The 273,648-nt window shown below is 43.7% G+C and overlaps 2 protein-coding genes and 1 pseudogene across 2 annotated transcripts; 2 read left to right on the top strand and 1 right to left on the bottom strand.

The window, feature by feature from the left end:
* Window positions 1-11,471: 11,471 nt before the first annotated feature.
* LOC136133667 (large ribosomal subunit protein eL22 pseudogene) lies at window positions 11,472-11,851 on the top strand (annotated as a pseudogene).
* A 27,175-nt stretch (window positions 11,852-39,026) lies between these two features.
* NMNAT2 (nicotinamide nucleotide adenylyltransferase 2) lies at window positions 39,027-202,028 on the top strand. Its single transcript, XM_065885896.1, has 11 exons — window positions 39,027-39,222; window positions 164,365-164,453; window positions 165,236-165,303; window positions 167,495-167,573; window positions 170,976-171,102; window positions 172,656-172,736; window positions 173,890-173,934; window positions 178,007-178,083; window positions 198,007-198,108; window positions 198,247-198,314; window positions 200,901-202,028. The coding sequence occupies exons 1-11, from the start codon at window positions 39,138-39,140 to the stop codon at window positions 201,001-201,003; spliced, it is 924 nt and encodes a 307-aa protein (XP_065741968.1). The 5' UTR covers window positions 39,027-39,137; the 3' UTR covers window positions 201,004-202,028.
* An 8,903-nt stretch (window positions 202,029-210,931) lies between these two features.
* On the bottom strand, window positions 210,932-271,261 carry LAMC2 (laminin subunit gamma 2). Its single transcript, XM_065874053.1, has 23 exons — window positions 271,183-271,261; window positions 250,196-250,384; window positions 242,775-242,910; window positions 239,828-239,926; window positions 236,615-236,751; window positions 235,720-235,842; window positions 234,257-234,446; window positions 230,814-230,926; window positions 227,807-228,025; window positions 226,994-227,176; window positions 226,114-226,359; window positions 223,932-224,077; window positions 222,772-222,928; window positions 222,255-222,460; window positions 221,096-221,175; window positions 219,855-220,004; window positions 219,184-219,328; window positions 218,321-218,470; window positions 217,686-217,800; window positions 216,264-216,463; window positions 214,426-214,584; window positions 214,233-214,332; window positions 210,932-211,439 (listed from the first exon to the last, which is right to left on the bottom strand). The coding sequence occupies exons 1-23, from the start codon at window positions 271,259-271,261 to the stop codon at window positions 211,186-211,188; spliced, it is 3,576 nt and encodes a 1,191-aa protein (XP_065730125.1). The 3' UTR covers window positions 210,932-211,185.
* Between the last annotated feature and the right edge of the window lie 2,387 nt (window positions 271,262-273,648).

Here is a 273,648-nt window from a genome sequence, read left to right as displayed (position 1 = left end):
ACACTTTATATTGTCCAAAGGCCTTGGTGTTCATGGATCTCTTTACTACTCCAAGCACAGTACTACTGAAACCATCTCGGGGTCCATAGTCTAAAATCAATGTATTTCATGTCAAAATCTGTTGTATTACCCAGAAGCTGCCATATTTTTTTCTTAGAACACACCACTAAAAGAAAAAAAAAATCTTTCCCTATTATATAGTCTCTCCTTTCCTAATTTCTGCAGGGGAGACAACTATTTTTGAGCACAGAGAATGTGATACTGATATTGTCATAAATCTGCTCTTCTTCAAAGCCATAAGAAACCACACGTGGGCACACACGCTCATACACACATGCATGCCTTCCTCCTTTCCCTGCCTTTATTATTTTACCACTTCTATTTTCAATTCAAGTTAAAATGTGATATAGATGAAAAGCAAAGAAACTCAGGACATATGTTTCAAAGCTTACTTGGGTACTTATATGTACCCAAGTCCTGTTCTGCTTTGCTTAACTATCCTAGGGTCTTTTCTATTCACAGAAAAATTCTACATATTATAAACCTAGATAGTTTGTCCTGCATTTATAAAAATTCTTACTATCATTGGACTACTAGATATGAGAGCATATTCCAGAGCAAATTAGTGAATTAATATATTCTTATAGTCTACATTTTAGCTATTTTAAGGTTAAAAAATTTTTAAATTCCTGGCTTGAATTTTCCATTGGCTTTCCACTGCCCTCAGAATAAAGTCCCCAATCCTTAGGGTGACCTATGTGATCTGGTCCTTGCCTGCCTCTTCTCTAACGTTTCCTGAAGTCAGCACTCTAGCCACAGTGACCTTCTCTCAGGTCCTTGAATGGGTGGTGTTCTTTTCTACTCAGAGCCTTTACACAAGCTGTTCCCTTATCTACATAACTCTTCTTCCTTCTTATGCTTCAAGCCTAAACTTGAACTTCTCTGGAAAAATCTTCTCTGCCCCACCTCCCATCAAGCTAGGTTAGCTACACCTATTACATATTCCCATAGCACCCTGCCCATCTTCTTCATGGCATTTGTCATATTTGTAATTATTCAGTGTCTGTTCCCTCCAGTTGGCTGTAAGCTCTGTAGTGCAAACACTGTACCTGTTTTGCTCACTACTGTATTATCACTCCACTACCAGGGTTGCTGATACAAGGGTGCTCAATAGATGTTTGTTGAATCAATTAATCTTGGGAAACAAAGTAGAAATTTGGACCACGACTTTCATATAAATGCTTAAAATTTCTGAAGACCTTCCTATGGAATATAGAGGTCATTACTAAGCAATAAGAAAAGAACTCTGGGCCTTCAACCCATCCGAGGAATCTATTATATTTAACATGATGAAAGTTTTAATTAGATGAAATTTACTTAGGCAATGAGTAAAGAGCACACATAAGATTATGGGTAACTCATCAGTTATCTCACCACAAAGTCTCATACTTCAATGTAGGAAAAAAGTCTTCAGTGTCCAAGTCACTTTTATTTAACCTTTATGTTTTCTAATTTGGGAATAGGGGAAGCAGTTAACTCTCTTATTATGTGGCAAAAGAAAAAACACTGCTGGGGAAGATGGCAAGAGAGAAGACAGTTTATCAGCTAGGTTGGAAAATAGGATAGAAAAATTAGATTTAAAAATTCAGAGGGTTCTTCCCTGGTGGTGCAGTGGTTGAGAGTCCGCCTGCCGATGCAGGGGACACGGGTTCGTGCCTCGGTCCGGGAAGATAGCACATGCCACAGAGCGGCTGGGCCCGTGAGCCATGGCCACTGAGCCTGCACGTCCGGAAACTGTGCTCCACAATGGGAGAGGCCACAAGAGTGAGAGGCCCGCGTACTGCCAAAAAAAAAAAAAAGAAAGAAAGAAAATTGGATTAGAGTGTAGAATGGAAAGCTCAGTGATCTTTGTGTTTCTCACCAGAAAAGTGTTTATAAATTCTGGCCTTATTATTGTTATTTTTTTTCTCCTGTGATGAGATAGTGCTAAATAAATTTAATGTAAGTTTCTTAAAGAAAGGGCCATTTGCAATTTCAAAGTAAATGAGATATTTAAGTTATATTTCTGGAGGCAGGCATGTTCTCCAAGTTCAATTAGATAATGTGTATAACATACCTAGGCTGTGCCAGGCACTTAGTAGGCAGTCAACAGGTGGTGCTGCTCTTGTTATGCATGTAAGGTAAATTAGAGCTTCACACACTCAGCTTCATACTCTAATTAATGTAGATTAAACTGGTTTTTTTAAATAAAACACAGAATGTTGTAAAATTGCATTTGGAGAGAGAGGTACACAGCATGCTGCCTTAAAACTGTATGACTAGTTGTATCATGTGACCAAGTATAAACTGCCAAGAGAGAAAACAGCTTTCATCTACTTACAGAGAATGTCTCAGTTCACTAGGAGTTTTATACTTGGATGAGATGAGATCCAAGGTCTGTCAAAACTGAAGAAGATAAGGAGGCTCATGAGGAGTGAAACCACCTGCTTGTGCGTTCCCTGCCCTCTTTAAAACTGACATTTCTGGCAGGCTCTCTGGCTCACTCTGTCTCATTGTCTTGCTCTCTCAACCACTGTCTGCAAGCTTTCCTTTATGGTCTCCAAGGTGATCCAATCCTTTGTCCAAGAGGATGTGCATGGTTTTAGTTCTTTAATAATGGCCCTATGGCATGGTAAACCTATAAGGCATGCCAACTATTGGGCTGCCAACACTTCCAAAATGTAGGTGGCAGTGGCCTGGATGTTACAGAAGGTAATTAGTTTGTAGAAAGCAAAGTTGAAAATTACTTTTCTATAAATATTTGTGGGACAGCTAAATTGTAGCATTAAAGCACAATAGGAATTTTAGGTAAAGAGTTTAGGGTCTATAAGGAATGTTCAAGTGATGATCAATTCCTATCTTTCTCTGCTCTTTCAAGACAAATCTAAATCAATCCTGTACTTCTGGGAACCTTAATCTGGTTGTATCCTGATACTAAGGAGAAAGCTTGATGAGTTATGGATCGTCTAGAATTTTAGTATTCATTTACTCACTTTTTCATTCACTCAATCATCAAGAATATATTGCGAATTTTCTATGTATTGGGTCACATGCTAGTCACTGGGGTGCAAATGGTGAACAATACAGTCTTGCTGTCAGGGTTTAAAGCTTAGAGGAGAATTAAGGGGCAGTTATACTATAGAGTGATAAAGCTGTTAGAAGTCTTTGGAACCATTCCACCTGGAGATCAAGTGAAGACATGCAATCGGATAATCCACTTAAGTGTCCTGGTCAACTGCAAAGTCCTTTAGAATGAGATTTTGCAGAGTTAACTTTTTCAAATTCTATTTCCCAGCAGCAAAAGAAATATATATAGTTCAACCGCCAGAAAAGTGATGGAAAACCATAGCTGAAAGTATTCTAGACTAAAATATACCTGAAAGATACAAACTATGTAACTCTATGTCATAGTTATATTTAAGTTAATATAACTTATATAAGTTCTATACTGCAGTATATATAAAGTATAACTCTGACATAGAATTGCATAGAAAATGGCAGAAATACAATATAATACTAAGCAATTGTTTTTGTGAGGCAAATTATTTGTGGGTGGCTTTTATTTCTTATATTTTTCAACATCTTCCACCAACTAAAAAGCTAAGTAGATTTCACTGTTTTGGCGGTTGCTGTGGTTGTTGGGAACTTCATTGTTTGTCATTGTTTTTAAAGAATACCTGAACTATCTGCCAAGTTACAGAAGCCTGAGAGCAACATTGGAAACTGAATAGAAGAAAGATTAAAAATAGATGTAATAGCTTTTCACATACTGGTGATTGAAAAAAAAAGACTTCATCAGAGACAATTCCTAAGGCATTTCCTATGGCTCACTCTAACACAATATCAGGTACTGATTCTTTTGTACAAAAGCTGATGAGAGTGATCATCTTTGAATACATCATTACTGACCTTCTTTGGCAATTTTGGATCTACTGGGAACCATCATAGCCTGAGAAGGATGAAATGCCCTAGATGGGATTCACAAAAGAATCACTTTACGTAATAAAAGTCTAAAATCAAACCTTTACTTAACCTTTTTGCCTTCTCTTACCTTTATAATTCTCTTCTCCTCATCCCTCAACTTTAGGTCACACCTGACCCCTCCCAGTTGTATAACAGCCTGTATTTCCTCCTTTCTCTGGAATGTGACCAGTCAGGAAACTCAACATTTGCTTTTTTTTTTTTTCCTATCTATGGGTGAGAAAGAAAAAGGGAGGCAGGAAAACTGAATTGAGAAAGAAGGAAGAGCAGGGAAAGAGAAAAAGAAAACTATAAAGTTTGGAGGAAGAGAAAGGAGAGATGCATGAGCAAAGAAGCACACTGCCTGGTGGTAGTAATAGTTGTGTTATATATATATATATATTTTTTTTTTTTTTTTTGCGGTACGCAGGCCTCTCACTGCTGTGGCCTCTCCCGTTGCGGAGCACAGGCTCCAGACGCACAGGCTCAGCGGCCATGGCTCATGGGCCCACCCGCTCCGCGGCATGTGGGATCTTCCCGGACCGGGGCACGAACCCTCGTCCCCCGCATCGGCAGGCGGACTCTCAACCACTGCGCCACCAGGGAAGCTTAGTAATAGTTGTTAGACACTTATCTATTAGAACCTACTTTCCATGAGACGCTAAGAAATGACGAGATCCCCAGTCTGAATTAAAAACAAGAAAGGGACTTGGCGACCTCTGAAATATACTTTCAGACTCAGTAATCTCTATCTGCTGAATAGGACATCCCTGGTTCTTGCTGCCTGGCAAGTTCGAGATGATTCCATTTAATGATCCAGTTCAAAAAGGCTGATATAGACCATGAGAAACTTTGTATTGCCATTTTAAAAGCTGATATTCTCCAAAACAAAATATATCATATGAATTTGACCCGTGGGTACCATGCGAGTGTTACCCTTCTCTTACCTCTTACCCATATGATAAGAGTGAAAACACCAATTTAAAACAAATCATTACAAAGCAGTGCAGTCCAGACAGCTGTTAAACTGCTAGACACTCTGCAGAAAATCCTCTTTTACCCCTTAGGTGATTTTGAGATCACTAGGAACCTTCTAACTAAATCTAGCAATCTAACAATTGTAAGTTTTTATTCTTTTAAACTTTCTGTTCTATTGGGTAATACTAATATGTTTCCTTTACCAAAAATGTTTTTACCTTGAATCCAATGACATTTTAATTTTTTTTATTCTACTACCTTAACCTCATCTTTAATTCATTATGCTGCTATCGCTCTAGTGGTATGTAATAAATACTTGGCTATAAATATGCCATAAATGGAAATATAATGGCAGAACTTGGTCATTTATTGGCTGTGAGAGATGGAGGGGAAGAAATCAAGGAGACTCCCAGGTTTCTGCTTCGGAAACTGAATGAAAATAGAAAACATAAGAGAAGAAATAGTTTGGAGAGATGAATGGATGTAGAGATAATGATTTTGTTGTGGACATGTTGAACTGTAGTTGTCTGGAGTTGAGAGATCTTGAGGATCTGGAGAACTTGCTAGAAATTTGAGCTAGAGTTGTGAATTTGGGAGTCATCAGCATGTAGATGGTAACTAAAGATGCTTGAGTGGTTTCAGAAAGCTTGCCTATAAAATGAGAGAGCTAGGAGAGGTTTTGTCTTACGAAGAGGTGAGAGCCTTCAGCAGAAAAGATCCAGGATAGAAGAATAAGAGATAAGAGAGGCTGAGTAGTTAGGAATGTGGCTTCTGAGGAAATGGAAAGAGATAGACTTTCAGGACACACCAGCAGAGATGGAAATCTCTTTTCCGGTAGAATAATAATGAGATGGTAAATTGTGGAGTTTCTCCCCCCACCCCCAATGTTTTCTTTTATCCCTTGCCCTTTAGGATTTTAAAACTTCAGGTTACAAAGTCACATAGGCTCTGAAGAATTCAGGACAAAGACTGATGATTTAATGGTAAGGCTTTCAGCAGCAGAATATATTAAAAGTTCCTCAAATTCATGAACACAGAAAATCAGAGAGGAGAGAAAGAAAACAAAGGGACTTTGTGCTCTGCCTCCCATCCTTCGCCAGAAGCCTGAGGAGATTTATAGAGATTCTTAATAGGTTTCTGGCATTTGAGAACAGAAGAAACCTCAACCCCTATTACTGAGTAAAGCCAAAGAAGGTAGCAAGACCACAGAGTTCCTCACATCCAGAAAGGCAGAGGAAAATAGTCAGAATGGTATTGTGAGCTATGCTTTGAATTTCCACATCTTCTCCAAGAACTCCAATCACAAAAACTTTTTTTTTTTTTTAAATTAAGAGATGTCTCTGGGTTCATTCACAAGATAATCATCTCTAGGTAACAGAAATGAAAAAGCAACACCACTAGGTTAGTAAAGCTCTAGAGCTGTGACCCTGATGGTCTTCTGGGTCTGGAAGCAAGTAGAAGTTGGCTAGGAGTTTGAATTCCTCAGAGCAGTGGGGATCAACAGCACCCCATACAGGGTGTGGCACATTAGGCAGGCTCACTGTGAAACTGGGATTTGGGAAAAGCTTCCAAATGATTTCCACCCTGACCTAGAGTTTAAAAAACAAAATAAATAAACAAACAAAGCCCCTACCTATCTGTGGGGGTGGAAGGAAGAATAGAAATCAGTGCACACAGGACTTATGCCAGTCTGCTTTCCTGCCTAGAGGACAGATCTGTTATCTTCCCCAATATCGCTGAGGGTCAGGAGTCCTGTGACACCTAGTTCTGGAGGCTACACTAAAACAGCAAATGGAGTGGAATAGGTAGAAAGATAAAGCTACCATTTAAGATGAGCTGCAAATTACAATTCACACACAAGGCAAGTTAATGCTAAAAACATTAACCAACCTCTCAACTTAGTTTTGTTTAATTGATCTGTGAGTTTCTAATAAAATTATATTAAAACTTCCCAATATTGTTGTTGATCTACTTTTTTTTTCTTATAATTCGTTACTTTTTGTTTAATTTCATGGTTATACGGTTAGCTGGATAGAACTTCTTGGTGGTTTTTAAATTTTTATCATTTTTAATATAATTTTAATCATTATGTAATTTTTTTATCCTTATCAATACTTGCTTAAAGCAGTTATTTTATCTGATACTCGTATTCTACTATAACTGTTTTTTTGGTTAGCATTTGCTTGCTATAACTTTTTACTTTATTTTCAACCTTTCTATGCTATTTTGTTATTGGCACATCTTTTGTAAACAGCAGGTAGCTGGGTTTTCTTTTTTTATTCCTGACAGTCTCTGTTGTTTAACTGGAAAGTTCAATTCATATGAGTATGATCTATTTAAAATTACCTCTACCATCTCTACCATTTACTTTTGATTTTCTGTTTACAATGCTTTCTCGTTTTATTCGTTTGCTTACCTTAACTGCTTTTGTTGAATTGATAACTTTTCAAATTCTCTTACTTTTACCTCTGCTAATTTGGAAACTATAGATTATATTTTGCCTATGCCATAAGCAGCTACTCTTAAATTTTTAAATGTATACTTAACTATTTATTTTCCTAACAATTTATAGTTTTTAAAATACAACTATCCTTCTGCCCCAACAAGGCTGTGTTTTAGCTACCAAATGTATTGAGCAGTTATTGCTATCTAGAATTTTAGTTCCATATTTATTAGAACATAACATAAAAGTTACTATACAATCAATGCATAATTAGATTTATCAATCTAATTTATCAATTTTTGTGTTTACCACTTGTTTCTTTAATACCACATTTTCATTGTGAACTCACTTTTCTTTTTGCTGCAATACATCATTTAGTAATTCATTCAATAAAAATTTATGGTTGGTAAACTCAGGTTTTTTTTTTTTTTTTGTAAACTCAGGTTTGAAAGAAAAGTTTTCTATTTCACCATTATTCTTGAATTATAGCTTAGCCAGGTATAGAAATCTATGTTGCCAGTTATTTTCCCCTCAGTGCTTTGGAATTATTACCATGTTGACCTCTGGTATCCCTTGTTGGTGATGAGAATTCTGTTGTCTTAATTATCATTCTTTTATGGATAATCTGTGTTTTCTCTTTCGTGGCTTTTGAAATTTTCTCTTTATTCTCAATGTTAGGCATCTTCACTACAGTGCATCTGGAAATGAATTTCTTTTCTTTTTAAATTTTTTTTTGCACTTAATAACTGCTTTTCTTTCAAAAACTTTAGAAAATTCTTAGTATCATCTCTCCAAATATGACTACCACCATACCGTTTATTCTCTTCCTAAAACTACTAATTAGGTGCATCCTTCATGTATTCTATGTATTGCTGTGTAACAAACCACTCCAAAACATAGTGACATGAAACAATAACCATTTTATTAACCTCCAATATTCTGTATGATAGGAATTTGGATAGGTATTTCAGGGAGAGCTTGACTCTGCTTCATGATGTCCAGGGTGTCAAATGAGAAGACTTGAACAGCTGGTGGTCACTTGAATGGCTGTTTTTTTTTCATTCACATGTCTAGGCTACAGTGACAAAGGCAGGACTCTACTGGACCTATAGACTGGAGTACCTACACATGACTTCTCCATGTGCTTTGGGTTTCCTCACACTGTAGTGGCCTCATGGCAATCATACTACTTCCATGGCAGCTCAGGGCTCCAATAGTGACTATTCCAGAAAACAAGGCAAAAGCTACATAGACTTTTATTGTCTAGGCTCAAAACTCACATAGTATCACTTCCATCTTACATAGTCAAACCTGCCCAGATTGGGGAGTACAGGGGCTAGACCCATCTCTTAATAGAAGGAGTATCAAAGAATCTGTGGCTGTAATTTTAAACTGCCACAATACAGCTTAAAATACATGCTATAACAGGGAACTATATTCAATATCCTGTGATAAACCATAATGGAAAAGAATATAAAAAAAGAATGTCTGTCTGTGTATAACTGAGTCACTTTGCTCTACAGCAGAGATTGGCACAGCATCATAAATCAAATATACTGCAATTTTAAAAGATAAATAAATAATAAAATATATGCTATATTCTACATGAATTCCATAGATTAATCTTCTAATTCTTAAAAATAAATAAATAAATAAATAATTCTTGATAAACTGGGAGAGGGTAATCCCTTCACAATGTGTGTGTATATCAAATCATCACAATGTACACTTTAAATGTCTTATGAATTTGTCAATTAAACCTCTAACAAAGCTGAAATAATTCATTCTCTGACTGTAACGAGTTTAGAGTTTATGTCATGGAATATTTTTATCACAATGTCTGTTTTTCTATTTAGTTATTTTTCATTTTCATCTTTCCTTAATTTATATCTTCTTGTTGCTTAAGCTTTTATATTTTTTTTAGGTATTTTATTTTTTAACTCTTTGAATGCATTTATTGTAAAGTCATTTTAAGATTACTTGCCAATATGGACTTCTATTCCAGTGGGAAGGGATCATCTTCAGGGAACAGAGATTTCTATAATATTTTTAAAATTGAAATGTAGTTGATTTACAATGTTATATTAGTTTCAGGTGTACAGCAAAGTGATTCAGTTTTATATATATAAATATGTATTCTTTCTCAGATTCTTTTCCATTATAGGTTGTTACATGATATTGAATATAGTTTCCTGTGCTATACAGTAGGACCTTGTTGTTTATCTGTTTTATATATAGCAATGTATATCTGTTAATCCCAAGCTCCTAATTTATTCCTCCTCCCCTTTCCCCTTTGGTAACCATAAGTTTGTTTTCTATGTCTCTGAGTCTACTTTGTTTTGTAAATAAGTTAATTTGTATCATTTTTTTAGATTTCACATATAAGTGATATCATATGATATTTGTCTTTCTCTGTCTGGCTTACTTTACTTAGTATGATAATCTCTAGGTCTATCCATGTTGCAAATGGCAACACTTTATTCTTTTTTATGGCTGAGTAATATTCCATTGTATATATGTACCACATCTTCTTTATCTATTCATCTGTCCATGGACATTTAGGTTGCTTCCATGTCTTGTCTATTGTAAATAATGCTGCTATGAACATTGGGGTGCATGTATCTTTTCTAATTAGAGGTTTTGTCTTTTCTGGATATATGCCCAGAAGAGGATCATTTAGTAACTATGTTTTTAATTTTTCAAGGAACCTCCATACTGTTCTCCATAGTGGCTGCACCAGTTTACATTCCCACCAACAGTGTAGGAGGGTTTCCTTTTCTCCATACCCTCTCCAGCATTTATTATTTGTAGACTTTTTGATGATGGCCATTCTGACCAGTGTTAGGTGATACCTCATTGTAGTTTTGATTTGTATTTCTCTAATCATTAGTGATATTGAACATCTTTTTATGTGCCCATTGGCCTCCTGTATATCTTCTTTGGAGAATATAATATATTATATACCCACATATATAAAAACCCTCCACCTAACAAATAGAGAATTCACATTCTTCTCAAACACACATCAAACATTTATAAAATTTGACCAGATATTTTAATTAATCACTATAGTACAGACCACATTCTGTGATCAGAATTTAGTTGAATTAGAAATTCTCATATGTTTGAATACTTAAAAGCACATTCCTAAATAACTCATGATTTAAATAAAAAATTGCACACCATTTAGAAAAGAAAAACAAAGAAAATACATGATAAAACTTGGATAATACAGATAAAGCAGTCATTTGAAAGAAAGTTATGACATTAAATGCATTTATTAAAAATTATTTCAGGGGCTTCCCTGCTGGCGCAGTGGTTAAGAATCCGCCTGCCAGTGCAGGAGTCACGGGTTCAAGCCCTGATCCAGGAAGATCCCACATGCCACAGAGCAACTAAGCCCGTGAGCCACAACTACTGAGCCTGCACTCTAGAGCCCACGACCACAACTACTGAAGCCTGCATGCCTAGAGCCCGTGTTTCACAACAAGAGAAGCTACCGCAGTGAGAAGCCTGTGCACCACAACAAAGAGTAGCCCCCACTCTCCTTAACCAGAGAAAAGCCTACATGCAAAAACAAAGACCCAACACAGCCAAAAATAAAATAAAATAAAATAAATTTTAAAAAAATTATTTCAAGTGAATGAACTAAGCGTTCACTTCAAGGACCTGGGAAATGAATAGAGTCAACCTCCCCAAAATACCGTTGATCAATGAATCCAAAAGCTGATCCTTTGAGAACACCAATAAAACAAATTTCTAGCAAGCCACATTGAGAAGAAGATAGCACAAATAATATTAGAAATTCACCCCTGCACCTGGCAATTTGGCACCCATGGAATGGTGTGACCAGGCAGTATAACTCCAATGGGGCTGCATTTGCCTGCACATCTTCACCAAGCCACTCAGCCCCACGAGTGTCCAGCCTTAGGACCCATCCAGCTGTGGGGCTAGATGATGTGACTCCAGGTTATGTCACCACCTCTGAACAAATTTTGTAAGAATTTCTGTCTCGAGTTCACCCAACTCCTTTTCTGCCTCCGCTGCCACCATGTTGCCCATGAAAAAGCTTGTGGTGAAGGGGGGCAAAAAAAAGAAGCAGATCCTGAAGTTTACTCTTGACCGCACTCATCGTGTAGAAGATGGAATCATGAATGCTGCCAATTTTGAGCATCTTCTTCAGGAAAGAAAGCGAATGGAAAAGCTGGGAATCTTGGAGGAGGTGTCGTAACAATCGAAAGAAGCAAAAGCAAGATCACTGTAACTTCCGAGATGCCTTTTTCCAAAAGGTATTTGAAATATCTCACCAAAAAATATTTGAAGAATAATCTCCGTGATTGGTTATGCATAGTTGCTAACAGCAAAGAAAGTTACGAATTATATTACTTCCAGATTAGTCAAGATGAAGAAGAGGAGAAAGATGAGGATTGAAACTCAGTTATCTGGAGTATTTTGTATGAATTTTTAAATAAAATTTAGTAAACGAACAAAAAAAATTTCTCACGTTTTTTTTGTAATTTATCTTTATTTTTATAATGGAGTATAGCTGATTTTCAATGCTGTGTTTCCTTCTGCTGTGCATCCACTTGATTCACTTACAGAGAGACATCAATAAATTCTTTTTCAGATTCTTAAAAAAAAAAGAAATTCAAAGGGGGACATAATTAGAGATACAGTAGAGATTAAGAATATCATTGCTTATACTATACAATTTATAATATTGAGTGGCTTTATGTCAATAAATTGAAAACTGAGGTAAAACTTACAATTTACCAGAAAAATACAAATTAAAAAGTTGACTTAAGGAGAAATAGAAAATCTAAATAAATCAGTCATCAACAAAATAGATCAATAGTCCACAGTCTCTCAAACCCTTCCCCCATCCTTGTCAAAGAAACCATGCCAGGTGGTTTTACAGGTAAGTTTTACCAAATTTAATGGAACAGATAATCCTATATTATATAATTATTCCCGACAATAGAAGTAAAGATAACCCAACTTATTTTATGAAGTTACTATGATACTGATACCAAAATGGAAGAATTCTACAGGCAAAGAAAATTATAGATGAATCTCATTTTTTTGAACACTGATATGAAAATTATGTACAGTAATTAGGAAATCAAGTCCAGCAGCGTATACAGAAAAAAAAAACAAACATACAGAAAAAAAAAACAAACATCAAGCACAAATAAAGTTTACCTCAAATATAAAGGTGCTACTAAAATTTAAAAAGCATCTGTAATCTACTTTATTACCAGATTAAGGAAAAGGCCCATATGCTCATCTCAGTAGATACAAAAGAAACATTAGGGCTTCCCTGGTGGCGCAGTGGTTGAGAGTCCACCTGCCAATGCAGAGGACACGGGTTTGTGCCCTGGTCTGGGAAGATCCCACATGGCCGCGGAGCGGCTGGGCCCGTGAGCCATGGCCGCTGAGCCTGCGCGTCTGGAGCCTGTGCTCCGCAACAGGAGAGGCCACAACAGTGAGAGGCCCCCGTACCGCAAAAAAAAAAAAAAAAGAGACTATGTTCAAGGAGGGTCCAGTACCTTGAAACAAGGTTTAGCTGGGTAAAGGGATGGGGGCTGGAAGTGCTATTTTAGGTGGGATGAATCGGGAAGGCCTTCTGAGAAGGTGAATTTTAGGAGAGATAGAGAAATGAGGGAGCAAGGTCTATGTTTAAGCTCTGAGGAAAGTAGATTTCAGTCAAGAAAGCATGGCAAATACAAATGCTCTGAAGTAGAAATGAGCTTGGAACATTGGAAGAAAGAAAGAAAGCCCGTAAGGTAAAGTGGAATTAGCACATGGGGTAGGATAGAAAACTATTGCAGTAGTAGGAGAGAGACATTGGTGGCTTGGACTTGTTTAAAAGTGTTGAGAAGTGATTGGATTCAGGATACAGAACAGACAACTTGATGATGGGGATTTGAGGTGTGAGGGAAAAGTTTCAAGGCTGACTGAGGTTTTTGGCCGACGTGCCTGGTGAAGCCATTTACTCAGAGATAATTAAGGAGTAGCAGAAGGTGAAAAGGGGCAGGAAAGGATAGTCACTACAATTTCGTTGGTATTAATAAAACACTGGAAATACCCCCAAGAATGAATGTATAGGGTACCAACAAAGTATGGTATATTGATTTGATGAAATATAACTAGTATCAATACATGGATGAATCTTGAAAATACTCTGCAACATCAAATTGCAGCATATTATATTCAGTATGATACTATTGGTAAACTTTTTTTTTTAACATCTTTATTGGAGTATGATTGCTTTACAATGGTGTGTTAGTTTCTGCTTTATAACAAAGTGAATCAGTTATACATATACATATGTTCCCATATCTCTTCCCTCTTGCGTCTCCCTCCCTCCAACCCTCCCTATCCCACCCCTCTAGGTGGTCACAAAGCACCAAGCTGATCTCCCTGTGCTATGCGGCTGCTTCCCACTAGCTATCTATTTTACGTTTGGTAGTGTATATATGTCCATGCCACTCTCTCACTTTGTCCAGCTTACCCTTCCCCTCCCCATATCCTCAAGTCCATTCTCTAGTAGTTCTGTGTCTTTATTCCCATCTTGCCGCTAGGTTCTTCATGACCTTTTTTTTTTTTTCCTTAGATTCCATATATATGTGTTATATATGGTATTTGTTTTTCTCTTTCTGACTTACTTCACTCTGTATGACGGACTCTAGGTCCATCCACCTCACTACAAATAACTCAATTTCCTTTCTTTTTATGGCTGAGTAATATTCCATTGTATACATGTGCCACATCTTCTTTATCCATTCATCTGTCGATGGACACTTAGGTTGCTTCCATGTACTGGCTATCGTAAATAGAGCTGCAGTGAACATTGTGGTACATGATTTTTGAATTATGGTTTTCTCAGCGTATATGCCCAGTAGTGGGGATTGCTGGGTCGTATGGTAGTTCAATTTTTAGTTTTTTAAGGAACCTCCTTACTGTTCTCCATAGTGGCTGTATCAATTTACATTCCCACCCGATCTGTAAACTTTTAAAAAACAGATACCAGATATTGGTTTTGGCTACAAATATATAAAACAAAAGCATAACAACATGGAGTAGATTTGTACCAAATTCATGTTATTTGTTGTCTCTAGGGAATGAGGGAGAGGAGGGAGTGAAGCTGTGAAGGGCACATAGGGGACTTCCCCTTTACTGTACTGAAGGAAAAAATGAAACAGTAACATTTGTTCATTTTGGGTAATAAGTACATGGATGGTTTATATTATCAAATGTACTTTGAAAATGTGTTTTCACGAACAAAGGGCAAAGAAAGACTGAACAGTGTCTAGGAAGATGGGCCCAAGCCAGTCCCATGCTTCAGTGAAATGACTTCAGGAGCACCTAAAGGCCTGAATGAGTTGACAGCCCAGCAGCACCCAGCATGGGCTGACAGACGGCTTATGACGGTGATCTACTGGCTGCCAGTGCTAATAGACAGTGGCTGCAGTCTACATGGTGTGGGTCCCCAAACCATGTCCATACCCAACCCCTGCCCATAGCATAAATGCAGTACCCAAACTAAAATTTAAATACAACCCAGAGAAAGGGAGAAAATTGGTTAAGGTTCTATTTCTGCCAATGTCAGGATGGACATTGACTTTATGCTGTATTTTTATGTTAGAAAAGAAGAAAGCAGCACGGGGAACTCTACTCAATTCTCTATAATGGCCTATATGGGAAAAAAATCTAAAGAAGAGTGGATATATGTATATGTATAACTGATTCACTTTGCTGAAACTAACACAACACTGTAAATCAACTATACTCCAATAAAAATTAAAAAAAAAAGAAGAAAGCAAGGATGAATAGTGATTTAGATAAATTTCTCATTGGGAAGAAGACTGGGTTGTCTTGGGTTGGGAAGGATAGAGGCAGGGGGAGGTGACCTGATAAACTGAGAGAATATGTGTGGCAAGAATAATGAAATGAACTAGCAGGAAGCCCAGGAGCTGTGGTTCTGGTGAGAGGTGTGAATTTACAATTAGCGATGCTGAATGGCTCCAACTGGCTGTGACCACGGGACTAGGAGGGTGAAGGTGGAGACAGCTGGGGTCTCCCTCCTTTTCTCCTGATTTATATTTGGTGATCTATAAAAGAAATGTTTTCTCTTTATTTTACAAACTGTAATTGTGAATGCTGGTAATTAAAGTATTCTGTTCATCGTTTAATACTTCATATATCTGCAGAATTACAGAAATCATGAAGCTAGAAAACCCTAGAGAGGTTATAGTCTTCCCCCTACTTCCAAAGTGTCAAGGCCAGAATTAATGTATATATAAGGACCTCTTGGTATAAAGAGTCTTTAACTTTTTGAGGTAACCTACTTAAATCTCAATCACTTCTGATTTAAGACCAACTTATTATTTTAATCCAATACCTCTCTACTTAGGGACAAGTTCTTGAATTCAGTAAGATGAGGAGGGAGTTCCCTGGCGGTCCAGTGGTTAGGACTCCGTGCTTCCACTGCAGGGGACATGGGTTTGATCCCTGGTTGGGGAACTAAGATCACACAAGCTGCACAGGTGTGGTAAAAAAAAAAAAAAAAAAGTAAGATGAGGAATTCTGTCTCATATTGCAAATGGAAAAGATAGGTAAATGCCCTTTACACTTATCCTAAGTTGTCACTTCCCTAACTATCTTTGGTTCTCAGGTTATAAACATATACACAATTTTTCCCAATCAAATTGTCAAAGGTCAAAGCATTTGTTAAAATACTGATTTAATAGAGATTTAAGGAAGTAGCCACTCGTACATAGTTGGTGAGTGTATAAGGGATAGAGAACAATTGGGAAATAGCTTTCAAAAGTAAAAATGTACATACCCATAGACACAAATTGCATTTCTAGGTGTTTATTCAGTGAGTCTACTAATGCAGTATAGTCAATAATATGAAAGATTGGCAACAATATATCCCTCAATAGAATGATGAAATAAAATAACACAGGCATTCAGTGAACACCACACAGCTGTTAAAATAACCAAGGCAGTAGCTCTCCATATATTAATATGGAAGGATATTTAAGATATATTGATAAGAGAAAAATCAAGGTAGAAAGCAGTATGTATATTATGCTATCGTCTGTGTGAAAAAGAAAGTATGTGTATGTTTGTAAACACATAGAATATCCATGGGAGGATATTTAAGAAACTGGCAGTAATTGTTGCCTCTGGAGAGGAAAACAGGATCACTAAGGGACAGAGGAAGGAGAGAAACATCCTTTTAATGGTATGCTGTTTTGTGTCCTTTGCATTTTGTATCATGTGAGTATGTTATCTATTTACAAATAGACAAAAAAATTTTAAAAAAAATCCACAGCCATGCAGATAGTCATTTATTTATTTATTAAATGTAAATAGATACTCCCTTACGCTGAATGTTATTCATAAAACACTGCACCAGCAGTTCTTGGACTATTGAAAAGAAATATACCACACAGTCAAGCATGGCTTCTTCAAATAGAGCATCATTCTGCAAATTAATTTCCCTTCATGTAAAGGCAAGAGGTGACTTCTTAAGTGGTACAATCTGTGGATCATTAAAGAGCCATCTAACCCCAAACATTTTCTTTTGTTAACTTCCTCCAGTTATGGAAACCCCTACCGTGAACTTTCTTTTTTGGGATAAAGGCACTGCATTTTCAGCAAGCCCTTTTTATGTTGCAAATGCGTAACATGGTAACGTTAGGGTGGATTTATTCATAGTAGTCCCCTAGCAGAAAGCAGTTCCTGAGGAATGAGGTTGGTTTTGGTGGGAGGGAGTTAAAAAACAAAACAAAACTCTGATGCATGCAACTCTGCAAAGGAAAGTTTATATCCTAGAGATTTGCCAAATGATAGTTCGTGGGTAGTAACAGGCATTATAAAGGCACTGAGCGTTTAGGAGAAATGGAGAAAGCATGCATCTCTGTAGAAAGTGCAAATATAAACCCCACCCAGTTTTCATGAAGCAAGTATAGTAGTGTGAAGCCCTACACTGAAATTACAGGAAGATCAAAAGTCACAGTAATTGGGTATAGCTTGACAAATGTCGGTGTCCCTCAGTATGTTTTTTTTTTTTAGGTATAAGAGTAATATAACCTGTTATAAAATGGTTTCATACACATAATATACCCCAATATTAAACAATATGTGTTCTGAATAATAGTAGCCTCTTTGGATGTTAATAGATATTGCTAAATAATGTATTCTATCACCAAATAAGTTTGGGCAACAATGGTTTAATAGAAGTTTTTTTCTTGGTGAGACATCACAGACCCTATAACATGCAAGTATGTATTTCCCAAAGGGAAAAAAAAAATGCAATGTGTCCAAAATTAGCTTCCCACAGATCCTTAAAAAACAAAACAAAACACAGCACATCTTATGAACTAATGTTATGCAGGACAGTGGGGAATAGTTGATCCTTCCTATTCCTGCCCTGGCCTCCCATTTCTATCCTGATGATCTCTTCCATCTTGTTTTACCTTACCCTCCCCTGAATCATTACGTATGCTCCATTAGGATGTCTATACTTAGAAAATGTTGATGGCATCAAAAGTGATGATGACCTTCATGCAAAGTTTTCCTTACCACTTACTGCCATATTCCAATACATGGGTACAGTAGGAGTCTCTGCATTTTCTGACCAGTCACAATGTGTGTAACAAGACTCAGAGAGATCAGTGTCAGATTGGAGCAAGCCTGAATGTGACATCTCATTGTCAGTGAGGCCTGTTCTTTAGGTGTCATGGTGCTCTCTGTAGTCTGGTCTTGCCTTCTCTTAGTCCTCAAAGACTGGGTTTAGGGCTTGGCCTTAGGCCTCCCTAAAGCAGTCATAGTGCCTTTTTCCACTCTTCCATGTTTGGTCATCTAAATTCCTAAATTCTTAAAGGCTAAAATTAAATTTCATTAGAGTTAAAAACTCCAGACCATAGAATGCCACCCATCTCTGGCCACTACAAATGTGACATGACTTGGGAGTGGGATAGCTCTGGCCAACATATTTTCCAAGGGTAAAAGATAGCAGTAGTGGTGGCATTGCTGATGTTTTTCCTCAAGAGAAGCTGATTTTATATATATGTAAAATCAGAATAGGGCTTACTCCAGCCCTTAGTGTCCATCTGAACATTTTATCTCATTCAGAAGAATTACGAATCCATCTCTAAAGAGCTTTGAAAAATAATTTCTCTTTACTGAAGTCTTGAAGAGGTAGCAAAGTGGTGAATCATATAACATAACAAACAACAGAACTTTAAAATCCTCGTTTTTTGTTTGTTTCCCCCAAAACACCCACATCACAGAGGAACTGCTGTCAAAATGCCCCTTTTCAGCTTTTTAGTCATTCCCCTTATCTCTCACTTGTCTACTTTCTCTTTCCACTTCCTCTTCCTTCCACATGTTTTCCACTGCAAGTAATTTCTTACCTTTTAAAACATTAACATAAATCACTTTAGCTTCTCCTCCAGCTATTTTTTCTAGCTCTTATCACCCTTTCTTCCTCTACCTCCCCCCACTTAGCCCATTAACTCAACATGGAAGCTGGGGGAGAACAGAGGGAGAGAGAAGATAGTTCTTACATGTTACACTTTTCTTCTGTTATATACATATACACATAACATGTTATATGTTATGATACATATTTAATATGTTATATGTATTATATAATATATAACATAAAATATATATGACATATTTTATATACATATATATTTTTTTAATATATAATATGTGGAATGTCCAGCAGAGCCTCATTATAACACACTTCGCCACCTGTAAGGCTGCTAACTTAATGTACCAATCAGGTATTTTCTGATACTCCAGTAACTAGTTCTCTTTTCAAAGTTCATGCCCTATACTCAATTTCACAGTATAGTAAATGGCGTTCTAAGAAGTCTCTCCAAAGATTGTGTAATTAGGCTGAGTGTGATTAAAACAAATGGGCAGAATATCCAGGTATTGGTCATTTATGTAAATAAAGCCAGCCATCTGTCTATCTTGCTCTGGTCTCACGTGGGAAGACCCTCTGATGTTTTACCTGTGCTCAGCAAGATAAGGAAAGCACTAAGTAGGAACTAGGTCAGCTGCCTTCCACTGCCTATCACAGTCATCAAAGCAAATTTCTTGGGCTTAGAAGTTTCGTGTCTTTTAAATGGATTCTGTGTTCTCTTTTCTTCTATACAAACCAGAAAGGTATTTGTGAAACATCCCACTGTCAAGCAAGTTTATACATCACAGTGTGTGTGTGTGTGTGTGTGTGTGTGTGTGTGTGTGTGTGTGTGTGTGTAGGCTTGTGTGATTATTCTCAACTTATTTTTTGGCTTGCATATCTAATTATTTACTGAAAGAATGTTTCATATGTAAACTATGCAAAAACACATATCTAGGCTGAGTATAAGATTTTAGAATCAAAATTAAGAACTTCTTCAGAGAGAAACAAAACTTGAAAAAGAATAGAAAATGTTAGAATATACTTCCCGATCTTCCTGCCACTTGATCTTGGTCAGAGTGAAATCAGGATTCAGTGTTGAGGACCACATACTGTTGCCATGGGAATGATTGTGCTGTCACAAATTTAGTACTATGACTTCATGGTGAAAAGGAACAGATGGTCTGGAAGAGAATGAAGGCCTAGGGTTAGCAAAATTGTTTGGGGAATAAGCCATCTTAGATCCTTTTTGGAAGTAGGTGGGAGCATAAATAATAAGCAAAAACTACTTCACTGTAGTTTTACAAAAGCCACTGAGCAAGAAAGAGCTTAGCTAGGTAAAACTTCAAAGCTCATTTCCAATGGGAGAAAAAAATATTTTAATGTAGGATGAAGCACAGGTAAAACTTACAGTTTACAGTATTCCAAAGCTGCCTCTTCACCCTTCGCCAGCCTCTTACTTGACCACTGTTGAAGTTAGTAATATGTAGAACCCTTAGGGCCAGCAGTAAGGCCCATATTGGCCACATTTTTTTTACACTGTCCCATTTTTAGGTATTTCTGGCTTCAGTGTTGGTTTGAGTCTGGCATCCTGAGCCATACATTTCCAAACAGCCTCAAGAACACAGGCTTAGATAGCTGCGCTAGCAGGGTTGAGGCTAGCTGTAGGGGTGTATGTAGCCAGCTCATCTTACCCGAGTGGTCACGGGTCCAGACCTAATCTCCAGCCATGTTGGCACTCTGGAAAATAGTCTCCACTAAAATCATTCATCCTTAGAAATACAGTTTTTAACTATGCTTTTTAAATATAAATTTATTTATTTTTGGCTGCGTTGGGTCTTCGTTGCTGCACACGGGCTCTCTCTAGTTGCGGCGAACGGGGGCTACTCTTCGTTGCGGTGCACGGGCTTCTCGTTGCGATGGCTTCTCTTGTTGCGGAGCATGGGCTCTAGGTGCACGGGCTTCAGTAGTTGCAGCATGCGGGCTCAGTAGTTGCAGCATGCAGGCTTTAGGGAGCGCAAGCTTCAGTAATTGTGGCAGGTGGGCTCAGTAGTTGTGGCTCACAGGCTCTAGAGCACAGGCTCAGTAGTTGTGGCGCACAGGCTTAGTTGCTCCGCAGCATGTGGAATCTTCCTGGACCAGGGCTTGAACCCGTGTCCCCTGCATTGGCAGGTGGATTCTTAACCACTGTGCCACGCAGGGAAGTCCAGAAATACAGTTTTTATTTGGAGTAAAGGCAACAAGAGAGATTTCCCATCACTATCAACCTCTGGGAATGATTACCAAATAAATTAACCAAGAGAAGCTAACATCAGTTAGCAACTACTATGCGCCAGCCTAAGTGCTTAAAAATTCTTTGTTGCTGTTTTGAAATAACTTTAGATTTACAGAAGAGTTGCAAATATAGTTGGAGAACTCATGAATATCCTTCATCTAGCTTCCCCTAACATTAACATTGTTTTATAACCATAGTACAATGACTGACACTGTGAAATTAACATTAGTACAATACTATTAACTAAATTCTGATTTCACCAGTTTTTCCATTAATGTCCTTTTTCGGCTTTGAGACCCAGTCCATGTTAGACTTGGTCATTGCATCTAAGTTCCCTTAAATCTGTGATAATTTCTCAGTCTTTCCTTGTTTTTCGTGACCTTGACAATTTTAAAGACTACTGATCAGGTATGTTGTAGAATATCCCTAAACTGGGATTTTTCTGATGTTTTCTCATGACTAGACTAAACTTGGAAATGATATCACAGAATGAAGTGCCCTTCTGATTACATCATATCAGGGGTACATGGTATCAACATGACATGACTGATGATGTTAATCACATGGTTAAGCTGGAGTCTGCCAGTTTTCTGTACTGTAAAGTTACTATTTTTCCCTTTCCATGCTCTATTTGCTAGAAGAAGCCCAGTCCAGTCCATACTCAAGGAGAAGGGAATTAGGCTTCACATTCCAGAAGGATGATTGTTAAACAATTTGTGAACAAATGCTTAAACCACCGCAATAATTAATGTTCTTTTTTGGGGGGTGAGGTACTTTGAAGCTATGCAAATATTCTGTTTCTTCTTAGCTCCACCTGCTAATTTTAGGGGATCTTTCTTGATGCAGTTATCACTGTGGTGCTCTAATGGTGATTTTCAATTTCTTTAATTCCTTCTATATTATTATATGGAATTCTCCTGTAACAAAGATTTGTTTGCCACCCAATTTATTTATTTATTTATTTCACTTATTTATAGCAGTATAGACTCATGGATATCTATTTTATTCTTTGAATTATAATCCAATACTGTAATTATTTATTTTGTTGTTCAGATTGTTCCAATTTTGGCCCTGGGTCCTGTGTCCTTTTGATATACCCTGTGCAGGAAAGAGTTAACACAGCAGGCCAGAGGCTGCTATCTTTAGAAGGGCCTGCTTGCAAGGTTGCCCTTGGCTGGCATCTGTGAACTTAGCTTGTGAAAACTTCCCCACACTGATATGGAAAATTCTCTATACTGGTAAGGTTGTTTTGCCCACTTAAGACACTGAATACCTGTTTCCTTCTGAGAGCCTGGGATTTTGGTAGATGCCAGCCAAAGCATGCCTACATGACTAGTTCCCCCCAAATCCCTAAACGCTGAGTCTTAAATGGGCTTCCCTAGGAGAAACATTACACATGTGCCACTGCATTTTCACTGCTAGCAAAGGGAACACACCTAGCATGTCCTCTCCTGGACCTCTGGTATAGAAAGCCTGTGGGTGGATTTCTCCAGACTCTGGCCAATGTGTCTTTTTCCCTCATTTATCTGCTGTGTAACCTTATTGTGTCGTTGTGATAAATTTTAGTCATTAGTACAATAATATGTTGAGCCCTGTGAAGTCCTTCTAGCATAATACAGAATGTGTGAGCAGTCTTGGATGCCCCAAAGACTTTATCCCTTAAGGGACATGCCTTATCCTTTATTTTTTTTAGCACTTCCTTACCTTGTGACACTACAGGAAGCTCCAGACTTTTATTTTCCTCATCCCAGTCATAGAATCAGCCATTTATTCAAAGAGTCTTGGTTTCTTTATTGGAGAATGATAATTAGAAAGCAAGATCGGGGTGCTCATCACTAATGGGGTGCCATTGCTTCTAGGCCCTTTGAGCAGATAGAAAGGGAAATGTATGTATGTTTGCTAACTCATATGTACACACAAATTTATATTTATTTCTGTATCTTTCTACCTGTGTATACACACATGGTGAATTCATACATATAGAGTCAGTTTTAATCTAGAACTACAGGGTTCATTCTAGCCTTCTCTGCTTGTTTGTAACTTCTTTCTTTGACAGTGAGAAACCTGGCTTTCATTAGCTACAACTTATTTACTTATTTGTTCAACCCTAGTATACATGCATAGTAGTTTCAGAATTGCTAACTTATACCCCTGTGAGAAACAAATTTACCAAGGAAAGTAAGGCATTTATGTACAGTCGCATTTCCTTTAGCCTTATGATAGCCAGTCAAGACACATTTCCAAAATTACTTTGGTCAGCTCATTTTCTCCCATCCATTTCAGTTAGGTTATATCATATATTTGTAATACAGTTACATTTGTTAGTCTGCATTCCACCCTTACCCCCACCATCCTGGTTGATTCTGAAAATTTGCATACAGTAAATTTCACTTGGTTTTACAGTAAATTACACCTTCTTAGACTAGGTGTAACATTCTATGGGTGTTGACAAATGCATAGAGTCACATATCCACCACCACAGTGATTTCCAACACCTAAAATGTGCCTTGTGCCAGCCTCTCTGCAGTCAACCTCTTCCCAACTCCTGGCAACCACTGATCTGTATTTTCTGTCTCTACGGTTTTGCCTTTTGCAGAATGCCAGTTAAATAGCACCATACAGCATGTAGTCTTTTAGATCCAGCTTCTTTCACTTACCAAATGCAGTTAAGTTTCATCTATGTTGTTGTGTGAATCAAGAGTTCATTTTGTAAAAATTGCTGAGTAGTATTCCATTGTACAGAGGTACTACAATTTGTGAATCTGTTCACCTCTGAGGACATCTCAGTTGCTTCTAGTTTTTAGTGATTATGAATAGAGCTACTGTAAATGGTCATTAACAGACTTCTATATGTACAGGTTTTTCAATTCACTTTCATAATTACCTAGGATTGGGATTGCTGGGCCATATTATAAGTGTATGTTTTACTTTGTTAAGAAACTACAAACTAGCTGTACCATTTTGTATTTCCACAAGCAATGGCTGAGAGTGCTTGTTGCACAGCATTTTAACCAGCATTTGGAATTGTTAATTTAAAAAAAATGTTTAGTCATTCTAGTAGGTGAATAGATGTATCTTATTATAATTTTCATTTTCATTTTCCTAATGATTAATGACTTTGAGCATCTTTTCATATGCTTATGTGCCATTTGTATAATTTCTTTGGAAAAGTAGCTCATCTTTTTTTTGGGGGGGGTTGTTTTCTTGTTGAATTATAGCAGTTTTTTATACTCTGGCTCTAAGTCCTTTATTGGACATGTGAATTGCAAATATTTCCTCCAGCTCTATAGCTTGTCTTGTCATTCTTCTTAACCATGGTTGTTCGTTTGTTTGCAAAGCCAAACTTTGTAATTTTGATAAGACCAGTTTATCAATTTTTTTTCTTAATAAGTTTATTAATTAATTTATTTATTTTTGGCTGCGTTGGGACTTTGTTGCTGCCTGCAGGCTTTTCTCTAGTTGCATTGAGCGGGGGCTACTCTTCATTGAGGTGCATGGGCTTCTCATGGCGGTGGCTTCTCTTGTTGCGGAACACGGGCTCTAGGCGCGCAGGCTTCAGTAGTTGTGGCTCACGGGCTTAGTTGCTCCGCGGCATGTGGGATCTTCCCGGCCCAGGGCTCGAACCCGTATCCCCTGCATCGGCAGGTGGATTCTTAACCACTGCACCAGCAGGGAAGCCCAATTTTTTCTTTTTTTGGATTGTGCTTTTGGTGTTATATCTGAAAACTTATCACCAAATCCAAGATGATGCAAATTTCTATATTTTCTTCTAGAAACTTGGTATTTCTACATTTTACATTGAGGTGTATGGTCTACTTTGAGTTAATTTTTGCATAAGGTGTGAAGTCTGCGACATGGTTCTTTTTTTTTTTCCCTTTCTTTTGTGTATGTATGCTGAATTGTTTCAGTACCATTTATTGGAAAGACTATACTTTCTCCATTGAACTGTCTCTGCACATTGTTAAATATCAGTTGATGATTTCTCGCCTCTTCTGTTCTATTTATCTATGTGTCTATCCTTTTGCCAATTCCACACAGTCTTGATTACTGTAGCTTTATGCTAAATCTTAAAATTGATATATATAAGTGTATATATACTCTATAAATATAATGTATATATTGTATCCTGTTTAATTATAACATCTGAGTCTACTTATGATGATTGTTTTGTCTATTCAGGCTGTCAGCCTATTGTATTAAATGCATTATCTCAAAGTTTTCAAATGCGTCTAAGAGTTCAAAGAGGATTTTTTAAATGTGTTTATATTTTATGATCGTCTAAGATTATTCTCAATCTTGTCATATAATGTTAGTCTCCATGTTTGTTTCTAGGTGAGTTTGTAATGAGTAACCTAAAGTAACAGCATATAATATTAAATGAGTGGAAAAGCATGTCAGACTCCTATTAATTTGCATCTCTTAAAGTGTTAATAAGTGTCCTGCATATATGGCTGTACTCATATTGATTAGTTTTACCAGTTATGTGGGCAAAACTAGCTTTTTTAGTGATAAAATTAATTGGAAAGATGTTTTCACAGAAAAGTATTTTGGTTTAAGTTATTTAATAACTTGAAACTTTGATTAAAATTGATGAAAATGACATAGTGCCAACTAATGAGTAGCGGCTGACCTAATACGTAAATTTACTTGCATCATGTGAAGGATAAATGATGTCATGCTAATTATACAAAAGCAGTGCTTCTAGCAGTTTTAATAGAGGAGTAGGAGAATTAAGTAATCTGCACCATAACAGTTTCATATTGCAAGTGGTTATATTGCTTCGATATGGTTTTCATCAGCCCAGTTTTAACAGGTTATTGGCAGAAGTGTGGTAGCATAAACTTAAAAAAAGAATTTTGTACTAACTAGTATTTTCCCCAGAATTGTATTTTGGGGTACATTATTGAATAATGAAAAATCCAATATTGGATTTGGAGTTAAAAACAAATTCATTGTTTAAAATGAAGAGCAGCAACAATAACAACAGCCCAAATTTTAGTCAGTCAATCTCAAAATTATATTGTCTCATTGCTTTCTCCCCCTTATTTGGAATTGGCATCTGAGTCCTTTGAACAGAGGTAGCCCTCTGATGTGCTTAAGGAGGCAAGTTGGTGATCTATAATGGCATCAGGGCACTTGGCAAAGGAAACAAGTAGGACTTGAAATCCATCTAGAGGAAGAAGCGTCCTATCTAATTTACACAGAGGTGTCGAATGGGGTAATGGCAGCCCTACTTGAAGAATCCTTTTGTTTGCTAGGTCTGTTGTATCAGTCAGGATACATATAGTTGCAAATCACAGGACTTGTGACAAATAATGGCTTAAGCAATTAACACATTTATCTGGAGACAGATGGTTCCAGGGTTGGGAAGCAGCTCAATGATGTCATTGAAGATGTATCTATATATATATATATATATTTTTTTTTTTTTTAGTTTGACATCCTTGAGTGTTGAATGTTCCTCCTCAGATAGTCATCTCATGGTAACAGAATTGTTGCTGCAGCTGCAAGATCACATTTTCATACAATTGTATTGAATTCCCATCTCTTGTCTCTATCAGGAGTAAAAATCATTCCCAGGAGTAAATTACTCCTCCCACCCCAGCCTAATTTCCCTCATGTGTCTTTGGCCAGAACTGGGTCACATAGCCTCACTGGCCTCAAAGAGAGCTGGGAATGGCAGCCTAAAAAAAGGAAGAAGAGAACTGGCAAACAACAGTGTCTACCACACGCATAAAAGAAAAGTATCTTTCTTACCATCTGTCTCAAAGGCCACCTCCAGGTTTGGTGAGCAAAACAGCAGCTCAACCACCCTCTTCTTTGACTCTGGAATTTCTTTCTTAAATAACTTTGCAATCTCTATATTATCACACTCATTCAGACTAATTGGAAAGAAGATAAATTGAATTAGTTTGATATAAAAATATAGAATAATTTCAGTAACTTGTGTGTCTATCACTTTAAAGAGCACCTTTTCAGTGAGGACTGGGCTAACCAGAGAAGGCCAAGAACTAATCCTCCCCAGGAAGCGTTAAGCAATGAACACCAATCACCTGGGATAAATGTATTCTTTGTACCCAAATGGCTCTACCAAGCTTCTTAAACATTTTTTTCTGTGCTCCCCCTGCAGCCTGTTTAAGATGTGCATCTTTTATGTGTATGTAGAGGAGTGGCTAATCAAGGGAGCAACTAAAGGAAACTACGCTCATCCCCACAATTCCAAAATCAGGGCCAGATGCATCTGTGTTTATCATCATGCCAGTTACCCAGAGGACTGAGGACTGTCGTCCTATCACCACATACTGAAGTGTCCTCCAGGCAGAGGAAATAAATAGTAGAACAACTCCTTTTGATTCCCCTAATTGACTGCTTATTCATCCTTCCCTCTCCCACGCCACTTCTCAGTAGCTATTTGTACATGACTCTGCCCCAGTGAAGACATCTCTCTCTGTTCCCCAAGCAAGATCGCTTGCCTATCTTCACTTTAGAGTAGGACTGACAGAGATGATAGGAAGTATGAGAGCTGAGTGGGACTGTGTGGAAGGTGGACACAGACATCAGGGGCCCCCTGTAAAGAAGGCATCCCATTCACCATGAGGCACACCAGAGCACTCAAAGGGTCCTGTCTTTAATGTGACCTTAGAACCAAAACTTACTCTTACTTTGCCCCAGTGCCTTTCTCTATGATGAGTAATGAGAACTCAGCCAGACTTTTAAGCACAAGAATGACTTTACTATAGAGTATGGGAACATCAAGCCAAGACTATTTACAAAATGCCAATTTTACCTATGCAGCAAAGAGACTGAATCCACTTTGCTCCTTAACTCCACTGCCAGGCCACTCAGGTCCTACCTCTCAGGGCTTAGTGACTGGGAAAGAACAAAGAAAGGCACTTCCTAATTCTGAGTAAGGCAAAGGCCTTGATGACTGGGCTCTACAGCCTTTGTGTTCAGATTTAAAATAGCATGGTTATCATCCTTGACAGTCTGAATTCCTCAATTCTCCCTCATTCTTAAGCCAAAGTGATTTCTGTAGCCAGCAGCCTGGAGTAGGACACTGGAATTTGGAATCAAGGGTCTGATCTACTCACTTACTAGCTGAAACCTTGAGGAAGTCACTTAAACTCCCTGAGCCTTGCTTTCTTTCCACATATGAAAAATCCATAACAGAGCCTGCAAAAGCTTAGTTCACAACATCATTTATTACAAGAATCGAATAGAATAACATGTGTGAAAGCACTGTCAGCTCTAAATGGCTCCACACATATAAACAATTATTGGATCAAGTTCTTCAAAAAAACTGATTATGAATTCTGCTCTGCTATTCCCTTGTAGAACCCTAGGGTTCTGTACTCATTTTTCTCTCTCTCTTTTCCCAGTCATCATCTATCATTCTGCTTGATTCATCCTCCCCACCATCTCCCTTCCCCTACTCAGGAAACACACACACAAAAAACCTATAATTCTTTCACCCATTATTCTAATTCCTGTCAATCAATTTCTTATTCATTGCATATTTACATTTCCAAAATAACCTCATTTACATATAATTTGCTCTTGCCTACACAAAAAGTGGGTACAGCTAGATACAGCATTTAAGGTGATGTGTCATGTAGGTTTCAATTCAGGAAACAGAAACAACTCTAGGTATTTCAAGCAGAAAGGGATTAAAAACAAGGGACTCTGTGCTTAGGAAATTCTTTGAGAGTACTAAAGAAACTGAAGTTAGGTGCCACCACGTGACTCTAGATTTCAAGGGCACACCATGACAGCTGTAGTCCACAGGAGGCTGCCAAAGTGCCTCTCAACACCCATGACTTCGGTGACTAGAATTTAGGGGCTACTGGATGTGGGTCTGGCTTCAAATACACATCAACAGTGTTGCTTCACAGCAAGAGCAGTAGTAAGATGGCTTTCTCATCACTTTTGCCTTCCAAATCTCACACAGGACATCCCCTGGTAGAATGTAATTAGTATCCAGAAGTCTGACTGCCAGAGAGTCTGAGAAATGTAGTTTCTAACTTTTCAGGCCCTAAAGTTCAGGAACATACATAGAGGGCTTTGAAGATGGATGTCTACTTCCAGCTGACAATAACCTGTTCCAGGGTGTGACTTTATTCCTTCCAGAATGGACAACACAACCGTGGTCTAAAAGAGAGCTTGAGAGGAGGGGGAAGAACAGGCCCACAGATCTTATAGTTACAGATCTTATAGTTACAGGCCTTACTAATTAATACCTGGTAGGATTTATTTGGTGCAGTCCTTTTCTTAGTTTTTAAGACATCCAACTCAGAATAGGAGTAAAAATATTATGCACAGAGTGGAGCCAGTCATAAGGAAAAATCATTCCACATTTAGGAAACCAGTAGTTTTTGAGAAGTTGCTATGTGCCAGACTGTGACAGTCACTGGGGTATAACGGCGAACAAGATAGAAGCTGTTCCTGCTCTCACTGAAGTTTGGGGTGAGTTGGGTACTAGAAGTAGCAGGTTGACTACCCAGGTTCAAAGCCTGCCTCCCCCACTTATTAGCTGTGTGAACTTAAACAAGTTACTCGTGTAAGTCTCAGTTTCCTCGGCTGTAATGTATAATCAAAGAACCTATTATACTTAACTGAGATTCAGTGAAAATCAAATGGGATAATGAATGCAGAGTGCTAAGCACGCTGCCTGGTTCATGCTAGGGTCTGAATAAATGTTGGTGAAGAGTGTGAGCAAATCAGAAGGCAATCACCATGCAGGACACTGTGATAATGCTGTGATACAGAAAAAACCAGCACCTATGAGGAGAGGCATTAACTCAGACCTACGGGGCTCACAGAAGGCTCAGGAAATAAATTAAGTCGATTTAGGTTTGCGTTTGCTGGCTAAGAGAGCATGCCACATTTGATGCCTAAAAGTAGTTCATTGTGGCTGGACTAAAGGGAATAGGGTGAAGAGAGGGGGCAGTTAGGAGCCAGATCATGAGGGGACTTGTTAGACTTTTAAGAGTTTTGGATAGTATTCTGAGGACCGCAGGAACCCATTGAAGGATTCAAAGCCAGAGAGTGATACGATTTGATTTATATTTTAGGGAAATATCCCTTTGGCTGGAATATGAAAAATGGCTTAGGGAAGGGAAAGATTACTGGCAGTAAATCCAGCCAGAATTCTTCGGTAATTAAAGAGAGAGAGAAAGGTGGCCTGAAGCTGAAAAGTAGCAGAAAGATACAGAAAAATGGAACAATTCTGGAGATATTTAGGAAGTAATTGGCTGGAAAGTAAGGTATGCGTTTTTTTCCCCCACTATCCCACCTCTTCCCTTTGTCTCGCTTTAGTCACTTCTTTTTTTATATAAATTTATTTATTTATTTATTTATTGGTTGCTTTGGGTCTTTGTTGCTGCACGGGCTTTCTCTAGTTGCGGTGAGCAGGGACTACTGTCCATTGCAGTGCACGGGCTTCTCATGGCGGTGGCTTCTCTTGTTGTGGAGCATGGGCTCTAGGCGCACAGGCTTCAGTAGTTGTGGCATGTGGGCTCAGTAGTTGTGGCTCGCGGGCTCTAGAGTGCAGACTCAGTAGTGGCGCATGGGCTTAGTCGCTCCGCGGCATGTGGGATCTTCCCGGACCAGGGCTCGAACCCGTGTCCCCTACATTGGCAGGCGGATTCTTAACCACTGTGGCACCACGGAAGTCCCCTATTCACTTCTTTATTCATTTAAATTGGGAAACAACAATTCTTTAACAAACTTATTTTCTTAGGGAACAGATCAGTGCTATAATAGTGGTCTTCAGATGCAGATACCCCATGCTAGTTATTTAACATAGTGGAGACATTAGTATTGCAAATTTAGGGCCACATGGAAAAAAAAGATGGAGTGGGGACTGTATTTGCATTCGGCTTTTGCTTTGGTGACCCTCACATTCTGCAGCGTCGTTTAGTGATCACCATCCATTCTCTTGTTAGGATAGTCTTTTTTTTTTAAATGAGGTGTCATTGGGAATTCCTTGGCGGTCCAGTGGTTAGGGCTGCACGCTTTCACTGCCAACGGCCCAGGTTCAATCCCTGATCAGGGAACTAAGATCCCAGAGGCCACATAGCATGACCCTAATAATAATAATAATAATAATGTGTAATTGACATATAACATTATATTAGGGAATTCCCTGGCGGTCCAGTGGTTAGGACACCTCACTTCCACTGCAGGGGGCATGGGTTCGATCCCTGGTTGGGAAACTAAGATCGCACAAAAAAACAAAACAAACAAAACCCCCCAAAAAACATTATATTAGTTTCAGCTGTACAACATAATGATTTGATTATATGTATGTATTGCAAAATGATCACAATAAGGCTAGTTAACATCTGTCCCCATACATAGTTACAAAAAATTTTTTTCTTATGATGAGAACTATTAGGATGTACTCTCTCAGCAACTTTCAAATATGCAGTACAGTACTGTTAACTATAGTTACCGTGGTATTCATCATATCCCAGGATAATCTTTTGATCTGAGCTACTTCTCTAGAGCCATTGTAGAGGTAATAAAAGGTATCATGTCACACCATCTTTATCATTCCTCCTCTAGTTCCTGGGCCTGTTTTTCATGGGGGAGTTTAATTTTGGGGTGTTCAGGGTATTAGAAGTGGAACCCCAACTGCTTTCTACATCTTCTATGTTTGAGAAATGATGGGATTGAAATTCTAGGTTATATCTGACTTAACCAAATTGTGAGGTATTGATGTAATGGAAAAAATATTTTGTATTTTACATTCCCTATCCTTTATTTAATGCTCCCTTGAACCGAATGTGTTTTCCATTTGGGTGACTTAAAGGAGGGAGGCAGAGATATTCTCAGATGCCATTTCAAGGAATTATTTTACTTCTTAATTAATTATACTTCTTGCTAGGTCTGTTAGAACTGATTTTTCTGTCTCTTGGGAAAAGAGATCTTTGGTCTCAAGATGAAAGTAATGATTTGTACATGCCCCTCACCCTATTATCTGAAAGAAGTCATGATAAATAAATCAGCAAATATCTGAGTTAGTTGAAGAAATTTGTTATTTTTAATGGTATACAATGCTTATTGGTTATAAAGACCCATGTACTTTATTTCTTTCACTGTGGTGCCAGCAAAATTGGCATGTTTATAATTGATAATCAGGTTCTAAAATTTGGAAGCATCTTTCATTTTTGAAATATGATTAGATTAATTAGAGCAATCATAAGTTTGAGTGAGACTTGGGAGATTTAGAGCTAGAGGAAGGAGGATCTTAATCTTGGGTACATTTTTTTTTTTTAATCTTAGGGACATTTTTCATCCCACAGATGTAAAAATATCTCCTTGGGGGGAAAACGGGAGAATAATGCCCATCACTTTAGCTGTATCCCTGAAGATGTTTATCTTGAAGAGAAGCGGATAAAACAAAGGAGAAAGAACTATACAAATGTAGAGAACTGAAGAGAATCCCAAGGAGTCATGGTTTTCTCAGAATAATATTTTTTTCTCAGAATCATTTTTACCAGGAAACATGAAATAAATATTCAATACCTGACTTGATCCCAGGAACTGGGGAGCCACATTTGTCTGTGTGACTTTGTGCATTTCCTATGAAGGATGATCTCTAATATTATTTTGGAACCCAACTTCATAAACATGGAATAGTTTTACCCTGGCTTGTGATGTAAATGGATGATTAATCCGGACTAGGTAAATAGGGAGATAAGTGAGCATACATACCCACACTGCTAGACTTTACGTAGGCACCTTTCAAATCAGCCCCAATAGACACTTAAGCCTGCCCATCAGAATAGATATTTATTGCAGGGAAGGTTCTGGGTTGGACTGTCTGCCTTGAGCCATTTGGAAACTGAACTGGCTGGAGCAGATTGCAAAGTTTAGGTTGTGGGAGAATGACTCAGGCTTCTTTCCAGCCTAAAGCAATTAACCAGTTGTTGGAAACTTGAAATATTGGACCAAATTATATTACCTAAGTTAAAATAAGCACCCCTGAGAATAGATCACGGTATATATTAAGGTACATGTATTATGCAAGGGTTGACATTCCTATTTCTATAGCTTATGGACCAGCCTTGGAATCTTCACTGAGAATAAATTTGTTGTTAGTACGTTTTTTGGTATTTGTTTTCATTGGTTGATATATATGTACACTATTAGCACATTCCCAAAGCCATTACCCTCTAAGATTGGAACTGCCAGAAACATCCTTGACAAACTCATCAATAGAAACACTGAACACTTAAAAACAGTAGGTATTTTGTATGGAACAACTGTGAAGTTTGACCTAAAGCTGAGGATATGCTTTAAAAAAAAAAACAAAACTCATTTACTCACACATGGTCTTATTTGATCCATATAGGACCCCTATAAAGCACACACGGTATGTATTATGGTATAGTAGTCCCCGCTTATCAATGGGGGATACGTTCCAAGACCCCCAGTGGATGCCTGAAACTAGGGATAGTACCAAATCCTATATATACTGTGTTTTTCCCTATACGTAAAAAACCTATGATAAAGTTTAGTTTATAAATTAGGCACAGTAAGAGATTAACAACAATAATAATAACATAGAACAACTACAACAATATACTGTAATAAAAGTTATGCGAATGTGGTCTGTCTCTCAAAAATTTCTTCTTATACTCTATCACCCTTCTTATGATGTGAGATAATAAAACACCTACATGATGAGAAGAAGTGAGATGAATGACATAGCATTAGGCTACTATTGACATTCTGAAGATTTGTCAGAAGAAGGATCATCTGCTTTGGGTGATCCTGGATCATCCAGCCATGACAATGTCTATGGTTAGATATCACAAACAGATTATGTTGGTGGTTGGGGGTCCCAGGCAGGATGGAGGCAGAGGATGTGAGATTTCATCATGCTAATCACAACAGCATGTAATTTAAAACTTATGAATTGTTTATCTCCAGAATTTTCCATTTAATATTTTCAGACCGAGGTTGACCACGCATAACTGAAACCTCAGAAAATGAAACCGAGGATAAGGGTGGACTACTGTATTTCCAGTCTTAGCAATAAATGACTTGCCCAAAGACAAACAATTAGCAAGTGACAGAACCAAGATTTCCTTTCAATGTTTTTCTATTCCAGTTCCTGAGCCCTCTTTGGGGATACACAAATTAGAGATAAGCACAAATAAATTTACAAGAGACAATTAGAATCACAACAAATTAATCTAATCTATAGAATTTAAACTGTTACTTAAGAAGACATAACCTACAAGACTGAAGCTTATTTATTGCACTGTGTTACAAATTCACGTTTCATTGTTACTCTCTCAGCACTGGGCTGGTAAAAAAAGAGTTTTGTACTTGATTCATTGGTAAATATTTATTGACCACTGTTCTGTGTGGGAATGTTGAATTGGACATTTTTCTTTCTTTCTTTTTATTAAAATTAACTTGTAGAGTTGAGTGAGTGTCCAGTCATTCCAGCAAGTTACATTGAATTTTGTTGCCTACTTTTCCACTTTTCCTGGGTAAAGGAGGGAAAACCTGAACACTTGGTATGGCAATTCTCAGTCTGTTCTTCAAACCTCTGCTACAAAGTTCCATTCTCTCATTTATAAAATAGGTATCACTTATTGACCATCTATTATATGCTAGATGTTCTACATTACTGGTAATCTTCACATCTCTGTGGTTTGGTGGGTATAGTTATCCTCATTTTTATGACTGCAGTTGGTCCAGGTATACCTTGGAGATATTGCAGATTTGGTTCCAGACTACCACAGTAAAGTGAATATTGTAATAAAGTGAGTCACATGAATTTTTTGGTTTCCTAGAGCCTATAAAATTTCTGCTTACACTATACTGTGGTCAATTAAGTTTGAAATAGCATTATGTCTAAAAGAAACAATGTACAGGGCTTCCCTGGTGGCGCAGTGGTTGAGAGTCCGCCTGCCGATGCAGGGGACATGGGTTCGTGCCCCGGTCCAGGAAGATCCCACATGCCGCAGAGCGGCTGGGCCCGTGAGCCATGGCCGTTGAGCCTTCGCGTCCGGAGCCTGTGCTCCGCAACGGGAGAGGCCGCAACAGTGAGAGGCCCACGTACCGAAAACAACAACAAGAACAACAGTGTACCTACCTTAATTTAAAAATACTTGTTTGCTAAAAAATGATAACCATCATCTGTGCCTTCAGTGAGTCATAATCAATCATTTGACTGGTAGAGGGTCTTGCCTGGATGTTGATGACTGCTGACTGATCAGGGTGATGGATGCTGAAGGCTAGGGTAGATATGACAATTTCTTAAAATAAGACAGCGATGGAGCTTGCTGCATCAGTTGACCCTTCCTTTCACTTGAACACTTAGAGGCCATTCTAGGGTTATTAATTGGCCTAATTTCAATATCACTGTGTCTCAGGAAATAAGGAGGCCGAAGGAGAGGGAGAGAGATGGGGTAACTGCTGGTCAGTAGAGCAGTCAGAACACATTTATCAATTAAGTTTGCCATCTCATATGGTGTGGTTCATGGTGCTCCAAAACAATTACCATAGTAACATCAAAGACAACTGATTGCAGATCACCATAACAAATATAACAATGAAAACAGTTTGAGATACTGTGACACAGAGACCCAAAATGAGCAAATGATATTGGAAAAAAAATGGTGTAGATATACTTGCTTGACTCAAGGTTGTCACAAACCTTCAATTTGAAAAAACGCAATGTCTGTGAAGCTCAATAAAACAAGGTATGCCTGTATAGCATAGCAGTGAAACAAGATGAAACAGTAAGCTTGGATCAACAACAGGGCCTTCAACCAAAACTACCAGGGTTTAAATTTGAATCCATACTTACTAGGACCAGGTATTTCATTTCTCTGTTCTCCCTTATGCTCATCTCTAAAATGGGATAAAATTATTGGAACTCATAGAATTATGGTGAGTGTTAAATGAATTAACATCTGTAAATGGCTTATAATGCCTGGGCTTCTACTGATATTCAGTGAATGTTAGCTACTGTTGCTAATTTGGTGTGCCCCGGGGCTGAATCTGAGGGCCTCTTTTCTTCTATGTATATATATATATATGTTACTCCTTAGGTGACCTCATTTAATCCTTTGGTTTTAAATATAAAACTATACTGATGACTCCAAAATTTATACTTCCTGCCAGAATGGTACTTTTCAAATGTAAGTCAGTTCATGTGACTTCTCTATTCAGAACCTCCAGTGACTTCCTATCTCTCCCAGTGAAAAAGCCAAAGCCCTCACCAGGGCCTATGAGGCCCTATTGATCTGTCCTACTTTTCCACTTGCTTTCTTTTGTGCAGCCACATGGGTGTGCTTGTCGAAGACTCTCAAACACTCTTGCTCCTCAGGCTCTTTGCACTTGCTGTTCTGCCAGGTATGTTCCTCCCCAGATATTCAAATGACACATTCCTTCACTTCTTTCAGGCCCCTGCTCAGATCCCATCCTATCAGAGAGGCCATCCCTGACCACCTTGAATAAAGGAGAATTTCCCTTTCCTTTTCTTCTCATCCAGCTTGATTTTTCATTATGGTATCTGTTACCATTATGTTTATTTTATTTTATTTTTCAATGGTCTGTTTTGCCCTCTAGTATGAGAGCTGTATTAAAGCAGGGACTTTGTTTTGTTCACAGCCTCTAAATCAAGTATCTGGCACGTGGCAGACACTCAATAAATATTTATTGCCCAGCTAATAAGTGTCAGAGTTTCCTACCCAAGTCGGGCTCCCCTCAACATCTCCTGCTCTTCTGTCCCACTAATCTGCATCCCCTGTGAGGGAAGATACATCAAATTACAAATATACATCAGTTCTTAGGACTTATCTTTAAACTGGAAATTTTATGCATATTAGGATCAATTTGCTGTTCAGCATAATTTAACAAATATTTACTGTGCACCAACTACATGCTCTTAAATAAGAAACAATGACCAACCCACTAAAATAGGTAGAAATTTATCCAAGAATCTTGAAGCCCAAAAAAAGTAAATATTTGTACTTGTGGATCTCTAAGTTCAGAATCATTATGTGTACCTAAAACTAATACAATGCACATGTCAGTTATATCTCAGTATTTTGAAAGGCTATTTAAAAAAAATCTCAAATTATTAGGTTTATTTATTGTATCAGAATAGAACATTGGTCATCCCTGAAACTTCCTTTCTCCATCTTTCTCACTCTCAGTCCACTCATTTACTTAAACCAAATTTCTAGACATTTTCCTAGATTTCTCTTTCCCTCATCCTTCACATCCAATCCATTTGCAAAGACTGTAAACTTTATCTACAAAACTTATCCTGAGACCCTTTGCTTCTCATCAGTTTCACCTCTATAAAACCTAGTCCAAGGACAACTGCACCTGCTTAGACTACCAGGAGGATTTCCTAAATGCTTTCCTTGCCTTCCCATTTTCCACCTAGCAGCCAGAGTGATCTTATAAAAATGTGAATTACTTACCACTTCTCTGCCTAAAAGCTTCAGTGGTTTCCTTTTGTTATTCCTCTCTAAGTTATTCCTCTTAGAAAAACATCCAAACCCTACCCTAGCCTACAAGCCCTACTTGATTTGGTCCTAATCACCAGTCCAATCTTCTCTCTTAGCATTTTTCCCATTATTCATGCAGTCTGGTCACACTGGCCTTCTTTCATTTCTAGGAGCACAATGAGCCCTTCCCTGTCCCAGAATACTTGTACTAGCAACTCCTTGTCATTTGGGTCTCAGTTTAAATTTCACCACCCCAGAGAGGCCTTCCCTAACTTCTTCATTTCAAGTGGTCTCCTCTTCTCCATTCACCCTTTGTTGTGCCAGAGAGTGAACTGCATTCACTTATTGTGCATTGCACAATTGCCTCTAATATTTCCTTCTGTTTGTTTTGTTTTTATTTTTTGCGGTACGCGGGCCTCTCACTGTTGTGGCCTCTCCCATTGCGGAGCACAGGCTCCAGACGTGCAGGCTCAGTGGCCATGGCTCACGGGCCCAGCCGCTCCGCGGCATGTGGGATCCTCCCGGACCGGGGCACAAACCCATGTCCCCTGCATTGGCAGGTGGACTCTCAACCACTGCGCCACCAGGGAAGCCCTGCTATGTTTGTTTATTGTCTATCTCCTTCCAGTAGAATGTAAACTTGATGAAGACAGGGACTTTGCTTTATCAGCAGTGTTTATAACAGAGCCTAACACATAGTGGGCACTCAAGGAACACTTGTTGAATGGGTAAATCTTTGTCTCAATTTTGATAGCTTATGTAAGATCACAATAATTTTCTAACACAGCTTTAATAACTCTGTCACATCCATGTTCTCATTGCTTCAACCCACAAAAGGAGCAGTATGCCAGGGGAAGGATTCAGGTTCCCCCTATTTCTTGGCAACCACTAGGTCAACGTCTGGACTCAGTTTAGTAGTTCAAAACCATGAGATAAGGGGGGGAAAGACGGGCAGAAATGAATACTCCTGAAGTGACCAATTGTCATTTCCCCACTTAAAATTTTGAGGAGAGAAAGAAAACAGTTCTTAAAATCGAACACTTTTAGAGTTGGAAATGTTCGAGAAAGTAGGTGTGGACAGAAAAATGTTAGATTGAGGGAGGAAAACTAATTCAGAAGGAGGTAAGAGAAAGAGCTCACACCATGCTGATGGTTGCCTGTCAGTGTTCACGGTTCTGGGCTTGGGTACCACAACTTGACTTATAGGTAAACACTAAGGAAGAGAGCGTGATGGGGTGGGGTGGGGGTGAGAGAAAGGGAGGAGAGGGAGACCAGGGCGAGAGGCGTGAAATAAGCTAGAAGGAAAAGAGGACGGAGCTTAGCGATACAAAAGCAGCCTCGGATCCTGCCGGCGCTGCAAGCGTTAAGGGGAGGCGGGGAGTGACGCGGTTTGCGTCTGGAGCGGCTCCTTGGAGTCCCCAGCATCCACCGCCGGAGCCTCGCCTTCCTTTCTCCCTCTGCAGACGTATCGAGACACAAAAAGAGAGGCGACCCCTGGACCAGCGCGAGGGACCCACCCGCACCATGACCGAGACCACCAAGACCCACGTTATCTTGCTCGCCTGCGGCAGCTTCAATCCCATCACCAAAGGGCACATTCAGATGTTCGGTGAGTCCTCCCGCCCACCCCCGGAGACTGCTTCCGCCTCTCTCCTTTCCCCGGCACCTGTGTTTCCCAGGGCGCCTGACGGTAAGGCGAGTACCCATCTGGAGAGGTGTGCTGGCTGATCCAGCTGGTGGGAGGTCAGCCCCTCTATTCTGGGCTCCTGGGAGGGGACGCAGACTGTGCTTCCGAGGCGTCACTCGCTCGGGCCAGACCCTCGCTGGGGGCCAAGGGGTGGGGGAGGGGAGGGGCCGGAGGGGAATGTTGGTTCGGATTGGTGGGAGGTCGAGGTTTGAGAACTGGGGTGCGGTGGTGCGGCGGTTTGGCTACTTGGCCGGTGAGGATTGGGATGGGGGCAGAGGTTGGGGCGCGGAGAAGGGAGAAGGGGGTTAGAGATAACGTGCTGTTTGTTTAGGTTGGGCCGAAAGCTCGAAGGAGTTAATGGTGTATATGCTTCAGAGACACAAACACACACAACACACCAGGAACAGGGCTGGGCTTCAAGGAGATTCGTTTATGGTTTGGCTGCTGGTTCGGGGCGGCCCGGGGCAAATGTTTGAGGGTTGTGGACAGTGGATTGCGCGCGCGAGGTGGATGGCTTAGTGAATGTGGAGGTGGGGAGCAGGGGGCGGGGGCCTGGGCTTGGCTGCCGGGACCCACCGCCTAGGAAGGGGAGAGGGCGGGGCGGTTGCTGCGGGCTGCCCTTTGCGAGCCGGTGTTAAAGGATGGGGCCCAAGTTGGCTGAGGCTCTGCCCCGGTTGGCGATGGCTCCCACAAGGTTTGAGGCGTGCGAGTGTATGTATGACTCTGTGTGTGTGTGTGTGTGTGTGTGTGTGTGTTTGGGGGCTGGGCGAGGCGAGGGCGCATCATCGCGCGTTTTTTTCAAGGAGGCTTTGTGGCGAAGAGAGAGGCCGAGCGAGCGGGGGCTCCTGGCTGCTGGTTGGGATTGAGAAGTGGTAAGGGAAAGGTGATCGTTGCCTGACAGAGATCTCGGGCCACCGGTGGGTAAACGGCGGGGCTTCGCTGCTGCTCCAGGAGGACCCAAAGGCGCGGGGGCTTGCGTGTTTAGACCCTGAGGGAGGCACGCGGAGGTCACTTTTGAAGCAGGAATTGAGGAGAAGTTAGAAGTCGGGATGCTTTTCTTCTGGCAATGAGAGAAGCGAGAAGAGGAAAGCGAGTGGACTAGGGAAGGATGAGTGAAGGGTGGGAGGCCTTGCGCCGGCCGGCCAGTGAGGCGCTATCCAGAGACAGCGGTGCTGAAACGCAGGGCGAGCTGGAGCCGGCTGCAGGCACACGTGTTTACCCGGAGCCTGAGGATTGCGTGGGCCGTCCTAGGGCTGTTTAGTGAAAGCCACATCATATCGGTAAAGACTGGGAGAGGTGGCTTAGAATAAAAATATTCCTCTCTTAAACCTAAAAGGTGAGTTGAACTGGGCACCCTTATTAAAAACCTCATGGAAAGAATATACTTTGAGCAGAGTGCAGATCACATAGGCACATTTATAGGATCCAAGGAGGGTGACTGAGGTAGCCATCCCTTCCTCACCATACTTTCACTTTTAAAAGTGTGGTATCAGGAGCTGGTGCCAACTTACCTATTAAATAAAGACTTTTGTTCTAGCATCAAAGTAGACTAGAGCATCTCATCAGCCTTCTAAGGGAATATCAGTGCCCTGAAAACACTCTCCTTTCACTTTCTTTTGATTCTGGTGTCTTCACCCCTGTCCTTCTTTTCTTCTCTCTCTGTATTTCCTCTAGCCATTTTATGTGGCTGTACTTTATTCCTCTCAGTTGCCCAGACAGGGAGGGACTCCCCTCTGGAACTCCTTGGCTCTAGTAATCTTTAGTGGGCCAGCAGGCACTCCTCCTTTCTTCCTGGGACTAAGGATGTACCTAATTCCACTTGTTTTGGATTGCAGGAGGGGTAGATTTAGATTGAGAACCAGAGATTTTGTCTTGCAGCTAAAGAGAGTTTAGTAATGGTGATAAAGGCTTTTGTTAAGTTGATGCTGACCTGCCAGTTCTCCATGAGTTTAGAGGACAGAGTATATGGAAATAGGTATGGATTACAGCAGGGAGGTTTAGACATAGAATAGGTGAAAGGAGACTTTGACAGTAGTGACTTTTGCTTGTTATTGGAACTGAAGAAGAGGAGAGAATATCAACAAAGACTTTTGAGTGTCCATGAGTTATGTGTAATCCAGAGAGCAACATGGAAAGAGGATACGGTATGCTCACTGTGGCTTTAAGGAGCTTATAACCTAATGAAGGATTTAGCACATATACATTGAAAAGGAAACAGGAACAAGAACACAAAATACATATTAAACAATTTTTCTTGTAGAATCTCTTATGGGAATCTTTGAGCTAGTGATAAGTTTTGTAATTTATTTTTGTAGAGCAGCTTCTGATTTACAAGGCATTTTCATCGTGTATGTCACTTATTCTTAATAAGAAGCTTACAAGAAAGGCATCATTATCTCCATTTTACAAATGAGAAACTGATGTTCAGAGGCTAAGTGCCTTAAGTGGCTTAAGTGACATGGAGCGTGGGTGGCAGAATTGAGACTGGAACCCCACATTTCTGATTCCTCTTGAATAGGCCTTTGCACTGTAACAAAAGCAGAAAGAACTGCTCACTAATCTTCTGACTGAATAATTCCATGAACTCTATTTCCTTCAAACATATACTAACAGAGATGAGAATTCAGTTGCCATCAACTAAATGAGATTCCTAAATAGGCATTTCCTTAAGAGCTCTTTCCCATCTCTAAAGAAACCAGGCATCCATGAACTATTTTCTCCTTTTAAATGGCTTTAAAAATTTTTTCCCCAACAATACAGAAATAATTAATGCAATAAAATTATCAAACTTTTAAAAGATGCCTGCAATTTGTAATAGAAAAAAAGTATAAAGATGCAAACAGGACTTTGAAATTAGACACCTTTAATAGAGCTTCTATATTTTGAAATACAGTTGCTTACCAAAGAAAAAAGAGACTATAAACAAAACAAAACAAAAAAGTGTCATTCAGAACTAAAAACTCAGGCTTCGTCTCTATAAAGTAGTATTTGTCCAGTTCTCATTATTCGTAAAATATTTTAGAATGAGCTTGTCTTTTTATTCTGAAAGGGGAGTTGATATTATTCCTATTTGTGGCTATGGGAACATATAAGAAAAAACTAATATTAAAATTTATTTATTTATTTATTTTTGGCTGTGTTGGGTCTTAGTTGCTACCCGTGGGCTCTTTGTTTTGGCGTGTGGGCTTCTCTCTAGTTGTGACGTGCGGGCTCCAGAGCCCTGTAGTTTGCGGCCCGGCCTGTGGGCTTAGTTGCTCTGCGGCATGTGGGATCTTAGTTCCCGACCAAGGATCAAACCCGCGTCCCCTGCATTGGAAGGCGGATTCTTTACCACTGGACCACCAGGGAACTCCCCCCAAAATTAATATTTGTGATAGAGGTATTTGACAGCTATATACTTAACTGTGACTAAAATGTCTTCAGGACTTCCCTGGTGGCGCAGTGGTTAAGAATCTGCCAGCCAATGCAGGGGACATGGGTTTGATCCCTGGTCCCGGAAGATCCCACGTGCCAAGGAGCAACTAAGCCCCTGCACCACAACTACTGGGCCTGCACTCTAGGGCCCATGTGCTGCAACTACTGAGCCCACGTGCTGCAACTACTGAAACCCACACGCCTAGAGCCCGTGCTGTGCAACAAGAGAAGCCACCACAATGAGAAGCCCACGTACAGCAATAAAGACCCAATGCAGCCAAAAAATAAATAAAATTTAAAAGTAAAATAAAAAATAAAATGTTTTCAGGAATGAGTAAAAGTTTTTGGCAAAGCAGACCCATAAACCAACCGTGTTTTATTTCATGTCTGCCTTATTACATACAAAGGTAACATGAGGCTAGAAGGTTTTTTTTTTACATGTAAGTTCGTAGTTATTAAACATGTAGAGATTATATTTCAGTACAACTTTCTTTGCATTTGTATTGCCAATATTTATCAATAAATATACCACTGGTAGATCTGATAGTAAGTTTAAACAGGAAAGTAAGAAAGGTCTGATCAGATTAACTTCTCCATAAAAAATAAAGGAATTGAGGGACTTGATCATGGCAGAAATGTGTCCTATTTTTTGATGATTCCAAAGTAACTGGATTTTCCAGTTTTTCTACTTCGAAATATTTTTGGTTTGAACAATTGGGTTTTTTTGAAAAACAATTGGGTTTTTTGAAAAGAGACATAATCTAATTCTGTTTCTCTTAAAATGTACTGAAGATGGCTTTTTACTTGTGAAATTGGAATTGCAGCTCCTGTTGCTACAACTACAAATTATAAGAAAGATGAATTTGTGTTTCTACCAATATGTAGAGAACAGTCGAAAACTGAGAAACTGTTTAGTATGCTTGAAATGCATATTTTTAAAAGCTCATTCAGTGGTACTTATACTTTTCCAACACTATCTCATTTGATTCTACCCTGTAACCTAAACTGGGTGATATTATCACCACCCTTTTACAAACAACAAAGCAGAGGTACAAGTAAGAGTAAGTCATTTGGTACAGTCATAAGCAAAAGTCAGAATAGAACTAGTTTCCTGATATCCAGGCTGTCTCTCACCAAAGATTTTTTTTTACTCCTTTAATTGCAACAGCATTTATGAAAGAAAGAGCCACTGAACTTAGTTATCAACAAAGGGTAGTGAGATGGGGCTTCCCTGGTGGTGCAGTGGTTAAGACTCTGCCTGCCAATGCAGTGGACACGGGTTCGAGCCCTGGTCCGGGAAGATCCCACATGCTGCGGAGCAACAAAGCCTGTGCGCCACAGGTACTGAGCCCGCGCGCCTAGAGCCCGTGCTCCACAACAAGGGAAGCCACCGCAATGAGAAGCCCGCGTGCCACAACCAAGAGTAGCCCCCGCTCACTGCAACTAGAGAAAGCCCGCATGCAGCAACAAACACCCAGTGCGGCCAAATATATATATATAAATGAATAAATTTTTAAAAAATGGGTAGTGAGAACTTTATAAATTGTTTTCCTTTGTGACACAGGCCATCAACAAAATATATTCAATAAAGATACCTGTTCCCAATATCTTATGCTTATAACAAGGGAAAGCTATTTCTTTTCTTAGTACTCATATATTTTCCATTTAACTATGCCACTAGAACATTTATTCCACCACTCCCCCCGCCTCCTCATCCTCCTCCTCCACCTCCTCCACTCTTCTGCTACCACAACTAGCTCCTACTCATCTTTCAGATTTTAGCTTCAACAGTACTTCCTCAGGGAACCTCCAATGACTCCTCAATTAAGTATGGTTACCCTTACTGACATTTGATCCCACATCACCTTATACTTTCCATACCATAACTCTAATCTTATTCTGTGTTTCATGACTATTTGCCATGCTAGACAGTAAGATTTATTAAGATAGAAACCATGCCTGGTTTAATCATTGATTTACTTCCTAGTACCTAGCATGGAGTAAGCTCTCCATAATAGTATACTCTAATAATAATTGCAAATAAAGAGTCTTTATTTATTTAAACATTGTAGCAACTGTAATTTTCTTTTTAAAGTAGTTATGTATTCAGTATTTTATTTATTTAATTTTGGCTGTGTTGGGTCTTGGTTTCTGTGTGAGGGCTTTCTCTAGTTGTGGCGAGCGGGGGCCACTCTTCATCGCGGTGCGCGGGCCTCTCACTGTCGCGGCCTCTCTTGTTGCGGAGCACAGGCTCAGTAGTTGTGGCTCACGGGCCTAGTTGCTCCGCAGCATGTGGGATCCTCCCAGACCAGAGCTCGAACCCGTGTCCCCTGCATTAGCAGGCAGATTCTCAACCAATGCACCACCAGGGAAGCCCTAAAGAGTCTTTGCTTCATAATAGTTGCTGAATAAATAAAAAATAAGTGAATGTCATTCCAGGTGGAGGAATCAACCATGCATAAAGGGCTGGAGTGATGAGACAGAGAGCCATGACATTAGAACAAAAAAAAATTCAGGATGACTCAAGGAGGAGGGGATTGAGAAATAAGACTGGGAAGTTAGATGGAAATCTGATCAATTATGAAGGCTTGTAAGTCATATTAAAGAATTTAGATTTTATCCCAATGGCAGTGACAAAATATTGCCTTTTTTAAGTAAAGGGATGTCATAATCATATTGTTAAGATTATGATTTAATTGAATTTTGAACGTAAACTGGTGAAGGGCAAGGATGGAGATGTAGCGAACAGATGGGCACCTATTTCAGCAATACAGAGTTCAAGTCAGAGAAGACTGTCACCTTGCTCAGGTTGGTGGCATTTGGGATGGAGAGTGAGTGTATTTGAAAATATTTAGGAGGTAAAAGAGATCCTTATTTGGTGATTTGATGGGTGGGTGATGGCAAAGTAGTCCAGGGTAACTGGCAGGTTTCCATCCAAAGTGGATGAATAGAGAACATTGGAAGAGAAGCAGGTTTGGGTTTGGTGGGGAAAGTGAAGCTTCATACTTCTTACTCTAAGATTTTGGAAATAATGTATTCTAACCAAGTACTAATGCAAAAGAAGGTAATACCTAAATTCAAAGTCTCTTTGTAACCTGGGACATCTGAAACTTCTAATGAAAACTCCTAGTAGGTTTTATTTGGATTATTCAAAATTCTTCATGCAAGAAATATATTGAAATTCATTAACATTATGGAAATAAAAAGATAAAGAATTTGCCAGCTTTTTTATAAACTACGAGATGGGAGAAAATCAAGGTCCTAAAGTTGACTCTTTTATAATGTTGAGGATGTGAGATTGAAAACAGTTGATGCAGTTCAAAAGACCATTCCAGAACTTGCCCATCACTATGGTGATGGCTGTAATAATATATTTAAGTGGACGCTTGGGAATTCTAATTCACTGATAAGTTGAATGTCCTCTAATGGAAACTCATGGATCACTCATGGAAGTTTCACTGGCGAGAGCTGTGTCTACTCATGACGTGAGAATAATGGCTGAAAAAGAAAATTTAGATATTTTTGTCCACATGAACAGGTAGTTTGATTTACTTTCTCCTGCTGAATTGATTGACTGAGCCCCACAATTGGACACAATTATGCTAATTACGATAGGCAACTCTCCCATCTAGAATGCATCCCAGACCAAGGAACAGGATATAACCGAGAAGGTTGATGTACTATGAATTTTGAAATGAAGAAATATTAATTTTCATATTCTCTTCTCTTTTTGTTTTCCTTGATCTTATTCTACATATCCAACCCTTTATGCTTAAAACTATCAAAATTAAGAGATTCATATGACTTTTAAGAAATAGTTCAGATTACTGCTCAGTAGGAACCTCCTTTAAAATGTTATGAGTCTCAAGAGAAACACTTCTACACAAATTTCCAGTTTTAGACCAAGTCAAATGAACAGCCTAAAATGCAGAGGCAAACTAAACTAAAAACATAACTGGCAAACCCTCAGGTCTGGATCTCTGTCTGTTTCAGAGAGATCCTCAGACAAGAGAGGAAAATGCAAAACTAGACAGATAATCTATATTTTCTGTTATTTTTCTATTAATAAGTAATAGTTGTGAAAGTAGTCTATGCATGACTAGGAAAGAGAATGAAAACCCTGTTTTGAAAGTGTTTCTTTAAAAAGATTCAAATCTAAATATCATTGTCCTCTCAGCCACCAATACAGTGTTGTATATGTAGTGGGTGCTTAATCAATATTTAATGATACTATGAAATACACACTTTCCAGTAGAGTTCTTGTTCATTTCTAAAGAGTTTTCAGATCATCCTGAATTGCTCAAGAAAGATCCTAAGGGCACAAAGGAACTCATTAAAAAGTTTTTAAACACCAGTTTAAAAAAAAACAAAAACACTCAACACACAAAATTTTGGCTAAACAAAGGCATTTAAAATAACTCTTAAGGATCTGATCTAACAAACTAAGAACTGGGATATAGGAATGCATTTTATAGAGAAATGCACAACTTTATTTACGGATGTGTTCCATATCTCAATATATGTAAATGCAGCATCAGTTTAAAAAGAACAAAGTTTTCCATCGCCAGAGGTTTTCCAATCATAAGCATTCAAATGCATGGAACACATTTGTTTTTTAAAAAAAATACAGTTTGGCAGATAGCCTCAGAAGTATTTTAGCCTAAAAAAGATGTTTGGTGGCTTACAAGGTGTGACTAAGGCCATCCTCCCGGCTTTGGCTTCCTCCTCCTTTTGCACAATACCTCTATGGTTTATGAACTCTGCAGCAAAGGCAAATATTATAAACACTACCAGCATCATCACCTTCCCCATGATCATTTTAATAATGGAGTTAACCTTATTTGAGCTTCTTTAAAATCTACTACCATTAAACTGTTTTCCACTAAATCTATGGCATAATTCTCTTTAGTTCTGAACAAGTGAGCCAACAAGGAAAATTCTTGTAATTTGGGGGATAAGGGAGTAAGAGGAGGAGGCAGAAAATGAGCAAGACTCAGAGGCTAACCCCAGGAAGCAGTAGCAGCTAAACAGCACTCTTTCTCTGCTCTCTCTCTTGCATCATGTCGCCTCCACGTGGGTCACTATGCTGCTACATATTGACCTCACTTAATACTTACCAGACAGTAGGAGGGTGAGTGAAGTATAGCCCCTAGATAAGGCTAAATGCTTATAGTTTTTCTCTTATTCCAGTTGCTTAGGTCGAAAACCTTGGACTAATGCTTGATCCTTCTCTCTTTGCACATCCCATCTATGGCAGCAAATGTTTTTGGATCTATCTTCAAAATAAAACTAGGACCAGTCACTTTTTCCCATCTACAGCCCTGATGTAAGCCACTGTTACAGTTTGATTACATCATTGCAATAGCTTCTTAACTGATCTCTCTGCTTCTACCCTTGGCCCAATACTAAATTCTCAACAAAATAGCTGAGTGATCCTTTTAAAATGTAAGTCAGATGTACGTCAGATCATGTTGCTCCTTTGCTCAAAATCCTCCAATGGTTCCCTATTTCATTCAGGGTCAAAGTCATTTTAATGACCTACAAAGGCCTCCATGATCTGCCACCTTTCCCCCTTCTCCCCCTACCTCATCACACCTCTTTCCAACCTCATTCTTAGCCAACTTCACTGACCTCCTTGTCTTGGCCTTAGAGTGTGCACTGAATGTTCTCGCTGCCTGAAATGCCCTTCCCCCATATTTCCCCATGTCTAATTGACTCTCTAAGTCTTTGTCCAAATGCAACCTTCTCACTGTCTACTTGGCAGGTCCTACTCCCCTGATCACATAGTTTAAAATCACAGCTCACACACTCCCAGTCCCCCTTGTCATGCTCTACTTATATCTTTTCCCCTTACTTCTTATCCTCTTTTAACAAAGCATGTTATTTATCTGTTATATTTACTGTTTAATGTCTGTCTCCCCAGCTAGAATGTGAGCTCTTCAATGGCAGGGATCTTTGTTTACTCGGCTCACAGACGTTTCTCATGCTCCTAGAAGAGTTCCTGGCACATAGTAAGTGCTCAATAAATGTCTGTTGAATGAGTGAATGAATGAAATGTTAGAATTACCTACCACCCTGACCTTAAGTCTAGATTCTGTGGTAGGAAGGGTAGAGTCTTAAAAGGACTCAGTATGCGTTCATTCATTCATTCAGCAAATGTTTATTGAGTTACGAATGTGCCTCTGGCACCATGCTAAGCCTCAGGGATATGAAAATTAAAGGCATTCCTTCTTATGCCTCAGGGAGATCATCTTCTGTAGAGGAGATAAACTACACATAGCAGTTCAGGTCATAGTGCTGTAAAAAGAGGGGAGGATGAGGTACAGTGAGAACATAGAAGAAAAAGTGATCATTCTAGACATGGTGGGAGGATCATCGGGGCATGTATTAGTGAGAATGAGCTTGAAGGTAGGAGCTGTCCAGTGGACAGGATGGAGAATGGCATTCTGGGCTGAGAGCTGGGTACGTGTAAAGACCCCAAACATCATGGCACATTAAGGGATCTCCAGGGAGCTTGTTAGATGACTGGAGTGCGGGCGGGGACAGGAAAGGGCAGGAGACCAGAGAGCCAGAAAACAGGTTTTGGCAGGGGTGGAGGGTAGGCACCAAAGAGTTTAGACTTTACTCAGCCCTTTTAGTGATGGGCAGAGGAGTGCATTCCAGATGTGGGACCTACATCCCAAATGTCAGTGTTCCCTTTATTAAGGCTCTGACACCATGATTTTTTTTTTTTTTTTGGCGCTTACGCGGGCCTCTCACTGTTGTGGCCTCTCCCGTTGCGGAGCACAGGCTCTGGATGCGCAGGCTCAGCGGCCATGGCTCACGGACCCAGCCGCTCTGTGGCATGTGGGATCTTCCCGGACCAGGGCACGAACCGTGTACCCTGCATCGGCAGGCGGACTCTCAACCACTGCGCCACCAGGGAAGCCCCTGACACCATGATTTTATCTAAATATTTTAAAGTTATTATTTCTGTATCACTTTTCTAGATATGGAGGGCTTTTTTCCCCCATGATTTTAAAATTTTGTTTATTTATTTATCTATTACTTTCTGAAATGGAACCATTTGTCCATTCTACTAAAGGAATAAATAAGTGGGGAATTATACTGCTGTACAACCCACCTAAGCAAATAAACAACCAACCAACCACCTCTCTCATAGGAAGTTGTTCTCACCTAGGTTCTAAATGTAGCCCTTCTGCACTTCAGTGGGATTGTTACAGGAAGGGGGACCCCTTCGAGGGCCCGAGGGTGGGCTCTTGTCTAACACTCAGAAAGACACATGTGTGTGTCTGTGTGTCTGCTGACAAAGCAAGAGACTCTATTGGGAAGGGGTGCCTGGGTGGAGAGCAGCAGGGTAAGGGTACCCTGGAGAACTGCTCTGCCACGTGGCTCGCGGTCTCAGGTTTTATGATAATGGGGTTAGTTTCTGGGTTGTCTCTGGCCAATCGTTCTGGCTTAGGGTCCTTCCTGGTGGCATGTGCATTGCTCAGCCAAGATGGATTCCAGCAAGAAGGATCCTGGGAGGTTGGTAGGACTGGCATCTCCTCTCTTCTTTTAACCTTTACCCAGTTCTTCCGGTTGGTGGTAGCTTGTTAGTTCCGCCTCATTCTTTAACAGGACCTCCTGTTGTAAGATAACTCATGCATGTGGTTACTATGATGCCAGGCCAGGGCGGGCGGTTTTGGTCAGTTGTTCCCCTAACAGTATGGCACCTCATTGTTGTTAGTATTTTCAGATTTGGTGAACTCAGTTCACCCTAGTGTGATCTTCCTTGATTTTTAAGCATTTGTATCATGCGCCTGTTCTCTTTCCCCTAGGCTTAATTGTCTGAAGAGTGAGGACCATTGGAGATCCTTTTCTCTGACACTTGTTTTCTGCTCTAATCCTTTCAGGATGTCTTGAACAAGTATACTGTATATCTGCTCTTGCTATAAAGCTCTGAGTGTCCTTGACTTTGAAATTTACTATATCATTTTAAAGCCTCAAATAAGTGACATTCCAGTGGGGGGTTGGGTTTCCCAGTGCTTTATTCTTCAACATTTCTTCAACCCTTCATCTTGGTACCCACAGAGAGGTGGAATCCTCATTCCATGGAGCACTGAGATTAAACTACATCAATAACTGTTCATATGTCTTTTTGAGATATTTATGTGCTGATAAATATTTAGCAGTGTGTGTGGTTCATCACAAAAACTACAAGATCTTCAAAATAAGGCAAAAATTTTTTTAACTTAGAGACTGTCACCCATTATAAATTAAAATTAAGAAAGACAATATAGTATTGTACATATAAATTTAAGCCATAATTGCCTCATTTACCATGAAGCAATCTTGCTAAGCACAGTTTAAAAATTATTTACTTGTTATGCCCCAGGGAGTCAAAGTTTATAGATAATACATGATTTTCCCACCCTGTGAAACATGTTGATAAAGAGTGGGTAAATGTCTCAGTTTTTCTTATTGCTTCATTATTTCTCTCATTAGTTCCATTATATATGGAATTTAAGAAACTGAATTGCTATTGATTTGAGAATATACTTAGTCTCCTTTAACCTTTGTTTTGTCATCTGTAAATAGGGTGATTGATATAACCCAGGGATCAGCAAACTACAGCCTGCCAGCCAAATGTGGCATGCAAGCTAAGAATGGGTTTTACATTTTTAAATGGTGGAAAAAACATAAAAGAAGTAAAATACTTTGTAACACATGAAAATTTTCTGAAATTAAAATATGAGTATTCATAAATAAAGTTTTATTGGCACACAGCTACACTCCTTCACGTGAAAACTGTCCATGGCTATTTTCAAATTACAACAGTAGAGCAGAGTAGTTGTGACAGAAACTGTTTGGATTGCAAAGCCTAAAATATTTACTACTTTCTGGCGGTTTGCAGAAGAAGTTTGCCTATCCCTGATATTACCTACCTCTAGGGGTTGGAATGGGGAGTGAATTTAAAGGGTTCTAAAAATATAAAGTGCAGTTGAAGTCCATTACCCAGAGGAGCTCTTTAATGAACAATTTTCAGTCTAAACTAAATCTCTAAAAAGACTCATTTAAGCAGCAAATGTAGTTTCAATTTCATAATTGTAATTTTTCTGGCTGACTGAGTAAATGACTGTTCACAACTGGGATGATTTTCTGGTGTTTGGTTTACATCGGACATTGATTAGCCCCTCTGGCTAATGTTGCACGTTTATCTGCTGCTGAATATTTGATGTACTTTCCCAGAACATCCTTTACCCCAGGGGTCCCCAACCCCCGGGCTGCGGACCGGTATGTATCCGCAGCCTGCAGCCTGTTATGAACCAGGCCGCACAGCAGGAGGTGAGCAGCTGGCGAGTGAAGCTTCAGCTGCCGCTCCCCACCGCTCCCCATCACTCGCCTTACCGCCTGAACCATGCCCCGCCTCCCACCGTCCGCGGGAAAATTGTCTTCCTCAAAACCGGTCCCTGGTGCCAAAAAGGTTGGGGACCAGTGCTTTACCTGATTCACGGCTGCCTCCTTCTTTCAATCTAATATTTTGTATATTTTATATTTGAGGATTTTTTAAAAATCAGCACATCAATTGCATCAGGCTTTTACAGGCTGCTCTTGCAGTCACATTGCGGTTTTCTGCAGGATCTCGCCTGCCTCTGAACTCTGACAGCACTCAGCTTGTACCTCTGGTATAGCCCTTAGCACATTGTGCTGTGGGTTGTAGCTATTTCAGTCCATGTTTCATATTCTCTATCAGATTTAGGCCCTTGCCCACGTCATAGGGCTCTTTGTACCTCCTACAATGCCTAGCACAGTGCTCTAGGCACGTGGCAGTTACTATAAATATTTAGCAAATGAATGAATGATTGAACTGTTAGGAATATTCAGAATCTCAAACTTTAGGCAAAATAGGTGATTAGAAATCAGACAAGAATTTGGAAACCAGGAAACACAGGGAAACAGAAATTCAAGTATGACAGACTCAGAAAACAGGACAAATAGCAAACATTTAGGGACTTCAAAACTGAGATGGATTGTTACCTCAAGATAGGAAGGCTCATGTGTTATAAGAAGGGAACCCTATCCCAGAGTACAGCCTTTCCAGGCATCCACAGGGGAAGCGGCAAGTCGTGTTTGGGGGCTATTAAGTTTGTAGCTTGGCAGGAGTAGAAAATGTGGGTCAAGGATGAAGGTGAATCCTGAAACTATCCACTGGGTGCTTCAGTCAGATGTCTGGTACATCCAGCAGTGGTTTCTCAGTGAGGCAAAAGTAGGTTTGGGGATGACAAAGGAGTTAAGTTTTACTTTTATTTATTCATGGTTTGAAAAAGGTTTTATGTACATGGCACCTGGCACAGGGAAGCTTTGTGTATTATTTACTCTACTTCATACGAACAAAATGGACAAAAAACCTTGGTTTGTCCATTGTAAGTTTTCATTTCAGAAATCACAGTATCTCCATTTGGAGGAGACTTAAAAAATCACGCAGATCCTCATCCAGTCCTGAAATCTGCTTTAAAACATCTTCGCAAGTGTTTGTCCAAACTCTGGCTTGAGATCTTCTAGAGCCAGGGAACGCATGATTTTCCAAAGCAGCCGAATAGCACTTGGCCCAGTTTTACTTTTTTCAAGATTATTTCTTTTATTGGGCTGACATTGACCTTCCTGAGACTTCCACGTGTTGGCCCTAGTTCGTTTCCTTGAGATCCATAGAACAGGTCTAATTTGTCTTCCTCTGTTTGTGAGACGTTCGTATAGCTGAAGACAGCTACTCAGCCCTCCTCACCAGTCTTCTCTGTAGGCTAACAAGTTCCTTCAGCTGGACATCTATTACTGTTTCTAAGTCTTCATAACATCCTGGCTCATCTTCTTCAAACGTATCTTCATTGTCTACATCCCTCTTTAAACGTTATGTCCAGTTTGTGACGCAGCATTCTGATGTGGCATGATGTGTGCTTTCTTACCTATTATTGAACGTAGTTTATTGGATGTTCCCCTTATTTGTGGCACTGTGTCTCTCTAATTGAATCAGGTAAGGCAACCTATGGCTAGCTGCATGCTGAAATGTCCTGACGTTCTGAATAATCAATCAATTTGATGGACTACGCTACTAAACTTAGTCCAATTTATTTAAAAATCTGGCTGGTAAAACAAAACTGATTAGTATACTGCCAAGATGGGTATCTTCTGGAACTTTGAAGGTCAATGCACATGCTTGGTTATATGACATGTAACATGCTGCCTTCAGAATAAGAAAGAAAATTTTCAGGTTCCGGGACAGGGCTGACACTAGAAGTCTCTAAATTGTTGAATTATCAAGTTTCTTAATATTTCATTTCAGGGGCTAGTTTTTTTTTTTTTTTAAATGGGTTCTGTTGAGAGCTCCAAATCAACTCTTGTCCATGTTTAAAAGTCCTGGTTTTGAGACTGAACTCTGAACCTTCTTCCTATCTTGTCTAGCTTCTCCCTTCACAATTGTGCTATTAGCACTGCCCTATTCCCAGGGCTCCCTTGAGAAATGCTCTTATTCCCTGCAATGATGACTTTGTCCCAACAGAGGTGGTCAGTGTCACATTTAAATTGGGCAGATGGAATCCTTAAGAAAGCAAATAACAAAAAAGTAATTTTCCTTATGGAAATTTCCAAATATGCAAAAGTAAACAGAATTGTATAAGGAACCCCAATGTACTTGTCACCCAACTTCAGTAATTATCAATTCATTGCCAGTCTTTATTCACTGGTACTCCTACCCCTACCCTGCCCTATATTCTTCTGAAGCAAATCCCAGACATCCTATTGTTTCAAGGTGAGATCCTTTCAGCTAGTGTATATTTGCTTCTCTGTCTATATGACCTCCATTTACAGACTGGATCTTTCTCCTTTTCATTTCATGTTTGCTCGACAGTTTGAGTTGCAGACAGGGCTGGTATGGGGACAATGTCTAATTTCCATCTTTGAGTAGATATAATCATACCTTCACCCCAGTCAACAGTGGGTGACACAAGCATCAGCATTGCCTTTACTGCAAGGGATTTATGGTCTTTCCCATCTTTCTTGCGTCACATGGGGCTTCCAAGGCGCCCCTCCAGAGTGAAACTCCCACTGGACACAATGGGCCATTCTTCCATGGCATGCAACATTCGGCTCTTTATTCCTTGTCATTCAAAGCCGTGAATGTCTGTGTTAGATGTTCCTTCCTACATCAGTGGTTCCCAACCTGCGGACTCTGAACAACCAGGGTTTCTCATAAATCAGAATACGGGTCTGAGAACAGTTTCCAGTATCTCTAAGCATATGCAATCACCCTCAATACGGCACAGGCTATGTGTCAAGTTTCTGGGCTTTTGCTTGCATTATTATTAGTTTGGTGAGATAATCTCATATTGCTCAGGAGTCCTGCTTGGTAGCTATAGATATCTTTGATGAGCCAAAAAAAAAAAAAAGAATTTTTTTTTCTTCCATTTCTTCATAAGAAGAGCAAAATAATTAAACAAATTCTGTCTGGGGGCAAGGTTGGCTCCTGCCAACCTTTTTGAATTCTGGACTTCTATTTGGCTTGCCTTTAACCTCTGTAGAAAATTAGAATAAAATCCTTCTTATTGGTCCCTTAATCCTTCCCTTGTGTTGTTTTAAATCAGCTTTTCAAAGTGTATTGTCATGCAGTCGTGTTATCATTTGCATTTAAATGTAGTGAATAAAGATCTCCCTGTTGAAGCCCTTGGGGGATGTCTAAGCCCAATATCCCAGTTTGCCCAGTAAATCTTATGGCTCTGAATATTGTACAAGAGGCTTGAATAACTTCTCCATATGGAATTTGCTCTTCCCAGCTGCACTTGTTTTGTAAAGATTGGTTTTTCGTGGTTTCATTTGTGGTTGTATTGAGCTCTAACAGTGGATGGAGAAGGAATGAAGGGGACCTGGTAAAGACAGTCTCCTGAGTGGGGCCACCCATCACGGCCATTTAATGTAGTTCTTCTGGCCTGGCTCCTCTTCACTTGCTCCCATTCCCCAAGCAATACAACCCTCAGTAATTTACACATACACATTTCTTTTAGATGCAAATTTGGTTAATTTCAGTCTATTGTGATCATAATTTTTGTTTGTTTGTTTAAAGAAATGCAGAAATACATTGTTTGAAAAGGCTGGGAAAGGGAAGAGGAATAAGAAATGACACTGTTTATGAGGAATCTCATTTTATTGTATGACTATAGCTGTGGGGAAAAGTTTGAACTTTAGAAATTAAAGACATGGGGAACAGAAAAAAATCCAGCTTGAAAATTAGGTGATCTCTCAGCTTTCTTTTCCTTTTCCTTTCCATAGACTTGAACTATCTCCAGAGGGCATTTGCCCAAAGGCCTCTGTGGGAAATGGAACCACTGATAGACACTCTGGCCTGTGTTTTGACCAACTCCGTTCATCTCCATCCAATACATAATCATTAAAAACTAACACATGGGGCTTCCCTGGTGGCGCAGTGGTTGAGAGTCCGCCTGCCGATGCAGGGGACACGGGTTCGTGCCCCGGTCCAGGAAGATCCCACATGCCGCGGAGCGGCTGGGCCCATGAGCCATGGCTGCTGAGCCTGCGCGTCCGGAGCCTGTGCTCCGCAACGGGAGAGGCCACAACAGTGAGAGGCCCGCGTACCGCAAAAAAAAAAAAAAAAAAAAAAAAACTAACACATGAGCTAACATTTATCGAGCACTTACTTTGTGCCAGGCACTGTTTTAAGAGCGCTCCTTGCCTTACCTCATTTAATCCCTACAACAATCATATTATCATTCCCATTCAGCTAATAATCAGAGAGGTTGGGTAACTTGTGTCAAGCCACACAGCAAGTGCATGGTGGGCAGAAATGTAGACCCACATGCTCTGACTCTGGAGATCACTGGTTTAACTACTGCAAAACACTGCCTTGCTTGTTTGTGTGAAAAGGGACCCTCAGCACTACATTTGGGCATGTGACAATGCAGAAACAGAGGCTAGGCCTCCTCTAGCGCTTGCATCTACTATGTGGGCCAGAGCCAGGGTTTGTGGGCAGAGAGGCTGGCACTGCTCTGGGGATCCTGCCCAAGGCAACCAAGTGTGGTTGGGCTAGAGGACTCTGCAGACCACCAAGGAGACCTGTGGACAGTCCAGAGGACAGAGTGAGGAGCAAAGAGAAGGACCTGGCCCAGAACCAGGAAGCACTGGAGGGAAACAGGAGAAGATTGGGAGCAAATCAAGAAGGGCCTGGGCAGTGACGGTGAACAGAGTGAAATAGCCCTGCTCACCGTTTTGCTTACTTACAGGCACAGGGTCAGAGTGGACAGATATAAGTATAAATTCTCTCCCTTCTTTTACATTGTAGTTGGCAAGAACATCTACAGATAATTATTCAGTAACCTTCCTCCCCCCAACACACTGTAAAATGAGTATAGTAATACCTACCTTTTGGGGCTGTTGATTAAATAACATAATGTGAATATATTGTAATACCACCTTTTTTGACCACTTGGCTCTCACCTTGGTCCCCAGTGCATTATTTTTTTTTTTTTTTTTTTTTTTTTTTTTGAGTTACGCGGGCCTCTCACTGTTGTGGCCTCTCCCATTGCAGAGCACAGGCTCCGGACGCGCAGGCTCAGCGGCCATGGCTCACGGGCCCAGCTGCTCCACGGCATGTGGGATCTTCCCGGACCGGGGCACGAACCCGTGTCCCCTGCATCGGCAGGCGGACTCTCAACCACTGCGCCACCAGGGAAGCCCTCCAGTGCATTATTGCACACGCTGAAAAAGCACAGATCCAGTCTCTAGGTACTAAGTGATATAGATTTTACCAAACATTTTACCAAGAGATAGCAGGGGTTACAATGTAAATCACCAACAATTTCCAAAATATTTCACGCAACTTTAGGGAGAAGAAATTTGGTTCTTCCCCGTATGGCAGCAGGTTCATATCTCTTCTTCCAGCAATTTCTCCCCACCTCCCCATGTCCTTCCCACAAAATGCCCTCGGTCCCCCTGCCCTCACTTCCTTGGCCCAGCTCCCCCTCCATCCCCTCCATCACCTTTCCCATGGCTCTAAGTCCCTTGGCTGGCCTATCCCACTCAGCAAGTAAAAGCCGCCACCACTAGTCAGACTGTGCCCAGCTGTAGTTCTCCAAGTATGTCCCAGCCACATATATAAAGGATATAGTCCATCCTGCCACATACAGAGTTTTTAGCAAACTATCTGGCCCACAGTAAGTGATGGATAAATGGGGGTAATAGTAGTTGTTGCCAGTGTCTGTCCCGTGATGTCTTGCCTGGGCCAACACGCAGTCACCCTGGAGGTCTGGTTGCCAGTGTTTGTGGAGGATTTGGGAAATGGCTGAAAGGCCGAGGAGGGTAGGTGATTGCCATCCAGGGACGTTGTGAGCGGGTGGGGATCTCCAGAGGGACTGCCTCCTGTCCAGGACAATTTGTAATTCTCCTTTCTGTAATCACTGGTGGCTTAACTGTCAGTGAGAATAGAATGACTGGCGAAGACATCCCACCCATTCCCGCTGGGCAGAGCACTTCATTTAGACGTGAGTCCTTGGTAAGTCCTGCAAGGTAAAGCTAGGATCGTCTGTACCCCTAGTCTCCCTGCAGAAGAATCAGCTTTGGCTGCTGCTGGAAGGATCTAGGGCCAACAGTCAGGTGACTGCTCATCCTCTAGGAGAGCTGGCAAGAGAACTATGGTTTGGGGCCACATTTTTGTTCCTGTCTTCACCCTATTGACCACTGGAACTAATGGTGACTTCGGGTAGAGAGAGGCTCCACAGAATGGGGAATAATCAGATATGCGGTTGGAAGAGGCTCCAGAGGTCATTCAGTCTCTTATTGGATACTTTTCATGACAGGGAGCTCATTTTCAGGCTGTTTGATTGCTGGACAGCTTCCTTTGTTAGAAAGTGCTTCTGTCTTGAACAAAATCTGTGTTCCCAAAACTTAGGGTTGACTGTCCTGATGCCATCTTCTCCAACTGTCAACCAGGCTATTTTATTTAGCTTTTCTATCACCCCCATTCCCTAGAATCTAGAAAGAGAATCTTGAACATTTTTATTTTTCAAATGTATAATGATACATTTTGTAGTATTTCCATCCAACATTTGGAAGCACTGTCCACCCCGCTGACAGAGGAAGGATTTGTGGGTAGCATGTTAATAAGTTATTACTGGGCATCTCTAAATAGCTGATCTTCTCCATTCCCCATCAATTTCTATTCCTTTCCTCATCATAGCATTATCACCCCGACATATTTTAGGAGGTGTTTGTTTATTGACATCTCTTCTCTAAGAATATAGACTCCATGAGAGCATAACCTTGTCCTGCTCTGTATTATCCTGTACTGTATTCCCAGTGTTTAGAAAAATGCTGGAACATAGGAGGTACTCGATTAATATTTGTTGAATTAATCAAGAGCCAAATTAGGATAGTGACGGCCCCAGATCCTGTCAGGACTCATCTGAGTACTCCAGAGAAGGACAAGTTGTTTCTTCAAAAGTCTATAGCAACAATATAGTCCTAATCCCGGAGTCAGGGGAACAGCGCTCATCCCACTTTTTGTACTTATTGCCTGGATAACCCTTAAGGGCACATTTAACTGCTCTGGGGCTTATCTTCCTCATCTGTAAAATGGGATTGACACTCTCTTCCCTGTTCAATTTCAGAGTTGTCCTGAGGATAAAATACAACTATATGGGAGAAAGAATTCTGTAAACTGGAAGGCACAATATAAGAGTTATAACTGTTATTATGATTGTGTTTGATGCTGTATAATCTTATGTATCAAAAGTATATTTAGCCTGAGAATGAATTTATCTTCCACTTGAGATGAATTAATTTCTGGAGCAGTTAGAGATTATTTGTTTTCCAGAGTTGTTCTTTATGAGTTTGCTTACCACCACCACCAATACTTTTTTAAGTGCCTGCTATGTGTAGGCAGTAGTCCAGTTGCTGGAGGTACATCGGAGAACAAAACAGACAAAGATCCCTGTCTTTGTGGCATTTACAGTCTAGAGGAGGTGGGGAGACAATAATAATTGTGTAGTATATTAGGGTTGTAAGTGCCAAGGAGTACAACAGAGAGAGAGGGGGAGATGGAAGAATAGGGAGTACCAAAGGTAGAGGTTGCAATTTTAAAGGGTGGTCAGGGGAGATCTCACTAGATGCTGACACTTGAGCAAAAACTTGAAGGCAATAAGGGACTTGGCCATATGGATGCTGGAGGAAAAGCATTCCAGGCAGACACAACAGCAAGTGCAAAAGCCCTAAACTGAGCGCTTCCCTCAAATGGCTAAGGAAACCAGTGTGTCTGGAATAGAGGGAGGGGGAGTGGTAGACGAGATGGGAGAGATAATGGATGGCCAGATTGTGTAGGACCACACAGGACATTGTGAGGACTGGATTTTACTCTAGGGGAGAAGGGGAGACATTTGAAGGTCTTGAAGAAAACTGTTACATGATCTGACTTCCAGTGACTTACTCTGACTGCAATGATGAGAACAGACCATTGGAACTGAGACTAGAAACATGTAATAAACAATAATATAACTGCTACATATAATCTAGAGAAGAAACTATGGTAGTTTGGACCAGGGAGGTAGAAGTGGCAAGAAGTGATAGGATTCTAGACGTATTTTGCAGGAAGCACTGATAGGATTTGTTAATATGGATCTGTTTTGGTGAGAAAGCACAAGGAATCAAGGACGAGCTAAGGTTTTTGGCCGGAGGCATTGGAAGAATGGAATTGCCATTTACTGATGTGGGGTAACTGGGGGAATAACAGGAGGGACTATTAGGAGGAGCTGAATCTTGGGCCTGTTTCCCCTGGGAGGATGATTGGACCTCCAAATGGACATGCTGAGTAAGCATATACTGTTACTAAATAAAAAATAAGAATATAACTCAGGAGTCATCAGTGTAGAGTTGATATTTAGAGCCACGAGACTGGCTGAGAATACTGAGGAAGTGAGTGTCGATAGGGCAGGGATCAAGGACTGAGTGTTCAGGGTACTGCAGCGTTCAGGGACTGGTGAGATGGGGAAGAGGCAGCTGTTGACTGTGAAACATCAGCCAGTGAGGCAGAAGAAAATCAGGAGAGTGTGATATCCAAGAAGCCACGTGGAGGTGCTGCTTCAAGGGGGCAAGATCAACCATGTCACATGTTGCTGAGAGGTCAACTAAGATGAGCACAAAGACCGACTACTGGTCTCTCAAAGCAAAGGCCATTGAAGACTTTGACAAGAGCAGATCTGCTGGAGTGGTGGGGATGGCAGCTGGACTGGAGTGAACATAAGCAAGAAAGAGGAGTGTAATTGGAGAGAGCAAATTTAGATGCTCTTTTGAGAAGTGTTGCTGTAAAAGGGAGCAGAGGAAAAGTGAGTGGCTGGAGGGGGACATGGGTCAAGAGAAGGTCTCTGTTTTTTGTTTATTTCTTTAAGATGGGAGAAATAGCATCATGTTTTCAGACTGATGGGAATCATCCAATGGATATGAAGAACTGCTAGTGCAAGAAAGAGAAGAGAGAGATCTTGGAAGAACGTCCTTGAATAGGCTAGAGGGGTTGGGTCAAGGCAAAATGGGGGAGTTGGCTTTGTCTAGGCGTACCGAAAATTCATCCACCAGAGTAGAAGAGAAAGTGGAGGATACCGAGTCACGTGCAGGTGGGTGGGTAGATCTGGTGGTGGAAGCATGGGGACATTCTCTTCTGAGAGTTTCTATTTTCTCAGTGAAATAGGGAGAAAGGTCGTCAGGTGGGGGAGGAGGTGCTGAGGAGAGAAGAGAAATATGCCAGAGGAGCAGGGACAGAACATAATTGATGGGGTGAAGGTATTTCTCTAAGGGCTCTGGCCCTGCACTTGTGTGAGAGACCTTCATCAGCACTGATCTACATGCCGAATATCAGATGTCCCTATCCCCACTTCAAGATTTCTTAGTCAGATTTTTATCGATTTTTGGGCCTAAGTTTTGAAATTAAAACTTACCGGTGCATCACTTGAATGATTTCCATTTGTGGGAGCTATCAGAACTGTTATGTCTTTTCAGAAACTGACTTCATAAAAAGTAAAAGTAAAAAATGGTATGCTCTGATCCAAGCTGACCTTCAAAATGTTCCAAATTTATGCAGCACCACATGGTTTAATTTCTCCTTCACATCATTAATTAGGGAGTCAATCTTGGCCTGGGAGAGGAATTCTTTACTTCTTTTGTTTTGGATAAATGTGCTATACTTTACATTTCTCCCTGCCAAAGTGGCTTTGGTTTATCTGGTCAGGCATTCCTAGCCTGAGTTATCTTTTTTTTTCTTTTTTTTTTTTTGCGGTAGATACACGGGCCTCTCACCGCTGTGGCCTCTCCCCCTGCGGAGCACAGGCTCCGGACACGCAGGTTCAGCGGCCATGGCCCACGGGCCCAGCCGCTCCGCGGCACGTGGGATCCTCCCGGACCGGGGCGCGAACCCGTGTCCCCTGCATCGGCAGGTGGACTCCCAACCACTGCGCCACCAGGGAAGCCCGAGTTAATCTTTTTAAAAATTTTAAGTGCTGCCTCAAATGACTACCTTTTAGATAGCAGCCAAGAGTCTTCAATTTTGGTTTTAAGTATAATTTGTATAACTACCATTAGAATCAAACAGGTAACAAGTACTTGTGAGGCAATTATGATGTACCAGCCAGAAATAATCATGTGCGGTGATAGCCCTTACACACTTGGCATTAGCAACCTGCCAACAAAGGCAGAATGGGATGCCTTCTCAGACTCTGCCACCTCATAATCAGGAAACTGAGGACTGAGGGAGTGGTGACAGGATTAGGGTGGGAACATGACCTTGGCACGTGACATTTCCTCAACATAAACACTTAGACATATTCATTCTGGTCATTCAGATCTGTGTGTCTCCCTTTCAATGCTGGCTGGTACCTTGAGCATTTCTGAGTAGCTGTTTTCAGTGATGTACATGCAGCTCACTCTAGTCAGTCACCTCTGATTTATAAGCAACACACACAGAGAAATCAGTAATGTCACACACACACACACACCCCCGGGGCCACGCACCTTCTCTCACCACTGCCGCCCACAAAACTACCCTGTGCAGTCAATGCCTCCAAGTCCCTGGGACCATGGAAACAGTGTTCTCAGTGGTGATGAGTTTCTATTGCACTGTTCTGTAAAACCTCAACTCTCCTTGGTTCATGGGTCCTTTTGAAGAATTGAGAGCTTACTTCAAGAACAAAAAGAGAAGTAACATTTTTCTTTAAAACGTGCTCTGCACCAGGGGCTTTTGCTGGTTTTGTCCCACTTAATTCTTACAGCAGCCCTATAAAGTCAGTTTTGTCTTCATGTTTACAAGATGAAAAGATAAGGTGGTGAGAGGTTATGTAATTTGACTGAGGTCAGGCACCTGTAAAATGAAAAACTTGAATTCAAATTCAGGTCTTTGTGGGTGACAGAAAAAAAATTAAGATACTTGTAAAAGAGAAAAATTCTTTCTAATTCCCATGCCTCCTTCTAAGGAGAATAGATCCTGAGGGGCGTGTCCCTTGCTATTGGGACCATAGGTAAACTGGAGAGCCTACATTGCTCAGGGCCCAGGGGGAGGGTAGAGTCCGGGAGGAAGAACACTTGGGAACCTGCATTGCTGGAGGTGGGCAGCATGAAAGGGTAGAGGGATGACCAGCTGGCAGGCCTGGAGCCCGGTGTGGACAGAGATGCCCAATGGAGATTTGAAAAGGGGCAAATGCTGTGCTCTGTGTGAGGCTGTGTCTCTCCTCCATCACCCAACCCACTCCAGCAAAACCCTTTCTTTTCCTTGTGCTACATGACTGTTGTTTGCTTTGAGGGTAATGGAATAGTATTGATACACTAAGTCAGGATTGGTTGGCAAGAATAAAGCCTGCCCAACAAGGGTCTGGTGAGCATTTTCAAAGTCCATTCTTTCTCAAATATTCACTTCATGAATATTTACTGAGTTCTTTTTATGTGCCAATCATTGTTCTAGGGTGCCAGAAATACAGTGATAAACAAGAATGAAGCCTCTGCCCTTATTTAGCTTATATACTAGTTGGGGGAGACAAACAATTAAAAAAAAAAAAAAACCAAGGAAGTACTATAAAGAAAAAATATAATGATGAATTATTTTTGAAGTGTTGCATAGAAATCTTCCTAAAATATCTTTAAGATGTGTTTGCTTTATTAAAAAGAGCCAGTTGAAATGTGGACTAATAGTTTGTGACATTTAACAATATTTTATTGATTAATTACCATGTGCAAAGCATAGTTCTAGATACTATAGTAAGTGAATTCAGCATGGATCCTCAAGGAGCATATGGTTACTGGGGGAGATGTGACAGGTTTATTAGTAATTTAAAAAGTAATGAGGTACCCAAAATGCTATGCATCTTCCAAAGCAGTTGGCAGGAGTGTATTTCTTTAGGATCCTGAAATTAGTCCAGTGTGGGAAGAAAGCCCTAATAGACTCTACTCTGTTTCCGCACTTGTTATCTTCCTGCCTGCCTGATGTTTGACCTTTGTTTCACCCAACTAAACATGTGGGTCTCCGAACCGTCCAGTTTACCATCTGTCTTCCTGCCTACAGCTGATGTCTTTTTTCTAGTAGTCCAGACATAGAAAAGCATAATGGTTAAGTTCATGTTTTCTCAGCTCTGTTACTTGTAGCCAGGCCACCTTGGGTAAGTTACTTAAATTGGGTTGTCGTTTCCTCATCTGTAAACTATGGATGATATTGCACCTGCTTCAAGGGATTCTTGTGACGATCGAATGAATGAACTTATGTGAAGTAATTAGAAGAGTGCCTAGCACACAGCAATTTTTGCATTAGAGTCAGCTATTATTATTCTGGTGTTTTCTAAGTGTTCATTATTATTATTTGGACTGACCTCACTCACTCTCAAGACCACCCCTGCTGAGAATCCCCCTCCTTACCCCCAACCCAAGCAGAGAGACCCCCAGTACAGAGCCCTTGGGATTTGGATTTGGGATTACAGAAAAGAAGCCTACTTTTTATTTATTTATTTATTTTATATATTTTGCGGTACGCGGGCCTCTCACTGTTGTGGCCTCTCCCGTTGCGGAGCACAGGCTCCGGACGCACAGGCTCAGCGGCCACGGGCTCACAGGCCCAGCCGCTCCACGGCATGTGGGATCTTCCCGGACCTGGGCACGAACCCGCGTCCCCCGCATCAGCAGGAGGACTCTCAACCACTGCGCCACCAGGGAAGCCCAAGAAGCCTACTTTTTTTTGAGACAGATGAAATAAGAGTGCAGTGATATTTTAGATGGACCTTGGAAAGGGAAAGGATATAGATATTTGGAAATGGTTGGGAGTGGGAGGGGAGAGCCATTCTAGTCAGAGAGAACACCATGAGCAAAAGAACAGAAGCCGAACATTTAGAGCCAGCCCTGAAATACTGGGCGGTTTCATCTGTCTGAATATTGAATGCATGAGGCTAAGACCGAGAGATGGGGTGTAGAAACATGGTAGGTTAGTTGACAAATTGTGAAGGCACGTGAATGTTAAGGTTGTTGGTGTTAGACTTTATAGGCAAATGGGAGAACTAGTGTGGACTTTCAGGAATCCAGATTTGTCCTCTGCTATAATGTAGGAGTACAGGTGTAAGGACCATTTACGCCAATGTTAAATGATCCAAAGCTACTGCAAGCTTTTGAGTTATCTAATTTTTTTTTTTTTTACTAGCTGTATCTATCTATCAGATGTTCCACAGGGTTTGGTCAAGAAAACCTAAACGAATTATTTATCTACAGTATAAATTCCAAATCAAAGGTATTCCATGTTTTCCCAGTAAGAAGATGCAGAAAATAGATAGGGTTTTCCCAACAGAAAAATATACATATTTATACTTTTAGTGCTACAGATGACATTTAAGATAATGTTTAATTCATGTAATATTTACTCTTGAAGATTTAAAGTATATGCTGTATGACATAGTATATTAATTTATAAATATTGCCTTTCTTCATGTACATTTCATCAGTTTAATTCAAACTCATCACAGGTATTCTCAACATAAATGTCTGTCATTGCTGAAGTGAATTTTTGAACCATCTAATAGTTTTTCAGAGCACAATATTTTCACATTTGTCTAAGTTGTTTGATATAAAACCCCTTCTGCATCTGCATATAATAAAATTTTATCCTAAGCTGTAAGTGTCCATTTGCATAATATAAGAACAGTTTTCATTTTTCCTATTGCCAGCTATTCATGATATCCACGGATGACTACATACTACATGGCTATTTTTATTGTTAAAGAATTTTAAATTTTGTGCAAAATGTTGATGCAGTAATATCAAGTGATAACGGCAGGATATGTGATTATGTAAATGTAGTATGACCTCACCTATGAAGAAATAATATTCAAAACAATTATATTGCTTTTAAAAAGTGATCTTTAAAAAGCTCATATACAACATCCATCCCTTGCTATTGTGAGGTTATATCCCCAAGAATAATTATTGTACTTGTGTTAAATTTCTTTGTCTTGCTTTTTACCAATTTCATCAAATGTTCTGTATAAGCACCAAAATTTAGCATAGATTGTGGTTGTTCTGGGTGAATATAACCTCCCTCAATAGTACAGTTTTGATGTTCAAAATAAAGTGATTGAAAGGGCACCTCAAAATATTAGAGACTTGATGAAGGTTTATACGTGGGATAGCCCTCTCTTTCCTGAGGGACGTTTTTGGGCAACTTCTGTTTGCACATATGTGATCTCTTCTCTCCCATTGACAGTGCCTGATCTTGTCATCCCTTTCCTCACAGCCTGTTTTTTTTTTCTGGGAGAGTATAATTTTTGCTTAAAAGATAGTCCTTTAGGTAACAAAATGCTATAGCAGAATTAGACAAACAAACACAAAAGAACACAAAAATTTTAATTCCCTAGTACAGTTCTCCCAATGGGCCCTATGCATTTTCCTAATGTCCCTTCTTCCCCAGAGCTTCCCTGACACAATGGGTCAGTGCCTCCTTCTGTGCTCTCAGCACCCTTGAGGCCCTCATCAGTTGGCTTCATATGCACCTGGTTACTTATCTGGCTCTCTAACTAGAGGCTAGGTAACCTGAGGGCAGATTCTTAGATTGCGTTTTATTCACTACCTCAATCCCTGGCATAGTGCCTGAAGGAATGAATGAACAAATAAGCACCACACATTCTTCTGTGATAAGAAATGATTCCAATATCTTACAGAGTTGGTATAAATTTCAAATGACGCCATATGCAGACTTTAGTATTTGTTGATTTCAACTATGTACACACATTCAGATAGTTCCCATCTGTTGCTTAAATGAATGGGTGGCCAAATCTCATACATGAGGTGATGAAAGGAGGACCGGCAGTGCCTACAGCTTAAATGTGGAGGCTTTTCTGGAAGAAAAAAAAAATCCAGGCTCGATCTGTTTGTTTATGCTGCGTGACTTTGGTTTTGTGATGGCGCCAGGCCACGTCCCTGTCTTCACAGAGTATGTCCAAGTTCAGCATGTCTGTAGATTGGTAATCTGCTCTGAGTTTGTTTTAGCTCAGCTAGACCTTCGCCTGCCTCCTTCCAAGGTTGGGTTCCAAAGGTGTATTTTTAGATTGTTAAATAGCTGGTGAGTGGCTTTCCAGGAATTTATGGTGTCTGTGAGTTACAGGCCATTGCTTCAGCCAACCCCAGCCATCATCGATAACTCACATTTTCCACACACACAAGAATACACATGCTCATATATACCTATGGGCATTGATTTTTACAATATTTTTGTTATTTCTATTCTGTATTTTGCAATATTCTTGGTCACAGTTTATATATTATACAACATCTTGCCAATACTGTGCTTGGTCATACCTGATGACTGATGGGGCACCAAATACACCATAGACATTGATCTTCAATGCCTCTCAGCCAGGAATATCAGCACCTCCTACCTTAAGGCAGTGAGAGACCCTGGTGAGCATGTGAGTTAGGAAATTATTACAGGGTCCAGAGCACTCAGCATTAGAGTATAATGACACACAGCCTGGACTCTGAAATCACATGCCTGGTTTGATTCTTGGTTCTGCCATTTACCAGCTATGTATTTCAAGCAAGACTCTTATTCTCCCTGTGCCTCAATTCTTTCATCCGTTAAATGGGTATATAATAGTTCCTACTTGTAGGAATTCTGTGGCAAGTAATGAGTTAAAATATGTGAAGTGCATAGAATAGTACTTCACAGAGACTGTTATTTTAAGTTTTAGTTATTACCGTTTTACTTTTTTAAAATTGAAGTAAAGTACTAGCTATTATTATTATGTATGATATTGACTCTGGTTAACTGTAAAGGAACTCACTACCATGACCAGCCCCAATTGGGTTAACCCCCCACAAAGTAGGGGTTAGTTTGGGGTTGGTAACTTGTGCTTTCTCTGCTGGCAGAGGTTGGGAGAAGGAAGACCCAGGGCCTGGCAATCTTCTGTCCAGAACAGGAATCATAGGGATGCCTGTCCCCCGGTCATCTGTATAGTCAATCTCTCTCTCACTCATTCTCATAACTAATTCTTTGACCCTTCCTAGAGATTTCCTGTTACAGGGCACCCGATTTCATCTCTCTTTCATTCTCATAACAGATGCCCCAGGTCCTCTTTCTCTCTCTCCTGGACCACTGAAGGAGCCTTCCCACTGCTGTCTCTATCTCCCGTCAAAACATCCCCATCTAGTTCTCACACTGCTTCCAGAGTGATCTTTCTAAAACACATGTCATTATGTTTCTTCTCTGCTGAAAACCTTCTATGGCGCCCTATTGCCTGCACCATTTGGTTTTCAGAACCTCCTGCAACATGGCTAGAGGCTGATTTCCCCATACTCCTTTCTTGCTCACCTTCCACTCCAGCCAAACCGAACCAGTGCCTATATCTTTCATGTGATTCTTTTACTCAGACATTTCCTTTTCCAAATTACCTTTCCTGCTACTTCAATCTTTTAAACTCCATCTTTAAAATTTAAGGTGAGATATTACTTTTTAAATTGAGACTTTTTCTCTAAGATCCCTCACCCTCCACCCACTATCCCTCCAGTCAGAATTTTTCATCCTCTCTCATATTCCCATAGTAATTTGTTTATATCTCTATGATAATGCTTAGCACAGACTGCCTTGTGACATTTACTTTTACCTTTGCTTACTGCAAAACTGCTTTTAGATGGCTAACAAAAACAACATGGTAATATTTGTCAAAACTCATTGAACAGTACATTTAAGATGGGTTTATTTTATTACATGCAAATTATACCTCAATAAAATTGATTTTAAAAGAAAAGTACAGTAAAAGAGTAACAGAATAAAAATTAACAGATGGGAACATTGGGATGATGGGAAAATAAAATAAATTCAGGGGTAAAGTTAGGATTAAAAAAATGTATGCCATAAATTTCCATGGGCTAAAGTTTGCCTCTGAGCAAATTTTCCAGCAGCCAAAGGAAGTAGGGAATTATGACTAGAGAAATAGAGATTTTCCTAGTTCTGAAACCTAAAAAAAATCTCTTTCATGGGCCCCTATGAAGAGAATACTGTGTGCTCTAAGGGACAGCTTTCTCAACAATAACCCTATGTTAAGCCCAGTAAGGCGTTTTATAGGGCTATTTCTTATCTCTGAGTTCAAGTTGCTGGCAGAACATCAAAGTACAATTAAGAAAACAGTTCCATAAAGGACTAAAATAGTGCATGCAGCTCAAGAGCACAGCTTTCTAATGGTTTGGCTAGATTAGGAAATAAAATTTAAAATAACTATAGAAATGGATGGGCTGCTTATCCTTCAAGAAATCCTTTGAATTAATATGAATATATCATGAGTATATCTTTTATTAATAGTTGAGAGTTCAAGGCTATAGCATCTGCGGCCAGGTCCTAGAGTTCAGGTAACTTCTGTTACCAATCAAGGGCAGACCTTTGTTTTTGAAGCTCTGTTGTTAGGTGCATACACAGTTATAATTGTTATGTCTTCTTGAATTGACCACTTTATCATTATGTCATGTCTCTCTCTATCCCTGATAACATTCCTTGATCTGAAGTCTACTTTATGTGAAATTGATATGGCTCCTCCAGCTTCCTTTTGGTTATGTTTGCAAGTGTGTCTTTCTCAATCCTTTTACTTTTTATACTTTTTTTTTTTTTTTTTGTGGTATGCGGGCCTCTCACTGTTGTAGCCTCTCCCGTTGCGGAGCACAGGCTCCGGACGCGCAGGCTCAGCGGCCATGGCTCACGGGCCCAGCCGCTCCACAGCATGTGGGATCTTCCCGGACCGGGGCACAAACCCGTGTCCCCTGCATCGGCAGGCGGACTCTCAACCACTGCGCCACCAGGGAAGCCTGGGACAATTTTTGATTGCTATTTCTTTGAATATTTCTTTTGTGCATTCTCTTCTTAGTTCTGGGATTTTTTTTTTTCCAAATACTTATATATTTACTATTGTGTATTTAATATTGTCTCACATCTCTCAGATTCTCTAATCTGTCATTGTTGTTGTTTTTTTACTATTTCTTTTTGTGTTTCAGTTTGGTAATTTCTATTGACCTATTTTCCAGTTCACTGATTTACTGATTCTTCCTTCGGCTATGTCAAGTCTACTGACAAACTCATAGCATTTTTTATCTCTGCTCCTATGTTTTTAATTTCTAGTATTTTCATTAGATTCCTTCTCATAGTTTTCAACCCTCTGATGAAATTATCTATCTGATCTTCCATGTTGTTTGCTTTTTCCATTAGAGCCTTTAGCACATTAATCATAGTTATTTTAAATTACTAATCTGATAGCTCCAACATCTGTATCATTTATGAATCTGGTCCTAATGATTGCTTTTCTCTTCAGGCTCTTTTTGTATGCCTTGTAATTTTTTGTGGAAGGCAAGACATATGTAATACAGTAGATATGAGATGAGTCCAATATTTTTTAATGCTTGAAGATGAGCACTCCTTTCCTTTTACACCTTTAGTATGGGAAGTTTATGTTAATCTAGTTGAAGTTGGGCTGTATTTGAAGTTTGTTGTTTCTGTGGTTACCCTTAGTGCACCAAAGTCTTCAAATTCCTCTAACAATAACTTCTGTTTATGGTATAGACAGATTTACAAGAAGGTTTTGTCAAAGTCTGTTCTCTGCGTGACTTTTAATCTTCCTGATTGTATTTGGGTCTCCATTTGCACTGCTCCTTAGAGAGAATCTGCCTTTTGCAGCTCTCCCAGCTGTATGCCAGTGTTATTTTTACTTGTTACTCGCTAGTGTGGAGAAGGTAGGTGTGGGGAGGGGTCATTCTCTGATGTTCTGATTAAGTCTCAGTTGTAGGCAGGCACTATCAATCTTGGACTCAGGGTGCGGCTTTCTCAAGTGTTCTTAGCCCTCCTCCAGATGCAATGCTGTGACCAGCATACATTCCTGTCCCTTCACTAGAGGTAGAGCTTTTCTTCTTTGTTTTTTTCCTATTCCCTTACTCCAGCTTCAGTAAATTTCCACCAGTGCCCTCAGACTATTGTTTTATTGTCCTTCCTTCGGAATATTTTCTTCCTTAGATAGCAGAAGGGAGATTGAATTTTAGTAGTTGCTATTGTCTTCCTCCCCCAGCTAGCACCATGAGGGGAACTTTCTCCCTGATTTTTCCTGAAAAGCTTTGGTGAGATTCCTGGAGGAAAAATCTGCAAAGAGAGCCTTACTTTTGACAAAAAACTGAGCAGAATTGGACTCTTATGAAAGTTAAGGCTTCCAAACAGTTCTCAGGCCTGAAGATATGACCACTCTACCTCAGTATGCAGAGAACTGATGGAGCTCCTTTAGACAGGGCCATGATGTTTCTTGGAAAATATCTTCCAAGGCTTGTCTTTACTCGACCTACCACACAGTGAAATGCATCTTCAAGATCATGAAGTTCAATATGCAGGAACAGGTTTGGATTTCATGAAACAGCAAAATTAAAACAAAAATAATTGGGAGAAACAACATCATGTTCTCCAGTTTTTATTTTTCAGACCAAAAAGCACCCATTTGCCATCCCATTATTTCAATATGAAAGGATGTTTAATATTCCCCTCCCCCCAAAGTACAAAGGATGTACTCTTGGAATAGTGAACAATCCTTTTATTTGGAATAACTTTAGCCTGATTAATAAACTCAGTAAAGTGAACTTAATTTTTTATCTTTATCATCATAGATCAATGGATGCTTAGTTATGGACCAGCACAAGCCCTCAGCCTAGCACTCATGGGTGTGCTGTAGAGCTTGGCTGCCTTTTCATGTAGTTCTGTCTTCTGTATTTCTGTTGTGAGCTCCTGGAAAGCAGGATTATGTCACATTCATCTTTATTTTTCTAACTTAACCCTCAAATATAGCCCACTTAATAAGTGTTCAGCTAATAATAATGATTGCTATTAATTATTAAATTAATTAGTAATAACATATTATATTATTATACAAATACATTAATGTTAATTATATGTGTGTACATATATGGTACAATATACATATATATATATATGGCTAATAAATGTTAGCTGAATTGAACTGACATTGTGGCATGCTCTCCCAAGCACTCCTTAGGTCTTCTCCCAATGCCTCCCTAAATCTATCTGGAAGGATGGGAATTTATTTTAATTTTCTTTCATCTCAATAGCATTTAGTGAGTGCCCACTTTGAGAAAGGAATTTCTTTTTAGATGCTGTGGGAGATAAAGGGATAAAGAAGAGATAATAAGCCCTTCAGTGGTTTAATTGTTATGTACACAGGTATTTATAATACTAAGCAGAGTGGGATCAATGACCTAATTATGAGCACAGAGTGCCATGGGAACTGAGAAGAAAGTATTCTTTTTTTTTAAAAAAAATTTATTTATTTATTTATTTTTGGCTGTGTTGGGTCTGTTTCTGTGCAAGGGCTTTCTCTAGTTGCGGCGAGCGGGGGCCACTCTTCATCGCCGTGCGCTGGCCTCTCACGGTCGCGGCCTCTCCGGTTGTAGAGCACAAGCTCCAGACGCACAGGCTTAGTAGTTGTGGCTCACGGGCCCAGTTGCTCCGCCGCATGTGGGATCTTCCCAGACCAGGGATCGAACCTGTGTCCCCTGCCTTGGCAGGCAGACTCAACCACTGTGCAAACAGGGAAACCCCAAGAAAGTATTCTTGTGCCCATTTATTCAAAATACTCTGAATGGCTGCTTGGTTCTGTTTTTAAGGTGGAGGGAGCAGAATAAGCATGTACTTTGCTTTCGATGGACAGTAGTAAAGAAATAATACTGAAATGCCCACGGTCACGAGACCCCTCCACAAGACCACCAGAGACAAGAGTCAAAGCCAAACGGCAAGGGTCATTTATTGCAGGTTCGAACCTGGACCTCCGCGCACTCGTTGCCGGTGACGCTAAGAGGTTCCGATGGAGTTTAGTACAGCTCTTTTATAGACAGGTACAAACAAGCTCGCGACCTTCAGGGGTGGGGGGTACTGATTGGCTAACTTTTAAACAAAGACACTAGTCACCGTCTGATTGGTTGGATGGTTGCAAAAGGGGGTTCAGCAAGCATAGTTACAGAAGCGAGAGCGGCTGGTTAAGTTTCGGTTTCCTGAGGCTTTGTTTTTCAATTAGGAATACTTAAGATGGGGCCATAGTTACAAACAGTACAAACAGGAAGATCGATGCAATCCTAGCAGCGCTACGGCCTAATGGCAGGGCATCAATTCAGTCCTATTTCTACCAAAGTAGAACATAGCCCTTCATTCCCCCTTCTTTCATGAACCAGAGGAGCCAATCTTGGGTCCTCAAGGCTCAGTTTCTTCATTTTCTAAGTCCTCGTATGGCTGATATTGTGATCTTAATACCATTAGCTGAACTGTGTTTATTCTTTTTCGGACGAAATCCATGATTTTGTTGAATATACAGGGGCCTATAGTGAGGAGGAGAAGGAGGCATAGTAGCGGGCCCAGGAAGGGGAGGGGGAAGGGAAGCATCCCATGAAATCCTGACCAAAGGGGATTGTCCGCTAATTCTTTCCGACGGCGGGCTAAGTCTTCCTGGAGCTGGTGAATTTTGTTTCTTACAATGCCTGATTTATTTGCATAAAAACAACATTTTTCTTTTAGAGCGAGGCATATCCCACCCTGTTCAGCTGTCAGCAAGTCTAAGCCCCTCCTATTTTGTAGGACCACCTCGGCCAGCGAATCTAATTGGTCCTGTAAGTCCTGAATGGTTCCAGAGAGGGCTTCTACATCTTCTATTAATTGTCTAGACAGCTGATTATAGGAGTGAAGGGAGACCCCCAAGACCTGTACTCCCTGTGGCCACAGCTCCTGTAATTCCTAGTCCTACCAGGAGGGGTATGGCTGTAATGGCTCGTTTGGTTCTTCCTGCCCAAAGGGCAAAGCTGGGAATGGGCAATGGAGTGTCTCCCGAGATCAGGTCTACATTAGGGAGGAGGGTGGCTAGGTTGCAGACCCCTGTCCAGTTCTGGGGTAAATAGGTGTATGCTAGGTTATTTCCACAGACAAAGACAGTGGTGTTAGGACTACAGAGGGAGGAGTTTACGGGGATATACTGACTACATCCAGTAGATGAAAGGATTCCCAAGTCAATACTGGCGTTAGAGAGGGAATCGTTCTTGACAAAGCATGAGGTATTAAAGGTAGTTGAAAACTTTGAAAATTGTATGGGAAACGGCTCGGGGAGTAAAGTTGGGTTACATTGTTTGCTGATGTTTAAATTGGCGAAAATGGGGATAGCTATAGGGCGGGGCGGTCCTTGAGGAAGGCAGAGCCAGCAATCTTGTGCTAAGTTGGGGTTGGTGGTATTTAAAAGCGCAAAAGTAGCTTCTAGTATAGTCGTGGTTTGGGGGTCCAGTTCAGAGGGATTGACCTTAGGGCGAATTAGGGGGTGGTAGCTGAGCTGTGGGTACAGATCCTGATAGGCCTTTTCTATTTGTCTTCGGGTTTCTATCTGGCGCACTTCGTCTTGGGGCCCTCCACCGTCTGACATATGTATGGGGGCCCTGGTATTCCAGCACACCGGGGTCCCGGGAGTGCCAATGCATCCAGCCTGAAGGTATTTATTATTATCACTAATGGTGGGACTTTTATTATTCTGTAGTGTGGCTGTGAAATAAGTCTTGTTATTGGTCCCTGTACATTGCTGGTAAGAGGAGTAGCACGTGCTATGCATTGATTCCTGAAAAGTAGAACAGGGGCAAATAGCTCGGGGGGGGGAGTGGTTTAGGCTTATGGTGGCATTGCCAGCTGGTTTTGACCCCGGTGCCTCCATATACCTGAACAAGGTATGCAGTTATTCCCCCACAATCCTGCATATGAGTATACCTTCGGGGAACAACAGGAGTCTCGCTAGTACCTCCCCTGCACTCGCACGGTGCACCATATAGTTGTTGCATTAAAGCATTCTTAGTGGGGGGGGGGGGTTGAATCCTCCCCTCGTGGCCCGAGGGTTGAGGGTTAGGACTGTCATTAGAGCTATCAGCAGTACCTTGGTCCTCATGGGGGAGGGTATGGCGTAAGGTCAGTTTGAGGGGATTGTCCTTACTCCGATCAACCGTCCAGGTGACGTCAGCTTTAGTGGACTTGATGAGGTCAGAAAGTGGGTCCACCGGCTTGACGTGGGTGTAATGGATCCAGGCAGCTATGCTGTCCACCTTGATGGCCGTCGGCGTTGTCAGGATGATCTGGTAAGGTCCTTTCCACCTGGGTTCTAGGGTCTCTTGTCGATGGCGTTTGACAAGGACCCAGTCACCTGGTTGGAGCTGGTGTGGAGTAGGCGGGGGTCCTGTTGTATATAGCTCTTTTAGTTTGGGCCAGATTGTCTCATGTATCCGCTGTAAGGCTTGGAGGGAAGACAGGAGATTATTTTCTGGGTCCGATTGGATAAGGTTAGTCTTTAGGTTAGGGATAATAGGAGGAGGCCTACCATGTATTATTTCGTAGGGGGTAAATCCTAGCTTATAGGGGGAATTTCGCACCCTAAACAGAGCGTAGGGGAGTAGGACTACCCAGTTAGCGCCAGTCTCCATGGTTAATTTAGTCAAGGTCTCTTTTAGAGTTCTATTCATTCTTTCTACCTGTCCTGAACTCTGGGGGCGGTATGCACAATGTAATTTCCAATCAGCCCCAAGTATGGAAGCCAGATCCTGACTTACCTTAGAAACGAAGGCCGGCCCGTTGTCTGACCCTATCATAACTGGAAAGCCATACCTGGGCAGGATTTCTTCTAGTAGCTTTTTAGCTACTATTTGTGCTGTCTCATTCTTGGTCGGGAATGCCTCAGTCCAACCTGAAAAGGTATCTATAAACACCAGTAAATATCTATATCCATATTTGCCAGGCTTTACCTCCGTGAAGTCCACTTCCCAGTAGGCTCCGGGCTGGTTCCCTCTTTCCCGGATGCCAGCGGTTGGTGGGTGGGTGTTAGCATTATGGAGTTGGCAGACTGCACAGCCAGCAACCAGTCGTTCAGTTTTTTCGGAGGCATTTTTAATTTTAAGTCCAGTCTGTCTGATGAGATCCTGTAGCCGTCGGGCGCCCAAGTTGGTGCTACGATGGATCCGTTCAAGGACCAAGGTTCCTAGTTTTTCTGGAAGGAGGATATTGTTCTTAGCGTCCCGCCACCATCCGTCTTTAACCTGGGTTAGAGGGAGTTTGTTTATCCATCTAATGTCATCTTCCGAGTAGTCGGGTTGGGGCGGTAATTCCCGGGGCCCTGGATCCGGCAGTTGTAGGGGAAGTAATGGTATTGGAGTGTATGCCGCCTTTCGAGCCGTCTGGTCTGCCAAATTGTTGCCCCGGGCGACTGGATTTGTGGGTTTTTGATGCCCCGGGCAATGTACAATGGCTAACTTTTTGGATTCCCATATGGCCGCTAGCAAGGCCAGGATTTCCTCTTTGTTCTTGATGTCTTTGCCCTCTGCTGTGAGTAGTCCCCGCTCTCGGTATATTGCCCCATGTATGTGTGCGGTAGCGAAAGCATACCGGCTGTCTGTATATATGGTGGCTTTTTGGTCTTTGCTCATCTTGAGAGCTTGGGTCAGGGCAATTAATTCAGCTTTTTGGGCTGAGGTCCCTGGGGGGAGAGTCTTCGCCCCTATCACCTCAGTTTCCGATGTTACCGCTGCCCCCGCATACCTCTGACCTTGCTGGACAAAACTGCTGCCGTCAGTGAACCATGTGACTTGTGCATCTAATAGGGGCTGGTCACGTAGGTCTTCCCGAACCCCATGGATCTGAGCCAGTACCTCTGCACAATCATGGAGTGGGGAGTCCAAGTCTGGGTCAGGTAATAGAGAGGCAGGGTTTAAAGCCCGTGGTGGAGTGTAGCTGATTTTGAGAGGATTTAACAGTAGACCCTGGTAGTGGACCAATCGAGCATTGCTCATCCATCGGTCGGGAGGCTGTTTGAGAACCCTGTCGATGGCGTGGGGGGTGGTGACATGTAATTCCTGTCCCATAGTTAGTTTGTTGGCATCCTTTACCAATAGGGCTGTGGCGGCGATCACCCGGAGGCAAGGAGGCCAGCCTGCAGCCACGGGGTCCAATTTCTTCGATAGGTAAGCGATAGGTCTGGTCCAAGGACCGAGGGGTTGGGTCAACACGGCCTTAGCTATGCCTTTGTTTTCATCCACAAAGAGGTGGAAGGGTTTGGAGACATCAGGGAGACCCAGGGCGGGTGCGGATAGCAAGGCAGTTTTGATCTGCTGAAACGATTGCTCAGCCTCCTCTGTCCATTCAAAGGGCGTCTGTTCTTTGGTGGCTAAGTATAGTGGTTTGGCCATTTCAGCAAATTTGGGTATCCATAAACGGCAGAACCCAGCTGACCCCCAAAATTCTCTCACCTGTCGAGGCGTGGTGGGTCTGGGGATGTGGAGGACAGTCTCTTTCCGTGCATCTGTGAGCCATCGTTGCCCCCCTTTCAGTAGGTATCCCAGGTAAGTTACCTCAGGCCTGCAGATCTGCGCCTTTTTGGCAGAGGCCCGGTATCCCAGGGTGCCGAGAGTCTGTAGGAGGTTTCTGGTTCCCTGCAGGCAGGCTTCAGTGGTCCCAGCAGCTATTAAGAGATCATCAACATACTGCAGGAGGGTTATATTGGGGTTTTGTCTCCGGTACTCACTGAGATCCTCGTGTAGGGCCTCATCAAACAAGGTAGGTGAGTTCTTGAATCCTTGGGGAAGTCTGGTCCAGGTGAGTTGTCCGTTTATGCCTCTCTCGGGATCCGACCATTCGAAGGCAAAGAGTTCTTGACTTTTGGGTGCTAAGGGTAAACTAAAAAAGGCATCTTTGAGGTCCAGCACAGTATACCATTGTTTTTCTGGACTAAGGGCGCTCAAAAGAGTATATGGATTGGGTACGGTAGGATGGATGTCTATGACTCGTCTGTTAACTTCCCTCAGGTCCTGTACTGGGCGGTAGTCTTTACTGTTAGGTTTGCGGACTGGCAGCAGGGGTGTGTTCCAGGCCGACTGGCAGGGACGCAGTATACCTAGGTCAAGAAGCCGGCGAATATGTGGAGTGATACCAGTTTTGGCCTCTATGGGCATGGGATATTGTCGGACACGTGCAGGATCTGCCCCTGGTTTGATTTCTATGAATAGGGCTGGGCGATGTTTGGCTAGTCCCATCCCACCTGTTTCTGCCCATGCTTCGGGGAACTGCTGAAGCCATGACTTTATATCTTGATTTTGGGAGGGTGGTTCCTGGTGAAGTCGGTACTCATCTTCCAAGTTCAGGGTGAGCACAGATATGGGTTGGTTGTGAGGGTCTGTTATGATCGGCCCCTCTGACCGAAAATGAATTTGCGCTCCCATTTTAGTAAGTAAGTCTCTCCCCAGTAAGGGGCAAGGGCTATCGGGAATGACCAGAAAGGAGTGGGTTACTTTTCCTGTGCCCAAGTCTACAGTTCTCTGAGTGGTCCAGGGGTAACGTTTAACTCCCGTAGCTCCCTGGACCCAGGAGGTTTTGTCAGAAATTTTCCCGTGGGGCTTAACCAAGACCGAATGCTGTGCCCCTGTATCCACCAGGAATTGGACTGGTTTCCCCTCCACTTGTAGGGTTACCCTGGGTTCGGGGAGGGGGTCCGAACCCCGTCCCCCCTACTCTGCATCATGTGTAAACAGGACTGGGGTGGTGGCCTTCGGTTGCCATTGCCCCTGGTTGGGGCGCGGCTGCCTTTTTTTGGGGCATTCCCGAGCCCAATGGCCTTTTTCCTTGCAATAGGCACATTGATCTCTGTCCAATGGTCGCCTGGGAGGTCGAGTGGCTGGGGGGCCCCCTTGATCTTTCTGAACAATGGCGGCCAGGACCTTAGTCATTTTCTCAGTGGCTTTAAGTTGTCTATCCTCTGGGGCGTCTCGGTTATTAAAGACGCGCTGAGCAATACGGAGTAGGTCCTGTATCTGTTTGCCCTCCAGATCTTCTAACTTCTGGAGTTTCTTTTTAATATCAGGGGCTGCCTGGTTAACGAAGGACATTACAACGGCAGCCTGATTTTCGGGGGCCTCTGGATCCATAGGGGTATATTGCCTAAAGGCTTCCATTAATCTTTCTAAATAAGAGGAGGGACTTTCTGTTTTACCTTGTACAATTGAATATACCTTGGCCAAATTAGTGGGCTTGCGCGCGGCAGCCCGGAGACCCGCCATTAGAGTCTGGCGATAAATGAGCAGTCGTCCCCTACCTTCTCCGGTGTTGTAGTTCCAATCATCCTGCGGGGGGCGAGTTAAGGGAAAGGCTGCATTAATAAGATCAGGGTTAGCGGTGGGTTGACCATCATCTCCAGGAACCAGTTTTCTTGCCTCCAGCTGGATTCGTTCTCGTTCCTCGGTAGTGAACAGGATCCGGAGAAGCTGTTGGCAGTCATCCCAGGTGGGCTGATGGGTAAACATAACACTATCTAGAAGAGCTATCAAGTCTTTAGGATTATCAGAAAAACGAGCATTCTGGGTTTTCCAATTATATAAGTCACTGGTAGAGAATGGCCAATATTGGAGTCGGGGGTTCCCTGTCTCATCGGGAGGGCCTATTTCTCGTAGGGGTAGGGCTGTGGTGGAATCTGGATGGCGGAACCCTGGGTCGCGCTGAGTGCGTCCACGGGTGCGTCCAGCCGGCCCAGGGGAGTTATTTTCATTGGGCAGGAGGGCCGGCAGTGCCTCTGCCTCTCGCTCCTCCGGTTCTGACCTGGGTGGCCTCTCGGGAGGGGCCACAGGAGGTTCTTCCAAGGGGAGAGGAGCAGGGTCAGGAGCAGGAAGGCGGACCGGTTGTGGGGCCAAAGGAGGATGTTGATATGGAGGGGGTTCTATGAGAAGGAGGTCTTGGCTGTCAGAAAGTATGGGTGCAGTTGAGGTCTGAGGCTTGGGAGGTTTAGTTGGTCGGGCCGTAAGAATCTTATATGTCCCTGATGACAAAAAGGGGGCCGGCCATCCAGGGAGGTGGGTTTTCTACCAGGTCCTGCCATACCAAGATGTAGGGGATTTGGTCCGGATGGCCTTCTTTCCCTGGTAAGAAAACTCTAGATTTAATTTTTAGGACTATAGGAAGACAAAAGGTACCCTCGGTGGGCCAACCAACCCCGAAAGTTGGCCATTCAGAGCGGCAGAAGGTAATAAGTTTTCTTTTCCGGATGTCCAGACTGATATCGTGTCCTCGGGATTTCACATCCCCAAAATTAGTGAGAAGGAGGGAGAGAGGGGTACTCTGTGTTTGGCCCATGTTTAGGTCCTGGAAGAGGTTGGTTAGAAAAGGTTATTCTGAAAACGAAAGTGATTAAGAGCAGTCCCAATAGCGGAGCCTGTAAAAGGAGGAAGGGAGGTTATCGCGTGCGCGCTTCAGATGGGCTATCAACCCCCAGATGGGTCGCGGTGGACGTCTCCAACCACGCCCGACTAGGTGTCCTATAGCGCGTCCGCCAGGACTGTCCTAGTCCCCAAAACAGAAGGTACCTTGAGCCAGCTTACTTACCGATCGGTTGTCAGCGATGACCCGTTGACCTGATGTCTGGTGGGCTTGGGGGCATCCCGGACGAGCCCCCAAATGAAATGCCCACGGTCACGAGACCCCTCCACAAGACCACCAGAGACAAGAGTCAAAGCCAAACGGCAAGGGTCATTTATTGCAGGTTCGAACCTGGACCTCCGCGCACTCGTTGCCGGTGACGCTAAGAGGTTCCGATGGAGTTTAGTACAGCTCTTTTATAGACAGGTACAAACAAGCTCGCGACCTTCAGGGGTGGGGGGTACTGATTGGCTAACTTTTAAACAAAGACACTAGTCACCGTCTGATTGGTTGGATGGTTGCAAAAGGGGGTTCAGCAAGCATAGTTACAGAAGCGAGAGCGGCTGGTTAAGTTTCGGTTTCCTGAGGCTTTGTTTTTCAATTAGGAATACTTAAGATGGGGCCATAGTTACAAACAGTACAAACAGGAAGATCGATGCAATCCTAGCAGCGCTACGGCCTAATGGCAGGGCATCAATTCAGTCCTATTTCTACCAAAGTAGAACATAGCCCTTCAATACTACCAAGTCATAAAGAAATAACAGAGGGATGGGGGAAAAGCATGATGGTCCAGGAACTCAGAGAGGGAAGCAGCTACTTCTTCCTGGGGATAGGGGAGCGGCAGGTGGTCAAAGACGTGATTAGTGCTGACCTGGGGAGAGAAGGGAAGGTTTCACAGAGGGGAAAGAAAGAGTTGTCCTTGAGGCTGGGTAGAATTTGGATGTATGTGGGGGAGGGAACAGCCTGGGCAAAGGCTTAGAGGCGGGAATGTGCAGGTGTTTGGAGGGTGAATGGAGTGGAGGGAATGGGGAATAGAAGATATGCCTGGAGAGCCTGGTTAGAATCAGGTTGTGCTGGCACAGAGCAGGTGCTTAATAAATAATTGTCAAATGATGGCATAAGTAAATGGCAGCAACAGACATGGGTTGTTATTTTGTTGATTTCTTTTGGTAGGTAATGGTGAAGAATTTTGAATAAGAAGATGGTATAATCATATTATCATGACAGCTCTGTGGAGAACAAGGCCGACCATGGGCAGGGACATGAATTAGGAAACCGTGGTGATTGTCTTAAATGGCCTCCATGCCCCTAGTCCTGGAAGGCCTGATTCTCTGCCTCTGTGAAAAGCAAGGCTGGAATGCTTCCCTCTTTTGAAATGTTTGTGGGTCAGTGAATGTCAACACTCAGGTTAAACGCAGGGTGTGTTTAAACACACACTGGGAGCATCAACACACATCCTGTTCCTAAGGAGAGGAATAAGGTCTCCTAGTTGCACTTGTGTCACGGTTAGTGTGGCTCCCAGAAAGGACCGGGGAGGCGACACATAGTGTGACTGTCAGCCCTGAAGTTTGTTGAAGCCTCTAAAAGTCCTGGGCTTGGTGATTCTTGTCTTTGATTCCTAGAGGGAAGACGGAAAACCGTCTGATGTCCCTCTCTTCACGCTCCTCATCTACTCTGTATTGACATCAATAAACAGTGAAATCACAGGATACAGATTCAGTAAATCTATTTTCCTTGCATTTGGTACAACACAGTTTGAAAATAAAAAAACAAATCAAATGCCCTGAAAACAAAATGAATGCAAATTAAGGTCTGAAGAAATCTGTCAGCATCTGCACATTTTATTTTGCTTTCTTCTCCCCTTTAAATTAAACTAACACCATTTTCCGAAGCTCAGATGTGAATCACAGCCCCTTCTGGAATGAATGATTATGGCTGTGGCCTAGTTTAAGTAGATGATCCTCCACAAGTGGGGGGAAGAGAGGCTCTCCTCAATGAGGTAGGAGGTGCCGAGGATGCAGCCTCTTGAGGGCAGACTGCCAGGTGAAGAATTGCCCAGGTAAGGATGCCTGGAGCCAGGGAAGTGAAAACAGACACCTGGAGAACCTATTTTTCCTTTTGATGAACCCATCATTGTGTTTTTTAGATTTTGTTAAAGCTCCTTGTTAAAATTCTTAAATGATACTATAGTGTATGATTAGGAATGTGGGCTCAGGGTTAGAAAGAACTGGTTCAGACCCTCATCCCTAGATGTGTGACCTTGGGAAGAGTTACTTAAATTCTCTGAACTGCAGCTTCCTTCCCTATAATTTGGGGACAGTAACACCCAACACCTGGAGTATTGCATCAGGGTTATATGAAATAATATATGAAATGTATTTAGCAAAGAGGCACATAGTGAGCACTTAACTTATTATTTAAAAAGAGTAAAGTCCAACTATCTCAAAGGAGAAGTCAGAGGCCTTAGAATAAGCAGAGACCCTTGTGGACACTTGTTCTTTCCTTGGTGACTGGAATTTCATGGCTGTCCTGAAGCTTTTCCCCCGGCGGCTGCAGAAGAGGCCAAGAGGGCCCCGTCAGACTGGTCAGACAGCTACGCCATGATAGTCAGGTTCTGTTACATCTGTGCTCATTCTCTGCCCACTGGGAATCTGGTGCATTAAGCCCATGTAAAGGGGCCATTTGCAATCAGGCTCCACCTATAGGACCTATAGGACCACAGGTACCTGCCTCACATCGAGAGTACTGATTTTTAAAAAGAGCCAGACATTTCATTTGGCAATGTTCAAACTTTTCCTGTCAAGGATTACCAGAAGTGACTATCTGAAGAGCATAGTGAGGTGAGCAGAGAAGCTACCCTTGACTGGAGAGTATGACCCAGACCCCCCTCATCCAACCTAGAGCTGAGTGCCTCAGTAATCATCCCAGGCACGCTGGCCCCATAGCTCTGTTTAGAGCCTGTCCGCTCCAGGGATGGGACATCTGGGCCTGGACTCTACAGCTCCCTGGGGTTCCTCATGGAACCTAGAATATGAAAGACATTTGTGCCCTCTGGTTCACAAGGAGAATCCATGGAGGGTCTCTCCCACCTCCAGGATCTGGGGGATTAAACTCTGATATTCATTCCTGCCCCATTTCCCAGGCTGAGCTGCTCAGATGGCATCAGGGCCAAATTCTTTTTAGTATCATAGATTATCTTATCCTTATAGCAACATCCCTTTAAACCCAGCTATTCAGCTTGATTGCTTTCCAGGATCACACTTGATGATTTTCATTTCCAAAATCTCCTTGGAAATCATCTAGCTGTTAAATTAAAGGGAGGCGGCATTTTTGCTGTTTTGTTTGCAGAAGCAAAACAGTGAAAAAGACGATAAGGAACGAAGCAATTTTGCAGTAAGTTCTGAATTTTTGTCTCACTAAAAAGTCTACTTTGTTTTGAGGAACAGGAAGGACCTGCCTTTCCATCTGCTGTTCTGCACAGGTGGCTGCACGCAGACAACATGTGATTTTATGTAGTTGAAGGCTGAGCCTTGCTCTCTGTCTCACTCTTCCAGCCCGGTCTTGGAGCCTTGCTTTCACTCCCTCACTCAATCTCCACCGCCTGGCTTTGCTGTTCCCTTCTCCTTGACTTTCTTGTGTGGCTTTCTGTACTGTGGAGTTTATTTCTCTGCCATCACTGTTTCTGCTTCTGCCTTGTTTCTTTCTTTTCTGTGTCTCTATTTTTCTGGTGTGCTAAATATCTCTCCCCTATTTTTTTCACTAGCCAATGCCCAGCAGCCTAGTTCCTTGAGAAGCATGCCTTTGTTTCTGGAGCTCCTTACCTGTTCCAGATGGTCTCCTGAAGCTGCCCCTGTTTCTCCAGAAAAGCAGGCATAGCGTTCATAGCGCACTTCTTTTTTCTTTAACACCGTGGATCGTTGCAAAGGGGAGAAGAAATTTAGGGAGCACAGCAGCTCCCCCTTTCCTTGCCCTCCAGTTGCAAGCAATCTCAGCAGAACTTAGAACACCCCAGAGTTTCAGGCCTTTTAAACTCCTTGGATTTACAGTTTCAGGAAGTTTGCCTCATGACCCAGGTGGCTGAAAGCATCAATCAAATCCCTCTGCACCCCCCAACCCCCAACCCCTTGCCCCAAACTTCACTTTTTTTTTCTTGTGGAGAGCATGGGGGAATCCACACTGAAATATTTATCCAGGCAGTTCACTCTTCCTACGAAAAAATACACTCTAGGCACCGTGGTCAAGTGACATGTATTCACTCACTCACTGATTCAGTGGGTATTTACTGCCCCCCCACCCCCCCACCCCCCGCCGTGTGTCTGGCATGCTGTGAGGCTCTGGGGATCCAGTGGACAATACCCTGGGCTCTGCAGGAGCTGTCCAGCCTGCCTACTGCCCAAGGGGATGGCAGCTCAGGCAGGGATTTGGCTCTTTACAGCATCAGTATTATTGTGAACCCACCAGCGTCCCATTGTTCTAACTTTCCTGCCAATACTTGAGATGCAAGAGGCAGCACATATTTTTCTGGGGATTTAATTTCATTGCCCCAAGATGAACAAACCCCAGCCGTTCCTTCCCCTCCACCACACCTCTTCCTCTTCCTCTTCCTCATTTCTTCTCTCCCCAGCACACTTGGTAGCTCCAACAGCCAAAGACTGGCCAGGCTTCAGCACGTTCATGGAGGTTTTTCAGTTTTCTTTTCAAGGAAGGGTGAAGTGGAAAAGAAGGGGGACGGAAGTTACAACGATTGAGTTTCTGCTCTGTGTCAGATTCTGTGCCTGATGGTTTTCCAAATTCATCTCATTGAACCCTTATTCTCAGCCTACCTGTAAGGTAAATAGCATAATTCCCACATTAATGAAGAAGAAATGGAAGCTCACAAAAGGTCAGACAGATTGTCCAAGAGCAGACATTTAGTACATCACAAAACTGTGCGTGGAACCCAGGTCTGTCTGAATCCAGAAGTCAGGTTCTTGTCACTACAGAGTGTGTGTGTGTGTGTGTGTGCGCGCGCGCGCACGCACGTGTGTGGTGGGATGTACTGGGAGAGGATAAATTGAGTGGTATGAATCATCCCAGTTTCTTTTTCTCCCACCTTGAGTCTTGGACCTGAAGAGTACCTTGCTGCTGAGCTGGGTAGAGCCACGTGTCGTGGACGGATGAGGCATTAAGAAATGAGGCATCTGGCTGTCTCCCCAGAGGGACTTCTGTGCACTTTCACATGGCTTAGTGGGCTCCAGAGTCAGACTGCCTGCTCTTGCATTTGCTAGCTGTTACCTTGGGCAAGTTACTTAAACTGTTTGTGCTTCAGTTTCCTCTTCTGTAAAGGGGATAATAATAAAAATACTGTCCTCGTTCCTAGAGTAGTCAAATTCATGGAGGCAGAAGGTAGAATGGTGTTTGCCAGGGACTGCAGGAAGGAGGGGAATGGGGAGTTGTTATTTAATGGATACAGAGTTTCAGTTTGGGAAGATGAAAATGTTCTGGAGATGGATGGTGGTGATGGCTGTACAACAATGTGAATGTACTAAATGCCACTGAATTGAACATGGTTACAATGGTAAGTTTTATGTTATGTATATTTTACCACAGTTAAAAAAAAAAAAAGGTACCTTCCTCAAAGGATTTGGGGGAGAATTGAACGAGCTGCTGTGTGCTCAGCACTTAGAACAGCCCACGTGGCAAATGCTCCATAAACAGGAGATCTTGTACGCTCCAGCCCTGGCCTTTTCCAGGGAGACCCCTGGGGCCAAGGGCAGAGCCTTGCAGGGCACTCCTGTCACCTGGCTCAGGGTTGCCGTGAGAAGGGGGTCTCACACCTGGTTTCTGGAGAAGTTTGTGGTTCGGCAGCTGTCAGGACAGGGGCTGGTGACTGTGCATGTTAATGGAAGAGCCCCCGCTGCCCATGTTGAGCACCAGGGTTATAAATGGAATGCTGCTTGCTATATTGCCCCATTTTGCACAGACTCACTCCATGAGTTGCGGGGCTGTGACGCGAGGCTGAATTTGGTAGTTAAGCTAGAACAAAAGAACTATGAACCCAGGGACAAAAACATCCAATTAAATGGCATCAACACAGTATGTCTGAAACGAGAATGGTGTTTTAATGTTTTCATTGGCCTTGCCCACAAATATTTATGGAGTGTCCATAGGGAAGGGAGAACGCAGAGTGCTTAGGGCTCTGATCAGAGGACAGCAAGGTGGCGTGTAATGGAACAGAGGAGGGAAAGCAGACACACACCCTAGATGCCCCTGTGTCATGCTGGATCTGGGGGCAGGAGTCCCTTCAGACTCCCTGCCTGTAATTCTCCCCAAACATCCCAATTTACTTCAGAACAGCAGCGTTTATTGTGTGGTGTACAGAGGGCTCTGGGAGCTCAGGAGGGAGCAGACAACCCCGTCCTGGGCAGGGAGCAGTCAGGAGAAATGGGATCCTTCCTAGTCCACTGTAGCCACGATGCTCCCCCAGTTCTGAGCCCAGAGGACAGACAGCTCTCCGAGGCCCTTCCAGCTCAGGGCCTGAAGACTCACTGTCTATTCTTGTGCCTTCCAAGCACAGAATTCTGTTTTGTTTTGTTTTTCATTTCCAAGTGAATACTTTTATAAAATACAGTAAAGATTAATTACTAAATTCATTCAATAAATAAATAAAAAATAATTTAGACAAATGAAGTAAGAAGCAAAGAGTACAAAATACAAGGCCACTTTTAAAATTTTGATGTCTGGCAGACTTGAATGTACCTAGTTAAATTGCTATAAAAGTTTCCAGATGCTTACTTTCCATTTTTTGTGCTTATCATGTCATAGACTAGTGACAAAATGGCTGTGCCCCAACACTGGCTGGGGGGACCCCATTTTGTATCCCACTGCTTTAGATTGCTGGTCCCCAGAATGGGGTGCCAAGGCAATCCGTTGGGGTGCAGGAAGAAAATACTGACACTTCTGATTATATTTCTGTTGCATCCTCTTTTTTTTTTTTTGCTATTTGGATTTCTATCCTACAACACTATGTTAGTTTCAGGTACACAGCATAGTGATTCAATATTTCTATACATTGTAAAATAATCACAATGGTAAGTCTAGTTACCATCTGACACCAAAGTTATTACAATACTATTGACTGCATTCCCCATGCTGTACATTTCATCCCCCAGACTTATTTATTTTCTAACTGGGTAAGTTTTACCTCTTAATCTCCTCCACTTGTTTCATTCATCCCCTCCACCCGCCTCCCCTCTGGCAACCACCTGTTTGTTCTCTGTAGCTATAAGTCTGCTTCTGTTTTGTTTGTTCATTGTTTTTTGTTTGTTTTTTAGATTCCACGTATAAGTGAAATCGTACAGTATTTGTATTTCTCTGTCTGACTTATTTCACTTAGCATAATACCATCAAGGTCCATCCTTGTCATTGCAAATGGCAAGATTTCATTCTTTTTTATGGCTGAGTAATATTCCATTGTGTGTGTGTGTGTGTGTGTGTGTGTGTGTGTGTGCATGTGTATGTGTGTGTGTGTGTCTCTCTCTCTCTCTATATATATATATAGAGAGAGAGAGAGAGAGACACACACACACACACACACCACGATTTCTTTATCCATTCATCTGTGGACGGACACTTTGGTTGCTTCCATATCTCGACTATTATAAATAATACTGCAATGAACATAGTACATATATCTTTTCAAATTAGTGTTTTCATTTTCTTCAGAAAAATACCCAGGAGTGGAATTACTGATCATATGGTAGTTCTATTTTTAATTTTTTGAGGAATCCCCATACTGTTTTCCATAGTGGCTGCACCAGTTTGCACTCCCACCAAAAGTGCATGAGGGTTCCCTTTTTTCCACATCCTTGTCGGCACTTGTTATTTGTTGTCTTTTTGCGAATAGCCATTCTAACAGGTGTGAGATGATATCTCATTGTGGCTTTGATCTTCATTTCCCTGATGATTAGTGATGTTGAACATTTTTTCTTGTGTCTTTTGGCCATCTGTATGTCTTCTTTCAAAAAATGTCTGTTCAAGCCCTCTGCACAGTTTTTAATCCGGCTTTTGTGGGGTTTTTTTTTTGATGTTGAGTTGTATTAGTTCATTAGTTTGCATATTTTGGGTATTAACCCCTTATCAGATATATATCACTTGCAAATATCTTCTCCCATTCAGTAGGCGCTTTTTCTATCACATCTTCTTTTAATTTTTATTTTGTGTATATTTTTAAGGCACAATAGTAAAATAAGACACATATATAATTAATTTACTTATAATGTATTATATATGTTGTAAGTAATATATTACGTACATATTATATATGGTGAGTTGTGCTCAGAATCTTTTTACTGAGAGAGTTAATGTGATCAAAAGTATTTGAAGGCTACTGCCCTCAACTACCCACGTGAAAGTTATCGTTATCCCTCTTTGGAGCATCTGGTATCTTTCATTGACCTCCTATTATTTATTTATTTATTCACTTTTTCTTTTTTTTTAACATCTTTATTGGAGTATAATTGCTTTACAATGGTGTGCTAGTTTCTGCTTTATAACAAAGTGAATCAGCCATACATATACATATATCCCCATATCCCCTCCCCCTTGTGTCGCCCTCCCTCCCACCCCTCTAGGTGGTCACAAAGCACCGAGCTGATCTCCCTGTGCTATGTGGCTGCTTCCCACTAGCTATCTATTTTACATTTGGTAGTGTATATATATGTCCATGCCACTCTCTCACTTCATCCCGGCCCACCCCTCCCCCTCCCCTTGTCCCCAAGTCCACCCTCTACGTCTGCGTCTTTATTCCTGTCCTGACCTCCTATTATTTAAGATTTCATATATTTATGCCTGTCCTAAAATTGTAATAAAACTATAAATTCTTTGAGAGCAGGAACTCTTCCTTATGTAAGCTTATTTATTAAGCTGAGAAAAGCATGGCGGTGATGCCAATCACTGTGCTGGGATATGGGAATATAATGATGACTAGCAATTAATCTCCATTCTCTAAGGTGTACATGTCTATGTTGAGGACAGAGATTTGAAAACTTATAGTTTCCCTCAGTGTAACATGTGCAATCCAGTAAGCATGTGTAAGTAGCAAACGTGAGGCATAAAGAGTGGCTAACTCTGTTAGGAGTGGTTCTGAGTCCTCAGAGGAACTGAGGAGTTATTGATGGGTAACTAGGCTTTGTGTGTGGATGGCAGGAGGAAGCAGGACATTTTGGCTAACATTAAGACGCAAAAAGGAATAAAGGTCTTCACACCCATTAGGATGGCTATTATTTTTTTTAAAAGCAACAGAAAATAACAAAGTGTTGGTGAGGATGTAGAGAAATTGGAACCCTTTCTGGAGCTGCACTGTCGGTGGGAGTGTAAAATGGTGCAGCTACTACGGAGAACGGTGTGAATTTTCTTCAAACATTCAACATTGGATTACCATATGACCCAGCAATGCCACTTCTGGGTGTATACCCAAAGGAGTTAAAGCAGGAACTCAGACAGATATTTGTACACCCATGTTTATAGCATTATTCACAATAACCAAAAGGTGGAAGCAATCAACATGTCCATTGATGGACAAATGGTAAACAAATTGTGGTGTATACATACATACAGTAGAAAATTATTCAGCCTTAAAAATGCTGAGTGACATTAAGCCGTCACAAAAGGGCAAATGTTGTATGATTCCACTTATAGGAGGTACCTGGAGTAGTCAAAACTATAGACAAAAAGTAGATTGGTGGTTACCAGGGGCTGGGGGTGGAAGGGAATGGGGAGTTACTGTTTAATGAGCGTGGAGCTGTAGCTGTGGAGGATGAAAATGTTCTGGATATGGATGGTGGTATGGTTCCACAACGATGTGAATGTACTTAATGCCACTGAACTGTACACACTTAAAGATGGTTAAAATGGTAAATCTTATGTTATATATATATTTTACCACAATTCTTTTTTAACGTATAAAGTTGCAAATGACACAGTGTGTTCAGAGCATGGCATTTTCTGCACTTCACCACGGCTGGATCCAGAGTTGTGAGGAGGGAAGAGAGGAGAGGCGGGAGGTGCGATTCCTCTATCCTGCATCCCTCTCTAGCTGCTCACCCCTTTTCCTCCCTACCTGGGCTGCCAGGTTTTATGATAGTCATACCTCTTTGTAGCCACTTCCCCTCCACCCGTACCTGGACTCACGCAGGACTGGATGCATCCCTCCACCTTCCCCGAATGGCTCGCAGTGGCCTCTTTTGTGCTAAATCCCATGGACTCTTGAGTCTTCTGACCCTCTTGATCACACGCTTCTCATTGAAACTCCCCTCTCCCGAGATCTCTTTGGTGTCACTCTTCTGGTTTTCCTCCTGCTTTCTCCTGGTTCCGTCAGTTTCCTCCGCAGGTTTCTCTTTCCCTGCTTGTCTCTTCATGAGGGTGTTCCCCCAGGGTTCCATCTTGGGTTCTCGGCTCACAGTTTGGAGCCTCCTCCTGCCAGCTCTCATATACTCCTGCTACTGTTTACCTTTCAGTGGCTCCCAAATTGATGTCTCCGTTCCAGATCTCTCATCTTAGCACAAGGTCTGGATATCCATCTGCCTCGAATGTCTTTCCGTCAGCTCACACTCAGTGTATCAATGGCACCACCGTCTCTCCCTGTGCCCACATCAGACTCTCCCCTCTCTCACCTCTGACATCTCTTCGGTTACTCTCTGTTCAGTTCTCTCTCCTGGTAATGTGTAATGTGCATTTCCTTTCAATATTAATAATGATAATACTTTTTATAAGGCTACTATTTTGGGCCACTGTGTGCTCTTTGAAGGCACATCTTGGAATCTCTAAGGTAGCAGAGTGCTTAGCCTGTTGTATAGTAGTAAAATTAGTGAATAATAATGATGATAAAATCCAATGCTTATATGGTGCTTAGTATGTGGCAAGCACTGTTCCAAGCATGGCACATATAATAACTCACTTAATTCTAACAGTAACCTCTAAGATGGCTACTATTAGTCCATTTACAGATAAAAGCTGAGGTAGGGAGGTTAAGTGACTTGCCCAAGGTCCACAGCTTATAGAAGCTCAATGTTGAATGAATAAATGAATGAAAACATACATGGGAGAAGAAATGAATGAGGCCAGAAGGATGGGTTGTAGCATATAATGATAATTTGTGCCATGTGTATAGTTATTAGATTGGGAGGTATTTTGGGGGGATCTTTCTAAATAGACACTAATTGTTTTGGCAGTTGTAGTTAGACCCAAGTGTAACAATGTATCAGAGAGAATAGGAATCTGACATATGTGATCAAAAGAAAATAAGAGGATAAAATATTCTTGATGGAGAGGGAAAGCAAGTTGGCTGGCCCAAGGTGTTATTTCATTTGGAGATACGAGTCAGGGGCGGTTTGTCTGCAGTCTGTGCCTGCAGAGTGCTATTGGCATCCTCCCTCATCCAGTCCTTGCTACACAAACATCGTGCCCAGTGTCCCCCAGGGAGCTGAATCTCTGGGGTTTATATAGCACAATGTCCTGGACATCTATCGGGGTCTGCTAGCCACCTGCCATTGTCCCTTATTTATTTATTTATATAAATTTATTTATTTATTTACTTACTTTTGGCTGCGCTGGGTCCTCATTGCTGTGTGCGGGCTTTTCTCTAGTTGCGGTGAGCGGGGGCCACTCTTCGTTGTGGTGCGCGGGCTTCTCATCGCAGTGGCCTTTCTTGTCGTGGAGTATGGGCTCTAGGCCCGTGGGCTTCGGTAGTTTTGGCACGTGGGCTCAGTAGTTGTGGTGCACGGGCTTAGTTGCTCCACGACATGTGGGATCTTCCCGGACCAGGGCTTGAAACCGTGTCCCCTGCATTGGCAGGCGAATTCTTAGCCACTGCTCCACCAGGGAAGCCCCCATTGTCCCTTATTTTAAAAACCGATTCTTCATACCCACATCTTCTTTATCACGTTAGAGCCTAGTTACTACAAACTACTGGTTACACATTTCCTAATCTAGAAAAACGATGCTGCCTGGACCCGTTGGCTGTCTTCCTCAGTTCCTAATCTTCCTGAGCTTCCTCTCTGTTTCCATAGGGCTCTGTGCTCCAGTTCTGTGGTCCTGCCTCACCACTGAGAAAGAAAGCAATGAACAGGCTTCTCACGCCTTCACTGCCCTCTACAACCAAATAAACATTAAGACACCTCCATTTTTCCTGCTATTCATGTTTTCTTCCTTTCTCCCAGCTAAAAATAAACCCGTGAATAGACTGCCCACTCTTATTCATAGGCTCTCAGAACTGTCAGAATCGTCAAGATCTGCTGGTTCAACCTCTTCATTTTAAATATGAGCAGATGGAAGTCTAGAGAAGGCTGAGGACCCTGTTCGTGGGGTTGCAGGAAAACCTTTGTCAGGCTCTGGGGGACATGGGAGATGAAATCATTCTCTCCTTGCCTAAATTTCTCCCTGCAGCTTCTACTTATATATAACAAAACAGTACTGTAAATTGATTGTAATACTTTCCTGTGATTTCTCCTTTTATTTTTCTATTTAGAGAAATAATTTTAAAAATCTACTCTGTTTCATTTCTTCTCTGCTGGTTCCCTTCTCCAAAGTATGGTTTGACACAGAAAAATGAAAGAATGTGTGTGTTTTTTCTCTTCTCTTCTAATGGTTGTATCTAAATGGAGGGGTTGCCCAAAGGATACCTGAGGGAAGATGAAACTTTAGAGTCTGCTATTCCTGCAAGCTCTACCCGCTGTGCTCCGGTGATGAAAATCACTTTGGGGCAATCATTGAAGCATGGTGTTATTTGTAAATATCTGTTTACACATCCATTATACCCAACAAATCATGAGCCTTTGAAGGCACAGACTATGTCATATTCCTTTTTGTGTTCCCAGGACACAGCACAATGTCTTACACATAATACATGCTCAATAAATGATTACAGGATTAATAACTGAGTGCAGTTATCAGCCTGGCCACCCATTCAGGGGTTATCTTCCCCTAATAGAGAAGACTACTTAGAGGAAATGGCCTTCGAACTGAGCTTTAATGGGAAGAAAAACAGCACGTGATAGCAAGAGGAAGAAGGTTGTTTTTATGCACGTGGAACAAGCCAGGCAAAAGCTTGGAGTGGGAGACTAAAATTACTAGGTTGCCCATCAGGAAATTAAACAGCCTCTCCATTCATTAGAGAAAGAACAAATGACAGGCCTTGTGCATTACCAGACTGTTAATAAGCAAGAGCCAGACTTACTCTTATGAAAATCCAGACTCTGATTGTCATGTTTCCCAACCGTTTCAAGCCACTCATTCTTAAAGTCTTACTATTCAAAATTCGGACAGTTACACAGGGTACTGGTGGTGCTGGCATAAGGGGTTACAATCGCTCTTTTATAACTGTCTCCATCCTATTTTTCAGGCTACTGAGATGGCTTATATTTGCTCAGATGATCTCATGCAGAGATCAGCAAGGCCATGTCTCCCCTAACCCTAACCTTTACCCCAAAGTGGAAGCATTGTTGGATGTGTCAGGGGGACCTCACAGTAAACTCACTGACCTTTTCCAACTGGAGGCCCTGCCTTTTAGACTTCAGTCCACTCCACTGGCCATGTTGAAATTGGTCCGCCAGGGTCAAATACATCTTCCTAAGGGAAAACATGTCTAAGATGTGGGTGGAGTGATAAAAGGGTCTAACAAATTTTGAGTGTCTGTTGAGTACCCCAATCTGTGCTTGATGCTTTTACATCTCATTTTTCCTTATAACAGTCCTGAGAGAGAGGTGTGACTCCCCTTTTATGGATAATAAAGCTAAGTTTCAGAGAAATGAAATAATCTTGCTTGAGGTCACATAGTTAAGTGATGGAGCCAGAATCAAACACAGGTCAAACACAGGTAAGCCTGTGATCCTTCCAACATACCATACATACAACAACTGTTATAAAAATATCTGAGGCCAACAAATAACCCAATTTTTAAAATGGGCAAAGCGTTTGAATAGACATTTCTCCAAAGAAGATGTGCAAATGGCCAATTAGCACATGAAATATGTTCAACATGACTAGTTATTAGGAAAATGCAAGTCAAAACCACAATGAGATACCATTTCACACCTACTAGAATGGCTATGATTTAAAAAGAGAGACAGTAACAAGTATTGGTAAGGATATGGAGAAATTGAAACCCTTGTACATTGCTGATGGGAATGTAACATGGTACAGCTGCCTTGGAAAACAGCCTGTCCGTTCTTCAGAAAAGTAAACATAGAGTTACCATATGACCCAACAATGCCACTCCCAAGAGAATTGAAAGCATATATTTACACAAAACTTGTACATGCTTACTTGTAGCAGCATTATTCAGAACAGACAAAAGTGGAAACAACCCCAAATATCCATTAATTGATAAATGTATAAATAAAGGCAATATACCTATATAAGGCAATATTATTTAGCCATAAAAGAAATGAAGTACTGATATCTGCTGCATCGTGAAGGAACCCTGAAAACATTTTGCTAAGTGAAAGAAGCCAGTCACAAAAGTCCACTTATTGTACGACTCCATTGATATGAAGTGTCCAGAATGAATAAATCACAGAGATAGAAAGTAGATGAGTGGTTGCCAGGGGCTGGGGGGGTGCGAGGAATGGCGAGTGATTGCTGAGGAGCATGGAATTTCTTTTCCGGTGATGAAAGGGTTCCAGACTAGATAGAGACGATGGGTGCCCACCTCTGTGAATACGCTAAAACCCACAGAATTGTACACTTTAAAATTAAGGGTGAATTTCATGGTAAGTATATAAATTATATCTCAACAAAGCTGTTATAAAAATATATGTCTGAGGCCAGGTTGGCTTAAGCAAGTGTCAGGTACCATATTTAGAAAAAAAACCCTAATCCATTGGGCACACGCTACCAAGATTTAGGATTTAACAATAAAATGACCACCAGAATGCTTGCTGCAAATGTCTGTATGCGACAGGTTTGGAAATGAGGTTCTTGATAAACAGCCAAAAAAGAATGTCCCTTTCTGTTGGGTGTGAGATACACCACTCAATACAAATAATCTTAATGTAGCTCATAGAGATTAAGGTGCTAGGAGCAAAGTATCAATAGGAGACAACAGCCTATTATTTATAATACGATGGTATAATAAAGGTAAACCTACTGCTAGGATCTACTATTGCCACCTTCATTTGAACAAATATTCATTAAGAAACGTTTATCGAGGGATATCCCTGGCGATCCAGTGGTTAGGACTCTGTGCTTTCACTGCCAGGGGCCTGGGTTCAATCCCTGGTTGGGGAGCTAAGATCCCACAAGCTGTGTAGCGTGGCACCCCCCACTCCCCCCACAAAAAAAAATGTTTATCAAGCATCTAGAGTGTACCAGGTATTTTGTTAATGGTGTAGCATTTCTTACATTTATTCCCTCACAGACAAGTCTCCTTGTTTTACAGATGAGAAAACCGAGGCTCATAGAGGTTAAGAAAACAGCCCTAAGTCACATAGCTAGTGAGTGGTAGAGACAGAATTTGTGCCAAGATTTGTCTGACTCCAAAGCTAAGGGTAGGGTTGGAGAGCCAGGAACAAGCAGTGGCTGACCAAGTGCGGACAGCATGAGGCTGGCGAGGGTACGCACGGAGGTGGAATGAGTCATGTCCAGCCCAGACCCTGGAGTCAAATGCCTGGGTTTGAATCTTGCCTCTGCCATCCTACGGGGATGTTGTGCATATTGAAAAAGCTGTGCATGCAAAAATGCTTACGACAGTGCTCGGCACATAGTGAACTCTCAATGTGCAGAGTGTTTATTATTATTATTGCCTCTTCTGCACACGTGCAGGTTGTCATGGCTTTGAAGTTAGGGACTATCACCCAAAGGGTAGAAAAGCCTCTCCCAGTTTTACAGTTGAAGCAGTGATTATCTCTGGAGAGTGGATTAAGAGAGGGGGAGGGTAAGGAAAGAGAGAGGATGTTTTCACGCTCCCTTATTTTTACGTTTGAGTTTTTTACAATCATGCATTACTTTCTTTTTTTTTAATTTATTTATTTTATTTTTGGCTGCGTTGGGTTTTTGTTGCTGCGCGCGGGCTTTCTCTAGTTGCAGCGAGCAGGGGCTACTCTTTGTTGCGGTGCACAGGCTTCTCATTGCGGTGGCTTCTCTTGTTGCGGAGCACGGGCTCCAGGCACACAGGCTTCAGTAGTCGTGGCTCGCGGGCTATAGAGTGCAGGCTCAGTAGTTGTGGCGCACGGGTGTAGTTGCTACGTGGCATGTGGGATCTTCCCGGCCCAGGGCTCAAACCCGTGTCCCCTGCACTGGCAGGCGAATTCCTAACCACTGCGCTACCAGGGAAGCCCCATGCATTACTTTCTAAAATAAAAGAAAACGCGGCTGATAAAAATGCTTCTACCAATAAAAGAGCACTTGTACTTGGGGGGAAAAAAGACAAATCAAAACCTGGGGCATCTGGGTTTATTGTAATTCTCGGGAAACCCAAAGTCAGTCTTCTATATGCAACTCGCAGATTGGAGTCTTTGCAGTGAGGGGCAGGCACAATGCCAATTTTACAGGAGGCTCACTTACGTTGTTCCTTCAGCCTATTTTTCATTAGGGGCAAATTTGCTATAATTTGATCTTGATAGATGATCTGTAAAACTTTTTTAGACCTCAGCTCTGCCGAGGGCACCTCTCAGATTGCTCCCTGCTAGGTACTCCTTAGATGGGTGATATTTATAGGAGTCTACAAGCAGGGCCTTCCTTTAGGAGATTCAAGGGTGGTGGGGAGACTTGTGGATGTGGGAGTCTGAGAATTTCAATCATGGGTGGAACCTGGAGCTGAGGAGAGAAAGGAAGAAGAGGTGAGCAGCCAGCATTCTTCCAGATGGGAAAAGACAAGCTGTCTCCACCATCTCACTCTGGGATGGCTGTGCATCTTCTGTCTTACTCAGCCCCAAATTTTCCCTGTCAACTCTACAAGGCTCTTTTTCCTTAGCTGAGATTTGGCTTTCTCATCTCTGAAATGGGCTTCATATTTCCTCTGTTCCAAGGATTTGGGGAGATCTAATTAGCTTTGACCTGACATGTATCATATGGGCTTCTGGGAGCAAAGTGTGAAATGATAGAGAAATAAGGACAGGATACAGTGGGGTGACCCATCTCTGGGTTTGGAGGAACCCAAGAGTGTGTGGAGGTACTTAATTCACATTTAGACTCAACAGCCCATCAGAAAAGAGTCCAAAGTCAGCAAAAATTCAGTGTTTTACACTTAACTTTAAGGACAAGGGTATGCTTGGGCAGACAACAAGGACAGAAGAAAAAAGCTGCTAGAAGATTGTAAGCAAAACCACTATCTTTATCCTACAGGTTTCTCTACAGGAAGAATGACTAGTAGATTTTTATGTCTTGGCTAAAGTCCCAAGAATAAATGCCTTCCAGTGCTTCCTGCCTTTAAACCACACCTGTGTCCCACCTCAGCTGGCCTCTGGGTCATGTGTCTCCCCATTTCCCCTCTCCCACTGCTGAGCCAGATCTTGGCAAGGGACAGGAAGGAGGCAGCCCCAAGGGACACGTTCCCACCAGCCTTGAGCTGGCTCCATCTCACTTATCCCTTACTAATGGCACAGATGCTTTCTGTCTTGTTCTCCTATGCTTGAAAAAAGCTTCGCCCAAAGCCAACGCAGCCTCACACAGAAGAAAGGCAGAATTCAGAGCTCACATGGTTCAAGATATAAACTGATCCAAGAAATTAAGAGACAAAGACAACTGGCATCTGCTTTTCAGGGCTTTCTTCTGTTCTCATCTCACAGCAACCAGACAGTACAAGATGGGCTGAGGTATTGTTCCAGCTGACAAACAAATCTCTGGTTCACATACCACTGTGTTTTCTTCTCTTTCCTATCTGTTGGATGGGTAATGGGAAAAAGAAGGGATTTACATTTCCTGAGAGTTCTTCATTTCCTTATGGAAAGGTTCTGAATGGCAGCACGGCATCTGTGTTATGAAGAAGTTCTTATTTTACTGATGTAGTCTGTTGGTAAGTGTGGCGTTGGAGAAGCCTGAAGGGACCCAGGATATGCCTTATCTCCCACTTCCAAAAGAAAGGGCTTTTGGGGAGATGTGATAGAATTATTAAAATTATGTAATAGGGCTTCTCTGGTGGCACAGTGGTTAAGAATCCGCCTGCCAACACAGGGGGCACGGGTTTGAGCCCTGGTCCGGGAAGATCCCACATGCCTCAGAGCAACTAAGCCCGTGAGCCACAACTACTGAGCCTGCACTTTACAGCCCATGAGCCACAACTACTGTAGCCCGCATGCCTAGAGCCCGTGCTCCACAACAAGAGAAGCCACCGCAATGAGAAGCCTGCGCACTGCAGCGAAGAGTAGCCCCGCTCGCTGCAACTAGAAGAAGCCCGTGCACAGCGACAAAGACCCAACACAGCCAAAAATAAATTAATAAAAATAAATTAATTTTTAAAATTATGTAATAAAATCAACTATGTGATAAAATCAGTTTCATGTATTCTATACTTGGTATTAATAGTCATACCTTTTTGTTTTGTTTTGTTTTTATTTTTTATTGAAGTACAGTTGATTTACAATGTTGTGGTAATTTCTGCTGTAGTGACTCAGTTATACACATATATACGTTCTTTTTTTTGTTTTTATTTTTTTTGACATGGACCATTTTTAAAGTCTTTATTGAATTTGTTACAATATTGCTTCTGTTTTATGTTTTGGTCTTTTTTTTTTGGCCATGAGACGTGGAATCTTAGCTCCCTGACCAGGGATTGAACCCTCACCCCCTGTATTGGAAGGCGAAGTCTTAACCACTGGACCACCAGGGAAATCCCCATTCTTTTTAAATGTTCTTTTCCATTATGGTTTATCCCAGGATACTGGATATAGTTCCCTGTGCTATACAGTAGGACCTTGTTGTTTATCTATCCTAAATGTAATAGTTTGCATCTATTAACCCCAAACTCCCAGTCCATCCCTTTCCCTCTCCACCTCCCCCTTGGCAACCACAAGTCTGTTCTTCAACAGTCATACCTTTTTAAAAGAAAAATCAAGATAGAAAGAAAATTCTATATTTGAACAACACAACCAACAATGACACTTTAATCGTTCATCTCTGTCCAGCTGTTTTCTGCATAGTTTTGCATTTGCATAGTTCTGTATTACAAGGCACACACCTTCCTTCAATTATGGGCTGACCTGCCACTATTGTATTCAAGTAATTTGAGTTCCTCCCCTCTACTCCCAACCCTTAGGCATTTTATTTATGTGACACCATTAAATCTTGTTTTGATTATGTGATGCTTCCCTCCAGGAAGAAGGTATTGGTCTTCTAAAATGATAAAATGGAAGAAGTCAGAAAATCTCAGAATGGGGAAAATATCCATGATCACTTGATCTAACCCTCTTGTTACAATTGATGAAATTGAGGGCGAAAAGGTTAGGTCGTCTGCCCAAGGTTGCACAGAGGTAGTGGCAGAGGCCACACCTCCTGGCTTCCCTTCCCCTGCATCACCAGGATGCTGCTACTTTGGCTCATTCATGCCTGAGTGAATTAGGAGTGATTTGGCAGGGGGCATGCACCAGCTTTATTGTGTCCCATTAATCTTTCAATTTGCTGCCATCCAGAAAGAAGGAGAGGAACGTGAGAGGGCAGAAAAAGGAGAAAGCTACACATTCTTGATATGCTGGAAGGTTCTAGAAACACTTTAGACCCAGCATGTTTAGGAAACTGAAATATCAGACCAAGTGATGGGGGGCGGGAAATGACAAGGCAAGTGTCCCCTACTGTTCTCTGTGGTATCTGCCGCTCCCCTTCCACTCTGGTTTGCTCCCCAGTTCTCTGTCAGGACACTCAGCTCAAGATCTTGTAAAATATGTTAGCAGTGTTTTCACCTTTGCACTTAGCTTGAGGCTTTCCCTCTTTCCTCCTTCAAGGCCCAGCTCAGAAAATCATGTTCTTCATAAGGGCTTCCCTGCAATATTCTATTGAACTTGATGTCTCTCTTCCCCGAGGCGCCCGAGCACTTGGCTGTGGCACCTAGGTTCTGGCACCTAGATTATTTCAGTGCACTCTTTCTATCCTCACCAGCATCCTCCACTCTCTGCTCTGCCTACTGCCTCCATAGCCACCCTGTTTTATTAATCATAAACTTTTTGAGGGCAGGTGTGTGTCTTATTAATTTTTATATTATCAGTAGCACATGGCACAGACCCAGACCACTGTGGGCACTAAAATTGAATAGAATATTGGCTATGAACTGTAGCAGTAGACCTGATTTTGTTAGTGAAAATTGCTTGGGTTTTAGAGGCCAATTTTCAGACATACCCAGTTTAGAAAACTCCATCTTCCACTGCCATCAATAGCCCCTGGCAGCTTGAAGGAATCTTAACACCCTCCAAAGGTGAATATTTCTCACCTCCTTGCTAGTTAATTCTGCTTGTTTATATACCGTGAACACAGATAGTCCTAACCAGTTGGCTCAGGCCCATGGTTTATCCAGCTGGTCTTGTCTCTGACATGGGGTTAGTGGGGTCCATGGTCTAATGGGAGTCAGGTCTGAGCACAAGTTTAAACAAAAGATTTGAGATCTGGGACAAATACCTACGGTGATGATGCTACACTTCTGTACTCTGTAATTTAGCAGGTACATGCTAAACTACACACCTGGCTGGGTGGTGCCCTGGCACCCTGGGGCACTCCCTAGTATTGCTGATTGGAAAGCCTTTGGAGCCAATGAGTTGCGCCCAACATGCTGGCTGTTCATCAGAAGTGGCGCTAAGAGTCTGTGTCTCTCTGACTTAGGCGGAATAGTATAGCATAATGGGTTAAGAATGAGGAGTGTTCGGACAGAACTAGGTTAAAGTCCTGGCTTCACCACTACTAAAGGAGTGACGTAAAACAAGTTATTTAATCTTGTTAAGGCTGATTATAAAATCTGTAGAATGGGGTAATAGCCTACTTCATGACATTGCTTCGAGGATCATATGGAATTGTGCATCTCTTGGTAGTGTAGATGCACTCAGACACTATGTGTCTGAGTAGACACATAGTGAGTACTCAGTACCTGCCAGCTCTTGTGAGTTGACTATTCCCATGTGCTTAGTAATAGATATTCCGCCTCTCTGGAAGTAATTTTTCATTGGTTCTGGCTTTTAAGCAGGAAGCACTGCTTAAAAGGTGGAGAGATTAATGGTACAACTCTGGTTGTCCAAAACATTGCCTCAAGTATCTGAGACTGAGAGAAGGGCAGCAGATGTGTTGTCTCTACAACAGGAGCTCCAAGGGTTAGAACAATATCATAATCACTATAGGCCCAGAGAGACGCTGTGAGCGTGATCTGAGCTGGGCCCTGGCTGGTGAGTTAACCATTAAAGTCTGTGAAAGAGCAAACTGCCAAAGCCCAGGCCAGGGCTACATTCCTGATTTTGGCCTCATTGGCAGCCCTCCCAACCAATGCATGTAAAGCACATTTATGAATTCATTTACTCACCAAAATTGTATTAAGTGCCTGCTGTGTGCCAGGCACTGAGCTCATGGAGTTTTCATTCAAGTGGGGAAGACAGGTGTCAATCAACTTGCCACAGGAATGACAATAGAGTCCTGGTCCTCAAGCCTTAGTGTGCATTAGAATCCCGCAAAGGGTTTGGTAAAACACAGGTTCGAGGCCCACTCTCAGTTTCTGATTCAGAGGGTCCGGAGTGGGCCCCGATCATTTGCATTTCCTGGAGAGTTTCCAGGTGACGCTGATGCTGTTGGTCCAGAAACTACACTTGGAGAACCACTGACATCATATAATGACAACGTGTGCTAAGTTCTCTGGAGGAAAGATATCGGGAGTTCTGGGAGAGTATATCAGAGGGTCCTAACTCAGATTGGAAGAGTCTCAGAAGTCCTTTTTGAGAAAATGGCATTTAACTCAAGTCTGAAGGTGAACAGGAAGGAAAGAGTGGTAGGGGGGAGACGTGGGGGCTGTGAGGAGAAAGGGAGTATGGTGATGGGGAGCAAGGAGGCCAGCGTGGCTGGAGTACGGTGGGTGGCGGGAGAGCCGTTGAGGCAAAACCAAAGGGGCCAGAGCCAGATAGATCACCAGCGTCTGGTGGACGAGCAGAAAGGTTGTGGGTTATATGCTAAGTACGGTAGGAAGCATTTGTAGAACAGAAAAATGACATGTTCTGATTTATGCTTTTAAAATTTAGCTTCTTGCCACTGTGTAAAGAGGAGTAGGTTAATCTAGAATATTGTTCGGAGGTAAAATTGATAGAATTTGGTGATGGATTAGAGGTGGGAGAGAGAGGAGAAAAGGAAAGCATTAAGGATGATTACAGGTAAGTGAGATGGAATAGCAGTAGGACAGCTCTGATGATCTTCCTGAGAAAGGGATGCAAATTTTGTGTCCACATCCATGGACAGTAATTAACCTTATCCCTCATCCTTCCTCCTCCCTTTTCCTCTCACATCTTTGTCTTCAAGCCGGTCTCTACTCATCCATCACTTCTTTAGGCCAGTTAAGCTATTTGCTGGGGCAGTAGGCTATTTGAAGATGAGGGCAATGCTGTGGCAAGTTGGGTCAAGACCTGTGGGCTTGGGTTCCTAATTTGACAAACATGGTGGGAAGAAAGAATCGTCCACACATCCAGATGCTCTATCCTTTCAAGCTTTATCTAGTAAACTCTTAAAACATTCATCAGAGAAAGCTTAATACTTTTATCCTTATCTCACTGTGGCAACACAGAACCATGGAGTAATGTGTCTTGCTGTCTGCCACAGGGGGCATGAAGCAAGTTCCAGAGTGGGGATTTGGGGCATCCCGGCTCCCAGGTATCTCACCGGGGCAGCTCGCTCAAGCAAGTAGAAGTAGGTCATGAGCTGCAGTTAGGGACAGGAACAGGATGTTCCCAGCTGGAGGTTTGAACACCAATTAGTGAAAGTGGAGGTTCCCATGGCAATGGTAATACCACCTCTTTTTTGAGACCAGCAACCTAGCAATACAGGGTGAGTCAACTGCTGCTTTGAAAACCTGTTGTATTTCTTCATTTTCATTGTCTCAGATTGGAAATATCTGTGACAACATGGTTCCCAGGCATTTGATAGAGTTTCAGATGATTTTCCATGTGGTGATGTGGTCTTAGGATTGAAGCCCTAGAAGCACCATCTCAAAATGTGTCTTTTCCCGTTGTCCACTGCACTATTCACAGAGAATAATGGACTTTAGGGTACCAATGGAGTGAGATTTTCTACTAGCTTAAAACTCTTTGTCAGGGCATTCCAGAATCTTCCAACTGTTCTGATTTTGCAAAATACCAAGAAGGATGAATGGTAAAGATCCTGATGACTATTTCCAAAAGATGTCTGAGAACTTCTCCTGTCTCTTTAGGAGAATATGTTCAGAAAAAGATGGTCAGGGCCTCCTCCCTCAGCCCCCTCTTCATGCCCTCCTTGCTCATCTGGTCAGATCATGTGCACAGGCCACACAGGCACCCTGAAGCTCCATCCCAGGATGACTCAGAGAACTCTTAAATCACCGAACATTAGAGCTGGAAAGTGCGTCAGTCAGAGAGGGATGAGCAGGGGACTGCCTAAGCCTTTAAGATTTCATTCAGGTGAGACCCTCCCATAATGCAAGACCTTGGTGTGGTCACTGTGGTCCTGGGACCAGCCATTAGCTTGTAGGCCCAGGTCTCCTAGACCAACTCACAATAACCAAGTTTGAAATAAAATGACTTATAAACTCAAATGTCCATACATGCATTTTACAATGGGGATATTCTACTTCAGTGACCAGAATTCTTACGTCGCTTATCCAGTATCAGAGTATCTGGAAGATAGAATTAGTAATCAGAAGCTTGCTTAACGATCAGAGCTTCAGAGCAAAGGGAAGCGGGTGACCTCAAAGGATGTTTTATCTGAGAAAGAAACCCCTGATGAACTATCCCTGCCCAACAACAGACATTTTTTGGGTTATAGCAGAATGTTCACTTGACCTTGAGCTGGCTGTTCTCTTCCCAGGACAGCCCTGGGAGAGTAAGTACTGATAAATTCTGCTCCTTTGGGCTTATATGAGGTCCACTCAGACCACATCCCTGTTGGTAACACATTACATTTCACTGAGTTTCACCTGTCTTAATCCTAATATCATTTGCTATTATGTCCACTGAAATCATACCCTGGCCACCTTGTCTCCTGATTTATTGGTGTTCTCTTAGGATGGGTTGACTGTTAATAGTGTCCCTTTCCAAGGGTACCCAAGTTCTATACTTTTACAGGGAGCCCACTAGAGCCTCCTCCAGAACTGTAGAAGGACCAGCAGCTCTTCCAATCCAACACTTTAGAACACAAGTTCCCAGTGCTATATTCCCAGCCCACCTTGGCTTGAATGCTGCCAGCAGTGGGGAGGTCACCACCTTCTGGGGACTCAGTCCTTTTAACCAAGACCCTAGGCTGAAAGGAATAAACCAACCAGAAGATATTATCAATGCTCTTGTGTGTCTAGCACCTGCCCTGTGGGTGAGGTTTTTCCCTAGATGCTGCTGGGGATATAAGAGAAGAAAAAGTGAGATCAGGAATGGGTAGCTGACCGTTTCCAAAGTTCTGCAGGGAAGGAGGGTTCAGACTTTCACGGACTTGGCAGGCTGTATCCTGAGCATCTCTGGAGCTTGTTCAATCACCTAGAACTACTTCTGTCCAAGGAGGGTTCTAAGTATTTGCTATTTTGATGAAAAGAGCTGAACCCTGTGGCCCATATGAAGCATTGTAAGGGCAAGATTGGGCCTATCATGGAGGGAATAGCCTGCTACTGGAACCCCCTGAGGCTGTCAGAGTGTCTGAAAATCCCACAGGGTTTTGGCTATAGCACTGTCTCCAAAAATTTCTATTATAGTGCAAATCATTTTAAATGAAATCAGTGACAAATGAAGACATAAGTGGCTGAGCGAAGAGCAAGACCCTGAGAAAATGGGGCTCAGGTGCTGGAGCACTGACCTGGAGTACGAGGCACTGTTCTAAAGAGAAGAATGGAAATATTGAGTGATGATAGGTCGACTGATAATAATGATGGGACATGGCTCCCAAGGACGCCCCCCTCCCCGACCCTCACCAAGATTCTGTGGTGAGATTTCATTGCCATTTTCGCTGACACAATTCTGGAAGTGGGGGAGTTTTCCCTACAGATCCATCTTGAATGATCTAACTTATGGTTCAAATCCCAGCTGTACCACTTAATAGCTTTGTGATCTTAAGTAAGGTATTTAATTTCCCTGAACCTTAGTTCACTCTGCTGTAAGAAAGAGAAAATGATACATACTATTTGTGAAGATTAAATGAAATTACATGTACCGTGTGGCATGTGGTAGACATGCGATCAGTGGAAATTATCATTTCTCCTTTTATTTCCTGTAGCAGCTCCCTCTAATGTGTCCATCAAGAATTCCCTCTATTGCACTCCCAAGGGTCTTATCTATATTTTAAATCATTCACTCAAGTATTCCAGGAGCTGAAGTGTCATCAAGCCTATAACAAAAGTGAATTTTGACACATCAGCATTGGGCTTTGAAAGTCAAACATGCATATTTCTTACTAAAGATAACTTACATACTTTGAGTTATAAAATTGCGGTAATAAAATGAGGGTCCCTTTCTTTCCTTCTGTCTTCCTTCCTTTTTCCTTCTTCCCTTTATCATCAAGATCTCCAACCTACAGGATATCTTTGAATGGATTTATTTCAGTTTTCCCTGCCAAACTGACCAAGGCTGACCAGGATAGTTCCCTGGTCTCAGTTGGTAGGTGAGAACGGAGACCCCCTTGTCTTCCTGGACACCCTAGGTCATGCCTCTTGCTTGGTGTGTGAGGGAGGGGGAAAGAAAGAGGACCCCAACTACCTTGTTCTTCCATTTATTTATTCATAGCACTTACCATCCTCTGTGGTTGTCCTCCTCAGAATGTAAGCTCCATGTGGGAGTTGTGTGTATTCCATATACCCTTATGCGTCCGGTATTTGCACCATGACTGGTGCACAGTAGGGATTCAATAAATGAAGGGCGAACGAATACATGAATGTGTGAGATTGTGGCCTGGTGGGACAGGGTCACAAGGCAAGTCTGGAAACGAGCTGTGTTCAGGAGCCTCCAGCTACACTCTGCCAGTCCCAGCAAGGGGGCCTCCTACCTTGGATTGAGTCATGCCTCTTCTAGCAAGGTCAGCACTGGGATGGTTTCTGTGCCTTCCTCCCTAGAGGGGTGAGCGTCCCAGTTCTCCCTGCCAGGCTCCCAATCAGCAAGGTCAAGACAGTTTTCAGCAAGAATTCAGTATGTTGTGTTTTTTTAAAAATAAATTTATTTATTTTATTTATTTATTTTTGGCTGCGTTTGGGTCTTCGTTGCTGCGTGCTGGCTTTCTCTAGTTGTGGCGAGTGGGGGCTACGCTTCGTTGTGGTGCGCAGGCTTCTCATCGCAGTGGCTTCTCGTCGCAGAGCATGAGCTCTAGGCGCGCGGGCTTCAGTAGTTGTGGCATGTGGGCTCAGTAGTTGTGGCTCATGGGCTCTAAAGCACAGGCTCAGTAGTTGTGGCGCACGGGCTTGGTTGCTCCGCGGCATGTGGGATCTTCCCAGACCAGGGCTTGAACCCGTGTCCCCTGTGTTGGCAGGCGGATTCTTAACCACTGCGCCATCAGGGATGTATCGGATGTTCCTTTCCTTCCCCAGCATTTGCATTTGCATTTGCAGTTTTGGGAATCTCATGCCCTCTTCACACCATCCAGATAGGAAATTTCTCCTTTGACTTTTACATTCTGGGCCCGGGCCACCTGCTGCCACAGTGGATTTTAGCCATATTATTCTTTTCTGCTGCTCTGAGTGTCAACAGCACCCTCAGTGCTAGATACAAACATATAACCACACAGCTCTCGCCTGCACCGAAGCTTGCTGGGTAAGTTAAACAGACAATAAAATGTGGACTTCAAATATGTCAGGGTAGAAGGCATTTAGAATTCTCAAGGGGGGCTGGAAAGAGAATGCTTCTGAAGTCTTTCCATTTTCCTCTTCCCTTGCCTTCAGCATCGGAGCTGCCTGAGAGCTGTCTTGCCCCTTCTCGGTCTACATGACCATTTAAGGATGGCTGGTCCTTCTGTGAGCAGGCAAAGAGCTTGAAATGTTGGCTGTGACTCTGGACCATTCCCCCAGGCTCCTCCCAGGCTGCCTGAAGGAGCAGAGGCACCTAAACTTGGCAGCAAACATTTCCAAGCCTGCTTTCAATTCTGCCATGCAGAATGGTGTTATTAAGTTGATGATTCAGGATCGCAAACCAGCAGAGCTCTGTCCTTTGGGAGAAATATAATCCTTATGACAGGTTTCATGTGGGCTATTTCTGAACACCAGAAACCAGCACCCAGGAGAGTGTAGGTCAAGAAGCAGATGAGCCAGGTAGCATGGGTCAGGAGCCACTTGGCAGGGTAATGCTCTCACTGCCTGCCTTGGTCTTTGCAACAGACATACCCCGGGCAGCACGAGTCCTCGCTGTGTTCACATCAGTGTTCCTTTCTCCTGGCAAGGACCTGACCTGTGTCATAGGCTCTCCTAAGCATGACATGAGGAGAAACTCCAATGACTTCCAAGGATTCGCTTCCCGATCCTCTGCTGAGGCTGTCAAAAAGTTATGCTCATTAGCAGATGGAAGGATCTTGACTCAAATAGTGAATTCAGTAAGTCAAGCATCAGATCTTACCAAAACCCAAGACATCAGAAAACATAATATCTTCCTTATATCTTGAAGCAGGAGCTATGAAGGAGAGGGGTTTTGGTTTTTGTTTTGTTAAAGCAAAAGAACCCTGCTGAAACGCCCCTTATCTTGCATGTGCCGTGAAAGACCCTTTGTCCCAGCAAATCTCCAAACTGTCTGGACTGCAAGGCTGGTCTGGTGTATTATGCAAAAACATTTACATTTTCTCTGTCATCCCCCCCCCCATCTCCTTCTTTTGTTTTTTCCATTATATTCACATTGGTACAAAGGTCTTAGGGGCAAAGAACATAAATATCTTTGTGACTCTAATATTTTCTATGCTGGATGCAGCTCCTTGTACACAGGGGAACACAATGGATGGACACTGATGGTGAGGGAAGACAGGAATGGTTTAACAGTAACTCACCCAGCGTCACCAGAATAAATAATTTCCATTCCCACTACCGCCTGTGCGTGCACTTACATAATCACGCACGCTCACACACGCTCACACACGCAAATTAGGGCCAAACAAGCCACGTTGCTTATTATTTCAAAGGATTGAAAAAAACCTCTAAAAGATGTCTTTGCTGGGTTGCCACTGTTTTAATGAAACCTCAGGCTGAATAGAAAAGGAGAAAATGTATCACCATGTTGGGAAAATTAAGGAACAGGGCATTTCATGTACAAGTCCTATTTTTCAAGAAAGGCAGGTGAGGACACACTTTTCAAAATGGGAGGTGGAGAGAGGCGTATCAGGAATTCCCTCGGAGATGATTTTCAGTGTACGTGTCCCCGCTTACTCCTCCCAGCCTGAGTTGCTGATGAAGTGAGCTACGCCTCTGAGGAATGTGCTCTCTCTCAGGGCACTGGCATGGAAAAAAAAAAAGGTTCAAGTCATCTGGCTGAGAAGAACAGGGTGGTTTGTGGTCCATCTCCCACGAGGAGAATGGCAGCACTCAAGAAAAACTCGTTTCCATTCAAATCTGGGATGTCATTGGAGCCCTGGCTGTGTGCTGGTCACCCATGTTGCATCTCCAAAGAACAGTGCTATTGTAGTCATCCATATGTTCAGAAATTTTTAAAAATAATTTCTATGTCCATAGTACAGTGCTAAGTGCTTCAAAGACAAAGATAATAGTAACAGCAAACATTTTTAGAACTTCTTCTGTGTATTAAATTTCCCAAGCATTTTCCATATAATAATTTATTTCATCTAACTTAATCCTCTCAACAGTTCCATGAGAGAGGTTCCATTATTGTCATCCCCGTTTTACAGATTCTGAATCAGGAGTTTATGCTGCATGGTAAGGATAAGACGCTCACAGAGGAAGTGATACAATGCCAGAGAAGATACAAAGGACATGCTATAGTAGTTTGTAGGAAGGAAATGTCACTTCTAACCAGGAAGATCAAGGAAGTCTTCATAGAGGAGGTGACACCTGAGCTTGGTCTTGAAGGGTACAGAGGGTTTCTATAGGTTTGGCTCTTTGCTTTGTCAGAGGAAGAAAGGGGGCAAGAAATGACTATAATTGGGGTGAGAGTGGGTTGCAGGGCTGTTCCAGACAGTGGGCAGTAAGCAGAAACACAGAGGTCATAGATCCCTGGGGGTGACAAGATGTCTGGCTGGGGAATAGTGGGACAGAGGCTGGAAGAGCAGAGGTGGGGCAAGTCAAGGTACGTCTGGAATTTGGACTCCGCTGTGTTGACCTTGGGAGCCACTAAAGATGAAGATCAGAGTTGGCCGCTGATGTTTAGTCTGGTGGCAGGGCGTGCAATGGGATTGGAGGTTAAAAGCCTGGAGGGGCTCACAGAGAGGAGCAATTAATAGTCCAGGTGAGGGAATTCCGTTGCAGTCCGGTTGTTAGGACTCGGCGCTCTCACTGCCGAGGGTGCGGGTTCAACCGCTGGTCGGGGAACTAAGATCCCCCAAGCCGCACAGGGCGGCCCAAAAAAAGAAAAATCCAGATGAGAGGCCAAGAGAACTGAACCTAGAGGTAGAATTGGAGCTGGGCATTGGGACAGGTCTGAGAGATGATGAATGATTGGATAGGGGGGAGAAGGGAGTGGATGGGAAGAGTCAAAGATGATTTCAAGGGCTCAATGACTTGCTAAGGTGGTTGATTTTATTGATAGAAACAAGTCAGCCAGGAGGAGGGTATGGGGCAGGAGGGAAGAGAGGATGAGGTGGTGTATTGGCAGAGTAATTTTAATTGACCATAGGCTATCTAGGGGGAGATTTCCAACATGTTAGATCAGGAGATGGGCCTTGGGAGGGAAGATGAGATTTGATGACAACTCTCACATTCCTTGTCTGCCCTTGGGTTCTGAACCAATCGAGAGCAGACGTGAAAGATCCGGAGGATTTCCGGTGGCCCTAGGATGGGGAGGAAGCCCTCCCTGAGTCAGGCCTAGGCGCAAACCTGAGCTTCCTCATTGCTAGCTCTGTGGTCCCGGGAAAGATGCTTTGCCTTTCTCAGCTTCAGTTTCCACATCTAGAAAATAGGGTTTAAATGAGATAGCATATGAAATGCCAAGTACAGCACCTGGTACTTAGTGAGGGCTCTAAATATTCTAAATATTTTATTCTGTATTGTGTGGAAATGTTTCCACAGCTTATTTATGTTTTCTCCTTCTCTCAAAGGGAAGTCTGAGTGGACTAAAGGAATTCCATCTCCAGCCCTGCTGGATTCCTTCAGAAATAGGAGGGCCAGATGAAAATGAGGTTTCATTTTATTAATGCTAGGTAGTAGAAGAATTGTAAGGGAAATTAGATCCATTTCATTTTCATTAGGATTGGCATGGAGGAGAAAATTACTTCCTAACTGTGAGATCTATTTTGATGTCAGGGTCACAGTTAGAAGCTAGCCCTCACCAGATCCTGCGTCACTCACAATTTGGGCTGCAGAGTTAGATGAAGTACTGGGATTGGACCCTCAGCTGCATTCATTTACTACTACCCTAACCCAGCGGTTCTCAGCCTGGGGCAACTCTCTTTCCCAGGGAACATTTGACTGTTTTTTTTTTTTTTTTGGCGGCAACGTAGGCATGTGGGATCTTAGGTCCCCGAACAGGGGTCGAACCCGTGCCCCTTGCAGTGGAAGTGCGGAATCCTAACCACTGGACCGCCAGGGAATTCCCACATGTGACTTTTTTGGTTGTCACAACTGGGGTAGGGGAACTACTGGCATCTAGTGATAGAGGCCAGGGATCCTGCTAAACATCTTACAATGCATAGGACAGTCCCTACAACAAAGAGTTATCTGATCCAAAATGTCAAAAGTGCTGAGGCTGAGAAAGCCTACCTTAATCCAGTCATTTCTTATTCATAAAGCAGCTGCCCATTAACTACATGACCTTGGGCAAGTCCCTTAGCCTGTCAGAACCTCGGCTTCCCTGTCGGTGAAATAAGGACGTGTCTTGCTTTAGCTCACAGCTTGTCATCAGGATCTAATGTAATAACGTATGTGGAATCTTTGTGAACCTCAGCCCACCCCAGGTAAAGATATTACTTTAATTGCCACTACCCGCCCTTAGTATAAATTCATGTTGTTAGGTGGGGCTTCTGGGTCATGATCATTTTCCTTCCTGACCATTATGGCACTTGCTGGATTAAACCAGCAATTTGGCAGGTCATCCTTAGGTTATGCTTCCTCAAGCCCAGCCTGGCAGGCCTGGGAGGATAAATACCTCCTAGCATCCAGGGAAGGATGTTCACACCTAAGTCAAGTGGGTATTTGGAAAGACTTCCCAGTCTGGCTGTTCACGAGAAGCAGCTGACCAGAGGAAACAGTGTCAGGATCCAAACGGCCATTGGCACCAGCGACTTCACCTCCTGGGTACCAATCAGCTGTGCACACTTGAGGATGTGCTTCCACTGGAAGCCCTGTGAGAGGCTGCGTTTGCTAGCACAGTTGTTTGCTATTCAGCACTCCCTGTAGGGAAGCAGCACCCAGGAAGGGAGAAGCCAGAGTGTATTCTCTGGGCTGAGGCCCCTTGCAAGGCTGGTTGGCAGTGGACCCTAAGGAAGGTGACAGGATCAGACTCTCCACTAATTGTAATCATTCTAATCAGCCCAGCTGGCTCTCTTGATGTTCAAAGGGCCACTCCTCTTTCATGTGTTTGTGTTTACGGGGTCCTGGTTTTTAAAGGTAAGAATGGCCTTACCTCCCAGGACATGCCTGTGTGTTCAGGCATTAATGAATGCTTCCAACCCCTCCCTAAGACAGACACGCCCCCTTCCCAGCCTCTCACTGGGCCGCCTAGAAGGCTGAGATGAAGATGCTCCCTTAAAATGAGCTTCATTTTACTGGTGTACAGGGTACCTCCCGGTGCCAGAGCAGTTATCAAAAATACATTATGTGACTGCTGTATTTGAAATAGATAACCAACAAGGACCTACTGTATAGCACAGGGAACTCTGCTCAATACTCTGTAATAACCTAAATGGGAAAAGAATTTGAAAAAGAATAGACACATGTATATGTATAACTGAATCACTTTGCTGTACACCTGACACCTGAAACTAAAAACACAAGGTTGTGAATCAACTATACTCCAATATAAAAGAAAAAAGAAAAAAATACATTGTGTGACAACTGAGATCATCCACGGCAAGTGCTTAGAACCGTGCACAGCACATAGTAGTGTTCAATTAATATTAACCATTATCATTACCTTCCTCACAATACCTCTGTAAAGAAGGTATTATTCTTATCCCAACTTTAAGCAGGAGGAAATTGGAGCTCAGAGAAGGTGAATCTCTTGCCCAGGGACCTTCAGCTCGTGAATGATGTTCTCAGGATTTGAATCCAGGATTCCTCTGAGCTGGGCGTCCTCCCACAGAGGAGCTGTTAACCTTAAACTCTTTCCAAAAATGCTGAAAGGGATTAAGCAGTGCTCTCCAAGCACTTACTCTGGACATCAACCCCTGAGGATTTGCAACTGTGATCTCAGGAACCGGAGCTGTCGTGCCTGCCCGTAATGGGACATTAGTCCTCAGGGGAGCCCTAGTGGAGGGGCTGGGGGAGAAGGGAGTCTTCAAACTCAATGAGCAGTGAACTAGAGGCACTTGATCCTGACCCCCCCGCACACATTTCCTTCTGTCTTCCCAGTCCTGCCCTCCCCACCCCATTCCACCCCAGTTCTCCTGAGACAGGGCGGGGCAGTCTTCAAAAGGTTGCCTGGCCAAATCCTCTGACATGGGACAGTTTCTATTTGCTTCTTGCTCTTTCCCAAGCCCCCACCGTCTCACTAGTGGTCAACTGACATTCCTCCGCAACCGCCTGAAGCCAGATGTTCCATCCTAAGCCACGAGGTAAATAATAGAGCGCTTCCTGAGGTCAGCTGAGGAGTCAGGGGCAGTCTTCAGACTGATGGAGTGCACTCAGGAGACCTGACTTCTAGTTTTAGCTTTTCCATTTGCTAACTTGGGTGATAGTAATAACAAGCATTAATACAGCATTGACAGAATAGCTTCTCAGACCTTGTTTTATTTGATTCTCGTAAGATCATATGAGTCATCAGGACAGATTCTCTTATTTTCATTTTACAGAAGAGAACCTGAGGTTCGGTTAAACACTTGATGCAAGATTGTACTTCTAATAAGTGAAAACCAAGATTTCTTAATTGAAATTTCAATGCTATTTCCACACTGTCACCTCCCTCCCTCCCTCTCTTTCTGTCTCTCTGCCCCCGCTTCACACGCACACAAAATGAGCCTCCATTTTTTTTCATGTGTAAAGTGAGGGCTTTTGTAATAAATGATCTCTGAGGACCTTCTGGCTCTCAATTGTCTGATGAATCCTTATTAATCTGAAGAACTCAGAGTTCTGATACTTGTCTCAGGGTTATGATCTTTCAGATCTATTCCCACTCTTCTGTATGTATTCTGTAACATTTCCATTTCTATAGTTCACAGGAGACACTTTCTTTTCTTTAATTTTTATTTTATATTGGAGTATAGTTGATTAACAATGTTGTGTTAGTTTCAGGTGTACAGCAAAGTGATTCAGTTATACATGCACTTGTATCTATTCTTTTTCAAATTCTTTCCCAATTTAGGTTGTTACAGAATAGTGAGCAGAGTTCCCTGTGCTATACAGTAGGTCCTTGTTGGTTATCTATTTTAAATATAGCAATGTATACACTTTCTTCAGGGAGGGGACTTAGATGAAATCAATAATAAGGGAACTACCAGTTTATTCCTTAGATTTTGAGACCAAATAAAGAAACAGCCCCACCAGTGTGCACACACTCCAGCAGCCCCATTCCTTGGGCATTAAACCTCTGAGCACAGCACAGCTGCTCTCTCCGTAGAGAAGCGTGGTTTGTGACATCTTCTAGCATCGTCCACGAGACATTTAGATCTTTGGAGAATGGCAGTAATAGTGCAAGTGGATAGAGAGTATTGATGGCTCAAGGTATCTAAGTGATTAAGAATTTAAAAATGGAGCAGGAAATGATTGTTGCCAAGAGAGAGATGCTTCAGCTGAATCCTTGGTCCATTACTCTTGAAGGGATAATTTTAATAGCCCACAAACTGATGGCAGCTCTCAATTATAGATGCTTTTCAAACATGTGGTATTTTTTTGCTGCAGAGAGGAGGTGGTTAAGTTTATTGGTAGTAAGAAAACCTAGATCCAGGTCCTTATTTTTTTTAGTAGATTACTTAACCTCTTTATGTCTCAGGGTTTTATTTATAAAATCTATATTGTAATAATAACACTAAATAATACATCAAAAAGTGATGTGAGGGTTTAAAAGTTAAAAAAATTAATGTGTGTTTTTCCCCTTATTTCCTTCCCTCCATTAGCGTACTCTCTCTCTCACTGTGGAAATCTTTTTTCCCACATTCTTTTCATTTTTGAAAACTGAGGTAAAGTTTATACAGAGTGACAAGTAAGTGTACAATTCACTGAATTTTGATACATACATCAAAATTTTGATAAATTTTGGATACTTGTGTAACCAACTCCCCAGTCAAGATACAGACCATTTCCATCTCCCCAGAAAGTTTCCTCATGCCCCCTTCCAGGCAATCCTTACCCCCCATACACAGCTATCGTTCTGATTTCTGTCATCAGAGATTAGTTTTGTATTCTTGAACCTCACATAAATGGAATTACATTGTATATATTACTTTGTGTTTGGCTTTCTTTGCTCAACGTAATGTTATTGAGATTTATCTGTGTTCTTGCGAGTAGCACAGTTTATCCCTTTTTACCACTGAGTAGTATTCCATTATACGAATCTACCGAAATTTGTTTATATGATCTGTTAATGAACATTTGGGCTGTTTCTGGTTTGGGGCTATTGTGAACACACCTGCTATAAACATTCTTGTAGAAGTATTTTTGTGGACATGTGTTTTCGCTTCTCTTTGGTAAGCACTTAGGAATAGAATTACTGAGTCACGTGATAAGTATCTGTTTAACTTCATAAAGAAATATCAAATCGTTTTCCAAAGTGGTTGCCATTTTACAATCCCACCACCGATGTACGAAGGTTTCACTTTTGCCATATCACCACCAATATTTGGCATTGTCAGTCTTTTTTTAATTGTAGGTCTTCAAATTGGTATAAAGTGATGTAAAATGTAACCCATGGGGGAAACTCAGTGAAGAGTACATGGGACCTTTCTGTACTCTCTTTGCAACTTCCTATGAATCTATAATTATTTTCAAAATAAAAAAGGTTTAAAAATATGTATTCAATATGTATTCAAGTTTTCACACATTTTCCTTTAATTGGTTTATCTTTTTATTATTGAGTTGTAGGAGTTCTTTCTATATTCTAGATAGAAGTCCTTAGTTACATATATTGCAAATATTTTCTCCAGTTGGTCACTTACCTATTCATTTTCTTAAAAGTATCCTGTGATGAGCAGAAGTTTTAAATTCTCTTGAAGTTCAATTTATCATTTTTTCTTTTATAGTTAGTACTTTTTCTGTCCTAAGAAATCTTCGCCTATTGCAAAATCATAAGTTTATTATATTATGTTTTCTTCTTGAAGCTTTATGGTTTTAAGCTTGTATATTTAGATAAATATGCCAAGTTCCATGTCAAGTTAACTTTTCAGGAATATTTGGATAGCAGTTGAAGTTCTTTTTTTTTTTTCCCATTCTCTTCTCTAGTAGTTTCAGCACCAATTTCTGTTGTTGAAAAGATGTTCCTTTTCCCATTCCTTTGCTTTTGTTGAGAATTAGTACACCATATATGTGTGGGTCTCTGGGAAACCTTTTAGTCAGATTGAACCTCTTGGATTCATCTTTTACCTTCTACCTTTTTTCCCCTCTCCTATTGTTGTTTGTCTTTGTGGGTAATTTTATGTGATTTCTTCAACCTAATCTTCCAACTTTTCTTAGAATTTTAAATTTTGGCTGTAATATTTTTAATTGGCAAGAGTCTTTCCTTGTTCTCATATTTGCTACCTAGCCTCCTTCATTTCTTTGTTCAAATGTCACTGTCTCCTTGAGGTAGTCCCTGATCATCATGGTTACCTTTATATAATCCCTTTCTGCTAGCCCTCCCTAACTCCCTTCCCTGCTAATTTTTTTTCCTCCATAGCATCTATCATAATCTGGCATACTATATTTTACTTTTTGTTTGTTTGTTTGTTGTCTGTCTCTCTCACTGAAATGAAAGCTCCATGAGGGCAGGAATGTTTAAATGTTTTCTATATTAGTACCCTTTCTGTGTTTCTAGCCCCTAGAATAGTGCCATGCACAAATAGGCACAGTAAATATCTAATGAATGAATGAATAATTGTTTCTTTGTTATAGAATTTACTTCTCATTTCATGAAAGCAAGATCTTATATCTCTCTGAGGATATTATAGTGTCTTTAACTTTTTTCTATTTTCTGCATTTCCGGTTTCTCTGAGTTCCTCCCCTCCCCCCGTTTGTTTATTTTGATTTTCCGCCTTTATATTGGATGCTTCCTCAAACGACTGGTGATCCTTGACTGCTCATTCATAAGCTGGGCCTTGTTGAGTCATAGATGGAGCCTGTTGACTAGTGGATTTTAGGGATGTGCAAGGGTGGTTCCATCAATATCAATCCATGCTTCTCTTGAGCCCCCCATTTCCCTAAAGAGGAGTCCTCAATCTTCTGCCTGAGGAACATGAACTAGTCTGCATGTGTTCTGGGAGCCTCATGAGAAAGGGAGCTGTGGCTCTCACTCTTCAGCATGGAGACTTTCACTTAATCCCCTTGTGTTCCAGAAAGCACTTTCCTTCTGCCCTTCACTTTGTCTCATTTCTCAGAGTCTAGAACCTTTTAGGATCATTTGCTCCAGAGAATAATATTCCCATTTCCTGCCAAGGTCAGGGAGGGGCAGCAAACCTGCTACACGGAGGAGGCCAGGGGGTGTGTAGGTCTAACAGCCCATTATGCCAATTTTTACCCATTCTCTGTCCAGCTCCATGCTTTCTAAGGTAATGGTACCTCAAATCCTGAGTCATTCTTAGGTTCAATGGTGCAAATTAGCTCCAGGCATTTAAGTTTTGGCTTTCTCCACTCTGCCACGTCAATTACCACTCAAACGTTTTATTTTGCACCTTCCAAAAATGTGTAGGCATCTTTCATCTCCCCTCCCATTTTCTTTGTCCTCGACGTTTTTACCTTTTTATTCCTTTAATGTCATTTTAGTGGGGTTTCAAGAGAGGGGCAATAAATGCATATATTCAGTCAGCCCTGTGTAACAGAAGTCTGGTGTAAGGATTAAAAGAAAAGGGGAGGGGACAGTGACTCATAATGTTAATAGCTGTCTTATTTAATCTGGTCCCCCTAGCTTAGTTCCTATCTAGTCCATTAGGCCTACATTTGATCATGGTGCTACTCTAGTAACACAATAGTGCATGTGCTGGTTAAAAACCAACAAACTGAAGTTCTCTGTGCTGATTTACGAAGCCATGAAAGTCTGTCTCCAGGGAATAAAGTTGGTATTAGAGGATATCACATAAATTCAGCAAGTAATTTCTGAACGGGCTTTAGTTCTTCCCAGAAACGAGTTTCATAGAGTTCAGACACTCTTGCCGTGAAGGTCTCTGCCTCCTACTCTCCTTGTAAACCTCTTCACCTCCTGAGAACATCCTGTGCACAAAGAATAGGCCAGCCCCTTATATTCAGAGGTTATTTATCCAACAAACATTGATGAGCATCTATAATGTGCCAGGCACTAGCTAGGCTGGGGATTAGAAGATAAACCTGGTCCTGACCTGACTTCTGAGAGCCTACAGTCTAGTTGAAGAACCATATGTAGAGAATAATGCAGTGAAATAAATGACAGCGCTTAGCAATAACTGCAAAAAGAGTTATGCACAGATTAACATGGGAGTGCAGAGAAAGGCTTGATCCACTCCACCCTGGGACGCAGGGAAGGCATCCAGAGGAACAGAGGCGTTGTCCCTTCTGGGAAGTCATATTTTTCCCTAAGCTTCAGGAAGGCATTCATATAGTTGGGAGAAATGTTCATCCCAAGGAGACAAAGCCAAGTTGTAACTGGAGATGACCGGAGCAGAAACGTCTTTAAGCTCAGTTGCAACAAAAGCAGCCATAGATCAGAAAAGGAGCCCTTTACACTCAACCACTTCACCACAGGGGGTGGGTGGAGGTGATGGCCGGTTGCTGGCTCATTCATATTTTACACTCACCAGTGAAGGGCTGTCTCCTTCCCACCTGTGTCCACAGCCAGAGATGTCGGTTTTCCAGGACCTGGAGATGGATTAAGCAGAGAGGTGTAAAGTAGGATGAGACCATGTGGTTTCTACCAGACATTTCTTTTGGGGGCATCTGAGCGGATGGTGCTGCCGTTAACAGAGACAGAATCTAATAAGGAGGAAGAAACCTGCTGCGCTGGGAGTTGTCATTTTGACTGTGGTTGTTGGTGACTTTTCACAGAAGCCCAGCAAAATTAGAATAATGGAGTAGTTGAGTGACTTGAATAAGAAGGCATCCATAAAGTGCCTGGGAGGTTCTATTTGGTAATCATTATTCATTAACATGATGAGGAGTTGGGAGACGTGTGATAACCTAATCCCAAACTGTGCTCTAGTTCCTCAGTTCTCTCCACTTAAGACAATAACATGTGACCAATTCCTGACCCAATGACGAGAGCAGACAGGAAGTGGGCCCAGAGCCGCCTCCCTAGGGCACACTGGAGCCTCCCAAACGCCAGCGCTCGGCTGTCTGTGGGCATCTGAGTTGGGGCCAGAAAGACTGGGTGGGGTGTTCCTGTGCTCTCCTCAGCTGCCCACTGCGGTACCTGTTCAAGAAGGCACAAACAGACTCTTGGGTGAAATAAATTCAGTTGAATGTGGCTTTCATGAAAAGCACAGAGTGTGCTGAAATGTAACAGGGTTTACATTAAATGTTGATGGGGCCCTAAGGCCTAGAGCTGCTGCCCGTGGTGTGAAAGTTGGAGAAGAAAGTGTCTTGACCATCTAGGGCTCAGAGAATCTCAAAATGGGCTTGTGCTTGTTCAGTGAGGAATAAAGACAAACACCTTTCCCTGGAAGAGGCTGTGTAGAAGGCCAAAGAAGGTCTCCTTTGATATTTGTCTGACTAGATTGCCCAGGTGACAGCTGGTGGGGTGGGGATAGGTGGGCCGGGGACATGTAACCTGTATCCTTCCAGCAAACCTCTAGGGGAGGCCCTGGGCTGTGTACATCCCTAGAGATGGCAGTGTATGACGGCCAACCACAGTCTGCATGACACATTCATGCAATACATTTCTTTGGGTGTGGCCAGGAGGGCCAATGGAGAAACCTTTGATCAGCTTTTCTGCTGGAGGGACCCTTTCCAGTGTCCTCTTCAGTCAGTGAGGAAATGGCATCACGCGTATTCCTCAGAGCCTCTGGACTTGTGTTTCTCCATCCAGCTTCCTTACTGGGAACAGTTAGACTATACTGGTGGGTCCCTGAGATAGCTGTGGAGAATAAGTTCATAGCTGGAAATGAGAGAGTTAATGGCAGCGTTACTAAGTCCGGAGAGGGAAGCACCAGGCACAGGTTATCTGAGGAGAAAGCCAAGGGGGGCGCCATGTTTCAGGTCTACCTAGAAATGATTTGGGTCATGGGGAAATCAAGTAGCTTATAAGAGTATTAGTTTCCTATCACTGCTGTAATAACTTACTACAAATTTAGTGGCTTAAACCAATATACTGTAAACGTATTACCTTACAGGTTCAGTTTGGAGGGTTACAAGGGGATGCAGAGCAGGGCGTGCTGCTGGCAAGAGGGTTGCCTGGGAGAGTAGGGGGGGCAGATTGTGTTCCCTGGGGAAGGGGCCCTGAATTACCAGCCATATGTGTGTCTCTCTCTCTGAAGGACTCAGGCCTGAGGCTGCAGCAGGAGGGCCCCTCAGAGAGAGCGCAGAGCCTTCCAGAAAGGAAAGCAGTTCAAAAAGGAAGCCTGGTGGGGCTTCCCTGGTGGTTCAGGGGTTAAGAATCCGCCTGCCAGTCTCTTCAATAAGTGGTGCTGGGAAAACTGGACAGCTACATGTAAAAGAATGAAATTAGAACACTCCCTAACACCATATACAAAAATAAACTCAAAATGGATTCGAGACCTAAATGTAAGACCAGACACCATAAAACCCTTAGAGGAAAACATAGGAAGAACATTCTTTGACATAAATCACAGCAAGATCTTTTTTGATCCACCTCCTAGAGTAATGGAAATAAAAACAAAAATAAACAAATGGGACCTAATGAAACTTAAAAGCTTTTGCACAGCAAAGGAAACCAAAACAAGATGAAAAGAAACCCTCAGAATGGGACAAAATATTTGCAAATGAATCAACAGACAAAGGATTAATCTCCAAAATATATAAATAGCTCATGCAGCTCAATATTAAAGAAACAAACAACCCAATCCAAAAATGGGCAGAAGACCTAAATAGACATTTCTCCAAAGAAGACATACAGATGGCCAAGACGCACATGAAAAGCTGCTCAACATCACTAATTATTAGAGAAATGCAAATCAGAACTACAATGAGGTATCACCTCACACAGGTTAGAATGGCCATCATCAGAAAATCTACAAACAACAAATGCTGGAGAGAGTGTGGAGAGAAGGGAACCCTCTTGTACTGTTGGCGGGAATGTAAATGGATACAGCCATATGGAGAACAGTATGGAGGTTCCTTAAAAAACTAAAAATAGAATTACCGTATGACCCATCAATCCCACTACTGGGCATATACCCAGAGAAAACCACAATTCAAAAAGACACATGCACCCCAATTTTCATTGCAGCACTATTTACAATAGCCAGGTCATGGAAGCAGCCTAAATGCCCATTGACAGACGAATGGATAAAGAAGATGTGGTACATATATACAATGGAATATTACTCAGCCATAAAAAGGAATGAAATTGAGTCATTTGTTGAGATGTGGATGGATCTAGAGACTGTCATACAGAGTGAAGTAAGTCAGAAAGAGAAAAACAAATATCGTATATTAATGCATGTATGTGGAACCTAGGAAAAGGGTACAGATATACCGGTTTGCAGGGCAGAAGTTGAGACACAGATGTAGAGAACAAACATATGGACACCAAGTGGGGAAAGCCACGGTGGGGTGGGGATGGTGGTGTGCTGAATTGGGCGATTGGGATTGACATGTATACACTGATGTGTATAAAATTGATGACTGGGCTTCCCTGGTGGCGCAGTGGTTGGGAGTCCTCCTGCCGATGCAGGGGACGCGGGTTCGTGTCCCAGTCTGCGAGGATCCCACATGCCGCGGAGCGGCTAGGCCCGTGAGCTATGGCAGCTGAGCCTGCGCGTCCGGAGCCTGTGCTCTGCAGCGGGAGAGGCCACAACGGTGAGAGGCCTGTGTACCAAAAAAAAAAAAAAAATTGATGACTAATAAGAACCTGCAGTATAAAAACAAACAAACAAAAAACAAGTAATACTAAACTTTCTTTGAGTTATTTGTATGGAAATATGTTAATATAAATGTTTCAGACATTACATGAAATTTCTAAAAATCTTAAAAAAAAAAAAGATTTAGCAGCGTAAGGGTAGGAAAGCTACAAATTAGCATACAGTTGCCAAAGGCATTATACACAATGTATAATGTATATACATTATACACATTTATTTTTTTTAATAAAATTTATTTTATTAAAAAAAAAAAAAAAAAGAATCTGCCGGCCAGTGCAGGGGACACAGGTTCAAGCCCTGGTCCGGGAAGATCCCACATGCTGCAGAGCAACTAAGCCCATGTGCCACAACTACTGAGCCCGCAAGCCTCTTATGATTATGATCCATAATGAGTCCCACAGTTATGATCATGGCTATAATCCCCATGGCAGGGTCTGTAGGAAACTGCCAAAGGCTGTTCCTGACCAGCTAAAGGCTAACTCAAGTGGTCTCCTCCCGTGTAAACGACAACAGATAGAGTCCAGCTACTCCTTAATGACTTGGAGACATATACAATATAATTGGATTTAAATGGACAATTTTACCTAGTTAAGAGTCAGGATCAGAGTGCGTAATTGAAGTGTCCTATTTCCTCAGTGTTAAGATGCATGCTTTTCATGTTGAACATTTTTGAAATTGGAATAGGTCATACAAACAGTATTTATTTTTAATGTAGTATTTCTCCCCCAACACACATACACAGACACACAAACATTATCCAAATTGATGGAGCGTGTTAGAATTAAAGAAATATGATAGCATTATTAGTCTATGTTGGTGGTGGAGGGAGAAATCACTTTAGGAAGAAGAGGGAGTTTATTTGAATAATCATGAACCCCTGTGGGCAGGAATGGGCCTCGGGGAGACAGGAAACCCAATTCTGGAATGCTGTGGGGAATCCTTGAAGTATTTTTATCTCTCCTCTTTGCCTTTTTCTGTGCAACTGATTCATTGTTCATTCTTTCTGCTGACTTGCTACCTCTACATCTCAAGATTCACAGCACAAAAAGGCCAACTACGGCCTCACAGAAGGACCAAATCTCTCTTTCTCCGTGTTTTTCTCTCTCGCCACTAATCCTAACATCTGGGAAAAGATTCCTGTTGGCCCTGCTAGCCCACCTAGAAGGAATGGAGTGGAGTTGGAGCATAGGGTCACATTTTACAAGATGGCAGCCAGCTTCCTGTCCCTGGGGGTCCTTGGGTCAGTATAAATCGGGCAGACCTTGCATAAGATCTCCCTTGCAGGAGGCAGACTTTTACTACTGCAGAAGATCATTCCAGCAGCACTAAGTGTTGGGACTGGGACGGCCAGTAGGCAGGGCACCTGGAGACAAATCACCTAGACCAGATCTGGGAGGATTGCTAGCTCTGAAAGCAAACTGTGGATTGCTCAGGTCAGCAGTGGCCATGCTGGCTCACTGTGGGTCTGCCTAGGGCTTTGCACTGATCCCCTTCTTTCTGAGAAAGGACCAGAAGACAGAGGGCCACTGCCCAAGAACATCGGGGCAGTGGCAGGGAGGCAGAGATGGTGAATCAGAGAAGAGGACCTCCTAGAAAGGCTCATTAACCTTTAGATTAGCACCACAGAGGCTCTTTCTGAAATGCTCTCTAAGGGTCCAGATTTTGCTGATCTCAGCCTCAGATTATGTCCAAAGAAAGCACAGCCCCTCCAGTTTCTGGAGGGGAGATGGGGTAGGGCAGCTGCGTGGGGAGGAAGCCAGGAAGCCAGGGTCCTGGCCTATGGTGTCTGGCCACTCACCTTTTTCAGGGACCTGCCAACTCAGTCTGAGTGGCTGGGGTCCAGCCACAGAGCTGTGTGGTCTTCAGTTCCAGGACCAGGTGATGAAGCTCTCACATGACACCTTCCTCCCTCCTCTCTGGCCCTGAGCACTGGCTGCTGCAACCTCCCTGCCTGTCCTGGGAGCTGCCGGGGCAGCTGACATTTGATGAGCCACTGACCTAGAGATTTGGCAAGAAAGCTGCTTGCTGTGTTGGAGAGGATGTCAAGTGAGAAAGGGGAGCGCTCAGTGCCAGCTCCTCTGAAACCCAGGGGAGCCAGGGAGCAGCCAGAAGCAGGGAGGAGCAGAGAGGGACAGCAGTGGCCTCCTGGGGCAAAAGAAGAAAACCGGCAGCCAAAAGGACTATTTTTATTGCCAACTCTTCAAGCACTGCTCCCAAGAGATCTGCCCGAGTGACTCACGAATGTCCTTGTGCACCGAGAAATCACCTGGTTTTTGTGTACAGAGAGCTCTGTGCTGCCGAATAAACATCCCCTCTCTTCTTCAGCCACTTCACCCTACCACCCACTCCATGCTAAACAATTCTGGGAAATATTAGTCTCTGTGCCTTGTGCACATTTTCAAATTGGGAAGAGCTGTTGGAGCACAGACAGTAAGAGGCACTGATACACATGAACTGTCAACTAACAAGGAGGATTGCATGGAAACATGGTTTATTAGGTTTGCTGGCTTGGTAATTCTTGGGGCAACACATCTTCATAATTTGCGTGTGAACTGAAATTATCTCACCAATTTCTGTCTCTGTTTTCCTATTATGGAAAGAAAAGAACTATGAACACTGCTGGGAAATGGTAAGGGTAACAGCCAACCAAACCCTATTATCCCTGTGCAGTGTGATTGTAGACTAATAATATTCTTCTCATCTTGGTCCTTCCTGGGTCCTTTCCCACCTACATGGCTATCCCAGCCCTTCCCTAACCCCTGGAGCCAAACTTTCAGCTAACCTGGTAATTCTTCCTCTAATGTGTATCTTTCTTAAAAAAAATAGTCACTCTTTAATATAAATGATGTTCACACAGATTCTCAAAGAAATGACACTTGCTCAGTATTATAGCAAATGCAGGTGAGTTTACATATCAATTTATTGTCCTCCAGTGAATAGAAACCCTTTCTTTCCCTTAACTGTAATACAGGTGATTTAGTCTTTTTAAAGGTGAAATTACACATCAAGGGTATGATCCAATCTTTTTTTTTTAATTTTTATTTTATATTGGAACATAGTTGATTAACAATGATGTATCAGTTTCAGGTATACAGCAAAGTGATTCAGTTATACATATACATGTATCTATTCTTTTTCAAATTCTTTTCCCATTTAGGTTATTACAGAATATTGAGCAGAGTTCCCTTGTTGGTTACCTATTTTAAATATAGTAGTGTGTATATGTCAATCCCCAACTCCCAATCTATCCCTCCCCCCCATCCTTCCCCCCTGGTAACCATAAGTTCCTTCTCTTAAGTCTGTGAGTCTGTTTCTGTTTTGTAAATAAGTTCATTTGTATCTTGAGCCCATCCTCCCCTTTCCATCTATCTCCCTCATCCACTCCCACCTCATCTGTTGCAATATTCGTCCTCTAAGCAAAGGAAACCATAAACAAGACAAAAAGACAACCCTCAGAATGCAAGAAAATATTTGCAAAAGAAGCAACTGACAAAAGATTAATCTCCAAAATTTATGAGCAGCTCATGCAGCTCAATATCAACAAAAACAAACAACCCAATCCAAAAATGGGCAGAAGACCTAAATAGACATTTCTCCAAAGAAGATATACAGATTGCCAACAAACACATGAAAGAATGCTCAGCATCACTAATCATTGGAGGAATGCAAGTCAAAACTACAATGAGGTTATCACCTCACACCAGTCAGAATGGCCATCATCAAAAAAATCTACAAACAATAAATGCTGGAGAGGGTGTGGAGAGAAGGGAACCCTCTTGCACTGTTGGTGGGAATGTAAATTGATACAGCCACTATGGAGAACAGTATGGAGGTTCCTTAAAAAAGTAAAAATAGAACTACCATACGACCCAGCAATCCCACTACTGGGCATATACCCAGAGAAAACCATAATTCAAAAAGAGTCATGTACCACAATGTTCATTGCAGCTCTATTTACAATAGCCAGGAGATGGAAGCAACCTAAGTGTCCATCATCAGATAAATGGATAAAGAAGATGTGGCACATATATATAATGGAATATTACTCAGCCATAAAAAGAAATGAAATTGAGTTATTTGTAGTGAGGTGGATGGACCTAGAGTCTGTCCTACAGAGTGAAGTAAGTCAGAAAGAGAAAAAACAAATACTGTATGCTAACACATATATATGGAATCTAAAAAAAAAATATTGGTTCTGAAGAACATAAGGGTAGGACAGGAGTAAAGAGGCAGATGTAGAGAATGGATTTGAGGTCACGGGGAGGGGGTAGGGTAAGCTGGGACGAAGTGAGAGAGTGGCATGGACTTATATATACTACCAAACGTAAAATAGATAGATAGTGGGAAGCAGCCGCATAGCACAGGGAGATTAGCTCGGAGCTTTGTGACCACCTAGTGCAGTGGGATAGGGAGGGTGGGAGGGAGATGCAAGAGGGAGGAGATATGGAGATATATGTGTATATATATATATATATATATATATATATATATATATATAGCTGATTCACTTTGTTATAAAGCAGAAACTAACACACCATTGTAAAGCAATCATACTCCAATTAAGATACTAAAAACATATGTATATATTGGTCCTCTAGTTTCTCAATCCTTTTTCCACACAACCCAGAGTGCTTTTCTTTTTTTTTTTAAATTAATTAACTAATTTATTTATTTTGGCTGTGTTCAGTTTTCATTGCTGGGCTTGGGCTTTCTCTAGTTGCGGCGAGCGGGGGCTACTCTTCGTTATAGTGCACAGGCTTCTCATTGAGGTGGCTTCTTTTGTTGTGGAGCATGGGCTCTAGGCACGTGGGCTTCAGTAGTTGTGGCACACGGGCTCAGTAGCCGTGGCTCGCGGGCTCTAGAGCGCAGGCTCAGTAGTTGTGGTGCAGGGGTTTAGTTGCTCCGCAGCATGTGAGATCTTCCTGGACCAGGGCTCGAACCCGTGTCCCCTGCATTGACAGGTGGATTCTTAACCACTGTGCCACCAGGGAAGTCCCCAAAGTGCTTTTCTCAAAACATAAGTGAAATCATGTCATTCCCTTTCTTAAATCCCATCAATGACTTCACATTTCCCTTCGAGTACGTCCAACATGATATGTCGCCTGCTGAACCATTCCAGTGACACTGGCCCTTTCATGGTCTAGAACACACCAAACTTTATCCTGTCCTAGAGTCTTTGCACCTGTCACACCTCCACTTGGAATGCTCAGCTCTAAGTCTCTGCCCCTGATTTCGTCCTCATTCATGCCTCAAAAGAAAATTGTTTTCTCCAATATATCTTCCCTGACAACCATCTCCAAGTAGCTTTCTTTGCCTGTTTCATGCGTGCCTGATTACTGCATTCTGTTCATTACTTTCATGCCATTTTTTCTCATTGTACACTTGTGTGTGTGTTTGTGTGTATACTTCAAAATAAAGACCGGTCTTGTCTGTCTCCCTATTCCAGGTTTTAGGCTCCATGAGGGCAGGGACATGTGTCTTTGGTCTACCTCTGACCATCAGCACCCAGGCTGGGTACACAGGATATAGCAGATGCTCAATACATTTTTATTCACCTCTTTTTTGAGCACTGGCTACGTGTGAAGAATTGTACTATGTGCTGGGCAAATAGTGAAGAAATAAAACAGACTGCCCACATAGGGCGAATGGTCATAACACATGATTTAACTATTATTTGAGTATGAGGGGAGAAAAGGTGATGGCTCTTTTAATATCCAAAGCACATTGAAATTGCATTAAAAAAATAGTAACAACGGACTTATCTATTTTGCTCCACTTGGGAAACAATATGAGATGAAATACGAGGTGAAAGAAGGTTTTATTTAAAGTAGCTCCAGCCCAGGTGTAATATCTTGGGCCTATTTAGCCATTTTCTCTAGAGATTCTAATGTGCTTTCCTCAAACCATCATAGCATTAAAGTAGTTTAAAAAAAAAACCTTAAAGATTTCCCTGAGCCTTTTAAAGAACATGACACTTTTCCTTATTTTCATGCAGGTAAATGTATGTATCTCTCCAGAGTATTTATGAATTTTAGTCCCTTTACAAGTTGGCCATGTTTACATTTAATTGAAGGAGAGGGAATAAAATTCCTTTATTTACACTGAGGAAGAAATTTAGTTTAGGATGAAGCCACCTGATGTGGGGTAAAGAGCACTGACTAGGTCTCAGAAGCTCAGACACTGGATTCAGTTCTACCACTAAGTAACTGGAGAGTCACATCATCTCAATGGGCCTCAAGTTTCTCACCTGGAGAGTCAGAGGGTAGACTCAGTTAGGTGTTTCCCCTAGCAGATCAGGATGAATGGACTTCCATTTCACCAGTGTGAAATTTCCCTTGGCAAACACTTAATTTTGTTTATTTTTCTATAATGAAACTCAGCTTAGCTAATGAGAGTCCATTTCCCCCTTATGCAGGGGTACTATGCAAATGACATAATAAGTTCTGGGACTCTCTTTCGAGTACTCTTTCAGCAATTTCAGAATTCTTCGCCTCCTTTTCCTTCTTCCTTTCTCTCTGAATTTGCTCAAAATTTCAAGGGGCTTATGTCCTTCCTGATCCACATATGTCTTCTGCAGGCATCTGCTGTTGTAACGTAACTTGTCGTTTGTTCTCTTGCCTTGGGCAACAGGAAGTGATTGCTGAGGGCTCTGCCCTTCCAAGTTCTGCCCTCATCTCAGCTCTTACCACTATGCCCCATCTCAGGTCCCCAGTTTGGTCATCCACCTTAAAGCTTCTGACCTTGGATCCCCTTGCCCACTTTATGATGATCCCACATCAGGCTTCCGGGCTCTCCATTCTCAGCTAACCTTTGTCTTACTTTGCACATGGGCATTTGTCAGATCTACTTCCCATCTTATAGGAGGCAAAGATAACGGGGTGGGATGGGGGGGAGGGGAGAAGTTTGCAGGGAAGGTAGTATCTCAGGCCCTCTCTCTGCCTAAATCTGCTCATCTGCATTAACAGGGTATCCCTTGTTGGTGCTGGCATCTCCGTCTCCTTCCAGAGTTGCAGAGGGTCAACTTCCAGAGTTGTAGTGCCAAGTTCTTTCCATTCTCAGATTCCCAAACTTCCCATTTTGACCCCATGCAACAGGTATGAGGGGTGGGGGCAGCAGTGAGCAAGACTCCATCTCGGGTTTAAAGTGCCCCCTTTCCAACCCCGTTCTCTTCTAGCTCCACCCCCTGGTCATACAGGCATGAGATAAGGATCACTTGGAGTATGGTGGTGGTGGCGGTGGAGATAGAAAGAAGCTGGTGGATTTTAGAGGCTGTTGATGGAGCCGACGTGGGGATTAAAGGAGGGGGAGGAACCAACGGTACCACCCTGGTTTCTGGCTTCAGCAACTAGGTCCTGGGCAGTGTGTCATTTTTGCAGAGAGGGGGCAGGTGGGGGAGTGTTGGGGGTGAAGATTTGCAGATGGATATGGAGAATCTAGTTTTGTGTGTATCAAGTTTGAGATGTTTATGAGAGACAGTCAAGGGAGAGATGTCAAGCAGATCATTAGATTTCTGAGATTAGAGCTCAGAGGAGAAGTCTGCAAGGTGTTAGAAATTTGGGAGATGTCAGCAGACAGTTTTTAAAATCGTGAGAATGGATGCTAAATAGTCTCAAGTGTTCAGATGGGACTTAGACTTCACTGTGTGGTCCTGAATATTTCACTCCGTGATTTGGATAAGAAGAGTTTAGTCTCCAGATGGCTGCTCCAGGGGCCCTGGGGACCCAGGTGGTGGTTCAGTGATCCCCTGACAGCAGCTGCTGCTCCCTCTGTAGACTCTTCTTAATCTGGTGACATGTGAAAGCCCCCAGCTGGGGACATTGCTTGGGACAAGCCCAGCTCATAAGGAGTAGGGGCAGGAGGAGGGAGAGGTCTGCCCAGCTGGATGGAGTGGGTAGAGGGGGATCTTTCTAGATGCGCGGAGCAGCTTAGCCCTAGATGGTGGCAGTGATGCCTTGTGCCTCAAGGCTGCAGGTACAGCACAGGGTATCGAAGAAGTAGAGGTCAAGGCCCACTGTGCTGGGGTCTAAGGAGAGCCTGGGACCACACACTCAAGCATGTTCTTCCCTCAAGAGTCTCTCAGGCAGATGATACAAATATGATAAATATGATGTAAATATGATAAATTCCTCATATTTATACCCTGTGTAAACCCAGACAGTACGGTCTCAGAGGGCTGTCATATTCAGAAAAGTCAGTCCAACGTTTACTTATACTTAAAAAGGAATGCCATCTCTATTGTCAAGGATGTTAAAGGCCCTCAAATATGTGGTCCCAGCAACATTAATTAAAATTTTATTTCTTTTTCTATTCAGATAGTTTACACACTTAAAGCTGCTCTGGCACCAACATTCTCAAATCTTTCCCCTAAATAAACTATTTTATACCCTAGTCTCTGAGCTTTCCTCTCTCTCTCTCTCTCTCTCTCAGCCCTTTATTATGTATATGATTTGGACTTTCTCCTAGGAGGAAAGAATGCATCCTTTTTCATTGTGGAGAAAGAGGTTTATGGAATTAGGTTGAAATGAAGGGATTCTCTTTGGTGGGATAAAGGGTTGGACATTTTTGTTTCATCACATCACAACTTGTAGCTTATAGGTCAAATCATGCTTCCATATTGTCATTCAAAATTCCCAGCTACCCTGCAGGTTAGTTGCTTTTTTTTTTTTGCGGTACGCGGGCCTCTCACTGTTGTGGCCTCTCCCGTTGTGGAGCACAGGCTCCGGATGCGCAGGCTCAGCGGCCATGGCTCACGGGCCCAGCCGCTCCGCGGCATGTGGGATCTTCCCGGACCAGGGCACAAACCCGCATCCCCTACATCGGCAGGCGGACTCTCAACCACTGTGCCACCAGGGAAGCCCAAAGTTGCTTTTATAAATCCAATTTCATAGAGGAGGAAACTAAGGCTCAGATAGGAGGTGACTTGCCCAAAGCCATATATATAGCTTACAAAAGGCAGAGAGACGACTAGCACTGCCTGCCAGCATGCAGGTGGCTGAGATGTGGAAAGTATCAATGAAAGAAATGCAGGGAGATGGATAGTTTCTCTCTCTGCTCCTCTCCTTTTTCTCCTCTACTCACCAGTCTCTCCTCATTTCCTTTCAGCAACAAAAGGACAGGGGTAATTCCACCGCCTGGTCAGGAAATTAGGTGAGAAACAAGGAACTGGGATCTGTCTGACTTTTCTCTGTTTCTTTATCTGTAATAAAATGAAGAGGTTAGAACTGAGGACTTTGGATTGAATTCTGTGAATGCTGGTGTAACCCACAGAAAGCATGGCTGCCTCATGACCCAGTCCTGACATGGTGATGTACTCAGAGAAACAACTGTCAGATAGACAAAAAGTAATTCACAAAGAAATCTTAATCTCAGCCAAAATCTCTCAAAGAACACCAAAAGTGCTCAAAATAGAGCAACAGGTTAAAAAGATCTGTCTCGCCATGTACATTTCAAATACAACTATCTCTCAAGTACCGTCACCTCTGTCCACACTCCTAAAAACTCTCCCTAAGCCCAGAATATTCGCATCTTTCTTTTCTTCTCATCTCACTCTCAGGGTCTATTTATTTCTCTTCCACCAGGAACTCAGAGTTACTTTCCAGAGGAAATCAATCTACCCAGTCTGGTTTCTCTCAATTCCCTCCTTTCCCTTTAACCCAGTTCAGCAGAGAAGACAGCACTGTCCCACAATTCCCCTCTATAGGCAGAGAAGAGGAGAAGCTGTTAAAAGAGATGAATAATGATTTTCCTATCACATTGGGATAAGTCCGGGAAAATGGGAATGAGAGCATGGGAACTCTTTCACATCGCAGATGCTCAGACAGAGCAGATGGTGGAAAACTCCCTTCTGAGGTCTTCTGAGGTTGCACTCCATCCTCCACCTTGGGTCTCTCCACCAAGGACTTTGCTGGACACTCATAGAACAGTGGGAAAAAGAAAGAAATAGAGAGAGGGGAAGGAAGGAAGGCAGGCAGGCACGGAGGGAGGGAGGGGAGGAAGGAGGGAGATGGGAAGGAAGGAAGGAAGGGAGGGAAAAAAGAGAGAGAAAGAGGAAGGGAGGAAGGAAAAAAGGGAAGAAACGATGGCCCTGTCACTATACCAGGTGGAAGCAGGAGGCAGCCCAGGCCTTGGTGTACGGAGGCACCCCTGAGAGGGAAGGATTGCCCTGAGATACTCTTGAAGAGTTTCCCATCCTGTTCTTGATTCTCCTTCTGCTCCTAAGAGCACTGGCTCAACCTCGGGGAAATCAGGGTGATCCTTGGATTTGCTCAACACTTGCACGTATCATCTCACTTAAACTTCATAACCACTTGGGCCTGTGGGCATTGTACTGAAATGACCTGTGGATACGTCTTTCTCCCCTCACTGGCATATAAACTACTCTGGGGCCAGACTTTGATTTCGTAGATCCTTGTATTCCTGACACCCAGCACAGTGCCCTGGCACATGGTAGGTGCTCAACGTTGGTGGAATGGAAGTAAACAGAGCAGATTTTTTTTTTAGGTGAGTCAACTAAAATCCAGAGCCACCAACCAGTTTCAGGCTGGGTGATTATCGTGCAGGGGTGTGCACACACCTGTGTCCCCAGTGCACGGGCTTCTGAGTCCGGACTTGGTGTGATTCCTGACTCCGACACTTAGCTTCTCGTCTGTAAACTCTGCCTAATGACACCAGCCCCAATAGAGCTGATGTGATGATTAAATCAACAGTAACAACAGAAAGGTGATTTTTAAAAATCCTTAGTAGTCTTGCACTTCATGGCCCTTCCCTCCTTCCGGCTCCAGGCACCCAGACCCCAGACCACACAGCTCTGTGTCTGGGTCACCCATGCTCTCTGCTCCTGCATCTGATTTTAGGAAGTCCAGTGAAGGTAAAAGTAGAGGTCAGCAGTTTGGGGCTTGTTTGGTGTGTGTATCTACAAGGTCTCAGCAGATGGAGCCCGTGGCCTCTGGCTCACCCGAGACAGGAAGGATTTAGGACTTTTCCCAGGGAGAGAAGGGCTGGGCAGTGTTCTACTGCTCTCTCCTCCCCGACCCCTCCCTTCCCTGTTCAGGAGACGCTGGCTCCCAGAAATTCCTCCCCTACCACCCTCTCAGGGGGATTTCCTTTCTCAGGGAGGGCAAGATGACCTTGCTCTGGTTTTGGAATTCCAAAACCGACCAGGCATAAATCTTCCAGAGCTGACCTGGCTTCTAAACACAGAACTCAACTCAATCGCTCCTTTCCTGTGGGCATGATTTCTGCATCCCCCCTCCTCCTCTCAAGGAAGAAGCCAGCTCTAAAGCCTGGCCGCGATTCTTCATCAGGCCTGGGCTTTTCTCTAACAGACTGGGCTAGCGTCTGCAAACAGGCAGGAGAGCTTCAGGATGGGAGGCCCAGAAGGCCCAACAAAGCCAAAGTGAGCGGAGTGCTCAGGATCCAGGGCTGGGGTCCCAGGGCCTGCGGGGGACGTGAGGCAAAGACAGTGTTAGCCTGGACCAGTGCCCAGGATTAGAGGCTCAGTTTCCCACTGTCTGTGGGACTCAGGAGCTCCCATAGCACCGTGAGCTTACCTCTGTCATTAAAACAGTAATTATAAAGCCTGTAGCACAGTGCCAGGCACATATACAACACTCAGAAACCTGGCCCATTGTTATAACTCTTAGAACACTGTATTGTGTTTGTCTGTTTAGGTATCTCTCTCCCACACTGCGTGCTCTGTTTGTATCTCTTGTGCTTATTAGCACAGTATCCAGCTCACAGTTGATGCTAATTTAAAAAAATATATATTTTGGACACTAGTCAAGACTCTTCGAATAGCTCCTGGCATTAACGTGGGTAGAGGCCTGTCCCTTGACCAGTGACAAAATTCCTGGAGTTCATGGACTTGGGTGGGAGTTCAAGAATCCTTTTCCAACCCATGGGTTATCTTGGGCAGTCTCTGGGCCTTCGCTTCTCTGTCAATAAAATGTGGGGAAACTGAGTCAACTCTAACAGGGCTTTTCTGCTTCCAGAGCCTGTTTGGAGGTGGTGAGGACCGGGGATCAGAGAGTGTATAGAAAACTAGGGTCAGGCTAAGGGTGGGACTGGGGATTTGGAGCTGAGACCTGCAGGGTGAAGCTGGGCCTACTGTGTATAGTTAAAGGGCTGACCATCCTGACCACACGGCCCTGTGGCTGCTGCTTTTGAGGCGTGACTCGAGGGCCCCAATCTAGAGGGATCTACCCCACCTTGATGCAGGTTCTGGAAATTCCCATCTTGGAGTCACTTTTCTGGGGAGAGACGGTAAGGGCTCTTATTAAAGCATGTGTTAGACATGGATCAGGTAACATTTATAAAATACACACCTGTCGAGCGATTAGCAGTGTCAGAGTACTGAGTGACAATCAGCTGAGGGCAGGAGGGAGGCACTGAGGTCTGAACATGGGATACACCCAGGAGGTAAATGAGATTCCAAAATACAGAGCCAGGGCCCACATGAGGAGTTGGTGCTGCTGTGAAAAACCTCAGTTTTCCACAAGTGGGAGGAAGGGGGATCAGATAGGGGGCTATTTCCAACACATTTTGCCTAGTATACAATATACTATATCCCCATGGGGAGAAGTCTGCATTTATCCACTCCCTCACTCCCTCACTGTTCGTTGAGTATCAACATTGAAGATGATCTTCTAAGGGCTGGGGGGTGGGATGGGTAAGACAGCAAGCCAGATGACATCCAGTCCTGCCCTCCAGAGCACCAGCAAAGTGTCAACACTCCTGCACGGTCCATCGGGAGCCCACGGCCGACCAGCTCGAAGGCCCAGGATGCCCAGTGGAGCTGGCCTACCCTGGGTCTGCCCTGGGTATTACAGTGGCCCGGGAAGAAATCCCGGGCTGTTGTTTGGCTCAGCAAATGATTTTCACAGACATGAAGGAGAAAATGGGTCAGGGAGAATGTGTTTGGTATGAATCCGCTCCCTTTTCAAGCGGGAGAGCCTGCAGGAGAGGAGGAGCCAGCCCCTCTCCCCTCTGCTTCCATCTCACCGTGTGGCCACGGATCTCAGGGAGGAGTTGGGAAGACAGACACTCAGCCCTGCCACCCGCTCCCTCCTCATTGTTCACATGGCTCTCCGTGACCTGTGTCAAAATGAATTCCAGATTCCAGGGGGGGGATGTCCCTGGGAACCCAAGCATGTGGTGTCAGCGGGCACTCTGGGCCTATGACGTCATCAGCATTCCCAAGGAAAGCTGCCTGCAGCCCCCCAGTCTATAGATGGTGTCAGGATGCACAGAAACGGAACCCAAGAAGAGAAATACAGGCTCAACCCTCCCCCAGAGTAGGTGTTTTATTTCAGTAGTCACTAAGGACAAAAATCCTCTACGTATCAAAGATTAAAGGCTTTGGTTACTCTGAATTTGGTGGTGTGCTCAGTTCATGAGCTACTCTAATATTTTAAAAGCAGTTTGGATGTGATGTCTTTAATTTGCCTTGAATTAAATGCACACACACACACACACACAGACACAGCACCTGTCCTCAGTGCATAGTACCCTCTAAAGCAATGCTGGACTAGTTACACACATGCTACCAAACGTGCATGATGCATGTTTGTGTTCACCAGTATGGAAATGCCGTGTCAGTGGGGAACTCGGTGCTTATTCTTTATTGTGTTAAAACAGTTGAAATATAAATGGACCCTTTGAAAAGCACGTGCAAAAGCACTTTATTTCTGTCTGTCTGTCTGCCCCCAGTGATTTCAGCCAGGCACAGGTGGTCACAGTGTGCTACGTAGCCCATTGAACACGCTCTTCTACCTTTTTCTAAATCATGAGCAGCATCTTTTTGTTGGGGTGGATGAATGTTCTAGACAACAAGAGAAAAAAATTGGATGGAACATTAAGATGGAGTGTTAATTTAAACTTTTGACCTAACTATTATTTTATTTATCTCTTAAATTCTGTATGAAGTGATATTAGGCATTTAAATCTCAAAACTAGCATATACAAAGTATAGAACTTTGGTGGGGTTTCTTTGGCCCACAGGTTGCTACATTTGTAGATGAAAAAAATCACCTCCGGACTGGAAATCCTACTTTTTAGTTGCTTGCACTTTTATCCATACCTGTGCTGTAGTTCAACTCAAGAGCCATGCATATGATGAGTGTCTGCAGAGTGTTATTGAACGTTTAGTGGATATGGAGGGGCCAGGTACTGGGGATGTATAAAGAAGTAAACCGTTGTCCTAAACTGTAGTTGCCCCAAAGAAAATGTGATCAAACCTGTTATGGAGATATACACGGAGCTGTGGAAAGAAAGAATGAATTTCGCAGTGTGGTGAGTTGGACTTTGAAGCGTTGGCAGGTGTTACCAGCTGGGGAAGGGCATCTGAGGCAGAAGGAACACAGAGATGAAGGTACCAGTGGCGTGTTCATGAATCCATGTCACTGGGGGAAGAGGGCGTGCTTGAGGGCTGTAGCAGGAGCTGAGGAGGGGCTGCAGGGTACAGATTTAAGGGCCAGATATGCTCTACTTGGGAGTCTGGGTCTCATCCTACAGGCAGGTAGTTGTGAAAGGTTTGAAGGCATCTTAGAGGGTGATGAATGGATGACCCTAGAGAGAGGCAGAAAGTTCCACATGGGACATCCTGAAGGCAGCTTCTGACTTGCAGCTGAGACAGCCGTTGGCAGAGTCTGCCTCATAAACAGGAGGCCCAGAGCTGTAGCTCAGCAAAAGCCACCCAGTTCCCAATAGCTACTCACCCAGCAGGGCCCTGGAGAGAAAACCCAGCCGTAGCAGGCACCAAACCATAGGTTTCTGGTTCAAGGCATTTCTTCCAGCCTTCCCCTTTGGAGCTGCCATTGGTAATAATTAGTGATTAATTAATACACGTGCATTGTTGTTGGATTTTAAGAGGTATAGTTCTCAAAAGGAGATGCTTGAAAGTAGAAATATCTATCTTGTGAAAGATAGATTAGGAACATAGGCAGAAAGATAGGCAGGAACATAGTATATTCTGAACATTAGTTTTCTTTTTTCCTTACTAATCAAATACCCAGTTATCCACACCTAGGGACAGAAAATACCGCTGGTTGACCCACAAACCCAGAAGCCAAGTATCTCCCTCTCTTCCGCGGTAATTACTGAAATTGCTGTCTGTTGTTCCTTAAGAGATGTGATCACAGGCATGCTAGAGTCTTTGTGGCTGTCCCACTTCAAAGCACAGTACTTTAATAACCTTATGAGAAATGGGTTTTTGTTCTTTCCTATTCTATAGTATGCTCATAAATTTCTAAATTTGTCATGGTTAAATTGAACAGAAGAGTGATGTGGGGGAGGGGGTGGCTGGCCGTGGAGAGGGAGAAATTAAGGAGATTGTACAATATGACGCCAGTTCCACCAATGAAAACTATGGGATTGGGCTTCATAGGAAATGACCCTGGCTGGAGAAATATTGGAGAGTAGCTTTCCTGAATAATGACAAGCAAAAGCACTATCATTACTGAGCATTGTGTCACACGTGTGTTAAACCTGTCCACTGTAGTCTTATTTAGTGACTTAGTTCATTTGATCCTCACAGCAACCTATGACAGAGTTACCAGCGTTATCTCCTTTTTACAGATGAAGAAACTGAGACTTAAGAAGGTATCCAGGGACTTCCCTGGCAGTCCAGTGGTTAAGACTCTCCCTTCCATTGCAGGGGGTAAGGGGTCAATCCCTGGCTGGGAAACTAAGATCCCGCATGGAAAAAAAAAAGTATCCAAAGTCACATTGCTGGAGAGTAGCAAAGCCAGGATTTGTACCCAGATATACCAAGAGATCCTTGGAAAATCCTATTCTTCAGGTTCAGACTTTGAAACCATTTGTCAAACATTCAGCCTTCCTTCAACTGGAAAAGGATGAACTTAATAAACTGTCACTAAAATGTCCTTTTTGTTGGGAAATACACACTGATGTATTTAGGAGCAAAGAGGCAGCTTACTATCAAATAGTTTAAGAAGTAACAACACTATGAATGTACAGAAAGCAAAAATGGTAAAGCAAATGTGGTAAGATATTAACAAATTAGGAATCTGGGTGAATGGTGTATAGAGTTCTTTGTATTATTCCTGCAATTTGTTTTAAGTCTGAGATTATTTAAAAAATTTTAAAAACAACAACAAAAGCCTGTGAATAACATGCCTAGAGAAAACGATTCTCTGTCTTTTTCTGTTTTATAATATGCTTGTGAATTTCTAAATGTGTTTGGTTTAACTGGGCAGAACACCAGGACGATGATGAAGATGATGATGATCTGTGTGTGTATGTGTGGGTACGTAGGGGCCAGAAGTCTGGGATGTATCATACGATCATTTTACTCTGGTCTGGGCAGCAGCCTGCTTCTTTCAGTCCACGTGACAAAAGAAAAGTCGTAACTACATTTCACGGCTCTTAACCATCAGGTTATAAAGCAGCCCCTCCTGTCCTCCAGCCCGAGAGGTGGGAAGCAGGTCCTTCCAGGGAGCTTTACTAGGGACAGGCCTCTTTGTCCACTCCTGCTAAGACAGGGCAAAGAGGTTCATGTCATTTGAACTTTCAAAAGAAAAATGCTTTACCAGGGGAGTGCCAAGAAACCAGTGCAATTCGTTTAGCCTGATGATTATATAATATTACTTTGAGTCTAGAAAATAGGCTGCTGAAAAATCCTTTCACTGTTGCTTGTCTGAATTATTCCCTTACAACTTTTCATGAAGAACCAATTGATTAATTAGGACTTGCAAGGAGAAAGGGTCTCTCTCCCTTGATCTCTGGCCAAGAATTCCCTATAGCGCTGTCTGCTTGTTCCAAAATCTTGAGCTCTTTAACGACAGTGCACAGAAACCATTCATTCTGTCAGCTCACAGGGAGTTTAGAAACTGAGATGCGGGACTCCCTTGATGGATTCGGTTTGTAAGAGCAAAGGGACGGAGTGGATAGAGAGGAAGAAGGCAGGTGAGCTGAAGCTTGTCCCAGATCACTGTCCTTCACTCCAGTGGGGGACAAGTTTCCACGTGCAGCCTCTTAGGGTGAGCAGGAATCTTAGGCCTAATCTCTCAAAACCCTCCTGGATGGCTTAGAAATCCCTTTGTCACACAGGCATTTTGTCATAATGGTATTTGACCTGGTCATTTTTTCCAATAACAGTCCCTTGTGCTAAAAGAGGCGGAAAGGCAGGCTCTGAAATCCCAACGCCCTTTTTTTTTTCTCTCTTGGGACTGTAATTCTTCCACCTGTGTTAACATTAGTTTCTGCTTTATCGAGACAGAGGCCTTGTTTTGTTTATCTAGAGCAGGGTTTATCAACCTTGGTACTATTGATATATTGGACCAGATAATTCTTGTTGTAGGAGGCTGTCCTGTGCATTGCAGGATGTTTAGCAGCATCCCTGGCCTCTACCACCTAAAAGCCAGTAGTACCCTCCTTCCAATTGTGACAGCCAAAATTGTCTCCAGGCATTGGCAAATGTCCCCTGAGAGCAAAATCAGCCCTGATTGTGAACAGCTGATCTAGAAACTTCCTTAAGAATAGGGGTTTTCTGGCCTTCTTGGGAAACTACTGGGGACAGGAGAGGGACCAGAGCAAGCTGGAGGGCATTTGATTCAACGCTGGGCTAATGGAGGGACGAGAAATAGTTGTGATTTGATATCTGAGGCACTCTAGAAGTCGGGGTTTGTTGTATTACTCTGGGTGCTGGTTCTAAAGCATTAGGACTATGTCATATTCTGCACTGGCTGTTCACACAGAGTTTTGGAAAGCAGTCTCAGGGTCAGGGCAGTTTGGGAAGCTGACCTAGAGATACTAAGATTCAGATCACCGTGCCAAGGTTTTTGAATAATCAGAAATACGCATCTTAAGAATGTTTGGGAGAGTCCATCTGAGCCCCGCCTAGGGTGACTGCAGAGTTACCTAATCCTAGCTGTCTCTTTTCACTCTAATTAGAACTGCCTTCTCTGTGGAAGGTCACGAAACTCATCTTCTATATTCCAAGAACAGAGCTGTGGACCGCCCGGGGCGAATTTCCATGATTCTTCTAGTGTCCACTTTATATTTTCAAAAAAGTGCTGAGAAGGTTCATCCAAGAGAAAATATTTGCTATGCTTAAAATTAGGATTAAAAAAAAAAAAGTTTGGTCTTCTAGGGGACACTGTAACTTTAGCTAAAATAAGGAACAGAAACCAAAGAATTATGCTTCAGCACGTAGAGAGTACACGTAAGAGCATGAGACTGTGGAACTTGAATTGGGCATTTTATACAGGTTTTCATAATTCCTGGGGTCTCCTTTTCACTCTTGGGTTGGGGGAACAGTTCTGCTACACTTCATAAACTAACAATATAATATCAGGTTGTTGAGTAAACTGCTGTATGCTGCGGAAAGAATTTGACCAGATCAAGATATGTTTCTAACAAAATAACCTGCATAATTAATCAACTCTAACAAAATTTAATTCTCCTGTAATATTACTCTCCACTTAACATAGGTCTTTTTACTTTTAAAAATAATATCGTAGTTACCGAACACCTTGGAAGATGCAGATTAACATGTCTCTGTCAGAAGAACATGATAGGAGGCCTGGCGATTGGTAGGTTCATGACTATTTCTAGCCTGGACTCCTGTGATTGTCACTTGCCTCCACTATTCATTTTTCACCCAAGGCCAATTTTTTTTTTTTTTAAATAAATTTATTTATTTATTTTTGGCTGTGTTGGGTCTTCGTTTCTGTGCAAGGGCTTTCTCTAGTTGCGGCGAGTGGGGGCCACTCTTCATCACGGTGCGGGCCTCTCACTATCGCGGCCTCTCTTGTTGCGGAGCACAGGCTCCAGACGCGCAGGCTCAGTAGTTGTGGCTCACGGGCCCAGTTGTTCCGCAGCATGTGGGATCCTCCCAGACCAGGACTCGAACCCGTGTCCCCTGCATTGGCAGGCAGATTCTCAACCACTGCGCCACCAGGGAATCCCCACCCAAGGCCAATTCTGAGCTTTCAGAAATGTAACTCAGATCCTTCTCCTGCCTACAGCCCTCCACGTGCTTAGAATAAAATCCTAAACGTCTTCCCTGCTTACAAGGCCCTTGCCTGTGGGTCTCCCTCAAACCTCTGTGACTCCAGCACCAGCCTGGCTCTTCTGCCTCCAGGACTTTACCAGCTGCTCTCGCTGATCTGCCACACGTGCCCTCCAGATCTTGTGTGGCTGAGGCCTTGTCATTCACTTCTCTTCCCCTATGTCACTTCCGCAAAGAAGCTGGCCCACACCTTACCTTCTCTGTTTCAGCTTCTTCCCTTCTCTCCTTATCATTAGCTGAATTTATTTTACACTCATAGCATTTTATTCAAATGTCACCATACTATAGGTACTGTTCTGTTACTTGATTTTTTCCCCCTCTAACAATGTGTCTTAGAGTTCTTCCATGTCAGGCCTTCTTCATTGTTTTTAATGGCTGCATAATATTCCTTTAGATGTATATACCATAATTTGTCTAACATCTTTTATATTGATTTCTGATTTTTTACTATTACAGATAATGCTAAAGTGAAACATCCTTTTGAACACATCTCTGTGCACATGTGCAAGTTTTTTTCTGTAGTATTCGTTCCTGGAAGTGGAATTGCCAGGTCAGTGGTTATGCCCATTTGTCATTTTGATAGATGCTGACCTCCATATTGCTTTCCTAAAAGGCTTAATCAATTTGTACTCCCACCAACAGTGTGTTAGAATGCATACCTCCCTTCATCCTCACTGACACTAATTAGTATCATTTTTTTAAATTGCCTTAAGGGATACACAACAATGGTATCTCATTTCACATCAGAATCCTAATGGCCATCTTAAGATTGTTTCCTGCTGGTGCCCCCTGGAGTCATACCTCCAAGTCAGTTCAGGGAGAAGCAGCAAAAATCTCTGTGAGCTCTGAGAGTTTCATAAGACCAATGGAACCTTTCAGAACAGTCTCCTCCATCGCACCAGAAACCTCTGTGCCCCGTGCCAGCAGGGCTCAGTCCATAACCTGGAGAGCAGTGGGCCAGGCTGACATTTCCTGGATGCGGCTCTCTCTCCCATCCATCATCCGAACACAGCCGGCAACTCAGCTAATGCTCTAAAGTGAGTGGAAATCTGCCCAAGTGCAGCACACCCCACCCCCGCCCTCGGTCTTGGCTTCGCTGACATGACTCAGAACCCTTTCTTTGGTTTCACGTAAGGACAAGTGGAGATCAGGGTCTGGAAAGAGTCAGACTCCTGGTCTCCAGAGGTGGCTTCTCAAGCCGAGAGGGGCACATCTGCTCTCCTAAGGATAGGACAGGACGAGAGAGGTAGTGAGCGCCAAGAAAAACATCTCATTGGGGATACCGGCAAGCATTGCAGGTCGAAAGTAAGACTTCTCAAACTTCCTACTCCCACAGTGGCAAGGTGCATGTTTTTAGAAAGAGTTTTTGAATTTTTCTTGTTATAACTTTGGTTATAAGGAAAAAAAATCTCAGTTTTCCACCTTCCTACGTAGGGAAAAACCCTGCTATGAGACCCTTCCTTGTGTGTCTCCTTTACCCCTCATACAAAACACACTTCTGCCACTTCTGGTGACCAAATGTTTGGAGGTTTTTCTCCACAACAGGCAGTTTCTGCCCCACCGGCCTGGTGTCCTACAAATTATCTCACTTCTGACACTATCTATCCAGAGATAGCATCAGATCCCACAGGCTAAGGGCTCAGTCCCACAGGACTGTCCCATTCCCCCCAGACCCTAACCCTAACCCCTCACCTCGCTCCACACACATACTTCAGACACCAGTAGAAAGCTCACGTGCTTTCACCTCTGCTTCTGACCAAACTCTACAGATGCGAGGTTCTAAAAACTCCCTCCTTGGGTTAATTTGCTAGAGCAGCTCACAGAACCTAGGGAAACACTCACGTTCACCAGTTTATTAAAGGATACGATACAGATGAACAGCCAGCTGAAGAGATACACAGGGTGAGGTCTGGGAGGGTCCCGAGCGTAGGAGCTTCTGTCCCCGTGGAGCTGGGGTGTGTCACCCTCCCAGTGATATGTTCACCAGCCTGGAAGCTCTCTGAACCACCTACTACTGGGATTTTTATGGAGGCTTCCTCACGTAGGCACGATCAATTATTAATTCCATTTCCAGCCCCCTATCCCCTCTCTGGAGGATGGGGAGGGTGTGGGGGTGTGGAGCTGAAAATTCCAAGCTTTTAATCATGGCTTGGTCTTCCTGGTGACCAGCCTCCACCCAGGAGTCATCTGGGAACTCACCTAGAGTCACCTCATTAAAACAAAAGATTTTCCTTGTGCTCTCATTACTTAGGAATTTGCAAGGGTTTTAAGAGCCCTGTGTCACTGACGGGGTCAAGGACAAATACTAGAACAATAGATGCACCTAGTTTTCTCATCACTTAGGAAATTACAAGGGTTTTAGGAGCTCTGTGCCAGGAGTTGGGGGCACAGACCAATATATATATATTTTCTATTATCTCACACTTTCCTCCCCAAAGGAGTTGTTAGGCTTTCCCAAGAAAGAAAAGTATGGTCAGTGTTTCCTGGGCGCTGGTGCTATCCTGAGCTCTTTGCATCTACTATCTAACAATCCTGTGAGCTGAATAATTTTATTATCTTCAGCTTAGAGATGAGTCAGCAGCCAGAGCAGCTGAGTAACTAACCCAAGATCACCCAGCTAGTAATGCCTGGGGCAGGATTTTAAACACAGGTTCAACGACTGGGGCAGGATTTGAACCTAGAGCCTATAAAATTGTACTCCATTGCCTCCTAGGTCGGCTCGGTGTCCAAACTTAAGGAGTTGTAAAGGCTTTACTTTGGGGTGTTTATAAGTTATTGTACATTTCTTTACTTATAGGTTTCTTTAAAGAGGAAATTCCAAAATAACACTGGAATTACTTTTAAACTGTGTCATTTCTGTGACCCTGAAAAAGTCTAACACATGTACATTTTTTGTGAGCTGATTTCTTTTCTCCACTTCTGTGAGAGCTGATACTTGTTCTTTGGTTCACGTGCACGTAAAAGAAAAAGACGGCAAGATTCAGTGGTAGACCGGGCACCCTGGTGGAGGCAGGGTTAGGGTGACAACTATATTGATTTACTCCTGCTGCTGTAATCAATTATCACAAACTTTTTGGCTTAAAGAAACAGAAATTTATTATCTTGTGGTCTGGAAGTCCTAAAATCAAGGTGTGTTCTTCCTGGAAGCTCTGAGGGAGATCTGCTCCCTCGCCTTTCCCAGCTTCCAGAGGCCGCCTGCATTCCTGGTCCCATGGCTCCTTCCTCCATCTTCAAATCTCCCTCTGATTCTGTTGTTACATCTCCTCTGAGTCTCACCCTCCTGCCTTCCCTCTGTGATTTCATGGGACTCCCCTGGATAATACAGGAAAATCATCCTGTCTCAAGATCCTTAATTTAAGTCACATCTGCAAAGTCCCTTTTGCTATGTTAAGGTAACATATTTTCGGGTTCCAGGGATTAGGACATGGACATCTTTCGAGGGCCATTTTTTATTTGTTTGTTTGTTTGTTTTTGCGGTACGCGGGCCTCTCACTGTTGTGGCCTCTCCCATTGCGGAGCACAGGCTCCAGACGCGCAGGCTCAGCGGCCATGGCTCACGGGCCCAGCCTCTCCGCGGCATGTGGGATCTTCCCGGGCCGGGGCACGAACCCGTGTCCCCTGCATCGGCAGGCGGACTCTCAACCACTGCGCCACCAGGGAAGCCCTCGAGGGCCGTTATTTAGCATAACACACCAACCGTCTCAGTTTGCTGGGGACTGAACGGTCTTCCCGATCATAGAACTTTTAGTGCTAAAACTAGGAAAGTTTTGGGCAAAACTGGGCAGTCAGTTGCCCTAGCTAAGGGGGCCCTTATTTCCAGAAGATATTTCTACTGACTCTTGGGGAAGCAGAGAGGAAAGATGAACACAAATAAGAAAGCTGTGAAGAAAACAGCGTTTTTCCAATAGCGTTCTGTAGGAGAACAGCAACTTTTAACCTTTAAGAAATCCTACCCTGCACTACAGCCTCAGGAGGACCACGTCCTTACAAAAAAGGAAATTTCTTGGCCTCATGTTCTCCACTTGTTTTACTTAATAAAGGCAAAGCTATTTCCTCAATAAATCCTACTGCAAAGCCTGAATTATCCCTAAATAAGAAGCCATTCAAAAAGGTTAATGGTTAATGAAGTGTGGAGTAACAGACTTGTAGTTAAAAATAGAGCCTGATTCCATGCAAATGACAGAGACTCGTCTCCTTAATGTGAAGCTAAGGTGAGTTTTCTACATCATGTGTCCTCCTCCTACCTTTATTCCTTCCCCCTCACCTTCCACTCTAGCCACGCCTCCCTCCCCAATCCACCCACCCACCCAGTTATATTTAGTATTACAGTCTGCAGGGTTCTGAAATAATTCTCTCATGTGTTTGTGAGTCTCACTGAAGGGTTCTTGTATATATTTAGCTCTCTATTTCTGAGGCAATAAATAGAAAAAAGCTTTTTCAACAGTGGGTGAATTCCAAGAAGCTTGTAGCCTGGTCCTGGTTTGAAAGGGGTGACGGCTGGAGATCTGGAGGTGGGATGGAGGGGGGCTTTTCAAGTGGAACGGATTTGAATGGAGACTTCTGGGGTGGCACATGGCAGCTGGGACGTATGAGAGGTTCACCCCAGCACTGCCTGTCAGAAGTGAGAGTTGAGGAAATGAGGGTCATAAATCATTTCCCAGCTGTGAAGACAAAGGGACTCCAATCCTCCCAAGCTAGAGGTAGCGGAGCAAATAAGATCGGTGGTAAAGAGGGAGTGACTGTGCCACACTGTTTCTCCCTGCCAACCAGTTCAGGGCTGCAAAAGCCAGACAAATGGTTAAAAATCCAGGAACTAGAGGAAAGCCAAGCATGCAAGGGGTTCTGGGAAGCACTGATTACTTTCCTGGGTCGGTTCATACAGCCTGAGGCATGCGCAGTGGGGGTGGGGGGGGCAGCTGGTGAGAGTTGACAGATGGTCAATAGGAGACTGGATTCTGTGTCCAGGGGAGCTTCTCAAGGTTTCCAGGGCTGCTCTGCACATGACTGTGTTCAGGGACCTCAGCCTGATCCCCATGTGCATCCAAGCTCAGACCACCTCTTCTGCTGGTCAGCCGCTAGCCACAGACACTGGGCAGAAGAATGCACCGGATCTGGGCATGCTGTCACCTCCTCGGGAAACGTAGCTTCCATCACGTGCCTTCCCGAGTCAGATAGGCGGGACTAAGACGCTTTCACTGTGAAGAAAAATCTGTGCTCTCATGACCTCAAGGGGCTTCATATTTCATTGCTTCTCCTAGAGTTGCAGGTAACGGGTTTGAGGAAGGGGAGAGGCCACTGGGTGAATCCAGTGAGGGGTGAATCCACATCCTCTCCCCCAGTTCCACTGGGGCACAATGGTATGCACTTGTAGATGGCTAGCAAGGGCAGGGCTGATTCATGAAGAGCTCAGCTAACTGCTCCCTGGGGTAAGTCTGTAAATCCCTGGGGGGGAGTAAGCCTGCTGCACTTATTTTAGGGGGCTCTTAGCCCACTCAGCTAATGATGTCCAAGGGGTGGCATGGTGGGCTCCCATTGTCCCACCCATGGATCAACGTCAGAGAAAATACCACTCTTTCCTACTCATTTCAGACTCAAGTAGGAATCTCACTTGACAACTGTCTTATGCCTTAGGCTGGACAACTCAGAGAGGCTGGTATGACTGACTGTTTCACCCAGCCAGGGGCGTGTGATCGCCCGGCTCCCTGCTTCCCAAAAGGATTGAGACTGGAGGATTTGGGACTAGAGGAAGATCCAGAAAGATGCTCAAGTCGTTTGGGGGACACCCTCAGTGACAGTGGCTGAAAATGGTATCATTGCTTTTCAAAGAAGCCAAGCCATAGAGCCTGGAGACTCCACTCATGACTCAGTTCATCTGCTCACATCGCCTTGTCCCCCTGGAATGAGTGTCTTTCTTCTGTTTCAAAATGTAGGCTTTGCTATTATTTAGGTGTGGCAAGGCCAACAGATCAGGAGATGATTGCCATTGAAAAGATACGTATACTCACAGATCCCAAGAGGAGAGGACATGACAGGTTTCAGGGGTGGGGGGCCACATGGGGAAGCACCAGGGCCAGTCAGGAGGCAGAGAGATGGGGTGAGACATGGGGAAGAGCCTTTGTTGTGGTTTCTGTAGGAAGGGGGAGAGGCAGGGTAAGCAGGATTGGCTAGTGTGAATGATTTCAACAGGCTCTGTGACATAGGAGCTGTCTCTAGTATGGTACCTGGCTCTGGGGTGATTAGGGCAGGGGAATAGTGGCCCTAAGTGTGAGAGCCAGATGGAGGCAGTGGTACGGGAAGGGTGCATTCTAGAGTGAGTTGTTTTCCATCTCTAGGATAAGTTGTTTACTATCTCTAGGAACTGGCAAACTCTTGGAGGGTGGCCCTTCCAGGGTCAGCAAGGGCCCAGATGTTAAAGCATCAGAAAACAGAAAATTAAAAGACAGAGTGAATATACCTTCCTCTTCTCTGCTGTCAGGACCCAGCTCAAGTCTCATCTGTTCTAGGAAAGCTTCCCAGGCCACCCCATCCCACTGGGATTGCTCCCTCCCCTGAAGTCCTATAGCACTTAAGGTCTCTGCTGTTCATTTTGGTATTGATTAAGCAGAGGATGCCATGTCCTTGCATTGAAAACCTAAGCTCCCTAGAGATAGGGATTGTGTCTTTTACTTCTCTATGTCCCCTATAGCACCTGGCAAAGAGCCTTGAACATAATAAACACTCATTAAATTTTTGTTAGGGAATGCCCGAGGTTCAGTTTGCTAGGCCACAAGGATGGTTCCCTTAAAAATATTTTTTTTTAGCCCCTGAGCAGGAATAACTCTGCCTAGAGGGACTCACAGTTTGTTTTCTTCCTTTATTAGCAAGTGCTTTCTGAGATTTAGAATGTTTACAAATCCAAACTGCCTTTGTGAAATTCACAAACAAGGAAAATGCAGGCAGCTCTAGCTGTGAATACAACTCAGAAAAGATCATTTCTAATTGCAGCTGAAAAGGAAAAATCAAGTTAGTATTGATGTCCTGACCACAGTGTTTCCTCCATTAACTGCCTGGAAGAGGAGAGTAGATTACGCATCAGCCAGGTTCACTGAGTAGCCAGGAGGCAGACGAGACATGTCTGTTTCATGTCTCATGAACTATTATTAATGGACAAATCACCTGTGTTATGTCTATCCTCAGCTGGTGGGTCCAGCACAGCCTGTCGGGAAGGTAAATTTACCTGGTTCCAAGTGGCCTGGAATGAGTTGTGAGACACAGTGGATCCTTGGGTACCAAGGACAGGACATGACAATGCCACTGGGAGCCTCGGGCTCCTCCTCTGTGAGACTAGGAGCAAGGAAAGTAGACCAAATGGAGGGTGGGTCAGACCAGCATGTAAAATGTGAGAGTGATTTGGTTCTGTCCCCGGGACAGAGCTGACGGACAACAATAGACCACAACTTGGGAAGCTTGGCATGAAATTAAATTCCAGGGCCCTAGCTACGGCTTTGCCAGTGGGTTACCTGCCAGTGTTGAGAAATGCCCTTGTCATGCAAAGTGGTGGTAGTGGTGGAGTCGAGGAGGGAGGAGAACTTCTTTTGTGGGTACCCTACCATTGCGGGGGCTGCCCCACCTGTCTGTAGTCCCTTGCTATTCAAAATATAGTCTACACACCAGCAGCACTGGTCTTATTTGGGAGCTTATTAGAAATGCTGCATCTCAGGCAGGGCCAGGAGTGGGGTGAAGCCAAGGGGGATGGCCCCCTCCAGTGCAAAATTTAAGGGGGCACCCCGAAACTCAGTAATCAAAATAAATAATATTTTTAAAAATCAAAATTAATGCAAAAACCCATGATGAAGAAAATATCTTTTTTTTTTTTTTTTTTTTTGCGGTACGTGGGCCTCTCGCTGTTGTGGCCCCTCCCGTTGCGGAGCACAGGCTCCGGACGTGCAGGCTCAGCGGCCATGGCTCACGGGCCCAGCTGCTCCGTGGCATGTGGGATATTCTTGGACCGGGGCACGAACCCGTGTCCCCTGCATCGGCAGGCGGACTCTCAACCACTGCACCACCAGGGAAGCCCGAAAATACCATAATTTTAAATGAAGAAAGGATCTGACCCAGCACTTGAATGATCCTGCCCCTCTCACCTCACCCTAATCAAGGCCCTGATCTCAGGCCCCACTCAGACCCTTGAAATCAGAATCTACATCCTAAAAAGATCCCCAGAGGATTTACATGGACATCAGCTTGAGAAGCACTGCTTTCAATGACACCTCCCGGCCTTAACAACCCCAAATCTTGGAATCCAGATAGTAACAAAACTGCAAAGGGATGAGGAGAGATAAATTTCCAGAAGCATCTAACCCCCGAGTTTTCTAGCCATTTGCTTGGATTTGCACACTGCCACCTTAAAATTATACATTGTTTGGTGGTTTAGTGTGAATTCTTTAAAAACATTTTCTTTTGAACCAAATATAGATTCATAGGGAGTTGCAAAGATAGTACCGAGAGATCCCATGTGCCCTTCACCCAGTTTCCTGAAATGCTTACATTTTATGTAACTACAGTACAATAGTAAAATGAGGAAATTGACATTGGTATAAAGTGTACGTGTAGTTATATGTGATTTTATCACATGTGTAGATTCATGTAACCAACGCAATTAAAATACAAAACGAGTCCACCACCACAAAGATATCCCTAGAGCTACAGCTTTATAGTCACTCCCACTTCCTTTTCCCGTACCCCCATCCCTAACCTTTGGCAACCACTAATCTGTATAATTTCTGAGAATGTTATGTAAATGGAATCATACAGTATGCAACCTTTAGAGATTGGCTTTTTTTCACTCAGTGTGATGAACTGGTGATCTATCTCAATTGTTGCATTTATCCTTTTTCCTTTTTGTTTGTTCCAAATCAGTTTGTTCCTTTTTTGTTGCTAAGTAGTATTCCATGGTATGGATGTACCACAGTCTAACCATTTAGCTATTGTAGGCCATTTTATTTGTTTACTGTATTTGGTTGTTACAAATAAAGCTAATATGAACAATCATGTACAGGTTTTTATGTAGACATGGTTTGATTTCTTTGGGATAAATACCCAGGAGTGCAACTGCTGAGTAATATGGTAAATGTATGTTTAGTTTTTTAAGAAACTGCCAAACTAGTTTTCAGAGTAGCTTGCCATTTCACATTTCCACCAGCAATGTACAAGGAACCCAGTTTCTCTACATCCTTGACAGCACTTGGTATTGTCATTCTTTTTTCTTATAGCCATTCTATTAGTGAATAGGTATATCTCCTCATGGTCTTAATGTACATTTCCTCATGCTTAGGGGTACTAAACATCATTTCATGTGTTTATTTGCCATCCATCTGTCCTCTTCAGTAAAATGTCTTTTCACGTCTTCTGCCCATTTTCTAATTGGATTGTTAGTTTTTTTACTGTTAAGTTTTGAGGGTCCTTTCTATGCTCTAAATATGAATCCTAAGACATGTGGATTGCAAATATTTTCTCCCAGCTTATAAATTGTTTTTTTAATCCTCTTAATAGGGTCTTTTGTAGAAAAAAAAAGTTGTTTATGAAAGTCCAATTTATTGCTTTTTTTTCTTTTATACATCCTGTTTTTGGTGTCATGTCTTAAGAGTCTTCACCAAGCCCTGGACCCAGAGATTTTCTTGCATATTTTCATCTAAAAGTTTTATAGTTTTACATAATTTAAATCTATGATTCATTTTGAATTAACTTTTGTATAGAGTGTTTTTGTTTTTATTTTGTTTTTGGTCTATGGCTGTCCAGTTGCTCCAGCACCCTTTATTGAAAAGACTACCCTTCCTCCATTGAATTGTTTTTGCACCTTTGTCAAAATTCAGTTGGCCATCCTTGTATGGGGCTGTTTCTGGACTCTCTGTTCTAGTTCATTGATCTATGTGTCTACCTCTCTGCAAATACCTCACACTCTTGATTACTATAGTTGTATAATAAGGTTTAAAATTTAGACAGATAGATTTTCTCACTTTATTCCTCTTTTTTAAAAAATGGTATTAACTATTTCAGCTCCTTTACCTTTCCATATAAATTTTAGAATTATTTTGTCTTCATTTATGCAAAAAAGAAATTTTGCTGAGATTTTGATAGGAAGTACATTAAATTTATATATTAATTTGGGAAGAATTAATATCTTTGCTATGTTGAGTCTTTTAATCCATAAACACAGTATGTCTCAACATTTTGTTAGATCTTCTTTGATTCTTTCATCAGCATTTTGTAGTTTTTAGCATATAAGTTCTGTATAAGTTTTATTATATTTATTCCTAAGTATTTTATTTTTTGAAAGGTTATAAGTCATCCTGTATTTTAAATTTCAGTTTCCATGTGTTTTTTTGCTAGCATATAGAAATACAATTGATTTTCTTATGTTGATCTTATATCTTATGATCTTACTGAACTCACTTATTAGTTCTTGGAGTTTCCTTGTAGATTTCTTGGGATTTCTAAGTAGACTTTCATGCCATATGCAACAGAGATAGGTTTTTTTTTTTTTCTTTTGATCTCTTTGTCTTTGATTTCTTTTTCTTGCTTTGCTGAGCTAGCTAGAACTTCCAGTACCATGTTGAATAGCAGTGGTAAGAGCAGCTGTCCTTGCCTTGTTCCTGATCTCAGGGAGAAAGCATTCAGTCTTTCGTCATTAAGTATGATGTTTGCTGTAGGTTTTCATGGATGTTCTTTATCATGTTGAAGAAGTTCCCTTCCATTCCTACTTCTCTGAGTTTTTATCATGAATGAATGTTGAATTTTGTCAACTGCTTTTTCTGCATCAATTGATATAATCATGTGATTTTTCTTCTTTAGCCTGTTAATGTGATGAATTACACTGAATGATTTTTCAAATATTGAAACAGCCTTCCATCACTGGATTACATGCCACTTGGTCATGGTGTATAATTCTTTCTATATATAGCCAGCTTCTATTTGCTAATACTTTGCTAATGATTTTTGCATGTTTTGTACTCTGCCTGGTTTTGATGTCAGAGCAATAGTGACTTCATAAAATGAATTGGAAAGGGTCCCCTTCTTTTCTATTTTTTAGAAGAGACTCTAGAATTTTTTTTAAGTTTCAGTTTTAGTAAGGTGTAATTGACATATACAATTTTAAGATAAAGTGTACATCGTGTTAATTTAAGTATACATTGTCAAAGGATTCCTCTCATGTAGTTAATTAACACATCTGTCACCTCACATATTTACATTTTTTTGGTGAGAACATTTAAGTTCTACTCTCTTAGCAAATTTAAATTAGATAATACAGTGTTATTGCAATACTGTGATTTATAAGAAATATAGATGTGGTCATTCAGATGTCCACATACATGTTTCTCATGTATATTTGGTCTTTGTGCACAGTTTCTGGCTCACAGCTCCCCAAACCCTTGGAATTTCCTGAGTAATAAGAACAATGGAGGCATCCTTTGTTATAATACTTGGTCTCTTGCTTCAGTTCCTTTCCACCACAACTAGGCTAATGTTGATGAGGTGACTTTTGGAAAGCAACTAAGAGAAGAAGATAGGAACTTTCAGCACCACCGTCTGATTTCTGGGGAAGAGGTGGGGATGTAGGTTGAATCAGTCACCAATAGCCAATGATTTAATCATTCATGCCTAAATAATGAAGCCTCCATTAAAAACCCAAAAAGCAAGGGGTTTGAAGACCTTCTAGGTTGGGGAACCAGAATGCTTCCACATACCACTGTGCCATGCCCCAAATTCCATGAGACCCCCAAACTCCACAAGTACAGAGACTCCTTTGTTCTGGACCCCACCATATGTATCTCTTCTTCTGGCTGTTGATTTGTATGTATCCTTTAATACCCTTTGTAATAAATTGATAATCTGGTAAGTAAACGGGTTTCCTGAGTTCTGTGAGTTGCTCTAGTAAATTAATCAGATAAACGAGGTGGTTGTGGGAGCCTCTGATTTATAGCCAGTTGGTCAGAAATACAGGTAACAACCTGGACTTGTGACTGGCATATGAAGTCCAAGGAGTGGGTCATGGGAAACTCCAGTTTGTAGCCGCGTGGTCAGTCAGAAGCACAGTAACAACCTGAGCTTGGAATTTGTCATCCGAAGGGGAGGAGGCAGTCTTGTAAGACTGAGCCCTTAATCTGTGGGATGCAAAGCTCTCTCCAGGTAGATGAGTCAGAATTGGGTTGAATTGTAGGACACCCCACTGGTGTCCAAGAATTGCCTGGTGGTACGGGAAACACACACACACATGCACACACACACACGCACACACATTGGAATTGGGTGTTAGACTCATTTTACTTATCAATCAATTATAGTCACCATGTTTTACATTAGATCCTTCTGTGGCATTGGTTTTCATTCTTCTTTAAATGTTTGGTGAAATTCTCCAGTAAAACCACATGGGCATTATGCATTTTTATATTCAGAATTTGACTTGATATCCTCATAACAACCTTGGAAAGAAGGCATTTAACAGATATGGCAACTTAACGCTCAGAGAAATTAAGTGACTTACCCAAGATCCAGAAGTCCTATGATCCCAAGTTCACTGTTGTTTCCACAGTACCACAGTTCCTGAGTTAGATATCACTAGACTTTTCAAGCATTTAGAACTTATATGGGAAACAAAGAAAGAGTAATTGTATCTGCTCCTTGGCCACTTATGTTTAGCTGGGTTCCAGTTTCTTTCTTTTTTTTTTTTTTAATTGATCTTTATTGGAGTATAATTGCTTCGCAATACTGTGTTAGTTTCTGTTGTACAACAAAGTGAATCAGCCATATGCATACATATGTCCCCATATCCCCTCCCTCTTCAGCCTCCCTCCCTCCCTCCCTATCCCACATCTCTAGGTCATCACAAAACACGGAGCTGATCTCCCTGTGCTATGCTGCTGCTTCCCACTAGCTATCTATTTTACATTTGGCAGTGTATATATGTCCATGCCACTCTCTCACTTCACCCCAGCTTCCCCCTCCCCCACGCCGTGTCCTCAAGTCCATTCTCTACGTCTGCGTCTTTATTCCTGCCCTGCCACTAGGTTCATCAGTACCATTTTTTTTTTTTAGGATTCCATATATATGTGTTAGCATATGGTATTTGTTTTTCTCTTTCTGACTTACTTCACTCTGTATGACAGACTCTAGGTCCATCCACCTCACTACAAATAACTCAATTTCGTTTCTTTTTATGGCTGAGTAATATTCCATTGTATATATGTGCCACGTCTTCTTTATACATTCATCTGTCGATGGACATTTAGATTGGTTCCATGTCCTGGATATTGTAAATAGTGCTGCAATGAACGTTGTGGTACATGTCTCTTTTTGAATTAAGGGTATATGCTCAGTAGTGGGATTGCTGGGTCATACGATAGTTCTCTTTTTAGATTTTAAGGGACCTCAATACTGTTCTCCATAGTGGTTGTATCAATTTACATTCCCATCAACAGTGCAGGAGAATTCCTTTTTCTCCACACCCTTTCCAGCATTTATTGTTTCTAGCTTTTTTGATAATGGCCATTCTGACCAGCATGAGGTGATACCTCATTGTAGTTTTGATTTCCATTTCTCTAATAATTAGTGATGCTGAGCGTGTTTTCATGTGCCTCTTGGCCATCTGTATGTCTTCTTTGGTGATATGTCTATTTAGGTCTTCCACCCATTTTTTAGTTGAATTGTTTGTTTTTTTTGATATTGAGCTCCGTGAGCTGTTTGTATATTTTGCAGATTAATCCTTTGTCCACTGTTTCATTTGCAAATACTTTCTCCCATTGTCTTTTCATCTTGTTTATGGTTTCCTTTGCTGTGCAAAAGCTTTGAAGTTTAATTAGGTCCCATTTGTTTATTTTTGTTTTTATTTCCATTACTCTAGGAGGTGGGTCAAAAAAGATCTTGCTATGGTTTATTGTCAAAGTGTGCTTTTCATGTTTTCCTCTAAGAGCCTTATAGTGTCCGGTCTTACATTTAGGTCTTTAATCCATTTGGAGTTTATCTTTGTGTATGGTGTTATATAGTGTTCTAATTTCATTCGTTTATATGTAGCTCTCCAGTTTTCCCAGCACGACTCATTGAAGAGGCTGTCTTTTCTCCATTGTATAGTCTTGCCTCCTTTGTCATAAATTAGGTGATCATATGTGCATGGATTTATCTCTGGGCTTTCTATCCTGTATCATTGATCTATATTTCTGTTTTTGTGACAGTACCATACTGTCTTGATTACTGTAGCTCTGTAGTATAGTTTGAAGTCAGGGGTCCTGATTCCTCCAGCTCCGTTTTTCTTTCTCAAGATTGCTTTGGCTATTCAGGGTCTTCCGTGTTTCCATACGAATTGTAAAATTTTTTGTTCTAATTCTGTGAAGAATTCCACTGGTAATTTGATAGGGATTGCATTGAATCTGTAGATTGCCTTGGGTAATATAGTCATTTTCTCAATATTGATTCTTCCAATCCAAGAACATGGTATATTTCTCTATCTGTTTATGTCATCTTTGATTTCTTCCATCAGTGTTTTATAGTCTTCTCAGTACAAGTCTTTTGCCTTCTTAGGTAGATTTATTCCTAGGTATTTTATTCTTTTTGTTGCAATGGTAAATGGGATTGTTTCCTTAATTTCTCTTTCTGATTTTTCATTGTTAGTGTAAAGGAATGCCAGAGATTTCTGTGCATTAATTCTGTATCCTACAACCTTACCAAATGCATTGATTAGTTCTTGTAGTTTTCTGGTGACATATTCAGGATTTTCTATGTATAGTATCATGTCATCTGCAAACAGTGACAGTTTTACTCCTTCTTTTCCAATTTGTATTCGTTTTATTTCTTTTTCTTCTCTGATTGCTGTGGCTAGGACTTCCAATACTATATTGAATAAGAGTAGTGAGAGTGAACATCCTTGTCTTGTTCCTGACCTTAGTGGAAATGTTTTCAGGTTTTCACCATTGAGTATGATGCTTGCTGTGGGTTTGTCATATATGGCCTTTTTATGTTGAGGTAGGTTTCTTCTGTGCCCATTTTCTGGAGAGTTTTTATCATAAATGGGTGTTGAATTTTGTCAAAAGCTTTCTCTGCATCTATTGACATAATCATATGGTTTTTATTCTTCAGTTTGTTAATATGGTGTATCACATTGATTGATTTGTGTATATTGAAGAATCCATGTATCCCTGGGATAAATCCCACTTGATCATGGTATATGATCCTTTTAATATGTTGTTGGATTCTGTTTGCTAGTATTTTGTTCAGGATTTTGCATCTATGTTCATAAGTGATATTGGTCTATAGTTTTCTTTTTTTGTGATATCTTTTTCTGGTTTTGGTATCAGGGTGATGGTGGCTTTGTAGAATGAATTTGGGAGTGTTCCTCCCTCTGCAATTTTTTGGAAGAGTTTGAGAAGGATCAGTGTTAGCTCTTCTCTAAATGTTTGATAGAATTCACCTGTGAAGCCATCTGGTCCTGAACTTTTGTTTGTTGGAAGATTTTAAATTATGGTTTCAATTTCATTATTTATGATAGGTCTGCTTACATTTTCTAATTATTCCTGGTTCAGTCTTGGAAAATTTTACCTTTCCAAGAATTTGTCCATTTCTTCGTGGTTGTCCATTTTATTGGCATATAGTTGTTTGTAGTACTCTCTTATAATTCTTTGTATTTCTGTGGTGTCAGTTGTGATTTCTCCTTTTTCATTTCTAATTGTTGGATGTGCGTCCTCTCCCATTTTTTCTTGATGATTCTGGCTAAGGGTTTATCAATTTTGTTTATCTTCTCAAAGAACCAGCTTTTAGTTTTATTGATCTTTGCTATTGTTTTCTTCGTTTCTATTTATTTCCGCTCTGATCTTTATGATTTCTTTCCTTCTACTGACTTCGGGTTTTCTTTGTTCTTCTTTCTCTAGTTGCTTTAGGTGTAGGGTTAAATTGTTTATTTGAGATTTTTCTTGTTTCTTGAGGTGAGATTGAATTGCTATAAACTTCCCTCTTTCTTAGAACTGCTTTTGCTGCATCCCAGAGGTTTGGGGTCATCGTGTTTTCGTTGTCACTTGTTTCTATGTATTTTTTTATTTCTTCTTTGATTTCTTCAGTGATCTCTTGGTTATTTAGTAGTGCACTGTTTAACCTCCATGTATTTGTATTTTTTACAGTTTTTTTCCTGTAATTGATTTCCAATCTCATACTGTTGTGGTCAGAAAAGATGCTTGATATGATTTCAATTTTCTTAAATTTTCTGAGGCTTGATTTGTGACACAAGATGTGATCTATTCTGGAGAATGTTCCATGTGCACTTGAGAAGAAAGTGTATTCTGCCACTTTTGGGTGGAATGTTCTATAAATATCAATTAGATCTATTGGGTCTACTGTGTCATTTAAAGCTTGCGTTTCCATATTTATTTTCTGTCTGGTTGTAAGTGAGATGTTAAAGTCCCCCACTATCATTGTATTACTGTCAATTTCCCCTTTCATGGTTGTTAGCCTTTGCCTTTTGTATTGAGGTGCTCCTATGTTGGGTGCATAAACATTTATAGTTATTATATCTTCTTCTTGGATTGATCCTTTGATCATTATATAGTGTCCTTCCTTATCTCTTATAACAATCTTTATTTTAAAGTGTATTTTATCTGATATGAGTATTGCTACTCCAGCTTTCTTTTGATTTCCATTTGCATGGAATATCTTTTTCCATCCCCTCACTTTCAGTCTGTATGTGTCCCTAGGTCTGAAGTGGGTCTCTTGTAGACAGCATATATATGGGTCTTGTTTTTGTATCCATTCAGCCAGTCTGTATCTTTTGGTTGGGGCATTTCATCCATTTACGTTCAAGGTTATTATCGATATGTATGTTCCTATTACCATTTTCTTAATTGTTTTGGGTTTGTTTTTGTGGATCTTCTTCTTCTCTTGTGTTTCCTGCCTAGAGAAGTTTCTTTAGCATTCGTTGTAAAGCTGGTTTGGTCATGCTGAATTCTCTTAGCTTTTGTTTGTCTGAAAAGCTTTTGACTTCTCCGTTGAATCTGAATGAGATCCTTGCTGGGTAATCTTGGTTGTAGGTTTTTCTCTTTCATCACTTTAAGTATATCCTACCACTCCCTTCTGGCCTGCAGAGTTTCCACTGAAAAATTAGCTGATAACATTATGGGGATTCCTTTGTATGTTATTTTTTGTTTTTTCCCTTGCTGCTTTTAATATTTTTTCTTTGCATTTAATTTTTGTTAGCTTGATTAATATGTGTCTTGGTGTGTTTTTCCTAGGGTTTATCCTCTGTGGGACTCTCTGTGCTTCCTGGACTTGGGTGGCTATTTCCTTTCCCATGTTAGGGAAGTTTTCCACTGTAATCTCTTCAAATATTTTCTCAGTCCCTTTTTTTTTCTCGTGTTTCTCTGGGACCCCTATAATTTGAATCTTGGTGCATTTAGTGTTGTCCCAGAGGTCTCTGAGATTGTCTTCAATTCTTTTCATTCTTTTTCTTTATTCCGCTCCTTGGCAGATATTTCCACTATTTTGTCTTCCAACCCACTTATTCATTCATCTGCCTCAGTTATTCTGTTATTGATTCTTTCGAGTGTAGTTTTCATTTCAGTCATTGTGTTGTTCATCTCTGTTTGTTTTTTCTTTAGTTCTTCTAGATCTTCTAGAAACGTTAAACATTTCTTGTATTTTCTCAATCCGTACCTCCATTGTATTTCTGATTTTCTGGATCATCTTTACTATCATTACTCTGAATTCTTTTTCAGGTAGATTGCCTATTTCCTCTTCATTTATTTGGTCTTGTAGGTTTTTACCTTGCTCCTTCATCTTTGACATAGATTTTTTGCCATCTCATTTTTTTCCTTTTTTTTATGAGTGAGATTGTGTTCCTGTCTTACTGGTTGTTTGGCCTGAGGCTTCCAACACTGTAGTTTGTAGGCTGTTGGGTAGAGCTGGGTCTTGGTGCTGAGATGAGGACCTCCAGGAGACCTCACTCTGAACAATATTCCCTGGTGTCTGAGGTTCTCTGTTAGTCCAGTGGTTCAGACTTGGAGCTCCCATCTCAGGAACTTCAGCCTGACCCCTGGCTCATGAACCAAGATCCTGCAAGCTGGGCATGGCAGCAAAAAAAAAAAAGAAAAGGTGAACAATAACAAAGTAAAAAATAAAATTAGACTAGGAAAGTAACCACTATGGTAGAAAAAATATAAAAATAAAAGTATAGATGAAACGACAACCAGAAGGTAAAACAGAACCACAATAGTAAAAAGGAGGAGGAGAAAAAAGGTGGAAAACGCCTTGGCTGTGGAGGGCGGGGCCTAAGCAGTGGCGAGGTTTCGGCACTGGGTGGGGCCTATGCTTAGTAGCCACAGGGCTGGAAAAGGCAGGGGTGGGGTGGGGTAGAGATTAGGCTCAACAGAACAGAAGGGGCCCAGGCGTGCCTCCCACCTCTGGTCTCAGAGCGGGGGGGCGGGGGGGGCACCCCACCTGGCAGCCCAGCAGGCTTCCTGGGCTCTAGTGGGCAGGACAAATGCCCTCCATTCCTCTCTTGCTCCTCCTGTCCTGGAGGGTTCCTCCCACCTGCCTCTCCTGATCTCTCCCAGCCTCTAAGCCCCCAGGACCAACCCAGCCCGGAGGGAACCTCTGAGGGCATAGGACCCAGCCAGAGAGAGCCAGGCAGACTTCCCTGGCCGATTGGGCAGTGGAAATGCTGGGCCCCCTCCCCCCTGATCCAAGCCGCCGAGGGTCCCTCCAGGCATGGGAAGCCCTCCCCCGTCTCAGCCACCCCTCAGGGGTGCTGGTCCTGTCTGGACTCCACTTCTCTTCCACCCTCAGTCCCCCCATGTCCTACCGGTTTGCTTGGGGGTTCTTCCCACCTCCTTGGGTGTTGGGGTCTCCCACTAGTGTCCGGCAGGCACCCTAGTTGTGGGGAGACACGAACTCTGCGTCTTCCCACACCACCGTCTTGACTCCTCCAAGATTAAGTCCCTCCAGTTTCTTACTTGCCTGACATTCCATTCAAATTAGAGGATACTAAGGCAAGAAGAAAATTGCAGAATATAAAACCTAGCGCTATTAGTACAATCATAAAGGTATGGTCTGAAATATTGATGACATGGCATTGCATTGACACATCCAACTGCAAAGCCCCAGAGGCAAAGCAAACAGAATGTCTGGAGAGAGGAGGAAATCCATGGTCCCTGAACATTCTCTGGGAAGTTTTGATGGGTCATCTTCTTCCTTTATCCCTCATCACCTGGCCCAAAACTTCCTGCCAGGAATGATTGTCTCCTTTAAGGCAGGATTTTTCACCATCTTCACTATCCCTCTGTGAGTTTTTCTTCAAGCTCAGAGCATGTCACTCCCCATGTTCAGTAGCCTTCAATGATTCCCTATTATCTATACTTTTCATCTTTATGGTTATTGTCAATGTATGTCTATTGTTCGCAAACTCTAGAGAGCAAAAGAATCACCTGGGGAAACTAATTTTAAAAGTAGATTAAGTCCCAATCCCAGAGATTTCGACTCAGTAACGAGGACCTAAAAATCTGCATTTTAATAGCCTCTCCCTGGTAATTCCAACGCAAGTGGTCCATAGAATGCATGTTGACCAAACAGTGGCATAAAAGTCACACTCCTGGGCTTCCCTGGTGGCGCAGTGGTTGAGAGTCCGCCTGCCGATGCAGGGGACACGGGTTCATGCCCTGGTCCAGGAAGATCCCACATGCCGCGGAGCGGCTGGGCCCGTGAGCCATGGCCGCCGAGCCTGTGCGTCCGGAGCCTGTGCTCCACAACGGGAGAGGCCACAACAGTGAGAGGCCCACGTACTGCAAAAAAAAAAAAAAAAAAGTCACACTCCTTGCCTGGCTTTCAGGACCCTTTGAAGTTTGATTCCCACTTGCTTAGCCAACAGTACCCCTCCCTCACCCTCACCCCACCCCTACCAGGCCCCCTACAGCCTAACCCTAGTAGTTAAGACTAAACCAGTTGATAAGCATACTTTAAACTGTGCAATTTCTGAATATTTGCTGGAACTCCTCACACTCCTTGGAAAGACAAAATTACCTCCCTTGTCCCTTTTCCCACGTGCCCTAGTATCTCACAGAGTTGTTCAAACTATAGCTTGCCACGCATTACTAGGGTGTGACCAGCTTTTTATTTAAATTTGTAATTACTAGCATAGAATGTACTAGAAAATATTGTAACATGTGTTTCAGTTAATTATACATAAACATACATATGTATGTATTGTGCCAGGATATAAAATGTATTTCTTACTGTGGGTTGTAGTAAAACACCACCACCAACAACAACATTGAAAGCCACAGCTATAGCATTCACCCAATTTGCCTCTCACTAGAGCTTTCTGTTTCTCTATTATTGTGAACCTTTGGAGAATAATAAATAAAGCCACTCTTATCCCTCTAGGATCCATCATGGTATTTTGTGCTCAATAAATGTTAACTGAATTGATTTGACTGCATGATCACAATCATGACTCTTCTGTGTTTAACTATTTCAGATCAGGAATCCTTTTTTAGGGTGTAGAGTTGGGGCTATCCCTTTCAAAAATTGCTTCTTTGTGAGACAGTGAGCTTTGGAGCATTGCCAGGGGAAGTGCCCCCTCATCTTGGCCAGAGGGAAAGGATAACATTTTCTAAGGCAATGAGGTTGCTTGGTGCAACCTATTTCCCTTGGAAATTCTGGAGTGTGGTCTGAGGAATGGAGTGGGTGGCTCTCCTGACAGGCATGGCCCCGTGGAAGGAAACCCTAAGGGAAGGTGGCTACATGAGCTTCTAGGTATGAGCATTTGTTGAACAAGCATTACTCAATAAACAAGCCACTGTGCTGAGTGCTTAAGAGCCCAAGAAGTCTCTGGCATGGGTGACAGACTGAACTACTTGTGGATTGCTTTTCTTAAGCCTGTACAGTGTGTCAAGTGGCAACAGAACAAGCCAAGGTTGTTTGAATGTAAATCGTCTTACACTCTCCTTGCTTCTCACGTGCATGTTAACTGCACATCTCCTTTAGCTGTGCATTTGGGACCTCTTCTCTACAGCAAAGTCCCTGGCTTTGAAGAATTCAGTACAGAAGGGGAGTAAAGACACAAACTTTCAGAAACAATTTCCAGATCATATCCCTTGAACAGGATGCACAGGGAGCTAGTAGGTCAGTAAGTCCAGCAAAGGGGGATGTTGCCAGGGTAGGCATGCTGGATGAGGGGTGGAGCTGAGCTTCAAATGAAAAGCTTGGGTAAGTGGAGAGCAAAGAGAGGACACTTTTTCTAAGATAGGGAGACGAAGGAAGGTCTGGCTTATTGCAGCAGAGGGTATGTGACAGCCAAAGCCCATATGGAAATGATCTTAAGGAAGACTGGGGTATAAAGGGAAGAGAGGAGGGGCTATAGAATTTATTCAGATATCCAAAAGGTTTTGCTACAAGGCCTTCAGTTTATTCTTGACTCAGAATAAGATTTGGAAACTAGTGAAGTAATATCACTCTTTTAAAAAGCAAAGATGACACACGTTATAATGTTAGAAACTGACAATACTGAATGCTGGTGAGGATGTGGAGCAACAGGAACGCTCATTCACTGCTGGCAGGAATGCAAAATTGTACACCCACTTTGGAAGATAGTTAGACAGTTTCTTACAAAATTAAACATACTTTTACTGCATGTTCCAGCAATCACACTCCTTGATATTTACCTGAGTTGAAAATTTATGTCCACTCAAAAACCTGCACATGAATGTTATGTCAGCTGTATTCATAATCAGTGAAAACTGGAAGCAACCAAGATGACCTTCCATTCGTGAATGAATAAACAAACTGTGGTACATCCAGACAATGGACTATTATTCAGCAGTAAAAAGAAATGAGTTATCAGGCCAGGAAAAGACATGGAGGAACCTTAAATATGAATTGTTAAGTGAAAGAAGCCAGTCTGAAGAGGCTACATAGTGTGTGATTCCAACTATTTGGCATTTTGAGAAAGACAAAACTATAGAGATAGTAAAAAGATCAGTGGTTACCAGCAGTTGGAAGGAGGGAGAGAGATGAATAGGTAGAGAGCACAGTGGATTTTGAGCGTGGAGAAACTATTCTCTATGAAACCAATGTGGACACATATCATTATGTATTTGTCAAAACCCGCAGAACCATACAACACAAAGAGTGAATCTCAATGTAAACTATGTCCTATAGTTAATAATAATGTGTCAATATGGGCCTATCAAATGTAAAAATTATACCCCATTAATGCAAGATAGTAATAACAGGGGAAATGGGGTGTGTGTGGGGGGGAGGTCAGAAGATGGGGGGACTGAATACATAGAACTCTATGTACTATCTGCTTAATTATTCTGTAAATCTAAAACTGTACTAAAAAAATAAAGTTTATTAATTACTTTTTTAAAAAAACTTTAAGAGATTTCACATCGAAAGAAAAAAAAGAGGCAAATGTGGTGAGAATTAAAATTTTTAAGAGAACAAGCAGGGTGATCCTGGAAGCTTGCTTGTAAACTATACAGCCAGTTTTGCCACCCAAGCCCCGGTTCCCTTACAGAATCCCTCACCTACACAGTAAATCCATACCACCTTCCCTCAGCTGTGGTAGCTCAGGACCTGTTGGATTTGTACAATGAACCACCTTAGAAGAAAGACAGAACCAAAATCTTCATCACTTCTTAGTTTGCTAAATTGTCTCATGAAAATGAAATTGGGCTTGTCTGGTAAATTTGAAAAAGCCAACATCATGACTTTTTTTCAGCCGAAAGAAAAGGCTTTTCTCTGGCCGAACTTTTCTCAACCGACTGTAATGTTGGTTTTCTGGTCTGATTGTTAATTCTCCCTAATTATGTAGAAGGCCCTTTAAATTTGCTTTGGTGATTTTCCTCTTCTGAGTAACTCCATGAGGCAGTCAGCCCACCTTTCATATTATAAGAAGGCTTCTTCTTTTTTCTTTTTAAAAAATGACTCCTTCACTTCGGAATAATTTCTGCTTGTGATCATAATGGTTAATTCCAATCAGTTGCTCTTTTGGCTTTGAGTGAGGTGCTTGTTTTAAATCTCTCTGAGCTAGTCCAGCACTGGACCTTTAAACCTGGATTAATCCCCTTGACTTCTAAATCCTTTTGCTTTGGGGGCTGAAATCTGGTTCCATAACCTTTTGAATCACCAATGTTTGCTTTGAAAGTTGGCACTTTCTATTTAAATGGCAAGAAAGATGGGAAATAAGCCTTACGGAGCTGAACGTATTGATTTCAATGATCACCTCTAATCCACACCTTTCCTCTTTAATAATGTGAGGTTTTCTTCTCTTAATTAGAAAGAGCCAGAGATTATCTACACAAAACTGGAAGGTTTATTGTCATTGGTGGGATTGTGTCTCCTGTCCATGACTCCTATGGAAAACAGGTGGGTTCCTCCTTTGCCCCTCTCCTCCCTAACCCCCCTTCCTGACCCGATGCTTCCTCTGATGTAAAACTGCTCCACTGCCATCTACGATTCCTGGAAACGCAAAACACCCATTAGCAGGTGTCCTGCTTCCCATCTCTGGACCACAGTCAGACCTGAGCGAATGGGGGTTGGGCAGCAGGTGGGAGGAACAGCTGCTGGCGACCAGGCCCAGTCAGAACTCATCCATGCCATGTGACTCGGCACGGATGCCAAACTGTGGGCTGGTTATGGGCTGGGCAATCTTTCCTGGGATTTTAGGAGAAAAAGGCCGGTGCCTCCTATAATCGGATTTAAAATTCATTTCCCTGCCCCTCCCTCCCTGTCACACATCCCAGAAAATCTAGAAGCCCTCCCAGACCTCAACCTCCCCCCCCAGATACAACTTGGTGGGCTCTGGGGAAGTGACCCAGCCAGATGGACCCGGGAAACAAGGCAACACTCACCACGTTAAGTCTGCTGTCTGTGCTGGTTACACACTGGCTTCTTCATCAGTGGAGGCTCACCTCTGACCCTGATGGGGGAGGAGAGTATACTGCATACACCCTCCATTCTTTCCCTCCTGCCCACCCTGCCACTCTACGCTTGTGTGTAGCAGGGGGACATGTGGAGGGGTCACACCTTCATTCTCTGTCAGCACTGAAAAATGCTGCACTTTTATAATGGGCTGGCTTGGGATGGAGTCTTAGGGAGTCTGTGGGGAGCAGAGTGAGCCTCCCAACAACTGCTCTGTTGCTTCCCAGGGCCTTGTGTCGAGCCGGCACCGTCTCATCATGTGTCAGCTGGCCGTCCAGAATTCCGACTGGATCAGGTAGGGCTGGCCTGATGATGCCAGAGATGGGTGGCCCAGGGACACCCTGGGAATGGGTGGAGAAAAGGAAGAGTCCCCACAGGAGTGGGGAGGCCAGGGGAGAGATTAACCGCATGCAGGCGATAATAACGTAAGCATTCTGGGGTGGCCTGATGACTTTATTTTTTAACCAATTTATACAGCCTGGGGAACTAAAGAGGGAGCTTTTGGTGTTTCATCTGCTCTGGCACGTTTGCATTCAGGAGTATGCTCAGAGCTTCCACAAACATCATTGGGATTGGGGTGAGGCAGGGCCAGAAAATCCGAGATGCCTCTCCACTTCCATCCGTACTCACTTCCATGAGCTGTCACTACCTTTCAGGGAAGGTCCCCCGGCTTTGGCTATTTTCCATTCCTGTTCAGGCTTCCTAGGGTCCCACGATGACAGTGGGACAGAGGTGTGAGGCGGGGTGGGGGTGGGGGGAGGTCCAAGTGCTCACGGCCTTTCCCTCAGACAGTCCCTGCACAGTTCTAAGATGGCAGACACCATTATCCACTGTGCTTGCTGTGTAATTAAAGCAAACCTCCACTAATTATGCTAATTGTGCCCCCCAAAGCTCCTACAGTTATAATTTGCATGAGAAGATGACGTTTTTTAAAAAAATAACAATACACCATTTGTATTGTGTTTCCCCCCACCCCCCGCCTCGTGGAAAAATAAGCAGCACCTAGAGGTTTCCAGGAAAGGAGAGAAATGAAGGGCCACTGACCTCAGAATGAGGGATGCAGAGAGTTAGAGGAGAAGAGATGGGGTGGGTGGAAATGGGAGCAGTGAAGGAAAGCAACAATAATAATTAAATAGTGATCCGTGCCATTTGTGTGCAGTGATTTGTGTGAGCAGTGCATGCCCTTTACAGACTTTCTCATCCCCTCCCTCCCCCTGAGACAGAGGTGAGGTTGGGAGACAGCTCAGGAGAAGTCAAGGAGTTTGAGAGGGAACAGCACATCTGTGGTCAAGTCAGTGTAGAAACGGAGCCTCTTAGCACGGCACCTCATGATCTCCGGGGAAAATGGGGTCCAGTGGGGGAAATACTGAACAGGAGACTGTTACTGCTTGTATGTGATTAGAAGATTCTGAAATAACTCCCTCATTCATTCAACAAATATTCACTGAGCACTTACTGCCTGCCCTGCACTGCTCCAGGCACTGGGAAAATCAGAATTCCGCGAATTGAGGTCACCAGAGAGGCTTGGAGATAGCTCTAGAGATGGGGCATGGGTGCGCAGAGTCCCTGAACATGGGGGAGCCTGTTTAGCCAGGTCAGGTGTCTACCCATCTCAGGGGGGAGGGTAGTCAGGGATCTGGGGGCTCAGGGCAAGCTGGGTTGCTAAGTGTTTTCAGTTCATGAGATCTCATCTCTGGGAACCTTAGGTGGGCTGTGAGGTGGGGCTAGGGAGGGAATGCTCAACTGCTAAGGACGCGTTTGAGGAACGTCCCAATTTAGCAGCTCATTAAGTTGGTAATTAAGCCCGAGTGCTGCATCCGTCAGGGGCTGGATCCCTGCTCACTTCACATCCCGTGTGCAGCAGGGGTTGGCCAGTCTGCGGGGCTGTACGTTCCGGTCTGGCTGCCATGCCCACCTCCATGCCCACAGGGCACCCCACGGCACAGGGAGTCAGACATGGGCAGATTCCCCAGTTCAGGTAACTGCAGTCGCCGCTTGATGAGGGCCTGGCTCATTTCATTCTTATCACAGTCCTATAAGGTCCAGAGGAGAATTCCCATTTTGCAGGTAAGAATAAGAGCAAGACACTATACTAAGCCTTTTGCATAGAAAACTCATTGACCCCTTCTAATAACCCCGCAAGAGAGTTATTATTGTTATTCCCATTTTACAGATGGGAAAGTGAGCACCAAAAAATCATATAACTTTCCCAAAGCCCCACAGTTGGGAAGGTCTGGTGCTGATATTAAACCTGGCCAGACCAGTACCAGCAACTGTTCATGTAAGCCTGTGTCAAACTCCTCTCATTTTACAGTGGGGAAACTGAGGCTCAGGAAGGTGTTTCAAGCCCATGTTTTACCTGATCCGAGGTCTAAGTACTTGGTATGACCAGGTCTGCTAAGCTTTTTGAGCCATGTCATTGGAAGGAACCAACAAGCAAAGGGTGTGAGAATGGAAACCAAGGGAAACATCTTTCCTGTTGTCAGGGTGGACCCGTGGGAGTGCTATCAGGACACCTGGCAGACAACCTGCAGCGTCCTCGAACACCATCGGGACCTCATGAAGGTAAGCTGGGCCAGGCTTAGGGTTGGGTGGACCACGGAAGCTGGGCAGGCCAGGGAAAGGATGCTGCTGGCCTACTGACCTGTTGTTTCCTGCTTCTCCGCCAGCGGTGGGGGAGACCAGGCTCTGAGCAGTACCACGGAGGGCAGTGAATTAGGGACCCAGACCAGCGCCAGAGGCTGCTTCCTGCCTTGTCCCCCTCCTCGATATGACTTGGGGCAGTTTTCATCTTCTGGCAGTAAGTTCAAGGTGGGATTCAGGAGACCACAGCTGGAAAGCTTCAGAAAGTGAGGAGAGAAGGAGAAGCGAGCAAAGAAAGGAGGAGAGAAGGGCACTGGGCGAAGTTACAAGCAGCCAGGTCCTCCTGCCACACCCCCTGGGGACCCATTGGTCCTCTTACCCCAGCGTAGGTTGCCGCGACTGCCGTACTTCATACCCGCAGGCATCGTACTGTCACGCACACTCATTCCTCCTCACAGGAGTCCACGGGCAGACCGTGTTCTCATCTCTGGTTTTTTTTTTTTTTTTTGCGGTACACGGGACTCTCACTGTTGTGGCCTCTCCCGTTGCGGAGCACAGGCTCCGGACGCGCAGGCTCAGTGGCCATGGCTCACGGGCCCAGCCGCTCCGCGGCATGTGGGATCTTCCCGGACCCGGGCACGAACCCGCGTCCCCCGCATCGGCAGGCGGACCCTCCACCAGTGCGCCACCAGGGAAGCCCTCATCTCTGTTTTATTTGTGGGTAAAAGGGAGCACAGAGAGGTGAAACAGGGTATCTGAGGACACACAGTGACTGCCTAGCCCACACAGATGGCTGCCTAGGGCTTGTGGCCGTGTGCAGTGGCGAGGAGCTGGTTGCTAGGTAAGCACAGGTTCCTCACCAGCCAGCAGCACCAGTCAGCGTGTGCAGAAAGCACCCTTCACAGATCGATAGCAACCCATCGACTCCCAACGTGCGGGGGTGAAAAGCGGTGCCAGCAATAGCAAGAAGCCTGACCCACCGAGACGAGACGCAATCCATCCTCCTTGCCTCCGCTGACCCTGATGCACAGCCCTCCCCAGCCCCAAACAAGGATCAGAATGGTATCGTCCTGACACAGGGGGCGCCTCCATCGCATCTGTGTTTGCTGTCAGAGGGGCCTTTCAGAATCTTCTCCTTGGGGAGCTGCCAGCAGCCCCAATGCCCCCGCTCTCCACCTGCTGTGCACAGTGCTTTGTTTGAACAGATGTGGAATTCTGGGGCTCCAGACCATCCAGGGAGTCAAGAGCCAGAGAAGTGGAGAGGACTAGCTGGCTGTTCCTTCATCTAATAAGCTTTTCCCCCATGGAATTGAAGAAAACCCATCTCCTTTCTTTCTGCTTTCAGGACCCTTCACACACATTCCGAGTCTTCCCTGGTCCCTTTGGAAGGACTCTGATGTAGGGTGGCCCTCACTTGCTCCTCTGGGCTTGTCTCAACAACAGCAGTAATAAAAGACATCCCATCTTACTGTATAAGGATGTACCCGTCAGGAGAGGCTGAGATTCGCAGACATCCTTTCAATCTCAGTGGCTTCACACTGGGGGCCTGTGCACCTTCTCTTCACCCAGGAGCCTCAGGCTGCATGATGGAAGGGAGGAATCAGGGGCCCTGCAGGCATGCCTGAGCCCTGGCTCTACCGGCCAGAAAGCCTGGCTGCTGTTTTGCTGTCTAAATGTCTGGGCTTCCCGAGCCCTCCCTCTGTTACTCAGGCCCAGAAGCCTGAGTCTGGGCCCGAGATGCTTGGCCAACGACCCACAGCTGTTGCAGTGATGCTCACAGGCCGACAAAGAATGCCAGTCCTGATGGCCCCCCGCCTTGGAGTGGGAGCTTGGAGCTGCTTGTTAACTCCCAGTCTCCCCGGTCCCAGCATCAGGCCGGTGTTCCTGGCATGGAGAGTGGACCTGTTGGAGAGAGAGACATGGGGCTTAATAGGTGATGCAAGGCTTTGAGAATGTGGGAGCCTGTGGAGGGCCAGCACTTTTCTTCTCCAGCATAGAGCAAGTCGAATGGGACAAATGATGCATACGGCAAGAAGAAGAAAATCCTCAGCTACCAGACCGGTTATTTAATGAGAATGTGGGGTTCTCTTTTCTGGATGTGAAATCATAATAAAAAGGAGGCAGACTGTCCCTTCCACTCCACCAGCCGCAGCCGGACAGAGAATCCCACAAAGCAGGCTAAGAAGGTCCTGTGGTCCCCAACCTCAGCCGGCTCCCAGCTGTGGCTGCTTGCTGTCGTGACCATCTCCTGTCAGGAACATTGCAGAAGTGACAGGTCACCCCACGAGACAAACGCCTGCCCTTCCAGGGCTCGGAAGGACTCACGTTCTGCTCTGCCTGCACGGTGGTGTGTGGAAGATGCCTTTGGAGGGTCACCCCAGTCCTGGGACTTGGCGTCCTCTGGCAGCTGGACTCAATAATCCAGAAAGGGTGGTGGGCCAGGGATTGAGGGGAAGCTGGTTTTCAGGGAAGGGACCTTGAATAAGCAACAGCCCTATGAAGCTAAACAGATTGAAAATTCACCCTTTGTTTCTCTGTTGCCCAATAGTTCCACTCCCCGCAGGCAAGGGGGGTTGCTTCTGGGTCAGCTGTGAAGAATGCTGCGTTATCAGCTCTGTGTTTTCTCTAGCACTAGAGAGGAGCAGCAGGCCAGATAACACAGGACAATGGATAATACACATAGAATTTCCGATTGGCTCTGGAATGTGTATTCACCCTCTGAGCAGGCGCAAGAGTTCCCAGAACGCCACCCTCTTCCTGCAGCACAAACACACCCTGCTCCGCCTGGCACTGCTCCCCAGCTTGGCCCTGTCATTGGCGTCTCTGGCCTGGAGAGGCGGCAGGTGGTGATAGCGCCTGGTGTTTGCACGACCTTTCCCAAGCTTGCACAGCCCTTTTGCAGACATGACCTCATTTGAGCCCCACGAAGCAGGCAGGGAGGGCAGGCGTGCATGTTCCACAGAAGGTCACAGCATGTACAAAGTTCCTGCCAGGAGCCAGATGCTCTAAAGGTGCTCTGTGTATGCTCGCTCGTGTAGTCCTTCTGCAGCCCCGAAGGGTGCCTCTTTTGCCTCTCTATGTTAGGCTCTTGAGCTGAGGTTCCAGAGCAGGTAACTGTCCAAGGTCTCACAGCCAGAAGGGGGCAGAGCTCAAACTTGACCCCAGGTCTGTGAAACAACACATCCCACGCGTTTCTCACCTCCTGCTAGCCTAGTGTGGTCACAGGGTGTGGCTGGGTCTAGAACCCACCTCCAGTCCTCGTTCTCAGTTCCAGGACACCTCGCCATGACGGACAAGCAGATGAGCGTTTGGAGATAACTGGGAAAGGCTTTCATAAGTCTCCTGGGCTAACGACACTGACTCTGCCCTTCTTCCTTCCCCCAGCGGGTGACTGGCTGCATCCTCTCCAATGTCAACACACCCTCCATGACGCCTGTGATTGGACAGCCCCAAAATGAGACCTCCCAGCCCATTTACCAGAACAGCAATGTGCCCACCAAGCCCACTGCAGGTAGGGGAACATTGGTGTAGAGCAGTGGCTCTCAAACTTCGGAATCGCCTGGAGGGCTTGTTAAAATCCAGATCGCTACACGCTGCCCCAGAATTTGATTCAGTGGGTCTGGAAAAAGGAAGAGAATTTGCATTTTTAAAAAGTCAATGCTGATGCTCTGGTCCAGGGACCATACTTTGAGAACTCTTAATGTAGGGCATCAGAGAGAAATAGTCACAATAATAGAGACAGGAGCAGAGACAGAGAGAGACAGGGGTGATGGTGTGAATTTTAATATAAATATGATTGCCTTAAGTGGGAATTAAAGACAAAAGGCAGCATTTTTCTCTGCCTTTTCTAAGGAGGTTGAGGATCTTGCCAAGGTCACACAGTAAGGAAGTAGCAGGGCCAGGAGTCCAACCCAGACAGTCTGCAGCCAGAGTCCCACACTCTTAGCCATCCCTTCACTGACAAAGAGCAGGGGTCCCCCAACATTCACCCAGCACCTAGTACTGTATGCTTGCATGGTGCTCAGTGCTTTACACGGGTTCTCATTTAATGCGGTAATTCTGTGATATAGATATTATATTCCCATTTACAAAGAGAAAACTGAGCTTCAGAGAAGGTGAGTGATTTGCCTAAGGTCACACAGCTCAAAAGTGGAAGAGCCAGAATCCATATTCAGGACTGTCTGATTCCAAGGTCCATGTTCTTCCTAATATTTTCTTCAAGGCCAATTGCAAGAGACAGATCCTGGTATTACTTTTCAAGCCTAGAGACCATAATCTATTTGGTTATCAGTCTATCATAAATAGGGTAATTCACAAGGATGAGCCAGAATTTCATAGTTTGCATATAGCTACGTCTGGGGGCTCAGAAAACTTCTCTGGATTAGAGCTCAGAAAGGTCACTGAAAACCAGATCCTTCTCAGCCAAAGTAGGATGTCTGATTATTCTAAACACCGTCTGAAAGGGAAGGAAGGCCTTTGCCCAGCAGAAATTACTCCAAATGAGTTCTTCGCCACAGGCTGAATCTCTGTGGATTTGGGTGTTACTGTTTAGTGTTGGGGGTGGCTGAGGAAATTCACATGATATTAAAAAACGAAAAATGCAAATAGGGCACAGGCCCTCTAAATGTAGACTGTGATCCAATTTATGTTGCGTAGACATATCTGCATTAATACACATAATAAAAATGGAAGAAAATAAAAAAGTATATGCATACTTTAGTGGTGGTTATCTCTAGCAGTGGAATTATGGGTGCTTTCTATTTTCCTTTTTATATATATTCCTCTTCCATATTTTCCAATTTTTCAACAGAAACACGACCAGAAAATAGATTCCCATCTAGGGCTCAGAATGCTTGTGCCTTGGACTGGGAATGAGAAGAGGGAATTTGGGCTGTCATATTTCTGTTCTTTCTTTTCACCCTCCTACTGCTTCCATGACCCAACCCCTGCCCCTCCAGTGCAGCCCCACTGTTTACAGTGGCCCAAATGTGGGACTGACGCGAGTGTGAGTTGTGAGTGGTTCTCTCCGTCTGTCCCTTGTCTGTCTTGCTCTCTCTCCCGTAGCCAAGATCCTGGGAAAGGTGGGAGAAAGCCTAAGCCGGATCTGCTGTGTCCGCCCACCGGTGGAGCGCTTCACCTTTGTGGGTAAGAGAGCAAGGACCTTCTTTACCAATCCCGCCTCTTTTCTTTCCCTCCTCCCTTTGTTCATTCACCAGACAAGCGCCAGCACCTGCTGTAGGATGAGCATCTATAGAGCAAGAATTGGGAGAGAAGAGAGGATGTTACCAGGCCTACAGGGCCAAGGTGTGATGGGAGCCCAGAGGCGTGATCATCCTGGCTCAGGGATCCTGGAGACCTTCTCCACTCCTCTCCCCTCCTTGGGCTGTTCTGGTCCTTCCCTCTAGAGAAGGTCTCCACCCGCCTGAGTGTTCTCAGTGGCCCAGCATCCTCCCTCAGGTCCTCCCAGCTGTGGCAGTGTCAGCACTCCTGCTGAGAGGCTAAGAACACACAAGCCCTTTCCTTAATTTTCTCCATTTTTTTGCTGCTCCCCTAAGGACTCAGCATAGATGAGAATAGCTGTCTCTGGGGCCCTTTCTCCTACAAACCCCAAATTCGGCTCTGCAGAGGAGCTGAAGGTCTAGCCCCCATTCCTTTGACTCTTTGGGGCTGACTTCTGCCATTTCTCAGATTTCTAATTTCCAACCTGGAATAGGAACTAAGAGGGATGGTTGAGGAGCCAGGGGGCCAGGATGGCGTCTCCATGGTGCTCTGCACACCGTGTGCCCCATGTGGGCGTGCACACTCAGAGCACATGGTAAAGCCTCTGTCCTTCACTTCTTTCCCGGGCTCTCCATTCTGCCACGTGAAAAATCTCAGCGTACTCAGTTTTGCTTGTTCTTTGAACCAGAACGCTGAACGGGAGAGGGCCGCCTCCGTGTGACACTACAGGCTGTCACCCTAGGTTCAAGGAAGTTGCTCTTGTGGCCAGCCTCCCCTAAATACAGAAGGAAACAAAAGGCGCTCAGCATGAGCACACGTGTGTCCGTCATTGGCAACCCAGCCAGGCTGTCCAATACTGAAAGTCCCAGAACAGTGAATCCTGCCTCTGGAGCCTGAGGAGATGCCCCCTCTCCATTTTAAGCTGGATGGTGCTCTCCATTTATGCTACTCAAATGTCCCTACTCCCACCCAATCACCCCATCCCGGGTTCTCCCTCTGTGGAGTCTTGTACAGAACGCGCATCAGGTACCCGGAAGTTGGTTCCCTGATGCTTCTGCATTTCCTCTTTCCTCCCTAGATGAGAATGCCAATCTGGGCACAGTGATGCGGTACGAGGAGATTGGTGAGTGGGGCTGGGCACGTGGGAACATTTGGAGCCACCGGCCTCCACCACGGGCAAAGTGGGGGAGGGGAGAGCCTTGCAAACCCTGGGTGGTGTTTGCAGCAGGGTCTGCTCTTAGAGGGATAATTGATTGTTCCCAAGCTAAGATCATATTCTTAGTTATCTCTCCTTTAACATCTCCATACTAGATTCAGGCAGGTTCCCAGGAGGTAGGATGGGATCAGTTGGCAATTTTCCCTTCAGAGCCTCTTCTCCCTCATTCAGAAGTCATGGAAGTTGAGTTCATTGCCAGCCAGAGAGACTCTTCTCTCGCCCAGAGCACTGTGCCTGCGGCAGAAGAGCTCCCCTACCTTCCTCAGCAGAGGATTCTGGCATTTGGAGGATGAGAAGAGACGGGGCAGAAAGCCACACCTGTGACCTCCCCCGCAGCCTTGAGTAGAGACTAAGGCCCCGACTGTGTGTGAGGGCAGTGAAGTCCCCGGGCCAGAGCAGGTGGAGGGTGGTTACACGGAGCTGTCAGGATGGGAAGGAGCTAACCCCCCACAGAAGTGAGCTGAGTCCTGGGCAACCCTAGGAAACAAACCAGGAAACAGATCTTTCCAAGGTTCCAGAATAAGTTAGAGACACAAGTATCTGAAGCCGGGTAAAGGGCAGACAGCAAGAGTGGAGCTGGGGCTGATGCAGCTACCAGGTGACAAGGAGGGTCAGTGACAGTTGGAATGCTTGAAATTCTAGGATGAGGGGCAGCCTGGTGTCCAGCTGACACGCTTAATCTTCCACTCGAGCTGCAGAGATGCTCCAGGCACCCCCTCCTAGAGGTGGAGGTTTGGGGCTGCATCTGGGCACTGGGTTCTCCCAGGAGGCCCAGCAGATGTGATGTCATTTTGAGGAACTTCTCTGGGGCCTGTCCCCTGATCCCAGGCAGTGGTGCACCTGAGTTGGCTCTTATTTATTCGCTAGGGCCATTTGTAAAATTTTCAGGGATCTTACCAACCAGTGGTTAAACGCAGTCTATACTAAAAATTAAATTACATTAAGCAACAGTTAAATACATTGTATTCAAAACAAGTATTAAGTACTCAAAACTCCTCACTTCCCAGTTCTTTTATCAAGTTTTAATAGGCTTTATTTACCAGCACATGGCTGTCTGAGGACCACAGGAAAGGGCGCCTGCCTTTCTGGATGCTTCCCAAAGCCAGCAGGAAGAAGCATGCAACCCCAGGTTCCACAGCCCCAAACACCCAAAAGCCCTGCACTCCCCCTTTCCTGCGGTTCCACACCTGGCCAGGAACTACCTTCCCGGGGTCTCGACCAGGCCAGCGGAGCTCAGAGCAGTCTTCAGACTTTCAGCTCTATTCCAATGTATATTTTCCTCCGACACCTTGTTCCAGGAAGAATGCATTGTGGCCCAGCTTCAGCTGGGATCTCTGTACCTTGCCAGCACCCAGGGCCCGTGTATCAGGCTGTCCCGCCCTGGGGAGTTCCCCCTCCTACCGAGAGGCAATGCAATGGGTGTTTGCTCCTAGCACTCCACCTTTACCATCTCACTGCAGCCTTGCAAGGCGCAGGGCGAGTCTTAGCCCCATCTTACTCCTCTTTCAGAGAAAGGAAAGCTGAGTGGCTACAGCTGTCTGGATGGATTTGTGGCCTCGTGTGGTACAGGTGGCAGCTGCCTCCGTGCGCAGTGGGGAGTGGAAGGGGCTGCAGGGCCTGGGGCTTTGCATAACCCGGATTCCCGGGAGGAGAGTGTGGCAGGAGAGTGCTGATTCTGGCTCGCTGGATCCTGAGCTGGGGAAGAAAGTTGGACCCAGAGGAGGTCCCAGGAAGGGAGCTTGCCTGGCCTCTAGACCACTGTGCTGTGAGGCCCTCTGGCTCACACGTCCCCTTTTTGAAATCCCCTTGCACGCTTCACGAGAAGGGAAAAGCCATTTCTCCTAGCTCAGTTAGCACCTTTGGCTCCATTTCCACTTTCTTAACAAGCTGACTGCTCCCGGGGCCTGCCCCAGACCCAAGGCTTAGGGGCTGAAAACACGTACCTTAGTCTCAGATGATAAACCTGAGAAACCACTGCTGCCCTCCAGCGGCCACACGTGGGATCCCAAGCCCTGCCAGGGCCTCGGGCCTGGGACAAATCCGTCTGTTCCAGTGCTGCAAGCAAAGGTGGAAACCCCGCGCTTTAACTTGATCTGCTCTGGCTTTAAAAATAATCCTACATTATTTTCAAGTGAGAAAGTGAGTCTCTGGCTTGGGAATAGAAAAGAGATTCATTTCCATGGCTGTAGAGCAGGGTTTCTCAACCGTGGCACTGTTGACACTGGGGACCAGATAATCCTGTGTCATGCGGGCTGCTGTGTGCTGCGGAGACTGTTGAGTGGCATTCCTGCCCTCTAAGCACAGTGGCGCACCCCTCTCTCCGGTCTTGACAACCAAAAAAGTCTCCAGACATTGCCAAATTCTGGAGACAAAATCGCCCCCAGTTGAGAATCACTGATGTAGAAGAAGCTGAGGACCAGCATGTCGTCCGGAGACCGCCAGCTAACCGAACTCTTAGGCCCACAGTTACAGAGCTTCAGCCTTTCAACAGAGAACTGACCTGAAATTCTGGGTGGCTCCAAGCTGGAGACAGGGAACAACGGGATCCCAGAACGAGCCCCGTCTGGCTCCTCTCAGCCATCTGAAGGCTGGTGGCCTAACACAGAGGGAAGCACCATTGACCAGGGCCCCCATGCTTCAAGAGACAAGGCCACAATCACCATCCCGGACTGCCATCCCAGAGCGCCCAGAAGGCTCTTAGACAGCCTGCCCACATGGCCTCTGCGGTCAGCCTGTCTGTTGTTCACTCATTCAACACATCCTGAGCGCCTACTGTGCACAGGTCGCTCTGCCAGGCCCTGGAGATATAAAGATCAACTAAGGTCCCTGGACATAAACAGACCATGAGACTACAGTGTGACGTGGAGGAGAGGGGAGAGGGGAGGCTGCAGGAATGTTTAAGAGTTAAGACCCCAGGGCTCCATGGGGCTCCCTGAGTATGAGCTGCACTGACCTGGGACCGTGAGATGCTCTCACTGTCAGTCGCCAGCCCAGCAGCCTTCCACTCAGCCTGCAGCCAGGGCGAGCTCACCACCTGAAAGTCCTCGTCAGGTCCCTGAGCTAGCTACAGGGTCTGAGGCGGGCAGAGCTGCCGCCCATCTCTCGGCCTCAGGGTCCAGGGTGGAAGCGTTCTCTGGAAGGCTCAGAGCGGGGCTGTGTCACTGTTTCGGGCAAGATACCCACAGCCACAGCCTTTTGATGGAAGGGCCTGGGATGCCAGGGAACCAGACGCACCACCTGAATCCCAGCCCAGGTGGAAGTCTCTCCCCACGTGGTTCTGAGAATCCCAGGATTCTTTTTCCCCCTGTTGCTCAGTGTTCATGCCCCGGTCAGTTTGCTGCCTGTTTTAAATGACAGTGGCCTCACTGGGGTAATTCAGAGTGAGCTTAATGAGGGAAGAAAAACAAATGACAAGCAAGAAGTACGCCTGGGAGTCAGGGAAGTGGGGGGCAGCCTCACTTCTCAAGCCGTTCGCTGAGGACACTGGCCATGTAAAGAGAGGACGTCCGATGAGCTGAGCTAGCTGATGAATTGAGGGTGCACTCGGTGTCCCCTGCCCCCCCACATCGGGTGCTTGTGACAAGACAAACCCCAGATAATGCACAGCAGCGAAGGAACCGAACTCCACGGGCACTTCGGTTTGATACGGAGCAAAGGAGAGACCCTTAGACCTCACACTAGGCATGTAGCTGGCTCAGTCTCTGTTTGGGTGACCAGCCATTCTGGCTTAGCATGGAAACCCCTCAGTACCAGCAAACCAGGACAGTTAGTCTCCCTCTCTGCTGCATTCGTCCTGCAGGGAATGAGGGTGGTCTGTAAATGAGCCTGGGGGAGGGGTGAGCAGAGGTGCCTGGAAGAACTGGGCTCTGGAGCCCCAAGGATGGAACACTTCTGTGTTCAGCGGGGGAAGAAGGCTGACACTTGAATGTTTCCCAGGCCTCCACTCACTCCCTTTTCTAACTTTGTTCCCCCTCCTCAGAGCTGCGGATCTTGCTGCTGTGTGGCAGTGACCTTCTGGAGTCCTTCTGCATCCCAGGGCTCTGGAATGAGGCAGATGTGAGTAGCAAGGTTATGGCCTGTGCACAGCTGGCGTGGGGATGGATGGGGAGGGACCACTCGACTTTGACCTGTAGACTTCCCTCCTCACACAGGAGGGCAATGGGCAACCCATTCACATCATGATGGAAGAAAATTCTCAAAGCAGCTCTACTCCAGTAAAAATTAGGGCTTTCCTGGTGGCGCAGTGGTTGAGAGTCCGCCTGCCGATGCAGGGGACAAGGGTTCGTGCCCTGGTCCGGGAAGATCCCACATGCCGCGGAGCGGCTGGGCCCGTGAGCCATGGCCGCTGGGCCTGCACATCTGGAGCCTTTGCTCCGCAACGGGAGAGGCCACAACAGTGAGAGGCCCGCGTACCGCAAAAAAAAAAATAATAATAATAATTAAAAAAACAAATTAAAAAAAAGAAAATTCTCACCTATCCCCAGCTTTATCTCGTCCTGTATTTTTATACTCACTCCTCCTCAGGCTTGCTCCTGGAAAGCCCCTGGGAAAAAAAGCAATCTGAGTCATAGAATACCTTCTCCATGTAGTGCTTGGAGGGTGTGTGCTGGTGGGGAAAGATGGGGGAGGGAGGAATTTTTTTTTAAAAGACTTTGCCCTTTTGAAATTATTGTGTGTTTTGTTTTCCTTTGATTCTTTTGAAGAGGTGGTAAATACCACCCTAGAATTCCCTTAACAAGAGAAAAGGGGTCAAGAGGGGAGAAGTTAACAGCAAAAGGTCAGTAGGATCCTTCTGGCAATTGACTTGGGATAGAGGGAACTAGGAAGTTAAACTTATACCATTCAGAAGCTCATTGGACATCTTTTGTACCAGATCTGACAGAGATGGTCTTAAACCAGCTAATTCATGAGTTACTCACCCTTCAGATGTACATTCATTTTTGTTCTTTCATTAATTCATTCATCTGATAGCCAGAGCTAATGCTAGCTCCCAAACCCATAGCCCTTTGAAAGTTGGATTCTCAGGGCAGATATTCTAGACCTAGTACTTTTTCATTACTTACTGTGTGACCCCATGCAAATCACTCAACTCCTTTGGGCCTTGGTTGTTTTTCAAAAATCTATATAGAATGTTATCTATAGCATTCTGAGATTTTTAAAGAAATAACCAATACAGTCCCTGCCCCCAAGTATCAGGTACCACCTGGTACCAAGTATTACCACCTGGTAAGATGTCTGCATATGAAAAATTTTCATGTACATATATGTCTCTGAAGAGAGAAAGAAGTAGAGACCCTTCAGGGTTAAACTCAAGATTCTAATTCTGCTCCAACACAGCTCATGACAAAATATATTCCGAGCATCGGTTTTTCCCATCTCTAAAATGGGCATTATAATAGTACCCATCTCATAGGGTTTGGGGAGAATTAAGTGAGATTATCCACGTAAAGTGCCCAGCCTAGCACCTGACACACAGTGACATACAACAACTGTTAATAAGTCAATGTACCTAAGTAGACACATAGATAAACACATAAATATTCAAGGTGAAGGGCGTAGATGCTAACCTGCTGTGGGATGACCAAGAGGGGAGGCATAGTTTCAGGGATCCTGGAGATGGGAGCACCTAGCCTGGCTGCTCCCAGAGGCACAGCAATTCCAAACCAGCAGGGACCCCACATCTGTCCTGTTCAGGGTGCTGAGAATTTCAGTCCACAGCACAGGCAGAAGGGGGACTGGGTGAAGCAGACCCTCAGGGCTCACTCTGGATGGTTTTCTAGAGCCTAGAGCTCTACCTCCCCACTCCCACCCAACCAATTGCTCAGTTCCCTGATTCAACTGACAGTGAATCTGTGGGGTCCTTAGAATCATGACAGCCGAGGTAGAGGCAAAAAAAAAAAAAAAAAATCAAAATCAAGGAGCTGTTTCCGTATGTAACAAGTGTGAATTTCAGGCCACAATGGAAGTGTGCCAGAAATATCACAATTTATTTAAATCACATGAAAATTCAACTCCAAATCACCATCCCACAGGGATGATGGAAAGTTAATCTCATTCATTACTGACTAGCAGAACCTGAGAGGCTCTCGTGGGCTCTGAACGTGAACATCAGCTCATCAGGGTCGCCGCAGACATCTTCCCTATTGGGTCCTTCGCGGTCCAGTGAGGTGGATGGCAACCTGCTCCAGGCCCACCTGGGCCGTGCGACTCCTGGCTGAGTCTGGAAGGCCCCGTGCTGGGCCCAACCCACCTATGATCCTGGCCCTATTTTCTTCTGAGGCTTTGCCCTTAGGGTGCTGTCTGGGAGGGAGGAGGGGGTGGGCTTCACAGCTCTCTAACTTCTTTCTAGTGTGGGAGGGGGGCAGCTGAACCTCTTCTTTCTATTCTGAAGCTATCTCCCCTATTTTCTCTCCCCTCCTCTGGACATCTAGGGAAATCTCTTCAGTGGTTTAAAGCCATTGACTTCAAAACGTACTATTTTCTGCCCTGAAAGGTCCTCTCATAAAGGGTCTGGTTCTCTGCTAGAAATAGGGTGGGGATTGGGCAAAGGCATATATAGGGAACATGAAACTAGTTAGTAACTCAGTGAATTACCCCACTGTCCATATTTGGGGAAAGTTGGAGCTCAGGGTCTAGAAAAGGAAGGTCTTTCTTTCAAGACTGGTACAGGGTGAGCCCTGCTTATTCTAATAGAAAGTTCTAGCCTCTGGAGTTTGCCTGGAAGCGGCCCGTTTCAAGGATCTCTGTTCCTAACCATGAGATTACCAGGGATCAGGTATGTGAGACCCACTTCTGTCCCAGGTTTCATTCATTTATTCAACCCTTTATCAGAACACATTTCTTTTTATCACCTGGTGTCCCAAGTGATACTTGCTGGCCACAGACCTGTGCTCAGTGACCATGAACCTGAAGCCTTGAATCTGCCAATGATGGGACAGGAGGGTGGGGAAGAGAACCAAGTTTCTTGGAAAAGTTCTAGACCCTTGCTCTGCATTCCAGTCTCTCCAGAATCCTCAGGAACAAACCAAGAGAGAGCCACTAGTTCAGACAGGTCTGGGAGACATAGAAGCCCCACCATCCTTCTGTAAAGAAAGCTCAGTGGGGACCGTGGAGCAGCAATGCCCCACCCAGGCTGGAAAGCAGCTGGGACAGTCTGTTCTACAGTAGGGCTGCCAAGCCCTCTTTCGGCACAATCACAAACTCTCCGTTGAGTCAGTCAGTCTTGCTTTCTTTTGCTTTGGATTCCTGAACCTATGCTCTCCATCCAGAAATCTAATTACACAACTAAAGGAACAACCATCCCCACCCAAACACATCCCTTGGGCATTTCCCAACAGACACAAAAATCCATCAGCCCATAGTGAATTCTGACCTTCTCTGACCAATGACACACCCCTTCCCCTTACATTCTGTGGGGAGAAAATTCCATACATATTCATCATGTTTCTTTCTATGGAATACAAAAGAGTTGCTTGTGTGGCCTGGCAGTTGGCATTTTCATTCTCGATTCCTGAGAGAGAGCAAGATCCAGTTTCCTCGACCAGCCTTTGGAGTTTGGGACCCAGTCCCTCTATCCCATCCCATTCCCAGACTTTTTATTAGAACTAGTTTCCCCCAGGAGACCTGATCTTTGCTATGCCACATCCTGACACCAGCACCAAAAGCACATATCCAGGCACGGACCGGGATCTATGGGAAGTCAAGGCCAAAGCCTAAAGGGTCAGCCATGGACAGATTTGTGAAACAGGAAACTCTTATCCTCACTCCCCTCCCCCAGACAAAACCCATCGTCTAGGGAATCTGATGCTGCCAGCTGCTTTGTCCATCATATTATAATGGAAGGCAGTCGGGCAATTAATTCTGATTCAAGCATTCTTTCGTTCAATCAATCTTTCAGCTGATACTGAGTGCCCAGTATGAATATAAGCACACTGTTTGTCCTCGCAGCACTTGCAATCTAAAAATATCTTACAGCTTTTATTCTATTAGTTCTTTATATTACATGAAATAAAACACATAAAAAGTCTAGAAGAGTTCTTGAACCTAGTAAGCAGTCAATAAATGTTGGCTGTTATTTATTCATTGGTTTTGAAATATTTATTGAGTACCTGCCATGGGCCAGACACTGTTCTAGGGCTGGAGGAACGGAGAAAACAGAATGGACAAAGTTCCCCACCATTGTGCACTCTGCTTTCTAATGGGGAGACACAATAAACACTTTGCTTGCTTCTCGTGGATTATCTCAGTTAACCACCGGAACACTCCTGAAAGTGGAATCTCGGTTCCCATTTATAGGTATGGAAACCAGGGCTCACATGGATTGTGACTTGTCCAAGACCACTTAGCTATTAGCAGCAGAGCAGGACTTGGCATACATTCAGATCCCTAATCCAGATAAGACAGACAAGTGGGAAGAATGATGTGTAATTCATAGCAGGCCACAAGGGAGGGGGTAGTAGCACTTGAGCTGGGCTTTGAATAATGGGCAGGATTGGGTTAAGTGCCTGCAAAAAGAAGGGCTTTTGAGGTTGAGAGAAGGCTGTAAAAGGTCCAGTGGCGGGCATAAGACCTTTTGGGGAGTTGGTTCCAGCTGGCTGAAATAGAAGGTTTATCTTGGTCCTTATCTGGGAGACTTGACTTTTCAGCAAGCAGGCAAAATCATTCAGTTTAATGATTAAATGTATTCCCTGCTTGAAAACAGTATTTGCATTTTAAATGAGCCAGGGTCAATATTTAACTCAAAGGAAGGAAAACCCAAAGGTGGAACATCAAGCACCAGAGATGGGCCAATGAGGAAACTGTTTTTTCTTTTTCTTTCTTTTTGAACTTCTCCAAGCCCAACATTCCACAGGCTGGCTCTAATTGGCTGTGTTCTACTTTTTCCAGCCAACCAGGCATGGGCTAACTGCTTCCTGCATCCACCAGCTATGGGAAAACAACCAAAGAAAATAAACAGAGGAAGAGCCTGGGGCACTAGCCACTCCAGAAGAAATCCCAGGGCTCCAGGATAAATGGAGCAAAGACAAACATTTGGTTCTTCAGGCTCAGATGGTTTTTATCAGACAGTCCAGCCCCAGCCAGGAAGCCCAATGGACACTTCCACCCCGGGGATTAGGTCTCCACACTGATAAGCCTGATGCCGTGTTTCCAGCTCTGGGGAAGGCGGCTTCGGCCCTACCATGGGAGATAGGGTTCTCGTGTGAAAGGCACTGTTGGTTTGGTTTTCACGCTTTTGACTTGAGTCTGGAATTCCTTGCCTTCCCACACCCCCAGGCAGATTGGAAATGGGAGTGGGAATGATTTCCTCTGCGAAACCCCTCTAAAGGATCATTCATTGATTTGCACTAACAGAGCCATCCTGGAAATGCTTTCCCACCCGGCCTTCCCTCCAGAGAGGAGCAGGGGTCAGAAGAAGGGTGGAGGATTCTTTCCCGAAATGGCTGGAGCATGTTTCAGAAGCTCCTCACCTACTGTTGTGTGGTTTCTGTTGGATGCCCTCTCCTTACATCTTGTTTAACCTACTCAGAAGCACACAAAATTATATACTTTAGGGGGCAATGTAGAGTAATGAGCTGAGGACTTAGCTCGGGATAAGCCTGCAGAAAAAATAAGATAGACTATATTTTCACACCAAGAAATTTCAAGTCACTAAAATGGGAGTCTTAAAAATGGATCTAGAAGAGGCATACTGTGGTGGAAAGAGCCTTTAAAGCGGACCAGAGTGGGTTCAAATTCACTCACTTGCTGTGCAGCTTGGATTAGTTACTACATCTCACTGAGTCTTGGTCTCCCCATCCATGAAATGAGAGCTGAAGCACACATCTCAGAAGATGGTTGCTTCAAGGATTAAATGTATTAAGAAATAAAGCAGCTAGTACTGTGCCTGGTGCATAGCAGGTCCTCTAATAAATGGTGCTTCCGCTTCCTGCTGGTAGTCCCCTGTTCATCCATGAATATCCTCATCTAGAGAGGAAGGACGAGTTGGCCTGAGTAACTGAGGTACTGTGCCTTGAGAAGAGAGGACTGTTTGAGGGAGATGGTCAGGATCCTGAACCCTGATCTCAGAATGATTCCATAGAGGGTCTTACCAGTTAGACTTGCCTGGGTAAGTCAGTGTAAATTGGATTCTGTCGCTGATGGAAGTCAAGCCCTCTGTTTAAAGCACTCTAATGGCTCCTCTTCACATTTGGAATGAAACCCCATCTTTATCGTGATCTGGTCCTTTTCTACTTCTCCCACCTCTCTGTGCCCCAGTTCCACCTAGTTTCTTTATTTGAACACTTTTTCCCACCTCAGGGCCTTTGCACTAGCTGTGGCCTCACTGGGAACGCTCTTTTCCCAGGTATCCCTATGTCTGGCCGGTTCTTGTCATTTAGGTTTTAGCTTAAAAGTCATTTTGTTTTATATTCAATATTGTACCAAGCTCCACCTGATGTTTTCTTATTTATGTATTTATTTGTTTACGATCTCTCCCTACTGGAGGTAAGCTCTGTGAGCACACTGCACTTGTCTGTCTCATTGGGTAACACCAGGACAGTGCCTGGTTCACCATATACACTCAATAAAAGTTTGTTGAATGAAAGAATGTAAGAGTACCTGGGAACAGCTTGGTTGGAGAAATTCAGCCTCCACCGTGAGATATGGCCCCAACTTTTGCCAGTTACCCAGAAGACATTAGCCACTACAAGAGATTAGCCACTTAAACAGTAACCTGCCCTTATCCTTAAGAGCAATACAGTTGAAATAATTAGTCATTTATTTAATGTCTCCCACTAGATAGTGATTGAGCCAAGAGATGAAGCCGTATCTGTCTTGCTCAGCCCTGGTGCCCAGGAAAGTGCCTGGCTAAGACCACAGGGCATCCTCCCACCCAAAGTATTCCTGAAACCCAGCAGGGCCAGTCTTGAAATTCCATCTCCTGGAAGGATGATGATGATTCCACATTCCTTCCAAGAGATCTGCCGCCTGGCTGCCACGAGTGTTCTCACTCCCAAGGTTGCTTCCTGCCTCAACATGTCTCATATCCTTTCCTCAGATTCCCCACACTGGGGGGAGCAGAGTCTGCCCCCTCCCACTTCCTGTCCCCATCCCCACCCCTGCCGCCCCTGGGGAGCCTTTGACCAGAAGATGAAAAGATATGATCAAAGCTGTGCCTGTGAGCAGGAAGTTGAAGCAGGATGAATGTCACAGACCCCCACCTCTGAGACACGACCCAGGCCAGAGCTACAGTGAGAGGCCACTGTCTGCTGCGAGGGGACAAGATTGTACCCTGATCCTGCGCGCTGCCATGTGGCAGAATGAGGTCACATCAGTCACCATCGGGAGAGGGAATTGCCAATCAGGACGGCTCTGCTGCTCCGACCACCCACTCACCCACCTCCCCACCCCCACGGCAAGACCTGCAGAGAACTCTTCATGAAGACACGGGAGGTGTTGGGCCCCTCGTGCTGGAACAGGAGCTCCATCCCAGGGGCCTGGGCACATTCCTGTGGGCTCCGTGGGCAGGGAAAGCTTGAGAAACCCTCGGTTCCCTGGGATCAGACGTCTGTCCGCATCTCCCCAGAGCCGGGGGTGGGGCGGGGGAGAGGGGAGGAAATGTCCTCATTTTTGCTGGAATCCCCAGAGAGGTGCTCGTCCCACAAGTATCTCATGTTGACTTCATCCCAAACCAAGCCAGAGTATTAGCTTAGGCAACTGCCTCTATTATTAAAAGTGACAATTTTCCAAAGGTGGGTGCACATCAGGAGGATTAGGAAACATTGTAAAGAGAGAGGCTCCACCCCATTGTAGACATGCTGTATCAAAATCCCTGGGGTGAGGTCTGGAGGGGCTGTTGCTGTTGTTATTATTGTTTTTAAAGCTCCGGGGTGATTCTGCTGACCAATCAGATGAAGTTTGGGAACTTACAGAAGTAAGATCACCCGTGCTTTTCATGGGGACCTGAAAGTCTGTCTCGAGTCACTTCCTTGGGTCTCCCAGAGTTTCCATTAGGTACATCGGGCTTCCTTCCATGTCCTGAGGTGAGAGAGTTTATCAGCTAACTCAAGGACAACTGCCAGAGAGGGGACTCTGCAGGAATCCACTTGCTCAACAGCATATGTCGAGCACGGATGATGTGCCAGGTCCTTTTCACTCAGGAACATGGCAGTGAACGAAACACACAAAATTGCCTGCCCTCATGAAGCTTGCCTTTATAGGGAAGAGAGAAGGAGAGCAAAAAAAGGTTAAATAAAGAAAATATACAAGGTGTTAGAGATAAATGCTATGGAGGAATATGAAACACGGTAGGAAGTGGGGACTGTGAGGGCGTGGGATGGGTGTGGGTCTACGTGCACAGGGATGCAGGCTGAAATAGCATGGCCAGAGGAGGTCTCACTGAGAAGGTGGTATTTTTTTTTTGGTTTCTATTGATACTTTTTCTTATTTTAAATACATCTTTATTGGAGTATAATTGCTTCAACATACGGTGTTAGTTTCTCTTGCACAACAAAGTGAATCAGCCTTATGCATACACGTCCCCATATCCCCTCCCTCTTGAGCCTCCCTCCCACCCTCCCTATCCCACCCCTCTAGGTGGTCACAAAGCACCGAGCCGATCTCCCTGTGCTATGCTGCTGCTTCCCACCAGCCAACTATTTTACATTCGGTAGTGTATTTATGTTGATGCTACTCTCACTTCGCTCCAGCTTTGCCCTCCCACCCCATGTCATCAAGTCCATTCTCTATGACTACCTCTTTATTCCTGCCCTACAAGTAGGTTCTTCAGTACCTTTCTGTTTTTGTTTTTTTTTAAGATTCCATATATATGCGTTAGTGTACAGTATTTGTCTTTCTCTTTCTGACTTACTTCACTCTGTATGACAGACCCTAGGTCCATCCACCTCAGTACAAATGACTCAATTTCGTTTCTTTTTATGGCTGAGTAATATTCCATTGTACATATGTGACACATCTTTATCCATTAATCTGTTGATGGACATTTAGGTTGGTTCCATGTCCTGGCTATTGTAAATAGTGCTGCAATGAACATTGTGGTGCATGTCTCTTTTTGGATTATGGTTTTCTCAGGCTATATGCCCAGTAGTGGGATTGCTGGGTCGTATTGTAGTTTTTTTTAGTTTTTTAAGGAACCTCCATACTGTTCTCCAAAGTGGCTGTATCAATTTACATTCCCACCAACAGTGCAGGAGGGTTCCCTTTTCACCACACCCTCTCCAGCATTTATTGTTTCCAGCTTTTTTCATAATGGCCATTCTGACCGGCATGAGGTGATACCTCATTGCAGTTTTGATTTCCATCTCTAATAATTAGTGATGCTGAGCATCTTTTCATGTGCCTCTTGGTCATCTGTATGTCTTCCTTGGTGAAATAGCTATTTAGGTCTTCCGCCCATTTTTAAACTACATTGTCTGTTTTTTTGACATTGAGCTCCATGAGCTGTTTGTATATTTTGGAGATTAATCCTTTGTTGTTTCATTTGCAAATATTTTCTCCCATTCTGAGGGTTGTCTTTTGTCTTGTTTATGGTTTCCTTTGCTGTGCAAAAGCTTTTAAGTTTAATTTAGTCCCATATGTTTATTTTTGTTTTTATTTCTGTTACTCTAGGAGGTGGGTCAAAAATGATCTTGCTGTGGTTTATGTCAAAGAGTGTTTTTCCTATGTTTTCCTCTAAAAGTTTGATAGTGTCGGGTCTTACATTTAAGTCTTTAATCCATTTGGAGTTTATTTTTATGTATGCTGTTAGGGAGTGTTCTAATTTCATTCTTTTTTTTTTTGCGGTACATGGGCCTCTCACTGTTGTGGCCTCTCCCGTTGTGGCTCACAGGCTCCGGACACGCAGGCTCAGCGGCCATGGCTCACAGGCCCAGCCGCTCCACGGCATGTGGGATCCTCCGGGACCGGGGCACGAACCCGTGTCCCCTGCATCGGCAGGCGGACTCTCAACCACTGTGCCACCAGGGAAGCCCTAATTTCATTCTTTTACATGCAGCTGTCCAGTTTTCCCAGCACCACTTATTGAAGAGACTGTCTTTCTCCCCTGTAGCTTCTTGACTCCTTTGTCGTAAATTTGGTGCTCATATGTGCGTGGGTTTATCTCTGGGCATTCTATCCTGTAGCATTGATCTATATTTCTGTTTTTGTGCCAGTACCATACTGTCTTGATTACTGTAGCTTTGTAGTATAGATTGAAGTCAGGAAGCCTGATTCCTCCAGCTCTGTTTTTCTTTCTCAAGATAGCTTTGGCTGTTCGGGGTCTTTTGTGTTTCCATACGAATTGTAAGATTTTTTTGTTCTAATGCCGTGAAGAACGCCATTGGTAGTTTGAGAGGGATTGCATTGAATCTGTAGATTGCTTTGGACAGTATAGTCATTTTCACAATATTGATTCTTCCAATCCAAGAACATGGTATATTTCTCCATCTGTTTCTGTCATCTTTGATTTCTTCCATCAGTGTTTTATAGTTTTCTGAGTACAAGTCTTTCGCCTCCTTAGGCAGGTTTATTCCTAGGTATTTTATTCTTTTTGTTGCAATGGTGAATGGGAGCGTTTCCTTAATTTCTCTTTCTGATTTTCCATTGTTGGTGTATAGGAATGCCAGAGATTTCTGTGCATTAATTTTGTATCCTGCAACCTTACCAAATTCATTGATTAGTTCTAGTAGTTTTCTGGTGGCATCTTTAGGATTTTCTATGTATAGTATCATGTCATCTGCAAACAGTGACAGTTTGACTTCTTCTTTTCCAATTTGTATTCCTTTTATTTCTTTTTCTTCTCCGATTGCCCCAGCTAGGACTTCCAAAACTATGTTGAATAAGAGTGGGGAGAGTGGACATCCTTGTCTTGTTCCTTATCCTAGTGGAAGTGCTTTCAGTTTTTCACCATTGAGTATGATGTTTGCTGTGAGTTTGTCATATATGGCCTTTATTATGTTGAGGTAGTTTCCCTCTATGCCCATTTTCTGGATAGTTTTTATCATAAATGGGTGTTGAGTTTTGTCAAAAGCTTTTTCTGCATCTATTGAGATGATCATATGGTTTTTATTCCTTAATTTGTTAATGTGGTGTATCACATTGATTGATTTGCATATATTGAAGAATCCTTGCATCCCTGGGATAAATCCCACTTGATCATGGTGTATGATCCTTTTAATGTGCTGTTGGAATCTGTTTGCTAGTATTTTGTTCAGGATTTTTGCATCTATGTTTATCAGTGATATTGGTCCATAACTTTCTTTTTTTGTGATAGCTTTTTCTGGTTTTGGTATCAGGGTGATGGTGGCTTCGTAGAATGAATTTGGGAGTGTTCCTCCCTCTGTAATTTTTTGGAAGAGTTTGAGAAGGATTGGTGTTAGCTCTTTTCTAAATGTTTGATAGAATTCACCATCTGGTCCTGGACGTTTGTTTGTTGGAAGATTTTTAATTGTGGTTTCAATTTCATTACTTGTGATAGGTCTGTTTATATTTTCTAATTCTTCCTGGTTCAGTCTCAGAAAATTGTACCTTTCCAATAATTTGTCCATTTCTTTGTGGCTGTCCATTTTATTGGCATATAGTTGTTTGTAGTAGTCTCTTATAATCCTTTGTATTTCTGCAGTGTCAGTTGTGATTTCTCCTTTTTCATTTCTAATGTTATTGATTTGTGTCCTCTCCCTTTTTTTCTTGATGAGTCTAAGGGTTTATCAGTTTTGTTTATCTTCTCAAAGAACCAGCTTTTAGTTTTATTGATCTTTGCTATTGTTTTCTTCATTTCTATTTCATTTATTTCTGCTCTGATCTTTATGGTCTCTTTCCTTCTACTGACTTTGGGTTTTCTTTGTTCTTCTTTCCCTAGTTATTTTAAGTGTAGGGTTAGATTGTTTACTTGAGATTTTTCTTGTTTCTTGAGGTGAGATCTTTTTATTTCTTCTTTGATTTCTTCAGTGATCTCTTGGTTATTCAGTAGCGCACTGTTTAGCCTCCATGTGTTTGTGTTTTTTACAGTTTTTTTCCTGTAATTGATTTCCAATCTCATAGCATTGTGGTCAGAAAAGATGCTTGATATGATTTCAATTTTCTTAAATTTTCCGAGGCTTGATTTGTGACCCAAGATGTGATCTATCCTGGAGAATGTTGCATGAGCACTTGAGAAAAAAGTGTATTCTGCCACTTTGGGGTGGAATGTTCTGTGAATATCAATTAGGTCTATCTGGTCTATTGTGTCATTTAAAGCTTGTGTTTCCTTATTTATTTTCTGTCTGGATGTAAGTGGGGTGTTAAAGTCTCCCACTATTATTGTGTTACTGTTGATTTCCCCTTTCATGGTTGTTAGCCTTTGCCTTGTGTATTGAGGTTCTCCTATATTGGGTGCATAAACAGTTATAATTGTTATATCTTCTTGGATTGATCCCTTGATCATTATGTAGTGTCCTTCCTTATCACTTGTAAAAACCTTTATTTTGAAGTCTATTTTCTCTGATATGAGTATTGCTACTCCAGCTTTCTTTTGATTTCTATTTGCATGGAATATCTTTTTCCATCCCTTCACTTTCAGTCTGTATGTGTCCCTAGGTCTGAAGTGGGTCTCTTGTAGACAGCATATATATGGGTCTTGTTTTTGTATCCATTCAGCCAGTCTGTGTCTTTTGGTTGGGGCATTTCATCCATTTACGTTCAAGGTTATTATCGATATGTATGTTCCTATTACCATTTTCTTAATTGTTTTGGGTTTGTTTTTGTGGGTGTTTTTCTTCTCTTGTGTTTCCCGCCTAGAGAAGTTTCTTTAGCTTTTGTTGTAAAGCTGGTTTGGTGGTGCTGAATTCTCTTAGCTTTTGTTTGTCTGAAAAGCTTTTGACTTCTCCGTTGAATCTGAATGAAATCCTTACTGGGTAATCTTGGTTGTAGGTTTTTCTCTTTCATCACTTTAAGTATATCCTACCACTCCCTTCTGGCCTGCAGAGGTTTTGCTGAAAAATCAGTTTATAAACTTATGGGGATTCCTTTGTATGTTATTTTTTGTTTTTTCCCTTGCTGCTTTTAATATTTTTTCTTGCATTTAATTTTTGTTAGCTTGATTAATATGTGTCTTGGTGTGGTTTTCCTAGGGTTTATCCTCTATGGGACTCTTTATGCTTCCTGGACTTGGGTGACTATTTCCTTTCCCATGTTAGGGAAGTTTTCCACTATAACCTCTTCAAATATTTTCTCAGACCCTTTCTTTTTCTGTTCTTCTTCTGGGACACCTATAATTGGAATGCTGGTGCATTTAGTGTTGTCCCAGAGGTCTCTGAGATTGTCTTCAATTCTTTTCATTCTCTTTTCTTTCTTCTGCTCCTTGGCAGTTATTTCCACCATTTTGTCTTCCAGCTCACTTATTCGTTCTTCTGCCTCCATTATTGTTATTGATTCCTTCTAGTGTATTTTTCATTGCAGTTATTGTGTTGTTTACCTCTGTTTGTTTGTTTGTTTTATAGTTCTTCTAGATCTTTGTTAAACATTTTTTGTATTTTCTCAATCCATGCTTCCATTCTATTTCCAAGATTCTGGATCTTCCTTACTCTCATTACTCTGAATTCTTTTTCAGGTAGATTGCCTATTTCCTCCTCATTTATTTGGTCTTGTAGGTTTTTACCTTGCTCCTTCGTCTGTGACATATTTTTTTGCCATCTCTTTTTTTTTTTTTTTTTTTTATGAGTGGGATTGTGTTCCTGTTTTACTGGTTGTTTGACCTGAGGTTTCCAACACTGGAGTTTGTAGGCTATTGGGTATAGCTGGGTCTTGGTGCTGAGATGAAGACCTCCAGGAGACCTCACTTTGATGAATATTCCCTGGGGTCTGAGGTTCTCTGTTAGTCCAATGGTACAGACTCAGAGCTCCCACTGCAGGAGCTCCCATCTGACCATGGGCTTGCAAATCAAGATCCCGCAAGCCACATGGGCAGCAAAAAGAAAAAGGTGGGATGGGGGTGGGGAAGGCCTTGGCTGTGGAGGGCAGGGCCTAATCAAGGGCGACGTTTAGGTGGTGGGTGGGGCCAATGCTCAGGACTCACAGGGATGAAAAAGGCCCTGGGCTGTGGGGGGTGGGCCTTAGGCTCAAGGAACAGAAGGGGCCCAGGCATGCCCCCCACCCCTGGTCTCAGAAGACAGGGGACCTCACCTGGGAGCCCAGCAGGCTTCCTGGGCTCGAGTGGGTGGGGCAAACGCCCTCCTCTCCTCTCCTGCTCCTCTGGTCTGGGGTCTGGGAGGCCCCCTCCCACCTGCCTCTGCTGATCGCCCAGGCCCCCCTCCTGTGCCCCCAGGACCAGTGCAGTTGGAGGGGGAAGGGGGGTCCTTGGAGGGCAGGGGACCGGCCTGGGAGCTCAGCAGGTTCCCCATGCCCAAGTGGGTGAGGCAATCGTCCTCCACTTCTCTCCCACTCCTTCCCAAGGGCCCCTCCCACCTGCCTCTCCTGATCCCCCTGGCGTCCCTCCTATACCCCCAAGGACCCATGCAGCCTGGAGGGGCCTTGGAGGTTGGAGGATCAGCCTGGGAGCTCAGCAAGCTCCCCGTGCCCAAGTGGGCAGGGCAATCGCCCTCTGCTCCTCTCCCGCTCTTCCTGGAGAGTCCCTCCCACCTGCCTCTCCTGATATCCCTAGCCTCAGGGGTGCAGATCTCGTCTGACCTCCACTTCTCCTCCCCCTCTGTTCCCCTACATCCTACCGGTTCACTCTGGGGTTCCTCCCGTCTTCTTGGGGGTCAGAGTTCCCCACCAGCAGCCGGCAGGCACCCTAGTTGTGGGGAGACCTAACTCTGTGTCTTCCCACACCGCCATCTTGACGCCTTCCCACACCACCATCTTGGTATTTAAGTGAAGGGTTTCGAGCCAAGGAGCAACATAATTTGGTATATTCACATTATCAGTCTGGATGTTGGGAATAGACTGAAAAAGGCAAGAGAAAAACAAACCAGAGCAAGCCAAGTGAGAGCTGATGGAGATGAATTCGTTTTCTTTTTTTTTAATTAAAAAAATTCTTTTTTATTAATTTTTATTGGAGTATAGCTTTACAATGTTGTGTTAGTTTCTGCTGTACAGCAAAGTGAATCAGCTATACATATACATATATCCCCTCTTTTTTGGATTTCCTTCCCAGTTAGGTCACCACAGAGCATTGAGTAGAGGTCCCTATGCTATACCGTAGGTTCTCATTAGTTATCTATTTTATACATAGTATCAATAGTGTATATATGTCAATCCCAATCTCCCAATTCATCCCACACACCTCCCCCCCTTTCCCCTTTGTATCCATACATTTGTCCTCTGTGTCTTTGTCCTTTGCAAATAAGATCATATATGAATTAGTTTTCTGTTGCTGCAAACTTGGTGGCTTAAAACTACACACATTTTTTATCTTTCACTTCTGGAAGCCAGAAGTGTGAAACAGGTTTCACTGGGCCAATACTAAGTTGTAGTCAGAGCCGTAGTCCTTCCAGAGGCTCTTGGGGAGAATCTGTTTCCTCACCTTTTCCAGCTTCTAGAGCTTCATTTGTTGCATGGCTTGGTCCCTTCTTCCATCTTCAAGGCCAACAGTGTAGCATCTTCTCTGCTCCATCTTCACGTCATCTTCTCTCTTCTGTGTTAAATCTCCCTCTGCCGCCTTCTTTAAGGACACTTGTTATTACATTAGGGCCCACCTAAGTCATCCAGAATAATCTCAAGATCCTTACTTTAATCACATCTGCAAAGTCTCTTTTGCCACATAAATAACATTCACAGGTTCCAGGGATTAGGACCTCGGTGTTTTGGGGGCCCATTATTTAACCTACCAAAGGAGGCTTGGACCAGGGTAGAAGTGATGGAAATGGTGAGAAATGAGCAGATTCTGGGATTTGTTTTGAAGGCCAAACCAATTGGGTTGCTTTATAGATTGAATGTGGGATGTGAGAGAAAGAGAGGAATCAAGGAAAGCACCAAGGCTTTGGCCCGAGCAGTTGTAGGAAGAGAGTTTCCATTTACTAAAATGAGAAAGACTACAGGAAAAGAATCTTGGTGCCTGTAGGATGATGGTGGAGGGGGTTGACTGATTGATTGATTGATGTCAGAGAGTTCAGGGGCTCGTGGACGTATTATTTAGGTTTGAGATGCCTCATCCAAGTGGGCATGTTGAAGAGACTGCTGGATGTATGAGTCTGAAGTTCAGGAGAGGAGTCTACGCTGGAGATATAAATTTGGGAGCCTTCCATGTGTCTTTAAAGCTTTGAAATTGAATGAAATCATTAAAGGTGCAAGTGTAGATAGAAAAGAAAAGAGCTCCAAGGACTGAGCCTGGGGAACTCCAGTCATTCGAGATCGGAGAGATGAGAAGGAACAGCACAGGGAGACCACAAAAGAGCAGCCAGCGAGGTAGAAGGACGAACAGGAGAGGGTGGATCTTGGAGGCCACATGAAGACAGGAGACAAGGATAGGGGTGGGGGTGGGCAGGGCAGCTAAGCTCCCGGAGGGAGATCGGTACCTGTGGGATGAGGGCACACCTCACCAACTCTAGCACCTGGCACCTCCTAGCACCCCAAAACACACACACACAAACACCTTCTGGCATGAAAATCAAGCCCATGTCCTCAGGTCTGGCCAAAAGAGCAGAAAAGGTCTGCATTCTCTGGTCCAAACCCCTGCAGAGATGCCACTTGGATGTGGTAAAGCTGTGTGTCTTGTCTGGTAGACCCATCTCCTTCACCCCATCTGTGATTCCCAGAGGGCAAATCTGTCACCTGTTTCTGGAAGAGGAATTCCATCTCAAGCATCAAGGTCTCCATCTGCTTGCCACCCGTTGAGCAGCCTGCATTGTTATTGATTGGGTGCTCAGATCATTAGTTCCTGAGTAGAAAGCAGCAGCTGCACTAATGTCACAGGTAGGGCTGTTCCCTGTGAGGCCTGACTGCCATTCTGAACCATTGTTTTAATGCTTTAAACTAGAATGCTCACTATATATATATATATATATATATATATATATATATATGCGCTTTATTTATTTATTTTTATTTTTGGCTGCATTGGGTCTTTGTTGCTGCATGCAGGCTTTCTCTAGTTGCGGTGAGCGGGGGCTACTCTTCGTTGTGGTGCGTGGGCTTCTCATTGCAGTGGCTTCTCTTGTTGCCGAGCATGGGCTCTAGGTGCATGGGCTTCAGTAGTTGTGGCTCGTGGGCTCAGTAGTTGTGACTCACGGGCTGTAGAGCTCAGGCTCAGTAATTGTGGCACACGGGCTCAGTTGCTCCACGGGGTGTGGTATCTTCCTGAACCAGGGCTCGAACCCGTGTCGCCTGCATTAGCAGGCGGACTCTTAACCTCTGCACCGCCAGGGAAGTCCTAGAATGCTCACTTTCAAATAGCCCTGTTATTTCACGCATCATACATGAAACATCCATCAGATCCTCAGAATCAAATTGAATTCAAATCCTATGTTATACAATCAACACCAGATATCTTGAAACACCTACCTACATAGCCAGGCAGTTGAGGAATCTCCATGTATACCAGCTTGGATGGATTCTCTTCTCTTCCCTTCCTTTCCCCTCCCCTTCCCTTTCCGTCTCTTCTCTTTCCTCCTCCCTTCTCTTTTCTATCTCTTTCTCTACCCTAATAATTCCTCTCAAGTTTTAATTCAGTACTTAGATCACTGGTTCTCAAACTTGGTTGCATATTGGAATTAAAACCTAGAGAATTAAAAAAAAAAAAAAAAACTAATGCCTGGGCCCCATTCCCAGAGATTCTGATTTAGTTGATCTTGGGTGTTAGCTGGGCTTTGAGGGTTTTTTAAGGTCCTCAGGTGATTCTAACATGCAGCTAAATTTGAGAACCACCGTCTTCAATTACCTGCCAAGTAGTGAGTCCCAGGGCAATATTTTAAATGCTACGGCAGGAGAGGCTGGATCTACCTCCAACTCCCTGCCCTGCCTCTCCCTAGCATTCCTGGTTTATGGGACAAAGACTTGGGGCCAGTTTACCAGATCTGAACATCACCAGTAGATGCAGTATGTTGTGTAATGCTCTGTATCTTCCAAATAGCACGATCCAATGTGGGCTCAGATATTGTACACCCAGCTTTTAATTTCTCTCCACAACTTCCCTCCTACGGCACCTTCAGCCAATTTTTAATTGCGGCTCTAGCTCCAGTTGTAAGCGATGGGAGAAATAGGGTGAAGGTGGATGGAAATAGCCAAGGGCACACAGGTGCACACAGCGCAGGCACACACACGCATCATCGGTGAATCAGACTTAGAAGTGGAATTCTGCTGGTACAGAAATCCTCTGATAGAGAAGAAGCGGCTGTAGTGCTCTATAATGTCTGTTTTTGTGGCACTCGGTTGGAGAATTATGAGAAAAAACCTGGTTTCTTTGCCCCAAAGCAGGTCTTGCCCAATGAGCTGCATGCTCGGAAGAAACCTGCCTGTTCCGTTCTCCCTCCATCTGGGATCCTTAATTGGCAAGATCTAAACCGTAATGTGCCCAGGCTAGATCCAAGTCTATTAAATGCCGTAACTCTCAGGCTCTTTGAAAAGAAAAATTCCACGGCCTTCAAGAAAGCAGCTTGGTAATAAGTCTCAAGAACTTGAAATATGTCCAGTTCATATCCTTACATCCAATGATTTTACTTCCTATCCTAAGAAAATAATCAAAGATGTGGGAAAAGGTTTATGTATACAGACCTTCAACGAAGTGTTATTATAACTGCAAAAATCAGAAGTAACTGTACACTGTCTATAACACAAATTCCATTTAATATATCATGCTATATCACAGTATAGTCAAGCAATGAAATATACAGATTGTCAAAACACAGTTTCAATTTTTTTTTTTTTTTTTTTGGCTGAGTTGGGTTTTTGTTGCTGCACGCAGGCTTTCTTTGGTTGCAGCGAGCAGGTGCTACTCTTTGTTGAGGTATGCAGGTTTCTCATTGCAGTGGTTTCTCTTGTTGCAGAGCACGGGCCCTAGGCGCGTGGTCTTCAGTAGTTGTGGCGCACGGGCTTAGTTGTTCTGCGGCATGTGGGATCTTCCCGGACCAGGGATCAAACCTGGGTCCCCTGCATTGGCAGGCGGATTCTTAACCACTGTGCCACCAGGGAAGTCCTCAAATACTTATAACCATATGAAAAAATGCTCACAATATAATGCTAAAAGAAAATAAAACGTATAGGTAAAATGATTAATTTTGCAGTTCAGTCCAGTTGTGGATATACACATCCATTTGTAGAGAAAAGCACCCTGAACGTAAATACTAACTTGTTAACAGTGGTTCTCTGGATTGTGTGGTGACGATTGATTTCTTCTATATATTTTTTTCTTTTTCTGAGTTTCCCAAGCTTGTATCTATAATCAGGAAAAAAAATAATTTTTAAATGAAAAGGTTTCATTTCTCATGATGGGAGCCAGCTTCTGTTGGAGGCTGACTTCAGAAGTGACCCCATAGTTATCCTCCTTATCACTACCTGTGTGCACACCGATGCTTTCCAAGCCCTTCCCTGCTTTTCGCTGCCCCGAGTCCCACAGCATCTTTGACATGGGTGAGCCAGGGGAGCATTCCAGCCCCTCTCAGGAGACCAGCCGGGGGCTGGGGTATGCTTGCTGGGCAACCGAAGAGGGTACTTACCAGGTAAGGACCATGTGTCATGCTGCTCTTCATCATTATGAGCTCAGCGGGAGCCTCAGGAATTGGAGACATCGTGCCTAGACACGAGAAGCGCACTTATTAATTAATTCAGTCTAGAGGTGTTCATTAAGGGTGCCAGGTGAAGTGCCCACTCATTCCACGAACACTGTTACAGGTTGTAAGCTGAAGGAGCTGACTGATGGGGCTGAGAAGGCAAGTTTGGGACTAAGGCTTGGGGTTCTGAGAGAAGATAGCTCCACCTTGCTAGGTAGTTGCTTGGTAGGGGTTGGTAGTCAAAGTCTCACCAAAGGGCACTTCCTCTCTCTCTCTCTCTCTCTCTCTCTCTCTCTCTCCCCCTCCCCCCTCACCGTTTCTTCAGATGGAGGTGATTGTCGGGGACTTTGGGATCGTGGTGGTCCCCCGGGACGCAGCCGACACAGACCGAATCATGAATCACTCCTCAATACTCCGCAAATACAAAGTGAGTCCCCCACTCTCCCTGCTGGTGTAGTAATGTGATGTGGCCCTTCTCTGAGAAGCCTGCGGGCTGGAGAAGTGAGGATACAAAAGGAGTTTAGTGTGAGAGACTGGCTACCTACTGTCTCTGCTTTGTCCCCAGAACAACATCATGGTGGTAAAGGATGACATCAACCATCCCATGTCTGTCGTCAGCTCAACCAAGAGCAGGTACGTTTGACAAACGACCAGAGAGACCTTGGTCAGACTGGCTTACAAGTTCCCATACAACTCTCCTCAGTCCAGGCTGAGCGTTAGGTTGGCTGACACCTGCTGCCCCAGTATGCAGCCTTCTTTTTAGAGCTCATTTATTTGTCCCCAGTCATTGACTTTTAAAAGGGCGACAGGCCATTTATTAGTTTTAGCTGGTTTGAAGGGGGAAAAGGAGGTTTTTAGTTTGGACTCTAGTTTGAGGTACGCATGGAATTTGTAAGTGTTTAGGTTAAGCTGCCATAACAAAAAGATCCCCAATAGTTAGAGTTTTAAATAAGAGAAATGTTTATATCCCTCTAACTGAAGTCAGAAGAAACTGAATCTCTGTTCTTTTCAATGTGAAGCTTCCCTCTCAGGGTCCACAGCTGCTACAGTGACTGTTCTCAGCCAGTGGGAAAGGGCAAGGGGCTTTGTCCTTAGGAAGGTGACCCGAAGTTGCACATATCCCTTCCCCTGCATCCCCCTGGCTCAGCTTCAGTCATGTGGCCATGCCTAGCCTCCAGGAAGGCTGGGAGTAGACTTTGTAACTTGGCAGCCCTGTGTCCAACTAAATCTTGGGAGGTTGTAGTACTAAGCAGAAGAAAGAATGGATACTAGGGGCCAGTTAACAGTCTTCACCACAACCGCCAAGTGGGAATGTCCAGTAGAATAATAAGATGTGTGGAGTATAGAGGTCTGGAAGTGTAATAAAACTGAAAGCCATGAGTACCTAAGTGTAAATTAAAGTTCAGGGCTGTGGCTACGCTCACAGGGAGAGTCAGCAAGAAGAGAAGAAGGCTATGGGGAATACTTAAAACACATTAACATTTAAAAGAAGGCTGAGGGGGCTTCCCTAGTGGTGCAGCGGTTGAGAGGCCGCCTGCCCATGCAGGGGACACGGGTTCGTGCCCTGGTCCGGGAGGATCCCACATGCCGCAGAGGGGCTGGGCCCGTGAGCCATGGCCGCTGAGCCTGCGCATCCGGAGCCTGTGCTCCGCAGCAGGAGAGGCCCGCGTACCGCAAAAAAAAAAAAAAAAAAAAGGCTGAGGAGTAAATTAGAAGTTTGGGATTAAGATATACACACTACTATGTATAAAATAGATAACCAACAAGGATCTACTGTATAGCACAGGGAACTATACTAAATATTTTGTAATAGCCTACAAAGGAAAAGAACCTGAAAAAGAATAGATAGATATACGTATGACTGAATCACTTCACTCTACACCTGAAGCTAACACAACATTGTAAATCAACTCTACTCCAATTTTTAAAAAGTAATAAAAAAAATAAAAGAGACAAAGGAGCAGTCAGAAACCACCAGCATTGGTGGCCCTGGAACAAAGGCAGCAGACGGCACAAAGATGGAGAGCCCTGTCAGTTGTCGTCTGTGTCGCATGTTTCAGAGAAATCAAATGAGCCCAGGATTTTAAAAGGTCCACTGGACTTCTTCCCTGGAAAGTGATTATGTAGACACTTGAAATAGTAGCATCAACTGTGAGGTGAGAGCAGAAACCCAGTGACAACAACCAGTGAGGGGAAAGGGGAAGGCTGTGGTTCCAGCCACGGATGCACAACAGAATTACCGTGAGAACTTACACAGCACAGATTCCCGTGTCCCATTGAGTCCCACTGAACCAGAATTTCTGGGTGTTGGGCCTGGCTATCTGCTTCCTGGGTGATTCTCGTGAAGCTGGGATTGGCATTTGGAAACCACAGTCATAGACCACTTTTTCAAGAAGGCTCCCTGTAAACCGTGCAGGGAGGCGCTTGGGAACCTAGCTTGCTGGAAGGTCAGGACACTATGCATTGAAAAGGCACTGAGCCAGCCTCTGGGGAGATCTCACAACGCAGAGCACAGATGCCTTTTAGAATCTAGATATGCGGAGGAGTATATGAGTTCTTACAAATAGCTCCTTGGGGCCTGACATTCCCAAGACCATCATGGGCATAGAAAATGGGGAGCAGCCAGACCAAGTCTGGAGCAAAACCGTGCGGAAACCAGACTGTATGACCAGACCCCTTCTGTATTTGGTAGTCCACCCACCCCCCAGGGCTTGTGAGAAGGGCCTCAGAGAAGGGCAACTTCTCTATCAGGGCTTCCATAGGAAGGAAAAGAAGGGGTCAATCATAAGGTTCATTTCCATGAGACCATGGTGTAGAGAAGCACAAAGAAATGAAATAAGAATAGCTAACACTTGCATTGAAATGCCTACTGTGTGCTTGGGCTTTTCTAAGTGCTTTGTGTAATGACTCATTTAATCATTTTAATAACTGAGATCGGCCCAGATACTACCCCCATTTTATAAACGAGAAAATGGAAGAATAGATGGGCTTAAACAACTTGCCCAAGGTTCCTCAGTTAGGAAGTGGCAGAGTTAGGATGGGGGAGGAATTATGGGGGCAGGAGGGCTTTTCCTGATAGGGATGCCGTGTATTTAGCCTAAGCAAAGACTGGTAACGGGGTGTTGGGTAAACCCTTTCTCCGAAAGGGAATGGGCTGGCCTGTCCTCTGGCCTTGCTTCAGGAAAGGATGTCATCTGATCACTGTCTCTTCTCATCCAGGTTGGCCCTGCAGCATGGGGACGGCCATGTCGTGGATTACCTGTCCCAGCCGGTCATCGACTACATTCTTAAGAGCCAGCTGTACATCAACACCTCGGGCTAGCAGCCCCAGGGCCCTCTGCTCCAGTCGCCCCTCGTCCTCCACCAACACACTGGCCCCTGCAGCCTCTGTCCATCCCATTTCTCTCCTGCCTCTCTGTTCCTCCATCTCATCTTGACTGTTGTCCCCACTTGCTGACTCAACCCCCCCACAGTGTGGAGGACCTGCAGAGAACCACGGCATACCCCACTCCGCAGTCATCTTCGGACAAACTTTCCTCTAGTCTCCGGGTTGGGGGTGGGTGAGGGGGTAGGGATAGGGGAAGTGCGGTCCTCGGAGATGCGCGGGTGTCCGTCTCCCAGCATGCTCTGGGGAGGTGGCTCCGGGCCTCGCCTTCCCAGCATGCCCTTTACCACAAAGGGCTATTTTTCTTTCTTTCTTTCTTTTCTTTCGTTTTTTTATGTTTTGTGTCGTTGTTGTTCACTCCTCAGAGAACTTGGATCCAATCAGTGTCCGTGGTTCTTTATGTTTGTAGTCTTGTTGCATTCCTGTGGTATTCCTTCCATTTTGATAGGATACCACAGCCAGCCTCAGCTCTCAGAAGGTGCGTGTGGGCTACACCCGGTGAACGAGGCCGAGCCACCTCCACTTTCCCAACACCCTCACCCACCTACCCGCTTTCTCCCCTCTGCTGCCCACACACACCGCAGTCTGGGGTCAAGATTGAGACATTCATGTTCTGAAACCTGGGATGCAAGTCTGGGAATAGTAGGGTTTCTCAGAAGGATTTCAGCCCATTTCCCTAGTTTCAGAAGACCACGTTCCTGATGGGCCTGTGATCACACAGAGCCAGTCCCTTCTCCTTTCTTGGTGGCATCTGTGCGGTTACTTATTTGGGCTGTAACTTGTGACAGAATGTGGGTTGTTCTCTGCCAGCCCGGGCATTACCAAGGGACCTTCAGATCACCATCAAAGCCCTTGGAGGCCATACTTAGCCGCATTCTTGCATTTGAGAAGAATTAGTACGCAAGGCCAAATCCTAATAATGCAGTCATTTCTGAAATAAAATATGCTAGGAATTCACTCAACCATAGAGATCTTTGCTAACTGGAATTACTTATTGCCTGTTTGGCTGGGAAATGCTTCTGTCATAATGTAAGTCCAGGATGACCTAGGAGAAAGCAGTTAGTTTCCCTGATGGGAACAGGTGATTCTCACCCACTCTAGCTTGGCAACACAGGCGGCGCCTGAGGTTAGTTCCTTTTTGAGAAGCAGAGCCTCAGCCTTGTTCCTGGGTTAGGATTACATCTTGTGCTGAGCCCAGCAGCCACAGTCATCGCCTCCTGGTGAGTGTGGGCTCACAGAACAGAGATCTCGGGGGAGTGTCAAGAGCCGCTAAAGTGTTTCACCCCTTTTCTCCCTAATTTCCCACCTTCCTCTGCTGCCCTGGAAATAGTTTTGACAGACTCTGTTCTAGTTGTTCAGGCCTCGTTCACGACCTGCTTAAAGAACCAAAAGGAAATTACCGTCTTATACTCTGTGTCCCTCATCTAGTCTCTGGCTCTTGGGTTTTTGGTTCTTTGAGGAATGGTCCCTGAACGGTAGGATAATTTTTTCAAAATCTAGTACCAACCCTGGCCCAGAAGGGGCCAGGTAGGATCTGACACCAGAAACAACGTTCTTCACCACACATTTCACATCTGTAACATCCTTCAATAGCCTCCAGGGAAAGAAACTAAATTCAACAGAAGAATAGCAAGGTGGGGTGGGGGAGGTGCTGTTCCTCTTGCATTATGGAAATAATCTCCAAAGGACAGAAGTGAGATCCTATTCTTGGGTCTCAGTGTTTGGCTAAGGATCATGGAATCATAAACTGGAAAGATCTTTAGAGATTTGTTGATCCAACCTTTCCTTTAAAGGATGAGGGAGCAGAGATCCACTGGATTAAATGGCTGGTCCAAGGTCACACAGCAAGTGTAGAGTCTGGCAAAAGGCTAACGTCTCCCTGACCCCTTAGGTCATCACACCACATGGTCCCTGATCCTCTGGTTCCCCGTGATACTGACCAGGTAAGATGTAGTTTTCAGCCTTTACCTGGCGTCTTTCTCTTAAGTTGTTTGTCTCAGGTGCTCCCTGTATATGGCCTTGTGTTTGCTAGTCCTGGGGGAGGGTGTGATGGTGAGGAAGGCTGTAGCTAGGTTTCCCTTAGAAACCGATAGCTGGAGATGGCAACGGCTTGGAGGAAATCTGAATCCAAGAAAGGATTGCTTTGTGGAAGACAAAGACCCAGAAAGTGCTCAAGATTGCATTCGTGCTGGAGAGAGAGTGACAGAAGTATCTTTGTCTAGGCAAGACAGCTGCAGGCCAGGAAACAAAACAAAGGAAATCAGGGAGCTGGATACCCTGGGGGAACAGGCATTTTCAAGGATATGGAGTTTATGGATAGAGTTTATTCTGAAGATCCACGTGAGCAGATATGAGAAAGACCAGCTGTCTTTTGTCTCTTTGGCCCACTTTTCCTTTGCTGGGCTCTGTGGTCAAGCCCCATTTAGTCCACGACCCATGAGAGGAAACAGGGCTGGCTCTCGGCATTCAGTGGGGGAGGGGGGGAGGGGGAGGCAGAAGGCATGCTTGTAGGGAGAGTGAGATGCGCTGAAGAAGAATGGGAGCATAGAAGTAGATTTCTAGGAATGAAATGGGGCAGATTCTATCTTGATGGATCATAAGGATCATGTTAAAATAGCTTTTCTTTAATACCAGGAAAAGTGACTCCCCTTTTGGATGGAATTGTCCATTTCCTGCCCTGCCCCATTCTTCACTTGCTAGGGGGAGGTCAGAGGCCCTCTCTCAGTCCAGGGCAGGACACGATGACTGTGACCCAGCCAAGGCCAACACCAGAGAGATGATTCAGAGTTTGAAGTAGTGCCCCAGGTGCCGACAGGATGACCTCGAGACCCCAACTTCCACTTGGGTCCTGCTCCTTCCCAAAAAGGCCAACCCAAAGGCTCAGAGATCGTGAGAAGGGCACGGGCTAGAAAGATTGTGTCAAGAGGAGTCTGGAGCCTCATTTCCTGCCTACCAATAAAAATGTCCCTCCCACTTTTATGAAAGTGGCTGATAGGTAAGAACAGGCAGGAGGGAAACCCTTTGTGTCAATGACTCTCTTCTCAAGGAATGGCCCTTTGGGGGCAGGGGTCTGTGCTGCTAGCTGGTACCTCATTTGCCACCCCCCTTCCCTAACCCCAGGCAGCCTCTGGGGCCATCTTGCTTTCACTTTCCTTGAATGTACCTGGGAACAGGGGAGGAAAATCTCTTACTGAAGTGCCTGAAACCCAGAACTAGAGCTTCTAGAGACGCTGTTCTTCCTGTCCCGGCTTGGCCAACCTTCCCCCAACGTTCCCTAGTCTCATGCTTCAGCTTCTCAGAAAGAATAAAAGAACATGATGTTGTAATTAAATTGAAAGCAAGACTCCATAACCAAACTACAGCAAAAGGCAGAGAATTACAGGGAGAAATGACTTGTATTTTAATAGCCCAAATCTATTCCCCCAAACAGACTCTCTCTCTCTCTCTCTCTCTCTCTCTCGAGGACGAAGAGACAGAAGCATGTTATATTTTATTCATCAAAAGAGTAATGCAAAAATAAATCAGTAGAATATGAAAAGCTCAGGATCTCTCCCAAGGCTACGGCAGGAAAGCAGGCAGGTGAGATGGGAAGGATGGAAACAGGGATCGATTTTGTAGTTCATCCAATTTGGACACCTTAGGAATAGCATCGTGGTAAAGATGATGAATGTGCTCTGTCCACTTCATTTGGTCTGCACCTTCCTATAGCTGCCCAGTAAACGCGATTCTTCACGTGGTTTCTTTGTTGTGTATGTTTGGAATGTCCTATTAGCCTGTAACAGTCAGTTAGGAATGAGTTACACTCTTTCCCTCCGCCTTCAGTCTAGGTCTGGCGCCCAGACCTCAGCTTGATCCAAGCAGTCTCAAGGATTGGCATGGGGAGGGGGAAGCTTTTTTGAATCACTTTTTGGTCCCTGAATCTGCCATTTTGAGAATAAGATTTGCTTTGGAAATCAACACATTAATAAAAACTACATTCAAGTTGCAACACCGTCTCACAGTGAAATATTTTGAGTAACATTTTGTTGCTAGAATAGTCACAGACAAAAGTTTTATCGGCAAAATGTTTCAATTACGTTAATAAATAAGATGATGCTACTACTCTCGTGTCTTGGCCTGGAATCTTCTCTGTGATTTGCAGAGTTAACCACTTTTTCTTCACAGTCTTACTTGACAGAAGCCAACAGTTGTTAAGCACGCTCCTAGAGCAGGAGATTCTCTGGCTGGTTTAGCTGACGCAGCATGTGTAATATGAAAGTATATACAACCACACCCATAAGCAGGGAAGAATAATTAGCAAATTTGTCAATTGTGCCTAAGTTTTCTCAGTTTTTTTAAAAAATCAAATCTTAGGTTCTACCTAATCTGCATAGTCTGGTCTTGGTTAGCTTTGGATCCTTAATGCAATTAGTGCTTTGTGACTTAAAAATGTATTTGTGAAAATTAAAAACTTGGATAACTTGCTTCTTGACATAAAAGATCTCAAGTAAGACAGAAATTGTTAAACTCACAATTGGTTTTGTTTGGTGAAGTAAACAAGCAAAAACCGAATAAGTTAATTGTTCAATCCTGCTGTGGCTGTTAGTTTGTATTTAATTTTTAGTCGTGACGTACATTATGCATGGGTTTAGGTGTAAATAGTGATAGTCCTTAGCTAATATCACTCATGATTCAGTAGGTCAAATAACAATTCCCCATTCGGCCACCTCATTTAAGGCTTGGCTACTTGTTTGTCAGATGAGTTGTGTGAGGTTTTTAAAAATTATTTTGGTTCTTAGTATCTTTTTCTGTTTAAGACTGAGATTAGTCAGCTTTGTGTGTATCCATCTGGGTTTGTTGGCATATCACGATGGTGCTTGATATGCCTTATAAATTGATGGCTTGTATTTATGTTTGCTATTTTACTCGCAAAGCTGAACACTTTTTTCCTTCTCTCCTGAGACTACGTAATGATGTGCTCTTGTTTAAAATTGGGTATAAACACTGGTTTATTTTGCTTACTTATACTAACTTATAAAATATATACACTACCTATGAATTAACATACATGTACATAGCACATTTTTTCCCTTATGACCCATAAGTAAGCTTCAGGTCTTGGCATTTCCTAGAAAGTTCCATGTAGCCCATAGTATAAGGAAAGCAGAGAGAGAGAGAAAAAAATCTAATCTCTGCTTTCCAGGTGGGAAAATTGAACCACAGCAAGAATCCACAACATTTCCATGACCATATAAAGCATTAAAAAAAGAAAGAGAAACATTCCTGGTCCTTGAGACTTGGTCCAAACATTGGACATTACTGAGTATCATCTCACCCTTTTGTCCAGCCTCCTAAGAGTACTGAAAAAAAGGAATCACATCCTGGGATCAGATCAGAAATACATCTGCTAAAGAAATTAAAGATGATACAAACAGATGGAGAGAAATACCATGTTCTTGGATTGGAAGAATCAACAGTGTGAAAATGACTATACTACCCAAAGCAATCTACAGATTCAATGCAATCCCTATCAAACCACCAATGGCATTTTTCACAGAACTAGAACAAAAAATTGCACAATTTGTATGGAAACGCAAAAGACCCAGAATAGCCAAAGCAATCTTAAGAAAAGTGGAGCTGGAGGAATCAGGCTCCTGGACTTCAGACTATACTACAAAGCTACAGTAATCAAGACAGTATGGTACTGGCACAAAATCAGAAATATAGGAACAGGATAGAAGGCCCAGAGATAAACCCATACACATATTGTCACCTTATCTTTGATAAAGATGGCAAGAGTATACAATGGAGAAAAGACAGCCTCTTCAATAATTGGTGCTGGGAAAACTGGAGAGCTACATGTAAAAGAATGAAATTAGAACACTTCCTAACACCATACACAAACAAACTCAAAATGGATTAAAGGCCTAAATATAAGGCCAGACACTATAAAACTCTTAGAGGAAAACGTAGGAAGAGCACTCTTTGACATAAATCACAGCAAGATCCTTTTTGACCCACCTCCTAGAGAAATGGAAGTAAAACAAAAACTAACAAATGCGACCTAATGAAAGTTAAAACCTTTTGCACAGCAAAGGAAACCATAAACAAGATGAAAAGACAACACTCAGAATGGGAGAAAATATTTGCAAATGAAGCAACTGACAAAGGATTAATCTCCAAATTATACAAGCAGCTTGTTCAGCTCAGTATCAAAAAACCAAACAACCCAATCCAAAAATGAGCAGAAGACCTAAATAGACATTTCTCCAAAGAAGATATACAGATTGCTAACAAACACATGAAAAGATGCTCAACATCACTAATCATTAGAGAAATGCAAATCAAAACTACAATGAGGTATCACCTCACATCAGTCAGAATAGCCATCATCAAAAAATCAACAAACAAAATGAATGCTGGAGAGGGTGTGGAGAAAAGGGAACCCCCTTGCACTGTTGGTAGGAATGTAAATTGATACAACCACTATGGAGAACAGTATGGAAGTTCCTTAGAAAACTACAAATAGAACTACCATATGACCCAGCAATCCCACTACTGGGCATATACGCTGAGAAAACCATAATTCAAAAAGGGACATGCACCACAATGTTCATTGCAGCACTATTTACAATAGCCAGGACGTGGAAGCAACCTAAGTGTCCATCGACAGATGAATGGATAAAGAAGATGTGGCGCATATATACAATGGAATATTACTCAGCCATAAAAAGAAACGAAATTGAGTTATTTGTAGCAAGGTGGATGGACCTAGAGACTGTCATACAGAGTGAAGTAAGTCAGAAAGAGAAAAACAAATACCGTATGCTAACACATATGTATGGAATCTAAAAAAATAAAAAGGGTTCTGATGAACCTCGGGGCAGGACAGGAATAAAGACATAGACAGAGAATGGACTTGAGGACATGGGGAGGGGGATGGGTAAGCTGGGTGAAGTGAGAGAGTAACACTGACATATATACACTACCAAACGTAAAATAGATAGCTAGTGGGAAACAGCTTCATAGCACAGGGAGATCAGCTCTGTGCTTTGTGACCACCTAGAGGTGAGGGATAAGGAGGGTGGCAGGGAGATGCAAGAGGGAGGGGTTATGGGGATATACGTATGCACATAGCTGGTTCACTTTGTTATATACAGCAGAAACTAACACACCATTGTAAAGAAATTATACTCCAATAAAGGTGTTAAAAAAAAAATGAAAGAAATACATCTGCTAAGATGTTACAGTCTATGGGCAGTTTCATTTCTACCCATCTCTCCAAACAGAGATCCCCATGAGCCAAAGTAGATGATGATATGTGTGATAGCTTACCAGTGGCACAGTTAATCAGGCAACTCTCAGAGGAGATGCACAAGAGAGTTGCCACTACAAATGATAGACACTGATAGAAATAGGAAGGAAAGTACCCTTAACTTGGCAGGTTCAGCTCAGGACTGGTAACAGAGTCTAAGTCCTGGGGAGGCTATTTCTAAGTCACACACCCCTTCTTTCTTCTTAGGGACAGTCTGCCACATCCTCAGAAATGAGGGAATCATTATTATACTAAGAGAGTCACATGAGTCACTTTTCCACTCCCTATCCCTACTTGGGGATCATTTCCTGTTTGTCAGGGAAGACGTTTTTATGACTTCCTTAACAGTCTAACCCACTTTTATGATTACATGCACTTGGTTATTAACTAATGGGATCCCCCACCAAGTTCTCTAAAGTCGCTACTACCTAATCCTACACTTGGCAGCAAGAGATAGCCAGTGACTCATCATGCATGCTCCCCTTTCACAGTATAGAATTGTCAGAGAAGTGGCTTCCTGCCAAGGGACTGTATTTCCTAGACCCCTTGCCAGTAAGTTGTGGTCATAATAATACTGGGTTCTGGACCACAGAATGTGAGAGAAAGTGATGTGCAGCCCCTCCCAGGCCTGGCCCACAAAGACCTTCCATGTGTCTCCGTCTTCCATGTCTTTTTTCCCCTCCACCCCCTGGAATGGAGACGGTGCAGAGGGCAACCTGAGAAGTCACATGGTGGTAGGGCCTCTGGAAATGACTATGTGGAGGGCTACTGTGCCAACTTTCTCCACATCCAGTACGCCATGAGGGCAAGAAGAAAGTCTGTCGTGAGGGAGTTACGCATATTTTTAGGTCCGTGTGAGATAGTAGTTAATGTAAGCGAATTTGTAACATATGTGACTGCGTATTCCAAGACAGGATTAAAAATGCACTTTCAGAGAAGGTAAAGCATAGTGATCAGATCAGTCAGAATTTGGGGGGGTGGGTCAGTGTAGGCAGAAGCAGAATCCTTTCCTCAGCCACTTGGGTAGATGGCCAATTCAGGATCTTAATTTATTAAATTTTAGTTTATTAAAATGCAGGCTAATGTACCACAAACTATTGATTTGACCTTTATTTTAGAGCTGATGCAAAAAAAGACAAAAATATTGATTATCACCCTCGCCCTGCTCAGGTTGTTCCAGAAATAAATCCTCCTTTACACTTAGAAGACAGCACCAGTTAAATCTCATAAAGTGTGTGCATGGTTAGAAAGGGCAAAACAAGATGCTCAGAAAAAGGAATTAGAGGTGTTAATTCTAGGGCTCATTGCTCTTTCTGAAGCATTCTTTGTTGTCATTGTTTTGGTACCTACACCTTAAGCTTAGAGTTTAACAAATTAGAAACTGGCCACGGGCATCTAAGAATTGTTCTTTATTTAAAAACATGTCCATGAAAAGCCAAGGAAATACAGAGGTGAGGCAGCACCAAAGCCTTCTGAGCCGAGGTTGGAAGTGCTTCTGGTTTTTCCAGAAATTCCCACTGGTGCTATGACTCAACAATGTGTTGCAGTCAGTGGAGGAAAGGAGCAGAGTGACAGCTGAAATGCAAAGAAGCGTGCACAACCCAGAGCCTTTTCAGCTATTTACCGAAATCCAAGTGCCCCCATGGGATGTCTTGCAACACATGTTCTGTTGAGAAAAAGAGGTTGCAAACCATGGGGTTATTGCAATAAACACCACTTGTGATGAACAGGATTTGTAAGTTTAAATTGTTTTTCAAGGTTTGTTTTCCTCACTATTCAATCGACTCTATGACAGAGACTATGACACCACTGTACCCCAGCCCCTGGCACACAACAGGTACAATAAATATATGTTGTAAGGATGGATGGATGGAAGGATGGACTCTACCCAGCTCGAGTATAAGTAGGAACATCGTCTGGTATCAGGAGAGAGAACAAAACACATAGAAGCATATAATTTTTAGTGTTTGAAAAATGGCATTGAATTAGGACTAATAAATTTTGGATAACTGCACCTCTTTCAGTGCCCAAGCTACATTTTTACATCACTTTGAAACCCCAAAGTAAATACTTTCCCAATGTTTGCTTGGCTGGTAGGAAATGCTTTAATAAAAACGTAGTCTCTAAGTTGCCTGCCATCATCAGGGGAAAGGAGGTCACTTCCAGGCCCAGAAGAAGTCGAAGGTGGCAGGGTACCAATGCTCCAAAGGGGCCAGCCTTACAGCTCCTCACTCCGTCACTGCTCACTTCTTCCAGTTTGAAAGTGGAGTATGTGTGTATGGACCTGGTGATAAGTGGGAAGAACCCTGATCAACAAGAACACGTTGGACACCATGAGGCAATAGTATTTTACTGACCACAGCATGACTGGAATTCACTCTCTGTTCTGACGTTAGGAAGAATTCTAGGTGTGGGCAAAGTCAAAAAATTTTCCCTTCGATCACATTACTCAAAGGATAAGCTGTCTACAACCCAGCAGCACTTGTCTATACTCCAGGACTCAGTTTATGACTACTCTGAGACAAACACCTGCCTGTGTGGTTTGTCCTTCCATCCAGTCTACACTTTGGGGTCCAGGCCCTCGACGAGTCTCATACCCAGTGCCATTTGCCTCATTACCCTGAATCAGGAAGCAAAGAGCATCACACTGATACAATAAGACATTTATCTGGCCAAGGTCTCAAGGAGAGGACCAGGTTCAGTTGACCTGAGCGCACCCATTCAACAGGTTCAAATGTCCCCATCCCACCCCACCCACATGAGACGGCTCCTGCGCCTGAGGTCTCTATCCCAAGAACCTCAGTTGAGAAATCACAAAGGCAGCTTCAGTGCTGCTCAAGAGCCTGGGTGTTGTAGCAGCCTGGGGGCAGGTTGTCCCTAATGTTCTCCAGGTTCTTCACATCAGCCAGAATCCCATCTATGCTCGTCTCCAGTGAACGGAGGTGGCCCCTCTGACAGCTTGCCCTCTCTTCCAGCTTTGACATCAACGGCCGCAGCTGACTGTTGATCTGGGTCTTGGCTTGGAAAAGCTTCTGCTCCAATAAGATCAGCCCCTCTTCATCCATACTGCCAGGCTGGTCTATTTTAGGAAACAAGAAAGGAGTTAACAGAGGAAAAAGCTGTGGTTAGATCTCCTTGAACATATGCAGGCCCTTCTGTAACTTTAGCTAATTTCCATTTTCACCGGCCCAGAGCATTTGAAAGGCTTATTTTAAATTATAAATAATCTAGAAGAAATTCTGAGAGCACGAGCCTCATTATTGGGTTTTGAACAGCCCAGTTTAAGCCTCTGGACTCTTTAGTTCAGCAAGATGAAGCTTGGATTTCTGTTTTCATGTTAGAGGTAACAGCTCCTGCTCTGAAAAGATGAAGGCGGAAGGTCAGAGGGACCTTATACTGCTCAAGGTGTCTGCCCAGCACAGCTCATCCCTAACATCAGAATCAACTCCAAATTCTGCTTTCTGAACCACCCTTAGGAAATCTCTTGCTGTTTCCTATTAGAAGACCTTTAGAAACTGGCTGGGCCTCAGGGTTTAGAGAGGCCAAGGTGTGCTTTGCTATTTGAGGGATGAATTCCAGCTGTTATGAAATGACGTAAGACGTCATTCTGGCCCGAAACAGTGGGAATCTGTCTAGATATTAGTTTATTTCCAACATGAAATGTGGTCACATTTGTTCAGGTATGTTTCACCCATAAACAATCTGATACTAATGTCAGCATGAAGGGCACCTGGCCAGACCCATTTGGTTTGAAAAGGTCTGAGTGGTCCTTAGTCAATTCAAACTCAAGGTCAGGTGCAGTGATAGCATTTGACTGCAGAAGTTTATCACAACTAGAGAGATTAAACTGTTATTGCTCCGGGACTCAGGAGAGCAAACAGAGTAGAAACAGCACTACAACAAAAATGTTGATCCAGTGGATCAGTCCTTCACCTGCGGACAGGGGAGAATTCCAGAATTTAGGGTTCTACAACACGCAGGGAACGTGAAGCAAGCTTGGGGATAAAATGTCCATGGGGAAGGCAGCATGAGCTTCTCAAAAACAGCAGGAACACTGGAGACAGAGACCTCGGTTAGAATCCTGCCTCCAAAGCTTACTATGTGATCGGTGGGACAGTATTAAACTCCCTGAGCTTCCGTTTACTCCTTTGTGAAATAAAATAATAAAAATAATAAAACTTGAGGCTTCCCTAGTGGCGCAGTGGTTAAGAATCTGCCTGCCAATGCAGGGGACACAGGTTCAATCCCTGGTTCAGGAAGATCCCACATGCCACGGAGCAACTAAGCCTACGCACCACAACTACTGAGCCTGCGCTCTAGAGCCCACGAGCCACAACTACTGAGCCTGTGCTCCACAACTACTGAGCCTGCGCTGTAGAGCCCGTGAGCCACAACTACTGAAGCCCGTGCACCTACAGCCCGTGCTCTGCAACAAGAGAAGCCACCGCAACGAGAAGCCCGCGCACCACCATGAAGCGTAGCCCCCGCTCGCCACAACTAGAGAAAACCCACGCACAGCAACAAAGACCCAATGCAGCCAAAAATAAATAAAGTAAAATAAATAAATTTTAAAAATAATAATAATAATAAAACTTACTTTATAGGACCTTTAAAAGACTTAAATGATCCTCCACCACGAAAAACCTGGCATAGTGCCTGTCACATAGTAAATGTTTGACAGTTCCCATCCAGCCTCTCTCCCCACGCTCTCACTTTCTCTTTAAAGGCCCTGTCAGTTTCATTGCCTTTTTCAGAACACTAAGGAAAATCTCTAAACTCTCCACTGGGGAGGGTTTATTTGTTTATTTATTTTTTACCCTTAGAAGGTCTTTTACTCTTTGGGGCTCACTGGATCACAAAGCAAACCTGTCAGGATAACAACACAGACAATATTGGTCTCTTGGGGTGATGATGACACTCCACAGAAAAATCCGGTTTTAAAGAGGTTCTCCTGAATGTTGCTGGAATCTCTGACTGAATCCCTAGTTCCATCCATATATGCTGCAGTCCAGGCTCGATGAAACAGGCCAGTAAGTGTTTGATATCAGTTCTACCCAAGCCCATAATTTTAATTTATGTGAGTTTTCTTTTGGATGGGATTCTGTGAGGAAACCTGAGCTGCTGCCACACGGTGTCATCAAATCTATTTTATCCTAAAATTTTGCAGTATCTCATGCACCTACCACCTTGACATTTCTTTCGGGTCATCTACCTGGCAGCTCAAGTTTCCACAACCTGTTACAGCAAGATGTAACTGCGGTTGGAAGGGACAAACAGCAGAATTGGCGGGTGATTCTTGACCTCACAGACTGGGAGAATCTTCCCCCCCACCACTCCTACCTCCTCAGAGCTCTATGACTTCCCCTCAGTTACTTCAACTGTCTCCTGAACCATCTCATCCTGCCTCTTGTCTAACCCACCTTCATACTCTCCTGCACTCAGCTGCCCCAGTGATCTTTCCAAAATATACAGCAACAATGTCATCCCTCAGGATCAAGGTCAGAATCCTTAGCAGGACTGTCAAACTGTCCAGTATTCTTTTTCACTGTGAACCTCGAATCCTGCCTCCACAATTTACTGTGTGATCTGCAGGACATTATTAACCTCTCTGAGCCTCAATATACCTTCCCTACATACACCCAGTTCTTTGAACTACAGACTTTCACCTCCAAGGGCAATAGGTAGGTTCTCAGTGACCCATTTTAGAGATGGTAAAATAGAGTCCCACAAATGTAAAGAAGTTTCCAGGCCCTGAAGTATCTGGGCCTGGAAACAAAGCAAATTTCCTGATACCCTTAAGGAAAGTTGAGACTCCCACTCATCGGGAGAAGCCCTGGAACATGGACTGGAAGGTTGTGGATACTCCACATACCTATTAGGTGTAGGATGCCGTCCAACATGTTAAGTGTGTCTTGGATCGTAACTCCAGCATTCCTGGCTCTGTTATCAACTCTTTGGGCTTCTGTGATTACCTGAGGAAAACATAAACACAAGCCCATTTTGCAAGGGTGTTCCCACGCTGGCAAGGTTAAAGTGCTCTCTGCTGGAAAGTCACGGGAACTTACTGTCTGCACTGCATCCGTAGACGTGCCGAACTCCCGCTCCTTCCTTGCCAGCTCTCCTTCCACTTCCCTCATCTCACTCTTGAGAGTGGCCAGTCCCTTCTCCATGGCCAAGGCTCCATCTGCTGTCACGTTGGCCTCCAAGTTCAGACTCCCCATCTCCTGGGAGAAGAAAAGGAGCCAGGGACGGAAGGAGAGAGAGGGGTAAGGCACAAAAACATCCCAAAGACAACTGCAGAAAAAATACAGCTGCAGCCAGGCCCTGATGGAGTGAGATGAACAATGAGAGTGTCAGACTTGGGGACACACCCTTCCCCAAGCTCTGCCTCAAACAAGTTAATTCGGGGGTATGTCTCCAGGGGCTAGGACGATCAGCTCTGAGACACTGCTTCCCTCTCAGGTTAAGCTCACCAAATGGTGAGTGAAACAGGAACCAGTTGGGAAAACCCAGAGGGTGAGAAACTCATCTCACGCTCTGTCATGTTTCTTTGCTGCTGCCATCTTTTGAATGGCTTTACTCCCCAAGACAGTAGACTTTGGGGGCACAGAATGAATGGGCTATAGCTTTGAGTTTTGCTTTTATTAGGATGAACGAATCTTAACAATATCTTTACCAATAAGCTACTATTAGGCATCAAGTTACACAGACGCCTCTGTACTAGAAGCCATGTAAAGAGAAGCACAGGAAATTGGTCTCTACCCTCAAGGGACCTAAGATTTGAGATTATTTTTGGAAATTACCAAGTGGTCCAAGGGTGAGGCCACACAGTCTAGATATCAAGAGTTCCCTCTGGGCTTTCTAGAGTTGCTGAAGCTTTCTAGAATTCATACTTAAATAAGAACAACGAAGCTCTCGCCCAGCTGAGAAGCACTCTTTCTACTGTAGCACTTAACATATGGGTTGTAAGTGTAACTAGCCTGCCCTTGCCCATTACACTGAATGCTCTCTGAAGAGAAGGACTGGGTCTTTCCCATGTCAGTATCCCCAGCACCAAGCACTGTGCTGGCACAGAACGGAAGGAAAGAGAAAAATGAGTAAGTGGAGCTTAGACATAGAACATAGGGTCAAGGGATCCAGAACTCCAGAATTTCATAATCTTGACTCAAAACACTGGTATAGTTGCTACAAGTTGAATTGTGTCCCCCTAAAGGATATGTTGAAATTCTAAACCCCAGTACCTCAGAACGTGACCTAATTCAGAAATAGGGCTGTTGCATATGTAATTAGTTAAGATAAAGTCATATTGGAGTAGAGTGGGCCCCTAAGCCCACACGACTAGTGTCCTTATAAGAAGAATTGGAGACACCCAGGAAGAAGAGCTCCATGTGATGACAGAGGCAGGGACTGTAGGGAAGTCGCTGCAAACCAAGGAACACAAAGGATTGACAGCCACCACGGGAAGCTAGGAAGAGGCAAGGGAAGTTTCCACCCAGAGTCTTGGAGAGAGTGTGGCTCTGCTCACACCTTGGTCTCAGACTTCTGGCCTCCAGAACTGTGAGAGAAGAAATTCCTGTTGTTTTAAGCCACCCAGTCCGTGGTACTTTGTGAGAGCAGCTCCGGGAAACTAATGCAATAGTCTATATAAACAACAGCCTTGGCTGGCTCTTCTCATGGTGTTGTCCAAAGAGGGAGCTGAAAATGGTGCGCATGGGGCAGCAGTACTCAGCCAATGACAGCCCTGTGAACCAATCAGCAAGAGGGTCAGCCAAGTGGCTCTAGGGCCACCGTGGACCATAACAGAACCCAACGGGTCAACATGAGTCCAGCGCTCTTTGCTCACTGAACGTGACCCTTGCGTTTGGAGCTGCTCTCACCAACCTGCACCTCGATGTCCCTTTACCTGTTCTATGCTGCCGGTGATCTCCAGGGCTTCCCCGGCTGCGTTCTTTGCCCTCTGGGCGTCGGCAGCAGCATCGCCCAGGGCTGTTTCCGCTTGCTTGGTCTTGTCGCTGGCATCTGCAACCTTCTGGCTGATGTAGGAGAGTCTCTTCATGGCCTCTTCAGCTTCTGCTTTTCTGTCTTCAACCTGCAGGTCAAACTCTGAAATGCAGATAAGTAAACATTGCCGTAAATTTGAAAATTAGCTTCCAACGGAAGACAAAAATGGCTGAGGTTTTTAAGAAAAATTACAGAAAGAGTGTTAATACTGCCCAGGGAGTGAGAGTGTGGAAAGTTGTGGCTATTACTCTTTCTTGTCCAGGAGAAAGCATCTTAAAGGAGGCACTGAACTAACCATCAACAGTCAGCCTGCCCTGGGTCCCCATCATTGCAAAAGTGAACCCCAAAGTGAATCAGAGGCAGGTGGAATCTTTGAAGCCCAAAGTTTCAGGCCAGAGCCTTAAACCCTAAGCTGCCAATGGCAATAGCTGGGGATTGGACAGAATGGGTAGAGAGGGACTTTCTGTGAGGAAAATCCTAAGACTTAGGAATGTTTATTTTTTGTTTTTAGTGAAGAAGACTGAAACTTTAACCAAATCTCTACAAAGCGTAAGCCCAGATTACCTGGAATCTAGATGCTATGACAAAGCTTGCTTTATTATTACCACAAAGCAACCTCACTGGTCCTGTCAGTACATTGGAACCAACCAGGCAAAAGAAAGAGAAAGAAGAAAGAAAGAAAGAAAGAAAGAAAGAAAGAAAGAAAGAAAGAAAGAAAGAAAGAAAGAAAGAAAGAAAGAAAGAAAGAAAGGAGGGAGGGAGGGAGGGAGGGAGGGAGGGAGGGAGGGAGGGAGGGAGGAAGGAAGGAAAGAAGGAAGGAGAGAAAGAAAGAAAGGAAGGAAGAAAGACAGGAGGGAGGGAGGGAGGAAGGAAGGGAAGAAAGAGGGATTGAGGGAGGGAGAGAGAAAGAGAGGGAAAGGAAGAAAGAAAGAAAGAAAGAAAGGGAGAGAGGGAGGGAGGAATAGAAAGACAATTATCTGTATGGTAGCGGGATATTGAATCTGTGAGGAACCTTAGAGGTCATTTAGTTCAAATTTCTCCAGAGGGGAACATTAGAATCTAGAAAGGCATGGGACCTGCCTATGGTCACACAGCCAGCTCAGCGCAGTCATGTGTCTGAGCAGAGATCAGAACTCAAGCCTTTTGACATTTAGTTCAATTATTTCTACTACATCAAATATTTTTAAATGTTTGAAATATATTTATTAAGTGTCTATTAATACCCCAACGTACCTGTCACTTAGATTTATAAAGATTCAAAATAAACCAAAGTCGTGGTTATAACTTTAAAATCCTCAAGTGATCTGAACCACGAAATACTCACCTCTGAGGTTCTTTAAGATGTTCTCAACTTCATAAAAAGTGGCATTGCCCATACTTAGTGCTTCTTGGGCTCTGCTTTTAGCAAGGTTGGCACGGGAAAGCAGTTGATCTGATTTCTGTAAACAGGCAGGCAGAACAAGATTAGAGTAAATGTAGCACACACCCAGGAAGTGCCCTCCTGCCGGCATATTCACTCTGATACACTTCTCTGCATGACAACAGAGCTGTGATTCGCCAAAGAGCCTAGGGGTGCTGTAGCAAACCGCTCTACAACCTGGGGCAGCACAAACTTTATAACCCAATGACCCGATAGGAGCCCACATCGAGAACAGTCTCAAGCTCTGGTCCATTATCAGGTACAAGAACAGTTTGCACATCTTAATTTTAAACTCTAGATACTTCCTGAAACCAAGCTAGTAGACAGAGCCAGACCAGAATTAGACCCAGTAGGCCTGTGTCTTATTCCTAGATTTGAGGGCTGACTCAGTGGGTGGAGCTGAGCTAATTACATTAAGGTCTCTATAAGCAGCAGTATCATGACCTTTCGAGAGTTTTTGATGGTTCTTCTTACAGCATTAATTCACATGGTAGCCCTTCAATACATGTTTGTTGAATGAACAAACTAACAAACGATACCTGTCTCCCATTCTTCCCATTCTGTAAGAGCTTCCGGGTTTCTTCTTCCCAGTTTCCCAGATTGCTTTGCACACGCTTGAACTCATCCACACGCTTAGTCACCAGGCTTGAGACAGAGTCAGCTTTTTGTCTGATCCTCTTCGTTTCTACCTGTGAGCCCCCCAAAATGAATGAGGCTTACTTTCTGCTCACCAGTTGTCACACCAGCCTTCCTAGGACCTGCCATCATTATTCGTAAACAACTACCCAGGCCCAAAGTCTAACAGAAATGAGGCAATATTCCTCATGAAAGTCAGGCAACAGGTCTCCCAAACATCAAACAGGTTTTAGGCCTGCTTTATTTTTTTTTATTATTATTTTACGTGTTAGTTTATATATACGTGGGAAAATTTTTGTGGAAATCATTGTGAGTACTTTTTGCCATAGGTAGAAAGCTTAATCTAATAAATTTGCAATAATTAAAGGAAGATAACAGAAACAATGCAAAACTTTTGAGAAAAACAAAAGCCTTCTGAGTGGCCATACGTGGAGATACACTATAGGTTGGACCCAAATGTAAATATCAAACTTTATCTATAACAATTTCCCACAGGTTGCAACAGTCGCCAGAACTAGGAAAGAGATAGAAAACTTTTAACCACTAATAGGAATAGGTTCAGGATGTGAGCCATGGCCTTATCAGGGACCAAGATTGGGGTTTAAGAACAAGGATAATGAGGAGAATAAATACTCTTTCTAATCTAAAGCAAGAAAAGTCAATATGGAGAAAAAACCTGAATGATTGAACGATTCAGTGGAACCCCCAGAGAAGAAAGCATTATGGCCCTTCTGTACATCAGTGCATAGGTTTTAGGTGCCCTTACCTGAAAGGACTGATCATTGACCCCCTGAAGCTGAGATGCTGAACTGAGAAGGCGGAGACTATGCTGATAAGATGTGTCTGCTTCAATGTCAGTTTGAGTGGCCTCCCTTGACAACTGCTGGGCCAGAGACTTGGTTTTCTCCAATCTGCAGGGAGTGAAGAAAGAGGACTTTGAGAATTCACTCTTTTTTATTAAAAGCAAAACTTCATCCTGTTAAAAGTATGTAGTCGGGATTACTGGAAGAACCAGACGAGATGTGTCCCTTTCCACAGTTTAAACATAGACCTTAAAGTTTATACAGGTTGGGTCAGAAAAATTCAACCCAAGTTCCCTAATTTTTTTTTCCCAATTCTTGATCATATGAATATATTATGTTTACCTGTGCCATGCCATCAGATAAGTGTACTCACATCCTTTAAACACCACAGACGGTGACCGTATCTCCAAATATACAACCTCTCAATCAAAACACAAACTTTACTGAGATTAATCAACCTTTCCTTCCAGCCTTAAAGGCGTCTGTTTTCCTCCAAAGTAATACCCTCATCCTCTCGTCCCTCTTAGTATTGATGTACTTCTAAAGAAACACAGCACCCCTCAGACGTGGTTGGCATTGAACCCTGGGAGAGAGCGGATTATATTGGCCCGTGTGAGGACCCGTTGAAACGTACTTTCCCACAAGCCCTTGCACCACAGAGCTGTCCAGCGTGCCGCTTCCGCCTCCTTCACTCAGAGCCTTGCGCGCCAAGGATAGGGCTTGTTCGGAGTAGTCCTCGGTTTCCCTGGCCAGTTGCTCCATGTTATTGGCTGACTCAACGTGGCTGAAAGGATCAAAAACCAAGAATTTGAGTTTTCACGGCAAAGAGCTTCCTTTAGGGCTTTTATTTAAATGAAAGGAGAGGAATAAGGGAACTGGTTGGACTTGAAAAACCAAGCAGAATTGACCCAGATGAGATGGAGCTCCTCTAATAGAGGAGATATCTAGAAGCAGAGGGTGTTCTGAGAAGTAGCCTCATGTCCTAGACTTTTTTGGCCATCTACTCCATTTATGGCATAATCAGTGGAAGCTATGGAGATGGGTGGGAGAAGTCTCAGAGTGATAAAATATTGCATTTATAAACTGTTTTCTGCAGGAGAAACCCCTAGGTTTTATTCCATTCAGAAGCCAACTCCCTATTTAGTTTTGCTGCATCTCTAAACTGAGCCCACCACTAAGGGGGACAAAGCCTGTCAATAAAAGTCCCCCAGTTGCTTTTGTCCTCCTGGTTCTAGAAAGTGATGGAAACGAGCTCAGGAGGCAGCGCGCCCTGCAAGAACACAAGCCAGCCCCCTTCTGCTAACAATTATATTTGGGATTAGCAGAGCCTGCCACCTTGCTGAGCCCTCCACCAAGAGCAACCTCTTCAGCATGGTAGGATTTATAGTCAGGCAAAGAACTAAGGAGCTGCCCGTTATCACTGGGGGCCTGCAGAGCCGGTTTTCAGGAGGACGTTCCCCCTCTGCAGACTTGGCCCCCACAGGCCAGCAAACAGCTCGCACCCACTCGTTCCCAGGCTTGGTGTGGGAGCCTGGGAGTCCCTCAAATGTGCAAAGCGTGCTTTTCCAAGGGCTGATTCATTTGATGGGGCCCAAGGAATTACATCTGACATACACCAAAGCCATGCTGTTGAGTCATAGAGAAATCTGTGAAAGAAACACCCTCGCCCCCAACTCCTGCCAAGTGACCTTGCCCAGTGGCCACCTATATACACTAAAAGCCAAGGGGTTAAAAAAATGGCTTCAGGGCGGGGGGGTGGCTGCAAAGGAGCCTGGAGATAATGAATATGCTTTGGTCCTGAATACCCTGCAGCGCTGTTCAAGGCTGGCCTTGCAGAGGTGGTCTGAAGCAGAGGTGCCCTCCAGGACTGCTCACCTGTCTGCCAGTCTCGCGGCCTCCTGAGCTAGACTTTTAAAGCCGTTTGGCCCCATAGAGTCCTCTGAGGGAGGAACGTCCTGTGGAAAAAGGACAATTGGTTAAGGCTTTGCCGTGAGCCTAAATATGAGCCATGGAGCCTAAGCAGGTTCTGCACCTGTTCTGTCAGAGCCACTTGTCATTAGTCACACAGCATTCTACGTGACATGTCGAGTCCCTGGTCACGATGGTCATTACATTAAAAAATGTATAGACAAGAATAAAATAGAAATCCAAGTTTAAAGGAAGTCTGTATATAGATATAGATGCATTTTAAAATATATACATGTTTATATTTGCATATGTATTCAAAGTCCAGTAGAACATAGACCAAGTTTTTTTTTTTTTTTTTTTTTTTTTTAGACCAAGTTTTAATGGTAGTTATTTCTTAGTAATGAGATCATAGGGAATTTTATGTATTTTCTGAATTTTTTACAAAAGGAAAATCAATACACACTATTTTTAAATCCTTCATTTTCTCATCATAATATCTGATTATCTTCCAGTTTTCTTTATCCACCTCCTATCCACCCACTTACATTATTATCACCACTGCCTTCTTTATTTAGAACGAGAAGAGTGCTCGTTCAAACCTCTCCCTCCGACCACACTACAAACTACGTCATTAAGAAAATCATACTGGCAACACTTTTTTCCCCTATTTTAAGAACCATGTCGTTATTGGCCTCCTTCCTTCCTTTCTTCCTTTTTCATCTGTTCTTTATTTCTTTCTTCCTCTCTCTCTCTCTCTCTTTCTTTCTTACAGCAAACATTTATCACAGCCACACATTGTGCTACAGGCTGAGAATGTAAACATGAACAAAATTGAACCCTGCCCTCTGGGAACTAACAACCTAGAAGAGTTGCAGAAAGAAGGGAGAAGAGACGGCCAAGATGAGGCTATGGGTAGCAAGAAATGAACTAGGAGAGGACATAACACAGTAAAATGGGAACCTGCAGGAAGCCAAGGAACATAAACAAAGGTGCAACTGCGGCAAGGAAGAGAAGTCTAACTGTCTGACAGAGAGACCAGAAAACCAGAGAGACTAGGTGAGCCTGTGACATGGGCAGTCTTCCATCTCAGCAATGACTCTCAGTTCCCTAACCCAGCACCACCTACGGTGTTTCGCAGGGCAGCTTCACTTTCCTCCAGGCTCAGGCGCATCTGAGTGATGAGCCTGTGAGTATCCTGGACTCGGTTCTGATGCTGGCTGCCCAGGGTCCGAACTCTTTCCACAGTCATCTTGAGGTCATCCAGGCGGTTCCGGTAGCTATTCTCTTGGCTCCTGGCCTTGGCCAACTGGAGATTGAGGGATCTAATAGCACCTGAACACCAACAAGGAAAGGGAAGATAAGCACATTGGGGGCCAAGTCGTCAAATATAACAGAGGGTTGAAAAAGTGACTTTAACTGGCTTATGGCAAAATGGTAAAAACCCAACATATGAATGCATGCAACTGCTCTTTTATCTCCATCATTCAGATCCCAGGAGAACATCACAGACAGTCCTTCCACCTCCGCAAGGGCTAGGCAGAGACATCTGCTGAACTGTTACCACCGAGGATTCTGTGACCTAGTGTATTGCTTTCTAGGACTCTGAATTCTCTCCTTTGTGAAGGGAAATTGGCCTTCATCACCTTCTGAAATCTGGGCTTCTCTCAGAATGTCCCGAAGGGTCTGCTCAACCCACTGCATCCTGCCCTCCAGCTCTGTGTTGGGTACTGCTCCACCGTCACCCTGAGCCTTTGAAATCAGGGTCTCCAGGTTCTGGAGCTGCTGCATAAACTGATCCATCTGAAACCACACAGGGAAGAAGATTAGAACAGGTGACAGAGTTCATGGTCAAATAGCAGGTACCCAGGGGCTAGTAGCTAAAAGCCCAGAAATGCTTGGCATGTCATGTTAAAGTTCAGATTCTAGAGCCTAGACTTTGAGTCTGAATCCTGGCCCCACTACTCACTAGCTGTGTGACCTTGGGTAAGTCATTTTCTTTATCCATAGGATGGGGAAAATAATAATAATATCTCACAGACTTATTACTTGGACTAAATGAGTTAGTATTTGTATAGTACTTAGAATAGTGCCTGGAATAAAGTGCTACAGAGGGCTGGTTAAATAGATACATTTTAAAAAACAGGTTAAGTTTGCTCTACATTTGGGTTCCGTTTGGGCCTTTTCTTCCCCCACCCTTCACCCCAGTAAAATATTAATTAATAATTAACAACATCAATTTCATTCTTCTCTGGCAGTTGAATGAGAAACTTCTAGAGACTATTCCTGTTTTGACAGCCTTGACACCTCTGGACTCCTCATATCTTTTATACGTTTATGTCTTCTTCATTTGTTTTATAAGGACATCTCTTGGGGAAAAATCCAGCTAGAAAATGGCATATTATAATGGAAAGAGCACTGAATTCAGAATCAGGGGACATGGATGGTATTTCGGTTCCACCTGGCCATGTGACTTTGAAAAATTACACATTTTTCAAAACTTTGTTTGCTCAGTGAAAGCTGAGATCAGAATGCTTTTCTTTCCAATTTGACTAAGTTACCATGAGTACCGAATGCAGCAATATCTGCAAAAGGGGTTTTGAAAATGGTAAATATAAGAACATAAGCCTGAAGTATTTTTACTAGTATACGGAAATTTTTTTAACATAGCAATTTTTAAAGAAAGAAATAGTAATCCCCGCCCCCGTCCCCAGGAGTCTACGAGAGTCCTGGATTTGTGACAGAACCACCCAGGAGACACTTCAGGATTTTACTCCTGTGGGTGAGGTCTGGCTAGCATGCACACCTGAATCTTCACTTGATTATAGCAAGCTGGACAGATGGTTAATGCTGCATGCTCACAGTTGAGGCCGCCAAATCCTGGCTTGCAAACACAGCTGCCATCACTTCTACACTCCACGGGCTCCGAGCCCACTGGGTTGCAGTTGCAAGCTAGAGAAAACAGACGGACAAACAGGAAGCTTTCATGTCAAGCTAATTCCAGAAACTGGAGGTATAGCAAAGATGAAAGGAGGATTGAGTCACCAAGAGCAAAGAATCCTTCTTTGCCCTTGTTGATTCATATTGTGTTAGATTCATTTCTTGGCTATGCCTCCAAGCACATTCCCACAATACAGAGAGGTCTTCGGAATCATCTGGCAAGTTTGTTTGGGGTGTGTGTCTGGATGAAGAGACACTATAACAGTTCATCCTTTCTAGTGGCACTTATTTACTTCCTCCCGTTAAATCATAAGCCTGCTGGATATTCTGCAGACACTCTGGCTTTGCTCACAGGGAAAATAACATTTCTTCTGGGCCTATATATGCCAGAAGTAGACATCTCTCTGTATATATACAGATGAGGAATATGAGCTCAGAGAAGCTGAGTAATTTGACCTAGGACACACAGCAAGAAAATGGCAAGCTGGAATGAGAACCTGGCAAGAGCCAGTGATATTTTCCTTCTGCGGTAAAGCGGTACCTTTATTCAATCAAATTGACTCAGTACCACTATGTGTCATGTTCTGTTCTAGGAGCTGAGGATGTAACAGTGGGTGAGACACTACTCTACTGGAGTGATTCTCTGGGTTACTCCACCTTCAGTGCTCACAAAACACTTGGTAGTATGATCATATGTCTAAGCGTACTGTCATTATTTGCTTACATATTTGTGTGTCTTCCTTATTAGCATATGAGTTCTTTGGGAGCTGGAGCTGATTTATTCATTATTATAACCTCGGTGTCTAGCTCCACACTGGGTACATGGTAAGTGCTTGATAAAAGATAGCTGAGTGAAAAAATGTATGGCCTAAAGGCAGTGAAATCTCTATTAATAACACCTTATAAATGGAATTATATAGGGTATAGTATGCTTTCTCATATGCTATTTTATCTTTGCAACCACTCTGGGTAAAATATTAATCATCCATATGAGGAAACTGAGGCTCAGAGAGATTAATTGGCACGATCGGCGTAATACAATAGGTATGTTCAAAAAACTGGACTTGAACTCATTACTGCTGATGTCATGTCGATGCTTCCTACCATAGGACATCACAGCTAACCCACAGGCTGGGGTCAGGGCAGGTGGAATTCATGCCCCTGGGTAGAAGCCCCAAGTTGCACAGAGGTCCTCATCATTTCTGGGGCTGGGGACTCTGGTGTGTGTGGGGGGGGGTGGCTCTGGGCTCCCTGCAGACCTCCTGGGGGACCAGGAGTCCTCCAATCTCGGTCCCCAAAGGCACTCTGAACCTTAAAATGAGGAAGCTCCTGAGTTCTGGGCACCAGGGCTGGTCTGGGACCTTTGTGACCTAGGCGTGAGTCTGTGGGGCAGGCCAGCTCCCTAGAACGGAATTTGCCTCTAGAAGAGAACATGTTCGAAGGCTTGAAAGAAGGGCTGAGCAAGAGGCCTCATCTGCACATTCATGCTTTGATCTGAAGCGGCCCCCAGGAATGCTCCACGGGAGCTACTGCTTTGAAGCCCAGCCTCCTTAGGAGACGTTTGGACTGTTACCTTTCTGTACATCAATCGCACTGACTTCCTGAGAGGGTCTCTTCAACTGCTTTACAACCCACCCCCCTCCCACTTCAGGGTGTTCAGGCTTAGTCTCGAGCCCTTTATCACCTTCCGATTCAAGGTCTGGCAGCCCCTCCCTGCCTACCAGCCTCGGGACTGGGCGCTGGAAGCAGCCCCATTTCATCTCCTCTTCCACTCTGGAGCATAAACCTGACCTTTTGCGCTTCTCCCGCGCAGCTTTAACCCTTTCAACGCCCTCCAGCTCTGACTCCAGAGCCCTGATGCAGGGGACACGGGTCTTAAGACCTCTGACAGGCAAAAGGTCCAGGCTGTTCACGAGCCAGTCGGTCAGAGAAACCAAAGTAGCACCGCGGTATTACCTGCTGTTGGCCTTGCTGATTTGTATGTTCTGACACATGTACACACACACACACACACAGGCTGTCCAATCCGTCTAGGGGTGCAGTCCTACCTCGACACTTGTCCATTGGGTTGGGAGCCAAGGGGTCCCCAAAGTAGCCTGCTTTGCACTGGTCACAGTGGGTACCGGCTGTGCCGTGGAGGCACTTCAGACACCTGCCCGTCAGGCGGTCACAGTTCCCAGAGGCACTGGGGTCCACATTGTTGTTGCACTGACAGGGTTGACAAGGCCTCACTGGGCCGTGTTCCCCAAAGGGGTCCCCAAAGTAGCCATCGGCACAGAGCTCGCAGCGGGCACCTGGAAGGAACAAAGAACCAAGCCCAAGCGATCATCCACTGGCAGCAAAAGCAGACGCAGAGGACGAAGGTGTAAATAGCCCTCTAGAGGAGCTTTCCCCGTGGACCCCAGAACAGTAGCTTCAGGAACAGGAGCCCATGGCCAGGGCCTGGCTCTTCCACTCCACAGTGGTCACAGATTTTAGAACCCAAGCGCCACTAGGAGCCTTCCTGCCGGTTAACTAGCTGACCGGGAAAAAGTCAGATTGAGACCCATACCACTGAGACTGCTGCTGAAGATAAACTCTTCTTTCAGACTGACCAGCAGAGAGATGCGACATTTATAAGGCCACTAAGTTTTCCTTCTTCACCTTGGTTCATTTTTAAAAACTTAGTTAAACCCTGTATTTCATCTGAAAACTTCATCTCCTAATTACAAACCTCCTAAAACAGCTTTAGATGTTTCCTCCGCGTAACTGTACACTCTGCCCTTCCTCAATCCACTTCAGCTCTCGGGCATCGACGAGCTATCCTTATCTTTAAAATGAGCTCATTTAGACTAACCCTGAGTAATGAAAACTCCCTGGGAATCCCTTGGAATAGAAGCTATCCTTGCAGATTCATGGCTTCAGGACAGGGCAGGCAGCTGGCCTCACCAGTGACACCGTGGGGACAGTTATTGCACACCACCTCCTCTGTCTCGGGCATCACGGAGCAGCTGAACCCATTGCGACAGGGGCAGGGCTTGCAGCTGCGGGGGTCACGCGGGTCGTTGTAGAAACCAATGGGGCATTCGGCACACTCGATGTCAGGGTTTTCATCCCCTGAATAACAATCTCCTGGGGGGGCAGAGGAAGAATGGAGGAGCAGAGAAATGAGCAGGGTAAAACTGTACACTTGCTTTAATACGCATGACATGTGCAAGTCAGAGCTTAGTAACTCACAGCCTGCCTTTCTGAAGCTTTCCCCAGAGTGCCTGAGCGCCGGTGATCTCCTCTGCCCTAGTACCAACTCTAAACACGGCCACCACCCTGAGTCTCACCCTCACTCTCCCAGGCTAAGCAGACATACACTTCCTTTACCAGCCATGACTTAACACTGCTCCCCTGTCCCCCAAGGCCTGACACCATTTGTCCGCACATTCATTCCAGTCCTGACATTGCCTTTGATCTCCCCGTACAATGCTTGCAACTCGACACCAATTCCCCCACCCAGCACTGAACCATGACAGCCATTTCCTGTAACCTAGCACCTTTCTCACAACCCTGTGGCATTCCCATAATGAAAAGGATTGAGTGTAATAAAGCGCCATGTCCATCTTCCCTGACTCCAGCCCTGCTTCCCTTAATCCTTTCCCATCTCTGAAATGAGTTCAGGCATGGTCTTTCCTACACAGCTCTCTCTTCCGCGAAGACCTCAGTCGCCTGGCTGTGCCCCCAACCATCTGGTCCAGGTGTCATTTCACTCACCTGTGTCTGGATCACAAGCCCCTCCTCCTTGGCAGTTACATGGAATACAGGTGCCAAAAGGTCCCAGTCTGGCTGAATCTCTTTTGTAGCCAGAAGCACATTCCTGGCAGAACTGTCCCTTGTACCCAACAGGACACACACATTGTTCAACCCATGGTGCTGGGGCTCCAGAGATGGGGCGAGCTGAGATCAGGGTCACATTGTCAAGGTACCCAGTACCTGCAAGAGAGGGAACACGTTAGAAGCAGCAAGTGGTAAGGTCCAAGGATCTAAAGTCAGGCCTCTCATTGGATTTTATTTCTCTTAACTCCCTGATGAAATGAAAATTCACATTTTTAAGGCAAGACAAGAAAAATTTAAACATAAAATTTTTCTCTGGGCTTCCCTGGTGGCGCAGTGGTGAGAGTCCGCCTGCCGATGCAGGGGACACGGGTTCGTGCCCTGGTCCCAGAGGATCCCACATGCTGCAGAGCGGCTGGGCCCGTAAGCCATGGCCGCTGAGCCTGCGCATCCAGAGCCTGTGCTCCGCAACGGGAGAGGCCACAACAGTGAGAGGCTCGCGTACCGCAAAAAAAAAAAAAACAACCTTTTTCTCTGCCCTTTGGCCTCCTCATTCCCCTCTAGTTGCATTGTACATCTGCATTATGTGTTAACCAGACCTCCCCTGTGGCAGAAATACCTGCTCAACCATAAAGTTCAATTTTTCTCCTTCTGGCGCCAGCCATGTAACTCCTTAGACCATAACATTCCTTTGTCAATCCTTTAAGGGGTCATGACGACCCACTACTCGCCTTGTACGGGCAGACATCTTTAGTGAACTTCATGTACAATGCCAATATATCATTTTCCCTTAAAGATAGCAATTAGTGCAGAACAGACTGGTCAGACGACCTGGGGAGATACTGGGCCGCACCTAACGGAAGTTCTTAGCTTAAATACTTGCTTATGACCTATTAATGTTACTAGCTATAGTATATGCTGCCTAATTTTACAAGATTATTGCTTCTTGCATTACCAAATGTGTGATTGATCCTCAGATGAAATTAATGATGACTAGGCGACTTAAAACAATTTGATCAAATATATAGTTCTACAAGACTGTAATCATGCATAATAACTCTAGATATGGGAAGAAGCAACAAGAGGGAACTATCTCCTGGACCATAACAGAGTAGAAAGACAGGAGGTCCAGAGGCTTTTGGCTACTGTTAACTGAATCTAGTCCAGTAATAGCACGTTCTGTGGCCTGTCAACAAAATCCTCAACTGACCTGGGAATGTGCGTTCCTAGCAGTTGCTCACGAAATGCCTCCCAGACCTTGGTTGAACTTAAGACCGAAAGGGAAGGGATTGTAAAATAAAGAATGTTGCCCACTATCCAGATCTACAAGAATGAAGTCTTTAGCCACTGCAGTCGCTGACCTACAGTACATCCTGAAAGGACTTCAGGGTGAAGATCAGGATGTAGCACTTTGTGCTCTAGGAAACCTGACAGAACTGGCCCTCAGAGAGTTAGATATTTTCAGGAGAAAATTTTATGAACCCAGTTTCTTGCATCTTCCCGTACTTAGAAAAGCACTTAAACCATTAACTAAGGTATCTGTTCCTTGCAAATAGCAGTAACCTTCTACCAAGATGTGTGCTTGATTGCACGTACATTCTTCCCAAATCACATATATATTGGCTTCCCCCTTTACCTGTTTGGAACAGTCTTCAGAACTCTCCGAGAGACTGTCTTCTGGGTTATAATTCTCATATTGGCTCAAATAAGATTTTCCATTTCTTTCTTAGATTGACAATTTTTAAAAATTTATTTATTTTATTTTTGGCTGCGTTGGGTCTTCGTTGCCGCACGCGGGCTTTCTCTAGTTGCTGCGAGCGGGGGCTACTCTTCCTTGCAGTGTGCGGGCTTCTCATTGTGGTGGCTTCTCTTGTGGAGCACGGGCTCTAGGCGTGCGGGCTTCAGTAGTTGTGGCGCATGGGCTTAGTTGCTCCGCAGCATGTGGGATCTTCCCAGACCAGGGCTCGAACCCGTGTTCCCTGCATTGGCAGGCGGATTCTTAACCACTGTGCCACCAGAGAAGCCCTCTTAGATTGACTATTGATGAATTTTTTTCATTGATAGCCCTATCAAAGACAGTTGGTATTCACTCACTATGCCATGCATAGAGATATAGCAGTTCATCATGACTGACTGCATAGGCTCTGGTGTCAGAAAACTCAGGGTTTAAATTCTGGCTCAATCCTCACTCTCTGTGTGAACTGGGCAAGTCACAAAACACCTCGATGACTGTGTTTCCTCAACAGTAGAAGAGAAATGACAGTGGTATCTACCTCCTATGTTTCTTGTGAAATTAAATGAGACCATGCATGCATTGTAGTGTGCTTGGTACATAGTAAAGAGTCAATAAATTGTTAGTAAGCACCTTTTCTACTTCCTGCTTTATTCACTATATCAGTGACATGGAAATGGTGCATGCCAGCCATACTTCCTCTTTACATGTGTGCTAAAAAGCTTAAGGAGGTCTCATTTAAATAATCCCAGTTGAGCTTAGGAGTACCCAACATAGTACATAGTATATAAAAGTTCAATAATAGGAATTAACAGAATACATGGTGATATCCGAACCTGGTAGCACCGAGTATAATCCCAAAGAAAAGTTACTCAAGAAATAAAGAGAACAGTGTTGTAGATGCGCTTTCTGAGCTAAGGGAACGTGCCTTTTGCTGTAGGTTACCTTCTTCAAATAATCAGCTTTAATCTAAATTCAGAGGCTCTTTAGCAAGGAAGCATCATTCATTCTTCATTGGTGCTGACCTCTTTTCAAGAAACATTCTTTCTTAACAACTTCTTCTAGGATGTACAAATCTAGACCCAATCAGAGACTCGACATCAAAACCATTAAGCAGTTTGTTTAATTGTTTGCAGACTGTCACCACCTTAGAGAGCTGAAGTAAATTAAACTAAAACCTAAGAAGAGAGAAATTCATTTCTTTTAGCCACTTACTGTATTCTCCATAAGTAGCTCGGATCCGCAGGGCTGTGAGGTTCCGCAGTAACCTCCGATACTCAAAGTAACTCAGCTGGGGGCTCCAATTACTGCTTGGATTTTCATTTAATCTGCATGATTTAAAAGCAAAAGCTGAAAAATCCAACTCTTATCAAATCTTATAATGCGTATACCCGATACAAATTATGCCTGAGAACGGGGGAATAGCTAAGCCCCTTCACAGCCCTGCTTGTACGGGGATGAAGGACTGGTAGCCACATCCTCATAGGCACAAGCCTGGAACTTTCTCACTCCATGGGGAGTGCAAGCCCCACAGGATTTGCTGGAGGGCATCCCAGTGCAGGAAGCCGAGCTCCCGGGGTTATAGCATCCAGTGCTGGTCCAAGCCCTCAGAGACCACTTTCTATTCTTGGTCACACAAAACCTAACAGCAGGAACATCTCTGAGTTCCAGAAGCTCTGATCTTCGAGAGCCATCATTCATTTTTGGTTTTGCTGTTTAAATGATTTGTTATCTGAGCACATTTCACCTCCAATTTTCAAAAGTCAGTTTCCACCTTCTACACTGTCCACATCTAATACTTCCTAGTTTGGCATCACGTTGCCTCAGTGCATCACATCACCAGCCCCTGTACTATTCTTCTTTATGTTGTTTTGATTTCTACTGGAATAGCTCTTCCAGGAACCATACTAACCCTTTTGTTTCATCCACTGATTTGTGAAATAACTGTTTACTGTGCACCTGGTTTGAGCCAGAAGCTGTATCAGGACGGAGGATACAAAGGCAAGTAGAGTGAGGTGATCAGTGTCTCCCAGCGGTGACGGGTAAACAAATAATTATGATACAATGCAGAAAGGGCTATAACAAAGGCATGAACAGGATGCCATAGAAACTCAGGATGGACTGTAACTTTACCTAGGATTCTGAGAAGGCTAATATAAAGGAGAAACCTGCAAGCTGAATCTTAAAGAGTAAGTTCACCAAGCTGAGAAGGTGGGAATGGGTGTTCCAGCGTGGAGAGCTGGGTGTTTGTATCGTTAGAATAAGTGGCACTCAGTTATTTAAGAACACATTGTGTGTGTGCTGTGGGTCTTCAATTCTCTATTACCTTTACCTCTGCCCTGGGGTAGGTCCCCAACAACCCTCACTTGAACCACTGTGAATGTGTCCTGGTGGTTCAGTTAAAGACCCTACCCAAACTGTCCTTCACACAGTATTTGCACCCAGCCTTCACACCTGATCACGCCAATTCTCGACTTCCAATCTCTCAATAGCTTTCCATCATCTTGTAGGCATGGGCAAGATCTCAGCACCTTGACATGACATCCAAGAACCACCATGCTGGGTTTTTTTCCAGCGTTTTCAATCTTATCTGCCTATCTCTCCTGTACACGCTGTGTTCCAGCCATAAATACTGCTTACCAATTCCCTGTATTATGCCTTTCCACATTCCCACATATACTCACATGTACGGGTTGTCCTGATTTTGTCCCTGGGAAAGCCCTGTGCTTCTTCCTGTTCTCAGTCCACACACTGCGTCCTTAGTAATGCTTTTCCTGGCTCCTCCAGGCAGAACTAAGACTCTTTCCTCTCCTCCCAACTCCCCATAAGCATGCACCACCACTGAAGAGATTTTGTATTGTGTTATGTTTGCTTTTTGACATGTTACATATCCTACTAGACAAGAGCTCTTGAAGGACAAACACCACGTTTCTTCATCTTGAATTCTCAGTCTCTGACACAGTACTAAGCACTTAATAGGCACGTCCCCCTCCACTGAACTCTCTGTACCCACCATTCAAAATTCCCATTCTAGAGAGAAAATATTTGCAAATGATATATTTGATAAGGGATTAATATCCAAAATATACAAATAACTTATACAACTCAACATCAAGAAAACAAACAGCTTAATTAAAAAGTAGACAGAGGACCTCAATGAACAGTTTTCCTAAGAAGGCATACAGATGCTCAACATCACTAATCATCAAAGAAATGCAAATCAAAACCACAATGAGATACCACCTCACACCTGTCAGAATGGCTATTATCAAAAAGACAACAGATAACAAGTGTTAGCAAGGATGTGGAGAAAGGGGAATGTTTGTGCCCTGTTGATGGGAATGTAAGTTGGTGCAGGCACTATGAAAAACAGTATGGAGGTTCCTCAAAAGAGTAAAAATAGAACTACCATATGATCCAGCAAGTCTACTTCTGGGTGTTCTTCTGAAAAAACAAGAATACCAATTCAAAAAGCTATATGCACCCCTATGTTCACTGCAGCATTATTTACAAGAGCCAAGATATGGAAAGTATCCATCAATAGTGGATAAAGAAGATGTGGTATATATGTATGTATGTATATGTGTGTGTGTGTGTGTCTGTGTGTGTGTGTGTGTGTGTGTGTATATATATATATATATATATATAGGCAATGGAATATTACTCAACCATAAAAAAAGAATGAAATCTTGCTATTTGCAACAGCATGGATGGACCTAGAGGGTATTATGCTAAGTGAAATAATTCAGACAAAGAAAGACAAATACCATATGACTTCATTTATATGTGAAATCTAAAAAACAAACAAACAGAACAGAACAAAAACAGACTCATAGATACAGAGAACAAACAGGTATTTGCCAAAAGGGAGGGTGTGGGAGGATGAGTGAAATAGGTGAGGGAGATTAAGAGGTACAAACTTCCAGTTATAAAATAAATGAGCCACGGGGACGAAATGTACATCCTGGGGAATATAGTCAATAATGTAATAACACTGTATGGTGACAGGTGGTAACTAGAATTATCAGGGTGATCGTTTTGTAAGGTATAGAAATATCAAATCACTATGTTTTAGACCTGGAACTAGCACAGTGTTGTAGGTCAATTATACTTCAAAAAATATCCCATTCCACAGGAAAACATGAACCTCCTTAGACACACATGGGGCCATCCATGACCTTACCTCAGCCTCTTTCTCTGACCCCACTTCTCACGGTATTCCTCTCCCTGACCCCATGCTCCACTCATGCTTAACCACTTAGAATTTCCTAAAAGTACGAAACTTCCTCAAACATACTTCTTCTGCCATGTTAACCTTCCCCCCTTTTCTTTGCTTAAAGAGCGGCTCTTCACTTGTCACATCTTCTTGGGAAGCTTTCCTGGATCACTCCAGTGTGAGTTACTGATATCTCCTGTGTGTGTTCAAAGCACCTGTGTCCACCTTGTCCCTTACAAGCTGCTTATTTTTCTCCCCCATTAGCCTGTCCGGGGCTTGTGGGCAGCAGTCATGACCTGTCTCAGCACATAACACCATGTTTGGTACATAAAAGGTGCTCAGAGAAGCTTGTTGAACCAATGAATGATGACTGGGTGAACAAAGGAATCAGACTTCAGTCACAGTTTGCTCTCTTTGACCCACTTGTAGTCTCTCTCTTTACCTGAAAGTGTAAGTCTTGGTGACCCCACAAGGCAGCGTCTTGCCAGGTGGAATCAAGGGAGCTGTGATCCATAGACCAGCACCTTCCAGGATCACGTCATGGGCGGATGGGTGTCTGCCTCCCCTGTCCACACGGTAGTCAAAAGACAGGTTTTGCCCATAGCTCACCTGTTGATTCCCAAGAAATTTGGCTGTGAAATAGAATTCGAAAAGATTGAGGTCAGTTCTGAGACTGGAGAAGCAAAGGAGTGAGTAAGTTTTCATCGATGTTGGCAATTCCTCTTGGGGTCCTACATTACCCACCCATCACCCCTCCCCAGCCACCCTGCCAGAAGAGCCAGTTCATGGCAGTGGACATGGCCTTGCAACTCTTGGCCACAAAGAAGGGTTAGTTACTGAAACGCTAAAAGGGCCTCATTATAAGGCAATTCCATCCATTACATGATTCATAGCCTGGTCCCTATGACAGACCAATATGTAAAGATCCCAGGTCTATCAGCAATAATACCATTTGTTACATAATGCTTTCTAGTTTACAGAATACTTTCACCAGCATCATCACATTTGATGGCAATAATTCGTGGAGGTTGTCATTATTCAACAGCTGAGGGAACTGAAGTTTGGAAAGGTTAAGAGGCCACCTTGCCCAGGAATCACATATTAGCTAAGGATATGAACTAGGATTAAAATTCTAGCCAGAGGGGCTTCACTGGTGGCTCAGTGGTTGAGAATCCACCTGCCAATGTAGGGGACATCGGTTCGAGCCCTGGTCTGGGAAGATCCCACATGCCACAGATCAACTAAGCCCGTGCACCACAACTACCGAGCCTGCACTCTAGATCCCACGAGCCACAACTACTGAAGCCTGTGAGCCACGACTACTGAAGCCCGCGCGCCTAGAGCCCGTGCCCCACAACAAGATAAGCCACTGCGATGAGAAGCCCGCGCACCTCAACGAAGAGTAGGCCCCACTCGCCGCAACTAGAGAAAAGCCTGCACGCAGCAACGAAGACCCAACGCAGCCAAAAATAAATAAATAAATTAATTAATTAAAAAAAAAATCTTAGCCAGAGCTTTTCCATCCAGCTTCTCTGACTAATGTATATTTTTAAAATTTACAAGCGGTTTAAAGCTTTGAGAAATGGTTTCTTTTCACTTTTCCATCTGTTTCTCAGTAGACCCACAGATTTGACCACCGTCCTTATTTCTTGTCTTGATGGGAAACCTAGAAACTTCCCATTTGACTGAAGTAGGGACCTGAACCAGGGTCTGACCACCTGGACACCCAGTTCTGCTGTACTGTGCCATGACTTTGTCAAGAAGGGCTGAAGCCCCACTTGTCTCCTGGAGATACTACTGCCCAGAATACTAAGTGATAAGATGTCCACATTTTCTAGCCCCATTTTTCTATCTTGACTTCTTAGTGTTCTAAGTTGGCTTCTACAGGAAAAATACCATACATACCAGGAGCTATAAAATAGACAGGGTCTGACTGTCGTGCTGAGCTAAACACATCTCGATGGCGCTGTGACCATTGGAGTTTTGCAGGAGACCCATTTCTTTGGACAGCCTTCCAGCCATCAACATCTGAAACACAAATAAAACCACTCTGCATTTGGACAACATCTACTGAGTTAAACAAGGCACTAGCAGTGAGTAACAAGTGGGGATTTCTTAATGCTTCCACATTCGTGTACCATCCTCAAAATCCCCTGTGCACCTCTCTACTTTGTATTCACCTTCACCCACTCCTGCCCTACAGCTGCTGTGACTTCTTGTCTCCGAGTCTGACTCTTGGAATAAGAGAGCATGTTTTCATCTGCCTATAATTTGTATTTTTATTTTATTTACATAAACAGGGTCTGGCCTTAGTGAGGTAAGAGGGTCTAGTATGTTCAAAGAGAAACTCAGAGTTGAAATCATATTAATCTCCCATATTTTTAGAGTGCTTTGTAGCTTGGTAACTAATTTCACATAAATCAACTCGTTTGGCGTATGTGAAAGCGGTATTATCAGTGAATGTGAATTCCAGGAAGACTCATGTTAAGCCCTTCAATTCAAAAGAATGATTCTTTTGTGGTTTTAAAATAGATGAGATGGGAAATGCAGGGAGATGAAAATCTGGTCTCTTTTTAGTTATTTTTTTAAGTTATTCATACGCTGGTCTGAGTAAACTATTCAGCTATAACTTTTACAAGACATTAGGCTCTTCCTTATTGCCTCAAAAATAATATACATTTAAAGCGAGAAGAGAGTTGCTAAAGATGACTCAAGGACCCCACGCTGTGGACGGAAGTCTATAAGCACAAAACCCTATACAACATTAAAAGCAAAAAACCTAGAAAACAGATCGCTTTACCTTGATGGAAGGTCGAGGTGATTTTATGGACACTGTAGTCTCCAGAGCTTCGGCAGCTGGCTGAATGGCCGTAGCAAAAACACTGGGTACAGCCCTCAGGGTTTCCCCCATCCAGGTGATAGTAACCTGGTCGGCACCTGCGGTGATGTTTTAGAAATCAGGACAATATTACAGGTTATTTCTTGTCCCTATAGAGAATATGATCATTTCTACTTTCTCTTCCACCCGGCCCATTAATTCCCAAAGGTGAGGAATACTAAGTTACACATACCACCCCCCACTCCCAGACCCCCCAATGGACAAATCACAGCTCCCCATTAAGAAAGCACAAAAGGGCTTCCCTGGTGGCGCAGTGCTTAAGAATCCACCTGCCAATGCCTGTTCAATCCCTGGTCCGGGAAGATCCCACATGCCGCGGAGCAACTAAGCCCGTGCGCCACAGCTACTGAGCCTGTGCTCTAGAGCCCGTGAGCCACAACTACTGAGCCTGCGAGCCACAACTACTGAGCCTGCACGCCTAGAGCCTGTGCTCCGCAACAAGAGAAGCCAACACAACGAGAAGCCCGTGCGCCGCAACAAAGAGTAGCCCCGCTCGCCGCAACTAGAGAAAGCCCGCGCGCAGCAACGAAGACCCAACACAGTCAATTAATTAATTAATTAATTAATTGATTAATTTAAAAAGAAAGCATGAAGAATATTCACTTTCTCTTGCTCTGGTAAAGCAGTATCATGTTTGATGTGATGGTCTGGAAACAGTGATTTTCCCCATCCTTGGTGAGGAATTGAGTGGGAGAGATGGGGAGGGGTCAGGTAGGGATATGCAGAGCTGACCCTGTCCTGGAGTAAGTATTTAACTGGGGCAAAAGGGTGGGAAGTGGGGGCCAGCAAAAGAAAGGCAAATGCTCCCGCCCCAGCACCCACTCAGCTGTACTGACCCCTCCCAGACCACCCTCCCTGGCATTGCCCACCATCCCTGCCCCTTGTACCTAGGCTCTGACCCCCAGGGGAGGGGGCAGGTGAGGTTATGCCAAAAAAGGATGGCTAGAGGCTCCTACAAAAGCAAAATGTAGGCTGGCCTCCCCTCTGCTCCTAGCTCAAGCCCTCCGGTGACTTCTCTGGGGACCACAGCTGGCAGACAAGTCCCGGAGGCTGGGGTCATAGAGAAGAGGGCAGGGGAAGCTGGGAAGGATTTGTTTTCTTCTCTGTTCAAGTTAACGACATCCTTCTACATGAAATAATGGTAGTTTCAATTATCATTTATTTAGCACTTGTGATATGCCAGGCACCTTACTTATGCTCCTTCATTTAATCCTCACTACAACCTTATGAGATAGGAATTGTTATTTCCAATTTTCTTAGATGATAAGACCAAGACCAGAGAGGTTAAGAAACTTGTTCAAGGTCATACAACTGGTAAGTGGCTGAGACAAAATTCAAACTCAGGTATATCTGCTGATAAATTACGTGGTCTAATCCATTGGACTATATGTCAAGAATATGTTCATTGTGCAAAATCACGGAAAAGCAGTTTAGCCGTGAACAACAGATGCTTCAGAGACCAGCTGTAAATAAATAAGTTGGGGGTTTTTTTCCTATAGAGAAAGGGTTTAAAAAATCATTATAGTTTCTGTGGAGGAAACCTTCAGATTAAAAGAGATTAAAAACCAAGGAAGGGGGCTTCCCTGGTGGCTCAGTGGTTGAGAGTCCGCCTGCCGATGCAGGGGACACCGGTTCGTGCCCCGGTCCGGGAAGATCCCACATGCCGCGGAGCGGCTGTGCCCGTGAGCCATGGCCGCTGAGCCTGCGCGTCCGGAGCCTGTGCTCCGCAGCGGGAGAGGCCACAGCAGTGAGAGGCCCGTGTACCGCAAAAAAAAAAAAGAAAGAAAAAAACCAAGGAAGGAAGGAAAGAAGGAGGGAGGAAGGGAGGAAAGAAGTGGGGAGGCACAGAAAGGGTGGAGAGGGAATGATAAAGGAAGGGAGGTTGGGGGAGGGAAGTGAAGGGAATCAGGCAAAACTAAACCACAGTGTTTAAGGATGTGCTTGGGTAATTAATTATGAAGAAAAGTAAGTCAGTCAGAATAGTGGTGACCTCTAGGAAGGAGAGAGGGTGTTACGAGGCCGGCATAGTTTTAGCAAAGGTCTATTTCATATAATCGGTGCTGCTGGCAACATTTATGTGACTTTCTATTTCTGTGTTCTATTTTGAAACTTAAAATGCTTTCAAAAAGTGACTCCTTTTTTAACACTTAAAGCTATGTTTCCTCACACACACACACACCCCACCTCAGCAGCAAAGAACCCCCTGAAAACAAAAGCCAGGAATGTACCTGGCATTTCCTCTGCCCAGGTATACGAGACTGGCAGGATACCAAAGAACTGCTTTCTTTCCTTTAAGGAAATAAGAGGGAAGCCTTTACCTCTGGGACCTACCTCGCAGCCCTCTGCTCACAACAGTATCAGGAGAGGGAAGAGTTTTAAGTCTGGGCGCAGTTTGTACTTAAGGAATTTCCTGCAGCAGCAACTGAAGGTGGATAGACCTGGTTGCACCATCTGTCCCAACGTGGTTTGGGACCCAAAGGGCTCTTACATCTCCCCCGCTGGTTCATGTGTGTGCATATAACCACCATCCCATCCCCGGTCCTTCTCAGCACGGGACGGTTATCTGTGGCCATACACTGCGATATTCCCACTTACTAAGATTTTCCCAACATGTTTAATTAGACCAGGCCTTTCCTGGGACCAGGTTGAGTCATGTGACCTCATCGCAGCATACCACCTTGCATAGAGCCCCTGGGATTCAGAGCCAGCTGGCCAGGGACTCACTGGGGCCCTGTGCCTCTGTCACAGCATAAACAGAGAAGGGACCCAGAGCAAAAGCTTGGAGTCCAGTGAGATTTGGGGCCTTGGTTGCACTTTTTTTAAGGTCTAGTTTTTGAGGGAAGTCCCAGTGGTTAAGGCTCTGCGCTTCCAATGCAGGGGGCATGGGTTTGATCCCTGATCGGGGAACTAAGATCCTCCATGCCATGCAGCGCGGCCAAAAATTAAAATTAAACATAAATAAATAAAGCCTAGTTTCTGAGGACAGGGGGCAGGAAGAAGGTCATCTACATTTGTTAAGTGTCCGTTTTCCGTAATTGCACTCAGAGGATGAATTCTCAAGCTAGCTGCCGAGGGACACCCTGCTGTGCCCGTAGGGTCACAGTTCACACAGACCTATCACAGCGCCCTCCGGTGACAGCTGACTTGCAGACACAGCGGCCTGTGTCACAGGGCCCCGAGATGCCAGCCGGATCACAGTCACACTTGGAGTCCCTGAGAAAGAAGAAAAAGAAAATTAGGGATGTGTTTCCAAATACTTTGCAACTATACACGTGAAGATCAAGCACTCATAAGCAAATGTCACCAACTTGAGTCAATCCTTCATCTTCAGTGAGGCCTCTCTTAGCTATTCTTGTCCATGCTAATCTCCCTCAGACCCTTGAAGAATTCGTTTGTCCATGCTCCTGCTACTCAAAGTGTGGTCTGTGGCCGGCAGCCAGTCCAGGAACTGTTTGCTACCCAATCCTATAAAGAGGAGGGGGGCTTCCCTGGTGGTGCAGTGGTTGAGAGTCCGCCTGCCGATGCAGGGGACGCGGGTTCGTGCCCCGGTCCGGGAAGATCCCACGTGCCGCGGAGCGGCTGGGCCCGTGAGCCATGGCCGCTGAGCCTGCGCGTACGGAGCCTGTGCTCCGCAACGGGACAGGCCGCAGCAGTGAGAGGCCCGCGTACCGCAAAAAAAAAAAAAAAAAAAAAAAAAAAAAAAAAAAGAGGAGGGGTTTGCCGCAGAATGTAAACCACATTCATCACAAAACTGTTTAGTTTAGTTTGGTTGACCGTTTGGGTCAGTTGACATTAAGAAAAAAAAAAGTTATCATTTGTTTACCTATTGTTTAATTCAGTGGTGTCTGCTTTCATCGTGATTGATTCCATCTACTTGCTTTTGGTTCATTTAGTTCTTACTTCTGGTGACACTTCTATTGACATATAATTCATACCATGTAATTCACCCATTTAAAGTATACAGTTCAATGGGTTTTAGTTGACCCTCAGAGCTGTGCAACCAGCACCACAACCAAGTTTAGAACACTTTTATTACTCCAGAAAGATACCCCGTGTCCTTTAGGAATCACCCCCATCCCCTCCCTCCAGCCCTAAACAACCACTGACCAACTTTTGTCTCTGTAGATTTGCCTATTCTGAACATTTCCTATCAATGGAATGGTACAACATGTGGCCTTTTGTGTTTGGCCTCTTTCACTTAATATGTTTTCAAGATTCATCCACGTTGTACCATGTATCAGTAGTTCCTTCTTTTTATGGCTGAATAAAATCCTGTCTCGTGAACATACTACAGTTTGTTCATCCATTCATTGGAATGGACATTTGGGTTGTTTTCACTTTTTAGCTATTATGAATAATGCTAATGTGAACATCTGTGTACAAGTTTCTGTGCAGATACGTATGTTTTCATATCTCTTGAATGTATACCTAGGAGTTAAATTGCTACTAGTTTCGCTGACTCTTTTTTGGTCGCAAGACTTTCTCGATGAAAAAAAATCAGTATTTTCCTCATTTAATTTGAGCACAATCTCCTTGACTTGTGCAGACTCGAGCTTTGACTAATGACTGACTCATCAAAGCACCGGTCTCTGTCGCTGCGTTCTGCACATAAGCACATGTGTTTTTCTCATGCGTCTAAAACCAAGTCTGTTGTGTTTTCCCTACTGACCTGCTCCCCCTCTGACTGCCGCATGACCCCAGCAAATCCTGCCAAGCCTGCGTCTGACTCCTCGTCCTTCACATTCCTCATCCAGTCAGATGCCAAGTCCCAACCAGCTTCCTGAAGATTTCTTTCCCAATCTTCATCTTCCCACAGTCTCCTCCCCATCTTGGTCCCTCTATACCATTATCAGGATCCTCTGAGAAACATGTGTTCAGCATCTGCTGGTTGCTAAGTACCAGGGATAGTAAGAAATAGGAGATAGCCCTGTCCTCTAGGAGTAAAACAACAGAGTCAGAACACGGAGGGGTGGAGACTGGTCTGGAAGGTCTCTGTGAGGAGATAGACAAGGTGGGGATGGAGCCAGCGAAGCTCTGCATGGCTCTGAGGGAGGGAAGAGTGCTCTAGGCCAAGGCTGACGTCACATAGCTTGGCTCCTTTGAAGAAGCAAAGGAAGGCTGGGAGGGGGTGAGAAATGGAGCAGTAGCCTAAGGCTGAGGGTGGAGGGGGCAGGAGGGTCTTGCAGGGCCCTACCTGCCTAGATAAGAAGTTTGGATCTCATTCTAGGTGGGAAAGGAGCTAATGGAAATTTGGAGCAGAGCCGTGATATAACACACTTCATATTTTACAAGGGTTTACAAAAGAGAGACAGGGCCCAGGGAGGGGTCAGGGAAGTCTGGGAGAGAACAATCTACATAAAGGCCCAGATGGTAAGAGAACTTGGGCCAGTGGTAATGGGGATGGTGCAGGCATGCCTGGTGGGTGGGTCTCATATGGGCCAAGGGTTGGAAACATGGGCGATGGGGAGGCGATGCCTCTGTGGGTGGCCTTCTAGCCAATGGCTTCCCTGCCAGGCTCCCCCTCCTCTAAGCCAGCCCAACACCCTGCCAGGCTCTGCATCTCTGTGGGTTTGTCATGTGATTTCTAACGTATGCTCCACCTTCTTCCAAAAAGGAAGTTGAGGAGGGATAGAGAATGCTTCAAGCTAAAGGGGATTAAAATGATGCAGAAAGTTCTTCTACTCTGAGTCTATTTATTTGAAACGAGTTCCAGGTTAAAATTTGAAGGACTCTTTACTTCCATCCTACTTCATCTAAAGGAGGGGCAGTTGTCAGGGTGAAGACCCTAGGTTCCAGAGACAAAACTCTGAGCCTGAATTTTAAGTCCACCCTCACCAGTAACACAGGGCATCTTATTTATCCTCTCACAATTTCAGTTTCTTATCTTTAACACAAGCATAAGGCTAATCCCAATTTTTTAGGATTATTGTGAGAAGTCAATGAGATGGCCCACGTGAGGTCCTCGAAACGGTGTTTCAGTAACTCAGTTACTCAGTAAATGTTAAGCGGTCCCTAATGTTGATACAATTGCGGAAGCCACAGTGACGGGACAGGCACTTACAGGAGTCTCTGGTCTTGGGTGCACCCAGCCTCGGTGAGGGTGTGGAAGCCTGGCAGACAGCGGTCACACCTGTCTCCTGTCACACCTGGCTTACAGCTGCATCGTCCAGCATTGTCACATCGAGCGCTAAGAGAACCTGTGACCACAAGGTAGGGAAAAGGAAAGAAGGAAAGGAAATATTTAATTTATGCAACATTAGGAAGAAAACGTCACCCTGTGGGAGCTCAGTAAATACTAAGTAATAACCACCACCTGCTGCTTCTAGTAATTCTCTCACATTATCTGGGTATGCATCCACCCACTAGGGAACGTCCTGACAGCCAAGGATAGCTTCTTCAGGGAAAGGAACAGAGATGACTCCTGAAAGCATTATTATTTATATATCTACTCTGGTTTCAACATGAAGTAGTTTGTCAAATCCTTGAGATCTCAAGAAGGAACAGTGGTAAATGAGCACTTCGGCCTCCACAAAGACAGGATAAGAGAGTGAGCCACGTTCTACCTTAACTCTGGCAGGCAAACGCCATCTTTTAAGGGGCAGCGCTTGTATGGTATGATTTTAAGAGTACAAAAAAGCCTCTTGACCAAAAACATCTCTACCTACCTGGGGTGGCAGAAATCCTCACCCTTGGAGCATCACCCCTGGTAAGGCGTGAAGACCCTGTGCATTTTACCTGGTTTGGGGCACTAGAGTACTTGTCCGACGATTCATTTTTTATAGACATGCTCTGTAAAACGGGACCTCGCAGACTGCATATTGATGAAAGGCAAGAGGTGCTCCGGATAACAAAATGTGCCACTCTGGAATCCAGCCACCCCTCACCGCACCCCCTTCCACACCCCAGTTCCAGCCTCCATCTTCTCTCACCTGAACCCTGCCTCACACTCTTCTTCCCGCCCCCATCCTTCTCTCCCTATGCTCCATTCTCTCTACAGAAGCCAGAGTGTTCCTTTTCAAATGGAATTCAGATCATATGACTCGTCTGTTTAATAAGTCTTCCAGCGGGTCCCCACTCTGAGCCGAATAAAGTGCAAACTCTGTACCACGGCCTACAAACTCGACCTCTCTTGCTTCATCTCCCGCTCTCCTTCACTGAGGTCCAGCTCCCCAGCTCCCCTCCCTGTTCCTGGAATGTGCCAACTGCTTCTCTCCTCTGGGCATTTGCGCCTGCTTCTCCCTCAGCCTGGAATGCTCCTTCCCCAGAACCTCCCCTCCATGGCCCATTCTCAGCACTTACATCTTGATTAAATATTACTTCCCTAGAGAAACCTTCTCTGACTCTCATATCTAAAATATCGATCCCACTGTTCCCCCCGCCCTTAGCCCTGCTTACCGATGACTACCTCAGCTTATGTTCTCTGCTGTATCCCCAGCACCCAACACAAAGAAGAGGCTCAGAAATCTGTTGGATTAATTAACCCTTAAGAAAGAGGATGTGGCTATTGTGAAATGAGTTAGGAAAAAGCCAAAAGATGAGGTGGAAGGTGGCTCACCCACTTGATAACTTCCCAGCAGTTGGCAAAATTACAAAGTAACCCCTATATTCCAACTAACTGTGATAATTAGGCTATTCGTAATCTATAAAGTCAACAGAACTCTAACCATTAGCTCCTTTTTTTCCTAATTTCTTACCAGTCTGTGAACTTTTAATTCACTTGTGGATACAATTCAAACCAATAAGAGTATTGGCTCTGTATCTATAGCCGCAGGTGAGACATGAAATACATTAGTCACATTCACAGTTAGAGTCTGTGAAAGTCTCCACGTCAACTTTGCAACACTTGAAAGGGCCCTCAGTGATAATAACATAAACTACATTTTTTGAGCACCTGCTACGTGTGAGACACTGAATTGGGCACTTCATATTAGCTCACCGTATCTACTGGTGGATTAAGAACTGACGGAAGGATAACAAATCCATTTGTGGATAATAGGGCGCTCTCAGAGGATCAGGCAGGTGGCAACAAGATCAGATGTGCAATTTATTTAGAAGGTCAACCCTAGAGCAACTGCAGGATGGCTTGGCGACAGGAGAGCAGCAAGCTCTCAGGGCAGAAACCCTCCCCTGACGTGATGGCCCAGATTACAGGAGTCTGGATGAAAAGTGGATCAACATAGACGACAGCAGGTCCCCAGAGGGCACTGCTAGATATGAGCCTCCTGACACACCAGAGAAGGCCAGAGGAGGAACAGAGCCTCACACTGAATCATCAAGAGAAGATAACCAGTTTAGTTTGGGACACAATGAACTTTGGTGAAACTGTTCATCTGGAGCTCAAGAAAGAGGCTGCAGATGAAGACTTAGGAGCCTTCAGCCCACAGGCAGAACAGGAAGCCATAGCAAGTGTAAGGTCACTCTGGGAGCAGATAGAGGAGGGGAAGGTGCCTTGGACAGAAATGGAACCTCACTGATTAAGGAAAAAGTGATGGGAGCAGGGAGAAGTCTCACGGAGGAGAATTCTGGGAAGAGTTAAGGGAGAAGGAAGAGGGGATGGTTTTCAGGATCTAAGGCAAGAGAGCATTTAACAAGATGAGAGTGAGGAAAGACCACTGGGGTTGGCACTTAGAGACAAACAGCAGACAGGTCTAAGAAGGTAAATTCTTTTTGTGTGTGTGTGTTATGCGGGCCTCCCACTGTCATGGCCTCTCCCGTTGCGGAGCACAGGCTCCGGACGCACAGGCTCAGCGGCCATGGCTCACGGGCCCAGCAGCTCCGCGGCATGTGGGATCTTCCCGGACTGGGGCACGAACCCGCGTCCCCTGCATCGGCAGGCGGACTCTCAACCACTGCGCCACCAGGGAAGCCCCAGAAGGTAAATTCTTGTTTGAATTTATGCTCTGATGAGTAACATTAAATGTTCCTTCTTTAATACCATTTAATTATTTTTAACATAAATGGGTGTTAATCTGGGACCCAGAAACACATTGTTTTTCTCCATTCAAATTAATGGAAACTATGCTTTCAATTTAAGAAAACTCTCCCTACAGTAGTTTTTCAGAAACAAATTATTCTTTTTTTTTTTTTTAATTTTATTTATTTTTGGCTGTGTTGGGTCTTCGTTGCTGAGCTCAGGCTTTCTCTGGTTGTGGCAAGAAGGGGCTACGCTTCGTTTGCAGCGTGAGGGCTTCTCATTGCGGTGGCTTCTCTTGTTGCGGAGCACAGGTTAGATCTAGGTGCGGGGGCTTCAGAAGTCGCAGTACATGGGCTCAGTAGTCGTGGCGCACGGGCTTAGTTGCTCCACGGCGTGTGGGATCTTCCTGGACCAGGGATCGAACCTGTGTACCCTGCATTGGCAGGCGGATTCTTAACCACTGTGCCGCCAGGGAAGTCCCAACAAATTATTGTTATAAAGTGGAGAAGACTGTACTTTATTATGGGGTTTTTCCCAAATAGCCCTAAACAGTACTGTACAACACAGTCTTCTGTTGACAGTCATCTCATGGAAATAGGCATTCTGTATTCAAAAGAGTTTGGGAAATGGTATGTCCTAAATCTTTCAGAGATTTACAACATAACAGCACATTCAGTAGGCATGAATCTTGCTTAACTTTCTAATGCCAGTGTTTCCAAACATTATTTGACGTTCTTACAGGCAACGCCTATTATTATCTTGGGAAACACAATATTCCATAGGACATGATGTAGAGAATACAGTTCTAGAAGCTGGGGGACATGAAAAGAGCCCAGGCTTTGGGGTCCAACAATTCTCACCTCAAATACCAGCTCTGCCACTGATTAGCTGTGTGTCCTTGGGCAAAGGGACACACATCCCTTCTTTAAGTGGGGACAATCATACCTTGTAGAGCTGTTGTAAAACTTTGAACTAAAATATATGAAGGGCCTTGGACCTAGAGACTGTCGTACAGAGTGAAGTAAGTCAGAAAGACAAAAACAAATACTGTATGCTAACACATATATATGGAATCTAAAAAAAAAAAAAAAAAAAGAAAAAGAAAAGAAAAGAAAACAGTCAGAAGAACCTAGGGGCAAGATGGGAATAAAGATGCAGACCTACTAGAGAATGGACTTGAGGATACGGGGAGGGGGAGGGGTAAGCTGGGACGAAGTGAGACAGTGGCATGGACATATATACACTACCAAACATAAAATAGATAGCTAGTGGGAAGCAGCCGCATAGCACAGGGAGATCAGCTCGGTGCTTTGTGACCACCTAGAGGGGTGGGATAGGGAGGGTGAGAGGGAGGGAGATGCAAGAGGGAAGAGATGTGGGGATATATGTACATGTATAACTGATTCACTTTGTTATAAAACAGAAACTGACACACCATTGTAAAGCAATTATACTCTAATAAAGATGTTAAAATAAATAAATAAAATATATGAAGGGCCTAATTCAACATCTCACACATAGTAGGTGCTCAAAAAACTAGTTTATACTCGTATCTTCTAGGCCTCCTTCAAGCCTTGCAAAGTTGACATGGAAACGTACACAGGCCCTTACTGTGAATAGGATTGATTTATTTCATGCTCCCAAACTTCCAAAATAATAGCATTGGGTTTTCGGAGTATCTCATTAAAATAAAAATACCTGTCCCAATTCCTACATCATGAGCTACTCTTAGGGACTGTGAACAATTGGGTTTAAAGGACAGATGAAGAACAGCTTACTGTTTCAATAAGCACTTTCAGGACTTATGTAATACAGTCTACATGCATCTGAGGACTCACGAAGGTATTCTAAAATGACTAATATTTAAAATTTAAACCAAGAGAGCTTGCTTCCTTTTGAGAACCCTTTAAAAATATATACACTTGCATTTTAAAATAACACTATTATTATTATTATTTAATCATTATATTTAATAATAATTAAATTATTATCTAAGACATGTCTTAAATAATAACTCAAATGTTTTAGTCTTGAGTAATCCACTGCCTGGGTCATATATATGTAAAAAAAATAAAATTAAGAGAACAAGCCCAATATCATTGACGTCTACATAGATCTCAAGAATTTAGGTATCGGGGAGGAAAACACACACACACACACACACACACACACACACACACACACACTGAATTTCAAAGTATCCACAAAACGTTATCAGGGTTATAAGAATTGAGGATAATTCAGCCCTGTTGCTGAGCCCACAAAATCATCACTTAAAAATAAGCCTAGGGCTTCCCTGGTGGCGCAGTGGTTGAGAGTCCACCTGCCGATGCAGGGGACATGGGTTCGTGCCCCAGTCCGGGAAGATCCCACATGCCGTGGAGCGGCTGGGCCCGTGAGCCATGGCCGCTGAGCCTGCGCGTCCGGAGCCTGTGCTCCGCAACGGGAGAGGCCACAACAGTGAGAGGCCCGTGTACAGCAAAACACAAAAAATAAATTAAATAAATAAATAAAATAAGCCTAGTTGCTGTATTTAGGAGAAATTGATGTGATGTCCAAAATCTGTGACCACTTTCGGGATTATGAATGCTGTTGGCTTCATTTGCCATGCATGGAATGGTAGCTTTTGGTAAGATGAATTCTGCATTTGAAATTGAATATACAACAAATTCCCTTGGGAAGTTATTATTTGAAAGTGAAAAATACCTCCTGGCTGGTTGGGCAACTGAGAAATCACATAAGAAATTAAATTTGTGCCACTGATTTAGTGACCTGTGCGGCTAACATGTAGCCAGAGATGGCGCATGGTGGGTACAGTCCCTGCCACCAACATGCCACTCAGCCCTCAAGTTTCATAACTTCCCTCTCTAAGCCTCTGATACTTCATTTGTAAAATGAAAATCATAATAGCACCCTCTTCATAGGGTTATTTGTGAAGATTAAATTAATTACTGGATGAAAGCATTTAGAAAAGTGCCTGGTATAGAGTAAGTGTGTAATGCATGGCAGCTATCATACAAGATATAAATCATCGCTGGGCTCCACTGCTTCCTACTAGGCTGTTCACCCTGAGTCTGAGATATCTATTCCCCCAAAGAAAAGAAAGAGCCAGGCTCACTGTTGCTGGGTGGGCAATGGACTACACAGTGTAAAAGAAACGATGGCGTGGTAAAGCTTCATTACCATCTCTCTTTGCTAGGCTTCACGCTCCTTGTCTATTCTAAGACTAATAACCTTGTCTTCAGGCCAGGCTTTCCAGCTGAGCCAATTATACTTCTCATCACATTCTCGCTGATTATTTTGCTGGGATGACCCAACTCCAGTGACTCACAACAAAGCTGCATAACCTAAGGGGATAAAGGGTCTTCAGAGAGGTTAAAGGCCCATTAAAGTAGAATCATTTTTCTTTACGACATTCTTTGATTCAGAGGGAGAACTGCTAAACCCAAAGGATGCTGGATGCTGAGTCAAAGCCACAAAGCTGAGCAAAGCTGACTTAAACCACATAATAGCAGCAAGTCTGAAGAATCTGGGAATGATTGCTGGTATATGGGTCTGTATCAACACAGGGTCACCCCAGTTTTCTATAAGGCTCCCTGACACACTCTACCAGCAAGTCATGGCTAGGCCAAAATCTGCCCATTTTTAGACTCTTTCAGCTGCTGCTAAGAAACGGCTCCACAGAACTACACTAAGTCACAGCCATGCACTAAGGCTATACCTTTTTGGTAGACTAATATTGATCATATTATGCTATTAAACACTTTCTGGCAAAGAGGAGAAACAGATACTACCAAGGAAGATAAAAGACAAATAAAGTAGCTTTAAAAAGTCCCAACTTATTTACCTTCTTTCCCTGTTTACATTTACTAACTTGTCTTTACTGTCTGCCCACGATCAATATAGCGGGATGTGTGCGTCTGCGTACACAAAAACTACCTATGGTTCTGAGAATACAGCAGTGGGTGATACATTTTAAAAAAACAAACAACAAAAACAGGCTCTCCTCTGAACCAGCCACCCTGTTAGGTGCTTCCTATTTGTTGTTCTGTTTTCTCCTGTTCACAGCCCTGTGAATGACTCTAATCTGCCTATTTATTTGTCTGTCTCTTCTATTAGTATCACTTCATATTGCTAGCACCCAGCATACCACCAGAAACAGATCTTTCTAATCTCTTATTTTTTGAGAGGTCGGTCAAAGGGACAGTTATGGATATGAAGAACTATCACTGGAAGAGTGCAAGCTTCTCTGTTCCCAGGTCACAGACTGTTATCAGCCAGGAAAGTAATCGCATGTCTCTCTTGGGACTAGAATTCAAACTAATGTACCCTAAAGACCACAGCTGGTTCCTATAACCCAGACTTAAGAAAAACATATTTCCTTTCAGATTGAAATCGCTAAAAAGAACAGTATCTTCCCAATTGTTCTAGAAATTGAACATCTCCCTCTTGGCCTGCTCTGTCTCTCTCCCTGCCTCCCTCCCTCCCCATTCTCTCCCCTCCCCCTCACACCCTCCCCTTTCTCTCCCCTCCCCCCTCCCTCTTTCTTTCCCCATTTATCCAGCTACCTTTGGAGTTACAATTGCAGGGTAAACAGCGGTCTCTGTCTCTCTGGCGGTAAAATCCTTCCTTGCACCTCTGGCAGTGAACGCCACCCGTGTTGTCACTGCAGTGCAGGCAGCGGAATCCATTTCCTGTCAATCTGTGAAGTTCCTCATCAAACACGCATTGCCTGGACTTCCCACTGCAATCACAGACTAGGGTCAGGGCAAAAAAAGACATGGTCAGCAGGAAACAAGTCAGGGGCAATCCTCCCGGGCGTTTTACTATTATGAATACAAATGATGCCCAGGGTACTACATATGAATTCAAACTGCTCAACGGCAGAAGGTAAGGGGGTCAAATGCACCACCTGATGATGGAGAGAGTTGTCGCTTTACCTAAGGAAGCAGTGCTGGTCAGGTGTTGCCTGGGAGAACACGAGAGAACATGAGGTCAGTGTTGCCAGACGGTGTTACCGACTCCTCCAGAGAAACCCCAAATCTTTATTATGTGTTTCTATGTGAAAAGTCCTGATTTAAATATTTGCAAGGAATTCATTTTTAAAATTCTGTGCAACCCCGTAGTACAAGTCTATGAGCTGGAGAAGACCTCAGAACTGCCAGCTCGTGCACTCCGGCACGACTACGTGTAAGAGCCGGTGGTGTCATCTGTTCAGGACCCTTAGCATCCGTCCCTCCAGGGATGATCAAGACTGAGGAGCAAATATTTTTTTTAATTTATTTTATTGAAGTATAGTTGATTTACAATGCTTCAGCAGAGTGATTCAGTTGTACATACATATATATATATTCTTTTTCATATTCTTTTCCATTATGGTTGGTTTATTACAGGATACTGAATATAGTTCCCTGTGTTCTACAGTAGGCCCTTATTATTTATCCATTCTATATATAATAGTTTGCATCTGCTAATCCCAAACTCAGTCTATCCCTCCCCACCCACCTTGGCAACCACAGTCTGTTTTCTATGTCTGTGAGTAGTTTTCCGTTTTGTAGATATGTTCATTTGTGTCATATTTTAGATTCCACATATAAGTGATATCATATGGTATTTGTCTTTCTCTGTCTGACTTACTTCAGTTAGTATGATAATCTCTACGTCCATCCATGTTGCTGCAAATGGCATTATTTCATTCTTTTTCATGGTGGAGTAATATTCCATTGTGTATATGTACTGCATCTTCTTTATCCATTCATCTGTCCATGGACATTTAGGTTGCTTCCACATCTTGGCTATTGTAAATAGTGTTGCTATGAACATAGGGGTGCATGTATCTTTTCAAATTATAGTTTTGTCCAGATATACTCCCAGGAGTGGGATTGCTGACTCATATGGCAATTCTATTTTTAGTTTTTTGAGGAACATCCATACTGTTTTCCATAGTGGCTGCACCAATTTACACTCCCACCAACAGTGTAGGAGGGTTCCCTTTTCTTGAGCCGCTAATATGACTGTCTGGACAGGTATTTCCTCCCCTCTCACTGCCATAAGTGTCTCTCCCAAAGCCAGGTGTCAAAAAGAACCATAGTCCCATTAAGAATGACTTTCCCCAAGTGTCTAGGAAAGTTTACCCTGTGCACGTTCCAAAGAGATTCATGGAGTGACTAACATCTCCATGTGGGACTGAAACCACCAATGAGGTAACAGGGGAAATCCTTAGTATTGTACCTGGCACACAGCAGATGCTCAAAAAATGTGTCAGCCATGGTTTGGAAAAGGTGGTGAGCCTTGAGGTTAAAAGAATGGTGTCAAATACCAGTTCTACTAATTCCTTAGGCAAATCACTTCAACTCTCTGAATCTTATTTCTTCTTTCAGAAATGCAGTCTCCATTATGTGCCTCCCTGGATTGTTGAAAGGACCCCACTGAGAAAAGAACATCAAGTCCTTCGTCTGTGCTATTTCACCCCTAACTCACATGAGATAGGCATTGCCTTAGATGAGAAAAATGCAGCTTGGAAAGGTTAAGTAACTTGAGCCAGTGGAGAGTTGGGATTTGAACCTCTGTCTCATGCCAAAACCCACTTTCTTTCACCCAGACACACTGTCTCCATTGGCCACGCAGCCCCAGTGATAGCCTGTCTCTGGCAGTGCCCAGGGCCATGACTTATCCAGAGTACTGACTTTAAAAAGCCGGCAAATGTACCAACATGTATGGAGCAGCTGCCTTGTGCAGGCTGGGTCAGCTCTGAAGGCACAAAGGTGGCAAAGGTGACCAAGTATATCTGATGAACTTCCCTAAGTGGCTTCCTTGCAAGAGCTCCTAAAACACTCTCTTACGCCTTTGGATGCCACCTAATCTAGGCAAAGTCAAGAACATCGATCCAGAGTCCACTCTATAGCCAGGACTTTACATCCAGCAGCTCAGTTCATTCTCACAGTAACACTTTAACATGGGTTTAATTATCCCCAGTCAACAGATGAAGAAATGAATGCTTAGAGGGGGTAGGTGTCTCACCTAAGGTCACACAGCTAAGTGGCAAGGATGTAATTGCTCCCAGGTCTGTCCAATTGCAATGCCCTCACCTTTCTATGTTATCCCTATGCCTCCAAGAGCTGGCTTGCCACTGCATGTAGGTATTCTTTCTATAACTCTCTCATAGAGAGTTACTCAGACCCTTCTAGAATTCTTCCTAATCTAGTAAGATGTCCCATCCCTCCTTAAACAGCACTGGTTATTACAAATTATTTCTATGCAGTTTTAAATCTGCCTCCCTTCCTGTAATTTTTACCATGTGTTCTGTTCTTCCCTGGAAAACAACACACACACACACACACACACACACACACACACACACACAGGCACACACACTGGCATACCTACTCTCTTCTCCATTTATTTATGTACTCATCAGACGTTTCTTTCAGGCACTGTTTTACAAGGTACTGCATCAGCCAAGTCCTTGAGTATCAGAAGAGAGTTAGAGCATCTCCCTCTTTAGTCTTTTCTTCTTCAGGTTAAACTGGAGACCTGTCACCTCCAAGACTTTCAACCATTTCCCAGGTCATGATTTCTTCTTGATGCCCCTCCTAGGAACAAACTCTAATTTTCACTATCTTTCTTTAAATGACCAGAATTTATTCCAGTTCTTCAAGTGTGGTTTGAACAGCTCAGCTTACAACAGGACCAGGTATTATAATTCCATGGATGAGCCTAACATTTTCATTAAACTCAAAGCATATGAAGTTTGCATTCAACTCAAACTCCCAGGGCTTTTTCACAGAACTGCTGCTAAGCTGAATCTTTCCCAAAGAATGTTTGTGTAACCAATTTGTTTCTTTGGATTTCTAACAGATGTGCCACACAGCCGTAATGTGCTGTGAAATTTCTACCAGGTACCTCATTAGGCACAATTAGGAGCTAAATTCACCAGCCAGAGATCCTTGTGAGGTCACCCAGCGGGATCACACACTGAGCCAATGCCCTCTCTACCCCGGATGACTTTTGGGAGCAATCTCAAAATAATTACGAACTTTTCATTGTGTCTTTGTTTTTTTTTTCCTCCCAGACCGGGGCACGAACCCGTGTCCCCTGCATCGTCAGGCGGACTCTCAACAACAGCGCCACCAGGGAAGCCCTATTGTGTCTTTTTTATTCAGAACAAATTTTTGCTGGTAGTGGTTAATTTCATAAGGAAATGATATATTTTTAGAGCACTATTTTAAAAATAGATAACCTTGTTATAATCTTTTTTTTAACCATTTCCCTCTCCTTCTGTCCTTTCTCCTTTAAAGCTCTACTATGCAAGCATTGATGTTCCTCTTTTAAATTCACAGCCTTCAATGGAGACGCAGTATAGTTCCAGTAAGGGAGGCCTTCGGCCAGCATCTCCACTCTGGAACTCAGCTACAAACCTATTGCTAAGCTACCCTCCTCTTCTCAAATGGGTTTCCCTTTAAGCCCAGGGTTATGCAGGCTGGAGTGAGGCGACCTGTGGGCCTCGGGCCTAGGGAATGTATTGGCCGCCTGTACCTGCAGTATGTGAAAATGCCAGGAAGAAACTCTCTCCAGCCTCGCCTGTGGGACTCTGAAGTTACCAGGCTGCGCTGAGTTCAACACCTAGCTGCACTGCACTTGGCTCACTGTCGAACCTTCCAAACATTCACACCCAGAGACTGAGGAGAGAGAATTTGCTCCTTTGGCATGGAATCATCCTTTCTGTCCTTGATGCATGTGAAACATGGCCTCTCTCAAAGCATCTCCCAAATTTAGACTAACTTTCCTAAGAGCAATTATTATTCATTCTCACTGCTGGAAAAAAAAAAACTCTTTATTTTTCAAATTCCAGAATATTCTCACAACTGTGCTTAATAAAGTGGGCCTCCTACAGCTTGTGCCTGGCCTTTTTTATTCTGTGACTGATTTCTGCCCAGTCACTACCAGGACACGTTGGTTGCCAAAGGGCACTGTCAGGCCAGGAGCAAGGCAACAGGGAGCAGTGGGGACACTGACAAAAGGGCTAAAGGAAGAAGCAGCACTTCAGCCCCAGCCAATGGTAGCCCCATGGGAATGATGCCTATTGTAATCAGCATTTCCACTTATGTTTTTTAAAGACAGAAGTCTGGCTTTGGGTACGAAATCTACTGATTTTTAAAGGTTGGCCAAAGAATATTTTAAAATTTTTAAAAAAATAAAGCTGTGTCCAAGGGCAACTCTTTGCACTGGGCTCTGCTATTCTAACAGGCTGAAAACACATCTCATGCTTTAGAGAAGGAAATATAAAGCCCTAGTGTATGGCACAGTGCCCCGTCCATAGTAGGTATTTGAGGTATTTTTAATGAACAAATGAATGAACGTTCTCTTGAACTTCAGGAAACTTCAGGGTACCCCTAGATGTGTTTCTACCATCTTCAAGACTCCACATGGCCGCATATGTCTGGACATGCTTTAAAAATACACATACCAGGGGCTTCCCTGGTGGCGCAGTGGTTGAGAGTCCGCCTGCCGATTCAGGGGACACTGGTTCGTGCCCCGGTCCGGGAGGATCCCACATGCCGCGGAGTGGCTGGGCCCGTGGGCCATGGCCGCTGGGCCTGCGCGTCCAGAGCCTGTGCTCCGCAGCGGGAGAGGCCACAGCGCACATACCAGACTTCACTGGTGGCGCAGTGGTTAAGAATCCGACTGCCAAGGCAGGGGACATGGGTTTGACCCCTGGTCCGGGGAGATCCTACATGCCACGGAGCAAATAAGCCCCTGCGCCAACACTACTGAGCCTGCGCTCTAGAGCCCACAAGCCACAACTACTGAAGCCCGTGCGCCTAGAGCCCGTGCTCTGCAACAAGAGAAGCCACCAATGAGAAGCCCGCACACTGTAGCCCCCGCTCGCCGCAACTAGAGAAAGCCCGTGTGCAGCAACGAAGACCCAATGCAGCCAAAAAATTTAAAAAATTTTTAAAAAGAAAAAAAAACCAAATACCAGGGACTTCATTAGCGGTCCAGTGGTTAAGACTCCATGCTTCCACTGCAGGGGGCACGGGTTCGATCCCTGGTGGGGGAACTAAGGATCTTGTGTGCTGTGAGGCAGCAGCCAAAAAAAAGTTAAAAAAAAATACAAATACCAATATTTAGCATTTACTCTCTTCCCTGTTAATTGAGGGGACACTTTTCTCCATACGACCCCAATCCAGAAAATAGCCTTTCTTGGTAACTTATATTATGATTTATTTAGATTCACAGACCTAAATACACACCTATAATACACTTTAGAACAAGAGGATATGCTAAAAATGCTTTTGATTATACTTTCCTTCCCTTATGTTTAGCCTTGTTCAATTTTATGTCTAGAATTTTTTTTCATGTTTATTTTGTAATCTACTTGCTATTCTTCCAAATTTGGGGTCAGCTGTAAATTTTATAAATATGTTGTCTAGTTTCCATCAGGGAGCCTTGACACAAAAGCAAGTGATGGAAGTATAAAGATGGGGGTCTTGGACATGTCCTGGGTCGGCTGGGAATCATTTGTCAAGGTCCATTCATCCAATAAATATAGATTGAGCATCTATGTGCCAGGCAGTGCTCTAGGCACTGGGGATTTAGAGGTAGACAAAACAAATAGATGTTCCAGTCTTCATGGAGTTTTCATGCGAATTGGAGGAAAAGAAAATAAACAAGGCAACTAGTATAGGGAGAATATGTGGATAGCAATATTTGTGAAGGAGAAATACATAAAGCAGTGAAAGGAAATAGGTAGCTGGAGGTGGGTAAAGTGAGTAGGAAGGGAGGGTTGAAAGTGCCATATGCTGCTTTACTGTTTTATCTCTACTTTGATATCTGTCTGTTCATGATCTTTGGCTATTTGTCTATCAGGCACGATGTTTTCAGCTGTAAAGCAATTATACTCCAATAAAGATGTTAAAAAAAAATAGCCTGTGAAAAACCATAATGGAAAAAAAAATATATATATATATATACACATATAACTGAGTCACTTTGCTGTACTGTAGAAATTAACACAACATTGTAAATCAACTATACTTCAATAGATTTTTAAAAAATAAATTATCATGAATTATTTCTATAACAAATGTATCAAACTATTCACCTGTCATTTTGTTGCAGATTTTCCTTTCCCTCTCTGGATAAATCCCCTTTCTCTCCAAAGGACCTCACTCATAGATTTTGTTTAACTGATTCTTCTTCCTTTTTCTCCTTCCTTCTGTTCTCAATGAGACATACATTTATTTCATTCATTTTGGACACTGGGACTTCGTGAGCCAGTGAGATTTCTTTCTTTTTTAATTTTATTTTTATTTTTGGCTGTGTTGGGTCTTCATTGCCTGCACACGGGCTTTCTCTAGTGGTGGTGAGCCGGGGCTACTCTTCATGGCGGTGCATGGGCTTCTCATTGCAGCAGCTTCTCTTGCTGTGGAGCACGGGCTTTAGGTGAGCGAGCTTCAGTAGTTGTGACTCGCGGGCTCTAGAGTGCAAGCTCAGTAGTTGTGGCGCATGGGCTTAGTTGCTCCACGGCGTGTGGGATTTTCCCAGACCAGGGCTCAAACCTGTGTCCCCTGCATTGGCAGGTGGATTCTTAACCACTGTGCTACCAGGGAAGCCCTGAGCCGGCAAGATTTCTATAGCCCTGAGCCAGCAAGATTTCAATAAAGGGAGTTGTAATGTTTTATTTCGTCAAATAAGACATTAAATATATACTTATTTGACATTTACTGGGCTTTGTCACACACTCATCACGTTATCCTTGTTTTCCTCACTTCACCATGGACAGGCACGGGTCCAGGACCTGGCATTAAGCTATCACTGTACCAGAAAATATAGAAACAACTCAGACTCAGACCCTGAATAGACCTGAAGCCTTATAGAGTCTAGGAATTAAAAGCAGCAGGATCTTTCTCCCCGTTTCACTGAACTCTGTATCATAGGAGCCAGGTCCTACCCACTACTCTTACTTGACTATTCATTTGTATGGTACTCTTTCCAAATTAGGGACATCTCTTCAAGGTTTTGTCTTATCCTCTCTCCACCCCCTCACTCTACTTCATTACACCCATGCCCTGTCAGCGGGGATGATCTCCACAGCTAAAGGAGCGAGATTCATCAAGTTCACCTCAAGCCCTGCATAAACCGAATCATTTTACTGATTTTCATGTATTTCAGTCTAGTAAAGCTTGGGTGGTAATTGCGTCTGACTCCGATGTATACTGCCTCTTTGGCACTTAAGCATTTATTATCATAATAACTATAATAGCATACCATCACTGACCCTCAAGGTGCTTCTTAGAAAAGCCTGCCGGGCAGCCAGACACAGGCCGATCTGCCCACCACCACCCAAGCTCCCCACCAGCAGGAAGATCCAGGAGTTGGAAACTCTACAAACAATGCAGCAACGTGTGTGGACTGCCTCAGGCTCACCTAACACTCCCACCCTCGCTCAAACACACAACTCTAAGATGTCAGGACAGGAAGCTCAGGGGCAAAGGCTGTTTCCAAGCTGTATCCTTCGGATTATGCTTCGGAGAATGAAATGAAACTGAAAATATTTCCTAGGGTTGTACTTGGGGCAAGGTCTTGGTATGATCAGCATCGGTGGCGGCAGTTCATCAAGACCTCATTTTAAATTCCCCAGAGGAAACATTACAAGCAATTATGAGAACGTTTCAACAATCTGGCATTCATATGGTCAATTGTGTACAAGCAGATCCCCTTTCTATTGTTCTAAATGTAGAAAAGCACAGCTCTGCTTTTCACCAAGCTGATCTAATTTCCACCTTCGTGTGATGGAACATCAATGTTTTTAGTGTTATAACAGTAAAAACAAAATTTCAAATCCAAACTCCTCTCAAAAACCCTGAAGGTTTGGCCCTGCTGACCTCTCCAACTTGATCTCGGTCCTCTTTCTTTTTTTTTTTTTTTTTTTGCGGTACACGGGCCTCTCACTGTTGTGGCCTCTCCCGTTGCGGAGCACAGGCCCCGGACGCGCAGGCTCAGCGGCCATGGCTCACGGGCCCAGCCGCTCCGCGGCATGTGGGATCTTCCCGGACCGGGGCACGAACCCGTGTCCCCTGCATCGGCAGGCGGACGCTCAACCACTGCGCCACCAGGGAAGCCCCTCGGTCCGCTTTCTAGCTCTTGTTCACTGGACTCCAACACATAGACCCTCGCACCCACGAATCCTGGGATGCACCAAGCTCTTTCCCTCCTGGGGCCTTTAGGCTTGCTGTTTTCTTTGCCTGGGCTCTCCCTGCTCACACCCTCCCTAAACCCACGCGGCAGCCAGAGAGATCTTAGGAACGTAAATTAGATGGTGTTCGGTCTCTACTGATAACCCTTTAAGAGCGTCTCCCTCTGGATGCCCACAGGTCTTCATCCCCATCTCTCTCTTGGCACTTATCACTTTAGAGCCTGAGTCATTACTATTTGTGTACATGACTTACTTCCTCTATAGCATTTCTCACTTTTGTACCCCATAGTACCTAGTACAGGGCTTGAGACTGTAACTGGTGGATAAATGGCTGGCTGGAAGGATTGGTTAGCTAGAAGGACAGATGGAAGAACGGACAGAAGGAGGAAAGAAGGGAGGGAGGGAGGATGGGAGGGAGGGAGGACGGAAGGAAGGAAAGAAGGAAGGAAAGCAGGCAGTCTGACTCTAAGAAAAGCCAAACAAGAACTGGAACTTACAGAAATCTCCCAGGACCCTAGAGACCCAATATGAAAATTTCTCAACACAATACATAAAGTTTTCATTGTCTACATATATGGCATTTCGGTGTAAAATAACTAATGTCTGTACCCAAAAAATACATGGTGAGATGAGAACAGAAAGAATTGTGAGAGGAATGTGATACTTTTGTTAGAAGGAGTTGTCTGAGACTTTCAGGTTGCGGCTCTCACCGGATGAACTATTGCTGTGCCAGGACTGCCTGTCCTCTGTGTGTGAGCCCGGAGCTGCCATCTCAAAGGGCAGCACGCCTAGGGCTGCGCGGGAGGAGGGGCGAGGGGTGGAGGCAGACGTGAGACCATGAGATCAGCTTGCCGTGATCAGGCAGCCTTGACAGGTAGTGTACTTGGCTGCTGTGTGGGACTATCTCAGGAGCTAGGAATCTGATCGTCATGTTTGAACCTGACAGCGTGTGCTGGCTGCTGTTACGTTGAGCTTTGCTGGACTTGCCGCCATGTCAGCTGCTCAGTGCACTAATACTGATTTAGTGAAACAGCAGCAAGTTGATAATAAGTTGCCCGTAATCTCCTGTGGATGAGTCCACGTATAAACCACTTAGAAACAGCGCTCAATTCTCTTCTTTATTTAGAGGAAAGGTGTGTGCCTTGTGTTCCATTTCTGGTATTTTGTGTCCCGCATTCCCTTTCTGAGACATTGAATGTTTTTCTCTCTCCTTCCTTTTTGAAACTCTCTTCCCTTGGATACTATGATGCTGTGCTGTACTGTACTTCCCCTTGGCTCATGACCCTCACCCCCTGCGCCATCCAAGTCTTTGCGGGATCCTCTCCTTGCCCCAACTCGAAGTGTTAGTGCTCCTCAAGGCTCAGTCCTGAACCTCCATGCCTCTCACTGAAGAACTCTCTCATCCAAGCCAAGGGCTTCAATAACCACGACGGGTATTGACATACCAAGATACTTCCCCGGCCCAGAATTCATTCTCAACTCTAGACCCTGATGCCCAGTCATCCACTTTACATTTCCAGCTGATTGTCTCAAAAGCTGTTTACACAAAACATGTTTAAAACCAAACTTGTGATTGTCAGCCCTTCAAGTCAGAAAGCTGGGAACTAACCTTATAGGGTCTCCATCTTTCTCGCTTGCCTCTATTCTATTCAACTCCCAGCGTTATTGACATAACTGTCTCCATAGCTCAAGTCCACCCAACTCTATCTCCACTATGGCCACTCTACACCAAACCCCAGCCACTGCTTGCCTGCAGAGCTTCATAACTGGATCCCCTGCAACTTCTCTTGCCTCTCTCCCCTCAATAGTCAGAAAAACCTTTCCAAATACAAATTTTACCAATATCTCCCTGCTTCAAACTCTCTGACGCCTTTCCTTTACTTTTAGGATAAAGACCAGAACTCCTTAACATTGCCTACAAAGACTTTCACAGCCTAATCCTATCTACTTTTCCAGCCTAATTTCACAAAACACTCCCCACTGGGACCTCCTCATCTCTCTGCCATTCATTTCACTTATATTTCATTTTAGGTCTTGACTTCCTCTGTTTCTTAAAATTCTTGCTGCAGAGGACAAGCATCGTGGTGGGGAGATGTGGATTGGGGCTACCCAACCTCAACCATTCTCCTACCTTTGGTTTGTTCAAAGAAGTTATGCTAAAAATTCAATCCTAATTTATTATTATTTAGATATCATTCCCTTCCTCTGAGTCAAAGAACTGGCCTCATGTACACTGACAACCTTTTCTGCTCAAAGATAGCAAACTTCCCCTCCAGGAAGTCAGCTACAATGAGGCCCTTCATTAGGAAGTCCAAATGTAAATAACTAGATAGAAAATGGTGACTAAAAGTAAAGGTGAGAATAGTATACTCTAAAAAAACCTGACAGATGCTCATTTTCAGAAGAAAAGCAGTTGTTGAAATTACCTCCAAATCAGAGATACTCAGGATGATGAGTGTTTTTCTTAAATTATAATAAAAAGGTGAAAATGCTCATACTTTTTAAGATTTAAAACCTCCTCCATGGGATTTTTCTTTCCAAAACTTAGTATGTTTCTCAGCTTGGGTAAATAATTTTTTTTTTTTTTTTTTTTTTTTTGCGGTACGCGGGCCTCTCACTGCTGTGGCCTCTCCCGCCGCGGAGCACAGGCTCCGGATGCGCAGGCTCAGCGGCCATGGCTCACGGGCCCAGCCGCTCCACGGCATGTGGGATTTTCCCGGACCGGGGCACGAACCCGTGTCCCCTGCATCTGCAGGCGGACTCTCAACCACTGCGCCACCAGGGAAGCCCAAGGGGGCCACTCTTCATCGCGGTGAGCGGGCCTCTCACTATTGCGGTCTGTCTTGTTGCAGAGCACAGGCTCCGGACACGCAGGCTTAGCGGCCATGGCTCACGGGCCCAGTTGCTCCGCGGCATGTGGGATCCTCCCGGACCGGGGCACGTACCCGCGTCCCCTGCATCGGCAGGCGGATTCCCAACCACTGTGCCACCAGGGAAGCCCCTGGGTAAATAATTTAAAACAAAATCTGAACATTTCATCATTTAAAGTGATCTAGAATTTTATGGTTTGATGTGTGACTGCTTCCAGTTCCAGATTCTTCAGGTCTGTCACAATATGTTTTCTAAATAGAATAAGAAAACTGAAATGGCACGTCCCTCGCTAAGAGTTTTTAAGCTGAATTCCTTTCTCTGCCTCACATTTTTCACAGCTGTCTTTTAGGCCAGCACAGCCAGGACCACCGGTGCCCTATCCTGCCTGATGGTTTGTTTCCCTGGACATGTAAATGTTCAAGCAGTGCAAGTTAGCCTGCGACGTGAAGTGCTCTAAGGAGAGGAACAACAGAGGTCAGTGTTCTAATCGCATGGGCAATTTTGAAGGCTAGAACACGGACAAATCTTTTCAACTCTAAGTCATCAAGAGTCAATGAAACTCAGATCACCACATTTTCCTTTTGAATGACTATGGCTTAAAAGCAGTCACCTATTTTCATCAAGAGTTCATAGCACATTTTATTAAAACCTAGACTTAGAAATGGCACACGTGGACTGTGGATGACTCAGCCTGGTGGGGACTAGACCAGGAGACCACACCTGGATATGTCTTCCCTGACACCCCACCAGGGCCCAGGCAGACAGTGGGGAGAGGGAAAGAAGCCCCAGTTAACAGAGAGGTTGGGGATGCCAATTTTTGTCTGAGTAGCAAAGGTGAGAGGGAAGAGAAGGTTAGGACACAAGGGACACAGGAGAGGCTCCCTTCTCTTACACCCGGCATCTTTAAGGGCTCGACTCCAAGACAGCTGGTGTCAGCTACAGGGTGTGATCAATGGTGATTGCGGTGAGGATTCTATCACCGCAGGTAACCCTACACCCTTCTGACCACAGAAACTACTGTAGACATTTCTATATCTCCGTGAGATAATCTGTAAAGAAAAGCATCCCAATACAGAAAGCACATCTGACTGTTAATCAAAGAGCTTAGTGTTCTTTGAGCACTTGCTACATGGCCCAGGAAAAGGTGTCATATGCCCCTTTAAGAAGCAGCTGAAGTAAAGGACGTTAGAGAGTCCAGGACAGCTAGAGGTGGCCCCTGAAGCAGTGAGGACCAAAAGGAAAGAAATCATGTATGACGAGACTAAGAAAAGTTTAAAAGGCAATTCTGATTTGTACTGAAATGCTTTTCGGAGTATACATTAAATGTGGTTTTTCAATTGCTTAAATTTGTGTTTTGTTGGCTCCTTAAAAAAAAAGTTACCTAATGATTCTTCCTCTTTAAACCTTTCATTGCTTTTATGAACAAGACATTTTTGTACAAGGAGACTAGACACAGATTTTTTGCTATCACTACATTCCTTCACAAAGATACACACATTTAGGTATGTGCATGCTTACCATGCACCGCTAGAGTTCTTAGTTTTGCCAAAAGAACGTGGTAATCAAAAAAAAGAACGTGGTAATCCATGTACATGACCATGTTGGAAAACGTATGGAATGCATTTATAAGACCTTCCTTAAAGATTCATTGATGAAAAACATCCATTTGAAAATAATAAATTAAAATTGTATTGCTTAAAGACAGAAGAATGAATTAAATGGTCTTTAGGAGCCCAGCCATTTTCATCTATCCATAAAGAGAAGTAACAAATATTCTAAGAAGAGTTTGGACCATGAAGCCTGCAGCAGGGAGTGGGAGCAACGTGTCCTGCATCCCAGTCGGACAAATGGGCTGCTGCTCTGCTGTCATTTCCCACGCTAGGTCATCTGTGGCCTGGGTTCTGTCCCCTCAGACCTCAGCACATGAAGACCCCCTCCTACCATGTCCCACGTACAACCCCCTGGATGAGGCAAGAGCGGCAGCTTCGGGATGCTGTTGGATCCACTGCTCTCACAAAGTAGACCAGCCTATTGAAATGAGAAATGATCTTTAAACATTAGGAGTTTCCTTTATTCAAGAGCAAAACGGGTAGTGATTTGAAAGAGCAGTAAATGTGTATGAAGCTTAATGGTCAATGCTCTGGCCGTGAAACTGAAAGACTTCAAAATATATATCAATAGTCTCCAGCAGAGAGAGCAAATACCTCTGGACACAACGATGCTTAAATAAATTCAGGGGTTTCCCTGGTGGCGCAGTGGTTAAGAATCCGCCTGCCAATGCAGGGGACACGGATTCGAGCCCTGGTCTGGGAAGATCCCACATGTCGCGGAGCAACTAAACTTGTGCACCACAGCTACTGAGCCTGTGCTCTAGAGCTCGTGAGCCACAACTAGTGAGCCCATGAGCCACAACTACTGAAGCCCGTGTGCCTAGAGTCCATGCTCCACAGCAAGAGAAGCCACCGCAATGAGAAGCCTGTGCACCGCAATGAAGAGTAGCCCCCACTCGCCACAACTAAAGAAAGCCAGTGCACAGCAACAAAGCCCAACAGAGCCATGAATAAATAAATAAATAAATTCAAAACATTGACAGGTGAAGCAGAAAGGCTTATTGCTGTCCCTCAACTGTCCTGAGCCACTTGGTCAATTCCAAGCTGTGTGATAATCTATAAACAGAGTTGAACAAAGAGAGGAGGAAACTTGGTAGTCTGAAATCTGTTCTCTTATCAGGGCCCCGGGGACTGGAGTTTGTGCTTGGTTTTAACCTGTTGTTCGCTGATATTTTTAAAGGAAAGGCCACTCTATTGACTCACACAAATAGAGATGTCTGAAGAGATGTCCCATCTAGAAGCATAAGGGAGGTTCTTATATAATACAACAAGATTCCATCAGGTAGGAAAATTGATTTAAATGAAAATTCTTTAAAAGAATGAGAAACAAGCCAAGGGGATATCTTGTTAAAGAAAATTAAACTAGCAATTGAAATCTGATCCTGTTATTAACTGCCTGGCTCTGGTCAAGGCAATCATTTTCCTGTGCCTCAATTTTCCAGTCTATAAATGAGGGTCATGCATGCCAGAGCCCAGCTCTGTTATAACCAACCATGAGAATTTGGACAGTTGCTTTGCCTCTCTGAGTGTCATTTTCCTTAACTGTAAAAGGAGAAGCTCCTTTAGAGAACCCTTAAGGGCCGTTCTCATTTAGTTCCATGATGTTGTAATAAGAGAAGAAAGTGGTGAAACATGCAAAACTTTTTGTAAGAAACACCCCATATAAATGCAGCTGAAGATTTCATCATTTTCCTAATGTTTAAGTTAGTGTGGGAAATTATTTGGTTGCCATTTAATTTTTTTTTTTAGAATATGAGTATCCATATTCACACAGTGTATTAAAAAAAAAACCTGGAAAAGAAACAGTTGGGTTTCTGTAAGTGGTCAACAAGCCTGAAGAAGTCCAGGATATGTGTACATTTGCCCAATTGATCTCCACTTTCCTCTGATACTGCAGGAGTCCTCACATGATCAATGTTAGAGAAAGAACCAGTCTTTTCTTCTTTCACGACATAAGGAAGCACATGTTAGCTGGGGAGGCACATACACAGACATACAGTCACCCAGAGACACGGAGGAGACGCAGCTTTTGGCTTTGGGTGTGATTCAAATATTACATCATGTACCTGGGGGTTATGTTAGAACACAGCCCAGTAATGATTTAGTAATCTGCTAGGTCTAATTTGTGACTAAATTAGAGTATTCCAGGAGCTCCTATTTCTACACTGGTCTGTAATAGGTGGTTCAAGTCTTGTCCTTGCAAATTTCTCTAGGAAAAAAAATGTCAATATAGTTGAGCCACTAAGAACTTAAATGGGAAAAATATTCCCAGGATGGCCTCAACATCTTAATTTCATGCTCCTGACTTTCCCATAAACACTGATCGCAAATCAACATTCATCCTCAGCTTCTTGGATCAGTGGAGCTAAACCAGTGGCTGCCCCCGGTTCAGGGCACTCACAATTTAAGCTTACATAGGAATCTCCAGCTTATACTCCAACCCAATTCTATACTCCCATTTACTATACATACTAGAATATAAGGTGAATATAAGGCCACATTTAAGTCTTTTCAAAATCTCTCATGAGAGCAGTTAGTTATATAATACTTTTAAATAAAGTATTATTTGGGGAAGACATGCTAACCTGAAATGACCTCAATCAATGTTTTAGGTATTTATTAGCAAGAAAGAGGCCAAGCTATCAAACATAATTCTCATAATTGTTCATCATCCCACAGTTTTGAGTGCTGAAAGCCGCCATAAGTAAGACTTTCAAGATGATTATGCTGTGACGATCACAGTGTGCGCTTCGGGATAATTTTAAAATCTTGTTCACGTTCTGAAATGGTGTACTTTCCAGCGACAGCAGCGAAAGCAAACTCAGATAGAGCTGTGTCTCAAGTCACCTGGTCTGAAGTAGAGAAAAAACTGCATTAAAGTGGCTTTAGGAATATTAAAGATGGAATTTGAATATAATTACTACATGAAATGTAAGTGAACAAATGAATACTTCTAAGTTATTATTTTACAGATTATGTGACTTTAAATATGTTTGTAAAACTAATTTACTAAATTAAATGTAAAGAGGCACACGACCACTGCATCTATATTGCTCAATGTTTCATACTCAAGTTAGCCAAACTGGGAATTCCCTGGCGGTCCAGTGGTTAAGATTCCCTGCTTGCACTGCAGAGGGCATGGGTTTGATCCCTGGTCTGGGAACTAAGATCCTGCGTGCCGTGCAGTGTGGCAAAAGAAAAAAAGGTTAACCAACCCCTTTCTTTTTTTTTTGATGGTGTGAGAGGGAGATCTTCCCATTGAGAAGCGAGAGATCATCTTATGTTGGGGTCATCTTATACATGGGCATGTTCTAGAGAGTAACAGATGTGCTTAATCTATATGTGCTGAGGCCTTGCTGACAAAAGGCAAAATGATATGAAACCCAATCTTGAAATTCCAATCTGCTTTGGGTTCCTTGTCAGGAATTCCATTTGTTTCATTGGGTAAAACTTAGGGTTCATTTCAGCCTGAGCCAAAGGGCTCCTCATCACCTTTCCTGGACTAATGAAAGGAGCCTCTTCCAAAACTTTACCACTTAAAACACAAAAGGCATTATACTGACATTCAGTACTGGCAGAGCAGTTAGTTATACAACAACAATATCGAACACAGTGAGTGTTTACTAGGCACTGTGCAAAATGCTTTACATATAATAATCACAATCATTTATTACCCTCATCTCAGAGATGAGGAAACCGAGTAACACGTGAGGTAGCTTACCTCAATCCCTTAAGTGGTAAAGGACAGTGCTAGGATTTGAACCCAGGCAGTCTTACTACAGAGCCTGCACCCCTACACATGATGCTGTACCACTTCAACAATTTAATAACAGAATCTATGAGAGTGTAAACCTTTCCAGGGGTCCTTTCCACTCTCCACAGCACTTCTTTTCTAGCATCAGGACATGGGAGAAACTAAATTAGTGATTTAAATAATCTTCGATTCTGAGCTCACCATTCTCGAACAATTGCTTCAAAACTTACCTAGTGGGGCTTCCCTGGTGGCGCAGTGGTTGAGAGTCCGCCTGCCGATGCAGGGGACACGGGTTTGTGCCCGGGTCCGGGAAGATCCCACATGCCGCGGAGCGGCTGGGCCCGTGAGCCATGGCCGCTGAGCCTGCGCGTCCGGAGCCTGTGCTCCGCAACGGGAGAGGCCGCAACAGTGAGAGACCCACGTACCGCAAAAAAAAAAAAAAGAAAAACTTACCTGGTGGCTGAATCCAACTGTGTCTCTTAGTCCTCACTCTTTGTGTATTCATATTTCTACCTCTGAGTACCATTTATGACTCCTACATCGGCGAAACTCTTCCTTGGGCTAATAAAGCTCTCCTCTTTCTTGATTCTCCTCTAGCGTCAATGCCCCTTCCTGCTGTTCTCCTTCACTGCCCTTCCATCTTCTTGGGAGCTCCTTTGGGCTCCCAACTTTATATTGTTTGAATTTCTTCTAAATTTCAAAATCATAGCTCCAGCTGTTTACTGGACGTCCCCACTTGCATCTCAAATACAACAGATCCCCACAGAAACTCACTTCCTTCACTTCATCCGTCGCCCAGCCTCGTTCCCAAATCTGATTGTCTCTATAGTCCTCATTTCCTTTAACGGCAGCACTGTCTAACCAACTACACAAGCCTGAAGCCTCGGACCCATCTTGGACTCTTCCTCATTTCTCACAATTTTCCCTTACTATTATCCCTAACACACGCACACACTCATTGGATCACCAAATTCTTCCAATTTTACCTCCTAAATGTCTCTGTGATCTGTTTCCTCTTTACTATTCCACCACCATGAGGTAAGCCCTCATCACCTCTCATTTGGTTTATTGCAATGGCCGTTTGTTTGCCTCTCCTAGTTCAACTCCATCCTCTAAGCCCTTAAGTGAGTGATCTTTTAAACATGAATCTGACCACACCCACCCCACTTACAAAACATCTGCAACCGCAACCCTTCTTTGCCTACAGGGTACCAACCTAATGGCACAGACTGGTACGTAAGGCTCTTCACCACCAGATTCTTGGCTACATTTCTAGTCTCATTCCTATCTCCCTTCTCCAGTCGCACCTCCCCAAGTGAACTATGATCCAGACCATTGGAGCTACACCCACATTCACACCAACTGTGAGCTCCTGAAGGGGAGTCTCTATCTTTCTTAATGACCTCAAAGCATCTGAGTTCACTATATCAGACTTTGGCATCAGACTTTTTTTTTTTAATTAACTTATTTTATTTATTCAGTTTTGGCTGCATTGGGTCTTTGTTGCTGCGCGTGGGCTTTCTCTAGTTGCGGCTAGCGGGGGCTACTCTTCATTGTGGTGCACGGGCTTCTCATTGCGGTGGCTTCTGTTGTTGTGGAGCACAGGCTCTAGGAGTGCGGACTTCAGTAGTTGTGGCACGTGGGTTCAGTAGTTGTGGCGCGTGGGCTTAATTGCTCTATGGCATGTGAGATCTTCCCAGACCAGGGCTTGAACCCATGTCCCCTGCATTGGCAGGTGGATTCTTAACCACTGCGCCACCAGGGAAGCCCAGCATCAGACCTTTTGAAGAACCGTGGTTCTAGGTATTTTAAGGCACTTTACAGTAACATCTCATCCTTTCAACAGACCTGCAAGGATACACAGCACTATTGCCTCCACTTAACAGGCAAAGAGCAGACTCCAAGCAGCTGAGGAACCTGAATGGTTATGAATAAGGGACTAGTAAGTGAATCAGCCAAATTCTGAAGCCAGGTCAGGCTGACTCTAAAACCTGTGCTTTAGCTGAAACCAACTCTGATTATATCTAACACCATAATTTCACCTGCACGGGAACACCCAGGAAGCAATATCACTGCTTTAGGCTCGCAGAGGTGCACAGATGCAGGTCACTTTGGGAGGTGGCAAGCACCATACTTTCGGTCCAACTCCCACTACATCACAGCATCCCATAAATGGGAAAGCATGTGTGCTCTAGCCTAACACAAATTTTTCACACTCTCATTGAGCCCCAAATGAAGCCCTTTGAGGAGGCAGCCTAGTTTTTTAAGTGGCCTGTCTTTAAGGAAGGGGAAAGTCTGGAAATGAGCTTAAACACTGCTTCTGACTTAATGATGTAGATGGAATACTCAGAGCTTGTCCATCCTTGAGAAGTTAGAGTCCAAACTCTGTCCTCCTGAGTCTGATTTTATTAAACAGTTTATTAAATAGTTATTTTATTAAACAATTCATCACCCTACATATTTGTTTCTGATATCTAATGCTAACGCACACACATACACTCAGCTACAGCCAAAAAAGGAAATTGCTTCAATAGTTACTCATTATATAAAACATATGTAACTTGTTCCCTTATTACTTTTTTTTTTTTTTTTTTTTTTTGCGGTATGCGGGCGTCTCACTGCTGTGGCCTCTCCCGTTGCGGGGGTCCGGAAGCGCAGGCTCAGCGGCCATGGCTCACGGGCCCAGCCGCTCTGCGGCATGTGGGATCTTCCCGGATCGAGGCACGAACCCGTGTCCCCTGCATCAGCAGGCAGACTCTCAACTACTGCGCCACCAGGGAAGCCCCCCTTATTAATTTTATAATGTGGTCCCTAATGTTCCAGTCTAAGAACCACTGGATCAAGTGCCAGTAGTTGTTTATGTAGCTTTGTGCAAATACAGTTCCATATTTTCTTTTTTTAAACCAAGGAATTCTAGTACTTGATCCATAAGCAGTTCCTCTGAATTCTAATATTCAAAGACTGTTCTTACTTTTAGGATGTTTCTCACTAGGTTAAAGTTATTTATTCTGAGGGATTCTAACCCACATGATCATTTTCATAAGTGGTTTTTAAATGGTAATCAAGGATGATGTGTTGTAAGTTAATTCCATTATCTTAGGAAAAAAAACAAAAGACTATCAAATGTATTCAAACACACGCTAAAACATTCATGCCATTCAAATACAATTCAGGCAGCATCACCCAGACTGCAAAGTAATAATTGAAATGTCTAAGATAATTCCATGTACCCATGAGCCTGGTCTCATGTTCACACATGCACATATGTGAAGATGGCTCTTGGACCTATTGAGATAATTATTGAAATGCCATCAGATACAAGAAGCAAAAATAAACCTGAGAATTTGGGGTAATTACACAGGCAAATATCATTGGTAAAACTAAGTGACTACTAAGTAAAACTTAAGGAAAACACCCTTTATGCGTTGTCATAGCTGACACATGCATACAGTAAACCGTTGTTAGGTGCCCAGAAACTTTTGTTTATAGGAGTTGAACTTCTCATGAAGTGACAGCTACTGGGTGCCCTAGATAAGATCAAATGACCTATGACATAGGTGCCCAATAAATGCCTGTTGAATGACTATTATGTGAAAATACTATAAAAAGTAATGTTATGCAAAAGTAAAGCATTGTTAAGACTCTTAACTCATTTTCCATCCCAAAGAAACGGGAATACCAGAAGGATGACTGAAGAGATTCCTTTTCAATCTTTGTGGGGTTCACAGTCACAGAAAGCATTCTCACCAAAATCCCATCAGTAAAAACACACATTGGGAATAGAATTTATATACCAACATGTTTTGCTATTACTGATCAAACAGAAGCCCTCTGATCAAAAAAGCAACCAAGAAGGAACAATTTTAAAGCAAGGAAAACCCTGGTTTGGCACGACCTATTGGCTTCATATTTTAAAATCAGACAGCTTTATATAGTATTGGTAAATAATATATATTATTGTAAACAAATCTCTGGAGGAGCCCCAGATGGGGCAGGAGGAGGGAGCTCTAAAGAGATTCTCATAAAGTGGGGCTCCTCGGAGGTGAGTGCAGCCATCACGGTCTGCAGGGAAAGGCCAGTTCCCAGCCCAGGGCTGCGCCGTTCTTCCTGGAAGGGACTCACCTGGCGTCCTGGAGTTGGCCCGGGCTGCAGGCAGGAGGAGCGAGAAGCAGAGGCAGCAGCTGAGCCAGAGCGCAGGCATGGCCGGGCCGGGCCGCGCAATCAGCCGCTGCAGGGGTGCTGCCCTGCGCCTCGCGGCTGGGAGCTTTCGCTCTGCGCTCCGCTGTGCCTTCCTTTTCCTTGATCAGGTGGTTTTATCGACTCTTCTACCTGACTCAGTCCTGACAGGAAGAGAGCGTGTGTTTCACGGTGTGACTCACCTGTGAATAAGGAGAACCCAGCCCTCGGGAAGCAAACACACAGCACACACGGAGCTGTAAAAGCGCTCACCCCAGCTGCCAGGCTCCCCCCTCGCCGCAAGAAGGGCGCACACCTGACCTGGGCCGAGGGTGTGGTGCAGAGGCCTCAGCCCAGGGATACTTATGGAGGAATGTGCCAGATCCCCCTGAGCCTTCCTTCTCTCGCAGGGTGGTCCAGGGCAGAATTCGGAGGTAGCTAGCAGCCTGCCCCTTCCTCAAACTGGGAGGCCCAGTCTCAGGAGTGCAAACTCAGAAATAAGTCAGCAGCTGTGATCAGCTCTGGTCTGAAAGACATCAGGGAAAACAGGCCAGTCCAACAGTCACAACAGGGTTCCCTTTACCCTCCAGCCTAGGTTCAACCTCTCTCTGAACTACAGTAGCCCTACCCCAGCCTATCTACTCTGGTGACACCTCATTCTATGCCTCACCATCACCTGGCTGGACCAAGGTTCCTCTCCTGGGTCCCCATCACCTCTTGATCACCAGGCCTAGTAACTCATTAAGTCATCTGTTGACTGGTGGGCCTCCCACCCGTCTGTACTAGGCTAGGTACCATTCTGTATCACTAACAACTAGTATGGTATCCAGCGTGCACTTGGTGCTCAGTTAGTGTTCTGTTGGATTGAATAAGAAAGAGGATCCAGATTTTATATTCTTTTTACATCATAGAGCATATTTCTCATGCCATTCTCTGCGAGCCCTTTAGAAAATATCTGTAGAGTCCAACTGTGAGTATCATCCAAGTCCATTGTCTTGGGTGAGTAAGAAACTGCAAGTGGTGTATCCTACATTGTCCCTTTCCCTAGGGAGGCTGGTGGCACTAATTCAAAGAGGTGGCTGCCAAGGAGAAAGCTTTGGTTCCTACTAGAGATTTTTAAATCGTCAGAGGTATTATATATATATGTATATATATATACACACACCCACACAATCTGTCCAAAACAATCACCCCTACTTTTCATCATCAAGGCCTGCAAAGACCCCCAATAAAGCCCCCAATAAACTATTGTTCACTGACTAAATAAATGAATGGGTGTTCTCTAGATAGTTCCATACATGATAACAACATAAGGCAACAAACAATGCAATATAAGTGTCAAAGGGTATAAGATTTCAGTTTGTGCATGTAATCAAGGCCAGGTTGGGCTGCCTGGACAGCTAGGGATAGCTTTGTACAGAACATGGAGAATGAACCAGGTGTTCAGGAATACCTGGGATCTGCATACAGCACCAAGGACCCATAGGAGTGAGGTAGGTTACTGCAAACTGGCCAACACCTACTCTAAAAACAAATCTCCATCAATAAAAAATGAGGACTAGAAAGGAAGCTCCAATTATCTTATCCCAAGCTTGATTTTCTTTTATTCTGTCCATGATTCAAAAAAATATTCTTCTCTCCCCAAACTCATTGTGTCTGATTACTGCTGAAGTTTCAGGTCACAGAGACCAGGTATTTAGAATTTTCCCTTCTAGTATCTGGTGCATTGTAGAGGCTGAAATCATGTCCCTGAGTTGTCTGTTCCTTGTACCCTACCCATCAGTGATGGGCAATGCCCCCCAGCCCTGCAGGAACAAGGAGCAGAGCCCTGCAAAGTAAAGTCTTGAAGGTAATTTCATTTTAGTACAGATTACTATAGTTTATTATATTTCAAAAGTTGGAACAGGTAATTTCCAGCTACCATCATTTTTGGAGAGTAATAATAATAGCTAAAAAATATACAGTACCTATTTGCCATCACTGTTGTAAACCTTTTGTACATAACCCTTCAGTCTTCGAAACAATGCTATGAAACAGATGTACTATTAATTTCCCCATTTCACAGATGAGAAAAAGAAAGATGCATGGAAAGACATGGAAAGATTGGCAACATGCTCGAAGTCACACTGCTTGTAAATGGCAAAATCAAGCTTCAAAATCAGGCAATCTAGTTTCAAGTCCATAAGCTCTTTGTTAGGTCAGATTAAAAAGCACTATAAAAGGGAATTACCTGGAGGTCCAGTGGTTAGGACTCTGTGCTCTCACTGCCGAGGGCCTAGGTTCAATCCCTGGCTGGGGAACTAAGATCCCACAAGCCAAAGGGTTTGGCCTAAATAAATAAATAAATATATACGTTCCCCCCCCCCCCAAAAAAAAAGCGCCATGGATATTGCCCTCTGCCATGCAGTCTGA

This window comes from Phocoena phocoena, chromosome 1 (assembly GCF_963924675.1).
Source record: "Phocoena phocoena chromosome 1, mPhoPho1.1, whole genome shotgun sequence".
NCBI classification, from domain to species: domain Eukaryota; kingdom Metazoa; phylum Chordata; class Mammalia; order Artiodactyla; family Phocoenidae; genus Phocoena; species Phocoena phocoena.
Note: the sequence above shows the minus strand (reverse complement) of the source record. Positions and strands in the feature narration are given on the sequence as shown.

Coding starts and splice junctions, on each gene's coding strand:
- LAMC2 (XM_065874053.1), bottom strand. CDS start 271,261: ATGCCTGCGCTCTGGCTCAGCTGCTGCCTCTGCTTCTCGCTCCTCCTG. Junction 219,329..219,854: donor GTGCAAGGGCTTGTGGGAAA/GTACGTTTCAAC, acceptor CACTCCCTGCAG/ATTGGAGAAAACCAAGTCTC. Junction 211,440..214,232: donor CGGCATCCTACACCTAATAG/GTATGTGGAGTA, acceptor TTCCTAAAATAG/ACCAGCCTGGCAGTATGGAT.
- NMNAT2 (XM_065885896.1), top strand. CDS start 39,138: ATGACCGAGACCACCAAGACCCACGTTATCTTGCTCGCCTGCGGCAGC. Junction 165,304..167,494: donor CAGAATTCCGACTGGATCAG/GTAGGGCTGGCC, acceptor TCCTGTTGTCAG/GGTGGACCCGTGGGAGTGCT. Junction 171,103..172,655: donor GCCCACCAAGCCCACTGCAG/GTAGGGGAACAT, acceptor TCTCTCCCGTAG/CCAAGATCCTGGGAAAGGTG.